Below are 243,793 nucleotides of genomic sequence, written 5' to 3' on the forward strand. Positions count from 1 at the left end.
CTCTGGATAAACTGGCATTGGTCACTCTGCAGTGGGTATTGAATTCACATCAAGATGAAACCTAATACCTGAAATATAACCCCCCTAAAGATTACCAGACTCGGTGATTTGGTTTGAGCCACCTGTGGCCTGTCGCTGGGAAACGAATGTGGAGACCCTGGAAATGGAGCTGGCCGACGGGATGAAGCCGGAGGCCAAGAAGTCACCCGGTGAGGGTGCCGATGCCACGGAGGCAGATGCCACGGGTGGTGGGGTGGGTGAAACGGCGGCTGCCACCACGGCCACGCCCACCGAGGCCACGCCCCTCTCCACCCACGCCCAGCCCAGCCCCCTGAAGAGCTCTCCCCGCTGCGCAGCTGCCCGTGTCCGATCCCAGAAATCGGACATGGCCGGCGAATCCAGCCGACAGCAGGTACTCCGTGAAATCAATGACTTCGACCTGCGGGCCATTCCCAGCGATGTGGATCTGTATGGTCTGGTCAAGGACTTTGTGGTGCCCCGGCTGCCCCAGGGATTCTGCGTTCGCCTGGAGCAATCGACTCCGATTATGTCAACGGGGTTGAGAGAGCGGAAAGTCATGTTTCTGGCCCGTCAAACTCACATCCGATTGGGTCAGGGATTGGGATTGGGCCAAGGACATACAGGCGACCATGATCAACTGGTGATACCCAAAGATCTACCCAAGACGGGTCTGGGAGCTGAGTTCCTGGACACCGAGGAACCGGCCGAAATGTTTCCCCCCCTGTGCTTCGACAAGCTTCTGAAGTTCCGCCAATTGGCACCGCGTTCCAAGCCACCCGTCCATCTGCAGGGCTATCTGTTCTCCCAGCTCATCGAGGACATGGATCGATTGTGGCGACTGCAGTTGCCCAGGGATCAGCAGGAGGAACTCATCCAGCAGATATCGGAGCAGCTGTCACCCACTGGTTCGCGATCGAGTGAGACAGGTGAGATGCACCCACTGGAAGTAGAGGACTAGACTTCTATATCCCATCTCTATTCCCAGGTGAAAAGGAGACCAGAGAGCTGGAAAACGAAGCCGATCTGCCGGAGAATATGCAACCACTTAGCCAGGAGCTAGTGGACGTCCTGCAGCCCGCCGCAGCAGCCGCCGCCTTTGCCTACTACACGGGTATATCCTTTGTCCGGGACTCACAGCTCCCACCGGAAGCGGAAACCGAGCCAAAGGACAAACGCTCCAACAGCTTGGACAGCAGCGAGGAAGACGACGATGATGTGGACAGCCTGGTGGAGCTACTCGAAGGAGGAGCCTCCACGGCGGGAAATACCCTCCACGACCTTCTGGGTCCTCCGACTAACAGTGACAATAGTGACAGCGAAAGGTAAATTCACTCGCTTTCTTACTTTTTTTGAGAAGAAAAGTTCTTGAAATCAAGACGAAAGTACTCTTGACTTTGGTTTGTAGTCATGAATGCCCAGAACATTTAATTACAATTTTGAGAATTCTACGTTGCATCGTTCTTGACCAACTTTTGATATCAAATGAATATATATTAAGTCCACAGATTAATCGACCTGAGTTCCATTGAATAATTGAGTGGAAAATTAAAATCCTTGGGAGAGGTTAACACCCTTTGTTTATATTTATTTACATTTATAATGTACAGTAAACAGAAAATGAGCAATGCGGCAGCCATAACCCAGGGAAAGTGGAGCACCCGCGATGTCCACGACACCAAGTTTAATGAGGACAAGCTGTCCATACAGTTTCGAACAGGAAGATTGGGTAAGAAATGAAATGCTCCTTATGAATATCGAAAAAATATAGAAAAACCTATGAAAACCCACAGGTATATTCGGATTCGCTTTGAATAAGTACAGCAATATGCCCTATCAAACTTGGGACCTGCGGCCAGATATGAAAAAGTGTGTAAAATCAATTATGATATATACGCCAATCTTAACATTACTTTATCATTTCTAGTCCCGGTACTATAATCTTCAGTTTTACGGCCTCGCTGATCAGTTTGGATATGACTATAACCGAATTGGGCTATACGGTTAATAATTTTCAGGGTGGCAGCACTCAGGGCATTACCGATATGATAGGAAAGACCCTATCGCTTTCGGAGCTCAAGGCCACGCTGATTCTGTCCGCCGTGGATATTTTCCCAGACGAAGATGCCTTCTGCTATACGGAGGGATCCTGTGAGAAGAACTACGTGATGGAGATGCACTGCTATGCCTGTCTTTCCACTTTGGCCCAGTCACACAACTTCAGTTGGTCACGTTGGAACCTTTTGGCCGGTTCGCGAACTGCAGTCCTGCTCGTTCGCGAATTAATCGAGGGCAAGAAGGTGCCGTACTACTCCACCTTATTGGTCACCCCGCTGAAGACCTCGATAATTGACTGTACCGAGGTGTCGGCCAGTTTCAATGCCGTGGGAATCGCAGGAATGGAGTACTATGCCGATCTATATCAACTTTCGCAGGCCCATGCACAGCCTGGAAGTCTGGAGAAGCAAAAGACCATGAGTCCCGTGCTCAGGGACAATATAGCCAAGATATTGATGGCCATTCGACCGCTTAGCTTGTGCTGATATAAAATAATCCAATCAATAATAAAAGACCGGAGCATTTAATTCATAAATACATATTTTCAATGGCCTACCTTTTACTAAACTTTGTAAATGCCGCTCTACAAAAGCTTTTCATGGCATATTAGATTTAATGGGAAATATTCTATGCATATCATACATAATGCAGGGGCCATGTCGATAATTCAGCTTTTTATCCACTTAGGAATAGCGCTTAGCCACAAAGGCATCATCAATCTCCAACGAAATTGTCTCCCTCTCCAATTATAATACATATCCATTGTCAGCAGTTTGTCTCTTCCCTTATGGACCCTTCTTATATGCGCCGCCCATTAGAGTCCCCACTCCCATCCCCAATCCCATTCCGAGTCCCATTCCCGCCCTGTACTTGTACACACTCACACTCCCGCACAAAGGCAGCACAATTAACATATTCACTGCGAGCTTATCCCTTAATGCTCGCCTGGGCCTCTTGCCATTTTTTCACTTTGCCCGTCATTCCATTTTCGGCCCGAGGAGAAAAAGGAAGAGGCTGTTGGGGAGCAGGAAAATAACCAAGAAGGTCGAGGGACTCAACAATCGAATACCCTAGGATTTCTTAAATCGTTGCCTACTTTTTGGCGGACTGAAATCGTAATATTGAAAGATGTTTGGCAAAAGTGTCTAAAAATATGCTGTGAAAAATGGAGAGAATAAAACTTACTGACATTGTAATTTACTTAAAGCATTTTTAAGAAAATATCAAATCTCCAAGTTTAATATTCAAAAATTGTCTTGCAAAAGTGTCTAAAGGTATGCTATGACAAATGGAGGGCATGAAACTTCAAATTAGTGTAGTTTACTTTTAGGCATTTTAAAAAAGATTTCAAAACTCCAAAGTTCTTTTAACAATATTCTTAATTTTTAACCATAATATTTTTGGGAAAAATTATAAACCTTTACAAAATTTGCTTATAGCTGGTATATTTTTCGACAATATAAGTTCCGTATACTCTTGAAGGGCATTGAGAATAAGAAGCAAGGCGACCACGCTGCGTATACGCAACTTGCGTGTGGTAGGCGGTTATGTTTTATTTTTTCCTTTTCTTTTTTCGGAGGCTGGGGGTTAACTTCCCGCTTATTGTGGCCGCCAGTGAAGGTCGCACAGCGCAATTGGCGCCAAGCTGTCTGACAACTGCGTCAACTGAAATGCCTCCGCCCCGCCCCTTTTCAGCTGTCGTTTGTTTTGTTAATGAGCAAGTCCGCCCAGGCCCCCAGATCCCCTGATCCCCGCCACCAGCGCCGTTTGCCATATGCATAAATAAATAATTAAAAAGTATTTGTCTTTCCCAAATTGAATTGAATGCGAACAGGGAATTGGGGGCGGATGATGGGCGAAAGTTTTCCAAGTCGAATTGTCAAGTACTCTTTAATTGGGCAATTTTTTAAATATTTTAATAAGTAGAACATTCAAATACAATATTTTTAAAGCCCTTGGTTTATATATCAACATTTTTTGCATTTCCAAAAAAAATCCTATATATTAAATATGAAAATAACAAGGCTTACCATTAGGGTATATACCCCTAGCCAGAATCGTTTACCCGTTGACAGATTTTTGCAGCAATTGCGGTTTGTTTTTCAGATTGTTGTGCAACAACAAGGATGCAAAACCACACGGTATTACGAGCCCACTTTTCAGCTGCACCCTCTCCGATCCTTTGGCCTAATCGTATATGAATTACCGCTGATGTGGCTGCTTTTGATTTTTTCGGCCTGCCGCCGGTGGTCGGAAGGCAAGTGCAAACTTTGTTTCCGTTTCCGGTTTTGACACCTGTGCCCGGTACCCGGTACCCGTCACCCGTTTGCCGTTTACCGTTCACCGTTTCCCGTTAACCGCACATACACCTGTCAGATAACCGCCGAAATGGTATACGTATGTATGTGTGTGCAGGCCCCCGTTTATTTCGATTGGCTACACTAATTTGGGTTGTAAACATTTGTTTGGCATGTCTAAACAGATTTTTGCATAAATTAAATACTTTCCGCAGTTTGCTGAATTATCTGTGAAAGTTCAGGAACATTTGCCGAGTCAAATCCATTTTCCTGGCACAAAACATGTGTTAAGTGAAAAGCATAACTATGCAAATGTACCCCTAACGTGTGTGGGTGTGTGCGTAAATAATGTTAGGGCTTTAATCAAGACAGCACTAAAATTCTTGTTACCTGGCTTCAACAATAAATCTGTGTTTTCTCTTATTTTTATTCAGATTTTTTTCTTTTTTCTGCACAGTCTTAACAACTGAGTTCGCATGTGTGTGAGTGTGCGACTTTAATGCGATGCTTTTGTAGCACACACACACACACGAGGACATGCCGTTAAATCCGCAGGCGGCGCACAAAAGTATGCTACGTAATTTAAGTTAATAGCCGACTCACACACACACATAGAGAGAAAGAGAGAGGGAGAGGTAGAGTGTGCATGACACACACACACGCACGCATTCAGAGCTCCGCGTCTGTTCAAATTACAATTCATTATGTACAGGTGGCGAGCGAGTGAGTGTGTGTGCACACGGTGAGTACGAGTAGGTGCACTGAAAACCCCCTTTTGATCCTTGCCAATACAAATAGGTCAACAAATAAGTAATACGGTTTATAGAGGTTTGAAATCATTCATATAGGTGCCTAAAAGTATGCAGCAAATAATAAATGTCTACGTTAACCATATCGCAGCATACTTTTTGGCACCTTTTTAAGTAATTACTAACCTCTGGGTTTAAAAACAATGGGATTTTGAACAATAATGTGAAAATAAATGAACTGAAAAATCAAATGGGTTCATAGATTTTTTGCTCAGTGCAGCCGTGTGGTGCGACGAGTGAGGAGAGACACTGTCGAGCAGCGCGGTTGTGACGCAAGCAGGCTTTAAGCCCCGGCAGAGACGCCACAGAGGCTGCGGCAGAGACTTCCGCATGCGACACTTGAAATGTCGCTCCTTCTGCGTGCTTCTGCTTGCCTTGATTACAGTTGCAAGACACTTCAAGTGCAGCGTACAAGCGGTTGCATAGAAAAAGCAACTCCTTTCCACACACTAAGAGCTGCTAAGCTCAAAAATCTATGGTTTTTATGACGCCTAAACTGCTGTCAGTGAATAACCAATATCAGGGGTGGCCACAAAAGTCTCTGAATATTGCCAAGTCACTTCAAAAGTGCTTAAAAGTATACTACGAAATATTATCGAGCATACTTTTAGACACCATTTAAGGGGTTCCCATAAACTTTCCTTGACAATCAAGGAAATAGTTCAACATACATTTGAAAATATTTTGAAAACCCCTTAAAACACTTGTCAACTAAAGGGTATCAACCCAGTTGATTTAATATTTTATGAGAATATATTTTTTGCCTTTGTTGTAGCAATTTGCGTCAAATTTCGAGTTTAAGTGTCAATTACAGCAACAAAAACAGCGCGAGACATGGCAAAAAAAACCCGTGAAAGATGACAAATGACAGAGCGAGACGGAGATAGCGCTTTGCACATCTTGTCTACCTTTCATCGAGGGGCTAAGAAGAAGAGGGGCAAGTCACCTACGTGCCTGTCAAGTTGACAGCCTTCTTTTTTCCTTTTTGCCTTGTTTTCCTTTTTGCCTCCTTTGGTTTCGTTTCGTTTCGTTTTTAACCTCAATTTACAACGTCTCTGATGCTGGGCAGGTGTGCCTTGAAATCTGTGTGTGTGCATGTGCATGTGTGTGTGCATGTGTGTGTGTGTGTGTGCTTTGGTGTGTTTAAAATTTGACTTGCTCGAGTCCTTTTCCCTCACTTTCGGCCCTTTTCTGCCCTTTTCTTCACTTGACAGCGACGACTTTTGACTTTCTGCGCTGGCATTTTGACACAGTTGATTACAACGCCACCTAGCGGCCGTCGCACGCAGCGCGGCAAGTGTGTGCAAGCGAGACGGCGAACGGCAGAGGCAATATTTATGCAAATGGCCCAGAGACATGTTCCCTCTCGCTCGCTCGAAAGTTTGTCATTCATTTTGGTTCCTGCACATGCATGCAACCGCATGTCCTCGCACGCACACACACACACACACACACACACACACAGACAGGCAGCAATAGAGCGAGACAGCAAGTGAGATGCATATGCGGTGTCCTAAGAGCATTATTCCGCATGAGCTACCAAATTGCATTCCAAAAATTTATATATTTCATTTAAATTCAGTTCAGTTTGCGCTTTAATCAGCGGTTGCGAGATTGAAAAAGTTACTATTTATAAACTATGCGCAGTTAAAAACCGATTTATAGCGCTTTAAAAGTATTGCCCATAGGTGACTTTATGTTCAAAATGTGACTATTATAAATTATTTCAAGCTGTTGATTATTTGAGAATTATATATAGCCTACATATACCCACTTGGGGCAATAAATAACTCCTAAAGCCTCGAGAGATTTAAATCAAATAATTTAGCTGCCTAAAAGTATGCAATGACATTTGTATGTTCAGAATAGCAGTTTAATATATCAATGAATTTGTTAGAATCTATTTGAACTTAATTGTTTTACGTTTCAGGCCTTTTTTCGACGTCTAAACTGTTCTTTATGCCAATGAAAAGGTTGCTTGCCAAAAAATTAAGTTCAAACATTTGCCTTTCAAAGTTTTGTGAGCATTTTAAGTTTTCAATTTAATTCGAACGTGACAGATGCTCTTTGGAGTTTTGGGCGACTTTATCGACTATATCTTAAGCACTTGTGCACGGCATCAATATTTCATGGGGCCTCTCCAGTCGTTCGCAGACTTAATTTAAGAGTATGGTTGAATTTCCAGCTATCCGTTCCGTTTGCTCGTTTTCTTTGTCGGAAAAATATTTGTCGAAAAGCAAGCTACAAAATATTTATGCAAGGCTGCCCCGTATTCCTATCTCTTTTTTGTGCCCCATCTCTTTTTATCCGTTTCGGCCCCTCTCGCTTACACACACACACACACCAACACACACACATAGACAAGTCGGGCATCCTGCACGTACCGCAATTGCAGAGAGCTAACGGTAAACAAAGCGAGGCAAAGAAAACAGCCCAAAAGGAGGCGAAGCAGGAGGAAAAGGGACGGGTAGAGAGGCTGAGAGAGGAGAGAAAAGGACGAGGAATTATTGCCCCAGCTGATGAAAAAGGAAATGACCACAAATTGACGTGGGAATGTGTAAGTGTGCGAGTGTGTGTGTGTGTGTGTGTGGCCACGTGCATGTATATGGGTTATTTAACGTATTTAATTTCCCACTCCCTTTCTCTTTCACCCACACAGAGGCAGAGCGTAGGACACGATTTCGCAGGACCATTCTTTGGATTTGGATCTCCTCTGCGCCCAAGACGTGCCGAAATTCCACAGCTACCCATCGGATATCTCGTGTATAACATTTCCAGGTCAAGTACTTTTTGTCTCTTATTGTATTCCCCATATCCTTTAAACACTTTAAGTCTGTTCCAATATAAATTCGATAAGCAAGGATCTTAAAATTTAAATTCTTTAAGGCAATACAATGAAATGTATTACGTCTATGCCAAATCGAGCTGCATTTTCCATATCTATTCGATATGCAAGGAACTTAAAATTCCTAAAAAACAAAAGTTTAGATATCTTAGACTAGGCAATAAAATTTGTTTATGTACTCAAGAAAAAATCCGAAATCTCTTGAGTTTCGAAACATATAGAAGTGTGCTTCCGCACAATATATTACATGTTTTTCTCAATATATTTGAGACACATTTTTAAGATATAGGGTAAACATATGTGAATATATACTAAATAGTATTAAGTGTGAACATTGTAAACATATGGGAATATATACTAAATAGTATTAAGTGTGAACATTGTAAACATATGTGAATATATACTAAATAGTATTAAGTGTGAACATAATGTTATGCATTGTATTTTAGTGTGTACTTTCTATAATGTAACTTTATATTAAGCATCGATAAGATAACAGATATCGATTGTCGAGATATATAGGCCACTTGTAATTGAAGAAGAAGAGAGTACACGCGGAACATTAAAAGAGAAGAAATAAAATCATTAAATTAAAAAGCATCATTTACAATAGGAAGAAAAGGGAAATATGAAAAGAAAATATCAAAATGTTGTTCATAAAAACAGCATTAAAATAGAAGGGTTCTTAAAACGCTTTAAGAACCACTTAATAATAATGTATATCAATTTTAAACATTTTTACCCCCATACCGTATGGACCATACACAGAGAAAACTATCTTAGAACATTGTTCTTGAATTGAGAACATTGTTCTTGAATTGAGAACAAATGTTCTTTCTTAAAAACCGTGTAAGTATATTTTGGTATCAATATAAGAACGAAATGGTGAGAAGAGAAAAGTTAAATTGAGTTTATTTAACAACTTTTTGAAAGGATATACACTAAGGACTGAACTAATAGTTTATTTTCTACTTAAAAATGTCGTTCTATTTTTAAGAACATTTTCAACTCAGATGAGAACTTCAGAATTTTCTCTGTGTACGGTTGTAAAAATAACCAATACTTTTCGATTTGCAAAATGTTTTTAATAACCCTCTAGGAATTGCAATTACCAATTATGGGCAAAATCCGTTTGCTTACTTTGCCAAATGGTAAACGCAGTGAGCAACAAACTGATGTGTAAAACTCAAATGCCTCGAGCAACTTTTCACCTCTTCCGCTCACTGGCTTTTCTCTATTCGGCTTTTTGTTTCTTGTTGTTTTCCCTTTGCTGCGTGTGTGTTCGCCTGTTAGAAAATAATTAAAACTTTTCGTGATTTCGTGCCAGTGTAGCTGCGATTTTTCTCAATTTAAAATGAATTCTAGCGGCAGCAGCAAAGGCAGCAACAAAGTGCTGAATGTCTGCAGCTGCTGCCATGTTGCACATGCCTTTTGTGTGCTTGTGTGCGTGCGCAAGGACCAAGTTTACAATCCGTAAACCTAAACCTAAACCTTAACCATTGAGCACTCCCCCATCGTCACCCAGTTTTTGATTAGTTATTGTTGCAGGCATACAAACATACATATGTAACTATGTTGTAGGAACAAAAAACCGAAACCCCCCCCCGACTTGCCACACAAATTTCCACTCACCTGCCGCAACTTTTCACAATATTCGTGCAGCTTTTGATTAGCGGCAATATTATTCGCTTTTTTACTTAGTTGCGTTTTTTAGCTTTTTCTCCCCCTGTAACGCCCCTGTTTCCTTAGCTTTTCCACCTGTTGACTTCGCACCAAGATGGTTTTATCGATTGTGCGTGAAAAACTGGAGAAGCCCATGGGTCTTTCGATTTGGCAACTAATCATTGGGAAATCCATTGCAACTATGTTATTTCCAATGCTAAGAAATAAGAATTAAAATGAATACAATTCATTTTTCTTTCCAAGAACTTGGTAATTTAGTTGTATCCTTGATGCACATTCACTTCAAGTTCAATGAGTTCTGAATAGTTGTTCAAGTTCAGAATTGCTAATGAGGTTTCTACAACAGATTTTCTTTAGAAACGGAAATGGAATATGGAATCGATTACAGTTCGCTGACAAGGGCAGCTACCGCCAACTGATTGCCAAAAGTTGGCGATTATTTTGGTTGGTTTTCAATTTGTTAACGATTTGCGATGTTACGATGTGATGTCGCCTCTCACTCTGGCATTTTACGGCATTTTCAATGCCATAGGACGAAAAGTGGGAGAAATTGGGGAGGGAAAAGGGCGGGCCGGGTCTTATATGCTGCTGCTTATCGATGGACACGCGCGTACTATAAAACGTCTTGAATATGGCCCGATGATGACAGGGCCAAAGTTGCGTGGGCACTGAGAGAAAAGTACTGCAATTATTGGAATGCAAATCCAACGCTATAATATCTAAAAATCGTATTTAAGAACTGCTCGCTTTTCATAACTGTTATTAAAACAATAACTAAAAATACAAAACAAAATAAATATATTGATAATATTAAAAATTTTTAATAAACCATTACTCATCCGCCATGTTGGCCATAAAGTAAGGTTATGTATACGTTAAGGATCACTTCTATACCTTCATTGTTAATTTGTTTACTAGAAAATCGCTCTTTATTTATTTTATGTATAAAAAAAAACAATAAAAATAAAAATAATATTAAAATACCGATAATATTTAAATCATACCATTACTCATCCGCCTTGTTGGCCATAAAGTAAGGTTATGTATACGTTAAGGATCACTTCTATACCTTCATTGTTAATTTGTTTACTAGAAAATCGCTCTTTATTTATTTTATGCATAAAAAAAAACAATAAAAATAAAAATAATATTAAAATACCGATAATATTTAAATCATACCATTACTCATCCGCCTTGTTGGCCATAAAGTAAGGTTATGTATACGTTAAGGATCACTTCTATACCTTCATTGTTAATTTGTTTACTAGAAAATCGCTCTTTATTTATTTTATGTATAAAAAAAAAACAATAAAAATAAAAATAATATTAAAATACCGATAATATTTAAATCATACCATTACTCATCCGCCTTGTTGGCCATAAAGTAAGGTTATGTATACGTTAAGGATCACCTTTATACCTGCATTGTTTTTTTGTTTGCTAGAAAATGCGTTTTTATTTCTTTTATGTTTGAATAAAAACAGTAAATAATAAAAATAATATTAAAATACCGATAATATTTAAATCCGCCATGTTGACTGTAAAGTAAGGTTATGTATACGTTAAGGATCACCTCTATACCTTCATTGCTTATTTGCTTGCTAGAAAATCGCTTTTTATTACTTTTATGTTTCAATAAAAACAATAAATACAAATAATATCAAAACATCGATTATATATAAATCAAACCATTACTCATCCGCCATGTTGACTGTAAAGTAAGATTATGTATACGTTAAGGAACACCTCTAAACTTTTTGCTATAAAATCTGTTAAAATTACAACTATATAGACCCTTTCTCGCTGTGTATCCTGGTATCCACAGATATCTGTGCCTGTCCTTAGCCATTATTTGTTCCCTTCGCCAAAGTACATGCGTTATCGAGGGAAGTGGGCCATGAGCTTGTCCATAAATTAATCGATTCCAATGGCCAAAGATCTTAGCCAACATGGAAGGGTATCGCAAGGTCATCGCCAGCTTAGCCTGGTTTTCATTTCATTTGATTTCGTTCAGTTCAGTTCAGTTTCGTTTCGTGTTTTGTTTTAGTTTTGATTTTTTATTTTGCCTCTGTTTTGTTGTTCTTGATTTGCTGGGTGTGTCGTTGAACTAAACTCCTCTATAAATATCAGCGGCGATTTATCGCATGTCTGTCCCACTGTCCCATCTACCAAAATATATCTCATGTGCGATTGTGTGCGTCTCTGCGTGGGCCTATAAAACACATGCTAGAAACAGAAGCGTCCACTTTTGATCGCTTCTAGGCCCATTTCCAATTGATTTCATTTCGTTTCTTTGCCAATTTGTTAGGGCGACAGAGAGAGGGAGAGTTCTTGAATTAATAGTCCGGTTTTCCAAGAACTATTTAGCCTTATTAAAATGCTTTTCATGTTTCTGGTTACCCTTGAATTTGAAAAATTGGAATAGTCCATGTTGTTACCATGTTATGTCCATTAGATCGTTTTGAGACTATCGGAAAACTATTTTAAAGGTTATAAAACCCATAACCATTATTAAAATTGTGTTCAAATTATTCAAATTATTATATTATGTGCTCTTATTATTCTCAAATTGCAAATCACTAAAGCAGTTAAATTGTTTAAAATTGTTATACTATATAAACATTTCCATTTGTTCTTCACTTTTTATTTGTATCCATCAACATGTTTTGACTTTATTAATCACCTAAACTTTTAAATCTACTGTTATAATTGACCAACTAAAACATTTTGCTGACCGTAAAATCGAAAACCAAACCACTTTAATCCAGCAAAGTGACTTCCAAAAACGAATGTCGTATAAATATTGTGAAAATTAATATCAGACACTTTTTATCATCTCGGCCGACCTCCGCCGCACAAACAAATTAAACTTAACAGAGTTATGTGGCATGCTCTACCGTATTTCCATTTCTGTAGCAGGCACGTGCTTTAATTTGATTTTCCCCAATTTCATTCATATGCAACTCGCTGCGACGCACAAGAGCACATAAAATAGGACCGCAGCTGGGGGGACGTTAAATATGCAGCGATGCCACAGTTTAAAAACCGCACAATAAATTGTCCAATCCAATCCCCCCCTTTTGGAAATTTGAAATTCTAGAACCCCCCGCAGTGGGGTGAAATGCGGGAATTTGTTGGCCAAAATAAAAGAGAAATGAGCAATTTTAATGAAGCCACGCTGTTTGTTGTTCTTTTCCCGTACGTGTGCGGTCGCATAAACCCCAACTATTGGCCCACAATATCCCTACGACCCAATTTTCCGGGCGATCTCATTGATTTGAAGGGGAATGAAACCGAGAATAAATAGAAACAAAAGCGCAGCCAATATGCAAAATGCATGGCAAAGGCACACGTGAGTATGTGAGTGTGTCAGGATAAAAATAGAAAAATAAACCCAAAAAAAAAAAAACGCAACCAAGCGGCACATGCGAAATGCAACAGCAACAAGGCAACAACACAACGGCCATAAAACGAAAATAAAACTTACATAAATTTAGAAGTCTTGGCGGGCAGTCGTGGATATGTCGTTTGTCGCACTGCTCCCAAAACGCACTTTATTTTTGGAAAAACGAAAAGCCAAAAAAAGGCGAAACGGCAACAACAAATGACGCAGCAACAGGCAAATCTGTTTTATTTCACACGCCAACTAATGCGCCAAACAAAAGCTACCAAATTGCAGTGTTACCAGCTGCCTGCGTGCAGCAAAAAAGTGTTACCAGACGCTGTACAGCATGCATAACCTTTAAATTTCTCCGTATTTCTCTTTAGACTTTAATTTTTGAATGTTTTACACAAACTGAACAACCAATTAAGTGGTGAAAATATGTAAAAACCACAATAAGCCATAAGTCCTTTCGCACGATAGCCTTGCAATCGATAGTTGCAGCAAATTGCTGAAAATCAGAGTTGCAAAGCAGCTTAGGCCATTCCCGTTATGCGGCTGGAAAATCAACTCTGGACAGCAGCTGCAAAGTTTCTATTCGAATTGGGGCAGAGCATATAAAAATAATAAAAAGGAAAAACAAGCCAACGAAAAAAGAAGCAGTCGGCGGCTTAAATTATGTGGAGCTGCAATGGACTGGGAGTTGGGAGGAAAAACAACCGAAAAGAGGAAAAACAAACAGCAGCAACAAGAGTTTTAGGCAGATACACTTTGGAATAAAACCTACTAAGTATTAGAATGGAGAGTACCAGAAGGGAACTGCATAAAAAGCACAGAAAGAGTTCTATAGCTAGGATAGATAGATTATTATCGAACCTTTCTTTTAAAATTGATTAAGAAATGTATCAAAGTTATTTACCAAATTGTACAAAATGTATCTGAAACAAGAGATGAAAAATTCAATGTTTATGCAATTTAAGCATCTTTTTAATTTAGAAAGTACGGAAATATATCTCTGAAATATTAAAAAAAATCGATTAAAATCTAGCAAAGTTATTTCCCAAAGAATTCAGAAAGGAATACAAAATTGAGTAAGGAAATTCCATATTTATGCAATTCAAGCATTTATTCTTCTCAAATTCAAGAAGAAAAGAAAAATATCTCTAAGATATTAAAAAATAATACAAAATTTGGAGTGTAAAAACAATAAGCTGGGGGGAGGATGAAAGAATTCAGAAAGGAATAAAAAATTGAGTTAGGAAAATCTATATTTATGCAATTCAAGCATTTATTCTTCTCAAATTCAAGAAGAAAAGAAAAATATCTCTAAGATATTAAAAAATAATACAAAATTTGGAGTGTAAAAACAATAAGCTGGGGGGAGGATGAAAAAATTCAGAAAGGAATAAAAAATTGAGTTAGGAAATTCTATATTTATGCAATTCAAGCATTTATTCTTCTCAAATTCAAGAAGAAAAGAAAAATATCTCTAAGATATTAAAAAATAATACAAAATTTGGAGTGTAAAAACAATAAGCTGGGGGGAGGATGAAAGAATTCAGAAAGGAATAAAAAATTGAGTTAGGAAATTCTATATTTATGCAATTCAAGCATTTATTCTTCTCAAATTCAAGAAGAAAAGAAAAATATCTCTAAGATATTAAAAAATAATACAAAATTTGGAGTGTAAAAACAATAAGCTGGGGGGAGGATGAAATGGAGGAGCGGGGCGGGATGCCTCTGGTGAGTCGTAAAATTGCGCAAACGGGACTCCTTTCGTCCTGCTGGCGTTGTTTAGAGGGCGTGCGAGCGAGAGGGCAGATGGACACAAGAAGCTGGCCAAATTAAATACAGCAATTTCGCAAAACGAATGGCACGCGCAAAGCAACAGCGAATAATAATATGAAGAAAGTGCGCCAAGGAGTGGGCTGGAGTGGCCGGAAGTGGGCTGAAGTGGGGTGGCCAGTGGGCCGACCTTGGATGTTCTGGAGCGTACGCATATTTTTCTTGCTTTCTTTTGTTTGCCTTTTTTCGGTTTAGTTTGGTATTACATTTTTTTTTTTTGAGAGGGGGAACTTCTGCAAACATTTCTAAAGCTTCTGTTGCAATTTTTGGTTTCTTGGCGGCATGAAGAAGAACTAAAATAGGTACCCAAAATATATGCACACAAAGAGAAGGCCGTAAACTATGAGTTGCCACTACACTGAGCATAAATCAGCGAAATGTTTTTAATTAATTCTTAAGGTCACATTTAATTCATGGCAATATCTTTAAAAAAAAATATTTTATTAAACTTTTAACATAACTTTACAAGAAAGTAATCATTTTTTAACTTCAAAATAAAGCTGATATTTGTTGAATGAAGTTATTTTTAAAGATGTCTCCCCAAAGGTATTACTTCTAGCAGATAATTACTGCCTATATAAAATTTAATAAAAATATATTAAGATTCTTTCTTATAATTCTTTGTGTTTTTTCTTCCTTTTAGAACTACTCTGCTCCCAGTGTAGCAACATATTCCATATGCATGTTTTTTTTTTTTTGAAAACTAGAAGTCGCAGGGACAGTGACTAAACTGGACACAAAATGTTTATGAGCACTTTAGCTGGGCCATGGTCCCTGAAAGGAGACTACGAAGTCCATGGTCCATAGACCACAGTCCGTAGTTCTCCGCCGGATTCCCCACCCAGCCATCAGCAGCATCGTTCACATTTACGAGCCAAAGGAGGCTGTTGCTTCCATTCAACATTCACCATGCATTGGCATGAAAAATAGGGATGTGGGATAAGGAATGTGGTTGTGGGAGGCTGGTCCTCCATCCATCGCTATCCAACTGGCGGCAGGTTGGCCTCTAGCCAAGCCAAGCTTTTCCTCATTTTCCACAGCCAGCCCCCTGACATTTCCCCTCGATGATTATTGTCAATGATTTGCTTTTGGACCCATAAAATGAGGGCAAATTGAATTATTTTTCGCAATTATGTGTCACAGAAGAAGGATGCCAAAGATGTTTTTACTTTTTTAAAGATATTTTCCACTGAATCCTTAAACTTTTTATCCAATAGGTATTTAAGGAACTTATAAAGGGAAGCTAGTAAAGCCCAGTTTGTTATTAAAAATAATATCTTCAAATTGCTTTTATCATTTAGTGTTTCTAAGCAAGTTTCAAGAGATTCGAAACCTCCTAAGCAGGTTTAAAAAAAAAAGTATGCTACGATGTACAGCTTATAGTTAAACATTTTTACAAACGATCTAAAATCCTAAGAGATATTTGTTTATATCTATAGCCTTGTTTTAACCCTAGATAGACTTTTTTCAAAACTTGTATTATTAAATGAACTCACCTTATTGCTTTCCCGTGTGCTGGCTGAGCTGGTAGTTATGCTTCGAATATGTATTGTATTATTATTGAATCGTAGATTGCTATTGATATTTGCTTGCAATTAGAACTAGAGCTATTAATATCCGTAGTTGGCTTCGAGAATGCTGGGGGCGAAGGACAGAGGGCGGGGGAGAGCGAGAATGGCTGCGACTCGAGTCCCACTCACGATGCACAGTGTAGGCCAGCGAGAAGGGTCCTGCGACTGGAACTGGACCTGGAACTGGAACTGCCCTCGACCGCAACACTCAGTCCTCATTTATCCGGCCTAATTTGCATTTTTAATCTCGACTCTTTAGTTTAGTTTTCAGAACTTTAACTTTTGGCGTTAGGGGTTTGGTGAAAAAAAAAAACAAAAAAAATAAAGATAGATATATCTGGCCAACTGCTCTCACACCAAGACACAGAAACTGGAGTCGGCACACACATACACGAAAGCGGAAACGGAAGTGGTAAGATAGCACTCGCGAAACCGAAACCGAAATTTCGCAAGAAACGAAAACCTCAACGAAAACGAAGCGACTTCTCTCGATTATTTGCCGATTACTTGGGCGATTTGAATGGCTTTCTTTCAGGGCATTGTTCCTCGGCTGCCAGTGAGATGTGCCTCCTGCCTTTGGGATCCGGGATCTCGTTAATTTGGCTTATTTGCCACCGTTGTTGCTTCCTCGATGGCCCATCCAAAACCACCATCATCATCATCACCATCGCCACCGGCCACTTGGACATTTCCAGCTCATTTGGCGCTGTATTAGGGGTGTGATTCGTGTCGTTTTCCGCCTGCAATCGTGGGAAACCGAAGGGCAAAAAGGAAACGGAAATTCTTTTATGGCTTTTCAATAAATTTGCAACAAATTATGGTCGTTGGTTTTGCGTGTGTGCGTGTGTGCGAGTGTGTGTGTGTGTGTGTGTGTGTGAGTAAGTGTGCGTGGGTGATGGATGAAGTGTTTGCACAAACGGCCGATGGGATTGGGGTTGGCCAAATAAACCTTGTTTGCAGGCCTGCTCTTCTCCATTTTTTTCCTCACAGTCCGGGTACAGTGCGTTTCAGGACTTTAAAGTGGGCTATCGATCGAGTGCCGTTGGCCTAATGAGGTCGCTTACTTAATCCAGTAATCAAATGATATCTGGCGTTAATCAAGAGGCTCTTGGACTTGAGCTTAAATTAGGTCAGTCTCTTCATCATTTTAATACACACAACAAAAAAGTGTGGCGGTTTTAAATGAATTAGCTTTAATAGAAATAAACTGTTTTTCAGTTCCTCTATATACTTTAAAGTAAAACCTTTCTAAGAGTTTAACTTTCCTATATTACTAAAAATAATCTTTATATTTCCAGAATATTTCAGGGAACCCTTGAAGGAAACTAATTAAATTCAGCAAACCCAAGATCAAATAGGAACACGGAATTTCCGCAATCTTGTAAAGTTTTTGGTATGCCCTTTGTGCTGGAAAACCTGATGATATATTATGACTCCATGGCCCAATTTGACCCAACTTTCGCAACCTGATTTATTTGGCTTAAAGCTTAAAAGAAAGCAAGTACCTTGGCGTAATATTACTTTATCTTTCATCCTTTCGCATATTGGCTTACCAACCACCGTCTTGAGCCCCCCTTCCCCTATTTTTTTTACCCATCCACCTTCATTTTGTTGATGTTCTCCGCAAGGCTTTTTAAACTTGTCATACATTTTGATAAAGAATTCGCCTTGTTCCCTCGAGGGTCTGAGATGCTGTCAGCACCGCCTCCTTTTCGGCCCCCTTTTCGGCCCCCTTTTCGGCCCCCTTTTCACCCCCATTTGGCCCCCCCTTTCCGATTTCCTCTCACCTGGCCTTTGGCCAACCCCCTTTTCGGCCCCTTTTTATGCCGCCTTCCCTGACTTTTCCGCTTCTCAGCTCCAATGCTGACGGGGCGTGCAAAATTTTGCACATTTAGGGGGGTTAAGTTGGGGGAGGGGTGGGAAACTGGGGAGTGCTGTCTCCTTTCCTCCGGCTATAGCCATCTCACTCGCTGGGTCTTTAACCAAATTCGCATTCTTCGCAATTTAAGTGAATTCCTGTGCTCCGGCAGCCCGCAGGCCAAAAATGCTCCGCGACTTGACTTTGTCTTTTGTAGTTTTATTTCATTTCATTTCAGTTCGTTTCGCTTCGCTAATGGCAGAGGGTTGCCCTAATGCAGAGAGAGAAAAATATGAGGCCTAGCTTGGAATTTATTCCACTCAAAAAGGTGAAATTTTTCAGCTTTTAGCGGTCCTTTTTCGAGAAAATCTGAATTTTTCTATGCAAGCTTATAAGAAGTAATTGATTATTATTTTTATAATGACATTCTGTAGTCCTCAAAAGTAATAGCAATATATACATTTAAAGGCGTCATCTTATCAAAACCTATCATCTTTTAAAACCTAAGGTACTTGTAAAAGATGTTAGCTTATATGACAGACTACTTTGTTTTCTTCTTTAATTTCTTGCAACAGAAGTAATAGAGATTATAATATTACTTTATTTTAAAATACATTTCAAAAACACTGGAATATAACAAATTTATAACTAGGTTAAACATTATTATTTTAAAGCGAGTGTATACGTTATTTAATTAAAATATAATGTTGATACAGCTTTAAAAAAAATCTAAGATCATCCGTGCATTAAATATGACATTGAAATGGTGGCTATTTTTATCTGTGTACTGGGGGGGCGTGGAAATTAAGGGGGCGCGGGGGAGCGGTACTGCAGCCGCCCACCCAAAATGCAAGGGGCTGGAGATTCGGGGGATGGTCTGAAAGTTTGAACTTTCCCCTGGCTTCTTTTTGCCGTTTGAATTCGTTTAACTTGGCTTCTTTGCATCTCTCCTCATTTGTTTGTTAATTTCCTTCTCATTTTTTTTTTGGTGGGGTTTTTTATTAAACATTTGAATGGGCGGCAGGGTATTAGGGAAAAAGCAGGCCCACTTGACTGATGCTCAGCCCCACGCACACACACACACATGTTCTGGGGAAAATGTTCAAGGACATTTCCAATGGCGGTGCGCAAAAAGGGAAAATATTCCTACTCAATGGATCGCCAGAAACATCGCACACACATGTGAGAACCATTAAAGAACAAATTATACGAGAATATCAGAGGAAAAATCAAAATTATGTATTACAGTCGACCTGCAATGTTATGAATATGAAAATCGTTTTTAACGATGCGACGCGACGCGCAAAATATATACAGAGATTCAAAAAAAAAACAAAAACAAAAAATAGAACAAAAAAATCTGCGACTTTTTGGCTTAGTATTTACGTCACAACAATTTGATGATTCTTTAAATATTAATAAAAGCAAGAATGGCGAATAATATTATGATCGAGGGGCCCAAGAAACACCTACCTCAAAAAGTATGCTGGTAAGTCGAAAAGATTTTTAGTTTTGTTGGAGTTAGAGAGAGAGAAAGATTTCTTTCTTTTTTCAGATTAGGTTAGATTTTAAATAATTTTTTTTTTCGCGTCGCGAGCACTGGAAAAAAATGTAAAAAAATAGAAGAATTCGTAGGAGGCTGCGACGGTTTTAGCGGATTTTTTTTGGTATATTTGCTCGACGGTTTCAACCACGACGACGACGACGGTCTACTAACACGGCTTAAAAGGGCGGCTCAATGGTCGTTTGGTCTTCCGGCTGCTGTTGCTGTTGCGGTTGCTAGTGTTGCTGCTGCTGCTGCTGCAAGTGTTGCTGGTGTTGCAAGTGTTGCTGCTGCTGCTGCTGCTGCTGGTGGTGTTGCTGCCACAACTTGTGCTGCTGCTGCTGCTGCTGCTGCTGCTAGTTGCGTGTCGCGTGTCGCGGCTCTGTACATCGCGCCGTATACCCAACGACTAGGCGCTGGAGACTCTGATGTGCGGAACCCAGAATCGCAGCGGCCCGAATATCATCGTGTCCGAATATCCGAACGCGCTTTTTCCGAATTCCGAATTCCGAAACGAATCCCAAAAACCAAAACCGACTGCAGCCGCCGACGCAGACGTTGCTGCGCTGCCCTCGGCGACGTCGGCGTCGCAAGAGAGATGCCTCTATGCTTTCACCTTGCCTTTCTTTTCGATTGTAATTCACTTTGGATTCGATGTCGAAAAAGCTCTGCGCCGCAGCTTTGAAGGTCAGGCAGGCAGGCAGCAGCAGGCGGTGGGCAGGCGCAACAATCGCCGCTCCCCCCCCCCCCCCCCCTTGGCTTTCTTTTTTTTTTTGTTTTTTTGCCGGTCCGGAAAAGTGGAAAGCCAACTGGCGGGTGGAAAGTGGGCCAGGCCAAGCCAGCTTGGAGCGACGCAACCACCGCAGCGGAATGCAGCAGATTTTCGAAATTCCACTCTTCCACATGCCAAAGCTTTTCCAGGAAAAGCTCCAGTAGGATTATGACCGTTAAAAGGATAATAAACTAAAATTCTTTTAAAAACTAATTTATTTTAAGTTTTATTAAAAAAAAATGCAATTTTTAAGCAGAAGCACTTCATTTTTGAACTCAAAGTTTTTAAATCATAAACATATCCATACATTTAAAAAAAAATATTCTACTGGCCTTAAAACTATTTTCAGTTTATAATATCCGTATAATATTAAAGGTTTACCCTGCGTACCTAATTTATAAACGTAAGAACAACAAAAAAGTAGTTTAAATTTAAATTTTGATAGTAAAAAACGATGTAATAGAAATATAAATGATTTTCTTCAGTTAGGTTTTTCGATGTTTTAAACCTAAATGTATTCGGTCTTATTTTGGCCATTAGATCCAAGAAACTTTTTTAAAAATATCAAAAAAGGCAATATTTTTAATTGAACTTTATAAGTTTGGGAAAATATGATAAAAGAAAGTTTAGAACTATTTATTAAATTTAAAACATTAACGTCCAATGGAAATCTTGGCTTTAAGTCTTGGTAAAGCTCACTCAAAAAGCTTAAAGCCGACCATTTATACTAAAGTTTGTGGCTAAAAGTCCTGAAAGAGGTGAGTTTTTTAACTGGGATATTAGCTATTTAGTTCTGATTAATAAAATGTCTATATAGATTATTTGCTTTAAAACATTTGTAAGATGGTAAAAAACAATTAACTAAAATCTTATATATTTTGTTCTTATAATCATATTGTAAAATATGCAAATAAACAGAAACTTTAAATATGAAACGCATAATATATGTATTTTTAATATTTTTATTTTTTATTTCCATATAAACATGAAAGGGTATGATAAAGGCTGCTAATAAACAAACTTATTATTTAAAAACTGGCTGGCAACAGTAGACATGGCGACGGAAAAACAATCCCGAGCAACCAACTGCTGTCAGTCGGTGCGAAACCGATCAAAACCTATCCACATACAGCCGGACTTTCTCTCGCCCGTTAACCGGAATGTCCAGACAGCTGCTACCCAAGGTCAAGGGCAGGGTCAAGGACAAGAATCTGGGCAAGGATCGGGCCAAGGATCGGGATAATGAGCTGAAGACCAAGGTCAAGGGCAGCGATGAGGAGGATAATGAAGACGAGGAGTGGAGTGGAAGGATGAAAAGACAGTCGGCAGGAGACGGGGATCACTACGATGCCAGCCAAAAGCGGCTGACTGCCGATGATCGCCCGAGTGGCTACTCCATGGACCGACTTGGTAGCGATGGCACCGGCTTCACGGATCGCGCCAGCGATGCCAACGATGGCAGCAGCACGGGTGCCCCGGAGGGCAGTGCCAAGAAGACGCCGGCGGGACATCATGGCCACCATGGACACCACAGCGGCGGGCGACACAAGAAGGTATCCAAATACCGGCTGAACTTCTCCATGACCAAGTCGGTCACCTCGGCGGGCGGCGCCAAGTCCCGAACTGCCAGCACCACGAAAATCACCACTGGGGCCTCGCTCATTCCCGACCTGAATCTGATTATCAACAGGATGCGGGCTATGCCGGACGACTCCTTTGTCTACATGGACTACATGCTGCCCCATGACAGCGAGTACTTCACTCCTTATAGCCTGCGGCTGGTGGAGTACAAGGACCTGAACACCTACGAACCCTTCTACACCGTCACCCGCCACGGGGTCACCTTCTGGCACTGCTCCGAAAACTTCTTCACGCCCCTCGACCAGTGGCAGCAGGAGTTCGAGCAGTTCCTCAGCATCATCCAGATACGCTCCTTCTCCATCTTCCGGCTGTGGAAGGGGTTTAAGGTAGGGTTTGAGAAAAAGTAATACAACGAGGTATATTATGAAGCTTAGGAATAGGGGTTTCCATCTGGATGTGGGATATTAAGCTCAAAAATTCCATAATAATTAAAGATATAGGTATTTATTCTTAAAAATTCTCTAAAACATGGAATATAAGTTTCATAATTTATTCATATTTTTAGATATTAACCTAAGTATGGAATGGTTTTAAGAATTTAATAACTTTTTTTGATAGTATATATCATATTTAGTTCAAGAATGAATTAATAGTTTTAGATCTTTTTATTGAAAAATTGATTTTTAGTTTTATTTCTTATCGAAAAGTTTAAAAATCTTGATTATAAGCTCTTAATTCATTTATTTTCAGCCATAATATTTTTAACATTTCTATAATTTTGACTTTAAGGTATGGGATTTTGATTTTTAGTTTTATTCCATATCGAAAGTATAAAAATCTTGATTATAAGCTCTTAATTTATTTATTTTCAGCCATAATATTTTTAACATCTCTATAATTTTGACTTTCAGGTGTGGGAAAAGACGATCAAGTGGCGAAAGCTGAACGAGGCCCGCGACTATCTGCAGAACAACCTCTTCATCGTGATTCCCCAGCTGGCCAAGGCGATTCTGCGCATGCGCAGCGACATTGTCCAGATGCAGCGACTGAATTTTATCAATATCTCCAACATCGAGAACTGGCATCCATTCTACTTCCTGGAAACGCACATGCGCATCTACGAACAGCTGCACAAGATCTTTACCGATTTTCGCGAGTTTATTAGCAAGACAATATGTGAGTAGTTCTTGAATTCCATCTAAAGGTGCCTTTCTTAATCCCCAAAAACAAAGTTCGAGCCTGCACGGATGCCATCCAAGCACGTGGTTTCTATCCCGATGACGAGGTCAACTACTATCCGTCGCTGAAGAAAATGCGAGAGGCGCACAGCTTTATGGATCGGGCACGAAAGCGGGCCTTCTGCAAGACTCTGACCAAGTAGGTTGATCTAATGTCCCATTTTGATCTTATACCAATACCGAACTCTCACTTTCGATTAGTTTCCTCACCTACTGCGACATGATGGTCTACCAAATGCTGTACCGCATCACGATCAAGAGTTTCGCTGATCTGGCCAGTGCCTTCGAGCTGCACGACGAAGTGGGTCCCTCGGAGGCGGACATCAACCGACATGACCGGGTGGACAAGCGGATCGAGAAGCAGCGACCGGCGGACAAGCCGCAGAGTCCCTTCTTTCTGGCCATGCTGCGTCTGCTGCCCGATCGCATCGATGTGGAGCCCTCGGAGGATGTGATCAAGATTATCTTCCAGCGCATCACAGGTCTTATACTGGAGACGGTCCTTGAGATCCATCCATTCACCACAGATCCCTTCTTCACTCAGTACACCCAGTAAGTGACCTTGTTTTTCTAGTTTTTATAGGTACATTATACAACATTTTTCTAGGCCCTCGATTATGGGACGTCAGGAGGAGGTGCTATACGAGGGCGCTCCCGACTTGCATTATCTATTGCGCGCTGATCACAGATTTCAGTATAATCGGTTAGTATATTTATCCTATAATTTTATTATTTTCACCATGCCATTTTTTTTATCAGCAAAAACATGTTCGTTCTGATCCGCAAAGCTTATGAAAGGGCTCGTCTTTATACGCAGAGGTTCACCAAAATCCGAGAGAACTTCGAGATAGACAACAGTACAGATCCCACGGTTCTTAACACAGAGAGAGGTATAGGAAATATAAAATATAATATAATACCACGATACCTAAACCATGTCACTTTCAGATCTTCAGATACTTCGAGCATACTGCGATAGATATTGCAATAATGTGAGAGCTTTGGATGGAATCTTGGAGTTTGTGTTTCTGGGACTACTGAAGCTCAATCAGACGAACTTTAAGGATACGGTGACGCCAGTTTGCTCCCGACTTCAGAATATTCTGGCCACATATCTGCCCAAGTTGGCGGAGGAGGAGACAACAAGGCTTTACGAAGAGGCCCAGGATTTCTACGGCAGGATCTGCTACGAGCCACACGAAACGCTGGAGATTGTGGCCCACATCCGATTCCTGGACAAGTGCTCCTCGGAACTGGACGAGATATTCAACGGCATCGACTATGTGCACGATCTCCTGCTGATTATCAAGGACTTTGGCATACCCATCGATGACGAATCCAAGGAGGACTACATGGACACCGAGGACTATTTGAATAGAACGCGGGAGACGCTGGAGGAGATCAGGGAGAAGCGGCAGGACTTTATCAATCGGCTGGAGGACGCCATGCAGGATGATATAGCGGCGCTCAAGGAGGAGATTCACGAGGTGGCCATCGAAGCTATGCAGCCCTGGCTTCTGGATGTGGGTTCTCTATGAGAAATATAATAATATTTTTTGAACTTATAGATATACTTTCCTGTTAAACTGATATTTTCCAGGCCAATTCCAACCGTTTGTCAGTCACTAATAAACTGGACGCCATGCTGGAGCACCTGAATAAATGCCGCGAGAGAGCCGACGAATTCCTGGGCTACCAGAAGGAGTTCCAGATCGACTTGACCATGTACGAGGAAATGGCCAGCGGCTTTTATGACATACGGATGCGCCAGAATCTCTATCGCACTTGGACCGACTGGGAGGAATCGCTGGCCGAGTGGATTGTGGCCGACTTCAACACCCTGGCGGTGGCAGATTTGGTAGATCTTAATGCCAAGACGATCAAGAACTGCCTGCAGTTCCAGAAGTATCTCCCAGAGAACAACATTGTCCCCGTGCTCCATAAATCCGCAGAAGCCTTCAAGGAGAAGCTTCCCGTTATTGGTTACCTGCGTAATCCCAACTTGCGAGCGGTAAGATGTGGCAATTAAATAGTTACAGATATAATATTCAACAAAATTCCATCCTAGCGTCACTGGGCTGAGATCGAGGATCTGCTGAATCGCAAGTTCTTCCAGGAGAAGGACATCATCATCCAAACGTACGAGGATGTCCATGCATTCGATGATGTCGCCATCGGTGAGGCCCTGATGCAGATATCCTCGCAGGCCACCGGCGAGGTGCAGCTGGAGAATATGCTGAAGGCCATCGAGACCACCTGGAAGGAGACGGAGCTGACCATTGTCCCGCACCACGACGCCAAGGACATCTTCATCCTGGCCGGCACCGAGGAGTTGCAAGCCGTCCTGGACGATTCCAATGTGAATATCAACACCATAGCCGCCTCCAAGTTTGTGGGACCCATCAAGGGCAAGGTGGACGAGTGGATCAATGCCATGGAACAGTTTAGCAAGACCTTCGGTGAGTGGTTTCATATGTCATATACGATACGGCACTTCTTGTACAGCAATCCCCAATAATACATTTATTTTAAAGTGGATTAAACTTTTGTAGAATTAAGGATCCCAAAAAGGTATCATTTCCTATAAATAAGATTGTTATTTTTATGATTTTGCTTACAGAAAGTTGGATGGACTGCCAGGGTGCTTGGATTTACCTGGAGGCCATCTTCGCCTCGGCGGACATCCAGCGACAGCTGCCCCAAGAGGCCAAGATGTTCTTCACGGTGGACAAGAGCTTCAAGGAGACGGTTCGCCAGGCGAAGAAGGTGTCCCTGGCCCTGCCCACCATGTCCAGTGTGGACGTGTACAAGGTGCTGTTGGAGAACAATCGGTTGCTGGATCTCATATCGCGCGGATTGGAGGCCTATTTGGAGGTGAAGCGGGTGGTGTTCCCCAGGTAAGAATTTATCTATATATATATATATTAATAAGTAGGTATGGTTAACGTTTAAAAATATTTTATAATAATAATACCTATCATGAGGTATAATTTTTAATATTATCAAAAAATATCTTCACAAGGTTTCTTCGTTTTTAAAATTGTTAATAATAGTTAAAGTTAAAAAATGTGTTATCTTTAATTATATCCCTTTAGATATGACCTAGAATTTTTAACTAAATAAGAGAAAATTATTATTATACACATGTTATACATATTATATATACTTTTATCAACTATCCTAAGTTCTATGATAGTAATTTCCGGGTTTTTTATGTTTTTTGTTACTTTCCTATAGGTTCTACTTCCTGTCCAACGACGAGCTGCTGGAGATCCTGGCGCAAACGCGAATTCCCCAGGCCGTGCAGCCGCATCTGCGCAAGTGCTTCGACGCCATCTACCGCCTGGAGTTCGGATCCAAGGAGGGCGGCGATGGCAAGATGGTGGCCACCAACGACATCGTGGCCTTCCTGTCGCCCGAGGGGGAGAAACTGCAGTTTGGCAAGGGATTGAAGGCACGCGGGGCCGTGGAGGAGTGGCTCAGCAAGGTGGAGGAAGCCATGTTTGTGTCCGGCAAGCGGTACATGCGATTCGGGTACCAGTGCTATCCGGCCAAGGAGCGCGAGGACTGGTTCCAGGACCATCCCAACCAGGTGGTGCTCACCGTCTCCCAAGTGCAGTGGGCTGCCGACATTCATCGCATCTACGAGGGCAAGGAGCGCAATCCACTGAATATTCTGGAGAAGATGGCCAAGTTCGAGATCAAGTGCCTTAAGGATCTGGGCGCCCTGGCGGCGCTGACTAGGAAAAGCATAAGCTCACTGCTGCGCAAGATCCTTTGCGCCCTGATCACCATCGATGTGCATGCCAAGGATTCGGTGAGGATGCTGATCGAAAAGGAGGTCTGCAAGCCGTAAGTTAAATGTAAGGATTAAGGATTAGGACCTCTGAATGATGATCCTTTATCCTGATCCACTCCAGAACCGATTTCAACTGGCTGAAGATGCTGCGATTCTACTGGGCCGACGAGACGGAAACGGTCTACTCCCGCATGGCAGCCGCGAATATTCCCTACTACTACGAGTACCTGGGTGCCGGTGGTGTCCTGGTGCTCACTCCTCTCACAGATCGCTGCTATCTCTGCCTGATGGGTGCCTTCCAGATGGACCTGGGCGGAGCACCAGCGGGACCAGCCGGAACGGGCAAAACCGAGACCACCAAGGATCTGGCCAAGGCTTTGGCCAAACAGTGTGTCGTCTTCAATTGCTCGGATGGTCTCGATTACAAGATGATGGGGCGCTTCTTTTCGGGATTGGCCCAGTGCGGTGCCTGGTGCTGCTTCGACGAGTTCAACCGAATTGACATCGAGGTGCTGTCCGTGATTGCCCAGCAGCTGATCACCATTCGAACGGCCAAGGCCATGAGGGTCAAGCGGTGGGTTTACAGAACAATAACATATATTACATTCAATTTAATATTAGCATGTTAAATGTATCTAGTATAAGTTTTCTCTCTTTACAAATTCCCTTAAGTCGAAATAGAGAGAAATTACTCTGGGTGAGAGCTAGACAGCAGTATTTGAAACTCTTCGAAACAGAAAAAGAGAACAAAAAGCAAGATGGGATCAAAGTGATATTCCACTTGTCTTAACTAGATAGAACTTATACTAAATCTAGTCAAAATGATCATTATATCTTATCAATTTGTTTGTATTGTTATTAGAAAGCCATCCTTACACTGATTTTCTTCCACAGCTTCATCTTCGAGGGTCGGGAGATCAAGATCAATCGCTCCTGCTGCGTGTTTATCACCATGAATCCCGGCTACGCGGGTCGTACCGAGCTGCCCGACAATTTGAAGGCCCTGTTCCGACCCATCTCCATGATGGTGCCCGACTACGCCCTCATCTCGGAGGTCATCCTGTACTCGGAGGGCTTTGAGGATCCCAAGATCCTGGCCCGCAAGATGGTGCAGATGTACCAGCTGTGCAGCCAGCAACTTAGCCAACAGAATCACTACGATTTCGGCATGAGGGCAGTGAAATCTGTCCTGGTGATGGCAGGAGCTCTGAAGAGAGCCTCACCCAATCAGCGAGAGGATATCACTTTGATTGCCGCCCTGAGGGACTCAAATATACCCAAGTTCTTGGCGGATGATGCGGTCCTGTTTCGCGGCATCCTTAGCGATCTGTTTCCCGGCGTGGAGCTGCCGGACTCACAGCATCCGCATCTGGAGGCCAGCTTGCGGCTGGGATTGCGGCAAAAGAATCTCCAGGCGGTGCCGACAACCATCCGTAAGTGCCTGCAGCTCTACGAGACCATGTGCGTCCGCTGGGGCGTAATGCTGGTGGGTCCAACTGGAGGCGGTAAGTCCATAGTGCTGCACGCTCTGGAGTTTGCCCTCTCGCATCTCTTCGAGAACGAGGTGCAGGACCCAAACTTCCGGCCCGTGGTGATCCAGACAATGAATCCCAAGGCGGTGACCATGAACGAGCTGTACGGCTATGTGGATCTCAAGACGCTGGAGTGGCAGGATGGTCTACTGGGATTGGCGGTGCGAACAGCCACCACCATAGAAGGTAAAACCATCCATACTACAGGGAGGTTCCATAGATAATCTTTCTTTCTTAGATGAAATCCATCAGTGGATCATGTGCGATGGACCCGTGGATGCGGTGTGGATTGAGAACTTGAACACGGTGCTGGACGACAATAAGATGCTGTGCCTGGCCAACTCGGAGCGCATCAAGCTGACCGCCTGGATTCACATGCTCTTCGAGGTGCAGGACCTGTTGCAGGCCTCGCCGGCCACCGTTTCCCGTTGCGGCATGGTCTATGTGGATCCCGGCGATCTTGGCTGGATACCACTGGTCGACACCTGGCGGGAGGTGGACATGAGCCACAAACTGCCCGCTCCGCTGGCCGAGTTCTTTTACCAGCTCTTCGTGGGCTACTTCGACAAGGCGCTGAAGATCGAACGGAAGCGAGCGGTGTACACCATCCACCAGGTGCTCGGCTCCAAGGTGCGACTGTGCTGTGAGCTGATCTCCTCGCAGCTGGAGGCGGTCAAGTGGTCGGCCCTGAATGAGGAGAAGGCCAAGGAGCTGCTCACGAAGATCTTTGCCTGGGCGGTGCTCTGGGCCATTGCCTCGAACCTCAAGGATGCGGAGAAGGTGTCCTTCGAGGAGCAGTGGAGCAGGGCCATTGCACAGCATCCGAATATGAGGTGGGGTATATATATATACTTCTATATTTCATAAATTGTATATATTATATTATATCCGCTTACAACCCAACAGCCTACCCAACTACCCCATGTGGAACTATCGCATCGACCTGGAGAAAATGGACTGGGGCAGCTGGCTGGACATCATGTCCAAGTTTTCCTTCGACCCGGAAACCTCGTACTACGACATGCAGGTGCCCACTGTGGACACCACCAAATATGGGTACGCATTCTTCATTCTCCATTTAGCAGTACTAGTTCTTCTATCCCGATCCCCTCCAGCTATGTCTCTGATCTTCTGTTTAAACGGGGCATGCCCGTCATGGTAACTGGAGACACGGGAGTGGGCAAAACGGTTTTGGCCATCAGTTGCATGAAACGCCTGTCCGAGGGCCGTGTCATCCCGGTGATCCTCAACTTCTCCGCCCAGACGAGCAGCAGCCGCACCCAGGAGATGATCGAGGGGCCGCTGGAGAAGCGCAAGAAGACCCAGCTGGGTGCTCCGGTGGGCAAGACGGTGATCGTGTTTATTGACGACGTGAATATGCCCAAGCTGGACACCTACGGAGCTTCGCCGGCCATTGAGTTGTTGCGCCAGTTCCTGGACTTCAAGGGCTTCTACGACCGGGAAAAGCTCTATTGGAAGGAGATCCTGGACGTGGTTCTGGGCTGTGCCTGTGCTCCGCCAGGTGGAGGCCGCAATCCTCTGACTCCGCGCTTCGTTCGTCACTTTGCCCTGTTCTCGCTGCCAAAGCCGAATGAGGAGACCCTCACCCAGATCTTCAATGGCATCCTTCGTGGATTCCTACAGACCTTCTCCTCGGCCGTTAGGGTTCTCTCGGAGCCCATGGTGAATGCCTGCGTGGACGTCTATATGCGTGTGGCCAACGTCATGCTGCCCACACCGGATCGATCGCACTATATCTTCAATCTGCGCGATCTGTCCAAGTGCATCCAGGGTATCCTGCAGGCGAGCAATCTGCACTATAACCAGGAGAACCAGATCCTACGGCTGTTCTACCACGAGACCACTCGCGTCTTCCACGATCGGCTGATCAACCAGGACGACAAGAACCTGTTCAAGTCGCTGATGAAGGACGTGTGCATGGACCACTTCAATCGACCGGTGATCAATGATGACGAGCCGCCGATACTCTTTGGTGACTTCATGGTCTTTGGCAAGCCGAAGAACGAGCGGATCTACGATGAGATCAAGGATCATGGGAAACTGGAGAGCGTACTCAACGATTATATATCGGACTACAACTCGGTGGCGGTGGGTAAGCAGATGAAGTTGATCCTCTTCCAGGACGCCATGGAGCATACGGTTCGATTGGCGCGACTTCTGCGGAGCGATCGTGGTAATGGGTTACTGGTGGGCGTGGCCGGAATGGGAAAGCAATCCCTCACCCGGCTGGCATCCCACGTCAACGAGTACAACTGCTGGCAGATCGAGATGCGACGGAACTACGACCTCAACGCCTTTCACGAGGATCTCAGGGTCCTCTACCGCATCGCAGGTGTAAGTACTAAGTATTGTTATAGGATAGAGGGAATAATTCGAATAAAATGATGCATTTTGAATTCAACAGACCGAAAATCAACCGGTGACCTTCCTATTGATCGACAGCCAGATTGTGGAGGAGGAGTTCCTCGAGGATATCAACAACATTCTCAATTCCGGCGAAGTGCCCAATCTATTCGAGGGTGATGAGTTCGAGAAGGTCATCTTGGAGGCCCGCGATGCATGTAATGAGAACAGAAAAGATGATGTGGGTACTCCAATAACACCCTAAATTTTATGATATTAACTGGAATGATCATTTCTAATATCCTGTTTAGCCCTGCACTCGCGATGCCATCTACAAGTTCTTCATCAACCGGGTGCGCAATAATCTCCATGTGGTGATGTCCATGAGTCCAGTGGGCGATGCCTTCCGTCGCAGATGCCGCATGTTCCCCTCGCTGGTCAACTGCACCACAATAGATTGGTTCACCAGCTGGCCAACGGAGGCCCTCTATTCGGTGGCCCTGGGATTGCTCACGAAGATCGCTCCCAAAATGGAGGATCGCATCTCACTGGCCAGCACTACGGTCTTTATGCACAAGGTGAGTTCGAGGGATTCTTGCGGAAGTTTGCATATCTTAAACTAATCCCTTCCAGACCGTTGAGGATGCCTCCATCAAGTTCTACAAGGAGATGAAGAGGCATTACTACACCACACCCAGTAGCTATCTGGAGTTGCTGAAGCTCTACCAGAATCTGTTGAAGATCAAGAACATGGAGATCATAGCCAAACGAAAGCGAATTGCCAATGGTCTGAACAAGCTGCTGGAGACCAATGAAGTGGTATGTGCTGACTATCCATCTATACATCTAGGATCTTAGACCAAGTTCTAAACCCTTTCCAGATTGCTGTCATGGGTAAAGAGCTGGAGGTGATGGTGCCCCAGTTGGATGAGAAGTCCGCCATGATGAAGTCCCTGGTGGACAATCTGACCAAGGAGACCAAGCAGGCGGATGCCGTGAAGCAGAGTGTGCTGGAGGACGAGATGAATGCCAAGGAGAAGGCGGCAGTGGCCCAGGCCATATCCGAAGATGCTGGCAAGGATCTGGAGATAGCCATGCCCGCCCTGCGCGAGGCAGAGGAGGCGCTCAAGGGTCTGACCAAGGCGGACATCAATGAACTGAAGTCCTTTACGACGCCACCGGCTCTGGTGCAGTTCTGCATGGAGGCCGTTTGCATCCTGCTGGGGGTCAAGTGAGTGGTTTACCTAATTATGAATGTATCCTTGGTCGTTAATTTTCACTTTTTCAGACCCACTTGGGCATCTGCCAAGGCAATTATGGCCGACATTAACTTCATCAAGCGGCTGTTCGAGTACGACAAGGAGCACATGAAGGAGGATACCCTGAAAAAGGTCAAGAAATATATTGATCATAAGGATTTCGTGCCGGCTGTAAGTATAAAACTTTTATAATTCGAATGATTGGAAATACCTGGAGATACCTGGATTAACCATTTATTTTCTCGTTTAACCATAGAAATTCGAGAAGGTCTCCAAGGTGGCCAAGTCGATGAGCATGTGGGTGATATCCATGGACAAGTTCTCCAAGGTGTACAAGGTGGTGGAGCCGAAGATCAAGCGAAAGGAGGCCGCCGAGGCGGAGCTCAAGGAGGTGATGACGGTGCTGCGGCAGAAGCAGAAGGAGCTGGCTGCCGTGGAGGCCAAGATCCAGGGACTGCGGGACAGCCTGGAGGAGAAGCAGCGCGAGTTCCAAGTGATCCAGGACAATGTGGATTTGACCTATGGGCGGATCAATCGAGCGGGTCGCTTGACCTCTGCCCTTTCCGATGAACAGGTGCGCTGGCGGGAAACGGTGAAATCTTTGACGGGTGACCTAGCCTGTGTGCCCGGCGATGTCCTGGTGGCCGCCGCCTGTGTCGCCTATTTGGGAGCCTTCTCTCACGAATATCGACGCGACATGAGCGCCCTGTGGGTGACCAAGTGCCGGGAGCACAAGATTCCCTCCAGTCCCGAGTTCAATCTGCTCAAAGTCCTCGGCGATCCGTATGAAATGCGCCAGTGGAACGTGGACGGCCTGCCCAAGGACAACATATCCATAGAGAATGGCATCTATGCCACCAGAGCTCTGCGCTGGGCCCTCATGATCGATCCTCAGGAGCAGGCCAATCGCTGGATTCGCAATATGGAGCGGGCCAACAATCTGCAGGTGATCAAGATGACCGACGCCTCCATGATGCGGGTGCTGGAGAACAGTGTGCGACAGGGATATCCGGTGCTTCTGGAGGAGATCAACGAGACCATCGATCCCAGTTTGAGGCCCATCCTTCAGCGGGAAACGTACCGCTTCGAGGGTCGCATCTACTTGAAGCTGGGCGACATGGTGATCGACTACGACGACAACTTTAAGCTGTACATGACCACCAAGCTGCCCAATCCTCATTATTTGCCCGAGGTGTGCATCAATGTGACCCTGGTCAACTTCCTGGTCACCGAGAGCGGTCTGGAGGATCAGCTACTGGCGTGAGTAGAAATCTTTAATGTATGTTTAGCATTTTTGGAACTTAGCCTTTCCCCTAGAGACATTGTGGCCATCGAGCTGCCTGCCATGGAGATCCAGCGCAACGATTTGGTGGTCAAGATCAATTCGGACAAACAGCAATTGCTGGCCCTGGAGGATAAGGTGCTGAAGTTGCTCTTCAACTCCGAGGGCAACATCCTGGACGACGAAGAGCTGGTGGAGACGCTCAATGATGCCAAGGTGGGTCCTTCAAAGCGGAGAACTCACATCCGTTTGATTTCAATTTCTTTATATATCATAGGAAACATCGCTAATCATTGCCGCCCGACTGATTGATACCGAGGAGACGGAAAAGGTCATAACCGCCTCCCGAGAACGCTATCGCATCCTGGCCTCCCGCGGAGCCATCCTCTATTTTGTGGTGGCAGGTCTGGCCGAGATCGATCCCATGTACCAGTACAGCCTGAAGTACTTCACCCAGGTCTTCTGCAATGTCCTGCGATTGGAGCATCCTACGCAGACCGTGGAGGTGCGCATTTCCACCCTGATGACGGACGAACTGAAGGCCATTTTCGACAATATATCGAGGGGTCTGTTTGAAAACCACAAGATCATCTTTAGCTTCCTGCTGGCCCTGTCGGTGGAACGGCAGGAGGGACGCGTCACCGAGGAGGAGTTCCTCTTCCTCACCCGCGGACCGGTGGGCAACATTCGGCCAAAGAAACAGCCGGCCAACATCAAGATGAGCCAGATCGAATGGGACTCGTGCCTCTTTCTGGAGGATAACTTCAAGAGCTTCTTTGGCGGTTTCACCGACGAACTGGACAAGCCATTCTTCATTCAGATGCAGGAGAACAAGGAGGTCTTCGACTTTGCCCAGAACAATCAGCCGCCCACGGACAAGTGGAACAATCGCCTAAGGGTCTTCCACAAGCTGATGTTTATCGCCGCCTTCCGGAAGCCCCGATTCCTGCTCAACGTGGTCTGCTACCTCCAGTCCACCGTGGGCAAGTACTTCACCGAGGCCTCCGGCGGCACCCAATTGAGCTCTGTGTAAGATATAATACTCTAAACTATACTACTATCCTTACAGATCTGCCTTATTCTTTAAGGAAAATATGTTTTTTATATTTTTTAAAAATCTTCTGCAGAAACTTTTGCCTAAATTGGTCGAAAAAGATTTCTGCAGCAGAACCGTATCAATTAAAATGGTATTTTGGCCGACATTTTGCGAAATAAGGATAGATACCTCTTTTTCATCCCTAACTTTAATTTTGTACCATTTTTCTCAAAAATCCTTATAAAAAATTCGAAAATTGGTCAAAAAATAAATTTTCCTTAAAGTGTTGGGGATCGAATTTTTGACTAAAATCTGAATCTCGTATTTTTGACTAAAATCGAAATCCCATATTTTCGCCCTAAAAATTCAGTTTTTTGGCTGCTACAAAGAAAATAAACGTCAGATCGAGGAATGTCATACCTCGTTGAGCTCGTTATTTAAATTGCAATCCACTGGCACTCAAACCTGAAAATTCTTCATTTTTGCCATTTTTCGCAAAAATAGATGATGTAACCCCTTACAAAAAATGAGAAAATTGGCCAAAAAATGAATTTTCCAAAAAGTGATGAGGATCGTTAGCATTGGAAGCCAGCTGCTCAAAACAGTCGGTATTTTCGCTGTACGCCTTGATTTAGCTAAACTACGATTGAAAAACTGCGAAAAATAGAGTATCTTTTTGACCAATTTCTGAGTCTAATTTTTCCTCCCTAAAAAGTCAGTATTTCGGCTGCCAACTTGCAAATAAAGGTCTGAATAGGGAATGTCATACCTCATTGAACTCGTAGTTTACTTTTCAATCCATTGGCATTCAAACCTGACAATTTTTTATTTATTCAATTTTTTTTAAAAAAAACCTGTGTAACCCCCTATGAAAAATGCGAAAATCGGTCAAAAAATAAATTTTCCTCAAAGTGATGGGGATCGTTAGCATTGGAAGCCAGCTGCTCAAAACAGTCGATTTTTTGGCTGTACGCCTTAATTTAGCTAAACTACGTTTGAAAAACTGCGAAAAAACTGCGACTAAATTCTGAATCTTATCTGCTCCATAAAAAATCAGTGAAATAGAATATTTATATAATATTTTCCTATCCCACAAAGCTATTTGGACACTTCTGCGGTGACGCCGTTGATCTTTGTGCTGTCCACCGGCTCGGATCCGATGTCAGGCTTCCTGAAGTTCACCACCCAGATGCAGTTCACCGACAAGTACTACTCCATTTCGCTGGGCCAGGGCCAGGGACCGCTGGCAGAGAACCTGATCGACAAGAGCCTGCGTCTGGGCCACTGGGTGTTCCTGCAGAACTGCCACTTGGCCACCTCGTTTATGCAGACGCTGGAGACGATCGTGCGCAATCTGACGCTGGGCATCACCAAGGCGCATCCCGACTTCCGGCTGTATCTCTCCTCGATGCCCATCCAGACGTTCCCGATCAGTGTGCTCCAGAACTCGGTGAAGATCACCAACGAACCGCCCAAGGGCATCAAGGCGAATGTGTTCGGGGCTATGACGGATCTGAAGCAGGACTTCTTCGAGCAGCACATCCAGAATGGCAACTGGCGGGCCATTGTCTTTGGCCTGTGCATGTTCCATGCCGTTTTGCTGGAGCGGAGGAAGTTCGGACCCCTGGGCTGGAACATTACGTACGAGTTCAGCGAGAGCGATCGTGAGTGCGGCCTTAAGACCCTCGACTTCTTTATCGATCGCGAAGTGCTCGACGATATACCCTGGGAGGCCATACTCTATATCAACGGCGACATCACCTGGGGCGGCCGGGTTACGGACTACTGGGATCTGCGCTGTCTGCGAACCATCCTGACAATCTTCTCCTCGAAAAGGATCATCCAGCCGGATTACAAGTACTGTCGTGGGGATAGCTACTATCGGGATCCGCGCAAGAAGACGCTGGCTGAGTACTCGGCCTATGTGCAAGGTTTTCCGGTCCTGGAGGATCCGGAGATTTTCGGCATGAACCAGAACGCCAACATTGTGTTCCAGACCAAGGAGACGGCCTTCTTTATCAGCACCCTGCTGTTGGGCCAGCCGAGATCCGCCGCCGACGAGGGACAGGCCATGGAGAACGAGATCTGCCAGCAGACTATCCAACGCATCCAGAAGGCCCTGGCCACCAAGATCAAGCGGGAGCCCATCCACGACACGCTATCGGTGGTGAGTGTTATTATAACAATGCATAGTAACTAGGAAATGGTGGTTCCATCTATAAGAAGAGCTTCATTAATAACTACTGTCCATTTCGAACTCCCTTCTAAGGATTATATCTTCTCCCTTTCCAGCTGGACTCCAAGGGTCAGGTGCCATCGCTGACCATTGTGCTGGTGCAGGAGATCGATCGCTTTAACATTGCACTGGGCATCATCCACGACAGCATGATCAACTTGGCCAAGGCCATCAAGGGCCTGGTGGTGATGTCCGAGGAGCTGGAGAACGTGTTCAAGGCGCTGCTGTCCAACCTGGTGCCCGCATCCTGGGCCAAGCGGAGTTTCCTCTCGATCAAGCCGCTGCCCAGCTATATAGCCGATTTCCAGCGACGCATCGACTTCATCCAGCAGTGGGCGGAGAATGGAGCACCGCGCTCCTATTGGATCAGTGGATTCTTCTTCCCCCAATCCTTTCTCACCGGCGTCCTGCAGACATACGCCCGACGACGAATCCTGCCCATCGATTCACTGAAGATTGACTTCGATGTGTTTGAAAAGGAGCTGGTGCAGCAGGACTTCTTTGAGATGCACATGAACAATATGAATGTGAGTATAGGGCTAAATGAGATGAAATAAGATGATTTAATAGAATGACATATCTTTGATGGAACATTTTCTAAATAGACTTACGTTTTCTATCGTTTATAGGACCAAAAGCTGTATGGCAACCTGCCGGAGTGCACCGATGCCATCATCAATGTGCACGGGATCTTCATCGAGGCGGCTCGCTGGGACCTTAGCAAGGGTGGACTGTGCGATGCCAACTTCGGGGAGCTCTTCAGCCGGATGCCGGTGGTGCGGTTCAAGCCCTGCCTGGAGGTTTCGACGATGGTGCGCTACGAGGCGCCGCTCTACAAGACCCAGCAGCGATCCGGCGTCCTTTCCACCACGGGCCATTCGACCAACTTCATCTTGGCCGTCCTCCTGCGCAGCAACAACGATCCCGAGTTTTGGATCATGCGGGGTACGGCTCTGGTATCTGCGGTTCTGGAGAACATTTGCTAGGCTCTAGAGGGTTCTAGGGACTATGTCGAGTTCTAGTTATTTTGCTGCATACTTCAAGCCGTCTTTATTTCGTTTCTTGTTCATTTTCGGGTATTTCTTGCTAAGGTGTACAATACATATCGTGTGTGTGTGTGGATTAGTTTAAAATCTAGGCTTAAGGTCCTGATCTGTATCTGTAAACTAGATTACAAGCAAAAGGGGCATGTTTTTGGGAAATCCCTAGGGATTTCATTGATAAATCAAGGCACAGAAACCAATTATTCCATAAACACGATTTTGTGCACTAGTTTTTTTGTTTCGTATCAAAAGCAATTTTACACAATAGAAGTATCTATTTTGACAAGGCAAATTGGCGCTCAAAATACGAGCTACTTATGGCAAAAATCGACAAAGTCTTCATTAAATATCTGACAAAATGTTCTTAAGCCTATGTGTATATAATTTATGTAGACATATGTACGGTTCGTATGTACAACATTACACTTCTTAAGTCTGTTCTCAATATTTGATCAAATCTACCGTGGAATTCTGAACCTTGCACACACACACACACTGAGAGAAAAGCACAGGCAGGCACTACTTTATGTATACTATGTACAATCCTTTCGGTTTCAATTTAAGTTTAAGTTTCAGTTTAAGTTTCGGTTTGGTCACAGTCTATGTCGTATATCAAGTATTTCAATCAACAGGTGGACAGACAGATAACAGATGGGGCAAATCTAACTAATTGACTAACGATGAACATACACTGAAAGATAAAGGAATGTGGTGGCTGCAGGTAGTGCAGGTTGTTTTTTCTTTTTTTTTTGCTTTGATTTCTGTTATTTTGTTCGCCTTTTCTAAGTACTAATACTGCCGTTCGCTACTCCAATTTTTTTTGTGGAAGGTATGGATATCGAATTGGATTTGGAAACGTGGAAATGTGGCTTAGGGGCTAAAGGTTACGGGGCATAGGTTATATGTAGATAGTATAGGTTTGGTCTTTTCGTTAGTTAACCGCATAAATGGAATGCTAAATTAGTTAGAGTTCTTATGCACTAATTATTGCTGGACATTGTCTCTCCTCAACATTAAGTACTTAGTCACTAAATATACAAATTAGCTAAACAACGCAAAAAAAAATTAATAAAAAAAATAGTGTAAATTGAATTATCGATAAACTGTCGTATAACACGTTCCGCAAAATCTTTCGTTAGGAAGCACAATTCGGTGGGCGGCCATCGCTGCCTACAATTTTTTACTGTCCATATCGATCCTGAGATCGGGCAGGGATCCGCGCGTCTGCAGCAGGCTCCGCTTCTCCGGATCCTTGACCTTCTTGGGCTTGGGTCGGTTCGTCTTCGTGTAGCGATTGATCACCCCATCGGCCTCGTCCATCATGCGCAGGATGAGTGCCTGGTCGGAGGAGTCCAGCGGGGCTATCGAGATGTCTCGCACGGCTCGGAACTTGCCGCAATTGTTCAGATGCTCGTTCTCCAACCGGAAAAAGTTCCAAACAAAGCGGCTAAAAAGGAGGATATTGTGTTATTAACTGGTAGATACTTTTATTCTGGTGTCCCAACTCACCGGAACACCTCCAGGATGCCTGTGATGGAGGTCATTATGTCGCTGCTCACGATTTTCATCTCGGTGAGGTAGAAAGACAGCGCCCAAATAAAGCGCAGCGCCAGATCTTCCACAATGGCAAAGTAGTAGAAACCCTGAAAAATTTACATTTGTATTACATTTCAGTTTACAAGGATTACATTACGGAATTACTAAGCAGTCCTAATTTAAATATTAAATATATATTAAATACTTATAATATATATTAAAATATATTACAAATTTTAATATCCACTTACCGTCGATGAGTAGACAACTTCCTCGCGCAGGAAAGTATTCTCGCCGGCGTTCTTGTCGAACAGACCCCAATCCATCTTTATATCCCAGGTGTAGGCATAGCAGGAGGATACAATCGAGGCGATGATCCACAGCCAGGTGTAGGGATTGTCAAATGTGCTGGCATAGTTCGCTGGAAAAGATAATAAAACCATTGAAAAACATATATTTAAAAGCAAGCTAGAACACTCACGACTGTGAAAGCTCTTGAGAGTGGCGAAGATCACTACCAGGAAGGTGGTGGAGTATTTGCCAGCGTTGACCAAGTGAGGAAAGGCCTCCCGCGAGTCCCGATATCGCCGCAGGCACTGTGCAAATCGGAACCAAGCGGGCAGGCAATTGACAATCGGCCGTATGATAAAGTCCTTCTCCATGCAAATAGAGGCATCCCTCGCCTCCGTCCAGTTGCCATTCGTAAAATAGAAACAAATGAGATACTCGAAGTCCAGAATTGCTGTGGCCAGCGAATTAAGCTGATCGCCCAGCCAGAAATCGGCGAAGCCCACGTGGAAGAACGGCGCAGACAGGCAACGACCCGTGATTCGCCACAGCCAAAACCGAGCGTCGTGATGGAGCACATGAAACGGATTGGCCAAAAACAGCACCATAATCAGCGTGAGCGTGAGTGGATTAATAAAGGCCGGTATGGCCAAACTGGCGCTGTACAGGAAACTCAACATGCTGAGCGTCCAGACGACCCCAAAGATCGCGGCCAGCTCCATGAGATGCTGCTCGGATAGATGATTCCGCGGATCAAGCTCAAAGATAAGGACATGATTCACTCCAGACGACCGCCAGCCGTAGATATTGACGCCGATGAGGAAGATGAACTCGATGATGAGCAGGGGACCGCGGTACAGGCGGAACGTGACCTTCAGGTTCTCGCCGCTGATCTCGTGGAAGATGGCCGACAGCACCACCACAATGCCCAGCACTATGAAGCTGCCGGAGAAGAGGCCCACCTTGAAGGTGGTCCACGGACTCTGCTGTTCGCCCAGCGGCGGGACTCGCAGTCTCTTCATGGCCCGCTGCCGATCACCGCCCTCCAGCTCGCCGGTGACCGTCGTCTCCGTCTCGTTGATGATGTTGTCGATGTCCTTGTTGGTGAAGAAGTGCGACGCCTCCACATACTCCTGCCTCCACTTGGCACCGCTATCCACTCGCAAAAGCTGTGGCGAAAGGATGGGAAAATAATAATTTTTATAATTAGTAGGGATATTTAAAATATGTACGTATTACAGAGTGACTTCTGGAACATGGTTTATAATATAAAAGAGTTTCTTAGTTAAAAATTATATTTTATAAGATTAAATTAAGCCCACGAAGTCATTTCATAGTGAGCACCAAAACATAGATCATAAAACATATCCGACCTAATTTTCTTATCTTAGTAGAACGAATGATTCACCCTTATTTTATGATGGTTACCGAAAAGCTCAAGCGTGTGCAACCCGACTTGCTAGTGATAAGGCAGACTATTTTTAAGCAACCTTTTCCCGAAAACCCTGCCATAAATATGTATTATTTACTCCCCAGACGAAACAATTTTGTCTACACTTGTTTTACGCTGCAGCAAAAGAAGTAATCTCCCAAGATCTTGACTAGGTCAAGGTTCAGTGGGGATGCCGCTGCAGTGGCCGTAAATCAGACTTACTTTATCGTGCTTCTTGAGTATTTTACGAAAGCCGGTGTGATTCAGATTCTGGTAGTTCTGCAGGAGGATCAGACTCAGGTAGAACTCGCTGAAGGCCAACTTCAGTTCGCGTGCCTTGCGATCTGGGAGAGCAGCATGCCGTTTCTGTCCCTTTGACTTCTTGGCACTCCGCTCCGACTCCTCAATGGAGGTCTTCAGCTCGGCATTCAGGGTGGCAAACTTTCGCGTGGCCTCCGCCAGTTTCTCCGAGTAGAATGTGTTGATCTTCTTCAGCTCCTTGTCGCAGTAGTGAAAGAAGTTCTCATCGAAGTTGGCAAAATGCCGCTTCAGCACATCGTCCTCGACACTCTCCACCGATGGCGCCTCCTCCACGGCCAAGTACAGCATGGCCTTCATTTCCTGTCAAACACAAACAAATGGGTTTTTTAGTTTTTTCGGTTTATTCTAGGGTTTTTGACCCAGACCCACCTCATAGTTGATGTATTGTTTGCGCCACTCAGGCGTTATGTGCGCCGACAGATGCTCGGCGAACTTCATGGCTGCCGATTTGTTAGCCTGGCTATTCTAGGGCTAGCTCTGTCCAGTCCAGTCCAGATCGGATCCGTTCCGTTCCGTTGATCGGCGCTGCACTGAAGCGCGTCTGAAACGATAAATATGAAAGAGTTGTTAGGGGCATTTCCGGATATCATATTGCTATTACTTAAAACTAGACTTTGTTTATTGATATTGGTCTTGAAAATATGAACATTCTTACTTAATAATATCTTTATTTTCTTGTTTATTTCAATAGGTTTTTATTGCATTTTAGGAATAATAAATGGTATTCTAAAGTTTTAAATCATATATATATGTATCTTGCAATTTAGTAAATGCACAATTGTATTATTAATTACTTTTTAGCAAGCCCTTTATGGCTTTTGTGCCCTGAAATCGTATTATCAATTGTGTGTACATAAATGTTTAATTATAAGAGAACGTGCAACGCGTAAGATGAAGGCATAGGACGTAGAACTCAAGATAAGCAAAGAAGTTTTCAAGAGTGATTCACAGGCCGAATATAACTCTTTCTGCGGCGAATGAGTAACGTACTGGGTATAATATCAAGTATCCATGAATTCAGAACCGATCGCTCGGCTTTCTCCCACATGCGTTGGTAATTTAACGGACGAGCAAGCCGACTAATGGATAATGGCTCAAATCAATGCAGTAGCTAATCGGGCGTATTAACTAAAGTATGATATACGACTTCCAGCGATCATAAATTGAACGCTGGTGGGTGTGTTTTTCTTAACTGATAAGCACCAGGCCCGAAAAAAAAGGAGAATACATATACAATTAAGCCATAATACAACAGTTATTGGGGTCTGTGGCACCCGACTCTTTACAGAATATATATGTGTATCATTAACGGGGCCCGCATAACGAGTTAAGCAAATTGGAAAATTTTTGTCGCCCGTTCAAACAGCGCCTTATACGATGCAGATAGAGATCGAGTTGGGAGAATGTTTTAATCAATTGCACAAATATTTGCGTCGCCAACTGTTGCTGTGGCATTTGTTGCTATTCGTGCCTCCTACTTTACCGCCGCCCTTCCTCGGTTTCTGGGCGCAACTTCCGCCCAACCCATCCCCTACACAGGGAAAAATATCTTCCATGTCTTGGATAAAAAAGATATATATATGTATATTAACTTATTTTTTAAAATTCCACGTGTTCACTTAAGAGTTTTTAAAGTTAACATTATTATAAAAGACTAAAGTTTTGAAGGTTTTTCGTTTTGATTTAGTACTTTCCTGACAACCTTGATAAAGATAGTGGGCCAAAATTGTTTGCTATCTAAATCTCATTATCAACATGCCAATAATAAAAGATGTGCATACTATAATTAACCATTTAAAGATATATGTTTTTTGGGGTCGTTACGTTAGGATACCATTTTGGTATTAGATATTATAAATATTATACGAGGATTTACTTTAAAACCCTTTAAACAGTCTGTTTGAATAACCTAAATAGAAATATTAAAATATTTTTTCAAAATTTAAGTGTCTGAAACGCAAAGCTTGATAATTTTGGGATTCATTATTATTATGTTCATGCAATTTAAAGTAAGTACTTAATCATTTATTGATTAACTTGTATTATTGATATCATTCTGATCTGATAAACAATAAAATACTATACATATTGTTTGGAATTTTAAGATTCCCAACTGATGTTCTAACAATTTCTTCCACTGCATAGCCATTTCCATAGTTTATTGTTATTTCCACCTCTGGAACCCAGAAGAGTGGCCAGTACCTGGGCGATAATTGATGGGAGGGTCAGGGTGGTGGGGGTGGTCGAAGGGGGTGGGACAGACGGGCGGTCAATTAACGTCAACAGTAGAGCCTAAATATAGATCGGTCGCTGATTGATTAGAGCATATACCTTAGCGAACAATGGCAATCGTAATGGATTAGAGGTGTTTGTCTCTGATCGATCGACATCGCCGGCGAATCTGAAGCTATCCCGCCCATCTCAGAGTCCAGGCCTTATCACCTTATCGCCGTTCACAGATTTCTCTTCTGTAGTTTAATTAGCGCTGATAACGAAACGGCTGGACGGGGACTGGTCTTATAAAACATGTGCTAGTGCCGCCTGGAACAACAGCACCAACAGCTGACACACAAAGCCCCATAATCGCTGAGACATCGCCGGAACACATCGACGGCACACGTAGACGCAAATATTTGATCAATAAAACAAGAATGGAGGTTTGTTTTGGGGAAAACGAATCTGGAAATACCCTCTTGGTGCTTTAGAATACAATCATATAACAATTATAGGCCGCAATCTGCAGCAATCTCGATGGGATTATCTTGAAAAGCAAACAGGTTTTGTGCTACCCTCATATCACAGCTATTGGATATAGTATAGAACTTAAATAATGTTCGCCCTACAATATTAGTGGCAGTGAAAAATGTAAAACAACGGAAACAAAGAAAGAAAAACAAACAATGGTATACATAGGAAAACTTTTCACTTGATCACTTTTCATTCAGAGATGAGAAGCGAGTGTAGCTACGCAATATGTAATATATTTACTTTATAGACGGGAAACTTTCAGAGAGTACACATAAACTGAAATATAACACTTTTGCATTATTAAAACTCAAAGCAAACAAGCCAATGTCAAGTTATTTGGGTTAGGTTGATGGAAGTTTACACTTGAATTCACTTAAACACTTCCCATTCAGAGATCTCAAATTCCATAAATGCCAAACTTTCAGGGAAAGAACCTAAACTCAAGAATAACACGTTTGTGTTGTTAAAAATCAAAATAAATAAGCCAGAGTCAAGTTATTTGGGTTAGGTCGATGGTATAATTCACTCAAACACTTCCCATTCTGAGATCTCAAGTTCTATAAATGCCAAACTTTCAGGGAATGAACTTAGACTCTAGTACAACACTTTTGTATTGTTATAAATCAAAATAAATAAACCAAAGTCAAGTTATTTGGGTTAGGTCGATGGTATAATTCACTTAAACACTTCCCATTCTGAGAACTCAAGTTCTATAAATGCCAAACTTTCAGGGAATGAACTTAGACTCTAGTATAACACTTTTGTATTGTTAGAAATCAAAATAAATAAGCCAAAGTTAAGTTATTTGGGTTAGGGATAGGTGGTAGTTTTCGATTATTTTGCAAACCTCTTCCAGAAGTGATTGTACCCCTAGCGATATATAGCGAAGTGGAAACGAATGCTGGGATTTGCTGACTGAACTGAACCGCTGATGTTGGCTTTTGATTTTTGTTGATTTCCGCCAGGGGCGGTCGCGGCCAAGGGGGCGGGGCTGCGGGGCGGCGGGGTGGCAGAGCGCCAGCGCAGCCGAGCTAGCCGTCAATTCGTCTTGTCTTGTGATTTTTCGCCTTCATCGCAATTGGACAAACGAGGCGCAATTGGAGGCACCCAGTCCGAGATTATCGGATGACTTTGGCGGGGGATTTGGGGGGAGCGTATGGGGGACTTGGGGGTGGGAAATTGCATTTCAATTACATAAAATTACATACATACACTGCAGCTTGCACTTGCAGTTCGTCCCGTTCGCCTTTTTGGTATTTGGGGGGGTTCTATTTTAACATCGCGAGCTGCTCCCGCTGGCCATTACTATTGTCAACAGTCGTTGATTTGTTAAGTACACTGCTTATCACCGAATAGCGCGCATATCACTAAAATCCAGACGACGGTCGAAATGCGGGGCCAAACAACAACAAAACAAAGAACTGCGGATGTTTAAAATGTATCAAAATATCAATATATCGATAACTTTGAATAAAAATAAATAGGACCAGGGTATAGTTATTTTTTACATTTTGCAGCGGTTGGCGCATGGTCACACCAGCTGATTTCAAATTTGCGCTCCTCTCCATTTAACAGAAATGTTTAGATACGTTTTCTAAACGTGGGAGAGGAAAAGAAACGAAGCAGAAACAAAGCTCCATTGTTAGAATTTAAAATTGATATATCATCGATACGATATTTTTTATATATTTCCACAGCCCTACAAAGAACTGAACTCTAGAAGAAAAAAAAACCAAACGTATTGCAAAACGCGCGCGCGTCGCGGCGAGTGTCTCCGCTAGGTTAGCGAAGACAACACCCTCACATTTTAGTGCAACTTTTTTTTAGAACAATGTTATCGATATTTCGCAAGTATTTGTCCACCCCTAATTCACGCAAACAAAGTTGCGATTTTACCACAAAAAAAGAAGAAAGAATCAAAACAAAATCGTCAATTTCGCCAACACCAAGGAACCAATCCAGTCGCAGCCGCGTCCCATGAGTGCAAACCTGAAGAACATCAAGCTGGCCCACTTCGGCGGTCCGCCCGGTTCCAGTGGCTTTGGCATATCGGCGTCCTCCGGAGGCGCTGGAAAACTGCCCACAAATGGCACGGGCGGCGGCAAATCCGCTCCGCCCAGCTCCTTCACGGAGGCCGAGGTGCTGGCCACGCCCGGTGGCGTCGTTATACCCATAATCCGCACCCGCGACGTGCCCAAGCTGCTGCCCACCATTGCCAATGCACTGCAGCGTCCAGCGGATGATCATCTAGCCGCCGAGGATCTGGATGCAGTGCAACTGGAGCTAGAGCAGATGCTCTCCAATGTAGCGCTGCGCACGCGTGTCCTGAAGGCGGAGTACGATAGCCTGGACAAGGATGAGAAGCGCCAGGATCGCCGAAAGCTGGACCGCGTCCCGGGATCGCCTCCTTGCCCGGCCAACATGCTTAACGGCCTACTCGGCGTCGGCAGCAACTCCTCCACGAGTCTGGGCAGTCCCCTCGGCGGTGGAGGTGGCGCTTCCTCCTCCAGTCAATCGAAGCGAAAACGCGAAGAGCCCACAGGCGTACGCAAGAAGCACTCCTCGATGACCATCCTAAAGCAACAGGGCGTCTCCGGCAGCTCCTCGAAGCACCAGGCCAAGAACAGCCCCTTGGCCGTCCACACCGATGACAGCATGGACTATCTGCCCACCTTGGTGGCGGCCAACGCCTCTGGTTCCGTGCTGCCGCACCACCAGCCGTTGCCTCAGCTGCCCAAGGTGGCGGTGCCCAAGAACGACACACCCAACAAGTTCTGGCTCTCCGTAGAGCCCTACTGCATGCCGCTGACAAACGAGGATCTGCGCTTGATTGACGATCTCTTGGAGCAGTATCGGGGTCCGCTGGTGCCGCCAGTGCCCACGCTAGGTCCCCACTACTCCACGGCATGGGCCCAGGAGGATATGAAGGCACTGCAGCCGGGCGGAGCACGCCTGAAGTCGAACAGCGCCAGCGGGATGATCAAGAAGGCTGAAGGAATGGTGGAGGAGAGCATCACGGGTCCGCTGACCCAGCGCTTGGTTTCCGCCCTGATGGAGGAGTCGCTAATGACGCTGCCCAGCGAACAGGCGGCGGTGGGGGAGCACAGCAACAGCACGACGAGCAGCAGCAACGAGAACACCCACTCACACTCGTCCTCCTCGGCAAATGCAGCCGCAGCGGCTGCTTCCGGCAACTTCCGATCACTCGCCATGATGAAACATGGCGTGGGCATCGAACAGCGGCTGAAGAAGACGCTCATAGAGAACGGACTGATCGATGCCAATGAGTTGGCGGCTCACGAGGACGTGGACGAGGTTCTGCTGGAGATCAAGCGGGTCACTACAGAAATAAGCTCCATTTCTCAGTTCAATAGTGAGGAATTGAAGCGACTTCGTTCCGCCGCCAGCGAGGAGATCAAGCGAATAGCCATCAAGCGGAAATTGGACACGGTCGACCAGGAGATACTCGAGTGCTACAAGCGAATGCTGCAGTATCGGGCCAAGCGCAAGGGTCACACCATCGAGGAGAAGCAGGAGATCCTGCGGCTGACCAACGAGCAGCGCCTGCTGGCGGATCAGCTGGAGCGCATGCAGATGCATCTGCCGTGCATCGGCGGCGCTGGAGGCTCTCTGATGGAACCCAAGATGTAGGACAGGACCCTGGCCTGGGGCTGGTGCCAGCTAATGGCCATGCATCAGGCAAAGAGGCAGGTCCGGGAGGCTAGCCTCAAGCTGCAGTGTGTCTGAAAGGAACCCTCCTCCTCCGTCTCGACTTCTTCCTGTACATTAGCATGTAGCGAACAAACCCAAGGAGTGGATGGTTAGAATAAGGGGCTGCATAGTACCAGCACTTGGTCTTCAAGTCTTTTCTAACAACTTCCTACCCCGTATTCTTATCTTTGTCGCCAGACTGTACATTAGCAAAGATATATACCTTATAGTATGTAGTGTTCAAGATTAAAGTGAATTTAATGGTTAAGATAAGATGTTCAAGTGGCGGATATTAATTTTTGGTCAATTCTAAGCTGTTCCTTTACGAAAGCGCTGGATTTTCTAACTGTAAGAGTAACCTTTTTTAGCTTAAACACATTTTAAAATGTATTTTAACTGCCTGGAACAGCTCTTCCTAACTTATTTTCTAATTGCTGAACATAAATTAATATGAAATAGTTAAAGCATCCAAAGATTTCACATGCTGGATTTGTCTTTGTAAATAGAGATGGAGCATTTTTGTTTGCCTAATTTGAGAATTACCCACAAATTACTATCCGTCCCTATAAATCGGAAGCTTTTTTTTTTGTTTTTCACAACTATAAATATTGATCCACCCTATTTATCACTCCCAAGTACGTACACTTTGTATAGCTTAAGTTATCGCGCGGCAATAAAGTTGTCACTATCGAGAGTAAACCGCAGAATTTTCCACCGGGGGAGTTTGGAGGAGAAGAACCTCCGCACTGGGTGAACGTTGCGCACGCTTTGAATTCGATCTTCTCGGCGGCACGGGCCAAGTGAACTCCAGCGGATACGGATGCGGAGGCGCCTCTTCCGCCGATCTTGTTTGCCCAGCGATAAGGCGCAATCAAAGCCGGCAACTCCGGAGTACGGCTAATTAAATCCAAACAAGCCGGGGGTCTTCGATCCGGGGATCGCTAATCTCAATGGCAAATACATATCTTCAAGAAAACAAACTTTATTTCAGGTAGCAAAAAGGCAGTAATATCTTATATGCGAGACTATAGTCTTCAATGAACATCGCCGGTGGCACTCGTAAAAGTAAATGTGATGCGATTTGAGTGTATTGATTGTACTTCATTCGTGTTGCGGTGCAGTGGTTTGACTGGTGGATCCATCCGGATCCCATATCACAATCGCAGTTGTAGTCTTTTGTATACTATAGTATTGGATCCATTACGGATTCGAGCTAATCGCCCAGGGCGGCAAACTCAGCGGGATGGGCGGCCATCAGATCGGAGCGACAGGAGACCTGGATGCCCGAGGCGTTGGCCTTCAGGCGGAGATTGGCATCGTTGGTGAGGAGCATCATGTTCGGCACCTGCTCGCTCAGCTGCAGGCAGCAGTTGACGATGCTGTCGTCCGGGCAGTCCACTTCGACCAGGTGCTCCGCCTCCTCCACGGCGGATTGAGCTGGAACACAAGTAACGTAGGTTAATATGGGGTGAAATACATGGAATACTCTACTGCGCACCTTGTATTTCCAAGGTCTCATCGAATTTTTTGTTTAAATAGCGTATGGCTCGCACGGCGATCAGCCGCTTTGGATCCTCCGAAGGGCGCTGCCCCTTCAGCTTGTCCAGCTCCCTGATGACTATGTAGGGAATGTACAGCATGCTTCCCACCGTGCCCGGCAGCACCACCTCGGTGAGACTCTCCACGAACTTGATGTCGTGCATCAGGACGTTGGTGTCCAGCACGAAGTACATGTGATCCACCAGACGAGTGGGCAACTCCTCGCCATCGCTGGCCTGACGCATGAGCAGGATGTCATCCTCCTGCTTTGGAGGCACAACTTCAATGGACTCCTCCCACTCCATGGGCTCGGGCTCCACTTCGCTAAATGCGCTTTGCTTGGCGGAATCATTGTTTTCTACATGTTTTTTCAAGCCCTTTTCGTTGGGCTTGCTAATATCATTGTTGTTGCGCTCTTGGGCCAGCTGCTTCTGCTGCAGGGAGGCTCTCAACAGCGTTAGACGCTGATTGGCTGGGGGAACAGATGGTATATGTAAGGGTTTAAGTGAACATTTAACTAGGAAATGGAGTACCCACCACTTGGAGCAGTTGGCTCCTTCAGGCGATTGCTGGCATCCAGCAGCGCCTTTGGCTTCTCCCAGGCATTCTTGGGTGACAAGCCCTTGGTCCCTGGCCCCCTGAGGCGCTGCGCCAAGGGTCTTGGCGGCGTGGCTGTGATCACCGGGGTCACGGAGACACTTGCTCGTCGCCTGGGCGCTGGAATCGCAGGTCTAACCTGGGCGCTTGTGGAGGAGCTGCGCGTGGTACGCTTGATCTCCTTCTCCTTCTCCTTGGTTGGCTTATTGTCCTGCACCCGCTTCAAGTTGGTCTGCAGCCGCTTGAGGCGATCCTGAGCAGGTTGCTTGCTGCCAGGACCGACTAATTGAATGGTTAATGTTAATCAATTGAAGGGAAAATTGTGAATTTCTCACCATTTGGCAGCCGCGGAGTGCCGAGCAGTTTGTCCCGATCCTCGTCGCCCAGAAGTCGGAGATTTGCTAACTTGCCACTTTGCTTGTTTCTGCCACTCGACGACATTTTGTTTTCTTAAGCATTTAATTGTTTGTTATTGTTGTGAATTGCTTTCTGTGTTTTGCCTTTTCCAATCAGATTAGAGATGGACCGATAACTTTCGTGTCACGTTGGTCCATTAAATCGGTTATTTACTGGAATTGTAACATGTTCCTAGAAATTACTATTTTATTAGGAAAGGCGCATATAATGTTCTTATCACTATATTTTATCGTTAACATTGGCTAGGGTAGATACTGTAAAGATAATATACTTTCCAGGAACAATATACTATGATATAAGATAATTTTTACTTTTACTTTTTTAGAAAAAGAACAACATGCTTTTTCTGTAAAAACAGCACATCTAATACAATCAGATTAGCTTGGAAATCTTTATTTCTTATTTTAAGTGCATAAACAACCCCAATTGCTATGTAATTACCCTATTTTAAAACAAACATCACGAATCCCCCTACTTGGTATATTTTTAAAATACTAAATGCTGGTATTTTCCTACGTTGCTGCCACACTGCTCCGGTTTCGAATTGTTTAACTAGTTTTTGTTTAAAGCTTTCCCAAGTACTTGGTAATCACCGCCTTTCGCAGCCACAACACACTACCGGCAGAATGATCAAGGTACGCTAGGGGGCTGTAAATAAGGACCATATAGCGATTACTGGGGAATTAGCGGGGACGACCCGGTGGCCGGGTGCAAAGTCCAATTGGGATCTGAACTCGTGTCTATGGAGGCCCATAAATAACCGTATCTTCGGACGGTGCAATGCACCTTGTACCCACCGATCCGAGCAATTAGCATTACTTCTCGCAAGTTATACAACAACATAGCATAATGGGGCTTATCTGGAATCTGAACTGATAGTTCCCCAGATTTCTTCCATCAGCTGCTTGCTTAAAATGAGATAAACCGGCGTCACAGATTGAGAGATCTTTAGTTGAGAGATTTCTTGGGGATCAGTTAACTGTAAATAGTGGGGAATACATACATATATGGAAAATAATATTAGCCCATGTATGTATATACCATCATACGTTTTGAACAAAGAAAACATATGAGTATGTCTTTTAAAGGTATAGAATTTTTTTAATATTCATACTTCCCAAATTATTTTTTATTTCTAATACTTTAAAAAATAAATTAGAAACATTGGTCTTCTAAAAAAAAAATGTAATTCTCTTGATATTCTAGAATTCATATTCTTTCAACGCCTTTGTTCTTAGGTTTTAAAGCTTAATAATCTTTTGGGACGGTTTTTTTTTTAATGATAGTGTTACTGGTGATACCCCTACAATCTCAATCCTCGTAAAGAATGCCAGATAATAACCCCCTCTATCCCCCTAGAACGCAGTAACTTTGGTGACCGGAGGAGCCTCTGGACTGGGTCGCGCCACAGCTGAACGTTTTGCCAAGCAGGGAGCCAGCGTGATCCTGGCCGATCTGCCCTCCTCCAAGGGCAATGAGGTGGCCAAGGAGCTCGGCGACAAGGTGGTCTTCGTGCCCGTGGATGTGACCTCCGAGAAGGATGTGAGTGCCGCCCTGCAAACGGCCAAGGATAAGTTCGGTCGTCTGGATCTGACCGTGAACTGTGCCGGCACGGCCACGGCGGTGAAGACGTACAACTTCAACAAGAACGTGGCCCACAGGCTGGAGGACTTCCAGCGGGTGATCAACATCAATACGGTGGGCACCTTCAATGTGATTCGTCTGTCGGCCGGTCTGATGGGCGCCAATGAGCCGAACCAGGATGGACAACGCGGCGTGATCGTGAACACCGCCTCGGTGGCAGCTTTCGATGGCCAGATCGGTCAGGCGGCCTACTCCGCCTCCAAGGCGGCTGTGGTGGGCATGACCCTGCCCATTGCCCGCGACCTGAGCACCCAGGGCATCCGGATTTGCACGATTGCGCCTGGTTTGTTCAACACCCCGATGCTGGCCGCCCTGCCGGAGAAGGTGCGCACCTTCCTGGCCAAGTCCATCCCGTTCCCGCAGCGCCTGGGCGAGCCCAGTGAGTACGCCCACCTGGTGCAGGCGATCTTCGAGAATCCGCTGCTCAACGGCGAGGTTATCCGCATCGATGGCGCCCTGCGCATGATGCCCTAGATCCGGATATGGAGGATACCGGACATCCGGAAGTGGCTCGATCAGTTTGCATTTATCTATTGTCTAGTGGTTAAGCTGAAAGTTTTATTATCTGTCCCGAAATTATGTAATAATTGCTATTAAACACACATCTCTACTTTTCAAATTTTGGAGGCCCGTCTGTTTGTCGCTTTGCAACACTTGTGCTAATCATTTAAGGGGTAGCAAGGGGTACATTGGTTTAGTATTCGGCTGCAATAGGTTTCTAAAAGATATCTGCGGAAATATAATTGTTAATGATTTTAGCTTTTCAACTTGTTAATTCTTTGTATTTGAGAAATCTTACCAAAAAAATTGGAAGACTTATAATCATTTAAAAATATTTTACTTAAATCATATTTACAGGGTATCTTAATCAACCCTCCCCAAGCATTCAATGCATTTCACGCAGGTTGGCAGCTCCGATTGCAATTGTAAACAAACAATTCAATTGCAAATCGCTCTCCAGAAGATAATGCCGCCATATCAGCGCTGCGGCGATATCGTGTGGGTGACCAAGAGGCAGACGCCCTCCTTCGCCTTCCAGTGCATCTATTGCCAGGACAGCAGGACGAGCACATTCAAGGATTTCAAGTTGCACCTGGAGTCGCAGCACTCTGAGTTGTTTCAGGATGATGAAAAGAAGGACGTAAAGCTCCTTTCCTCCCGACCCGGGACACGGCAACTGCGTAGCGGAGCTGGACGAGATCAGGAGGCAGTAATCACTCCCAAGGAAGAGGATCCCTTGGCCACGCAGAACGAATATGAGTTGGTGAAGGAGGAAACCCCGCCAAAAGTGATTGCCGAGGGGAATGACTCTGAGTTTCCGGTGGACCAGGAGGAGGACACCCTGCTGGACTGGCCAGATAGCGATAGCCAGAGCATAGCATCCTTGAAGTCCAGCAAAGAGGAGCAAGCCGTGAGCTAGCTTTGGATTCCTATAATTCCTATGCTAATCTGCGTTTTTCAGCCCACTCCAGCTACGGACACTTCTCACTTCTGGCTACTGGAGCACCCCATCATGCTGGCCTTTATCGATCAGCTGGAGCAGCAGCCGCAGCTCTGGGACTTGGGCATGCTGACCTACCGGAACTACAGGCATCGCAGCATGGCCTGCGAAAAGATAGCCGCTGGCCTGAGTGACCAGTTTGGACTGAAAATGTCGACTCAGGAGATTGCCATCCACGTCAAGCAGCTGAAGGATGTTTATATCAAGGAAAAGCTGCGCCTGGAGCGGACTACAGATCCAACAGCCAGCCCCGAGTGGTTCTACGAGCGGCTTCACTTCTTGGTGAAGAGCCTGCGGCGACTTAAGCATCCCAATATGCTGGGCAATGGCGCTGAGGTGTTGGCTGTGCCCCACCTGAATCATGCCCAGAACCTGAAGCTCATTGAGCTGTACCGCCAGTGCAGCCAAAGTTGGGACATGCAGGACATTGCTTGCCGGGTGGGTAATGTCCGCCAGGAGGCCAAGGATCGCCTGCTGGAGCTGTGCCGCACGGAACTGCAGATTCCGCTCGATCCCTCGCAGCTTCAGCGTTTCATTCGCCGCCTAAGAAGCACTTACCACAAGGAGAAGGTGCGCCGACTGCGGAGCGAGCGGGAGGGCAAGGTGTTCCGCTCCCGTTCACGCTACTACGAGAAGTTGCTGTTCTTGGAGGACCACATGGCGCCCTTTCAGTGTGACTTGTGTCAGGAGCTGGTGAACAGCGTGGATGGCTACAAGGTTCATCGGGCCAAGCACGACGATAGCCTGCCCTTTGTGTGTCCCACATGCGGAAAGGGCTTCACCAAGGTGGGAAATCTCACCATTCATTTGCGCCGGCACACGCAAGACTACCACTTGAGTTGCGAGGAGTGCGGCAAGCGGTTCGCCACCAGCACGGATCTCATAGTCCATCGGCGTTCGCATACCGGTGAACGACCCTACTGCTGTCACATCTGCGGCGGCCGCTTCAGCACCGTCTCCTTCTTCAAGCGACACAAGCGGCGACATGAGCAGCGCCCGGTGGCCAAGTGCCACATCTGCGGCAAGGGTTTCTTCGAGCGAACCGTCCTGCGGGATCACATCAAGGGGCACCTGAACGTGCGCGACAAGGAGTGCGATGTTTGCCACAAGCGCTTCACCAGCGCCAAGTACCTGAATCGGCACAAGGAGATCCATGCCGAGCACAAGAAATACGTGTGCAAGACCTGCGGCAAGGGATTCGCCCAGTATGCAGGACTCAAGGGACACATGAAGTCGCACGACAGAAAGAAAATTAAAGCCGGAGAGGAGGACCCTAAGTGATTCTCATTAAAACTAAGCAAAGATAAGTGCTGCGACTGATAAGTGTAGTGATGGGAAGTAGGTACTTGTACTATATGGATAAGTTATATTCTGCCGTTTGAATTGAACGCTTTACAACTTATACATACGATTTTTATAACAGTTATTGTTAGTATTGTGTACTTGCTAACTTTTCGGAGCTATGGAACTTTAAAATATTAAAGTATTTAAACTCTCATTTGTTGCACAAAAACCTCTCAGTCTTACAGATTTACTTAATGTTTTGCAAATATTTAAAATAATTTATTAAAAATTAGGCTTCCAAGCCACTCATCACATTTTAAAGAACAATAACTGACATTGTAATTTTTCTAATACCGGATATGAAAAATATGGTACTTCCTACATACATATCTATAAAAAGCAATTCAGTCCCTTCCCATCACTGCCGATTAGCTGTATCGTATCTCCATGGGCTGGTCAAGGCCCTGATTTGCTCCAGTTACCCACAAATTGCCAAAGTCCAAGCCGGCGGGCAAAAGAGCAGCCCGCAGAAGCCATTGTCATTCACTTGCCAGTGTAAACAGAAAGATATGAATGTGGGATATTGAATGATGTGCTTAGGGCGGATAGGAGCTCCTCCATTGCATTTCACACATTATCGTCAATTCTGCGACAGCTTGTTTTATTTATATTTGTAGCGAGTGCTTTGGCATTTGTTTGGTTCCCCCGTGGTTATCTTATCGGGAGTGTCGGAGTGGCTGGGACTGTGGAACAATTGGAATAGCGATAAGCGCCCACAGAATTCCAACCGCTCGCCCCAGCCAGTCAGTTGAAATCGGAGCTGCCTGCGAATTATCCACTATCCATGACCGACCGGCAATCGGGCCACTGATACTGCGTCATCCAAATCGCAGAATAAAGGAAGATTAGCCCAGGAAAGGCCATCATAATCAAAAGAAGCCCAAGAAGTGAGTTGTGGTCAACTTGTGTTGCTGCTGCTGTTGCAATTTCGGTTGCTGTTGCAACTTCTTGGGACAACACTGTGTGACCCAACGGAAATTGGCCCTTGAAAAGCGGAAGAGGTGGATGTTTACCACTGTAAGCACTAAGTATACAATATATTGCTATATTCTATTATTCCTATCCTAAAAAGTACATTTTGAAAGTTATATGATTCCAAGGAGACTTATTTGGCTTGTATTTAAACCTAAAGCCTGTCAAAAATGTTTTTTTTATTAACCAGTGCCCACTGTCTTTGCTATCTTCACTTAAACCCAATAGTCATAAACTAATTATACCCACGATTATTTCTTCCGCACAGTTCTTCCACTGACGTCACTTGCCCCCAGGGGAAAAGGAGAAGCGGGCACTCGACTGGTCAGCTGCCTCACCCTTCGGTGGGCACCAGTACGATAAAGCCCAAGAGCAGCCAATCGAGAAGAAGCTCAAGTGAAAGGGGTATAGGGAACGGGACCAGCCGATAAGCGATCCCAGCATCATGCAGACGACGACAAGTCAGCGGCCAGTAACGCCTGGCACGCCAGACTCGGCACACATCGTAATCGGCGCCGCGGGATTCGTGGCCCACGAGAGACGCCAGCAGGGAAAGACTCTGATGAATTGCTTTCGCGACCGCTCCACGACCTCGTCGTCATCGTCATCGTCGCAGGGCCCACACGCCTATATGCGCGGCCACAGCGTCACCTCGGGAACTCTGTTCCGCCTGGAGGGCAATGGTGGCTCCAATTGCAATCTGGACAAGGCGGACAAGCAGGATACAGGGCGACCCGAGGCGGTTGTCCTCCTAAGGGAGCTGAAGACCAAACCCAACAAACTGGCGCTGCTCAAGAGCAGCAGCACCAGGGATTTAACCCGCCTGTTCCAGGATGATTCCAACAACACAGTGGTGGTGGTGTCGAATACCAGCCTGGATGTCTGCTCCTCAAACTCCAGTTCGGCTGGGAGTCCGGCGGTGGGCAGGTCCAAAGGCAGGGAACGCCAGAGCGGCATTGAGTGCTGCAGCGCCTGTTCCAAGCGCTGGCGTGACCTCAAGCAGCGGATGCACACACTGGAGCAGGATCTGCTGGTCCAGACGACCTACAGCCAGGAGTTGGAGCAGAAGGTGGGCGAAATGAGTCGCCAGTTGGGCGAACTACTTCAGGAACGAGACAGGGAGAAGGAAAAACAACGCTCCGCAGGATCAGGGGCATTCGGCAAGCGATTTCCACCGGTCCATTCCACAGGCAGTCCCAATGTAAGGCCCTCACGACTGGTGGCTTGGATGAATCTGTCCAACTGGTTCAAAAGTCGGCCCAGTGTGGAGACCCTGCGGGAACAGCGCATTTTCTTTGACGAGCCCTGCTTCGATACGGAACTGGAGATGGTTCTGAAGCACGACCAGCACCGCAATGTGCCCCGGATCGTGGTGGATTGCTGCGATCTCATCGAGCAGAAGTACCGCAGATCCACGCAACCCATCGAGGGCATCTACCGGCAGTGCGGCGACTACAATAAGATCCAAACGCTGCGATTCAGTATCGATGCGAATGACTATGATGCACTGCGTCAGCCGGACGTGGATATACACACGCTGACCGGGGTGCTGAAGCTCTTCCTGCGCGAAATCAAGAGTCCGCTGGTTAGTGTCAACGAGGCCAAGACCTTCATTGGACCGCCCAATCAGTGGTGTAAGTTCGGAAGCCCTCCTTGTAGTGCTCTCAATTGTAATCTCCGTATTCCCCTCATAGTGCTCACTGATCTTTCCGCCAAGCTGGACACTCTGAAAAGACTGATACGCTCGGTGCCGGAGATCAACCGCGACACCATGGACTATATCTTTGGGCACTTCAACAGGTGAGTGGTTCCTGATAGACAGCAATTATAGCTGTAAGTAAAGTAAGTGGGAGGACAAAACCCCTTCAGATCTATGACAAAGTTTTGGATGGGTTCTATTTTGAAAACAAAACAATACGGAGTTTCCCTATCAAGCTTGGTTCATAAGACTTTATATTTGTATTTTTCCAGAATATTCTTTATGACTCAGACTTTTTAATGATCATCGAAATATATTAAATATAAACCATATTTGGTTGATTATTCATTACTTTTAGTAATTCGTTCATCGAAAGTGCTAAATATTTATTATATAAAATTGTTTTTTTGTGGCTTGTATAATGACACAAATCTTTAATTTCTTGAGAAGAAACTTAAATCCATTTGACATTATTATTGTAAATTGACACTTGGGGGTTTCCATCGAATTGTGGGATTTTTTGTTTGGGTTCTTTTAGTACGGTTTAATCTAACATTGAAATTACTAAAATAATACAATACAACTTTATCTGCGTTAAAAATGTATGTAGTTCCCAATACGAAATATCTTCAACACTCATATACCAATAATATGGGTATTTCCTTTAACCTTTCCAGATTAACCAAGGTGCCGCTGCAGCAGATCAGCGCCGAAACGCTGTCCATATCGGTGACGCCCTCCATCTTCCACACGGTGCCTCAGGGCGTCCACATGCAGGACATCCAGCAACTGCTCCGCGAGGGCGAAACTCTGGCCGACTGCGTCAAGCTGATGATCGAGTACCAGGGTCGCATATTCGAGTAAGTGAGCCCCGTAGAGGAGGAGGAGCCCCTGGTATCCCTGGTGAAGGTGCATTGGTTTCCGGCCGCCTGCTACTGTTCCCCCAACCCGAATCCCAGCTGCTTACGCCTCATCCAAACCCCTGTGCTCATCCCTGTGCCGTTGTCTCGAAAGCTTTGCTAACCACACGAAATCCTGAACCCGAATCCGAACCTGAACCTGAACCCACTGTACCTGCAACTCCAATCCCCAACCCAACAATCCCGTCGTCTACAGATGCACCGCCGATCGCCGCCGCCTGAGCATGCGCAACCTGAAGAAGACTCTGTCGCAGCCGGACCTGCTCTTCCACAATCTATTCTGATCTGACCCGATGACATGGATCCATGGATCCAGGGATCCTTTGATCCCTCATGCCAGAGAGAGCACTGTACATATTGAATGACTTTAGGCGCTTAAGTTTACTAACCCACATACAGGCATATTAACATCTATGTCCTAATGTTTTATATGAATTTTTTTAATATGTTTACTTTATAAACTAACTTTTGTACTTATGTTTAATAAACTAAAAGGTTTCACCAGAATACAGTGTTTGATTTTTATTTTTGACTATGGGCAAACCACATAATATATGTTATGAACAAACTTTTTTAACCCGCAACTCTGGATTTCATGATGACTAATGCTCATATTGCTCGGAGATTCGGGACAGACACCAGCTGCGTTTATCCCAGAACATTTCCCCCGCTTACTCATCGAAAAACAATATTTGATTTTCACGGGCGTATGTATATTTTTCTTGTATTTGAACTGCTATATAACATGGTGGGGTTTTTTTTGGGAGGGGGTTTAAGGGAGCGGGGAATGCGGGGTGACAGGGACGGAGGCAGTTGGGAAGAATCTATGATTTTGCAAGACAGTCTAATCGTCACTAGAGCTAAGATGTAATAGATATTTGTGTATTTTTTAAAAACCAACTGGTTTTAAGTGCTAAGTGGCCTATAAACGTATGTATATATCAGATATATGCTTGTATGTACTAAGGTTTATATTAGGTTCGGTATTAGCAATCCGATTTCTAGACTTGATTCAACATTAACATTACATTTTTAGACATATGTGATAGATGTATGTATATCTTATGCGTGGGCCTTTCGAAATACATATGTAAATGTGTTGTGTACACGTAAAGCCATCTGATTTAGCGCGTTTAAAATAATGACAGAACATTTCGCTCGCTCTTCGGATCACAATTCGGGGTTAATCGATGCATGTATATGAATGATTTCTATGATGTAAATAGGTAGGATTCTGCTTCGGTTGGTTTCCAATGAGGGGTATTACAAAACTGAGTTCTATTATGATTGCCCAAGCAATCATCAAAATTAGATACATATCGAAGGCACAGGAATATTACACACACATTTAACTCTAAGGGGCCGGGGTCCTTAGAACTGAATCCAACTGAATAACTACTGGGTTTACCATGGCAGCCGCCACATGCGCATCAGACCTGATGAAGCTTACGCTAAACTAAATATAAAATCCACTCATTTCCGGTTCTGTTGCTTTGTTGTATACATTGCTAAACGCTCAATTTGCGACGTTTCCTATTAAAGTTTTGCAATCCTACTTGAAGAACGGGTTCTTCGATGCCGATGACTTCATAGTGCATAAGATCTGGCGTTCCAATTGAAAGTCATAGTCGAGGGACTTAAGCAGCGTGGAGATTTCTGGCAGTGTAGGTATCTTTAAACAAATATATATACACATCGAGTTAGAGCGAGAAGGGTATGGCTTTTGGATGCATCACTCACATCAGTTACAGCTTGGTTACGCTGCAGCCTAATGTCCATGACAAAGGGCACTCCCTCCAGCTCGGTGTAGGTGCCCAGGGTGCCGGTGCCGCCGTAAGTGCCGCGTCCTCCCCCGGAACCCACTCCCGCCGGACGAGGTGGCGCCGGTCGCTGTGGCGAGTTTATTTGATAGTTGGCTTGGATCTCCTCATAGTCATGGTGTTCAGTCGGTGGCTGTGGCAGCTGGTTATGTAAATAGTCAGGCATTAGCTGGATAATGAAAGATTAAAGCGACCACTTACTGGTCCACGAGAGTTGCGCTGGCCTTGGAGGTTCAGACGGTTCAGGGCCTGCTCAACTTCACAGGTGGCTGGAGCCGGAACTCCAACACCTGGCACTGGGGGCGACAGGCGCACTGGAATCGCGCTCGTCTTGTAGCAGATGAGCACTCCGTTAATATCGCCGGCCAGCTTAAAGCCATCGGGTGCTGACTTTAGCTTGGAGCAGAGTATTATATCGGTGACCGCCTGGGTCACGGTGCCTCGCTTGGAGAGCTTGTAGATCAGCTGCCGCTTGCGCCAGGCCTTCTGGTCACTGTCGGCGGTGCGGGAGACCTGCGAGAATTCCTTGGGCGGTGCTGTCTTATCCGCAATGACTCTGTAAATCAAAGGGTTTTCAATAAATAATTTAGGGGATATAAAGAGCAAGGAGTTGCGCTCACTGTAGGGTCTCCACCACGTATTCCGGCAGACCTTCGGACTTGGAGAGGCAGAGATACCGCGTATTTTGGCGCCCAAACAGGCTGTAGTCGCGCCAAAGGTCCGCATCCGAATCCTGGTCATAGGTGCGGTGAATGGCACTGAAGTTCTTCGGGCAGCTAAGAGAATAAGTAACTTTTATTATGGATAAATTACTTGGCGATGTAGACATCTACACTTACCGCTCGAAATCCTCGACGATGTGCAGTGAGGTTATAGGTCGATTGTCCGGCAGGAAGCTCATGATGGAATTGAAGACATTTGTGGTGCTGGCCGAGCCAGCTCCATTGGCTGCCTCCAGCGGAGATCCCAGCAGAGCTGCCGATGATAATGGAGCTCCGCCGGCGCCCAGCCCTGTGATGCCGCTTTGGATGTGCTTACCCACCTTGTTCATCGCTCAGTATTCTGCAGAAAATTGGGAGAGGAAATTATTAGTTAGCTGGAGATATAATTTGAGTTATGACTCGTTAAGGTAGTGATAGGTAGGGTTCTATACGTAACAGAAATACGCTAAACGGTGTACTTTATCATAAGAAACCTATACATTGGTGGGTAAGTTGAGTGTAAGGTTTGCATGTGTTTTAGATGTTTATAAGATTCACTATTGTATGGCATATCTTGTGTTTTCTCTTTGATATGCTGACTAACTAAATTTGTGGGATAAGGAATGAATAATAATTTTAAAAAGATAGATTTTTAAGATACATCCAATATTTAAATTTTAAGCAAAATAGTTGTATAATTGCCAGGTACATGAATACCTGGATAAGATTGTGCCTAACTAATTCTGAAAAGCCCCGAAATACAATTTATATTAAATATTATTATTTAATCTAAAAAATGTTTATACATTGTAATATTAAACTATATAATATATATTTTAATATTTAAGGTATATATATGTGTACAGATAACCCTGGACTGTGCTAAATCTCTGATCGTGGTGGTGCTTTTTCCCGCCCCACGCAAGTGATTCATGATCTTGCTGCTGGGTTTTTTGCCTGGCATTCTTTTGTAGGTCGCCCCACCAGGGCCAGTTCCGAGTTTCTCTTTAGCCACATCCACTCACATATTCAAACCCAAAGAGCTGCGGGGTCAGTGTGAAATAAAGTAAACAAATCCGGCCGCCGACGATCGAGTGCGCACTTTACAATCGAAATGGGGAGATGGCTCTCTTTTTTTTGTACTTTTTGTTTTCCGGATTGTCAATATGTTCTATAATTAATTACTGATAAGATATACCAAGCAACGTGTTGACCGGTAACTATGAGTCACCCAGAAACTGCAAAAACCAAATGCAAAATGCAATAAAGCCCCATTTACAAGAAACGAAAACAAAAACCAGACAAAGAAGCATAAACAAAACAAAAAAAATACGAATATCTACAGCACTTAAAGAAAATGGTTGTTTTTAAAGGTATAGGTTACAAAGCAAGTGGTTTTTAGTTGTTTTACCAATTAAAATTAATTATTTATCCCATATGGATTTAAAAACAAAATGAACTGAAGAGGGTTTATGACTTTAAGAGAGCAAACTTAGTCAAATATCAATAATTAGTGGGCAATATTACGTAATTTAGCTCTCTATAATGTCAGATAGTAATTGATCTATTATTTTCTCTGTGACATATTATAAAAATAAACTATCATTGTCATAATCATCATAATTAAGACCCCTTAAGTACATCGATCATTATTTAAGATCTTGTTTTTTTCGTGCACATACTTTCTAAGGTTTCGAAACGGAATCTCTTTGGCGCGCAGACAAAGAAAGGGGGGATTAGCAGCGGTATGTGTATATACGTCTGGTGAAGTGGGGAAACTCCGGCTGATAACCAAAGTGGAGCACACTTGGCTTAAAAATAGAAACCATAGAGAAACGGTTCGAAGACATCCCATACCGCACACGATTCCAATTATAAGTGCAAATTGCCAAGGAGTATAGAGTTGCAACACCCCCGCCCTCTTCTATCCTCTTGAGAAAAACATTAGTCAACACAGCATCCACTCATACGTACGTACGCAATTAATAATTCCCGATGGAGCGATTCGGGTTGGGATTACGATTCCGGGGACCTATGACTCCAGGGGGCCCGAGTTCACTCAATGACTTATACGATCGCACTATGCAGCCCGGCGATTCATTTACAGCATTTAATAGAACTATCAACGGCTGCTCGGATCCCCGGATTTTTGACTCTATTGTTTGGCAAACAACAAAAAAACACACTGATTTATTTGGGATGGTGCCACTTCGACGGCACTGCTTTTCTAAACATCGATTGTTCGCTATCGATGTTTACTCTTATATCATAATAAACAAAAAAGAAATTCTGGGAATCTTTTCAGTAAGCCTATAATATCTTATAAACAACCACAGAGTATTGATTTTATTTCAAACGAATAGTTCTTGGAACTGAATAGAACGAATTATTTAAGCTTTTAAGTTATATTTAGAATCCCTCATCTCATAATGGAATATTTCCAGAGAACTATCTACATTGTATAATGTACATATATTGCTTGGATTACCCATCCTTAAATTTTGGTCTGAATTATTGGTATCAACGGTTAATAATATTGATCAATATTTTAAATAATTTTGAAAATAAATAGAGCAGTTATATTTAAATCAAAATGATCAAGTCTTAATTTCCTACATATATATATACTTGCTTCTAAAATAGCTAATATCTCAAAGTGCCATGCCAAAATTGGTTTAATATTTACAAATTGAGAAACTTGAATAGCTAGATTTTTTAAAAATCAAAATCACGAGCACTATAGCTTTTCAATTATCGATAACAGTTGGCGATAAAACTCATTTATCGTCCAGTCTGGCAGCACTAGCGTCAAAAACAATCATAATCTGGCAACTCTAAGGTGGAAACAATTTCTTTTCCTTTTTTTTCTTTGACTGAAACAAATCAAATAAGACTGATCCGATCCGATGGAGAAGGTAGAAGCTGTGACTGTGCCCACCGTGGATGCGTACCGCCGCCTGCTGAACAAGGCGGTGTCCCAGATGCTGTTGGACAAGGGCGCCGGCCAGGCGAGTAGCCAGTGCCTTGAGACGCTCACCCAGATGTTGCAGGCGCGTAAGTTGAATTCATAGCACAGGGTGCACAGTACATGGTACACGGCCCAGGTTAACCATTTACCCCATGTCTAGTGATTGGGGAGATCGGCAATTCGTCGCACAACTACTGCGAACTAAGCGGACGCACCATGCCCACCGTGGGCGATGTCAGCCTGGCCCTCATCAACATGGGCATCTCCATTTCCAGCCTGGATCCGTACATGCGCAAGGAGACGCATGCCGGCATCCCACTGCCGCCACAGCAGACCCAGCAGCGCCAGCTGAGCCTGCTCCAGGCGGGCAGCAAGTCCTCGCATCCGCACTATGTGCCCAGCTATTTTCCGGCCATGCCGGATCCACACGCCTACATCCGCACGCCCACTCACAAGCAGCCGGTCACGGAGTACGAGGCCATTCGCGAGAAGGCCGCCTGCCAGAAGCGCGACATCGAGAAGGCGCTCACCAAGTTCCTTTGCAAGACCACGGAGACCAACAACCTCTTTCCCACCGAGGACAATATGTTTCCCTGTAAGAGGCCTTGATGTAACCCCAGTATCTCGTAAATTAACCTTTAATTTCGCCCAGTAATTGCCTGCAAGCCAGCCTTTCCGCCCTATGCAGCCGCCTTGAATCCCACAGATCAGGTGTTTGACTTTGAGGAGCTGGAGTATCACTATCTGGTGGCCAATCGCACTGAAGATGTGCCCAGCAAGGGTGAGTACTTTCTTCTGGATAAACAAATACCCAGATTCTAACTTCTTGCTCCCCTTTCAGAGGACGGCGAAGAGGGCGACAGCGAGAACGAGGAGATGGACGGGGACAAGTCCAAGGAGGAGAAGCCCGAGCTAGAGATCAAGCCAAATTCCACCACCAACAAGGCTATTTTGGAGAACCCCAACATAGATAATCCCTATTTGCGTGCCGCCACGCTGCCCAAGCGTTCCAAAACTGGACCGACTCCAGGAATAATGCCCAGCCGTGGTCTGGCCGGCACGGCGCCATCGGTACCCACTCCCTCTACCCTAGAGATAACCAAAAATATCATCTAAGTGAAGCATGCGGTTTTGAATATTGTTAGAACATCTGATATTGTTTTAAATAAATAACATTAACTGCGCTCATACATAGTATTAATAATAGTACAATAATAGTATAATGCCACGTATAAAATAAACAGTTTATACTTTGTTTTCAAATCTGGTGTATATTTAAACATTTTTTAATATCAGGTGCAATATATAAAGAATGAGTTGGGCGCCTGATGAAAAAAGGTTTTTAGGAATGACTATATATTTATTTTATTTTATATTTTAGATTTTAGACATTATATTGACTTTTGGGGAATGTCAACCAGATATTATTAAATAATATTAAAGAGATCGATACAGATTAAAATATTTACCCTTTATAAGGTCAAAAAAATAAATACTTTAACGTATAATTTACTATTTACAAATTTCACGTGAAAATAAGGTAAATATTATTAAAATAGTTTTATAAGTAAGAATATTTTATAAACATTTTCAAAACAAATATAATCCTGGGGATCAACGACCATTTGGTTTTGGACATCTGCAAATCGGTTATGTTCTTCAGTCTCCAAGCCGCTAATCCGACGGTATGTAAATGCATTTCCATTAAGGCAATTGAGGAAGGTCCATTCGTGCCCTGTCCATTAAGATCAATTAGAAAACCAATAAGGCATCGGCAGCCGCTCTCCGAGATTTCGCATAAAAAGCCGGCACCGAATGATGCCACAATTGCACATCGAATCGATCCATGATGTCGGACGCACCGGAGGAGCTGCCACTCTACCTGACGCCGCAGTTCTTTAGGCGCACCCTGGAGCACGGACTGCAGCGGCTGGATCTGCAGGTCATGGGGGTGCAGCTAACCAATCTGACCCGCGGCGGGGAGAACTACTGCAGCAACATCTACCGGGCGCAGGTCAGGTATCGCAATGCCGAGAACTGTGTCCTGGAGACGTCCCTGATCGTCAAGTCCATGCCGGACGAGAAGCAGGCCATCCTGGCCCGTCTGCACATCTACAACAAGGAGACCATCTTCTACTTGAACATCAAACCGAAGCTGGAGGCGCTCATGTGGCGGGCGGAGGAGGCCACCCATCCCTGGTCACTGGCTGCCAAGTGGGTGACACTGGGCTCTCTTCCTTCTAAAGGCTATGAGTAACTTACTCCCCTTTCCCAGGCACTACTACTCCACCACCCAACCGGAGCAGACCATCATCTTCGAGGACCTGTGCTCCAAGGGCTACCAGCTAAAGTGCCGTCAGCTGGGCTTGGACTTCGAGCACTCTTCGCTGGTGATGAGGAAGCTGGCCGAGTACCATGCCCTCACCATGGTGATGGCCGAGCAGGAGCCGGAGACGATAGTGGAACGCTATCCCTTCGGCCTGCTGCACATGGACGCCATCAAGTCGGAGCCCTTCAAGCTGCTCTTCGGCACCCAGCTCCTCAAGCTGGCCGCCCTGGTGGGCGACTGCGAGGGATTCGGTGGGATCACCACGAAGCTCTACCGCTACCACGAGCACTTCATCGATAGGGTCTTGAAGGCGGTGTATCCCCTGCGTGGAGGCCACAATGTCCTCAATCACGGCGACCTTTGGGTGAACAATATATTCTTCAAGTACGACGCGGACTACAAGGTGCAGCATGTGAAAATCGTAAGTGTTCCCATCTTGAGAGCCTTTTATATATTATTATAACTCCCTGTACTCCCTATACGTAACCCCCGAAATACAGATTGACTTTCAGCTGTGCTTCTACGGCAGCCTGGGCTTCGACATAAACTACTTCCTGAACACCAGTCTGGAGCTGGAGGTGCTACGTGACCATCGGCAGGAGCTAATCGACATATACCACAAGGTGCTGGTGGACACCCTGAAGCACCTGCCCTGGTCGAAGCCACTGCCCAGCCATGGGGACATCATGGATGAGATCAGGAAACGCGAGGCCTACGGTTTCTTTGTGGCCTTTGGCTTCTTTCCCCTGATGAGCATGATAGGAGTGGATTCCGAGGACAACTCGCTGAAGAACTTCCACGACGAGACCTTCGCCAGGCAGAAGGTCCAGCTCATGTTCGAGGGAAACACCCGCACCCTGGAGAGCTTGAAGTGCACCCTGAAGCGCCTGGATGAGCTGAAACTGTTTGACTAGACAGTGATAGATCGTAATCCTTTTTTTTTATATATTTGCAAAGAACGCCTGGCTTAATATACCCTTGCGGTTCAAATAAAAATAGTTTACCATTTTTTTTTCAACAAAAGATTGTCCTATGTTCGATACCAAACCTGAAATCCTATTACTGAAGCTGTGTAAAGCGAGTATATCTGTTGATATGTATTTTTGGCAAACGGTTGGGACTGTACTTTACATTTGCCAAGCCCGTTGCTTACCAAAACCATTCGATTGTGAAATGCAAAAGTAATGTCCAACCATATTAACATGTCGTAAAATGCAATTAAATGTTCTCACTTACCTAAAAAAAGAAAAACATTCCAATTACCAGATGCGAGGCTATTTTTGTCCAACCGCATTAGTGTCAATTACGCTCAGAGTGCATTTCATATTTTTCGTTAAATCGAATTAAATGCTAATCATTCATTTCTCTTGACCTTTTAGCATATGCGTAGGTATTTGTCCCCCATCCTCCAGGATTTCTCGGAAGTGCACCCACTTATGGCGCTGTAAAAATGGGGGAGTTGGTTTGTGGACCGACTGGACGCAGTCATTGGTAATAATTTATTGTGAAATAATTGTAATGAACTATAATTGAATCACATCGCAGCGCGGATTTATGATTTCATTATGGCGAGATAGCGCGCAGTATTTGACATATCGCAAAGTACGTTAATGCAGTGGAATTTGAAACTGGTTATTGCAATATTTCTGGGGTATATTGAACATGGAGTAGAAGTTGTTGATCCTAATTAAGTATGTGAGTATATATTTCGATCAAATAAATAAATTCTCTAGGAATTTTGTTACTATTAGTTCTTGTATGCATTTGATTTGGAACTGGAGTATAAGTTGTTGGTCCTAATTAAGTATGTGAGTATATATTTCGATCAATTTAAGGCGAACCACAGAATTCTTTGGTTCTCTAGGAATTTTGGTACTATTAGTTCTTGTATGTATTTCATTTGTATGATATTGAAGAGGTATTCTATTTTATTGCCTCTATACATACATGAGAATAGTTCTCTCAGAATGAACATTTTGCGGGGAATGAAACCTTGCGATGACCCACATAAGTAGGCAACACATTTTGCAAACCGGGTATTTCACTGTCGACTTTACTTCGTTATCGCTGGATTTACTTCCCACGCGGACTGTGGTTTGCGTAATTAGAATCGGATTCAGTCTGACGGATGCTGATGTCAACTTGTATGAATGCAACGATGTGAGATTAATAGCATTGTCACACGCGCTGCAGCGAAAATGATTACAAATTGCAAAGAATACAGTAATATGCTAATTATACAGTTCACCTGTACTGCAAAAGGCAGCTAACATCCTAAGCTAACAACCCCCATCACTTTCCGGGAAAACAATTTGTTGGCCAATTTTCGCATTTTTTATAAGGGGTTACATCAGGATTTTTTGAAAAAAATTGACAAAATTAAAAATTTCCAGGTTTAAATGCCAATGGATAGGGAATTTAATTACGAGCTGAACGAGGTATGACATTCCTTATTCTGACCTTTTTTTGCATTATGACAGTCAAAAAACTGAGAAATTAGGGCAGAAAATGGGGATTCCGATTTTAGCCGAAAATTCTCTTTTTTTTTCAGTTTTTCAATCATAGTTCAGCCAAATCAAGGCGTACAGCTAAAAGAACGAATGTTTTGAGCAGCAAACATCCTCAGCTAACAATCCCCTTCACTTTTCGGGAAATTAATTTTTTGACCCATTTTCCCATTTTTTATAAGGGATTTTTTGCGGAAAATGGACAAAATTAAAATTTTTTAGGTTTCAATGCTAGTGGATAGAGAATTTAATTACGAGCTCAACGAGGTATGACATTCCTCATTCTTACCTTTTTCTGCATTATGACAGTCAAAAAACTGAGAAATTATGGCAGAAAATAGGGACTCCGATTTTAGTCGAAAATTCTCAATTTTTTTTCGGTTTTTCAATCATAGTTCAGCCAAATCAAGGCGTACAGCTAAAAGACCTACTGTTTTGAGCAGCTAACATCCTCAGCTAAAAATCCCCTTCACTTTTCGGGAAATTAATTTTTTGACCCATTTTCCCATTTTTTATAAGGGGTTACATCAGGATTTTTTGCGAAAAATGGGCAAAATTAAAAATTTTTAAGTTTAAATGCTAGTGGATAGGGAATTCAATTACGAGCTCAACGAGGTATGACATTCCTCATTCTGACCTTTTTTTGCATTACGACATCCATAAAACTGAGAAATTAGGGCAGAAAATAGGGATTCCGATTTTAGTCAAAAATTCTCCTTTTTTTTGCGGTTTTTCAATCATAGTTCAGTTAAATCAAGGCGTACAGCTAAAGGACCGACTGTTTGGAGCAGCTAACATCCTCAGCTAACAATCCCCATCACTTTCCGGGAATTTAATTTTTTGACCTATTTCGCATTTTTTATAAGGGATCAGGATTTTTTGAAAAAAGTGGACAAAATTAAAAAACTCCAGCTTTAAATGCCAATGGATAGGGAATTTAATTTCGAGCTCAACGAAGTATGACATTCCTCATTCTGACCTTTCTTTGCATTATGGCAGCCAAAATACTGCGATTTTAGGGCAGAAAATATGGATTCCGATTTCAGTCAAAAATGATCTTTTTTTTAAACCAAAATACTGCGATTTTAGGGCAGAAAATAAGGATTATTTAAAAAAATTGGTCAAAACTGAAAATTTGCAGGTTTGAATGACAATGTATAGGGAATTTTCTCACGAGCTGAACTCAATCCTCTAGAGGTTTATCCCTTCCCATAGGTATCTACCAATTTTATGAGGTATCCCTTCCGTGTGGATGTTTGTGTGGGAATAATTATGAATAAAAATATAGAGAGATAGAAATAATGTGCGAGACTCTGTCTGTTTGTTTCTTTTTTTTTTGTAATTTAATTTAATTTACATTAAAAAATATAATTTGTAAATAATGAAATATAATCAATAATTCATCAAGGTGTTCAGATGTTTGGCTGTTGTTTTGAATCGTTGATCTGAATTATTTGTAGCAGTTGTTTTTGAGTTTGAGTTTGAGTCTGAGTTTGATTTTGAGATGTTTTAGTTGTTGCTGTTGTTGTTTATTGACTTCATTTCTGATCAAATCCATTGTGGACACATATATATGGCGAGATATATACATGCATATATATTTGTGGATATATATATTAATAGATTTATATAAATTGTATTGCTTCAGATAATTGTTGTAAATAATTTCAATTATTGTTTAGGGCGGGAGTCACGGGTCAGTGGACACTAGTGGACGTGTGGACACTTAAGCTTCGGCCTCAACCTCCTCCTTCACCTTGGCATCTCCGGGCTTGCCCTTGGACCAGTCGGGTTTCTTCTGCTCATCCGTAATCGGAATATCATGACGGAATAAAGGAGAGAATAAGACGGCATTAGTAAGATCATAGACACATCGAATGGCCACATACAACATCTGGATGCTCAGTGCCGACACTAAAAACTACATGGTGATCTACATTTACAAGTGACGTGTGCTTCGAAAAAAATCGATTTAGTGCGATGGTCAATTTGATATTTTCGATAGCAATAAATTGATAGTTTCGATAGAATTTTTTTTATATCATCATAGCGAAAAGAGATCAATAAATTTTATATTATAAATATCAAACTTCCATCCTCTATGGATCTTTTGGTATTTTGTGTGTGATTTAAAGAGAGAAAATGTGTGACTACAACTACTGACTAAAGACAGCTACGATCGTAGAATGTCAAGGACAGAACAGATCAGTGTGCGACAAAAGATACAGATATAGAGAGAAAGATATAGAGCGGGTGCACTCAGGTGCTCAAGGCAAACAGAAGGATCTAGGTCACACGCACACACTCAGGTTCTTACACTTTTTGGCTTTAGTTAGCACAGCGGCATCTTTAATTTTTTTCTAAATGTCACAGAAGAGATAGAGATTTAAAGATCGGTGTATTGTTTCGATCATCGTTCCCCCCGCATAGTAATTCCCCTTAAAGTGGGGCACCCACTTACCTCCTTCTCCTCCTCCTCCAGCGTGAACTCCTTCTTCTTCACCACCTTGAGCTGGTTGCGGAAGTTGAACTCAGCGGCCTTCTTCTGCAGCTTGGCGAATTTGTTTTCGTATTTGGACACCTTCTTCAGGGCTGGCTTGACGCTATAGGGAAGAAAGTTAAACAATCGATTAATAATCGCTTTCCAATCGATTATTTCGATTGATACTTACAACTTGCCGCGAAGATCGTTAACTTGGGCATTGAGATCGTTGATCTGCGGGTGTACCACATCAGATTTTAGGAGAGTTGGGAAGAGAGAGGTTACGCGATTAGTACGAGTTCATCGACTATTGTCAATTGGGCTATCGACACATAAAGCTACAGCTACGGGCGGGCAACTATCAAAATCAAAATGCTGCAAGAAGAAGTTCTTTCTTTTCGATGGGCAGGTGCTTTTCTCATGGCATGCAAAGGAAACAGGAAACGTGGGTTGCAGACATATAGAGCATACTCTACCATTGGCACTACTACTAAGACGTAATGCTAAGTACTAGGTGCTAATACTAGGGCGTGCTGGCGTGCGTGGGTGAGTGAGTGCGAGAGCGAGTAAGCGAGCGAGCGGGCGAGCCATACGAGCCAAGTTCTCTGCGGTCTAAACTGCCTAGTGGGAGCGAGACGAGGATATGGTTGTTGCGGTTCGGTTCGATAGGTTGGTGGTGGTGGTTCACTAGATTGGCGCTTTTCTTTTTTGTATTCAGCTCGCGCCTCTTGTTGATTGAACAGCATAACATCCAAATGTCGATTGCTTTTGCTTTAATGCTTTATTTGTAGTTTTATAGAGAGTATTGTTCGTTTATACATATATACACTAGACAGAGACAGATAGTCAGTCAGAGTGATCAAGTGAGAGAGAGATAGATTGATTGATAGTCTGAGCCGGAGTGAGTGAGACGGAACGAGCGACGTTGGCCTAACTGCAACTACAATGGAAATGGAACTGAAACTGGAACTGAGATTAAGGATTGAGATTGAAACTGATCTGAAACCCAATTGGGCGACTGGGCTGAGGTACTGCTTAACGGTATTCATATATATCGTTATCGTTATCTTTATCGGAACGCTAATTACAGCCTCCTCTGCTCCCTTCGTTTTGTTTTTTTTGTTTTGTGTTGCTTTTCCTGCTTTGCTTTGCTTTCATGTTTCTCTTTCTTTCGATTTGTTTGTTCGGCTGCGCACGCAGTTTCATTTGACATATTTTAGCGGGTTCGTGTAACGGTAAACGGTAATCGGTATCGGTATCGGTATATCACGATTAGTGTACTAGCATTAAGTGATTCAATCGAGAAGTAATCGACGCTTGGCTTTTATGCTTTTCAACTTGGAACTCAGCTTTGCTTTTCTTTTTTGCGGCTTTTCGCGGACAGGAGATAGAAACACAGAAAAAGAGTGACAGAAAGACAGAGATAGAAAGACAGAGATAGAAAGAGATAGAGAGAGAGAGAGAGACAGAGTGTGAGCGGCAATGGTAAAAATTTACACAAACATTATTTACAATGAAGTGCGGTGGCTTGGTGGGCGGTGGACAATAGAGGGCGTTGCTGATCGGGATAGGTTCTTGGCTGCTGCTTATCGGTCGTTTCGGTGTTTTTTTTTCTGTTTTTTTTCATGTGCTGCTGCATGCAAAATGTTGCGTGCTTGCGTGCGTTGCGTTGCGTGTCGTGTGAGCGTGACTGTACTTTTCCTTATTTTTTTTTTTTTTTTTACTTGTGATCGTGTGCTTTTGTGCTAGTGTGTGCTTGTATACTTTTGTGCTGGTAAAATTTTAAAATTGCAATTGTGTTTGTGGACCGGACGCACAGACTGTGGTGCAGTTGAGTATTGGCGGTAACGCGTCGACAGCGGTACAAACAAATTTTTTGGTTACAGTTAAGAAAAAAAGAGAAATAACACACACACAAAACAAAGTTCACAAATGGTGCAACAAACTAGTTATCTTGCTGTTGTTGTAATTGTTGTGCAATTTACTAATACTACATTGCTGTTGCTTGTTTCTTGTAGTTGTTTGATTTGATTTGATCGGGTTTTATTTGTTGTTCTTGTTGTTCGGGGGTGTTGTGTGACTGATGAGCATACTTGGATTGCCAGTTAATTTGATATTTTTGCAAAAGGAAGTGAGGAGGTGCCATGTGACATGTTTGTACGTGTTCTTTGTAGCGGACTTAACCTCACTATGCGTTCGGACATAACCTCACTGGGCACGAAATCTGGTCACCATTATGAGTTGAATCGATTTCTCGATAGATTCGATAACGATTGACTGGTCTGGTTGGCAATCCTCGCGTCCTCACCTCAGCGGATACGTATTTCCGTCTTGAGTTTCAGAGTTAAACGTAAGTAACAACGATATTAGGAACTCGAAATCGAAATTGAAATCAAACAGGGAGTAGTACGAATAAATAGTCACGATTATGTGCCCCCATCCACGCCCACATATATGCTTCTGTATATATATACGGGCATGGGGGACCAGAATGGTTGTTGTTTTGTGAAACAGTCAAGTAAAACAGATACAAACTAAGAGACATATTTTGAGATGCGCATTCAACAAGTAAGAAAGAAACAACGGAACTGAACGGAACGGAAACGAACATGATACTAGAACTCAAATGAATACTTTAGAGAATCAATTCAGATTTTAGTTTTGATACAATTTTGTTGCATTCTGTCTGGGGTGAGTTGGTTTTATTACTATTATTTTTTTTTGTTTGGTTGGTTGTTCTTTTGTATTCAGAGTTTTGACATTTATTGATTGATTGAGAACGATTTGAAATTTTAAATTGAAATTGTTGCAGTACCTCCCAGTCTTTTTTCCTGACTTCGTATTCCAGATCCCATTTCTGGCCTTCACAAATATACATACGCTCGTAATACTCTTCGCAAATCTCTTGCAATTCGCCTGCAAAAATATTTTTATTTTTCGAGATTTGTTTTTGGTTTGGCTTAAACTTTTAATCGACGTTCGACGTTTGGTAAAGTTCTAAATCTAGGTATGACTAAAAGTAGTTATGATTGGATTTACTGTTTATAGAGTTTTCTTTTGATTTATCGCAATAATGGTTATCGATATCATATCGTTTGTTGTTTCGCAGCTTCATTAGATGTTATGTGTTCGATGAGTTTTCATTATTCAATTCGATTTGGCTTGGTTTCTTTTTACTGTTTCTGTTTCGGAATGGAACGGAACGGAGTGGAACGGAACAAATCGGATCGGAACGAAACGGAAGCGATCGTTACGGTTTACGTTATTGGCTTATTGGGTTCGCGAATCCATGGGCTTCTCGTTTAGCTGAGACTGATTATTCGGGTTTGACAATTAATGAAAGTAGTTCCTTATTATTGATTCTCCTACAAGCTTCCACTCCGGCGGACCGAAGACCTGGCTTGGGGGTTACGGCGGGGGCAGACAGTTCCCGGGTCCGGACGGATAGACTATATACACGGGCGGTCCGAGAACTATCTCCCCCCCAATCCGGACTGTTTGAAGCACGCGCCGATGCGAGAAGATCTCTCTGATTTTGTTTTTGTTCTGTAGTTTAGCGCAGTTAAAACAATATCAAAATTAGGTAAACGAACAGAAGTATCGCAGTAAAAAACTAAAAATATGATTAGGAAATATTTAGAAATGAAATCAAGTAATTAAATCAAGGGCATAATTGTAAAGTAGAGTTATGATTAATAATTGATTTATATATATGTAAATATCTTATATTTTTTTGGCTTGATAAGAAAGTAAGAAAAAAACATTCGATTTTGGTTTCTTTTTTTTTGTATTCGTTTTTTTTTTTTTTGGGTGCATGGCAAAACTTTGTAAATCTTTGGGGAATTTACCTCTTGAGCCTTGACTTTCTGCACGTGTTCTAAATCAAACTTATCGCCCTCCAAAAGGTAAACGCGTTGCCAATATTGTTTGCATATTGTTTGCAGTTCGGCTGCGGTAAACGGTAACGGTAGCGGTAACAGTAGCGGTTACGAAACGGTAAACGTTTGACGTTTTTTGAGAAGACGTAACGAAAGTTCGTTTTGTATTGGAGTTTGCGAGTGTGTCGTTGTGGGTGTGTTGGTATTGGTGTTTGTTTTGATTGTATGTGTGCGTTTTGGGTAACGGATCAAAGAATAGAGATACAGATATAGCGTGAAAGATTTGGGAAAGTCAAATAGATATAGAGAGAAATAGTGGGGAAGAGAAAAGGATTGACATGGAAGTAAAGACAGTGACAGATATAGTTAGAGATATAGTCAAAGATATAGAAATAGATATAGACAGAAAGAGATAGATAGAAAGAGTGAGATTTAGAGACAGCGACAACGACGCATTGTTTGTTTCGATTCGAGTTTGGTTGTTCGTTTTTGGTTTGTTTGATTGTTCGATTGTTTGGTTGGCGCGTTTTCGAGAAAAAGAAGGATTAGATTAAGATTTGATTAATATAAAGTTATAGATTGAACTCGAGCTTTATCACCTACAAATGTTCTAAATGTAAGACAGTGTTGTGTATTCGTTTCTTGGTGCAACATGAAGTGTCTGTAGAAGTGTCAGTGTCTTCTGTGGTTTTCTTTGTGCGTGACTGTACTTCTGGGATGACTGTTCGTGCTTGGCCTAGCCTCTGGTCACACTAGTAAGTAAGCTGCACTTCCCTACCAATAACCGCTTAATAATCGTTTCTTCTTAAAATACTCTATCGTTTTGGTGGGTTAGTAGAAGCTATATCAAAAATACAAAAATAGTACATGTGTTTTTCGCTACGACAAAAAGCCAAAAAACTTGTAGCCACAAAAAGCTTATAGCTAAAGCCGCAAAAAGCAAAAACGCACAAATTTGGTGACATCAAAAATAGGTATTGTCAGCATTTGTTGCATTCGGCTTGGGTTGTTAGTACTTGAAGGCTGCGTTGTTATTTTCGATCTTTCCTCTTTTGGGTCCGATCTTGAAGCTCTTATGTTACGGGTTAGCTGCGTTGACTAGGACTCTACTTTCTATATGGTATATACGATTTTCGGGTGCCCAAAACACCTCGATTTTTTTTTTGGTGGGGCCTCGTTTTCACAGCTCTCTTCCAAAAAGAAAAAATATATTTTGTTAACTACGATTTCTACAAAGTGCTTAGTTTTTGGTTGTTTTTTTTTGTCCGCCGGACACACACACACTAGTGTATATATAGCTCCGAAATATTCGCATATATCTTTGGGCTGGTTGTGCTGCTGCCTCGGCTAGTGAAGTAAGTCTATGTATAGGTATAGTTATGGACAAGTTCTACGATCTGCGAGCGATTGAAACTATTGGAAACCGGAGCTGCTTGCCTCATAATCCTTTCTGGCTACTTCGTACTCGAGATCGAACTTTTCGGACTCCAGTTTCAGTATCTTACTGTGGTAGTCCTTACAAACACCCTGAATAGTATCTGCGGAACGAAGTGTGGTTATCAAAACGGTTCGATCTGGATAGGTGTTTGGGTGTGTGTTGGTTTTTCTTGGTGTGTGGCAGTGGGTGAGTGTGTTTTCGGTTTTCTTTTTTTTTTTTTTTGTGAAACGAATCTACACGAGATATGAGACCTATTGAATGGAAGTATTCAGGTACCTGCATTATTAAACAGAACACATCCTCACTGGAGGGACATATAGAAAGAGACCTGTCATTAATTGGGTGAGTATACGGAGATACGGAGCTAACAGAGCTATTGAGTTTCTGTACAGTTTTTAGTGCCTGGGCAAATAACACTTTTCACGAACATATATTGAGTGTATTATACAGTAAACAGATTGAGAGTGAGATAGTGGTTTAGATATATAGATATAGATTTAGATATATAGAAAGAGACAGCTGACAGAAGGTGTTTTTATTGTTGTTGTTAAGCGTTAACTTTTGATTTTGATCGAGGATAGACTTAGGCGTATTTAGGTGGCGTATAAAAAGTTGGTGGTGTTCGTGTACCTCAACATCCTTGCGTTTAACAACATACTCAAGATCATATTTCTGGTCCTCCAATTTATTAATCCTGTCATAGTGTTGCTTGATCAGAGATTTGAGTGTGTCTGTTCACAATGGGGGGTTTTTTTTTTCGGAGTTTGGAGTGGTTCGGAGTTGGTTGTGGTATGGGGTGTTGGTAGTGTTGGAGTGGGGTGTGTGTGTGTGTGTGGATCGATTGTGGATATAACGGACATGGGAGCGGCAAAAGAGAGATAGAGATAGAGACACATTTAGATACATGTTGCACACAGTGGTTCAGTTCAGGCATTATAAAAACAATGGTTCCTCAGCGACGTCGAGATCCGATGTGGGAGGTCGGTTATCCTGTATGTGGGTGTGTGTGTGGTGTATATGCAAAGTGTGGGTGTCTCCGGGTTGGTGTGGGTGTGGTTGTGGTTGTGGTTGTATGTGTGTATGCGATAGATGACACTTGTTCAACTTTCAGTTATCGATTTCAGTTTATGCTTCTCGACAGACGGATATATGATATGATACATATGATCCGCCTATCTGGTTTACTGATTGATATCGTTTATCTCGTTTATACGTTTATTCATCTTTTATTCTTGCTGCCCCGGTGCCCAGGTGCAAGGAAGTTCCTGGGGATCGCCCCGCACCTGGACACCGGGACCCTGACCACTCGGTTCGAGGACCGAGGCTACTCACCTTCGCTGGCATCGCTGAGATTCCTGGGGCTGCCGCAACGTTCTTCAATGATGCGTCTACGTTCAGCTGCTTTGCGTTCCTGTTCTTTCTTCAGCTCCTCAGCGGCCTTCTTACGCAGCAGCAACTGTGGATGGAAGGTGATATTGGTATTAGCAATGGGGTTTATTTATGGTTTTCAAGCTCTTCTTAAGAAACTTATTTGAGAGCACTTTCGTCTTGATTTCAAGAAGGTTTCTTCTAGATAAGTGAGAAGATGAGTTCCCAAACTAAGGTTATTTGATCTTTTCTTCTTTTGTTCACAATATTTCATTCTTTTTTACTTACCCTGAGTTTCTTCTTCCTCTCTGGGGTCATGAAACCCTTCTTGGCCTTCTTGGCCTTGGAGGCTTCCTCCATGCGCTTGCGCACCTCAGCACGCTTGCGCTCGATCTCAGCCTGTTTAGCCTTCTTAGCCTGCGAAACAAACGAACAATAATCCGGGGATCAGCACGGTTAACCGATATCCAAAACTGGACACAACACTAGATATGTATATATATTTTTTTTTTCGAATATTCGAACACACAGCACGGAACTTGGACGTGGACTTGGACTTTGACGTGGAGTTAAACGGGCACACACGTACACAAGTGTACCTCCTCGGCCTTCACTTTGGGGTCGTTGGGATCCTTGGGCGGACCGGGGGGCGCGGCGGCGGCGGCAGCCGGAGCCTTGCCATTGGCCGCCGGTGCCTTGCCATTGGCCGCCGCTGCTGCCGGAGCCGCCGGCTTGGCCGCCGCTGCCGGTGCCGCGGCCGGAGCTGCTGCCTTTTTCTGAAAATACAAAAAAACCATGATAAGTTCGGAGTTAAGAAGGATTCACAGACAGAGGTGTAGGCCTGTCCTGGAGAAAAGTGCTGCAGTCTCATTTATAATTTACTTATACTTTTAAAAACATTCTTTTAAGAATCCTTTGATCTATTCTTTAGATTGCAACTTTCTCCGGGCACAAACGACCTCAAAAAACAATTAGGGACAGCGAAAAGCACAGAGACATAGACACACACTAACGATAACAGACATAGCTTTCATTTCGACTTGACAGTTATCATTATCTGTGCTCCTTAGGTGAAAGGAAGAAATGGCTGGGATTTGCGGGGCTTGTCAAAGCGTAGCGATCCTGTGAAAGCAAGAGAAAGGCATTTTGTCTTTGGGTTGTATTTGTAATTGCATGGTTCCAAAGGCGGGGGCAGTAGAAACTTAAGGATCTGTTGGGAACACTCGGCTTACCTTTATCCAGATCCAGTCCAAGTTAGTCCCGTCCAAATCACTTCCATTTCCATATCCATTTCCGGTAACAGTTCGATAAATCCCCAAAAATAGTTAACTGCAGAAGAGGGGCAAAGGTTAATCCTACATGGGTCAAAGGGGTTTGGGTAAAGGGGCCCATCGGCGATACTCACCTCACCTCATCATCAGCCATTTTGATTTGTGTTTTTGGTTACTGAAAGGAAAAGAAATCGAGAGGTGAACTCAAGGAACTGGAACTGGAGGTGGATGGCGGATGGTGAATGGAAATGAGAATGTTAGATGACATCATTCCGATTGCCCTATATATACACGGCAATAGGTATAGACGCCATTAAGTATATATATGTGTTCCATAAATCAGTCGCTCTCTCTCTCTCTCTCATTCGCTCACGCCTACGATCTCTTTGGGGGCCCACAGTGCGTATGCGCAATGATACTGGCATATGCCGCATATTACGTATACGCAGCATTGGCCCATGCCGTATATGGGGGGGCAACCCCAGCAAGACTCATTTTCCCGCTCTCTTTTCTATAGCTTTTCTTTCGTTGGCACATTTACTTTGGCGTGGGCGTCTGCCTGCCAGAAAAAGACCACACTATTGCTCGATTTTTCAGGTTCTCTCTTTGATATCCGATTTCAGATGAGTGCCGTAGAATCGAGTTGAAAGTGGGTAGAACCTCTAATGTTTTCTTATCTATACATATATTAGTAACTTATGCTTTTTTTAAATTTTATCAGATGAATGAACTCATTTCTAATAGAACTTTTATAGAGGTTTTGGGTAAACATTAAAAAATATGAATATATGAAAATATTTGTAGCTTTTTATTGTTTACTAGTCTTTATAAAAGGTAATGTTACAACTCAATGGTTAGACAAGTAAGACGTAAAAGCCTAGAATATCCATTTGCAGCTAAAAGATATTAATTATTTAACACTTTATGAAGTGCATAAGTTACCAAATAAATAGGCAGTAAAATTCTTAAAAGTTTGCTCTAGTAAAAGTATTCTTAAGCAATAAGAGATAAGGAATTTATGAAAATAATGGATATGATGATACATCTAAAAGTATCTACCAATAATATTTGTTGAATAAACTGATAGGCTTGAAAAGCTTTTTTCCTATTGACAGTTACGAAATAATGCAGAACTATTTTCCCCTATATTGTTTTCCACAATACCATATGGCCCAATAGAACGAAAAGCTAGGGGGCTAGGCGTATATTTAGCCCCGAAGAATTTGACTTGTCTTTGCGCACCTTAGCGAAGGTAAGGCGTGAAAATGTTCTGACAATGACGACCTTCGGATGGGTACACTGCGAAAAATGCAGAGCGAATTTAAGCATAGTCGAAGTCTCCATTTAGCATAGATCGCCGAGTAAGAGCGAATGAGATGGCTTCTATTGTATCTAGTATCTGTCTGATTTAAAAATAAACCTGTTGATAGATACACGAATTTCGGAGGCGAGAAATATGGCAGCTATTTATGATTCGCCGTAGAATTTGTTTATATGTTCACGGCAAAAAAAAAATCAAATTGGAGCAACGAAATTCAAATCGAATATTAAATCCAAATGGGCGGAGAGTATTTATCCAGATATTTTTATAAGGTCGATATGTGCGTTTGTTTTTCTCGCTACATGTGTGTGTGTGTGTTATACGTGTGCGTGTATGTGTGTGTGTGGTTTTTCTCTCTCGGGATTTTGTATTCTCGCTTTGTTCTATTTTCAGGCACTTGCTGAACATTTTCAGCTTTTTTGAAATGTATCTTGTATCTGTTGGATACATTTTTAGCTTTCTGCACGCACACTCACGCATACACGCACGCGCACACACACACACTGCAACTTCTTACATAATTGGCAAGCCAATCGAACAAAAAAAATTTATTTAAAAAAAATTCAAGTCAATATAACGTTGGATAGTTTCGTTGCATTTCTTGTTCATACACTAGTTAACTTTGATCACTTGAAAAAAATAGCAAAAAAATATTTGTAAAAAAAAACGTTTTAGAATCCTCTGGGCGCACGCACACGATTTTGGTCAGGTCCAGCTATATGTAAACCATATAAGAAAGGATTGAGGATTGCACATGTTTGTTATTCTTTCCATTTGCATTTTGCATTTTGCAGTTTTCTGTTTTCTATTTTTCCTTTTCGGTTGTTCTTGCATTGTTATTTTGTTGTTTTCGATGATGTTTCTCCTTTCTTTCAGCTTTATTTGCTCCGTTGCTCAAGCACTCACCTTCAAGGAATTAGAAAAAAAAGAAAAAAAATTCGGCTGTGCTGTCGATCACACGAATCGGATGATACTGAACGACACAAAAAGACTGAACGGTCCGACGATCCACGGCAGACTATATTCTAGAGGCAGGCCATCCAACGGATACAGATACGGATCGTGGATCGTGGATGGGGATCGTTCGTATCGTTTCGTTTCGTTTCGTGTCGTTTCGTAGCCGAAAGCTAACCGCCCACCTGCCCACCGTCCTTCGCAAATGGGCGAGAGCGAGAGAGAGCGAGAGTGGTTTGGGGGGCCGGGGTTATGTATCTGGGCGTAAGGTCTAAAAATAGTCCCCCCAAAACTGACTGAGCATAGAGCCCAAAATCGAAATGGATACCGAAAAGTGTTCGGGCCACGCTCGGCGTCGTTTCCGAACGGATCCGAGTACCGATTCCACCGATCCCGATACCTTTCCCGTTCCCCCCCTTCGAACTGCAACCCGCATTGGCCCCAAAAACCCCCCGAAAAATACCGGTTGGAGGTTGGAGAATCTCTCTATTCTGTATCCGCATCTGTGTTCAAGAAATCCGTGTCTGCAGTCTGTGTGTGCTGGTGTAAACGGAGCCGCTTGGAATTCAATGCAATGGATATAAATAGGTTTTGCTCCAGTTGGGAGGCTACGCGATGGCAGTGCAGTCGGTCTATAGGAAAATCAGGGATGGCGACTGCCTGCAGTGCCGGCCTCGGGTTTCGCCAGCCCTGACCAAAAAGTCCAAAAGCCGGGGGAAAATTTAGACAATTCTGGGGAAATCCATAGACTACTAGTCTTTGGAGACCAAAGGAGATACGAAATAAAGACATTTCAACCCTAACTTATAAGTTTCCTTTAATCTAAGGAGAAATATTTAAGAAATAGAATATTTCCTTAAAATTCCCAACTTGTTTAGATTCCGAAATGTGGTTTTTTAGTCCCAAAAATCATTCATCTTATATTATCTCATAAGGAAATAAATATATTGTAAGGGGGAATTCCCTATATAATGCATTCGATCCTTAAACAGAATTTTGGGAGCTTGGTAAATAAATTACTAAAGCTTAAGTAAATAATAAAATACATTTCTTTATGAAATAATGCAATAATAGGTTAACAAATATTGAATACAGAATTACGAATGTAAAATTAATTTTTTTAATGCTATTTAAAGGGGGTTAATCTTATCTTCTACCTAACAAAGAAAATATCAGTTCCTAACTATCATATTTAAAGGAATGCAATTGAATATCTTCATAATCTTTTCGGTAAAGCATTTAATAATTTTAGTGATGATGATGGGGAAGGGGCAATCCTTTTGTTAAATTATAGAACTATCCACCCTCTATAAAATATAAAGAGATTTATTTTACGATAAAACACATATTCATCAAGACCTTCTAGTATTTATCATTCATTGGAACTATTCCGCTTATGTCAATTTAAGGTTTTCTTTAGACCAGGCCCCTTTGGACTTGATCTAGAAAAACTCTATTAACGATCTCCTTCATGTTTTTCGGCTATTTATCTTGAATGTTGTCCGCTGACATAACTATAAACTTGCGAATAGTGAATTTCAGCCGCATCGTACGTACATGCATACATATAGCCTATATCCGTCTTGTTAATATCAATGTTTTAGCCGAATTACTTTGGCCACGTCAATCTAAATATAATGTATGTACGGAACATGGCCAAATACACATATGTTCTCTATATATACATGCGATAATGGTAAACTCTGCGAATGACGCTGCAACACACCTACAGAAGCCAACAAAATGAAAATCACGCATACGCCCCGTAGACAAAACGCCTTGCAACGTTTGTTGAAAGTAATTTTCAAATTTTGCCGAGAACGAAACGAATAAAACGTTTCGATCACGAAACCGTGTCTATATATATATATCGTATATGAATTTAGATATACATAGACGCGTATAGGTATATATGTTCCGATTCTATAAGCTTTCTGCAGAGAAGCAAAAACAAAATATTGTTGAAAATAATGTTGCTTTTCTTTTTCTTATTTTATTTTTTGTATTTTTCTTTTGTATGTGACTTGTTCTAGCTCTATTTCGAAATGTGTTTTCGATGATTTCTATTTTGTTTTTCCCCATTTAAATTTAGAACTCGGCTTCCAGGGGGGAAATTGGAAAGGGGCCTGCGGAAGGGCAGTGGGTTAGCTTGGGGGAAATGTTTTCGCTTTTGTAGGGAACTTGATCAGGTCGTCTATGTCTGGACGAATCTATTTTCGCCTTTATTTTCGTTCAAAGCATTTAAAACAATTTCGCAGCGAGCCCAAGCAATTCTTGGTTTAATTTATGAATTTCGAAAATGTTTTTCTTTTGAAAACATCTTTTCTATTATGCTTTATTTTTGGTTCTTAGGCAAACAGGAAATATCAGAGCGGGGGTGGCCAAAAGGCCTAGAAATTAAAGTTATTTAAAAGTAATATTAGTAATACTAAGGTTTGGGATAAACAAAAATATAGATCTTAAAAAAACTCTATTCTTTTCAAGTCTACAAGTTAACCTATCACTCTACTCAACTATCACCTTTTTTTAAGTGTTCATTAAAATGGGAATTAATATTCCTTACATTTAAATCTAAGCCAACTTTGGCTAAATACATTTATTAAATATTTATATAAGCTCAAATCAAATTATCAGTTAAATCTACAATAACCTATCACTCTACTCAACTATTACCTAAACCTTTTTTTAAAGTGTTCATTAAAATGGGAATTAATATTCCTTACATTTAAATCTAAGCAAACTTTGGCTAAATGCATTTGTTAAATATTTATATAAGCTGAAATCTAATTATCAGTTAAATCTACAAGTTAACCTATCACTCTACTCAACTATTACCTAGACCTTTTTTTAAAGTGTTCATTAAAATGGGAATTAATATTCGTTACATTTAAATCTAAGCAAACGTTGGCTAAATACATTTATTAAATATTTACTTAAGCACAAATCTAATTATCAGTTATGAGGACAATTAATTATGATCAAAGTTCCCTTGGAATGGAGTACTTAGGATTACCTTTAGCTTATAATCCGATGTCTATTTATAGTTAGGCAAGTGGGCAAGGGATGTGCCCAGCCGAAACGAGACTAATTCGGGGTCAAAGGCGAACCATCGATGGCCAGCGTTCTGCGAGTGCGTCAAAGCAAAACAAACGTCATAAGCCCCCTCTGAACCGCCGTTCGGCGCCCCTTGCCCCCGTTTTGACCCCCCTTTTGGCCACCCACTCTGGGCTTGGCCTTGTAATGTTCGCTCTACCTGACAACTATTTGTCGCTGCTGTCGTCGTCGCCCCCTCGATGAACTTTCCCCTTGTTGCTGCTGACCCATTTAGGGTTATGTATACACAAACAGGCACTCACATCCCCATCAGAATCCTCGCCGCTCTATATGCAATATATGCACTTGCATTATGTACGTACTGGCACTCATGGAAGCTGTCAGTATTCGCTTGCGCCGGCAGGTCCTGCGAAATATTTAAATAACACTGCCCAAGTTGGCCTCAAAGTTGGCAAAGTTTTCGCAGATTTAATTAAATCAACTAAACGGATTACAGCTTACAGTTTACAAATGCATTTTACGTGCACTCGTGTTGTATGCAGTAAGCCTCTCCAAGGATTAACAACATTTATGGAAAACCTTTCTGCAGCTCTATAATCCAAATTGCATGACAAAGTGAAAGTCAAAATCAAATAAACAAATTTTCGCTCAAAGAAGCATTATTTTACTGCGATTCTCTTGCCTGGCCTCCTATTTAAAATGCCTTTCGATGAAACTTTGTCTATGGAAATAAATTGAATTACCAAAGACAAACTTTCCATTTTAATGCAGATACATATTTTACTTGAACATGTTTTTAGCATAACCTAATTAAAATAAGGCATAATTTTTGTATGTGGTTTAAGTGTAAACAACATTTTATTTTTTAAATGCGATTTCTAAATAATTGTACAATCTGTAATTTATCAATTTACGATTTTCTATAAATTCTAGTAAAATATTTTTAAAATTATAGCCGAAGTCCCTGTTGCCAGTGCTGTATCCTATAAGTTAGCCTAGTTTTGTAAACTTTTCTATCTATAATAATAATACTAATATTTAAAATACTTATTTTTAGTTTTGTAAAATTAACTTGGGTTTTATCTCTGAGTTAATTCTTTTATGGTCTAAAATAACTTGTTATATTTGTATAAAGATAAAATATGACAGTTGGATTGAACCTAAAATTCCTTTAAAAGTAAGATACTAAATTCTATTCGGATTAAGAGTTCATATCTTTTACAGATACCTTTCTATATATAGGTGTCTATATTTATGCTATTATTTTTTTTATTGCCTTCCAAGTTCCAAATTGATGACGTGCAGCGGCACCAATACCAACAGCCGGGCACACCGATGGGATGCGTGTGCAGCGAGTAGTGTGGTTGCACTAGTTTCGCCGCCAGTGACGTCATAGTTTCCACTGCAGACGTCATCGGAGGCAGCGAGGTCAGTCCATGCAACATGCAACATGATGCAGGAATATGATATGGATTCCATGTGCATGCGTTCGTGGAAAGGAAAATGGCGCCTAATTGATTGATGGTCCAATAAGCTGAGGTCAATCAGGGGCCCCGATTTCCCCAGCAAATTTCCCCTGACTTTACAGCCGCGCTTGGAAATATGATACACGGCTGGCTTGATGTGATAAGAATAGTCACAAAAAGTACTTAGCCTCATTATAATCTTTCAAAGCTGAAAACAAGCAAATAGCATTTAATCCTTTTGGTTTGAGGGTATCTTTTTCCCAGTTATTAATAGTTTCTGATGGGTAGGTACAGACAAAAAAATTTTATTGTATTATATAACTCTAAAAAAAAAGGTTAATAACTATTAATAATAGTGGCTTGTATTTTTAAGTTGCTTTGGTTACTATTTAATAGTTAAACTACCATTAAATAGTACTCTTTAATACAATAAGTAGGTAAGAAGGGTAGGGGTTCACTGCCTAGTCATGAGAAATATTGGGTTAATATATTTTTGTCAATCTCTAAACATATACTTTATCTAACTTATAAAAATCATAAGTAAATACACATCAAAGATAATTTTCCCCATTTTGATTCCAAAAACGATTTAGGAATTTTTCCCAGTGCCTGCATGGCACGTCGGACGTCATTGGTCTTCATTAGCCTAGGAACCTCCGCCGTACCGCCTTTCCATCCGCATCATCCGCACCCACATCCGCCACGAAGGACATTCAGCGGGGGCTGCACAATTTTCCACATTTTCACAGGGGCGTGGGAGGGGCTTTTCCATTCACTGCTGACGTTTGCCGCTCCGTTCTGTGCCTGCCTTGAAAATCCTGCAGTTTTGTGAATGAAAGTCTTCAGCGTCATCAATGGGACCCACCGCACCCACTCCCACTCCCACTCCCACTCCCATTACCATAAGCATTCCGATTTTCATTTCCATTCCGTTTGCGGTGGGTGGGTGTGGCGCTATGGCAACAGAAACGCAAAATCCAGATAAACCCCAACCAAGTTGAGCTGGCCATGTGCATGCCCAGCGTCCGGGCCCTTGGAAATGCGGTCCCTTTGTCCCGCCTGGCATTCAATTCGATCTGATTCGGGGGCACTTTATCTGGCCGGACTTTGATGACTTAAGCGACACCAGTGCAACGGACAGTCGAACGGGACGGAAGGCATAAGGCATTTGAAAGGGAAATGGCATTTTGGCATTGAAAGCGGAGGTAGTTGCATTTTAATTGATCCACTTGGGGTCTTCGCATTGTCCCATTGCGGTTATCACAGATGGTCGACATGGGGATGGTGTGGATTTTCGGTTTGGATAAGATGGAGGAGGCTTAATTTATGAAGTTATGAAATAAAAGTTGCTAAAATGGGTTAAATAAAGTGTAGAACTTAGTCAAAGCTATTGAAAAGATGGGATATTTATAGATTTCAGCAAGATTATTATTTAACATTGGCAAGTTGAATATTCTTTACTATATTATTTGATAAATTCAAAGCATCATTTTGGGATTTAAATAAGTAAACCTAATTGCTAAATAGTCTAACAATTTTAAATACAATTCTATTCGAAACTATTACAACTATGAAACCCCACTGGGGTTTTGAAATCTCTAAAAATATGCTGTGAAAAATAGAACTTGGTGTTTCTGCACATATTCCGAATTCATTGTTGCATACTTTTAGACACCTTGATGAGCTTTATAAAATTTAAGAGGTTTTTCAGTCCTAAGATAGTAAATGCCCTAGGTTTTTTGTTTGTAAGTCAGATATTTGTAAAGGCGTTTGGACCCAGCACCTCAAAACAATAGAACCATAGATATAGTACTTTTTGCAATGGTGAATCAGGAAACCCAGCGCTCTGCTGTAATTGTCGCCGTCTTCCCTCTATTTGTGCCAGACCAGACCAGACACTTGCATGAACAACAATCGCCATCGACGCATTCCTATAGACGACGAATCGCCTCAGATCTTGCACACAGATTACCGCTCTATATACGACTATATGGCCTACGCTATATAGTATATAGCCGCCGACGCTCGGCCAGATCTACGGAGCACATAATCGTGCTTGGCATTAGAACGAAATCCATGCATGCACATAGCGCCGAATAATCGGGCGCAGCTATATGGGATGGGTATGGTATGGTATGGTATGGCATAGTATGGTATGTATGCTACGGCATGGGGTCTATATAGAGCCCATACAATGTATATGTGGCATAATAAAAATACGCTTCTTTGGGGCTGTCTTTCTCTCTCTCTCTTTCCCTCTTTCTCTCTGTTGGCAGCGACAACTAGGTAGTCTGACTTATCTAAAGATATAGCCACCTCCTGGCTATATTCCCACCTACTCTTTTTGCACCGCGCATCTAATTATTTGGCATCTGGAATCCAACTGGGAATAGAAATTCCCCAACTTGCTGAATTGTTTCAAATTTGCCATGGACTGCAAGAATTTCAGACCGAAAGTTTCGCTTCGTTCGGTTTTGGTTTTCTGGCTCTCTATACCAGCTGACCCCGATTTATTTTTAGAAGTGCACTAAAAATAAATGCGAAGGTCGGCCCGTAATTGGCTGGGATTTGGTGGGGATTTTTTTAGGGGGCAGGAAGCGGACTCCGACTTGGACGCACTGCATAAACTGCATAAGGTCAAAGTGTCAACTGCAGCAGCCGCGGCAGCAGCAGCAGCTGAAGCAGCAGCAGCAGCAGCAGCATCAGCAAACCCGAAACCCAAAACCAAAAACGAAACCGAATCGGTTGCGAATCGGGCTCAGTTCGGTTGGGTTGGGATCGGGCTGGGTTCCGGACTCCGGTCTCCGGACTGCGGACTGCGGGCTCCATTCATCTGCGGGGCCAATGGGCAATGTCAAACAGGTGTGCAGACGCCGTCGACGTCATTGCCGCTGCATAGAACATAATCCCACCCACTGGCCCCCGCCCACTGAGGCTCCGGTTCAAGTCCAACCCGAAACCAAGTACCAAGTACCGAGTTCCGCGCAGAAAGTGCCTGGTACGCTGCTAGGCGAAACCAGACCTCCGCCCCACAGACAATCCTTCATTCACGCTCGCGCTGTCCAGGGCATCGCGAATCCGAGTCCAAGAAGGGGCAACTTTATGACATCTAACGCATAAATACATCATACGGAAAATATAAGTTACCTTCGGAGATCTCAAAATGCTTAAGTATTCAATGCCTTTTGGGTGAGAAAGTAAGGAAACTTCTGAAACTTCTTGCAGTTATACCAGACAAAGTTTAAGTGAAATATGGATGGGAACATAGTTATAGAAAAAAAATAGATTATTAAAATTCAATCTTTCAACTTTAAAAGTCATATAAATAAATAATCAATTCATGCTTATACCAAATTATTTTACTTAATCCCAAAAATGGCTAAATATATATCGCTCATTTACGAAAAAGAGTAAGTAAGAAAACTTCTGAAACTTCTTGCAGACTTACCAGACAAAGTTAAAGTGAAACATGGATGGGAACATAGTTATAGAAAAACATAGATCATTTAAATACAATCTTCCAACTTTAAAAGTCATAACATATAAATAAACAATTAATTTATGCATATACCCAGCTATTTTACTTAATCCCAAAAATGGCTAAATATATATCGCTCATTTACTAAAAGAAAGGCATATCCAAAAAACAAAACTTTAAGATAAACGCAAAGCCATAAAACTTTTACAAATGTACCGCTCAGTATAACCAATTCCTCCACAACATAGATTATTATACAAAGAACAATTAAGTATCATTATAATTATCTCAAAAGTTGTGTTTTTTAAACTCTAGTAGGTGTAAATCACTAGAGAGGTCTAGAAAATACCACATATTTAAGATATGTTTTAAAGTTTTCCGGAGTCTGGTTTCTTGTTTATACGAATGTTAATTTCTTGCGCTTTCTCGAGGCTTTCACAAAGTTTCCTTCTTTGATTGTTTGGCAGGGGGGGGGGGGGGGGGGGGTGTACAGGACTTCCGACTTTCTGCCGTCTGGGGCCGCAACCGGCCACGCCCCTTGTCTTGCCGCCCCCGCTGTTTGCTCTCTCTCGCCGTCTCTTTCACTCCTTGGCGTCTGCTAACACAGTGACCTAGTGCCGATTGCCAAATGCCGAAATATCCGAGATGGGGCAAAGAAAAGAAGGAGGTGAAGGGGCACACGAAGGCTTTGGCCCCCCAGTGACGTCACGGCTGGCATTCATTCACAGGATGTGAGGCAACATCGCCCTGCAACTGATGCTGATGCTGATGCTGCCGCTGCAAATGGAAGTTTTCATTGAGGAAAGCAACTACTGGCTGGATATATCTAGGCACAGCCCATCCTTAAAGCCCCAAAGAGAGACCCCGACCGCCGACCCCCGACCCCCCAACCCCCGACCCCCGACGCGACCCCAGACATAATCTGCAAAGGACACTCTGTGCGACATCGGCGATGCTGATGCTTGGATGGTGATGCTGGATGGCTATGCTGGATGGTGATGGGGCAAGGAGATGGTAATGGTAATGGTGATGCTACCTCTGCCTCTGCCACAGCCTCTGCCTCTGTTGCTGCCTCTGCCTCGGCCGCTGCCTCAGTCGACGTCGGGCGCTTCAAATTCGAGCCTGGTCATGGGTTTACATTCTCGGTGCCAGCATCTGGGAAAATCAGTCGGAAACTCGTCTCCAAGCCAAACAGTCGTGAGCGGCTCCAGCTAAAAATAATAAAACACTAAATTAAACAGCAAACATAAAACAAAGTCTGGCGCCAAAACATAAATATATTTTTTTTTACATTTTTTTAAAGTGCCTAAAATCCAAAAAAATGTGTTCAAGTGTGGTAGTAAGTTCTATTATATCCTAATATCTCCGCCTCGAAATAGCTGGCCCACGTCCGAGTTCCACTAAGCAAGTTTTGAGATCGTTTTAAATACAAAAACTTGACACGTTGAGCTCGTTTGTGGGTTGGCCCAACTTCAAAAAATAAATTAAGAAATAGTTATACATTTTTTTTATGTGCTCCTTGTAAGTATTGTATGAATAGCAGTATAGTAGATTGTTTATCAGCTTAATTAAATCATTTCAAAAATAATCAGTTCATTATACATGCGTTCGTACAAAAATATTAAATACATTGATAAAGAGTGTAGATCTATAAGAACTTTATAATAATTTCTACTAGCCAAATAACGGAATTGATTGATATAATACTTCAAAATCCCTAAAGATTCTGTTTGAGTTATTTTAACTATAATGATGTAGAATCTTTACAGGTTTTGATTTTATTATTTCAAGCATCATCAACAAATCTATGAATATTCTGGGCAACTATAAATGTAATATATAGATTCAAAATGAAACTTAGTGATTAAATTTAAAGTCAAACTCTTGAACAGCTTAAATACCAGTCTCAAAAATACCCTATAAAAAGTGATTCCTAGGCAAACAGCAAAAATAAAATAAAATTTATAAAAATTACCCTAACATTTTTAAGTTCTGACACCAAATTCCATTTTATACATCAAAATTTTATATTTTTACAGCAAATAGCTTAACGTTTTAATTTAAAAATCCAACTATGTTCAGTTTTAAATAAAACTCTTTTTGTTCTCGCTGAAGTGTTGCCTACTTCCAGGCAGCTGGGTAAATGGCTGCTGAAAAAGGGGAAAACTTTCTGTGAAAGTTGCTGCAATAATATGTAAAGTTGCAAACTCCGAACTCCCACAATTTAAGCTCGCCTGCCACATTCTGCAGCACTTTCTCCGCAAATAAAAAAACCCTGCCCACTTTCAGGGGCAGCCCAAACATTGTTGACCCTGCTCCTGTTTGTTTGTATTCTCTGGGGTCTGAAAGGGGGTGGCGCTGGGCGCAACAGCAACATGTGACGAGCCTGCAGAGGCCATTTACCCGCCGCCACTGACGTCATAGTCGCCACCGAGCAGATGCTGCGATGTGGATGTGGATGTGGACGTGCAGACCCAGTAACCCAGTGCCGAGTCCGAGTCCAAGACGAAGTCCCGCCGAAGACGAAACGAGGCGTCCGCGGAGAGAAAGTGGCTGGAGAAAGTGAAAGGCAAACAGGCACGCCACACAGCGAGAAAAAACCAAAACAAATTCGGCATTTATCTACCCCCATATCATTTGAAACCCATAAAAACTAATAAATATAATATATAAATCCTGAACAAGTCAATTCAATACCACTTAAAGTCGTTTATAAAGGTGCCTTAAAGTATGCTGTGAATAACAGAAGTTCACACTTCTGGATTCAAAATATACAGCTGTATACTTTTCGCTACCTTTTCAAATGATTTTTAAACAATTGGTAATCATACGAAATATACGTTTTAAACCCTTCACCCATAAATATGAAAAACCAAAGAAATCAACCTGAGTTTACTTCATAATACATCAAATCGAAATGAGTCATTGCAAAACATATCAAAAGCTGTCTTAAGGCATGCAAAGAAATATTTTTTTCTTGTATTTGATGGAAATGTTCTTAATATGCCTGTAGATATCTTTGATAACATGAAAAAAGTGCACAATTTCCATTATTCATCCCGTTCATTCGATCACCAGATCTGGTAAATATCATATACATAAATGACAAGTTATTTTATATTAATCATCTATTTAATATGCTTGTTTTTCAAAATATTTTACAGCAAACTACTTTGCGAAGGTTTTCAGACCAGGTAATTGCAAAACTTTTCTAATATTGGTTCAACTACTTTAATTTAAGCTTAGCTCATCATTTTATTCATAAATATTATAATTCTTATATGTATTTCATTATTTTTTGATGTTTAAAGTCCCAGAAATATTTTAAATCCAACCAAAAATGGCACCCCTTTTACAGAAAATATTCTGTTCTATGTTTTTCCAAGTAAAGCCTTATGACTGAATTTATTTTAAAAGTTCTGGTGACCTATATCATTCCTGTTTTGTTTCAAAACGAAAATTCATAATGTTTTCAGCTGCGGATCCAGTACAGTGAGTAAATCTAGTTAGTTAGTCGAGATTTAAGTAGGTATCATATTGCTATAGACTTGGTTTAAAGGTTTCTGTATCACCGAGATTTATTTTCCCATTATAATTTGGCTAAAAAATGTTAACCTTTCGGTTTTTTTGATTAACCCGAAATGGAGAAATACGAGAGTTTTGAAAATTTCTCGCAGTGCCGGAACAGGAAAGCGGGCGTCTGCAACGTCACTGTGGCGGGGCGGATTGTCCTAGATTTTCGGGGGCTTCTATTTTTAGCACAGAGGGCACTCCCCCCTCCACTGCTTTCCATTTGCATTTTCCCTTCGCAAGGATTTTTCCGCCATTTCTTTCCGCTCTCGATTATCTTGAAGCACTGTGACGTAGCAGCGAAGGTCGCGACTCTATTGCATCTCTTTCCCGCCACTCTTGCCCTCTCTTTCCCGCCGCTATACCCCTCTCTTTCTGCAAAGGACACGTGTGACGCGCTTTATAAAAGTGTATGCGGCCATTTAATTACAACTTTATGTCATGAATATTGATTGGAATCAACTTTGACAGGCAGCCAAAACAAAAGACGTTTGCAACGATAGTCTTCGGTGGAATACCGTCGTATAAGTGGTTAGACCCCCATTATATTTTAAATTACTTCGAACTTTTAAACAGCCGCGACCAATTTTCTAAAACTTCACCTAAATATTTGTATTTCCATCTATGGTCTATGGTAAGTTAATATCCTACTTAAGTAAATCCCAATGATAATGCTCTTTAATAACCACCCTTTTCTGGAAAACCACCTAAACCACCTTGAACAGTATGGCAATTTATTTTCCAATATTCAAGGAGTCCGAAGTTGTTAAAAGTTTTGCAAATATTTGTATTCTGACCGCTGGCTTATTTGATATTTATTAGCTAGCTAAGAGAATGTACTTGTATTCAGCACCTGTTCAGTTTGATTAGGAACTCACACAATTTCCTAAAGTCACGATTTTATGTAGCTTTTTTTTAGGTATAACAGAAAAACCATCCTGTTTTAACTTATTATTTTTTAAATTTTACATACATATATGACCATTGTATACGAATTCAGTTGAACATTGAATTTGTATTGCATAAAATAGTTAAAAAACAAACCTGTTTATAAGTTCTTTCCTATCTACTAGGAAAGTCCAATTTATAAACAAACTAATACTTTGTTTAACCATTTTTTGATACTATCCTTATTTTTCTCTAATGAAATTGTATTTTATTATACCAATTAAAGGTTTTATCCCAAACTGTAGTAATATATTATAATTCTAAATAATACATAATGTGTTTGTTTATACAAAAAGGTATTATATTCCAGATGATGATGAAATTGTTCTTTGCAAAAGATGGGGCTTGTGCCCCCAAACCTTGCATATAATTATCCTGGCCCAATGAAATCGACCTTTTGAGGTGATATACCTTTTAAAATCACTACCCATAGTTTATGATTTAATTTCCTACCTATCTGTATTGCTATACTTTGAATAATGCAATTTTAAATGTACTTACAGCTCTGGAAAACCAATGGATGGCCCTCGAATTTGGGTAATACATATTTTCCTGACAATTATATTTTTCGCATGGCACACACTTTTGGGAAACCGAAAAGAAACATACCATATATGTGGGCAAATGCAGTGACAGTTGTGAAAAGCTGTCGGAAATTATGGTTTCCCAAGACGGCGAGCGAATCGACTGATCGCCGGCCTCCTTGCCGCAGACAATCTGTCACTTGATACGCGCTAAGCCACCATTACCACCATTACCTTTACCGTTACCTTGTTGAGATTCCCCACTAAATGCGAAACACTAAACACAGGCACACTTTTGTACGGGCGCTGACCAGCGAAGCATTCCAATTCCGAGCCCCAACCCAAACTCAGGCCCATGGGATGCCGTAGAAGTGCCACCTCAGTTGCCGGGAAAAATGTTATTTAATTTTTGTAACGCCCCCCCCCCCACGGTTGGAAATCCGGTGATGAAGCAGGGGTTTTTGGGGGGGCTCTATTCCACCACCACCACTCACTGATTGTGGCAGTTGCAGTTGCAAATGCAGTTGCATATCTCCATTCGGATCATATTTCGACCAGCGGGACTTTGGCTTCTGGTCAAGAACCCCGGGAGTGTATGTATCTGGGTGCATAGCACATATAGGAAACCTGCCTCAATGTCTGGCTCTGGCGGCGATTTCGATTTTTTCGGGATTCGTTCGGTTTTCACCATCTCCCACCCCACTCCACTCCCACTGGGAAGCGCTGAAAAGTAGGCAGCCTTTTCTTTTTGCTGCATTTGCGACTGGGACACACACTAATGCGCCCCTAATAATATTACACACACATCTAAGTCTTCGGCCCACACGTACGGGGCGTACTTAAACAGGGCCCAAACATGAGGGATGTTCTGACCACCTGCCACTATATAAGCTGAACGCCGGACCGAACAATGTCTCAGTTAAATGGCGTTAATTAAGCGACAACCAGCGGACAGCCCCAAGTATCCTTGTCTGCGAACATACTTTGCATACCTTTTTTTTTCAAGTGCTCTCACAGGATCTACTAGTCGAATTCTATTTTTTACCGTGATTCAGTGAACAGGATATACCAAAAAAAAGAAGGAAAAGAAGATATCCAAAACCCATTTTCCAATTGAAAATCAATAACCCATAGAGAGACTCATAAAACATATATATTATTCAAAAACGTGCCAAGACCCTCAGTTATAGCCTGGAATTTCGACCATATGTCGCGGGCATATCATCATCATTTATTCAGCACTCGGTTCGGCAATGTCCGTTGAACCGTAATCCCCCTGTCCATCTGTATAATAAATAAATGCGATACGATACGATGCGATACGAATAGTGATTCACCGACTGCGTCGCGAACCGAAAGGTACTTATTGCAGCTGCTGGCCACTGCACAAGATTAGACTTAAGACTCTTGTGCGTGTGACAGCGGCTATTGTAAGAGGCCATAGAAGCAACAGAACCAGCCAGCAGCCAAACCATCCAATAATCGGGGGTCCATCGTTCAAAAGAGGAAGCCCTAGAGGCCTAATGCAATTATTACCAATGTTTGCCACACGCCAATGGGAACAAGCCAACAACTATCAGATACTCAAACAAAACCATTCGGAGGAGGGTGTTCCAATAATCTATATCAATCCAATGCGAGAAAATGTACATCATAACATCCATAAAAACACCGTACATTCTAGGTGGAGCTCAACCAACCATATCAGAATATATCCTGAGAATTTGGGAGTTTCGGTAATTTAAAAAATATAATACAATCAAAATTTTAATATTTCAATTTAGATTAAACTATAATAAAATTCTCAGAATACGGAAGAATTCCCAGATAATATGTGAATTCTGGTAATTTAAACAATAGAGTACGATCAAAATTGTCCATTTTTTAATTTAGTTTGAACTAAAACATTGTTGGCTTAAATTCTCTGAGTCTTGGGAGAAATTAAGGAAATGTAAGTCTAACATTTCCAAACTATATACTCGATGCTCTCTTAAAATATTTAACAAAAAATATACCCATATCTACAAATAACTGAGTTTCAAAAAAATTAAAAATCATTTGAAATCTAAGTATTACCAATACACATCATTTGCATTTGCCCATTAAGACTGCAAATTGGTATTGTATGCCATCTCTCACAAACAAATATATTAAACCGAAAAATAAATATATTAAAAAATAATATTAAATGCGAATTTCTTGGAAAAGGTGAACTGAATCTATAAATAAAGTACCAGAGGTGATGGCTATCTTAAAATGATATTTTAAAGTATGTATAAGTGAACTTCCAGGAAAAAATTGTTTTAACTTGAGATTTAGTCCGGGTATAAAAGCTGAAATCCGTGTGAAACTGCTTATCAGTATCAATTCATTCTTGCACAATGAGAACAACATCGTTGGCTATTATTTTCAATTCTATTTCACGGAGTGTACAGTTAAAATCTGGAAATTAAACTTAACAAGCAAGCGTTACTTTAAACCAAATCGATAAGATGATGGAAATCGATATAATGAAAGACAAACCATTTGCAACGTTTACTACAATGCAAATATTGACTTCTTCAAAGTAGACGGTTGCTTCTGTTGTTCTAATAAACTTATTCTAGCATTGAGCATAAAAACTGGCAAGGCTATAATCGAAGTGCTGGATAAAGCTGATAATTATCAGTTTATGAGCTACATGAATAATATGTTTAGGAAAATATATAGATTCGACAACACCTTGGATTTTGGGGGAATTCAGGATTCGGACTACGTCACCATTGTAGACTATATGTTCAAAAATCCCCAAGTTAAAAGTGCCATGGAAAATATATTGGATGAATGTCCATACGGAGTGAAAGTTGTTACCAATCGTGCCTCAGATGTTGATGTCAACCAGATATTTTGTATGGCAGAAATTAGACCTGTACCACATTCGTTACCAAAGCATTTTCCAAAAACGCATGTATAAATTTAAGTAAACGGTTGTCTCTTGTGCTCTAAGAAACTAACACTAGCATTGAGCAGACTAATTATTGATTATGATCAGTTGATCGAATACATGAACATATATATTCGGAAACACCCTTAGCGGGGGAACAATTTTGGATTCCGACTACCTCACCATGGCAAGCTATATTTACAAAAATACCCAAGTTTAAAAGGCAATGATAAATAAATTGAAAGAATGTTCATATGGAACTAAAGTTGGTACCAATCGTGCTTCAAATGTTGATATCGATAAGATAATTTGTATAGCAGATCTCTAAATATCTATATAATATCTATCTACATATATCTACTTAGGTAATTATAACTACAACACAATACAATATCATCTATATTTATCATTTATTTCTAAACAGCGGAAACAACTGGAAAACAACGATATAAAGAATTAGTTAATGAGTGAAAACTCATTTTTCGGCGAACAAGTTAAGATATACAAAGGATTGTCATATAAATTAAAATTAACTTCTTATGTTTCTAAACCAGCAGTACTCGACGTTTTTTATTTTTATTACTCATTACCTCTTAAATTTAATAAAAGTATAATAGGTTCTGTATCTTAATTGCGTTCAATGAAATTCTCAATGGGTTGGCATGCTCGTGGTATCAGAGCTCCTGGCGTAATGTTGGTTGTATTCGGATCGTAAACGCAGTAAGTAGCTGTTCCGCAAACACATCGGTTTTTAAAGATAGATATTGCATTGCAAACTGCACAATGTCCAGAGCACTTCTTCGAGCATTCGTTACTGGAATCGAAGTAAAAAGTGGTTGGGGCTCGCTCTCGAGTGCAGGGAGTTAGAGCGTATACGGTATTTAACCCCATCATTATTGGGGTAAATCCAGGGGGTTACTTGTGCAGCCATAAAATGGAAAAAATAGAACCCACTGTTCCATCTATTAGCAATGAATATGCGCTCATGGCAAAAAGGCACAGACAAAGAAAACCTACGAACTAATAGGGAAAGCAAATATACTTAGGGGTATGTAAAAAATGATTTGGTTTATATAACTTACACCTGATTTCTCTGTGATTATAGTATTTTGCTATGTGTCGCACTCAAAAAAGGATTTATCAAGAATAAACACACTTGTCTCTTGGGGTTAGAGATCTTACTGCTGCTGATCTTTCAGCACCCGTTGAAAGGATTTGTTCTCTCGAGGACTTGGAAAGTGTAAACAGTGCTTATTTATACTAACCAGTGCTGCCATTAAAAAAAAGGTCGGTAAAAAGACAAGCGAATAAAAAAAAAACGTCCAAAAGCACGAAAGTTGAATATAAACATAGTTTTTCTGGCTAAATCTAAAAAAAAGTAGATATGTTCTGAAAAGATCAAGCTTTGTTTTCTAGTTATTGGTCTAAACTCAGTTTAGGCATAGTTCGTGTTATTTTTCAGGTCATTCCTCGGATATTTTGAATGTTTTTGTCCAAACCAAGAATCATCAACCACAGTCAATCGAAGATAATATGGCAAACGGATTTTAACTCAACTTGTGCAGAGCTCTACCTCAAATAATACTTGTACTTATACTTATTATAAAGAAATCGTAAAACAAAATCCACAGTTTTCAAGTACGTTTAATTATTGTGTATTTTTTTAGATCAATTGAATAATGATAATCTTTCCCATACCAAAACAGCCAGCTAGATTTTTTAAATTTTTATTTTCACTAATTTTTGCAACATTTCATCTTTAATTATACATACATAGTTTCTCATAATTTTTACAGCTTTTTTTTTATATATATTTTTTTATTCCACATAATGGTGTTTTCTTATTTTTCATTTTCTTTCAATTCGAACAACTTTTAACTTTTTACATCAATTTAATTTCAATGAGTTTTCCATTTAGTTTTGTTTATAAATATAATTGTTTTCTTTATTTATTGTTGTTAAGAATATAGAGAATGCTGAAAACGGAAACATGGTAAAAGGGTCCAACGCCTTCGTAGCGGGGCGTGGCAAGTCGAGTTTTGGGTGTGTTTCATGTGTTCAACGTGCTTAATTTTGTGGCTCTGTGGGCGGGCTAGGAAACCATGGACAAAACTGTTCTCTTATATACAACGATTTGGGGAGGAGGACACTCCAAGGACCCAAGGATCCCCACTCCCACCTCCCTAACTATACATATCTCGTCTATATATAACTCAGTGTGTTGTGTGTTTCGGATTTCGGTATGTTCTTCTTCTTCGGTTTGTGCTGGAGCAAAGTTTACTTGGATAATCGCGACTGGGAGCACTGGATCACTGATCTCAAGCCACCCGGCTCCATTTAACATTTACAATATTCGAGAGGCCATTACGAACTAAGAATGGGGGCGTAGCTCTGCTCCCGCCACGAAAACAAAAGCCTATCCGATCGAATCGCAAACATTTTCGTTCCATATATGCTAGGCACAATAGTTTATTGAACAGAAAACAGAATGGGAAAAGGCAAATCAATTAAAAAAAAACATGCTTAACAAACTGGAAGAAACTCGAAATTTGAAATTTATTATTGAACTGGGTCTGAGATTGGAACTAATGAACAATATCGCTAACTTGAAACGGGGTTAAAAAGCGGGTGGTCGTTGAAAGGTCGCAGGAAGTTGGGCAGGTGGAAAGGAAGCTGGGCAAGTGTCTCTGCTTACATGTGTAGTTTATTTCACATACGTATAGGTTCTATTGTTCGTTTCTCTTTCGTGGAGCTTTGAATTCACTAATTTTTCGCTTTTTGTTTCGGTTTTTTTTCTTAGTTTTTGTTTTTGATAACATGAAGATCTCTTTGCAATCGGTTAACATCAAATAAGTTTGTAACTGTTGATTATTTACTATATATATATGCTGCTGCTGCGGCTGCTGCTTCTGCTTCTGCTGCTTCTGATCCTTGTGACTGGTTGTGTGAGTGTGTCTATCTGATCCTGTACGGCCTAATGTCCTGATGCGGCTGCTCGTTACGAAGAAAAATATATATATAATTATATATTTATATATTACGATTTAATATGGATTTCTCTCTGGTTTCACAATATTCTTAAATGGGTTCACTTTTCGCCTTGCAACTTCTGTTTGGGGGTTCCGCGTTTCCTTCCTTTTGCCATTCCGTGTAGCTTCTACATTATCCTTAACTGCTGTTCAACTTCTTCGGCTTCGTTTTCGGTGTGGGTGGGTGGTGTTGGTTATGTGGATGGGGCTAGCGTTTGGTGCCTTGGGGATGCTGGTTGGGGGAGGCGTGTAGCGGGCACTACACTGACTGCCGACTGCCGACTGCCTGCCGCTCAGCTTAGCTTAGTTATCCAGCCATGACTCTCGTCATTCTGTGTATTCCCACCAGTCCTTGTCGTACCCCTCGTGCACGTGCTTTAGCAGGACAGAGCACCGCTTTTCACAATACCTTATCGAAGGGAGATTATTTGGTTTGGTTCGATTGATTCGATTGATTCGTTGTTTTGCCGCAAAGTCAAACTCACCTGTATTTATCTTGCACTTTCTGCTTAATATCAGCCAAATTCTCGGATGTAATATCACGTTCCAAATACTCGGACAACGTCTCCGTTGCCGACTCCAAGTCCTTTTGATTATCCTCGAATATCATGGATTGATTGTTCTTTTTCAAGTAATACGCAAACACGTATGTGTACATGAGAGTCTGGCGGCACTGGCAAAGTATGTCGACAGCCTTTTTCAGAAATTGCACCTGGAATTGCAAGGAGTTTAGTTAATCTGCGTCGTTTTTTAATGCCCTTTGACCACTCACCTCGATCCAGGACATGTTGTGCTGCTGCATCTCTTCCATTTTTTGCTTAACAGATGCATACAATTTGTTCTCAAACTTCATCGACTGCATGTGGTTCATGTAGCGATTGTAGTAGTGGAGATACCTGTTGATTAAGTAGCATTTTTGAGTTAATATATAAATTAAGAACAATCCTTTTATGATATTTATATTTTGGACATCAAAAGCAATAGATCTGAATTCCCTTTTCATATGCGATTGCTTAGTCTTCGGTTATTTTTAATACTATTCTCCGTAGATAACTCTACTTGTTTACCAGCGATAAAACTAAATTGGAAATTATAGCTGATTCATTTCATTCTTTGGCTTTGCAATCGTTATCACTAATTATAGCAATTAGCAGATAAAAGTTTCATTCATTAGTAAGCACTAAAGGGTACACTCAGCCAACTGCGTATATATGAGACAACTCTGGAGTATATAAGTATTAAGTATCCTACAGCCTCGAAACCCACCTTGCCAGTGAGGAGCGCAGCTTCTCCTGGGCATCGCGGGCGGTCTTGGCCTCGTCCTCGTCGTAGCGATTGCAATTGTACCAGGAGGAGCCGTGCGGCTCCCAGGAACCGAGACAGACCCAGCAGAACTCGTGCTTGCAGTTCTGATTCTTGCACACCATGTGGTTGCAGCCGCCGTCCTTCTCGATGGTCACGCTGCACTTGGGACACTCTTTGGTATTGGCCGCGATCCAGTTGGACGTCTCCGAGTCGTCGTCACACTTCTTGATCCACTTCTTTAGCCACCGGCACTTGACCGGATCGTGCCAGTTCTCGCCGCAGGCAAAGCAGAAGACATGGCCGCACTTGCAGTGGACGCGACGTGTCTCCGCGTACGGCACCTTCACCGCATAGGTGCAGTCGACGGACGGACACCAGCGCAGCAGCTGGTTGCACTCCACAAAGCTATTGGTGATCAGCTGCTGGTACTTGACCCGCACCCGTGCGTCTAGCACCAGCTTGGTGACGGTCACGTCGTCCACCAGGATATCACAGCCATGCGCCGCGCACGAGATGGTCTGGCCCAGACCCTCCGTAACGATCTTCGTTGTGAGATACTCGCGCCAACAGATCATGCAGAATCGGTGCCCGCACTCCAGCCCGGTCATCGACTAGATGGGATAAACAGAGATGAGCTATTAGTGAACATTTAAGCATAATTTCTAAATTCTTAGTACATTTTAGCCGCCCTTTATCTTCTCAGACTATTCTTATACTACAAATTTGTATGCCTTTTATATTACAATTTTTTCTAAATTGGCAGTACTTTATTTATTTAGAACTAGCTCTAGTTTTTAGGGGATTCCCACTTTGTAGTCCCCACATTTAGCATTTGACCTTGAATTCATTTTCCTATCATACATGAATGAGACTACAAAAACCAAGTCCTTTAAGTCTGGCAAAAGTGAAAGTCTCTAGAAATTGTAGTTGAGAACTACTTGCATTTGCACATTTGACTCTAACAAGACGGGCGACAAGTCAATTATCCAATCTAAAACCTTACTTAGTTGCACACATAACCCTGAACTGCTTAAATTCACTAGACATAACCAGATTCTGCCAGGCAAATTCAAATAAGTATAACAATCAAAAATTATAAATCAAACGAGTATAATATTGATAAGCTCTGGCAATAAAATAATTGATATAAAATGTTTTAGAATATTATAGATTTGAGCGGCTGCCTAGCACCCGAGTATTATTATTATTATCAGATAAGGCATTTGTTTCTCCCGAAATGTCGATGGTTAGTCGGTAGGCAAATAGATTTTTAAACCACAATTGGGTCATGGAAGAACTTTTCACCCCTTTGGGGGAAACTTACATCTGGCGGTAGTAGTGAAAAACATATTTCGCACTCTTCGCACTGACTTCGTGTGGTCTGAAATAGAGGAATAGAGGGAAATGCATTAGGTGGGCCACAAAAACAGGAACCCTAGCTATGGGCTCACCTTTTGTCTGACCGCTTCGGTGGCGTTGTTGAAAGGATTTATGACGTGTGCGCATTTGAAGAACTCCTCGGTGTTGTCGTCGAAGTACTTTTCCAAGAGCTTCTCCTTGTCCCACTTGAAGTGATTCAGCAGTATCCGCGTGATGGGTGTGGGGAGCTGTGGACATAAGAAGCGAGACAAAGCGAGTGTCAGTGAATGATGGCTAATATATGGGTCTGTCTGGCGAGAGGGAAGCAAAAGCGGTAGCCCCTTCCCAGCTGGCCTCGGAATCAATGCCAAATCGTTAGCGATCAGCAGCTGAAGCTGCATTAGGTTGAACCACTAGCGGATGTCGCTGCGGATGTGGTTGAACCACTAACAATGCGAGTAAAAAAGTTTCAAAAACTCTAAAAACAGGTCTAATTAAAATCGCTATTTTACTTTTCTTTGGTAAATTCAATTTAAACCTTTTTCTACTACAAGTACTTACTTCAATAAATATTTATAACATTTCTTGGTAATATAAAAATACATAAAGGTGAAAATGATTAGAATTAACATTAAAGAGGTGTTACAAAGTGATTTATTTGACTAATAATTATCTATAGAAAACATCTGCTTCAATAAATTGTGTCAACAAACAAAGTTAACACCCACACAAAGTGAATTTCCTTTTATTTATTACCAACAAAATAATTAAGTACCCTTGCTTTTAATTTATATTTATTATTTTGGAAACCCTTATATTTTAAGTAATTTTTTTATTAGCAATTATCTAAACAAACAAAAGTTTTGGTACGTTAAAAGAGCTTTTACTCTTTTTGACTACATGCAGGTCATTTTCCCATTGGATAAAGTTTGACTCATTTCAACGGAAATCCCTGAAAGTTTGGTTTTTCCAAGGAAATCCCTCGATTCGCGGGAAAATGAAAAAGGACGACCGTGCAGGTCAATTTTGGGCAAGCTAGCGCAAATGCGGAGGAGGGATGCGGATGCGGATGTGGATCTGGCGACCTTGGGTGCGCCTGGGTGCTGCTTGTGTTCCGATTTCACTGGCACTGGCAGTCGTCAACGGACGACCTTCAGTGTATCCCAGATCCCAGGCAGAGCGGTGGGCGAAGGCGGAGAAGTGGGCGCAAGCTGCGCGGATACACATGCACAAATGCACTATGTTTGGTACAGTGGTAACTCGGTGGGGCGAAATTTTCTACAGTCTATGTCTGCTCTTTCTCTACAAATCGATTATACTTTTAGAAACCATAAACAATTTTTGCTGTTTCCATTTTCATTGATATGTTTTGAATATAAAACATACATCCCATATATTTAAAACAGTTCATTTTTTTATGATGAGCTAATCAAGTTAAAAATATACTAAAAATGATCTGTTTTCTGTTTAATAGCGTTTTAAAGATAATTATTCTAAAGCAAAGACAAACGGAAGCGGATGTGAGTTATGTATCTTTAGGTCCTATCCGTAAGATTCGTGTACTTCCCCAACATTTTTTTAAGCTACGGTCAGACGATAAAATTATTTGAGCAAAATGATAAACGATTGCCAGGAACTTACAAAGAATGTTATTATAAATGATTAAATACATGTTCTTGGAAAAACTAAAGCACACCTATATTATATTTTCCACTGGGATTGTTTAATAAACGCAATGATAAAACAAATATGAACCAAAAACTAAGGAAAATGAGTCCCTAACTCCAAGTTCCCGTAACTAGTGAACGTCCATGGTAGGGAGGGTTGACTGTATTTGTTGGTAATTAGGGGGATGCACAGATATGTGTAGGTGGGCTGGTTGTACACACATATCTGGTGCCCACTGTACTCTTACCTTAAGCAGCAGATTGACATCGTCGATGATCTCCCGCTGGTGTTGCACAATCTCGTCGGTGGTGAGCACCTTGTACTGGTAGTCATCTTGGTCCAGCTGGCGCTCCGCGGAACTTGGAAGGTCCACCTCCATGCCGAAGTCGTCATCGCCGTCGTCGCCCGAGGAGACGTTGCCCGAATCGACATTATCGCAGAAATCGTTGTCATTGTCTGAGTCCATTTTTCGGATTCTGTTTTGCGCTTCTTCTTCTGCTGCTGCTGCTGCTGCTGCTGCTGCTGGTGCTGCTGCTCCTCCTTCTTCTCTCTGCCTCTTCTTCCTGTTCCTCTGCCTCTTCCTCTTCCTCTTCCTCTGCGCTCTTGGCTCTCTCGCTCCACTTCCGTTCTTTGAGCTGCCCCTCTTTGTTCTCCGCTTTCGTGGCTTTGTTTTCCTCTGGCTTTCCTTTGGTTTTTTGCTTTAGCCCTCTTGCTTTTCCAACTTGCTTTTGTTTACGTTTTTGCGCAGCTCTTTTCCTAACCCGTTGTTATTGTTGTTGACGTTGTTGCTGCTGTGGCGTGGCCCGTTACGTTTTCCAGCGATTTGTTGCACCAGTTGCACACACCTCCCAACACTAACTTGTTTAATTGGCTGCTGATTTTAACGCTGCGCGCTGCTGTTTTTATTGTGGGGGTGGGAAAAAGAGAAATACATATGTGAGATTTTCTAATGACAATAGGATAGGTCTTCGTTCAGCTGGCGCGGTCATACTGGCGGCGGGATTTTCCGCACTGCGGTCACACTTAACAGGGGCGAACTGCTGATTTAACAGCGCAAAAGGCCAAAATAACACTCTGCTAACTGTATGTGTGTGCCTGTGCATGTGTGTGCCCGTATATTATATACACAATTGTATTGTTTTTTTTTGTTTCCCTTTTATTTTCTTCATAAGCAGATTATGTTGTTTTCAAGGTAATCACACACACCAGCGCGCACTGCCTGTACGAGCTGGTGCAACACATGCGCACATTACGTGTGTATTGCCACACGCACACACACGCACGCTCACACTCGAAAAGCTTATGACTTTTTGTTGACTTTTTACGCACTTTTGCCAGAGTAAAAACACTAGCATATCACTTATCGTGACCGACTCGACGTCGTGTTTAGTTGCATGGCAGTCTGGTGACGGTGGCGTTGACGTTGAATTTCGAAAATCGATTTAAACACACGAGCATTTTAAAACATTACATGCATTTCGACTCGTACATACTGTAAAGTAACAGAGCAGTGTTGTGAAGTGGTCGAAAACAGTGCTGGCAAATAATTGCGTGGGCGTGGTTGGTGTCCTCACTAAATGTAAGGGAGACTGTTAAAGCACAGACCACAACCTCAGAACTGGTCACCCTAAACAGCAAAATGGAGATCAACCTTGAAAGCTTTTTAATTTTTTTTTCATTTGGCGCCAACAAAATGGCGACCCAATATTATAAGAAATAAAAAACCAATTTTTTGTTGAAAAAAACATTTTATTTAAATTAAAATCAAAATTAACATCAGATAAAATCGATACAGGCCATCTCACTCTAAACCAACGCCATCAGCCTTCTCTTTCTATTTGAAACTCGTATAAGAAAGAGATCGCCGCTCTATGGCCATCTCGCTCAAAATAGTTTTTTTTCCCAAGTTTCGTATAACATTTCACCAATTATACGAAACTTAGCAATTTATTAGTTTTTTAGACTGATTAAGGCGCGTAAAACGTTACCCATTTGTTTCCTTTATTTGCAACATTTTGCATGCCTTTTAAGACTTTGATTTTTTTTTTGCATTGCGGCTTGTAAAACGTTGCGTCTTATGATTTTTCTGGCGTTTTGTGTTTAAATCATTTTGTTTTACTGCTTGACAGACGAGTCAACCATTAAAACAATCAGTGTGTGGCTTTCAAATAATCTTATTTGGCTTACTGTTCGTAAGACAAATCAATTTCAGCCGTTTACAGGAAACCATGTATTTTTTATACTAATTTTCTTTTTTTCTTTAGAAAACGGTTCGAACGATTCTTCTCTAATCTTCTCGTTCATTCGAACCGTTCTCCAAAGCTATTTCCAAAACCTTTTTTTACCCATTAGATGGCCATCTCAGCACCCTAAACGGATGAGAAGAAAAAAAACATAATTAGGATAGTTGTGGATGCAACGTGTCCGAAAATCTCCTGTAAAAGTGGAAAAAGATCGCCACTGACTGTCTTTTGAAGTGTTTGGGGCTTAAAACCAGGTTTTGAAGTTCCTATGAAAGCTAAGCGATCCCGGGAGTAACGCACTCACTTGCAGATAATTTGAGACTGAAAGGAAAAGCGGGAAAGAATAGATGTTATTAATAGGGCTCCACCATTTTGTTTGTCAAAGACTGTGGGCGTGTACGTTGCACCGCGTGGGGCATGTACTACTTACCATGACAATGAAAACTGTACCACGTTTATATATCTATCTAAAAGCCCCCCAAAATTGCTTCCATACGCCCAAAATTTTCACTTAGTGCAAGAAATTAGGGAAAACTAAGAGCATAATGCCAATTCGATGCGTAATCAGTGTGTATGTATACCAGAAAACAATCAACTGAGTAAAAAGTGCTTGCGTGAGTGTGTGTTGGATCAAGAAAAGTCTAATTCAATTTGAGAAATTAAGGCTAAAATCACTTCACTAAGTTCGTTGCGTTTCGTTTACCTAAACTCTAAACATTTTTTTTTAAATGAAGCTAGAAATTAGTAATCTGCCTAGTGTGACCAGAGCGGTGATGCAACATCTAGCTATTCTAGCCCTCGATATTTTCGGGTTTTGGGCACTCTAAAGGTTAAATACCAATATCGGAAATAGTGGGAATGGAGGGGAAAAAGTCTTATAAATGTTGGTTAAATTTGAAACGTTATTGAGCCTGAATATTTATGGAACTAAGAACAGATTTAACAATTACAAAATATTTAAAAAATATTTTCTTGAGACTGGCAATATTTTTGATTTTGAAACTACATTTTTTGGTGGCTCTTAAATAATTTGTATTCCAATCCAAGTTATTTACATACTAAACAATTATTAAACTTGAGTGCTTTTAAATAAATTAAAGTTATTTATTGCAAGAGTTGAAACAAAATAGAGACACTAGCTTTAATATAATTCCAATGTGTGTGTATATTTGGTTTTTGGAATCCATCAGTCGTTCATCTCGCCCACTCCCATGGCGTGGCTCAGTTCCTTTCCCCCGGCAGCCAAGACGTCCAGCAGCAGGTCGCCCTTGTCCTTGCGCTTGCTGGGCCGCACCTTCTTCTGCTGCTGCAGGGCGGCCACCTGGGCGGCGTGCATTTGACGGCGGTGCTTGTGCATGTTGCCCGAGTTCTTGAAGGTCCGCTCGCAGAAGGCGCACTCGTACAGATCCTGGCCGGTGTGCGTGGCCGTGTGCTCCTCGAGGCCTCGGCTGCTCTTGAACTCCTTGCCGCAGTGCGTGCACTTGTGATACTCCTTCGGATGGTGGTAGCGGATGTGCGCCGCCAGCTTCGCCCGCGAGCCCTTCTCCAGGCCGCACTGCTCGCATTTCCATTGCCGCAGCGAGGCGGCGTCCAGATGCATGTACATGTGCTTTCGCAAACTGTTCTCGTCGGACAGCCAAACCTGGCACTCCTGGCACTGCACCTCCGGCAGCTGGGAGCCCTCGCGATGCACGGTGCGCTTGTGCACCAACAGGTTCTGCTTCGTCTTGAATTTGGCGCCGCAGGAGTCGCAGATGAAGGGCACGAAGGCGGGGTCATGGGTCCGTCGCATATGCAGCCGCAGATCGACGGCAGTGCGAAAGCTATGGGCAAATAAGAAATAGCATTAAACTCCAGGGCAAAGCTCAGTATCCCTTTTCCTTTATTAACTTACGTCCTGTCGCAGTGCTTGCACTGCTCCTTTCGCTCCTGCTGGTGCACCCGTGAGTGAATGGTGAGCAGGAACTGCTTGGAAAACCGCTTGGAGCACTGATTGCACGCGAAGCTTAGCTCATCCTCGTTGGAGTGGAAGCGCAGCATGTGTACGTCGTAGCTAATCCGGCTGACCAGCTGCTTAGAGCAGATCTTGCACCTGCAGTTCGTTCATTAGTAGGGGTTACACCAAATGCTTATGCTGGCCAAGTACCTAAAGTAGTCCGGATCGTTGTGCATCCGAAGATGGTCCACGTAGAGGGCCCGCTTCTTGTAGCGCCGCTGGCAGCAGACCACATATCCGGCGGACTGGTGATGATTCCGGAAATGTCGCTTCATTTCGGCAAAGTTCTGGAACTGATCGTCGCCGCCACACATGCAGCACTCCAGGCGTCCGTGCAGAGCTATGTAGCTGTCCATTTCGCGGCCATTGCTGCTCCGGCTCTCCGGATCGCCATCGCCCTCGGCCTCCTCGTCCTCGTCCGCCTCCTCCTGGTGGCGCTTCGTCTTGGCCTTGGCCTTGACGACCCGGGTTCTGGGTGTGGCTGCGGCTGCCCGCGGTCGCATGCTCCGTCTGATGGGCGAGGGCAGACGCATCCTCCGCCGGGTGGAGGTCCGGATACTGCTGCTCCTGCTGCTGCTGGCATCGCCGTCGATCTCGTTGCACTCCTCGTTGTCCGCCGCCGCTGGACTCACATCGATCTCCGGCTCGCACAGGATCTGCGCCTTGGTGTCCGCATCCTCGTCCTCGGAGAAGGGCTCCATCTTCAGCTGCTGCAGGCCCAGCTGCTTCTTCATCACCATGGCGCAGAACTGCTCGAAGTCGGCCAACTGCTGCCAGCACTGGGTGCAGAGGCACTTGGACACCGCGTCGTTGGGCAGGAGCTGTAAATTGGGATGCAATGCGGGAATACATGGTTTAAACAGAGTTGAATCCACTTACCACCAACTGCAGGTGCTTCTCAATCAGCTCCGCCAGGTTGGAGGGCGCCTCCTCGTGGTCCTCCTGGTCGAAGATCGGCACGCTGTGCTCCGCATCGTCCAGGCAGAGGCGGCATATCATTGCTTTATGGCTGCAGGAAGACCAATTAATTCAATTAATTGCCTGGCAAATTCGGTTTACAAAGTGCGGAGTTGCCAGATCTCGGGCGGAATCAACGACAAGCTAGAGATGCCAAGGCGGAGGAAGAGCAAAAAAGCTAAGGGGCAAGTGATGAATTGTATAATTAATGTTTGCGAACTTATTCTTTTTTATCAATAAAAACTTTTATAAATTCAATATTTTAGATAAATAGACCTATAATACATTTAATAAGCTTTAATTCATTTGATGAAAACAAAATGTCTAATTACATCATTCTTAAGGAAGCTCAAAAATTTTCAAGTAAATTTTAACAATTATTCAACAATTAGCTCTTATCAATAATTAAAAGTATATAATTTTTCCATTTTCCACTTTGACCTGAGGACTTAAATATATTCGACTAGAGCTTCTCGTTTGATAAATTATTTTCAACTGTTTTAAAAACTAGCTAGAAAAGGGGCCAGATTGTCGGCGCTGACCACGCCGGCAACAGCAACAACACAAGACAGACGGACAAACAAAAAAGAAAAGACGCGACGAACCGGGCAAGGAAGAGAAGAGAAAGAGCAGAGGCAGAGGCAGAGGCAGACGAAGAGACGGAGGCAGCGGAATCGACAAGGACCAGGAAGAAGAAGAGCAAGAGGAAGACGCCCCGAGAGAAGTAATTTGTAGCATTAGACCCCCAAATCCCATTTGCCGGCGTCTCTCATCCAGAATGACCGTTTCCGCCGCAGTGGACCAGTACACGGTGCTAACTGGGGACCGCTCCAAGATCAAGGACCTCCTGTGCAGCCGCCTGACGGAGTGCGGGTGGCGGGACGAGGTGCGCCTGATGTGCCGCACCATTCTGCTGGAGAAGGGCGCCAACAACAGCTTCACCGTGGAGCAGCTCATCACGGAGGTAACGCCCAAGGCCCGCACCCTCGTCCCGGATGCCGTCAAGAAGGAGCTCCTCATGAAGATCCGGACCATTCTCACCGAGAACGAGGAGGAGGCCGACGAGCCGGAGGACGAGGCCTGAACTGACCACCCCCCTGATTTCCACGCAACTACAGTAATTACTCGAGTTTATTTGTACGGTTTTATACATAAATCCCGGCCAGGGAATACCCCGCAGTTCCGCAGAATCCATCAATGACCAAATCCATCTACGTTCCATCAAGAAAGATGAAGTTTTTTTTGTTGATTAATGGCACTGCAGGGTGGTTACACACAAAAGTAGCAGACAAACACACACAGATTCAGTCGGGCGTGGGGCACACGGAGCTGTTGCTGACAAAGTCGAAGCCCTCGGGATCGGGTATTTCGATCAGGGACTTGTTGTTGATCCCGCCCAGCGGCGGCAGCATGTGTCCGGCTAACGTGGCAGGTGCAGTCACTACTGCCTGAGGAGGTTGTGGTGGTGGTGGTGGATGAGGATGAGAAGCCACTGGAGCCGCTGCGGAGGTAATGCTGCTACTGGGCTGCGAGTACTTTCTCACCCAGTCGTTCGGATGCATCTTCTTCTTGTGGTTGTGCATGTTGGCGTGCGACTTAAAGGTGCGCGTGCAGAACTGGCACTGATACAGATCGATGCCCGTGTGGGTGGCCATGTGCTCCTGGAAGAGAAACAGTCTGGGATTAGCCCGATCAGGATGGCGCACTGCTGGAAACTCACGGCTAAGGCCCGCGGTAGCTTGAACTCCTTGTCGCAGAGACTGCACTTGTGCCGCTTGGCGGAGTGATGGTACCGCATGTGGCTGCTGAGTGCGGCACGGGATGACTTCTCTGCATTGCAGAGCAGGCATCGGTACTTGGTGTCGCCGTCGCGGTCATCGTGGCGCGCCAGATGCTTGCGCAGGCTACGCTCGTCCCGCAGCCAGCGGCCGCACAGGGTACACTGCACCTCCGCCACGGGCCCGTCCGGATGCAGCGCCTTCTTGTGGATGAGGAAGTTGGCCTTGCTCCTGAAATGGGTCCCGCAAATGTCGCATATGATAGGCGTAAAGTCCGCCGCATGCATCCGCTTGACATGGGCGCTCAGCTCGAATTTCGTGCGGAATCTGTAATGGGACAAAGCAACGCATTAGGTGATTGGCTACCAGGCCAGCACCACTCACGTCTTGCCGCAGGTGTCGCACACCTCGGGCCGCTCGGTGCCCTTGTGCCCCTTGAGGTGCATGGTCAGCAGGAACTTCTTGGCGAAGCGCGCCTCGCAGATGGCGCACTGGTGGACCAGCTCCTGCTGCTGCGAGTGGAAGCGCAGCATGTGCATCACCTGGCTGTTGCGGTTGAGGAAGTTCTTGCGGCAGCTCTGGCAGCTAAAGTACTGCGGATCCTTGTGGCAGTGCAGATGGTCGACGTACAGCGTCCGCTTCTTGTACCGATTGTTGCAGCACTTCACATAGCCGGTGCAGTCGTGCTCCACGCGAAAGTGGCGCTTGAGATCGTTAAAGTCCTCCAGCGGAGCAGCGCAAATGGCGCAGTCCAGTTTAACATTGGAGGCTATATAGTCGTCCATCTCCTTGATGCTGCTGCGCTTGACGGGCGCCTCCGAGGGATCGTCATTGTCGTCGGCAGTGACCAGTTTCTTGGTCTTGGGTCGGCCGCGTTTGCCGCGTGGCTTTGGCTGCTCGTCGGCATCGGGAGCCACATCCGCCTCGTCCTCATCATCATCCTCGTCCTCATCCTGATCCTCCTCTGCTCCTGCACTGCTGCGTTTAAGCTCTCGTAACCTCGCTCTTGACTCCCTCAGAGATAACTCTGTGATCTTTGCCTTGTTCTGCTGCTTGCGCTTCTCGTACTTCCTCTTGATGATCTGATGCGTCTGCTGCAGCGGCGTTTTGCGTGGCCTGCCCCTGGGGCGTGGCTTCACCGGATCCAGCTCGGGCTCCGGCTCATCTTCATCCTCAGGCTGAAATTCCTGCTCGAAGTCTGGCTCAAAGGTGTCGCCGTAGTCGCTGTCCTTCTCGTCGCCCGCGGACAGGGCGTCTATGACCGGTTCGCACAGTATGTGATCCTTGATGTCGTCGCCCTCGTAGCTGAGCTTCGGCTCGATGGGCGACTCCGTGTTCCACACGACCAAGGCAGGCTCCGGCTCCGCCAGTTCCGGCAACTCCGGCAGTTCCGTCTTTAGCTGCAGCGAGCGGTGCAGCGACCGCTGCTTTTCCGCCACCATGGAGCAGAAGTGATCGATCTCGGTCAGCTGTTGACAGCAGCGGTTGCACAGGCACGTGGACACCGCGTCGTTGGCCGCCAACTGGGGTGGACAATTGGGTGTGGTGTGGATCATTAGTGAGGCCCTTTGTACTTCGGATTGGGAACATGGACATGCAGTCCATGTCCAAATCTACTCACCACCAGCTGCAGATGTCGCTCGATCAGCTCCGGCAGCTGGCGCATCGCCGGTTGCGCCGCAGACGGGTCCTGGTCGAAAATGGGCACCCCGTGCTCAGCATCCTCCAGGCAGAGTCGGCATATCATCTCATAAAAGGAAGGACACAAATCACAAATCAAATCGGGTTAAATGCAGCTGTTTTTAAGTCGTTGCTGAGTTGTTGCCGCGGGCGTTGCCGGACCGCGATCAGAAGCTGCAACAGAGCAGCCTCATCGGGAAAAAAGCTAGAGATATATAGCTGAAAAATTTTCCAAAATACATAGTTTGTTTGAAAGATTATACTTGTTTTTTTCGTGAGTTAAACATATCAAAAATCATTTAAAAAATCTAATTAATTAGAAATGGCCTTTGAAGAATGTACATACACCTTGGATGTGTTTTTAAATTTATTTTTGTACAGTTGAAGTAATTTGAGGATTTTGAAACGTGGCTTATCTAAGGCTACTTTTTGCAAGCATATTGACTGATTAACTTTCTTTGGGATATTTAGAGTACTGCGACTGGCTTTAGATCCATTTCTGGCTTTAGATCGATTTCCGGCTTGAGATCCATTTCCTCGTTGCTAGGAGATGACGGACGCATTGGCTTCGGCGGGGTTAGGGGTTTCTCCTTCGGCCTCGAAATGTGATCCTTGATGACCAGCAGATCGGACTCGGATTCGTTTATCAAATCAAAGCCAGACAAAGTGCTATTCCTATCGGTCTTGTCTCCCAGAGCTTCATTAATGGTATCAGATAGGTTTTCCATCTGCTTCCGCTTCTGCTTCAACTGCCTCTTGGCTATTACATCGTTGACGAGGTCCTCTATGCTGGGCGTAATCTGCAAGGAAGGACGATGTCCACGTGATAGCAAACAGCTATCCGCCGCGGCCATCATTTGCCCAAGAATAGAGCTCATAAGTTGACCCACTAAATCACCGCCCGCCAAAGTGGCATGGATCAGGACCTGGTCGAAGGAGAATTCATTGTTGCTGAAGAAGGAGCGCAGGAGCTCCTCGTAGATCACCTCATTACCGCCGCCTACAGTGGGCAACAGCCAGAACAGGAAGAGCAGTTTCATCTCGTTCAGGAATGGAATGAATGCAACCAGACCCGTTGTCAGAAAATCGAAGACCACAAAGACTCCGTAGACGATCCAGTAGGACATCCACATGCGAAGTTCCTCTTCGCTGCGCTTCTGACCGTTAAGGATCTTGTAGGACGCGAAGGCCGGATAAAAACAGCCCACAAGCAGGGAAAGAAGACGTAATACGTTTGCGTAAAGCATTGTTTTAATTTTGAGCCACTTTTAAATTTTGGATTTTATGTGAAAATAAAATAGATGTATGTCTGGATTTATGGTTTTCAATTTGGTATATGTACCATACAAGAATTTGACAATACTAGATGGTAAAGTGTATGCCTGCTTTAATTTTTCAAATTCAATAAATGTGTGCACCCATTTTGTAAAACTATTTTGGTAAATTTTCAAGTAAACTTGTACTTAAGAATTTTATATCTACTCGCTGCTATTTGTACATAAAAAACTAAAGATTTTCTTACATTACAACAATATACAATACAAAATGTGGGTCTTTTGAATACAAGTTGGGATCCCCCCCTCCTTAGCGCAGGAAAATAGCTAGAATATCGATAAATGGTTAGATTAGCTTCACTGGTCGCTAGAGCAGTGTTGGTAAGCGCACCGATTACGGATTTTATTTGAAAACACAAAGCGACGCGATGGATCCCACCGAGAGTCCAGGAAAACCCCTAAAATCCTATGTGCGACGCTCTGCCCTGTTTGAGAATGTGGCCAACGTGACCGCCGGTGACATGTCCTGCAGCGATGTGTCCGACATTGAGCTGCAGGATGTGCCCGCTACTTTGGAAGCCACCCTCAAACCGCGGCCCTACGAAGCCAGCACTTTGTTCAACATCGACCTGGACGAAAGTAAGTGGTTCCTTGGCCAATTAAACAATATATACCAATATGTAGTTTCCTTTTCAGTCTGGGGACCCAGCACGCAGGAGGATGAGGTGCAGCAGTACAAGAAGCGCGCCCAGGGGGAGCAGCAGAAGTTCGTGGACTTTGTGATGCAGGCGTATCTGAACATGGATAGCCAGAATGTGAGCTACCAGCCCAGCAAGGAGCAGCAGCGCTACCTCGACCAGGGCCCCAATTTACAGAACTTCGTGCGAGGCTCCTTGGCCTTCACAAATGCCGCCATCCGATTCCAGGCGGAGCACGAGGACATGATGGAGCTGCAGAGCAGCCTGGAGGATCAGTACCAGTTCATGCGGAACACTTTGATCAACAATGCTACTCACCAGAATCTGGCCGGCCCACGATGATAACGCATGTATCTTAGTGGAGAATACGGAATCCATAGAGCTATGTACATTATAAGTGAATAAGTCCATAAAAGTCAACACTAATTTAAGCTAAAATGAGGTAAACCTTAGGCCTCCAAATGATAACCCATTAATCAAAATGTTATCTATATCCATGTCATCTATGGATGAACGTATCATTTGAAAATGACTATTAAACTGTTTAAATATCAAAAATGCATTCATTATTCCAATTTCACTTTAAGCTTAACTTCTTGAGGTTTCTGTGATTTGAAACTTGGCCATTGATTATTAATCAGACAACTTGCACCCTTCAGATTGCCTTATTTACTCATAGACTAAATTACATTAAAGCGATTTAGTGATGAAACAATATCACCTTTCAAACGTCCAACTTGAAGATATCAAATATCCGACAGTCCCATAGAAAGTAGCGTGCTTTCTTGAAAGAAAAACATTGCCTGTATGTAAACTCAAGTTAACAAGGGTTTCAGTTTATCTTATAGTCTACTCAGGCGTTTGGTTTCATTAAAATTGTGTGTGTTTGTGAGCTGGTCATTCCTTGTTCCAGGCGGCCAGGTACTTCATGAGGTCCGTGAGGCTCTCGAAGTCAGTGCGACTGGCGGGCGGTTCGTCCTTGGTGATTCTTGGCAGTGCGTTGCCCATTTTGAGCCGGAACTCCTGGAACTGCCGGTGGAAACGGAATAGTTAGAAGGTAAAAGTCAAGAAACTGGTGGTGTTACTCACGTCTTTGGCTCCGGACAGCTTCCAGAAGCCGTAGCAGAAGGCGCCGGTGCCCATGACGGCGTACAGAGTGCCCCAGCCCAGTGCCCTCAGGGCCAGGGTGGCGCCCTCGTCCATCAGGATCAGTCCTTGCCGGGTTCCAGCCTGCTGGAGGACCTTGCTGTCCGTCTTCTTCGCGGTGGCCAGCGTGCGGGAGAATCCGAACAGAGCGGAAACGCCGCCCACTAGGCCCAGAAAGGCGCCGGCTGCAAAGTGGAGGAGGAGGTGTACTCCAGTCAGGTCAATGGAATATGTAAGTGCCGGACGGGAGAAGACAAGAACCCACCCTGGATGCGGAACTTGCGCTCCTTCTCGGCCGCCACGGCATCCGCGTTGGTGCCGGCCTCGCTCATCGTCTGCTTGCTGTTGCTATTGCGATCTATTGTTGTCGTAATTACCCAAATCGGAGCGCACTAAACAGCTGATGGCTTGACCGCTTGACCGGCCGGTATTTCGCAGCACTGCGCCGGTGGGCGTTGGCCAGCACTGAAATCAGAGCTGCCACCTGTCGGTTCTTTGAAATTAGTAGGCAGCGGTTTTAGAAATATCAAAAAAAGCTATGTCTAATATTATTCATAATACTTATAGGACTAGAAGATAAAATAAAATTGTAACATTATTTAAAAATTTTGTAAGGCCTCGTCTAATTAAATTCAAACCATAAATCAATACTGAGAGCTTCTGTTTGCCACTTATATTATTTTAGGTCTACAAACTGATGATTCTAATGTATTAAAAAGATTCAAAGAGAGATTCGTCTAAATAAATTCAAACCATAAATCAATACTGAGAGATTCTGTTTTCCACTTATATTATTTTAGGTCTACAAACTGATGTTTCTAATGTATTAAAAAGATTCAAAAATTTGCAAATAAGATAGGTTTATTGCTTGCAAATAAGATTCAGCACATATTCTTAATGGAACTAACGAAGTGAAATGTTAATAAAACAAATTGTCATATTCTTGCCCAACTGAAAACTAGCTATGATAGCTGTAGCCAAAAAGTTTTTCAACCACCTGGCAACCCTCGCAGCGTGACCGCACTCGGCTGTGGTATTTCGCAACACTGCCGCTGCAGTCACACTTTTCGGTCGCGTTGTCCGCGTTTTCACGTCGCATCGCGTTAAAAAAGGGAAATTCGCACTCGCCACCGCCTGTAGAGACCGAATGTCATAGGATGCACAGCAACAAACAGTGATTGTTTACCCAGTCTTGCTTTCGCCCACGTCCCTGCGATCCGTGCCGTGCAAACTCTATTCCTTTTTGTGGACCAATCGCACGCGGTGAAAAGTGTGACGACGCAGCAGAAAGGCACAAAAAGCAGCCCCACTTTCTGGGATCTCGAATTCCGTTCGAGTGGCTCGTGGCTAGTGGCTAGTGGCCACCACCGACCAGGATGAGCACCACCACGGACTCGAAGGCGCCGCTGCGGCAGGTGAAGCGCGTACAGTTCGGCATTTTGTCACCTGATGAAATTGTAAGTGCAGCTCAGCTCAGTCTCCCTCAGACGCCATATTGAAAAAATTGAAAATTTTGTAAACGAGAATACAAATGCAAAAAAAAATTATACAAAAAAATTCGCAATCGCCCACAACACATAATATATGCAAATAAATGGATATTATTAAATGTACACATGACTCCCCCAATGTGTTTTGTTGCCCTTTGTTCGGGGTTAAATCAAAGTGGCTTGATTTTTATCGAAGGATAGGGATTTTAAATAGAAAGCAAAATCCCTATGATGGTATTTGACAATAATAATATGCATAATCGCCTAAAACTCAACATCCAAAGGGGGAAAAGATCAAGGACAACGGTTTTTTAATCTAATGTCATGAGGATCATTAATTGGTCGATCCTCTATATATAGAAAATTCAGGGATAAGCTAAGTATATAAAGATCAGTTCTCTATTATTACAAGATGTACTTATATGGAGTGCTTAAATACCATTATATCTAGGCATATGTTTGGAAATTTTCTAAATTTCAGTGTCGAGGACGTTATCCAGGAATATAATGTATTATTATGACTTTTTCAATATTTCAATTTATTTCGTTTGGCTTAGAAGTACATACTATATACATAGATAATAATCAAAACTGTGGTAAAATGCAAATCTTAAATAATTGCTTATTAGTAATAGATATTTATCGACACATTGACGAAGCATTAAATGCAATATTAGTATAGGGAGCCAGTAATCTCACTTCTTTTGTTTACTTATCATAATGGTTTATAGACTAATCAACTACTAAATACCAAGAAAAAGTTATTTTTAAATGTGTTTTGGTAAAACAGATAACTTATTTGGTCCCTTAAAATTTAAAAATGGTTGAACTTTTAATTCTAGTGAAATCAATAACAATACTTAATGCAAACAAACTATTATTATAAAGTAAAAATCAATTTCCAAAGACCAATTCCAAGAAATATCTATGTTTATTATTTGTACCATGTATCTTATATAATAATACAACTTGTGACAAAAAAATGAAATGGATAACAGGACGAAGTTTTTAAGCAAGGAGGAATATGATAAATCTATCTTGATCAAGAACTTAGTCAACAAGTCCTTCAGAAAGCATGTATGTACAACTATCGTGACAAACCAATTTAAAGGACTAGAAATAATGAAGTTCCAGAAGTATCCCCTTTCTATCCTTTAAATAACAGAAATATGGCGATTCGATCTTTAATGACTCACGGAACTCTTTTCCTAATTACAGCGCCGCATGTCCGTTACCGAGGGCGGCGTCCAGTTCGCGGAAACGATGGAGGGTGGCCGCCCCAAGCTGGGCGGTCTGATGGATCCGCGCCAGGGCGTCATCGACAGGACGTCGCGCTGCCAAACGTGCGCCGGCAACATGACCGAATGCCCCGGCCACTTTGGTCACATCGACCTGGCCAAGCCAGTATTCCACATCGGCTTCATCACCAAGACCATCAAGATCTTGCGCTGCGTGTGCTTCTACTGCTCCAAAATGCTGGTCTCGCCGCACAATCCGAAGATCAAGGAGATCGTGATGAAGTCGAAGGGTCAGCCGCGTAAGCGTCTGGCCTACGTCTATGATCTGTGCAAGGGCAAGACGATTTGCGAGGGCGGCGAGGACATGGACCTGACCAAGGAGAACCAGCAGCCGGATCCGAACAAGAAGCCCGGCCACGGCGGTTGCGGTCACTACCAGCCGTCGATCCGGCGCACAGGACTCGATCTCACCGCCGAGTGGAAGCATCCCAACGAGGACTCGCAGGAGAAGAAGATTGTGGTGTCGGCAGAGCGTGTTTGGGAGATCCTTAAGCACATCACCGACGAGGAGTGCTTCATTCTGGGCATGGACCCCAAGTATGCGCGTCCCGATTGGATGATCGTAACCGTCCTGCCTGTTCCACCTTTGGCTGTACGTCCGGCGGTTGTGATGTTCGGTGCAGCCAAGAATCAGGACGATTTGACCCACAAACTGTCCGATATCATCAAGGCGAACAATGAGTTACGCAAGAACGAGGCCAGTGGAGCGGCGGCGCATGTGATCCAGGAGAACATCAAGATGCTGCAGTTTCACGTGGCCACGCTGGTGGACAACGATATGCCCGGAATGCCCAGGGCGATGCAGAAATCGGGCAAGCCGCTTAAAGCCATCAAGGCGCGTCTCAAGGGTAAGGAGGGCAGGATTCGTGGCAACTTGATGGGCAAACGTGTGGATTTCTCCGCCCGTACTGTCATCACCCCCGATCCCAATCTGCGTATCGATCAGGTCGGTGTACCGCGCTCCATTGCTCAGAACCTGACCTTCCCCGAGCTGGTCACTCCCTTCAACATTGATCGCATGCAGGAGCTGGTGCGCAGAGGCAACTCGCAGTATCCGGGAGCCAAGTACATTGTGCGCGACAATGGCGAGCGTATCGATCTTCGCTTCCATCCAAAATCCTCTGACCTGCATCTGCAGTGCGGCTACAAGGTGGAGCGGCACTTGCGCGACGACGATCTGGTGATCTTCAACCGACAGCCCACGCTGCACAAGATGAGTATGATGGGGCACAGGGTGAAAGTGCTGCCCTGGTCGACGTTCCGCATGAACCTCTCGTGTACATCGCCCTACAACGCCGATTTCGACGGCGACGAGATGAATTTGCACGTCCCGCAGTCCATGGAGACGCGTGCCGAGGTGGAAAACATTCACATCACACCCCGACAGATCATCACACCTCAGGCGAACAAGCCCGTCATGGGTATTGTGCAGGACACCCTGACTGCGGTGCGAAAGATGACCAAGCGCGATGTGTTCATCACGCGCGAGCAGGTGATGAATCTGCTCATGTTCCTGCCTACGTGGGACGGCAAAATGCCGCAGCCTTGCATCCTAAAGCCGCGTCCCCTGTGGACGGGCAAGCAGATCTTCTCCCTGATCATCCCCGGCAACGTAAACATGATACGCACTCATTCTACGCATCCCGACGAGGAGGATGACGGACCCTACAAGTGGATCTCGCCCGGCGACACCAAGGTAATGGTGGAGCACGGCGAACTCATCATGGGCATTCTGTGCAAAAAGACGCTCGGTACTTCAGCCGGTTCTCTGCTGCATATTTGTTTCCTGGAACTCGGCCACGAGATCGCCGGTCGGTTCTACGGCAACATTCAGACCGTGATCAACAATTGGCTGCTGCTCGAGGGCCACAGTATCGGTATTGGTGACACCATTGCCGATCCGCAGACCTATAACGAGATCCAGCAGGCCATCAAGAAGGCCAAGGACGACGTGATAAACGTTATCCAAAAGGCCCATAACATGGAGCTTGAGCCCACGCCGGGTAACACTCTGCGTCAGACTTTCGAGAACAAGGTGAACCGTATTCTAAACGATGCTCGTGACAAGACTGGTGGGTCGGCAAAGAAATCGCTCACAGAATACAACAATCTAAAGGCTATGGTGGTGTCCGGTTCCAAGGGTTCCAACATTAACATCTCTCAGGTGAGTTCTTGACTAGAGAATCTACTCTGATCTGATTTTTTAATCGAGTGTTTTACTTTTCTTCCAGGTTATTGCTTGTGTGGGCCAGCAGAACGTGGAGGGTAAGCGTATCCCCTACGGTTTCCGCAAGCGTACTCTTCCTCACTTCATCAAAGACGATTACGGTCCTGAGTCCCGTGGTTTCGTGGAGAACTCGTATCTGGCCGGCCTGACTCCTTCGGAGTTCTATTTCCACGCCATGGGTGGTCGTGAGGGTCTCATTGATACCGCTGTGAAGACAGCTGAAACCGGTTACATCCAGCGTCGTCTCATAAAGGCTATGGAGTCGGTGATGGTCAACTACGACGGCACAGTGCGTAACTCGGTGGGCCAGCTGATTCAGTTGCGTTACGGCGAGGACGGTCTGTGCGGCGAGCTGGTAGAGTTCCAGAACATGCCCACGGTTAAGCTGTCGAACAAGGCGTTCGAGAAGCGCTTCAAGTTCGACTGGAGCAACGAGCGATACATGAGGAAGGTGTTCACGGACGATGTGATCAAGGAGGTGACCGACAGCAGCGAAGCGATCCAGGAACTGGAGTCGGAGTGGGATCGCCTGGTTACCGATCGCGACAGCTTGCGACAAATCTTCCCCAACGGCGACTCCAAAGTGGTACTGCCGTGCAACCTGCAGCGTATGATCTGGAATGTGCAGAAGATCTTCCACATCAACAAGCGCCTGCCCACGGATCTCTCGCCCATGAAGGTGATCAAGGGCGTCAAGGGATTGCTCGATCGGTGTGTTATTGTGACTGGCAATGATCGGATCTCGAAGCAGGCCAACGAGAACGCCACGCTGTTGTTCCAGTGCCTGATCCGCTCAACGCTGTGCACAAAATACGTATCGGAGGAGTTCCGTCTGTCCGCAGAGGCCTTTGAGTGGTTGATCGGAGAAATCGAGACGCGTTTCCAGCAGGCCCAGGCCAATCCCGGTGAGATGGTGGGTGCCCTGGCCGCCCAGAGTTTGGGTGAGCCTGCTACCCAGATGACACTGAACACCTTCCATTTCGCTGGTGTGTCCTCGAAGAACGTAACACTGGGTGTGCCGCGTCTCAAGGAGATCATCAATATATCCAAGAAGCCCAAGGCTCCGTCTCTAACCGTATTCCTTACTGGCGGAGCTGCACGCGATGCGGAGAAGGCCAAGAATGTGCTGTGCCGTCTGGAGCATACCACGCTGCGCAAGGTCACGGCCAACACGGCTATTTACTACGACCCGGATCCGCAGAGAACGGTGATATCCGAGGATCAGGAGTTCGTCAATGTCTACTACGAAATGCCGGACTTCGATCCCACACGCATCTCGCCCTGGCTGCTCCGTATTGAGTTGGATCGCAAGCGCATGACGGACAAGAAGCTGACCATGGAACAGATTGCCGAGAAGATCAACGTGGGCTTCGGCGAGGATCTCAATTGCATCTTCAACGACGACAATGCTGACAAGCTGGTGCTGCGCATCAGGATCATGAACAACGAGGAGAATAAGTTCCAGGACGAGGACGAGGCCGTCGACAAGATGGAAGACGACATGTTCTTGCGTTGCATTGAGGCCAACATGTTGTCGGACATGACACTGCAGGGCATCGAAGCCATCGGCAAGGTGTACATGCATCTGCCACAGACCGACAGCAAGAAGCGTATCGTAATCACGGAGACTGGAGAGTTTAAGGCCATTGGTGAATGGCTGCTCGAGACGGACGGCACCTCGATGATGAAGGTGTTGTCTGAGCGCGACGTGGACCCAATCAGAACATCCTCCAACGACATCTGCGAGATCTTCCAGGTGCTTGGAATCGAGGCGGTGCGAAAATCCGTCGAGAAGGAGATGAACGCCGTGTTGCAGTTCTACGGCCTGTACGTGAACTACCGTCATTTGGCCCTGTTGTGCGATGTGATGACCGCCAAGGGCCATTTGATGGCCATCACCCGTCACGGCATCAACAGACAGGACACTGGTGCCCTTATGCGTTGCTCCTTCGAGGAGACGGTGGACGTGCTGATGGATGCTGCCGCACACGCGGAAACGGATCCCATGAGAGGCGTGTCTGAGAACATTATTATGGGTCAGCTGCCCAAGATGGGCACCGGCTGCTTCGACCTGCTGCTCGATGCGGAGAAGTGTCGTTTCGGCATCGAGATCCCAAACACGTTGGGCAGCAGCATGCTTGGCGGCGCCTCTATGTTCATTGGCGGTGGATCCACGCCGAGCATGACGCCACCGATGACGCCGTGGGTCAACTGCAATACGCCGCGTTACTTCTCTCCGCCAGGCCATGGTAAGTACTTTATATCAAGCCATGTTGTGGGTTTGCTGCACAATATTTGGACGTTCTTACCTAACGTTTTCCTTCTCTTTCTTTCTTGTGTTTGCAGTGAGTGCCATGACTCCGGGCGGACCAAGTTTCTCGCCCTCGGCGGCCTCGGATGCCTCCGGAATGTCGCCCAGCTGGTCGCCAGCTCATCCGGGCTCGTCGCCCAGTTCACCGGGCCCCTCGATGTCGCCGTACTTCCCTGCCTCGCCGAGCGTTTCTCCTTCCTATTCACCAACGAGTCCAAACTACACGGCCTCGTCGCCCGGCGGTGCGTCACCCAATTACTCGCCATCGAGCCCGAACTATTCGCCGACATCGCCACTATACGCGTCTGCAAGTCCACGTTACGCCTCGACAACGCCAAACTTCAATCCCCAGTCGACGGGCTACTCGCCGTCCTCATCCGGATACTCACCAACATCTCCGGTATACTCGCCCACATCGCAATTCCAGTCAAGTCCATCGTTTGCGGGCAGCGGCAGCAACCTCTACTCGACGGGCAATGCGTACTCGCCCAGCTCGTCCAACTACTCACCAAATTCACCATCCTACTCGCCGACATCACCATCCTACTCACCGTCGAGTCCTTCGTATTCGCCCACGTCGCCTTGCTACTCGCCCACATCGCCCTCGTACTCGCCAACGAGTCCGAACTACACGCCAGTTACACCCTCGTACTCTCCGACCAGTCCGAACTACTCAGCGTCGCCGCATTATTCTCCGGCCTCGCCGGCCTACTCGCAGACGGGGGTGAAGTACTCGCCGACATCGCCCACGTACTCGCCGCCGTCTCCGTCGTACGATGGTTCGCCAGGATCACCGCAATACACACCGGGATCACCGCAGTACTCGCCGGCCTCGCCCAAGTACTCCCCGACCTCTCCGCTGTACTCGCCCAGCTCGCCGCAGCACTCTCCATCGAACCAGTACAGTCCCACTGGATCGACCTACTCGGCGACGAGTCCAAGGTACTCGCCCAACATGTCCATCTACTCGCCGAGCAGCACCAAGTACTCCCCCACCTCGCCAACGTACACGCCGACGGCCCGTAACTACTCGCCCACATCGCCGATGTATTCGCCGACGGCGCCATCCCACTACAGTCCCACGAGTCCGGCCTACTCGCCCAGCAGTCCCACGTTCGAGGAGAGCGACGACTGAGGAAAGGAGGACGGGGGTAGCTCCCCCAGCACGGCGCGGTCCCCGGGGAGGTCGAGTCGTAGTTAGGAACCGACTACGATCGTCCTCGTCGGGGATAGGGCGAATTTAATTAAATGAGGTCTGCAAACAGCTGATAGGTCATTCAGTAGATTAAATTCTTTGCTGTGCATCAGCAGCCTCAACTAGATTGTGCAGAACTTTTAATGGTTTTAGTTTAAGTTTCTGGTAAACCGATAATTATTAAAAAACAATAATTGTAAACATTTTTCAAACAGTTTAAGAGAAAACAGTTTAATCTATTCATACTTGCACAAGCTCGAATTGCTCGAGGTGTAATGGATGCAATGGTTTATTCATTTTAAAGCTTCTTTGCAACAGACTTGGATTTTTTTTTCGTTTCTATATCTATATTAATCTGGCCTAAAGTCAGTGGCAAGACCCTAGTTCATAAGTACGGAGGAGAAAAGAAATGGGATAACTCGAGAGCGGGATTCAACCAGTAAACACCAAACACTACATGTAGCGTTTTCCAAATATCCTATTTTTTTTAAATAAACCCGCTTAGTTGTTTTCGCAAGCAAAATGTTATCGCCCACACCCACAAGTTATGTCTGCAGCCAGAAGTTTCGTAACTACGTATATAAGTATATAACCGCAGGCATACATATACTATCTATATATTCATATATATTTTTACGACCAAAACCGAAAACTTTTTGTAAAATGACACAAAAAACACGTAGAAAAATATTAAATAAAAACAAAAAAATTACCCAACGATACAAGTTTATTTATTTCATGTTATGTTTCACAAGTTGGATTTATACCCTATTTCAATAGGTATAAAACATCGTTAAATCTTAAAGATATTGTTATGTGTAACATTCAGATTCGAAAGGCTGAGTATAATTCGTCTGAGTTTTGAGTTTCTGAGAAATATATAAAAATTGTGTATTTTTCAGTTATCTCCCTCATAGAGGAGTTTTGATTTTCTGGGGCAGTCTTAGAAGTGTATGATTTAAATGGAATGGTAGGTTCACAAGCGAAGCTCTTGCTCCTTACACTCCTTGTGTATTGAGTATTATTTGTCGCTTCAAGAAGTTTTAAAATGTTCTGTTTCTTTTAGTGTAGAAATGTATAAAAATTGTGTATTTTTCAGTTATCTCCCTCATAGAGGAGTTTTGATTTTCTGGGCAGTCTTAGAAGTGTATGTTTTAAATGGAATGGTATGGTTCACATGCAAGGCTGTTGGTTCTTCGACTACCGGCACATTTAGTCGCACATTATTTTATCGGAGTCCACACGCTCAATATCGTCCAAATCCTGCTCTTCGTCCTCACTCTCCTCGCTCTCTTCCTCCACCTCGATTGTCGGCTTCACAGAAACGAATTTCTTTACGGCCCTGGCAAATCTGGTGTGAGTCTTCGAAATATGCTTCTCTATTTTGCCGAACATGTCGTGATTGGGCTTGAGGAACCGGTACTCGCCAAATGCGAGCGGATCGATGAAGGCCAGTGACTTGGTGACACTGATATACACGGTTCGTCCGCGGATATAATGACGCAGTGTGGTGTACGGAAATTTGAGGGTCAGAATGAACTGCTGGATCAGTTCCGAGGACTTGGAGGTTGCCTTGAAGAAGATCTGTGCCCCGGTCAGCAGAGCCTTGTACTCGTGGTCGTCTTCCGGCAGGGATACCTGCAACTCCAAGGTGGTAACGGTCTGATAGTAGCTCACCGACGGGCGCACCACATTGGGCGGCTGCTGCAATGGTATCTCCCCCTGGAAATGGTTAGGTGCTGGTGGAGCTTCGGCTGGAGGAGCACCCTTCGCCTTGCTTCTCTTTGACTTGCGTTTAATAGTAGGTTCATTGTTGATCGCGTGCTTGAGAAAGTCAACTGGATCGGTCACCTTCTGGTCGGGATCCTTTGGCGACTCCTGCTCATCTTCTAGCTGCATAAGGGTGCAGTTCATCATACAATCGAACAGATCGGCAATGTGGTCTTCATTAGACAGAGGTTTGGAAGCTTCCGTGGTGGTGGTGATGACAGGTCCAGCCATCTGATTACCTTGTGCATCTGTGTTCTTAGACTGCATTTCTTGCTCCCGCAGTTCGTTCTCTCTGCCCATCTTAAGGGCTAACTCTATCAGCCGTTGACACCTTTGGCTCCTGACGGGTTGGCTTTCCACCTGGGGCTGTTGCTCCACCACCACCTCAGCTTCAATTGTTTCCTCTGCTTTGTTTACCGTATTTTCCTCGGGAACCTGAACCTTCTCTGCAACTTCTTCTACTAACACCTCCTCGAAGAATTCCTGGATCATGCCAGTAGCTTGCTCACATCTTCTGGCCACCGTGGTCTTGATCAGATTCTTTTTAAGATTCAGAATCCGCAAATGTAACTTGAACTGGTCTGCATACACCATGGCCACCAGTTCACGGGCGAAGAGTGTGCCTGCGGCGGCGAATTCAATTTTAGCCTGAAGAAAGTGATCTTTGGGCAGTTGGGTCAGCATGTACTTGACTTGTTTGCAATCGTCCTCAGTCCAGTTGCGTTCCCCGCAGTACGGCACCAGGTCGAGAAGCCGCAGGTCACAGGACAACGGTGGCTCCCGCTGCAGTGCCTCCGGACACTGAAACAGTCGCTCAGAAGTGGTGGAAAAGATGCGCGTGTCGGTGTCTAGGGCCTGCAGTACCACCGGCACATTGGGTTGGACAAAGTTGACGTTTTTTATGGGCGCCACCTTCAGGACGCGCACGCGTTCCTTGGTGAACGTGGTGTGGTACATACAGATGACACCCACCACAGGCGGCCAGTAACGTCGGGGCGTTTTGCGCTGCATCAGCTTCATGCGGATCTCCTGCACCCCCGTAAAGGGCAGTACCTGCCAGGTGCCCTGCGGCGGCAGGTGTTCCAGCAGGCGAACGCATAAGTGCGTCGGCGAGTAGACATCGACCAGCTGAACCTTCACATCACCGGACGCGGGCATGTGGGCAGGACGCCTATCGAAATGGCCCACATAATGACGAGCCTCGCAGACGGGATCATAGCACTGGCCCGTCATTAGGATCTGATCGCACAAGGCACTCTGTACGCACTTCGCTTGGCCCATCTCCTTGCGTATGTCCTTGGCCACCGCCACCACGGCGGGATCCACCTCCTGGTGCAGCTGAAGGAAGTCCACCAGACGCGGCAGTTGGCGATGGTTGCTGTGGTCCAGGAGCACCAGCGAATGCAGTGGCACTTGCACGGCACTGGCTGCCGGCGCCAGACTATTCCTAAGGTTGTCGGACATCACTAGGTGACGCATTTTGAACGTTCTCCACGATTGGCTCAGGCTGTGGTGGATCAAGGTGTGCGCATTCCTGATGATCACCTCCGGGCAGTGGTCCGTGCAGAGCAGGATCACGCCACGGGTGTTGGCCTTCCAACTGTGCACCTGCTCGAGAACCTCCAGGTCCGAAGTCTGGTAGTAGGGCAGGCAGGCGTAGCCTCGATCCTCCAGAGCCGCCACAGCGCGCTGCATATCCCTGTCATCGATGCAGAAGATCACCGTGCGGTAATCCTCGGGAGGACACTGCTGCAGCATTTGAACCATTGCATGGGCCTTAGCTGCCGAGCGGAGCAGGGAAATCCGTATGCGTGCTCCGCCGTACAGGGCCGCCTCCAGTATATCCCCGAATACCAGAGCCGGATGATCATTGACCGATCTCAATTTGGCCATCAGCGTGGGACTGTATGACTGGGAGACCATCACCACTTGGGGGTAGTGTGTGAGGGGCATGACCTCCAGCAGTACCTGCTGGGCAGTCGCCAGCTGCTCCTCGGACATCAGGTCCACGTCATCGTAGACCAGGAACTGGAGGCAAGGGAAGCGCATGAGGCCGGGATTTTCCTGCCAAAACCAGGCCAGCTGGGAAGGAGTGACCACCATGCAACCCACTCCGTTCAGAAGCTTCAGGAAGAACTCGGAACTCTTGGACGAGGGAGCGGTGAGGCAGAGAGTGAGCCATTCCTCCTTCTCAGCCTTGCGCAGCATGGCGCGGCACATGGCGCTCACTTGTTGAACGCGTTGCAGATCGGGCACCAGGATCAGGGCCATGGGACCATACTGATCGGCTTGCCAGGCCCCAGGCGGCAGATCCTTGAGCTGGTCCCTGTTTTGGGTGAGGGCCTTGCAGACCACATGGCAAACGGCTGGAACGTAGGCAAAGGTGCGTCCACTGCGCGGTGCACCCACAATCATCGCGCCGTGACCAGCTCCTCCGATCAAATGCGGCCACGTGTAGCTCTGCACGCGGAGCAGTCGGTTCAGGCCCAGCTTCCGCATCATTTCCAGGATGTGGTCCAGCAGGACGACCTCGGAAAAATGGCGAACGGGATGCAGTTCGCCCTTTGCATGGGCCACCACATATTGGGAGCAGTTGATGGCCACCAGTGGCCGGATAACATCGTACACACTATAGCCTCCGCTCACCTCGCTGTCCTTGTCGCCGCTGCTCGAGGAACAGATGCTCCCGGTGCTCCAGGTCTTATCGAAGATCTCCATTATGTGGGCCAATCTCTCGTCGCTTATATTCAGCATTTATCTTTATACCGGCGTGAAATGGAGACTGGAATGTTCCAAAATCGACTGGAGTGTGCTATCGATAAGCTTTTGGGCGTCTTTTTCAAAATCTTTGGAGGCCAATCGAAACTGCAGTTTTATGCACTGCTTGCTCCAGGAATTTTTGGTAGGGCAGCTAGTTATGGGGTTATATTTTGAAATTTTAAAATTAATACTTAATGCACCTGTATTTAGAATATAATAAACTATTTGTATTTTTAGTCCTTTAAGAAGTAATCTTTATTTTTCACAAAAACGAAGGCAAACAGTTTTCCAGTGCAAGTCGATAGATGGGAAAACAAAGATAACTGTTATGTCTAGCTTTCGGCCAATCGGTTATCGAGAAGTTTCACATATTTTAGCGGGATTACAATCACATGAATTTTTCAAGGATTCGAGAGCCAATGCGGCCACTCCTGGATCTCGTTATATAGCGTCAGTCCGGGACTCTGGGTGCTGATCACCTGGGAACCGGCGATCAGGGCGTAATCCTCGCTCAGCTCCCCCTGTTGCACCCCGCAGGCCAGAAGATTCTTGGCCGCCTGCAGAGCCGCATCCGTTGGAAGTTTATCTGTCGGAGATGGTGGACATATAGTGCTCCAGCTGGAGGAGGACACACGCTTGGAACTCACCCACAAAGTTGCCGATAAAGGCTATTCCCGTGCCGTTGCCATTGTAGCCGTAGGTGTGTGCTCCCCGCAATCCCCAGCCAGTGCCCTCGTAAACAATGCCATCGCTGCCAATCAGGAAGCTGTAAGAGATCACCGGTTACGTAGGTACATATGTACATATGTAGTTACCTCTAAGACCTCAAAACATGATGCTACATATATTGCAATATCATAAAATTAGTAATTTTAAAGCCCCATCCGGCTAAAGCCCGGTTCCTGGAAAATATAACTTGGTACTTCATCAACTACGGATTTCCAATAACTTTAACTGATTCGTGTGGTATTGGTTTCAAAAACCCCCAGCTCAGATTCTACATATGTATATGAAAACGTACTACAACAGTTTTAGTTATAAGTTCTCAAAGCATAAAAGATGCTTACTCAAGTAAACATACATATTATTATACCATTCTTACTTGTAACTGATATCATTGTAGTCCAGTTCGTTTTGATGATAGCTCTGCATGTTCTGTAGGATCTCGGCGCACTTGAGCAGGCCACTGCACTCGCCGGTGACCGTGTGATGGATGACCACATAGCGAATGGGACGGACTTGGTAGTGAAGGCCCAGCGATGGCTTACCTCCCCACTGGCGCTTAAGCTTGATGGGCGGACAATTGGACGCTGGATGACGGGGCTTTCCGGCGGAGACGGAAGCCACGGTGATCCCCAGAAGCACCACAACGGCAGCCACGAAAAGAAGCGAACCCAAGCGAGCGGGAAACATGATGTACAAAGATCTAATGCCGGATGAGAACTGCGCTCTGCGGCTTATCAGTGGGATTTATCACCGCCAGCGATCTGAGCTTTCGCCACTCAATCTAGAGCTTACGATCCCCCAGAACCAAAGGGGACTCCCATCCACTGGCCATCTCCATCTGCCGATCTCTGGATCGTTCGATCCCCGCGTTCTTTGTTCGGTTCTTTTTATGTACCAATCTCGAAAAGCAAAAAATCCAAACAACCATATAAAACAGGTTGCAAACCGATCTGCGTTGGCATTTCCGAATTGCAGATAGTGACAAACGCTACCCCAGAAATAATAAAAGGTTTGTGGCGCTGGAGCGTAGATTATGAATATTTATAATAATCCATTTTAATTACAGATAAGCTCGTACTGATCATGATTCACAGCTCTTCTGATTTGCGAACTTGTGCTGATCTGGTTACGCTTTAACGCTTGATACACTACAATCTCGAATTGATTCCATGGATAAGGTAATTTTTTGTTTTTAATTTTGGCTGAAAAACACTTCGTATTTCTTTATTTAATAAGTATTAAAAGAGCAAATCATTTAAAAATTATTAACAAAACTCTGTATAAGATACGCGAAAATTGGTCAAAAATTGTTGACTAAAATCGGAATGCCTATTTTCTTCCCTAATTTCTCAGTTTTTTGGTTGTCATATTGGTCAGAATGAGGAATGTCATACCTCGTTGAGCTCGTAATTGAATTCCCTATCCACTAGCATTGAAACCTAGAAAATTTTAATTTTGCCCATTTTTCGCAAAAAATCATGATGTAACCTCTTATAAAAAATGCGAGATTTGGTTAAAAAATTAATTTCCCGGAAAATTATGTGAATTGTTAGCTGAGGATGTAAGCTGTTCAAAACATTCGTTCCTTTAGCTGTACGCCTTGATTTGGCTGAACTATGATTGAAAAACCGCAAAAAAAAGGAGAATTTTTGACTAAAATCGGAATGCCAATTTTCTGCCCTAATTTCTCAGTTTTTTGGTTGTCATAATGCAAATAAAGGTCAGAATGAGGAATGTCATACCTCGTTGAGCTCGTAATTGAATTCCCTATCCACTAGCATTGAAACTTAAAAAATTTGCCCATTTTTCGCAAAAAATCATGATGTAACCCCTTATAAAAAATGCGAAAATTGGTGAAAAAGTTAATTTCCCGGAAATTGGTGGGAATTGTTAGCTGAGGATGTTAGCTGCTCAAAACAGTCGGTCTTTTAGCTGTACACCTTGATTTGGCTGAACTATGATTGAAAAACCGCAAAAAAAAGGAGAATTTTTGAGTAAAATCGAAGTCGCTATTTTCTTCCCTAATTTCTCAGTTTTTTGGTTGTCAAAACGCAAAAAAAGGTCAGAATGAGGAATGTCATACCTTGTTGAGCTCGTAATTAGATTCCCAATCCACTAGCAATGAAAACTAAAAAAATTTAATTTTGACCATTTTTTGCAAAAAATCATGATGTAACCCCTTATAAAAAAATGCGAAAATGGGTCAAAAAATTAATTTCTCGGAAAGTGACGGGGATTGTTAGCTGAGGATGTTAGCTGCTCAAAACAGTCGGTCTTTTAACTGTACGCCTTGATTTGGATGAAATATGATTGAAAAACCGCAAAAAAAGAGAGTTTTTGAATAAAGTCGGAATCCCTATTTTCTGCCCCAATTTCTCAGTTTTTTGACTGTCATAATGCAAAAATAGGTCAGAATAAGAAGTGTCATACCTCGTTGAGCTCGTTATTAAATTCCCTATCCACTAGCATTGAAACCTAAAAAATTTTAATTTTGACCATTTTTCGCAAAAAATTATGATGTAAGCCCTTATAAAAAATGCGAAAATTAGTCAAAAAATTAATTTCTCGGAAAGTGACGGGGATTGTTAGCTGAGGATGTTAGTTGCTCAAAACAGTCGGTCTTTCAGCTGTACGCCTTGATTTGGATGAAATATGATTGAAAAACCGCAAAAAAGGAGAATTGACTAAAATCGGAATCCCTATTTTCTTCCCAGATTTCTCAGTTTTTTGGTTGTCACAATGCAAATAAAGGTCAGAATGGGCATGCGAAAATTGGTCAAAACCTTTTTTTCCCGGGAAGTGATGGGGATTGTTAGCTCTCCCTTTCGTAATTATAAAAGCTTACGCACCTTGCATGCCGACATGTCGAACATTCATTCAAGCAGAAATTAATTGAATTAAAAAAAGGAGAAACCGAAGTGCTTATGTCCCCCTTTTGTGCTTAATGGATAATAACAATCATATTCTTTCTTAAAATGGAAGATAAAGGCGGGTTTTTAAGGTGGCCTACATTTGTATTGTTCATATAGAATAGACCATTCAACTTATGGTCAAAGACATGAAAGTACTTTGGATATTAACAATGGGAATATTAAATATGTTACTTAAGTTTTTATTTTATAAAGTCTTGTAACGGTTTCCCTACTTAACTAACATTGAGTTTTTTTGGGATTCAATCTTTCTGCATAGAATAGTGAATAATTTCCAGGAAAGATCAACAATTCTTTAACCATAGAGCTAATAATTGACCCTCATCCGGAGAGCTTTATTCTGATGCCCAGTGTCTATAAATTGCCCATTACTCATGGTGAGTATTTGCATGCCTTAAGGTTCTCCTCCGAAGGCGATCCGCATTGCTTGTGCATTACGCTACCAGCTTGATGAGCTCTGTTTTTCGTTCATTGTGCTGTATTTGTGTTATTGATAAAGACTGTTTGCCTGATAACTGCCACCCACTGGGGCGGGGCTGCCCGGCGTCATCTCCACCATCGCAGCATTACTCATCGACCTCTCGCAGTATTTCAATGGTACACGCAAAACGATCGAACTAATTTGACAACTGAATTACTTTGAATTATATATATATTCTGGAAATATAAAAACTATGGGGTGTAATTGAATATACCACAGTTATAAAAAAGATAGATAAGATAATCGTTATCTATTACTACTGATTTACTGATATACCCTTAATAACTCACAATATATTGAATAGGTTGACTTTATAATATTAGATTTTAAACATAAAATTTGTTTGGTCTCTAATTTTAAGTTTTAAGTTATGTACATTTTGGAAATACAAAAATTATGCAGTCTTATTGAATAGATAATAATTAGATACGTATTACTACTGATTTTGTAAGAGTTATTTGATATAACCCATTATAATTAATAATTTTTTATTATCTTAAACCTTTTTTATGCGACACTAACTCACAATTATTTCTTGCAGTGCACTCTCTTTCGCCTTCACCCACTCTATATGCTCTCCACTCAGGTGGCGCTGAGTCAGAGGAAAAGTTTGATGAGCTTTGATAGTCCACCACCAACTGCCAAGTTCAGTTCCTTTCCTTTTAATTGCCAATCGGGGGGCGGTTAATAATGAACGGTCTCAGGAAAGGGGCGTGGTCGGGGCCCAGTTGCACTTGAAGATTACAAATATTAAGGTTGGCCAGGCCGGCGCTCTGCCGCTCACACGATGACATCATGACGTCAGGCGTCATTTATACCGCGATAGCCTAGCCAGCCAAGTAAATGCGGCCGCCGCCTTTCGGTGAGCGCAACTTGTTGGCGTTGGCTGAACTGCCTTGCGGATACCCTGGACGGAATCGGCGTCGGGTGGCTTGGACTGGGCCAAGGTGAGTGAGACAGAGTTTACTATGGTGCCATATGACAATTATTAGAGCTAGAATTACAGTTCTGGTAACTCAACAGCTTTTTTGTATGATGCTTTAGAACTTTTATAAAAATTGTATGGGTAAAATTGACCAATCCGTATAGTTTCGTATCTGTAAAAAAAAGTTTACAACAAATTTAAAAAATATTGAGGTATATTTTACCATTTACTATTTTTTTTGCTTACCATTTAATAGTACAACTACCATAAAATGGTAGAACGTTATATTTTGTTGGTGAGAGTACCTATTTTCTTGGTAAAATTGACAATTCCGTGGTTTGGAACCATTTAACTATTAAAATATATTACCTAAAATTTTTTTGTTTATAGGAGTATTAACCATATGCCTAAAAACATTTTTTTTTTGATTACATTCGTCATTTAAAAAATTTGCTTACCATTTGGTAAGGTGTGTATATTTTGTTGGTGAGAGTCACTATTTTCTTTGTAAAAATTACAATTCGGTGGATTGGCACCATTTAACTTTTAAAATATATTACCTGACATTTTTTTGTGTGTAGGGGAGTTAACCGTATACCTTAAAACATTTTCTTTTCTTTTTTTTAACTACATTCGTCATTTAAATAATTCTTATTATGTTGATTGTGTTTCTGCGCTTTTTGGGAAGTGACTAAGAACTGTAAAAAGATTAGTAGCACACTAGGGAAACAGGAAGTTGACTATTGAATCATATGATAACATTTTCTGAATTTTTTGAACTAAAAACTGTTTGTTAAAAGTATATTTTCTAATCCAATTCTAATCTAATTCTCACTTGAATCTGCTGAAGATTTCTACTTGAGGGGACCTACCTCGCAGAGCTTTCCAGGGCATCCGCTGGGTCGGGAGGCAGTTGGTCCGTCTGGAAGCCTGCTGCTACCTCTTGTTTTGTTTTCGCTCCCGGCTGCGTCGACTGCGACGCAGAAACTAAGGCAGCAAACGCTTTTATTTTTCAGTTTCGATTTCAGTTTCGTTAGCAGCGTGCGCGCGAAAAGACGCAAAAGTCGAGAAGTGCGAGAAAAACCAGTTGACTAAAAGTCCTACGCCGAATTTTGAGAAAAGTAAGAGTAAGATCTACACACACCGAAAGCTATAGATATATAGAGGTACACAAAATTCATTTCGCTGGGACTATATGTGTTTATAATTTTTTTTTTTTTTTTTTTTTCCTTTTTTTTTTGTATGTACATATGTTGGAAAAGCGCGAGGAATTTGAATTTTCGGTACTTTGCTGTGCAGTAAAGTGTTGCTATTTGTTCCTACAAGTATTTCCATTAAACTGCATTATTATTGGCAGCGATGATATCATTTCCAGAGGTCGAAATCGCGAAACGAATGCGAACCGTGTTTGCTGGGGAGTGCAAAAGTAAAAATTTTCTTATCAGCAGGCGTGTTTTTCATTTTCTATATTGATTGGATGTTGTCATTTAGAAATGGTTAAGAGCGGCCTTTTTCATCTTTTCTGGCAACGGAAATACCTTCGAGGGCCCAAAACAACCTGTTGCCCAAGTTGGTTAGCATATATATTGTGATCATGATATGACTATGATATCATTCCATGCTTCAGCGGAAATCCACCGCCTAATCATCATTCAAAATGGTTAATATTTTGTTTTCATTGAGTATCGCACATGGTTCTTGTTTTTTGTCGCTTTTGTTTAGTGTTTTGATTTTGGTTTTGGTGTTACGCTTTGGAATTTGGGGCCACACCCCCTGCCATCCCCTTGGAATACCACTTCTGTGAATTTTGATGAGCATCATCGGCATTGTCTGTAAGTTGTGGCAATTGCGTCACCGATGGCGTCATCGTCTTGTCTCGACTAATGCGTCGTCGATTTTGAGGAAGGTCTGAGTTCTGAAATCCAACCCCATTACATTCCCATCTGAACTTGTAAAGCACGTTTGATTTCGAGGTTTTGCTTTTCTAAGCAACATATTTTCTTGTTTTTTGTTTTGTTTACCTTGTTTATGGATTCTATAAATATGTATATTGATATTATCAAAAGCTTCATATATTAGAACTATACATTTATCAGGTACTACTTGAAAAATTTTTAAAATGAGCGTTAAAACTCGGAAACATTTTGAAAACGATTTATAAAGAAGTTTAACATTTGGCAATAAAACAATTACAATCCTAATAAATGTATATTTTATAGGTATATAAACTAAATTGTCCGCACAGCGATAAACTTTTATTTGTTTGTATTTGAACTATGGTTTCCGTTTTAATGGTAAACAAATTGGACACCATTTTGAAGGCAGAATGAAGTCTTTACAACCCACAGATTCCCGAATCAATCAATTCGAACAGAGAAAATGAAGCTTTGCAAAGAAGAATTTGCAAATGTGTTCCATTAATCCCCCGCCCACACTATCTGTATCTTTAAGTGTGTGCCCCAATTTCGGGTTCGCTTCGGATTTTCTCAGCTTTTCCAACTAACAGCAGGCAGCAGACCATAAAGTTCATGACGTTTTGGCATATATGTGTATCTGTATTCTCCTAGGCGAACATATAGACGTGCGATTCATATATTTTGTTCGCTGCCGATCCCCGAAAAAGGGGGGACTTGTTTAAAGGGGGGGGACTATGGGGCAGGGTGGAAAGTCGACGGTCAAGTAAATAGATTTTTCCGATTCTCCCACTGATGCTTCAATAACGCTTTTGGCGCTTTTTCGCCTGCCCAAGTTTCGTTCGCTCGCGAGGCCGGCATTGAAAATTGTTTTAAAATTAGACAAAAACCAAAAAGCAAAAAATCCAAAACACAAAAACAGCAACAAATAGATGTCCGAAAATACACAAACATTGTATGGATACTGTGCAGATCGATGGGCGTGGCAAGGGCGTTCGATTTGTAACAGCTGGCCAACAGAACAAAAAAAACATGCCATATGAATTACGATATTTGGGAGATCTGTTCAAAATATTTACTTATCATTTCATGGAATACAAAACATGTGAATCACCAGTGAAATATACTCACTATGACAAATATAGGTTAGATATTAACATTAAAGAATTTAAATTGGATAAGACTATATAAGGCCAAACATCTATTTGTCTACATCCTAAAAAAGGGGAAATAATAAAAATCCCTGGAATATATCTATAATACGATGTCTAAAACTCATTCCACCATAACTTACCATCATTTCTAACCACCTTTTTTAATTTCCAGACCCCACCTTTAACTCCCCAAAGAGAACCACCGAAACAAAGCCAAGATGTCGCACTCAGTCACCATTACCCGCACCACCACCAGCACCACCAACACCTCCTACATTGTCCTGAATACGGGCTATCTGAAGACCTTCCCCGGAATTCTCAAGCTCTTCGAGCTGGTGAGTTAAAAATTAAAAACACCTTTTCATTTGTAAGTAATCATTATTGATTTGCCGCAGATCATCGGTGCCGCCATTGTGGGAATTCTGGCGTACAACTTCCAGGATTTCCATAGATATTACTACGGCCAGCAGGATCTGTTTCATTATCTCATGGGCGTCACCTTTATGATAGGGACGTTCTGCTTACTCCTGGCCTGTCTCACGTCGCTGAGCACGGGTGGCATTATTGCCAAGACGATCTATGTGAGTATGCTCCGGAAATATCATTGAAAAAGATCCTTAAATCAAACATTCGCATTCTGGAAAGCATTATAAAATTCAAATAACTATAATTGCATGGTGTTAAACTACTTTTTCACTGTATTCTCAAACAAATCAGTTAATACTACTCAGTTAGGAATTTTAAAAAATACTATAGTATAGGTGTACTCTAATATCCCAAGCAACTTGAAGACATTTTTACGATCCATGAGTAATAATATATGACAATACAGCAAATTGCAGTAGTTATAGTATATAAAAGGCTTATAAATAATAGTTATAGACCTTGAAAATAGAACTGTATTTGAATACATATTTTCCTTTTTGCAGGAGCTGATCTACCACAGCGTGGCCGCCATCTTGATCCTGGCCTCGTCCACCTTCCTGCTGATCAGGTTACGCGACGTGAAGCACGATTCCTATATGGTGGCCGGAATTTTGGGCCTGGTCAATGCGGTGCTCTACTTCATCAGCGCCTTTTTGGCCCACCGATCCTACCGCGGCATTTAAGCACCAACCAAACAAACCCACCCCGCCCACTCGGCAAATCTCCCCGCCCCTTTGGCGAGTGTTCAAGTGGAATCCGCAATCTCGAAGCATTTGTTCTTCCCACATCTAACCATTGGCCATACGATGAGGAGGAGGAGGCGCGAGCCCAGGGATAGATATAGATGTACAGAATACAGAAAGTGGGTGCCAAGCGGCGATATCTTTGTTGTACTGTGAAACGTTCTTTGGCGCTAGTTACACTTACTTATACTTTTACCGATATATACAAGTTTTTTTTGTCTCACTTTCTTTTATACCAAACAGATTGTCATGTATTCGAATAAAAATGTGTGTCTAAATGTTTTTCTATACATTTTCTTCGGTGTTTCTATTTCATTGTGCTTCTGCGGTTTGGTTAAACTAGGATATTTCTTTCAACAATTCTTATTTTCTGAATAGAAAACACGAACGTTCGATAAAAAAAATAAAAGGCGACTTAAAAAAATGTAAGATTTGCGACTTAATTTTGTAGGCTAGTGTAATCAATTTGTTCTTTTCATTTTCAAAAGTGCAGCATACTTTTGGGGTCAATTTTTATTCAGTTTGGTTAAAAAAGTGTTGCATTCTTTTAGGCCGCATATTAAATGTTAACAGCTGTAAAGTAGCTGTTACTTTAATGTAGCCAAAAAATAAGCATAATAAATTAAATATTCCTTCCGTAAAAAGTAAATAAATTACTTTAAGGGGAATACTTTTAAAGATTGAAACAGAAGAGAAACCAGTATTTCAGCCCCATTTTAGCAGAAAGCCTTCCCTTGAGTAGACAACAAACTTTATTCATTTTTATAGTTTTTATTGAATATATTTTAAATTAGTTATCTATAAAATAATTACTATATAATATAATATATAATAGAATTTGCATCTTTGTTTGTCTTCTCATAGAAATAGATTCTCTAAACACAAAAAATCAATTGAAATTACTAAGAATTAAAACACACATCTCGCTCCATCTGGCGCAGATTTTATTATATGCTGGCTGAAAGGCCGCGTTCTTCGCGTTTAACTACTAATGTACATATACAGTAAACACAAATAAGTGGTTTAGGTGTAATAAAAAAAATCATAGTAATTAAGAGAAGTACACGCAAGTATTAAATATAAAAGAAAAGGGTAATCGATTACGATAAATTAAGCATTTTTCTTCATTAACAATTAACTGACCCTCCATCGATCGCCGACCACACAAACGTTTTGCCTAATAAATATATATCAAGCTTTAAGATATGATTATCGAAAAAAAAAGAATTACATTATATGCGCTGCTGTCTGCATTTTGCATTCTGCATTCTGCTTGCTGGAAATATATACAAAAACCGACTTAAAACGAGGAGAACTGGGGAATCTGGGATCTGGATCTGGATTTGGATCGGAATCAGGATTGGGTTCGGATATTGTAGATGTGGGGGCCTACGTGAGTTAAGCAATTAGTTCTCTCCCTTTAGATTTCCTCTTATATGATCCATGTGGCTTCTTCTTCTAAGTAATGTAATGTATTCTAGGCAACATTTAAGCAACGATTTGAACGATTGAACACACACCGAGACACACGATTAACAATTTTGCTTGGCTTTTAACATTCTCTAAATTCTCATCCCTCTAGGCGAATAACACGGTATGCTATATGATTGATTATCATCTGATTGATGCACTGATTGGCCGATTAACAAACGCTCTACATAACCAATGGCGGGCTCTCAACTGACACGTTTCTCCCTATTTTTTGGTACATATATATGCTATGTGTAGTCTATATGTGTGTATGCATATGTGTATAAAGATAATGTATATAGGGGTTGTATAATTTATGCTAGGCCAAAGGGCTTACTTGCTTGCCTTGTGGACCAAAAATTGACATTATATATTCGTTGAAACAATGAACTCTATCCTCGCCTTTTGTTCTCTTCCTAAACTTCTTCGTTCTTTTTTTTTTTGTGTGTTTCCTCTAAACGCATAACAAACATGGATGATATGTCTACCAAAAATTCCGTTGAAATCAGCTTACTTTACTACTCCTCCTAACGCCTATCTTTTATCTCTTTCGTTTTGCTTAAATTTTCACTCACAATTCGCATTCTCGTGACTTTAGCTAAGTAGGTTTTCGTTTTTTCTAGTATGTGTGGGGGATGTTGCGGGTCGCCCAGACACGGTTGCCACCGAACAAGTCCGATATTCTATATAATTGTTGTTTAAATCTCCACATTCATGTGGGCAAAAATTAAAACATTCTTGTATTTTTCAACTTATTAAAACGTAAGGTTTGGTACGAAAATGAAAATGTTTGAATTTCCTTTATCTAAATTAGGGGGTTCTCTTGAGTGGCAACCGTGTTTCTGTGGGACTCCTAGATGCTAAGGCCGTAAAACATTAACTAAACTAAGCTCAAATCAAAATCAATGCATCATCGTCGTCTTGCCAGTCTGGCGGATGATTCCCTCTCCGCTTCCACGACCACTTCCGTTTCCATAACCACTTCCATCTCCCGCTGCAGCACCAGTTCCAATTCCAGTTCAAGTTCCCGGTCCCGTTCCCGTTCTCATTTCCATTTCCGTTCCATCTCCACCGGCTTCCCACCGCTGATCCATTTCCATAGCCATAGCTCCTCAAATCGCCACTTGGCCACCTAGTGATCCTGCAGCTAGGTGACTCGCAGCCGCTCCTGCTCCTGCTCCTGCTCCTCTTCGCCTTCTGCCAGTGGGCGGTGGTCGGGGGAGGGTTAGGGGGCGTGGTCGTCGTGGCAGCCATGGCAGCTGGTGGTTACATGCAGCACAGGAAGCGATGAAAGAAACTTTTGGCATTGCGGCTGGCCCGGCTGGCCCTTAGCTAACAGATGATACCCTGATCCAGGCTCAAGTTGTTGGTGGCGGCCACGGCGGCGGCATTCTTTGCCGCAATCACCACATGATGGTGATGATGATGGTGATGGTGGTGCATATGATGGTGGTGCAGATGGTGGGCGGCACTCGCTGTCTTCCCTGAGCTGCTGCTGCTGCTGCTGCTGTTGCTGCTGCTGGCGGAGGAGGTGGCTGTGGCTGTGGCTGTTGCTGGAGCGGCACTGTGGCTGGCCGGCGCTGTGCTGCTGGCCAATCGCTGGCTGTGGATCAGCAGGGTGGCGGTGCTGCTGGATGTGGTGGTGGTGGGGCTGCTGCCAGGACTCGGACTCGGGCTCGAAATGCTGCTGCTGCATCCATTCTGCGGCGTCTGCAGCTTCTTGTACACCGTGGTCAACGGCTCCGAGGCTCGTCGAATGCTGTTCATCCGGACCGACGCCGCCGCCGTCGTCGTTGGCGAATGCAGCCCACTGCCGCTGGTCATCGATCCACCACTACGCCGGGCCATGGCCGGACCGCTCGATTCCTCCAGCTGGAATTTCTTGACCAGCGCTTTGACGGACGTGGCCGAGCCATTCGACTCGCCCGTCGGCGTCTTGCGGATCACCTTGGGCGTGGTGGGTGCGTCGGGGAAGAGGGTGAGTGTGGCCACCACGGTGGCATCCTCGATGCCATTGGAGCTGCCCAACTGGATGGTGGCCACTGGCTTCTTTACAAACGTGGCCGTATACGTGTTCTCCTTGTCCGAATCCGAGGCTCGTCGCGTCGGCGTCACAATCTGGGTGGGTTTGTGGATGTGACCATTAGTGTTACCATTGCTGGTTAGCGTGTGGATGGCCGTGGTGGTCTCAGAGCTGGGACTGCTCAGGAGCTTGCTGGTGGCAATGGGGATCTTGGAGATGCTGCCGCTGCTGTTCGCCCGATGGTGGCCATTGTGCGTCGGTTTGCTGTGGCTGCCGGATTTGGCTAGCTGGTGTGGCTGTTGCTGCTGCTGCTGATGCTGCTGCTGGGCAGGTGGCTGCTGCTGTTGGGTTGGCTCTGTCGCTGGCTCCTCGACGGTCTGTCCCTCGTCCTCCTCCTCGTCGACGGGCTCCTCTTCGTCCTCCACCTCCTCCTCGTCGTCGTCCTCCTCCTCCTCCTCTTCCTCTTCGGCATCGCTCTGGGGCTGCAGATAGATCTGTCTGTCCAGGGAACAGTCGTCCTTCAGCCAAATGTGCTCCAAGCAGCCGGCGGCACTCATGCGATCGCTATAAAAACAGGGATATATCATTAGTATATAATATCTTGTTGCATAATTAACTAATATTTAAGTAGATTTTTATTGACTACCTATTATAAGGTTAACGAAAACAATAATGAATAATCAAAATGACACGTACAGGAAATCCACTGACTGCATCAAAACTAAGGTTACAAATTGAACAAATTGACGAATAAATAAATCAAAGCAACGGAAAGGTCTAAATTCCATTGTTATAAATCAATGAATTCTTATGAACTTATGACAATAGCATGCATTACAATTTTAAATTAATTTTTATAGCATTTTTGTATCAATGAGTAAAACGATTTAAATATTTATAATTTTAAAATAACGATCTAAACCACAATTACAAATTACTGACCACAAAATTAAGAATGGGATTTCTATTTTCCAGTTATTCATTCTTAATTGAGCATCATTAATTAATAATAACTTGGAATTCACCATCAAAAATACTAAAAGATGATGGGGATTTCCATACTTTTGTTTTTATAATCTATTTCAGATAGGAAATCAATGGTTTTTAATATGCGGTATATATCTTTTCAGTGTGGTATTCAACATCCCAAAGGGACACTCACTTTGGCTTAATTCGCAATGCGCGACGGATGAAGTCGATGGCCACCGGCGAGACGCCGCCGAAGAGGTTGTCCGGGAAGGTGAGGGCGCACTGCGAGATGTTGAGGAAGGTCTCCTGCTTGGTGTCGCCGCCGAAGGGCGAGAATCCGGATAGCAGCACGTAGGTGAGCACGCCCACCGACCAGATGTCCGTCAGCAGGGACAGCGGCTCGTACTGCAGCACCTCGGGGGCCACGTAGTCGGGTGTTCCAGCCATCTCCCTTACATTGATGCCCTCGCTCACCACCCGCGAGATCCCAAAGTCGCAAAGTTTCAATCCATCTGGTTCCGAAAAACAAAAAGAATCCATTAGTTAAGTACAAATCCTAAGTGACCAAAGCAATACCCACCTTCTATGCGCTCGCCGGCGAGCAGGATGTTCTGCGGCTTGAGGTCCAAGTGGGCAATGGAGCGGTCGTGCAGGAACTTCAGCGCCTTGAGCACCTCCCTCATGCAGTGGCGGCCCTGCGCCTCCGTCAGGCACTCCTCGTTGTCCAGGATCGTCTGCAGCTCGCCACCAGTGGCCCTGCGAAGAGGATATGTGATTTTAATATAGAGTTTGCCCATTAGGTATTTAAAAAGCTGATAAAAAATTCTTAAATCTTAAGATAAGAAAACTTAAGAGTTATAAATGAAGACTTGTAAAAAAAAAACCTGATTGAGAATAGTATATAAACATAGTGTGAATAAACCCCAAAAAAGGTACATATATATTAAAGGTATGAGGTCAAACATTACATACTTTATTATAAAATAAAAGCATAGAGAAAATATGCTTTTAAATCCTCATTTAATTAAGGTCTTATGCCACTTGCTTGATATTTGACCAACTGGACTGGATTTATTTTAAAAAGCCATGATAAACTAAACATGATTTAATGTATAAATTCATTAAAAAGTTGAGCTGTAGATTCCTACTCTAGATTGCAATAACCTTTTAAAATAAATCCAATCTGTTATTTAAGAATCAAGCTGGTGTCATAAGGCCTTAAATATCAAAATGTTTAAATATAAATTTAAATTTAGAGATAAAAACCTTAAAAGAACTTAGTATATATTAAATAATTAATGAAAATAAATTCATTAAAAAGTTGAGCTGTAGATTCCTACTCTAGATTGTAATAGCCTTTAAAAATAAATCCAGTCAGTTAGTTAAGAATCAAGCTGGTGTCATAAGGCCTTAAATATCAAAATCAAAATGTTAAAATATAAATTTAAATTTAGAGATAAAAACCGCAAAAGAACTTAGTATATATTAAATAATTAATGAAAATAAATGCATTGAAAAGTTGAGCTGTAGATTCCTTCTCTAGATTGTAATATCCATATAAAATAAACCCAATCAGTTATTTAAGAATCAAGCTGGTGTCATAAGGCCTTAAATATCAAAAAGTTTAAATATAAATTTAAATTTAGAGATAAGAACCCCACAAAAAAAGGGTTTAAAAGGGTTATTCTATACAAAATTGGATAGTTTAGACTTATTTATAAGTAGGAAAGAATAGTACTTACAGCTCCAGCAGGAGTGCTGTGTCCGAGCGCGTCTCGTGGACGGCGTTGAGGTTGACGATGTTGTCCTCGCCCTCGCAGAGCATCAGCACCGCGATCTCGTGCTTGATCTCCTTGTCGCTGCTCTGCGCCCGGCGCCTCCTCTTCAGGAACTTCGCCGCGAAGTGCGAGCCTGTGTTCTTGTGGATGGCGCGGCGAACGGCGGCGAATTTGCCCCTGTGAATGGAGGATGGAATATCGATAAGGTGGGGATTATTATCGAGTGGTTTCTGTTCTTTTACGACCAACTAGCAGCCAGCAACCAGCAACCAGCCCACACAGTGCGTGAGCCAGCTCCAAACATTTTTCATTCATAAGTTAAGTGGATTTGGGCCGAGTTGCGGAGAGGAGAAAACAAACGTTGGTCAGTTATGTGACACTACGAAAAATATGGGTACATATATGGGAATGTCTATTGGTTAGAAATACTTCAAAAGAAGTAGTTTCCTAATTTTAGAGATGTTTTTTTTTATAATTTCCCTGAACTTTCAATCAAGATCATTACTAAAAAGAAACCAATTGTAAATTTTCCAAATATCCCAGCAGATGGTGTATTCCCAACTCTTATGAATCCCACATCACAAGCATTTATAAACCTTTGATTACCCAAACAAACGTGTATAGTAATAATCTCATTATCTGTATCAAGTATGGAATATTCAAATTTTTTTTGTAGTGCACAAATCGAACAAAATGTGACTCAACGCGACGCCTTTTGACAAAGTACGTGCCATAATGAAGCAATTGCGCTTCCGGCAACAGGCAAACAACTAAACAACCAAACAACTAAAACAGCAACACTATTGCCAACACTTAAAGCAACAACTGGCGAAGCGGCAGCCAAGCCAAGCCAGGCCAAGCAAGAACAGGAGCCAATGGCGGTGGCCAGAAGAAAGAAACTTTGGTGACAAAGCTGGCATACCAAATAGTTGACCAGCTGCTTCTCTCGTGGTTCGGCGGCTCCTCCATCCAATCCAGCCCCTTTGTGGCAGGGGGCTTACTACCCCACCACCCACCTCTTCCTGCCAAGAAGACGATCACGCAAGCTTCGATCAGTTAAATGGGATTGGGAATGGGAATGGCTAAAGAGGAGGAAGTATTTCGATCACATCCCCCATTCAGATACTCTTACTCCTTGGAAAACGACTTGTTTTCGATTTATTAAAATCGATATTATCGATGTTTTTGCTTTGGATTTCAAATTTGATCGATATTTGTCGATACTAGCTCCTAACTTCAATTAGTGATATAATTAGACATTCAAGAAACTCTGCCTAAAATGTGATTATATTTTAGTCGATACATTTATTATTTATTAAAATCGATATTATCGATGTTTTTGCTTTGGATTTCAAATTTAATCGATATTTGTTGATATTAGCTCCCAACTTCAATTAGTGATATAATTAGACATTCAAGAAACTCTGCCTAAAATGTGATTCGATTTTAGTCGATACATTTTGTTTCATTTCCGATTACAGATCGATTACATAAGTTTTTTAATGTTTTAAAAACCTTTTTACAGAAATTTAAGTAAATAGGATAAGAGGCAATATGGCAAATAATCCTTGATTTCTCTGCTCCCTTGATTGCCCATCGATGTCACTTAGCTAATGAGCTCCTCCCATCTCAAAGGGGATTCTTTTGGCTGGCCATCAATAATGAGCAGCGCTTGGCCGTCGTCGCCTTCGCTGGACTGGTTTTCTAATTGCCCCCTCTGGCTGAGATCGCGCCGCCGTCCCTGCCCGCCGGGCGCTTGGCTGTCAAGTGGTGTGTCTGCGTTCCGGCAGCCAAAGTTCTAACCCCCCTCCCTCAACTGTCCGCCGCCCCTGGTAACTGTCCCTGTCTCTTTCCCTGACATTGACAGCGGACAGACGACAACAACAAACATTGACTTGGACTCGGGCGCTCCTGTCTTTCTACGTCTATTTACCCTCCCGCTTTCTCCAGCTCCTACAGTGACATTTCTTGTCTGGTCTTACAGAGAGAGAAAACTATCTAAAACTAGAAAATATTTTTTAAAGATTTTTTAAAATGAAAAAACATGATTATGGTATTTTATAAAAATATTTAGAAGAACTATATCTAGAAAATTAATTAGATATACCAAAAATGTTAGTAACATTTATAGATACAATCTCATTTTTTTTAATAAACGTTATGTCACTCTAAAATATTTAAAATGCTTTTCTCCCTGTATGCCCATGACTAGAATCGGCTGCCGTGTTTTGCATTTGGGCCAGTCTACAGTCACAACTAAACAAACAACAAAACGTCTAGTGTTGCGGATCATAAAATAAAAGTTGGCCCGACATCAAATTGAAATATTTAAAGCCTGCAGCCCCGCAAGCAACTGCAACAAGCCACTCAGAACATAAACATATGGAAGGAAGTCTGGCCACAACTCAATCCCGAATGGTTTCGGATTCATGTTTTTGTTTGATTTAATTAGCAAGGCGATTTGCATACACGATGAGAATAAACAAAATGCAACAATGTTGCCTGGGAATATGGTATCATATGGGGGACAACACTTCATCATGTGGGGGTAGTGCGCTAGCGCTTGGCAAATGGGGATTTGGGGTATGGGTAGGATACAGAAACTGAGGTTCTATTTTAAGCGGCTAATTTAAGCGCGTATTACTATCTTTGGTTCTTATCGTCTTTATTCCTATCACTAATTATAGGGTATAAAAAGTTCCGATCATCCAGCTAAACGTAGCGACTTGGCAAATGGGGATTTCAGGTATGGTATGGGTATGGTATGGTATGGTATGGTATAAAAACTGACAATCTATTTTAAGCAGCTTATTTAAGCCCGTATTCTAATCTTTGGTTATTATCTTATAGATATATATATAATATAAAGAGTTCCGATCATTCAGCTAAACGTAGCGTGTTGGTATATGGGAATTTCGGGTATGGTATGGTATAAAAACTGACGTTCCATTTTAAGCAGCTAATTTAAGTCCGTATTCTAATCTTTGGTTATTATCTTATAGATTTCTCTCACTACTTCCAGGGTATAAAAAGTTCCAATCATCCAGCTAAAAAGAGGGTCTCTGCATTACCATAAATTTTAATTAAATTACAATTTTTGCACTCCTCACTTCCCAGCGCAAAAGCAACAACATTGCCTAATTGGGCAAGGTCTTTTCTGATCGTAATAAAGTTATTGCCCTCTTCTACTCTCCTTTTTGGAATTTTATCTGCTCTTCTGTTTTTATTTTTGCTTTTTTAGTTTTTTTTTTTTTTTTTTTTTTTTTGGTTTCTTGTCCGTTACGTAAGACAGTTGAAATGCTTTTGGCACGACTTTTTGGATTGGATGGATTTTTGGATTTCTCGATTTTGTTTTGTTTACAGTTGGGAGATGACGCAGCCATAGGATTAAGTCAAAGTTAAAGGGCTAGAAATCTGGGAAATCAAGAAATATATAAAACTTTGGGCCAATATTTACGTTTACTACCCAAAAATGAAAAAATTTCCTTGTAGTTTCCACTCAAATTTAAAATATTCGAGCAATGATTTATGTTTTTTAGAACTCTCTAGACAGAGAAATCTCATAGATAGTATTTTAAGGTTTAAAAAATAATAAAATAAGTTTATATATTTTAATTATTATTTCGATCGCAAGTTTTTTTAAGCATTTATGGGCAGTAAAAAGTGTCCAGTACTTGGTTAACTGAACTTTAAAAGGTCGAACAAAATGATGATGATGATGATATAGGGGAAAAATGAGACGGGTAGGTATGTATGGCAATGGCTGAGTTCATGGTTGATCGGTGGCGGAGAATTAAACTGGACACACCCACGCAGCTCTGCCCTTTTTTCTTTTCGTTTTTTGCTTTTGAAAGCTCTTGACAAAACATAATAAATAAATAATAAACGCTTTATAGAGATGCCAAAAATTCGAGTGTGAATTTTGTTCGATTTGAAGTGGAATCGGAGAAGATTCTAAAATTGGTCAGCTTTGGCTGGTTTTTTTTTTTTTTTTTGATGTTGATCGTCTCAAATGATCGCCAATTGATCGGATCTACATACAAACATGGCATACGCGGCGGCCCCTTCTTAACCCCTTAAATGCTGATTTCTTGATCCACCGAAAAGAGACGACAAACTCAACTGGAGAGACCGCTGATCTAAAACAAAGAGCCAAATATGGTGGCGTTTAAAAACGCGCACAAAACGCGGCGCGTGCACGTGTCAAGATAATGCCAGCTGAAGGGGGTTCAAATGGGGCACAGAGGGGCACTGAGGGGTTAAGACTCGATGATGGGGGGCTCCAAGCTTCAAGCTCCCAAGACTGCGCAATATTTACATTGCCCTTTTCCAGTCATTTACCGCCAGGCTGAGAGATTGGAAAACAATAAGCAAAAACGCAAGAAAATTGGGAAAATAAACCGAAAATGTTGCGAAAGTCTTTATAAGGTGTTGATTGAGGATCCGCAGAAAAGGTACTGTAAACAATATTTGATTTATTTACTGGATGGTTTTATTTTTGGTTGGACTACGTTGCCTAATTATCCTAATTTCCAGGTATACAAAATAAGATAGATCACAACCAAGTTGTTTATAATTTTTGAAAAATATTTAATGGCCACATTTGTATAGATTTATATTTATTAATCTTTCAATTAGTAAATTTTCTCTGCGTTTCGGTTCCTTTTTTTTGGCTTTTGGTTTTTTTTCGAACATATCCCCCGATAAGTGATCTGTGTGATGGCTCTTTCGTTTAACTCTCTCCCTCATAAAACAAATCACCCGCAAAAATGTGCAAATAATTTTAAAGTGCCCCTGTCGCAGTCGTCTTCCTTGTGGCCTGTTTGGATTTTTGTTTTTTGTTTACCCAGCTCAATTAAATAAACAACCAACAAAGCACCAAAAGCAACCACACAGAGAGCCAGAAAAGCGGCCCCCTTTAATTTTCCTATAGCAGATTGCAGATCGTATTGTTTCATTTGGATTTTTTCGGTTGTTTATGGCTTTTTAATTGTTTTCGCCTTTCGCTCGTGGGGCTCGTGTTTACGCATTCCTCCTCTTGAGCGGGTCAGTTTTGGTTTTTGTGGCTTTTTGAATTTAGTTGGATCGGCTTTTTAACTTAGTCGGTGGATTAGGCAAATATGTATACCAAAATCCAAACAAACAAACAAATAAACAAACAGATCAGAACAGAACATCAAACAGCAGCTGCAGCATTCGATTGGCAAATCGCATTGAGATCGCTGTAATTTCCCAACTCCCCCACATCGCATTTCGATCTAATCATTTCGATTCTAAATCCAATTCCGATTCCCATTCTAATGCTAATGCGATGCGGAACAATGTCACCTGCATTCATTAGCTAATTTGCAATTGCAAATTGAAGTTTGTGTTTTGTTAACAAGGTGCAAATTGTTAGGCGGGTGTGCTGTTTGTTCTAGCCAAAAGGTTAGCCAGTCGGCCAAAAGCGGCAATCGGCTCATGGGAAATGGCTGAAATATTTCGATTCATAACGATTTCGAAGGTCCCGCGCTTTCCCGTTCGCTTTAATTAAATATCAATTATGATTTCAATGGTATGGTAATTATAGTTGCGGTTTTTTGGCGTTACAATTAATAGTGGGCACGATTTAATGAGAAAGTAATTGGTTGGATTTTGCATTTTATATATTTTAATTGCCTTCTTTTATAAACTTTATTGCCGTTATTTAATCGAAGTGATTGGTTATATTATTTGCTTCGAGTTAAAAATTACGTTTTTTAAACTTTTAAATTTATTTTGAATGATAATAACAGATATTCTTGTTGTTTGTTGGCTAAGTTTCGGATTTAATATGATAGGATTTAACTGATAGGTTTTATTTATTGTAAAATCATATCAAGTACTTACTGCACATTTTAAAACGCAAGTCTTCTTGTATTTGATTTGATTTTCCAATGCTGTCAATAACTTTAATAGATTTTCTTCGTATTTTGTCATTTTATTTCTATACAAATAGCTTGAGCGCCATTTAGATGCATTTTACGGAATGGGCTGGCTATATATAATGCCCAACCTTTCCAGGTGCCCAGATATTCCCCCTCTGTGGCTTTACAATAACATTTTTGCAACTTGCACTTCTCGACGAACTGAAGAATTTCAGCTTCCTCTTCTTCTGCCCAGCATCTTCGACGTTTTCTTTTCTTTTCTTGGATGTTTTTCTTTTTTTTTTTCCTTTTATTTCTGCCTTTGATGGTCTGGGCCCAAAGTGCAGCTAAGTGTTGTTGCTTTTCCTGTTGCAGTTGCTGTTGTTGTTGTTGTTGTTGGGCTGGATGGATGCTTTTAGCACAGTGCAGCGAAAGAGAGAGACGGCTATACGGGGGCCAGAAAGAGAGAGGGCGAGTGCAATGAACCAGGAGTGAAGTGCAGAGTGGAGTCATCATCGTCATCGTCATCCTCATCCTCATCCTCATCGGCATCCCCATTCCCATAACCATCCTCATCCCCATCCCCATCCCCATACCCATTCCACAATCCCCATTCCCATCCACATTTAACGTCAGGCCAACTAATAGTTTTCTTTTTTGACTGACTGTTTGAAAGGTGACTAACGAGACAAGAGACATTCGTGCACTCAGCCACAAAAATGTCACCGAAATTAACAACAAACACACGGGATATCCTTTGTAAAACAAGGTTTTTAAAATAAGGAGGTTTGAGAACGTAATGCTCTTAAATCTTGAAACATACCAGCCAAAGGGTATCGAAATACTTACATTTATCAACGTATAACAAATTGTATTTCTTAACAAAACTATCAACAAACAAAAGGGATATCCTTTGTAAAACAAGGTTTATAAAATAAGAAGGTTTGAGAACGTAATGCTCTTGAATCTTGAAACTTACCAACCAAAGCGTATCGAAATATATACATTTATCAACGTATAACAAATTGTATTTCTTAACAAAACCATCAACAAACAAAAGGGATATCCTTTGTAAAACAAGGTTTATAAAATAAGAAGGTTTGAGAACGTAATGCTCTTGAATTTTGAAACTTACCAACCAAAAGGTATCGAAATATATACATTTTTACAACGCATAACAAATGTTATTTGTTAACAAAATCAACAAACAAATGCGTATCCTTGTTAAAACAAGGATAGAAAATAATAACGTTTGAGAACGTTATACTCTTGAATCTTGAAACCTACCAATCAAAAGGTATCGAAGCAGTGAATTTCCCAACGCATTATAAATTTCATTTATTGACATTTTCTTTTAAATAATAATTACATAAATTCTCCCAGTGTGCTGGATTGTTTCTAATGTGACAATTAAATTTGTCAGGAAATCCAAGCAGTGCGAAGAATGTGTGCAAGCAGTGCATTGCCCAGAGGAGAAATGCAAGAATGCCTCGCGTGGAAAAGAGACGGCCTGCGGGCGAGCGAAAGAGAGATGAGATGAAGAGATGAGGGCCCATGCGTCACGATAATATTATTAAGCTGCAGGGCAGCCAGTGCATCCAGAATGGTATGGGGACTGGTGACTGGGGATCGGGGATGGGGTTCCCAGGAGAGCAGGAGACAAGCCTCTTGTTATGCAAATAAAAACACAAGACAAACACGAATCGGTGGACGGGCAGGGGCCCAACGAGGTGGTTCTGATTAGGTTTTTGACCCACAAAATGTCAACAAACCAAGGCAAGGGCAGTTTCAGTAAAGGGAAAAACAAACAGACGAGGACAAGCGAATAGGCAAGTGTCAAACTACAAGGATAAGTCACTTGAGTATTTGCGTTTTTGTAAACAAAATAAGAGGCTTGAAAGAAAAGTGTTATGCAATTTAAATTTATAAAGAAGATTTCTTAAAACTTTTCAATAACATTAATTTAAGAACCTTTTTCTTCTTCGCTTGATAAATTAAAGGTAGGTTTTAAATATCTTTATTTAAATGTCCATGTATCTTACATTTTTCATATTTATTTAATTTCTATAGCTTTTCTATTTGATGTATTTTCAATATTATTTTAAAGAATTCGCTTTGCGAGGTGTGCAACTACTTTGTACGAGCCATCAAAGAACTGAATTCACGTTTCTTTTCAGATTTGCCCGGCCTTTGTCCAAATAATATTTCATTTCCCGTTTGGCCAGCTATCAGAATAAATCACAAATTGAAACCCACTCGGAGATTCATATGATTTTGTTTCATTGTGCGATGATTATGATATTGTTGGCTTTTCGTCGGGCACTTTCCAATTTGCAAATTGACATCAATAATTTCCGTTAAATGTGCCAATTGTTAATGCGTCTTAGAGCCCCCGGTTGGCGGCTTTTTCGACGATCGCTTGGCCATTTTTGGTCAGCTTAAAAAAAAAGAGGAGGTGAAAAAAAACTCGACTGTGACGGGCGGAGCGGCAAAAAACGCGCACAAATCGCGTGGGCGTCGCGCGCGCTTTGTTTTTAATTGTGGACAAATTTGGTCAGAGCTTAAAGGCAAAACACAGCGCGTGTGTTTCTGTGTGTGTACTTAATTCATTTAATAATTTTGCGTTCGTTTCATTTTATTTCGAGTTTGAGTTCGAGTTTTGCCGTAGCCAAGGATTAATTTCTTTGTGTGTTATTTCATTAATTTGCAGCTTTGTTTGCTCTTGGCACACACAAAACTCAAAACACAAGCAGCACAAAACCCATATGACATGCTCTGCATTTTTTGCGCCTTGCATTCTGCGTTTAGCATAAAGCATTCAGCATTTCCTTTTTTAATTAAGCCGTGTCAAAGCCCCCGACGAGGGGTTGTCAACAGGGACAGGTTCACAATCGGGTGTCCTGAATGCAGGATGCTTTTGTTTTTCCTCCTTTTGTTTTTATTTAATTCATACATTTTTCTTCCATTTTTTTTTTATTTGCATTTCATACTTTGTTTATCTGCCTGGGCGAAGAGAGATTTTGCCTTCGCTTTAAGACACTTGACATTATTACGAGGAGCTTACAGACACATGCCTGCGAATAAAATCGCATATTCATATGCAGAGTTGTACGAAAAGAGCCTGGAATGTAGGTGGTGTACAGTGAGTGCCAAAAGTATGGTTTTTATAGTAGAGATCCCATAAAATAAAATAATATTTTAAAGATAATCCTCCAGCTTTATTCAAATATATCCACATTTACTTGTTAATCCCTATATGGCATGATAATGCTTTACAAGATATATTTATAGTAGACAATAATATCTCGATAGTAAACAAAATTTTTAATCATAATCATCCGCCAGCTTTAATAAAATATACCTATCCATATTTATTTCTTAATCCCAATTTGATTTCAAGATTAAGCTGCCAAAGATTTATTTATTAATCAACGTGATCAAAGTTTTGGAGATTATTAAAAAGGCCCAACCATTTCGGGCGTAAGCGTATGTAAATATGCATATGAGTCAGTAGTAGAGCCGAATTAATATTTGGTTATCCGATTTCCATTTGGATGTTAATTGGATATCATAAAAAAAAAGATATTCGGCGAGTATTTGATAGCTTTTGACAGGTTCGTTCGTAGACTTTGGCCACCCACTGTTTTGATGATATTTTTAGCACAGCATGCAGTCGTATCCTTTTGGATCCGCCCACACCCACGCCCCACTTCCCATTTCCCGTTTCCGTTTCCATTTCCCATTTTCCACTTCAGCTTGACACATTCAGTTAGTCAGTCAACAGAAAGAGAGGGCCATACATGGCCAGAAAGAGAGGGGCATATAGAACGAGGGCCATCGACACCCACTTGAAAATGTGTCAGGCTCGTTAGCTTAGTTGGTTTAACCCCCTGATGCCTTTACTTTAACTCACCTTGCCTACATCTATCCCTTTTCGGCTTCCGTTCGCTCACCTATTTTACATTTCAGCTTTCACAACAAATTTTTTAAGCGGCTTTAATTATGATAAATTAGCTTAGCAATTGCCAATTGGCTGATATGGGTTGATACACACAGCTGGCTGTTTCGCTTTGTTTTCCCCACTTTTTTTTACATATCCCCATATTCCATATCCCCGGCAATTGACTTGAGTTGGCTTTTGGCCTGCCTGTTATCCTTGAGCTGCCAGTGGCTATTTTACTTTATTTCATTTGTACTTTTTCTGTATCGACTGTGATTGGCTGGCCATTGATAAGACGCATTCCTCGAGTTCTTTGGAGCCGGATCACAAGACATGTTGACTTGTTTAGCGACTGTCGACTGTAGTTGATTGCAGCGAATGCAAAAGCGAAAAACGAACCTGGTGTTGTCGGTTTTAGGGAACTAGTTGATGATGTAGGGAGCTATGGGTTCCAAATTATGGAAGAGAAATAACTCCATCTTAAGGTTTTACCCGATTCAGAGAAGGGATTTGCAGAAAATGAGGTGTTATAATATATAACAGATTAAAATATATTATAATATATATACGTTTTGTAAGCTACTCTATCTGTTATAATAATTATTATATTATAATATATAAAATCATAGGGTTTTCATAACCCAATATACTGAACTTGTGATATGATATATGATTTTAAGTAATAATGTTATTTTTGCTCAAGGAGAACTGATAATATCATAGTCCTATAATATCATAAATTACTGGATCTTAAGAGGTACTCTTCTGTACTACTCTTTTTTGGAACTAGTTCCCCAGCATCCACACTCCACAAACCCCAACTCCATCTGGCAGCTGTGGGGCTAATCTCAGGGCACATGCCACCAGACAAAATGAATTTATTGGCAGCCCCAAGAATCACAGCACTATGTTACTGGATACAAAAAAAGAAGAAAGACTGCAAACAACATTGCGATTTGTTTGCCGATATGTTCTTATGCACAGCACATTTACACTCACTCACACCCATCTGTTGACCTTGCCAATATAATAAGGCGCCCAAGAAAGGGAAATCGAGAAAGAACATACACATATATCTCCCCAGTTCTTCAGTTCCCCAGTTCGGTTCCAGTAGAATCATCCGTTGTTCCTGGGACTGGAAATCATTTTGTCGCCGTTGTCCGTTGGACACGTAAAAACCGCTGTCGCTGGTGAAGATAGCACGGAGTGCACGGAACACGCATTTAACATATTGTATATTGTATGTGGTGTATATGGTGTACTGTACGTGTCATCGGCGCAATCAAGGCCTCAAGTCATGCCCGCAGCAACAAGAGAACTACTAGATATAATGCCCTTGCTGGGGGTGTTGTATTTTATTGACAACTTTTCGAGGGTATCCCTGAATTAGGCGGGTTATTACCTTGCCCTTCCACTCAGAATATCATACTTATGGCGTAGATATGGGTCTGTATTTATCATATTAGTAAATCAGAGTACTTTGGTACAAAGAATTGTTTAAAACTAATCTTTATATTAAGAAATTTCAATTTCATAAGAATCCAAGAACAATTGCCATTTTCTACAGACCTTTTCATGGCAACAGTAATTTACGAGATCCTAACTTCATCAAGGAAAAACCCTTTTTCTGTATTTATCTTAATATTAGTCCATCGTGCTTTGGTACAGAAAAGTCTTTAAAATTTATCTTTATATATTATACCTCTATTTATTACCATTTTTAATAGATCTTTTTATGTTAACCGTACTTAAGTGATCCTACCTTTATTGAATAAAAACCCTTTTCTTTATAATCTTAACAGTTCATTTAACCATTATTTCCTCAGGGTATTTAAGGTTTCAACTCGTATACCAACATTTAGTTACTCCCCAACTTCTCTGTTATTATTGTCGCCTCTCCGATATGCGGATATGGATATCTGGATATGCAGCAGGAGATGAGGAATTACGAAAAGAAGAAGTCGGGGCTGATTTTGCATGCAGGGCACAGCGAGAGATGGGAATTTCTTAGGAAATCCAACTGGCAGTCACCACAAATTATGATTTCTCGTGTTTAATTGTCGTGGCAGCTGGCAACGAAGGTCGAAGCCTGGGTTGTTGTTTTCTTTAAGCCGCTTAAGAGGTTACATAAAAATCGGAATTGAAACTGAACCAAAAAAAAATAAATACAAAATGATATATATATACAAGCATACAGGGGGAAAATTATAACAATAAGAAATAACACAAAATGATATTATGTGGACTAACGGTTTGAACTAGTTTTATTTCCTAGTTAATTCGACTGGTTTTTGCGGCCCAGAGAAAAGGTTTTTTCTAAGAAGTGTGTTGCCCAAGTTTCAGAATTAAGTCAAGTCCCCAATTTTTTCCCCCCTTTGAACTGGTTTTCTTCTCTTTTTTTTTGGTAGTAAGCCGCATGATTCATTTGTGTATGTGTATATACATATGTTTTTCTCTTCGAGGGGCGGGGGGGTTAATGAAAAATAAGTTGGTTAAATCAACACTTTGGGCTTAGCCCTTGACCTCAACTGCAATTTGATGCATTTTCTGGCTTTTTGGGCCTTTCCCTTTGGCCGCTTGGCCGTCTGGACTGGCGTTGTTGTTATTTCTGTTGCCTTAGCTGTCATTAATACTTTGACTTTGGCCTTTTGTGGTTTAACATTATCCAAACAAAACGCTTTGGCACCCACAAAAATACGAGAGCTTAGAAAAAAAAAGATTGCAGTTGATTGACAGAATTGGGACGACAACAAAACTCTTACATCGGGGGGCATAGCAACAACATGTGAGGTGCAAAATAAAATAAAATAAAATAAAACATAATAAAGTAAAGTAAAGTAAGCATTTGAATTCTGCATGCGTGAAACCCAGCGAAGCGTTAAAGTTCAAAGCGTTGGATTACACGACAAAGTGGCAAAGAGCAAACAGCGAGGGGCGCTTGGGGGTTAAGAGTTGCGAGGGGGGCTCGGTCGGTCTGCCTTGGTTTTGACTTTGGTCCAATAAAAAAATATATAAACACACGCAACCCACATCGGTTAACCCTTGGGAAGCTCAAGATTGCTCAAAATGTGGTTACTTTATATCTATAATTCTTATCCAAATTCTTTGCAGTTTCAATAGCGTGAGATATTCCTAACTGCCTTATAAGTAATACGTAGATATTTCAGTTTATCTTAATTTTGGGATACAAATTACAATTTATAAAAATTACATAGTTATAAACATTCTTTTAAGAGCATACATTTTAAAAAAGAAAAATACTTTTATGAGTTCGGTTATATTTAAAAAATATAATACATCATAAGATCTGCAAGGAGAATAAGAATCATCTGTTTCGATTAACGGTTAGCAGCGATCCCATCCATGATGATGATTCATCGAGCAGGAACGTTTTACCTTCTCAGATTCTTCATTCAAGACTTTTTCTGGTGGAGAGACATCGGAATGAGTCACAAGTCAATTAAATGTGAAGAAAGAGTAGAGGGGGGCTAACGAAAGAGTGGGGAGGCAGTATTATCAGGGATTTTGGGGTACTGGGTCCCACAAACCCGACTTGACTTTAAAACTGTAATCTATATGTCTTGCATAGCAACTCATATAATCCTAATGTATTTTGTGGTACTACAAATTATCTTCAAGATGAGTAATATCCGCAACCAATGAAATCATCAGAAACTCTATAAATAATATACTATTATTTTATAGTATTTAAGAATGGATTCTTCTTACACCTTTAATTTCATGAGATGAATGTTTTAAATTCCTTAATTATTTCCTGTTTGTTCCTCGCATATTTCTGTGCTATACATATTATTTCACCTGAGAGCAGTTCCGCTCTCAATTGAATGTTAGTCAATTATGCTAATTTGCCTCCCTCCTTTTCTTTTTGTTTTCTAGAGCTCTTCTTTGCCTGCTGCCTGCATTTCTCTGGGAAAAAGTGGAAATGTTTTCACACATGAATGCGAATGCATTTTCTGGCGGAGCAGGGGCGCTGGCAAAGGGGGTGTAGATTGATGGGGGAGTAGCAGTAGGCAGTGGGAAAAAGGGGGGTTTTCTGTAGCTTACAGCCAAGCATTGAAAGTTTTTTTTCCTGCTCGCCTGCCTGCCATTGCCGGCAAACGTTTTGATGGAAACTCGTTTTCCACAGCAGTTCGCAGTGGGAAAATTGTGGGAAATTTCATGGAAACAATTTTTTCGTTGCTAAAGTGGGAAAAGGCGAGACAGAGATGGAGTGAGCGAAAGAGGGAGAGAGAGGAGAGATTGTGCAGTGGCATAAATGAAATACAAAAGCTCGATTTTATAGAGTAAATTAAAGTCTCCAAATTCTTCGCATGCAAGGGAAGCGAATCTTCTGATTCTTCTGCCTCGGCTCTTTCTTCGCCTCCCTGCTTTTTTTTTAAAAGAGGTTCTCACGTCCCTCTGGATCACATTTTTATATGCCCAGCCCCATTAGCGTGTCTGGAGATCTTCAATCCCCAGCCTAATCCCGCCTAGAATTACAGGGAAGATTAATCCATTGACAAGTTCGGAGAAAGAGGGCTAAGATTGAGGTATTTGCAAAAAAAAAACTTGAGAGTTCTTTACTAAATTATATTTGAATCATTGTTCTATGACCCCATTTTATTTACATTTATTATAGCAACTATGTCATCATATGCAACACGATTTCAAGAACCTTAAGCTTAAGTCAGTATTATTTTTAGCAACTGATTTAAAAAAATGTTTAGATTCTGCTCAGCGGATTTATTTCCATGTGACTTCATCCTAAAATCGTTTAATAAAATATCTATTGTATTTTTACATCAACCTCTGAAATCGCTAGTGCTAACAATGAGACGATTATTATTATTTTCCTTATCTCAGCTCATAAATCAAAGTGAAAAAATTAAATAAAAGAAGCAAGAAACAAAAAATCTTCCATATGTTAATGCTGATCGTGTAAAAAATGTTAATAATAATCAGCCAACAACATTATGAGCGTAAACTTGGCACTACTGGCCGTCAAAGTGGAAACGAAATGCAAATGGAAAACTAATGAAAAGCTGCCACTCAAAAGGAAATGCGGGGAACGAAAAAAATCATATATCGTTGTTTTTATTTTTCCTTTTTTTTTTTTTTGCGCTCACATTAGAGAATTAAATACAAAAATAATCGAATCGAAATCCAAGCACGCAAAGCCAGTCTGCAGATTGGTAGAAGGGGGAAATAGCCGGATTGCCTTGGCCAAGTGAAAGAAAGAGTTGAACAGAAATAAATAAAACCCGCCTCGCATGTGAGCTAAAAGGGGAAAAGCCGTGGAAAAGCGGTGGAAAACGTCTAGAAGAGCTGCCATTTGGGGCCGGGCAGGCAAATGGTTGGATTTCAATAATGGGGGAAACACAAATAAAAATACATCGAGAATCCGAAATGGTTTATTTACCGATAAAGACCTTTTAAAATAAAACCATATCAATATAAGCAGATAATTAAACGATATCTATCCAAGTATTAATGCCATAAAAAATGCATAAAATACGCGTTGATCTGCATAAGAAATATAAAATGGAGATTATGGAAATGTCTGGGAATGCTGCTCTATGGCAATCGGTCAGTAAAAGTGATAATTCTTGGAACAAACGTGTGCAAACCTTTATGCAGAAGATCAATGATTTCAATAAATTACGGAAATGTTTTCTGGGTTAGATATAAAATAAAGTAGTCTGCAAGAAAGGGATAAAACACAAGCCTATCAAATATTAAGCAAATAAAATGCTGTCTTTTCAATAGTCAAATAAATATATCTCAAGGTATGCATCATTTTTACTCTCCTACATAAAGTTGAATATTCTCTGTGATGACTTTTCATTATTATTCTTATCGAACTGATCGGTGTCTTTAATCCCTGACGAGGGCACTCGATTTATTTCCACCTTCTAGCCCTGAACCCACAGTTTATCCCCCCATAGATCTCTCTTTCCATATATCATGCTTTTTTTTATTTTTAGTCATGCCACCACACCTTGCGTGTGTGAAATAAACAATTAATTGGCAATTAATTATTTTTATAACTTTTAAGCAGTCTCCTTCGCTTGTGTGTAAATATTTTTACAGTTTTACGAGGAAGTAAATGAGAAAAAACGAAATTGAAAAAAAAAATACTCAAGACGATAATAACGATCTTAGACCGAAACCTCAGTGCAAAGTTTTTATTTTCGTGCGCTTTTTTTTGGGCTGAAAAATGGGTCAAACATGTGACGCTGCAACTGCAAGCTTTTACTTTACAGGTTTGCAACATCATGGCAACCGGCTAACCCAGGGGCAGGAGGCAAGGGGGGTCAAAAGGGGGGGCCTCCAAAGGGGAGTTGGAGAAAGGGGTATGCAATATATATATATATATATATTTATAAAAAAAAAAAAGGAAAAAACTGAGGAAAGAGGGGATTGCTCTCGTCTGGTGGCCGAGTGAAAAGTGAAGTTTCATTTCGGTTTCAACAACTTTCCTCTCCTCCGGTGGGTGGTTTCCGCCTGTCCAACGAAAGAGAGAGCAATATGTCGCCAGAGGGAGACGGCAAGAGGGACGGAGGTCGCCAAGGAAAGAGAAGGAGCGATTTAAGGGGGTCGTACGCAAAATTAATGGAAATTAAATATCCCAGAGTTTTGCTAATTGAAATCAGACAACAAAAGTTAAGGGGGGGAAAATCCAGACAAACAAACTAAGGGAGAAAGGAAGAAAAAATTGAATAGAGGGGGAAAAAGTACAGATTCTATTCTAAAAAAACCTTTTTTTTTTGTTTTTTCTTTAAATACTTAAACTTTTTATCATCTTGGTAACCCTTTACCTTCACGCACCCATCTCTAAAGCTCGAATTGGCATTGCACTCATTTGCGTTCCAAGGGCGCAAAGTCTTTCTAGTGGAAAGTGTTGATAGAGGGGGGGAGTTGAATTAATGCCCAGCACGTACACCCCTTTACCCCGCCCCTGGCGATCACAGCACGATCCACATGCCAATTGCAGCGGAAGAAGAGCAGCCGAAGGCATGGGCGTAGTCGAATTAAAAACAAATTTAGGAAGGAGTTTTGGAGAGAAACATTCCATTTCTTTATAGAAGGGTGTAATATGTTTTCTATGCCAAATCTTTAATTAACATTTCTTTAAACCTACAAATTAACATGGAACTTTTAGACCCCCTTGGCTACGCCCATGTGCCAAGGGAGCGACATGAGGCGATGCATTTTTATGATTCTTTTATACTATATATACATTTTGTTGTTTCCCTTTAGAGGGGAGCGAACAAAACGAGGTAAAATCATGCGTAAAGATTTTTTTATACAAGCATGTGAATGATTCTATTTGTATGACTACTTCCGCTAGAAAGAGACAGCGAGAGAAAAAAAAAAGAGCGAGGGAGTTGGAGTATACACTTATGTACAATGCCGACCACTTAAATGGGCCAGGAATAAAAAAGAACTTATGAAAGAAGAGGAAAAAGGATTTGTACCTTTAAAGAATTTTAATTAACTCTTTTTTGGGCATACAAAATAAACATGTTTCATGTTAATTAATTCAGCAATTAAGTATTCATGAATTGATCAATCAAAGTTACAACTCGGGAAGTGATTCATTTCATGTGCAAGATAATTTTCGACAGCACTATTTTATTTTGATTGTTACTCATCCGTTATAAGGGGTTTTTTTTTTCATTATATACCATATTATATACCAAGTATTTTAATAAAATTTTGTTTGTATCTAAGCAAATGCTATCAAGATTATTCATTATTTTTAGTGAATAGTATATTTGCTTGTAGAGAACAACAACTTTGTTTGTTCAAACACCTATCCCTTTTAATTGATATTTGAAATCATTGATTTCTCGCTCATGAATGAACTGCTGGGCCATTTAATAACCCCCTTACTATATCGATTACCTCACTTTTTTCAGTTGCGATCCATTCATGCCGATGTCGAAGGGCTGGGGAAATAGTAAACAGAAATTCAGGAAGTCGTTTCATATCGAATGACAGCTTTCGATCGAACACCCGACGATATGTACGATTTTTCTCCATTGATTGAAATAAGGAAATGTGTTGTATAAGGTGTGCATTGGGTAAAAAGAGAGGAGACAAGTGGGTGGATTTTTGTTAGGACTTGATTTGAATATTTTTCCTGGGTGGGTAACATGAAATCTTCCTTTTTTGTTTTCCATTTAAAAAATTGAAAAACTTTTGTAGTATTTTGCAATTACTTATTTGTATTTTCTTAGAGGGGTACCTATTTATTTGCACAGCGTTGTGTGGATCAGAATCAACAAATTTAACTTCAATTACGAACACACACAGTCGCACTTTTCATTCATTGATCTCCCACACCCTCTTGCCATCTCCCTCCCCCTTTCAGTCGCCCCGTCTCGCTCTCTCCCTCTTCGATGGCCTTTTGGTTTCATTTATTCATGCGTGCGATCATTCATTCATTCATTCAGTCAGTCAGCCAGTCACTCATTCATTCATTCATATGCACAAATTAAGCGAAGGAAAATACGATTGTTTATTTATTCTTAGCTTGCCGCCACGCTTCTTTTTCGATTTTTTTTTTGTTCAGTTTTCAGTTTTCTACTCGTTGCCATTTTTCAATTAAATTTCAATTTGAGTTTCGTTTCCTCTTCCACATTCCATGTTGATATTATCGATCGATGAACAACAACAATGAGCGAAAGCGATGGAGGGTGCATTTTTGAATAATTAAAAAAAAATTGATGAACTTCTAAAAGCAAAAAAAAAAGATTTTTTGAAGAAAGAGAAATTGTTTAAAATACCAAAGGGAAAAAGCCATGACATATTAGAGGTAGATTTTGTATGTAACTTTAATTCACAGTAAGGAAGATATATCATATATCATAAAATATAATATCAAATAGATTTTTATACTTAAAAAAGTCAACGTTCTTGATGAAAAAACCCCCAATCCTTCAAGGCCGCTATTGTAAATGTAAGCGAATTTTAGCCCATCATCAACAAAGTTGACTAAAAAACAAACTATAACAATTTCCCCTCATAAATTATGCAACATTATTTCCTATATAAAGGGAAGCTTGCTTGGGACCTTAATTTTTTTATCACGCCGCTATTTTGCATCCGAGATGAAGATGAAAATGAAGATGAAGACGGATTGGACTGGAAGAAGTGGCAAAAATGCGGACGCGGCTGCGAAAGTCGCCTCGAAACCGCAAAGAAGACAATTGCACACTCCACACTCACTACACACACACACCACACACCACACACACACTCGCTCATCGGAAAGTGTTGGTGTTAGCCAACTCCATTTTGGGCCGCAACATTCCATTGTCTATTTTGTAGTGCGCTTTGTTTTCACCTCTCTTTCGCTGGGTATCTATTTTTCCCTTTAATATGTAACAGTGCAGCCAACAAGAAACTTTTCCTTGGCCAAGTCAGAAAAAAAAAATGGGAAAAAAACTACAGCTGCATATACAGCAGAAAATTAAATAAAGTCGCAACCGCAAGGGTTTCCCCATCTCACTACACCCCTTTCTTTTACCCATAAACGTTTGAAAACTTTCCACTTTCTTCCAAGATTTTTAGAAGTTTTAATAGCTGCAAGTATAGTTTCTGCAAACATTTTAAAAAGGGGCTTTTCAAAGTTATGCAATTAAGTTTTGGATATATATTTTTAATTGTTTTAGGAAATGCATAGAGAAATATTTGGTATTTTCAAGAACCCATGTAGAATATGTATCAAAAATGTAAAATACCTGTTGGGTTAGATATTTGGAAATCAAACACTTAAAATTATTTGAATACCAGGTAGAAACCAACTAACGATTGGTTTAAAAGGTACAAACGTATTCTTTAAGATCAAAAGTCGCACCTTTGTCCTTCGAGGCGTTTCGCCTTTTTCCCCCCTTTAGTCTGGTAATTGTCTTCGCAAATTATACGTGCCTGGTATTCGGAGAGGAAGAAAAACTGGCGCCAGCAGCAGCGGCAATTATGATCGCAAACGCCAACGCGTTTTGGTGGCGATTTTAAAAGGTGGGTTCGAATCGAACTATAGCCTGCAGATTATATAGATTGGAGGCGCATGTGTGTGGTGGGCATGGGTATGGGCACCCCTTTCTAGGCCCCCACAACCCCCTCCCCTCCCCTCCCCGCCTCGCCTCGCCTGGGATTCGTAATCTCCGTAAACAAATATGCAAATCAATTAAATTCACTTTTGTTGTTTGTTTTTCACTCTCCTGCCCGCAAACCGCTGTTTGGCTAATTGGAAATGCCGCAGGCGTCCGCAGAGTTCTGAGCTGTCACGGCCCCCTTTCAGAATATATATGTACATTTATATCCCCCGACTCTTGGTAATACCCCCCACCCAACCCTCTTTTTACACCTCGAAAAAAAAGAAATGGAGACCTTAAAACAACGCATGAGAAGACACGCAGAATATTCCAGATTTTTAAAGGTAGGTTTAAAACCTACCTTTAGTTTAACATGTGGATGAGAAAACGGCCCTTAAAGTGCTAGATTATTATGATTTAAGGTTTTTCTCATTTGGACTACCAATTATATTCCTTATACTTAGATTTCAAAAGGAAACATGCTAGATATTTCAAATATTTGCAAAAAATATTTATTACTTGGATTTAAATTCTCGAAGTCTACATTGATTTTCCTCCCTAAACCTACCTTTAGTTTAACATGTGGATGAGAAAACGGCCCTTAAAGTCCTAGATTATTATGATTTAAGGTTTTTCTCATTTGGACTACCAATTTTATTCCTTATACTTAGATTTCAAAAGGAAACATGCTAGATATTTCAAATATTTGCAAAAAATATTTATAACTTGGATTTAAATTCTCGAAGTCTACATTGATCTGGGTTCTGTTTTTAGTGTTTTTTTCGCCCAGTGTAAGCCCACTCTCGAATCGCCGCCAACCGACTGACATAATAATTACCGCAACTTGGCGACAAAACAGTTTCCTCCCCAAGTGGCCCACAGCCGCCCCCTTTCCCTCTTTCGGACCCCTCCGCCCCTGGACAAGTTGGCCAAGCGTTTTAAACTAATCGTCAGCTTGGATGACTGGGTCTAAATAAAAAAAAAAAAAAACAACAACAAATAGAAAAGAAAAGACTGTCTTCTGTCGCAGAAAGCCCCCGTCTAAGTGGTAACACGAAATGTTTCCTTTTGGGTTTTTTCTCTGTAGTTCGCTTTTGCTTTGGCATTGAACCATGAAATGTTTTCTACGCTTCGACTGCAATTTTTTGTTCCCTCCCCGGTTATTTCAATTTTTCTTTTTTTTTTTTAGTAGTCATTGTGCGTCTGGCTCTGCGGTCTTGGCTTGGACAATGTGTCCCAGTCGCCGGTCCGCCCATTAGATAATAATATATAGACAAAAGCCGCCGCCGTTGTTAATTTTTTGTTTTTTGCTGTTTCTCTATTTTGTATTTGCGAGTTTTATGCAATTTTTGTTGCCTTACATTACCTTGAAAATTGGCCAAGCGGGCGGCTTTAAAATCATTTCGTATTCAGTTGGATTTGAACAGCAATTATGCGGGGTTTTTTTTCTGTCGGTATTTGCAATTGGTACAAGGATATTAGGCAGGAAAATCCAGATTTCTTAATGTAACATTGTAAAATTTGTATATCTTCCAAATGCCTTATAAAAGAATCACAAAAAAAAGTGTACTACATAACCTATAATTAAATAAAACTACAAGAAAAGCTATAAAATCTTGTGAATGAAACTCAATGGTAGAGAAAGAGAACACAAATTCCACTTAAAAGAAATTACAAAGAATGAGGAAACACATTTGTGGTTTATTTAGCTGTACATTCTCCCGATTCATCTCTGTATTTCGTAGTCTTCAAGGTGGTTCTTTGGCCCAACAGAAAGTAATTCTTCAGTCACTTCTTTTTGCTGTGCCATGCGGTTGGTTTGTTGGTTGGTTTCTTCGCTCTTCGCAAGCGCTCTTCTTTTTGCGGTTTCTTCTCAGCTACTTTCTTTTTCGAGTTCAGCCGGCTTCTTCTATATAATGCAGTTAACTCTCCCCCTTTCTTCCTTGTGTGTGCAAATTTTTCGCGCTTTTCATTTCTTGCAATGTTATTTAATTTTTTCCTGCCCGAGAGGCTTTTACCTGACGGATCTTGGCTTCTACTTTGTCATCTTCGCTTTTGGCTTTTTTATATGGCTTGTCAATTATTTTATAATAAACGAGGTGGAGAGAGAAAGCAACAACTTATTTGGGCCAAGAACGTAAATGCTCTGGCCAAAAAGGTTTAATTTTTGTTGGGCTCTTATTTTCTTGTGTTGTGTTGTTGTTCGTTGACAGAATTGCTCGAAAATTGCGGGTAAGTGAAAAGCGGTTTGTCCACAAAGCAAAAAAAAAAAAACAGAAACAGCAACAAAGAGTCGGGTATTGCTGCTAATTGGTTAACTGCAATTGGCAGTCAACTTTTCAATGAGCTGACCCACAAAGGAAAAATGTTGGCCAAAAAGTGTTAAACACATTTTGCGCAACCAAATGTGAAGTGGCACGAGGGTTAATGGTGTGCCGAGGGGGTTAAGAGGCGATGGGTGGCAGGAGGCGTTGTCCTACAGAGAGAAAAATAGAGTAACAACAATGCAATGTTTAAAAACAAATTTAAAATCCCTTATCCTAAATCTATATTTAATTTTTTGAGTTCATCAAACTTAAAACGGCGGTAACCTTTTATTAAATACTGAAAACATACTGAAGGTGTACCTACTAGTTTAATGAAAACTAGTGTTTTTTCTGTGTAGCCAACCAAAACGTGACCGCAAATGGCAGGCAAATTGGCAAATGGCAGTACACCAAAATTGTTAAATAAAACCCGAAAAAAAAAACAACAGACGAAATTCAATTAACACAATTTTGGGTGTGGGTACGAAATAGGAGGCTCTGTAGAGGGGGTGGCAGTGGGCGAATGGGGCGTGGCCGCACTAATGTCTGAAATTTATTTACTAGCTCTTTTGACAGGTGGACAGTTGGCAATTTTCCCTGCAGTTGGGTGTCAGCACCGCAATTGCCAAATAACTCACTTAGCACTTTCCCATAACTTGCAAAAGAAATACTTCAAAGGAAAACAGGACTTCAAACGCCAAGATAAAGAAAGTTAAAAAATCTAAAGACAAGAAAATGTGGCAAATTATAGATGCCTTTCCCAGCAAAATAAACCTTTTTAGTTTTCTGTGCTTAAGTTTTATTAATTCCTGGAATCGTACGATATTTAGATACTTAAACAGTTTAACTCTTGTTTATTTAATTTTATATCATATCATATTAAATCCCCTTTTTCAAGTCGCTCGTAAACTTAGTTTCTGAAACAAGTAGGCCATAATTTAAGCAAACAAATGGTCGACCAAGAAAGATAATTATACGGGTAATATGGGACAAACTCACACAACTCAGCTCCAACGATATTTCTTCACATTTTCTTTTTTATTTATGGATGGGGGCAAAGCTTACCTGCAAAGAGAAGAAGAAAGAGAACACAAACTTTAATTCAATTGTCATGTGTGGAGAAGACAGGGGCGTATAAGGCTTTTCGAAATTATTATGATATTAAAAATAAAGTATAATATAATATAATATAATAAAGTATAATATAATAAAGTATAGTATAATATATATAATATAATAAAGTATTAAGGGAAAAATATAATATTTACTATTTTTTAAACTATGACTTTATATATTGCTCAGATTTATTCCGTAGAGTTTCTGAGCCCCCACATGCGGAGGTACCTATTTGTCTACCCTCTGGATTCTTTCCAGTTCTCCCGGGTAAACGTAATCATGGAAAATGACAATTTCTTATCAACTAGCACCAGGGAGCAACAACAATAATAAAGTGGAGCCCGCATTGCGTGTATTGTTGTAGTACTTGTTCTTTTTTTTTTTTGTCCTCAATTTGCGTAAAATGGCACAACGAAATAAATTAAAATGCAGCAACAGTCTCAAGTCGCTTTGGCCCCGCCATACCCCTCGATTTCCCTATTCTTCATATCGCACGCAGCAATAGCTTCTCGGCGGACAGGGGCGCAGCGGAAAAGGGGGTCGCGGGGTCAGAGGCGTGACGATAACAAAACAAACGAGTGCCGGGTTGGGAATTGTTATCGAAAAGTCAGAAATAAAACAAAACAAAAAAAACGATGAAAAAACAAGAAGAAGAAAATATTTCGGAACGAATAATAAATACACTAAGTTATATGGGTCATTCCTTAAAAATAAATACAAAAGTTAGGAACTGTTAAAAAAAATATGTGAATACCTTTGATTTCATATCATCAAGTAGAGTATTTTAAAGATATACATAGATGGTGTTTAATCTAATAATTATTTTTTTTAATATTCTGGTATATGTATGAAAGTTAGAGTATTTTTTGGGCATACGATTTGTTTGACGCTTTATGCCGCGAAGAAAAGGGGGAATAATAAATACACTAAATTATATGGATCATTCCATTAAAAAATATACAAAAGTTAGGAACTGTTAAAAAAATATATGAGTACCCTTGTTTTCATATCTTCAAGTAGAGTATTTTAAAGATATACATAGATGGTGTTTAATCTAATAATTTTTTTTTTTTAATATTCTGGTATATATATGAAAGTTAGGGTATTTTTTGGGCATACGATTTGTTTAACGCTTTATGCCGCCAAGAAAAGGGGTCGAGTGATAAGATGGAAGGCCTGTGAGACATAGCTGCGTATCTCTCCCCATTTTTCTCTGAGGCATTCGCTTTTTATCATTTTTTTTTAAATGTTTTTTATTATATTTTTATTCTTTTTGTGGGTGTCTGTTGGTGCACTGCATTTGCTGTTGTTGTTGTTGTTGTTCTAGTTGTTATTTTTGTTGTTCTTGCTGCCGTTTTAATTTGCATTTAGCAACGACAGCCGTCCGCTCGTTATGGCGTCGGCAAAAGTTCAAAAGAGTTTCGTTTCTGTTGTTTTTTTCTTCATCAAGTTTTTTAGTTTCAATTTAAATAAAAAGGAAAAAACAAAGAAATACAAAGAAAAATAGCAGAATGGAAAGAAATCTAGCGGCAATTGCGAGTGAGTTGGAAAACCACGCGACAATATTCATTTGAGTACCTATATAAAAATGTATATATATGGACAACTGCACGATATTTTGTCGTTTTTTGTTGCTCTTTTTTTATTGCAATTGTTGGATTTCCCCCCAAGCGTTAAACTTGAGCGCAGCAGGAGCCACACCCCCGCCACGTGTGCCGACTGGATGGGATTGGGTTATTATACACCCGGAGACACAACAGATCCAGCAGTTGGCCAAATTGACGACCACCCGCAACAACAAGGCAGCGCAAATTAGCGGCCGAAAACGCACGGGAAACGCGGCCAAAACGCAGCGGGCGGTGGTTGTAAAAACACGTAAATAAACCTTTTAAAAATAAAAAACAAGTACAGTGCGTACTTTGAAGTAATCAACTTGAATGGTATACACAAATATCTTTTTCAATTGGTTGAGCCCATCCAATAATATTACAGTTCGTTTAAAATCTTCTTTTATTACTTTTGATAAACCTAATTATACATTTTTTTAAGGAGGTTCCACTTTAGTTGGTTTTATTTTCTTTTTGTTTATTAAAACAAAATATGTCTTTTTTTTTAAATGTAAATAGTTGTTCTTCCTTTCGTATTTAAAATGACTAAGATAACAAATTAATGATATTTAGAAACTATTTTGAATTACAGTTTTTGTTGTTCTAGTTGTTGATTAATAAGATTTCAAGATATTGATAGAAATATTATTTCCTAATCCAAATCTAAGCTTATACATTGAAAAAATGCACTTGACATTTGTTATTATTATTATTTAATCTGAGGATCGGAAACCTTCAGATCAGATGGTATGTGAGATATAGTTATTAATCTCATGATATTAATAGAAATATTATTTTTAACCCAAAACTAAGCTAATGTAATCAAAAAAAGCAATTGCCACTGTAGTCTAATGACATTTATTATTAATATTTTTAATCTGAGGATCGGAAACCTTCAAATCAGATCAAATGGGAGATTTAGATATAAATCTCAATATCTCGATAGAAAAATTTATTGCTATTACAAAATTAAGCTAATATTATCAAAAAATGCAGTTGTCACTGTAGTCTAATGACATTTATTACTATTATTATTTAATCTAAGGATCGGAAACCTTCAGATCATATGGTATGTGAGATTTAGTGATTAATCTCATGATACTGATAGAAATACTATTTAGTAACCGAAAACTAAGCTAATATAATCAGAAAATGTATTTGTCACTGCAGTTTAATGCCATTTATTATTAATATTTCTAATCTGAGGATCGGAAACCTTCGGATCAGATCATATGGGAGGTCGATGAGCGGGTGGTTGTGCAATCGGCTTTCTAGTGGAGATGCAAACCTCTTAAGGTCATCGCGACAACACAGCAACAACAACCACAGCTTCCGCGAGTGTGCGGTGTGTACATATGTGTGTGTGTGTGGGTGCATGTTTGCTCTGCGGGAGACAGAGACAGACTGAGGAGTGCGACAGGGAGAGAGTGGCAAAAAGATAATTAATGGCACCACTTCAATGCAATTATTGCATAAATATATTGTTAAGACAATAAATATTGGCTGCACATTAATCGCTTGTTTTTGTTATTGTTCTCAGCTGGTGTTGTTGTTGCTATTGCTGGAATTATTATAGTATTTTGTTGTTGCTGTTGTTGTTGGCGGCAAATTAACAAAGGCCGCAGTCGCAACCGGCAAAACGTTTCGCTTGTTTAGACGCCTCAACATCGCCCCCAATCCACAGCAAAAAAAAAAAAATGAAAAAAACAACAAGTACTTAACCGACTGTAAACGGTAAAGCAAATGTCGTAATAAAATCATAAAAAAAAACTATCGTCGACAAGACCCAAGGAAAAGAAAACGCGCACTTAAAAAATGCACACACAAAAAATATAAAAAAAAAATAATAATAGAAGGAGAAAAGAATAGAGGGTTAAACCAGGCCCTGCGCGTTTTTTGCACGCGTCTAAAAACGCCATAAAACATTTGTTCTAAAATTATGGGCTTCTGGCCAAGCTGCTCGTTAACTTGGCTAATGAATGACTTTCGGCCAGAACATCAAAACGAACAAGTAACTGTAATTAACTGCCAATTGATTCGGTCTGCGGTGAGATGATTCACAAAACGTGTTAGATAAATGATTCACTTGGTTTTTTGTTGCTTAACATATTTTTTGAAGTCTTCAGTTTGGTTAGTTAATTACTTCCAAGTTGATTAGTGAATTTTAAGGTTTTTTATATACGTATACTGTAAATAGAATTGGTTCTTAAATCAATTTTTAATTAAACCGAATTTTTAAGTAATTTATCCTTGTTTATTAATGGACTATTGTTAGGTGGCTCATTATAACCCTATTCAAAGTCATTTGCTTAAGTAATTAATATAGCATTGCTTTTGATATATTTTTTCCAATTATTCCTCTTGGTTTGCTACTGCAGCATTCGTCACTACCTTAATTCACCTTTTTTTTGTGCCATACAACTGGTCTGTTGTTGCCTCTTCTTGGAATTGATTCATTCGTTTAACCATTGATTCATTCGCTCGGCAACACATAAATCATACGCCTCGTTGTCCCCATTTGTATGCGGCTATGCTGCTGGGTTTTCCTCGACTCGCCGGCGCTTTTCCGTTTCATAATTGGGTCAAAGTTGTCCCCAGACAAATTGTGGCTATCAATGCAAGGCACCGCCCCCATTCTCCTTTTATTCCAGGCTCTTTTATCGCAGCCGCGTGTGAAAATTCAATTCCAGCTCACAAACTACATTGGGATTTTCTCATATTTTTCTCTTTACCTTCGGGCAAAAAATTGGCAAAACGAAGGGGTTACTATAATCCAATAATCTAATAATCCCGCCACTTCAGGCGATCTTTCATCAAATCATTCGCCGTATTTAACTGTATACAGTGAACAATTTCTAGTATTTAAGTTTCGATTGTTAGAGTCAAGTGAACGGAACGGATTTCGCAGGGGGATTTATTTGCATTGCATTTTAGATTCGTTTGTGATAACATTCTTGGCTACTTAATTTTCAGACAGACATTTTCTATCCGCGAAACTTGCTGAGTTACTGACTCACTCCATTTCCTCGTTTATTATTTCTGGCTTTGCATGCATAAATCAATGCTTGAGATTAGCTCCGGCTACATGGGCGTACCCAAAGGGGGTGTAAAAGTCAGTTTTGTGATCGATTATCGGTTTTTAAATTTTTTTGATTTGAATAAATTTTTTTTAAATTTGAAAAGTATTTTTTATAGATCAAAAAGTATTTGCACGAAAAAAAAAAACTAAAAAGTATATTGAAAGAATCTTTAATCTAATTAAAAAAAAATTTAAATTTGAAAAAATATAAATTCATTTCTTTACCTCTTCACAAATTTTCATTTTTTTTTAGTATTTTTTTAAGTACCCCCTGCGGTAAGTACGCCTCTGTTTCGAGCCCCGCTCTAAACGTGTTTGCATCGATGTCCAATGGACTTTTCTAGCCGTGAGTTGTTGGTATTTGTTGTTAATTTGCCAAGGAGGGGGTGGCGCAAGCGCGGCGATCACAATTTATTGAACGTTTAAGTTTATAAGTTAAAAAGCTAATTGAAGTTTGACGTTGCCAACAACTGGGCAACTAAAAACCGCATTAAATCATGAGCTGGCGGTTTTTGTCGCGAGCGCGTTTTTGCGGCGCCACTAAATACAGCACAAAAAAAAATATATATATATTATTTTTAAATAAAATAAAGAGAGAAAAAAAAATAAACAATAGCCGCCCGTTTTGGCGGTGAAACACGGAAAAAGGCAATGATCAAGCGTTTCGAGGGGCTCCTATCTACATTTGGCATCTTTCTCTGGGACCTGAGGAGCGAGAATCGAACCGAATCGTATCGTATCGAATTGAATCGTTTTCGTTTCGTTTCGAATCGCGTTGCCTTTGATCGCGTTTTCAAACAAGCGCGGGTGGCGCACTGGAATTCACGCGCCAAAAACGCAGTTCGAAAATGGCAATTACTATTTCGCATTTAATATACGTTTGTATAGCTGGGTATGGTTTATGATTTATCATTGTTATTATTATTACCACATCATCCCCCAGCCATCATATTATCTATCCCCACCACCTGCAGTCAGTTTAATGGCGGCTAATTTGACACTGGAACACGCCCGATATATGGTCGTTGTCATCATCATCGTCATCGCCTCTCGGCTGGGGCTGTCAAATCAAACTTCGAAACCACTCGACACATTTCACAATTGAGCCAAGCCAAAGCCAAGCCAGGCCAAGCCAAGCTATTCCCATTCCCAATGCCCGGTTCTATTTAGCATTTGCATGTAAATTATGCTAATTAAAACTAGACAAAACACGTTCATAATACACGCTTAGGTGTTTGTCTTGGCTCGGTTCGGTATGGTTCGGTTTAGTTTGCATCGGAAGATTTCTTTCAAGACATTCAAGAGGTTGCGAGGCGGGAGGAGGAGGCTGGGCTGGGTTTTTGCCATATTCAGATTCTGGCAGGCATATATTTACACAAGGCAAGGAAGTAATTTTGTCACCAAGATAATAATAATAATGGTTACTTGGCTTTCCTATATGGCCTGCATCTTGTGTGTGTCCATGTCGCCATTATATGCTGATATATTTTTTAATTTCATTGCTGACACATTAGCTTCGTTTTGTCTTCGCATTCCGTTTATGAAATATCCAAGTGATTCACTCTGGGGAATGCTTTATAGGTAATGCTCATTATTTCTGGGTTTTTAAAGACCTGTTTTGAGGTCTTTGCTTTGTTAGATATTTTAGGTTCCTAACTTTTTATTATGGTACCTAATGAATTTTATTAAATGTTTTATTTATTCTCATGTTATATTATACATAAGATCTACAACTGGCATATTATATAGTTCCAACTTTGTTAGGCAGTTATTGGTCCTCTCATCTTTAACTTTACTTCGGGGATGTCTTTATAGGTAATATATTATTATTTCTGGGATTTTTAAGATCTGTTTGTAGTCTTTGCAGTACTGAATTCAATAAAATGTGTTTGGTTTAATCTCATATTATAAAAAAAAAAAGGTATATTATTTTTTCAACTTTGTTTTGACAGTTATTGATACTCTGATCTTTAACAAACAAACCTGATTTTGTTTTTATTTGGTATATTGGCATTTCGAGTCTTAAATAATTTTCATACTTTTACTTGCTTAAATAATTCTGGACTCTTTTGGCATTTACTCAACTCAATCATTAGCATCGTCATCAGAGCTGAACTTGATTCATTCAAGCCTCTGCCATTTTTAGGATTGCCGCCTTAAATAGGTTTTAGAACAGAAATGTTTCTGTTTTCGATTTGTAATAAGCCGCTTTGCGGTGCCATTTTCATTTTCCGCATGTCGCTAGCCAACTTTTGATTGCCAAATCAAAGTCGGGGTGTCGTGTTCGGGCCATAAACAGCAAAAACAGTCAAAACAGTCAGGCAATCGCGAGTTGCCAGTTCTGCTCGATATATAATAAAGAGTTTTTGGGCTTTCTGCTCTGAGCCAAATTGTTTGTCACGATTCTTTGAGCTGCGTGCCAAAATCTTCAGCTGCGATTGTAATTAAATATATGGCTATATAAAATGTCTGAGCTTGGCCAAAAAATCAAGTTCAAGGTTGGATCGCACAAATCGTGCTGAAGTCTTTGATAAACACGAATTTGTTTTTTCCTATATACCTCCATAGATATTTTCTGTAACGGTTAAGCAAATTTCAGTCTGCCATTGTTTTGGCGGCGAAAGTTGGCTTCATTTTTGTTTGCTAGTTCTTAACCTAATTAAGCCATTTGTTCTTGGTCTATATGGCACTGGAGCGCATACCGTTAAGTCTATGGATTTAATACCTATTTTTATGAATTGCCATTTGAATAAAGTGTGGAGTTGGCCAAAAAATGGTGGGAATTTTGGGGTGAAATTGTAGGTTTCTCCATTGCTTCTTTGATAGACGTTAACAAGGACAGGTGTAGGCCTGGTCGAAAATCCATGATTCAAACACCTCCGTGGGCGTCTGTTGGACGTCTTGATTTTATTTTATTTCATTTCGTATTTTATGGCTGGATTTTTGGTGCTGTGGTGTCAATGATGACACCATATCATCGTCACAAAGCTCACTGACCAAATCGCAGCCCACACAAGTTCAACCAAAAAATAAAATAAAAAGAGGGAAAGAAGGCCTAAAAAGTGGTAGCAAGACAGCAACAACTCCGAAGCGTAACCGAATCATAATGAAATAGTCGTGTATATAGAGACATATCTACATATCTGTGATCTGTGTACACAGGTGCACACCACACACTGAGATCGAACCCAAATCGAAAATCGAATCGAAACGAAAAACGCTACAAAAATGTTAAGCGCGACTCTCGTGCGGTTTTTGTTTTGGTTTCGGTGTATTTCGATTTTTTTGTTAATGCATTTTGACCAAGTTTGTTTAGCGGGCGCCTAAACGGCGGCAAGGTCGTTCAAGGTAGTCCATAAAAATGCTTGTGTTGTTGCTTTTTCAGTTTTTCAGTTTTTTTTCGTTAATGCCAAAGGCGGCACATGCTGCGTATACGCAATGTGTGAAATTCAAAAAGGGGTGAGAAATGAGTGATAAAGAAACCACACTAATAATTCGGGTAGTAACATCGAAGTTTGGTCCACAAATATCTCGAAAAAAGGTTATAGGTTTGGGGGGATCTGTCAGCAATACTTTTTAGACTGTTTTCTCTGTACTTGAATTTTACCAAAATATTAATATAAACCAGTATCAAATCTTATTTTGATCTTTAGTATTACTATTTTCGTACTTTCTAGTTTTGCTTTAAGCAGTTTCTTTTGTAATATATGACTGATTTCAATGCCAGTTGAGTAATATTTTCCCATACACTTCCTTCCTCCCACTCATTGATCTTTCCTTTGATTGGCAATTTCGCAAATTATCTTGGCCTTGTCCCAGTTGAATGGCCCTTTCGCTCCATAGGCCCCTGATACCTTAATTTTCTTCCTGCTGATTTTGGCCTTGGCCTGGAATTGGACTTTCCTCCGCTGATTGCTCATTGTTTGCTTAATGATATTGCATTGCGATCTGGTACTTTTGTTTTTTTTTTTTTTGTCGTTTTTGCTTGCTTTTTTTTGTTTAGCCTTTTGGAATTGTTTTTCAATTGCCATTTATTGCAAATACGTATTATGAGTGGTTTTTGGGTCAATAGATTTGAATTCCGAGCGGTTTGTTGAACTCTTTGCGAACCGAACCAGATCCGAATCTGTATCGGGTACCCCAACAATCTCCCGTTGAGTGCTGTGCAGAGTCTATAAAGTAGTGGTATGTATATATGTATATACTTATATGTACCTTTCACAAATGGCAAACAAACAAATGTAAAAAATTGATATTTTTATGTTACCCGACTATTATTATTATTATTATCGTTATGCAATTGCCCCGGGATCCTTATAATGAGCAGAAAGCAGCAGCAAAAGCGGCGCGGGCAAAATGCAAAATCAATTAATTATGAATAATAAAGTTTTGCAATAAAAAAATCTATCAATATATCTAATGCCATGCGATGGCGGTGGCGGCGGTGCCATGTATCTGTATCGCTGAGATACACATTACAAGACTCGCAATTGACAGACGATAATTGATGGTTATTGCCGTTGCGCCAAATGGATCCCTGGGTGAGTAATGGAGCGGAAATCTGGAAGTACAAGTATCTCTCTGCAGATAGAGCGCCGCCCACGCCCACGCCTCGAATCGCTTTTTTGTTTACCCCTTTTTTTTCTCTCTTTAATATATTCTTTTTAATTGTTTCATAATGACTAAGAGGCAGATAATACGAGTTGCAATAAAAATATTTTTCAAGTTCATTTGCATAAGAAATAAAAAGTTATTGTTATGGCCGTCTTCTTATTATAATGATTATTATACGGCAACTCCCCCTTCACCTTCGAACGTACATTATATCTTAGAACTGTGAGTATCTGTATCTGTAGTTGCTGTTGCTATTTATTGTGCTTTATTTTATCCACTTTTGCTGTTTTAACAAAGGTCAATGTAAACTTGTTTGTGCTGATTGATTCATTCGGCCGGTCGGTCGTCGGTCGGTCGGTTGATCAGTCTCGCGTCAATCTCTTCAAGTTTCCTGCTCTTATATAGACGTATCTTTTAATTATTTTCTATGCTATATTGATGACTAATTAGTCACAATTAACGCAACATTTCAATTGCGATTCCCCCGCTCTAAAATGGTGCATCGGTGCAGGAGGAGATGGGGACGATCCCCTGAAACGATGACAGATGATGATAATGCTGTTGATGAGTTGATGCCGATGTTTATCAAGAAATCTGCATCAATGTAATTAATGGATGGGAATCAATCATAATTTAACTTGGGTTTGTTTGCTCGCGAAACAAAGATTTTTTAATTTGGTTTTAACAAGAAACAAGATCCAAATTGAATTGTAAAAGAAAGTATTTTACAAGGTAGCGTTTTCAAGATTGTTTTAATTAAAAATTAAATGTATTCATCGTAACATGTGAATGCTTTATAATTTTCTACACTTTAAAGGAGACGTAATAGTAAATTGTTAAGTATATTATATTTTTTTTCTTATTTATTCCATCTGTCTTTTGAATACCAACTGGGATACTAAAGTGTCTAGAGTAAACCATAAAATTATCATCCATCTATCTTGAAAACCCCTGCCTGCTTTTCAGTCCCCTATATCCTAAGCCCACCTGTGGAGTCCCTCTCAAGTTTACCCTCGTGTTCTAAGGCAATCAGCTGATTTCCCACACATAAATTTGGGTCGATTCTTATTTGCTTTTCCCCCCACCCGAGCCCAAAAAGGTTACAATGGGGCACTTGGGCACTTTTGCTTCGAGTTCAAAACCTCCCAGTTGACAGTTCAAGAGGCTATTGAACTGCGATAGACAAACTGCTTTTGTTTTAAACTACAAAAAAGAAATTATGTAGGTATATGACCGCTGACGACGAAACTTTATGGAAATTATTTCAACCGAGAAGTTTGTGTATTCACGTCAGCGGCATAAACCAAAAAATTCTATGTCAATTAACGGTCTTTTGTTTACAAGAGACAAGAGCGGGACGGCGAGTGTGCGACAGGGAGGGAGCGAAGGTAAGAAATGAAATCAACTTTTCGTGTGGAGCACACCAGTCAGAAAGTCAGCAAGTCAACATCAACATCAAAAAATGCAAACAAATAAACACACGACTTTGCAAGAACGTTGACTTAAATACCCTGGAAAGAAACATAAACATTTATGCAAATTCCAAACAATAGTCGGGGATTAAAACCTGACCGACAATAGGGTATTAATCAATGTCCCAAGATTTTGCAACATTCTTGGGGTTTTCAGGTTTTTTTTTCATATAGTAAGTTTTTGAAATTGATTACATTCATTTGGTAAAATTTAAATTTCAATAAAGAACCATTTAAGATATCTTATCTTTAAAGGAACTACTGTATGGCTACTAATTCTCTGGAATTTCTGATGTTTGGTATTTTAGGAACCCACTCTATAAGGTATAAAGTATGACTACTAATTCTCTGGAATTTCTGAACTTTAGTATCTCAAGAACATACTCTACACAAGGTATAAGGTATGACTACTGAAATTTTTGAAGTGTAGTATCTCTAGATCCTACTTTATAAAGTATAAAGTACAAAGTAATCCCAATACCCCTATTTTTAGTTAGGGTATTTCCACGCAAAATTGTTAACAAGCCGCCATTGTGCGAACTTCATTCTTCATTCCGCAGTGCTCTCTGCTTCTTTCGCTGCCCGTTCTCCAGTTCTCCGGTTAGTAGTTACTATATTATTGCCGCTTGGATGCGATGTGTCGAGTGCTAAGGTCAGTTGGTGGTTGCGCACACTCGCGGGCATCTGCATATGTGTGTGCCGCTTGCAATTTGTTTGCATGTGCGAAATCTTTGGAGCCACAAAACGAACTTTGCTTTGTTGTTTTCTTAGTTTACGAGTGTTGTTTTTTTTTTTGTTTTTTTTTTTGTTCAATTCTCTGCAAGCGCTTTCTGTTGTTGCTGCGGCTTTAATGGCGGTAATGGTTGGTTTATGTGCCGGTCTTCAAGTCTTCAGTCTCCGGTCCACAGTCTACAGTCTTCAGTACCCGAGTCTTCAGACTTCAGTCAGTGTGCCATGGCAAAAGATAACGCAGTTTGAAATGCGGGGAGTGGGTGAATTTAAGGCAAAAGCAGGTCATCATCACACACTGAGATATGCAAAAGTTGGCCTTGCAAAGAGATTTGTTGCTCTAAAAGGGATTCGGTTTTTACAGTAAAAACCTTTGTTTTGAATACTTATTATATTTTAGCAGTTCCTTTTCAAAATTTAAATAAGTAAGTGTGATTTTACTTTGTTTTTCCAGAAAACATCGAAATTATCGATACAATATAGTGAATATATCGAAAATATTGATAGACAAATATCGATATTTCAAATGAATTTCAATTTCCTGTACTGTTTTTGTTTTAATATCTTATTCCTCAAGGTAAATATCAATCACAAGATATTTCACAGAGGTCATTGCCGTGAAATCGGAAAATCTGCGTTGAAGGGGGCGGAAAACCTTCACTTGGGCTCACATATCGCGTCGAGGATTGTGTTACCTTTCCATATATGGGCGACATATCGAAAAACTTTCCAACACAGTTCCATTTACTTGCCACAATTTTGTTGCCTCTTGGTTATTATTGCTACTATTTTTGTTGTTGTTATTTATGCGGTGACATTTTTGCGTGCGTTTGCGTTAATTTTTTCGCAGCCCAACTCCATTATGATCATAACCATGATCATTATCGCGATCATAATCGCAATCATGATCACTTCTAATGCTGTGCGCGAGCGGCGCGCGTTTTGCTAGCGTCTTTTGCCGCTGGGCTGTCGCCGGCATCAGGTGAAAGTTAAAAGAAAAGCAACAGAAAGAAAAAATAAATAAAATTTCTTCTTTCAGTTTTCGCCTGCACTTTTCCAAGCGGCGATTACTTTCGGTGGCTCTCCGGTCTCCGATCTTCAGTCCCCCATCTACCAACTCCGATCTCCGCTCACCACCGATCTTACACCACACACCACCTCATCAAAGTTAATGTGACAGTTTTGGATGAGTGTGACAATGACGATAATGATGATGGTAATCATGATCTGCAGCCGGATGCAAAAAAGCCGCAACTTTGAGTGCCATAAACTTTGAAATTCATTTAAATGGAGATTCGGCTAATAGCTGTTTTTAGTAAGGGGTCCCAAAATAAAATACTTTTTAATTCTTCACATTTTTACGAGATTTTCTATCTTTATTAGATATTGGAATTCATTCATAAATCGTTCGAATATAAATAGGATTTCTTCGGAACTTTGTATAATATTAATAAATTCTGTAGCTAGACCATTGTATGCATATTAAAGTGTTTTAGGTACAGTACATTGGTTTCTTTTGAGACTGAACTTGAATTATATTTTAAAAGATCTTAACGCGAATTCTTTAGATTTCTTTACGACCTAAAGCAGAGCTTTAATTGCCTGTCGAACCATTACCTTTCACATAACTGCAGGCTTTACATAATTTTCTGATTAATAACATTCTAGTTAGCTGCGATTTAGTTTTGCCAGACATGTGAGCTTTGACTTGGCCTAGTCTGGGAGTAAGTATCAGCTCCGCGATCCAATCGGTTTGGTTTGGCTAAGATCTGATCTGGTTTTGACTCGGTTTTGTCTCTTTGCCGCCCACTTTTGGACATGGCAACAAAAAGAGGTATTGGCCACAATAACAAAAATGCCTGCAAAGGTCGTTTCCAAGCCGCACAGCACCGCACAGCAGACAGTTCTCTCCATATCGCTATATAGCCATATATCGCCTCTGCCCCGCCAGTTTTTGATATACAACAAAGTAAACCTGAAACTGGCTCGAAAAATAAAATACTTTTAAGAGTATTTGCTGAGTTGGCATTTATGTGTATCTGTGTGTATCTATCTGCCAATGTTTTCCAAGAAGTTTTTGTATTTCAAGTTGAAATATTTGTCTGCTGATCGCCGAGCTTTATATAGATATATATATATATCTATGTACATATAAATATATATGCATGACTAACGGCAAAATGCGGCGCCAAATTGGAGTTGGAGACTTGGTCCCAAACAAAAAGTATCTTTGGCGTGTGTGTATCTCTGTCTATCCATATCTTTATCTGTATCTGTATCTGTACTATCTGCATCTGTATGCCGTGTATCTGTATCTGTATCTGTTGCTCTGTTTGCTCACATATTTCGGCTGCTTTTCTGACAAACGAAAAAGAAACTCGTTCGTAGTTCGCCTTAATTAGGTTCTCAAACCAAGCGCAAAAAAATATTTCCCAAAAATTTCGTTCTATCTTAAAAAGATGAGCAAATTCCGCAAGGCACATAATTATGATATGTTATCAGTTTGTGAATAGTAGTTATTTTCCATATCTTTATTATCAGAAAAAAATCTTGAGGAATTTCAAAGGGTAAATATTTTTGTAACATAAGAACTGGTGTACTTATTTTCTTGCATTTTTTTTAAAAGCTTTTGGAATGAATTTTAACTATATCCCTGAATTTTAATAAATAACATAAATGTTAAATCACTAATCACGGAGTATTCCATTTAAAGTTGATCACATTTTTCGAGCTTTTCTTGTTGCTATTTATTTTGTTGTAAGTGCCCAGTGAGGGGGAAGAGTTCAATAAACTGTTCGAAAAAGTGAACGAAAATCTTGACATTGAACTTTTGTTAGTAATTTACCTTTACGGTCCGGTCCGCCCCCCCTTTACCTCCTAAAACACGCACATCTTTTGACAAATGTCTCACGCGCTTCACTAATAAACCTTTCCTAAAAACCAAAAAACACAAAAATTGTTTCGCTCCAACTGACAAACAGTTTTATTTTCTGTTGTGGGGCTTTTTGCAATTAGAGGTGCTTAACAATTGGAGAAGAGCTTCGCGACGAGTCGGTCTCTTTATTTATTTATTTTTCTGTATTTTTCTGTACTTTTTGTGGGGTTTGGGGGTATTCCGTTCTGCATGACTGGACAACAAGTCGTTGGACTGACAGACTGGGAATCAATCAGCGATCGACAGACAATGTTAAGGTTAAAGAAATTATATTCGATGCCCTAAACTGATCGATCGATTCAAGCAACTAACTAACTATCATCATCATCATCATCATCGGCTCTTTCTCTTCAATCAATTACCGTTGAGTTTCTTTACAATTTCAACAAATCGAATCAAGATATAGGCAAAAGAGAAAGAATAACTTCGGTTGGTGAAAATAATTTGATCGGGCAGAACGAAGATGAAATACGCTTTTTGTCTATAATATTCGTGGGAGCCATAGCTATAATCTTAACTTCTAGAAAAGTGAATAAGATTCTCCTATCCCTCCAAATAATATTCTAGATATTCAAAATTCATATTCAGATTAAAGCTTAATCAAATTATGATACTGCTAATATAAAATTGTATCTGATTTTCAAATTCGACACTTATTTTTGAGATCAGCAGCCTTAAATATTCATAAGAATTCTACCCCCTAAAAAAGCAAACTCTAAAACATCTTTCTAAATACCCTTTCTCCCCAGAGCGAAAGATTTCAATTGTGCAATAAGTTCAAATAGAAGATAATTTACCGTTTTCCGTTTGCTTTCTACAGCATTTATTTATTTATTTGTAGAATTCTTTCCTATTCATTAACCAACTGGGACTCCAACTCCGACTCCGTCTCTCTGTGTTGCCCACAATTTGTTTTACAAACATATACAGCACACATTACGCTATATAGAGTCGTGTACTGTAAAAGTTCAAAGTGCTCTAAAGTGCTTTGACTTCCCACCGACTCTGTGACTCTGACTCTGACTCTGGCTTTCTGACTGGCGATTGGGGACTGGGACTGGGGACTGGGGACTTTTCTTTCCCCTGCCTCGGCCAGAACTTGTTCATCATCTTTTCATGCTTTGCCGATCTCGCGCTGTCTCCGGATTTCCCCCATTTTCCCTTCCACCAGTTTTTCATGGCATTTTTCCTCTGAAGAGAGCAGCAGCTGGTTTACAGGTTGTACGAGGCACAAATTATGCAAGGCCCTTCACAGTTTGAAGTTTATAACCTGGAAAAGAGTGTGCTCCCCGAGAAGAACTTGTCTTCAGAAGGGGGAAATCGGAATAACGAACTCTGATCAGTGATCGTTGATCTTGAGGCAAGCTGACATCCACAGACCCTGAGTTTGGTGATCCGATCCTTATTTACCTGTCCGCCATCACGATTAATTAGGCAATCTCTACTCCGATCGTTATGATCGGCTGCAGTTGATCATTAGCTGATCTTTAGCCTGGAAATTACTCCTCTTTTTTTTTTTTGCAAACAGTGGTATAATCTCTGCTGTTGATCGCCTTATCAAGATCATCATTAAATCAGGTTGGGGATCTCAGTTATTTTTAGACATCAAATCAAATCAAATCAATTCCCCCTTTAAAAACATCTCTAAATTTAGAACTTTCCTCACTTACACACGGGAACTCAATGGTTTAGCAATCGCCCATCACTTTTGGTAGTTATCATAACAATAACAATTATCTTGGCATCTCTTACCTGCAAATAAACAAAGAGAATACATTATTTTTAGACTGCGCAATGAAAGAAAATACCAAAAGATGAAGAGGCAATAACAATAATATTCAAATAATAAAAATGCCCCATCATATATGGGTTGTGAGAAGTTCTCGCCGCTCCAACAATAAAAAAAAAATGTTAATTTATGCAAAAACAAACAAAAAAAATAAATGAATATACTGGAAAAATAACACTGCCCAGAAAATTCCACGCCCCAAAACTGCAAGTTCCTCCGTACTATATCTATAAATACGATTCTCTCCATGTGGTTACGATGTTATTATTATGATTTTTATTTTCGTTTGCCGAGTTATTTTTAAAACGCCACAGGCAAAACAAAATAAAGCACTAGAAGTTCGAGTTCGGGAGATATATCTCCATCCGATTGTTGGGAAGGTTTCCAAAGACATTGAAAAAAAAAATGGCAGTCTTGGCTCCCAAAAAAAAATCTTATATATATAAAAATAAGCTGCACAAAAGTTCAAAAGTTCAAGGCTTGGCCGAAATGCGGGAAAAATCAATAAATCTCAATAATTAAAAACAAATTATCGTGGCCGAGTGTTAATTACCTTTTAAGGAAAGAAAAAACAACAAATAAAATGAAATGAGGAAAAAACCTAAGCCCCAACAAAAGAAGAGCCTACGAACAATGCCAGAGAAATATGCGAAAAATTAAGCATTTTTCAAGTTATCCAATCACAAAGAGACCTTCAGGCTTGTTAACTAAGGATAATAAATGTCATTTAATTAGTCAACGCAAACAGGTAAAGGAAAGCGAAGGCTAAGTGAGGTTAGTAATTATATTTTTAAGCTTTCAACTGCAGAGCGATGTTTAATGATCTACAAAAGTACTGGGGTAATAATTTTTCTAAAATTATAATTTTAATTAGAATAACCGCAGAGACCTCTCAAAGTTCAGTTCGTCAAATATATATTTGCATATAAACTTCAACTTTGAATCTTATGAGTTGCAGTTAAGAATACATAAAACTTAAAATTAGAACTGTGAGTATAAGCTATTCTTCCTAAATATATTGAAATACCCCTAAGTAACACAATCTGGCCTTGTTCTTCCCCCTTTCCCAGTCCATTGAACTGTTGTTAATGGATCGTTTTTTGTCTTTTTTTTTTCGATTTTTAGGGAGAGGTTCAAAAAACCCTTTCAGCTCGAAAATCTTTGAAGCGTGCAAATTATGTAAAGAGGAGACTGGGGAGGAAGACCAGGCCGTTTGTCAGATTTGTTTGGGTAGTGATTTAGCAGACAGACTTTTGGGGGATCCATCAACATCATCTTCGCATCATGATCATGAGCATTTTTCATGGTGCTTGCTAATTAGTGAAGTACTTTTTGGCATTTGCAGTTTTTTTTTTTTTTTTTTTTTTTTTTTTTTTTTTGAAGAACAATGGTTCGCGAAAGAGATGGCTTGAAGAAACCGAGAGAGAGACAGCGCGATGGCATCTCCGATTCTTCTGCGCTCTTCTTGCGCTTTGCTTGGTTGCATCTTCTTGCAGACTGACCAGTTTTCTTGGCAGTTCCATTCGCTGCATCTCTGTTGTTGTTGTTGTTTTCAAGGCGAGCACCAACGACCTTGACAGCATCTTTAGACCCCCCTCCCCCTATCTACCCGTCTTTATCTCTCCCATGCTCTGTCCCGCTCTCTCATGATCGTTAAAGCCGCATTCCTTTGGTTTGTCCATTTGATTTGATTTGCCTTTTCCTGCATTCCTAGTTATTATTTTCCTTTTTTTTAAGTTTTTGCATTTTATAATATTGTTCTTTTTTTTACTTGCGGGTGCGGTTGGGTTGATCTCTCCTCCACAATCCGTTCTTGACTCTATTCTGTTCTCTGCCATTCTCTCTTTTTTTTCTGCAATTTGTATACTTGACATGCCAGGTCGTTTATAGTGCGGAACGTGCGTGAGTGAGTGTGTTCGGGGTGCTGGTGTGTGCGTGCTTTAAAAAGATCTTTTTCGGTCTTTCATCGTTGGTTCTATGGGTAACTTGGGATTCAGTTAGTCTAGCCAGCTGCATTTTGGTATACCCTTGTGAAATTATGAGAACTTAAATTTGCAGGCTTTTCGGCGGTGATTTTGTATAAAGGAGCTGAATTTTGGTATAAATGAAGTCCGAAAATGTTATAAAGCTTTAGCGGTAAGAGGTATTACTTTTTGATTTATTATTTTTTTTTGGTTCCATTCTTAGTGGTATCTTATAGTTTATTATATTAATATTACAGAGCATTAGAGTATCGAATTATGTTTATCCCACGAGCACAATTTGTCAGGTTTTTCTTAGCAACAGTCAAGCAAATGTCGCCTTGAAGCCAATACCGCTTAACCCCTCCACGCCCCCTACACACGATCTATCGCCGCCTGAAATGCAATTGCATATTGCACTCACTCAATTATAACAAATTGCAAAATAAGCCATAAGCCATTAATTGTCTTTGTTGGTGGGCAAATTTCATCGAGAATCGCGGATCGCGATTCGCGAATCGAGGGAAAACGGGCAGTCGGCGCATTTCTTGAATAACAATTAAAGCAATTACATCGGCTGAGAGAAGAAAATGCAACTAGAAAACTACGCAACAATTGTAAAATAATTCTCGATTAATTTGATACGAAAGCTGAACTGAAAACAAAACATCACAAAAAATATGTAACTAATTAAAAAGTGAAACAAATTTCCACACATGTGGCAATGTTTTTCTGTTGTGTGTATTGTGTTGTGTAAGGGGTTAAGAGTGAATGAGTGTGTGAATTATCAATGAATGTAAAGTTCATTTGAATGGGAGCGAAATAAATATATTGCCAGGCGAAGGAATTCGCGCAAAGTGTGGCAATAAATAAGCAAATGCAAATGCAATCTTGACTACAATGTACGAAGGAATTCGAATCTGGGAATAGGCAGAGGTTAAATAATCAAAACGAGTTTAATATTGAGCGGTAGGAAAATTTTCCTACTGCATTTATGTACGAAAAAGGGTTTTCTCGATAGCAGAAAAATCAGTTTAAAAACAAAATCATTTTAAAACCCAAAATTAACTAATGCATTTCTTTAGTACAGTAAATTTACACTAAATACCACTAAATACCGAAAATAAAAAAATTTATAAATGAGTACTAAAACCAAGTACCCAAAAACCCGATTCGCATGTGAAGCAATTGCAGCCACAATTTGCCATAAAACCCCCGAAAACTTGAAATGAAAACCGTTAAAAATTAAAATTTCAAATTTGTCAAGCCCCCGAAGCGGTTTAAAAAAAAAAAACGCTAAAAGAAAAATATTGTTGCCATTTTCGTTGTGTGGAAACACACAAGGCAAAAGGTGAGTGAAAGAAAGGGAGACATAGACGAAGACACAGAGGGTGAGAGGGAGCAGGGTCAGCATGGGTTAAAGCCTTCAACAACGAGACAACAGCAACAACACCAAACCAATTTTGAAGTCCCAAAACGATGTCACGTTTTTTTGCCAACAATTTTTGCTTGGTGTATTGTTGTTAAGCGAAAAATTAACATAAACATACGAAAATTATAACAAACAAGAAATGAAGTTGGCTTTGGCAAGATGAAATTCTTATACCCTTGCATATAATATATTTTAACTAGTTCTTTTTAAGAACTATAAGATATTGTTTTTATTATTAATATAATTTTTATCATTTTATTATATATAATATTTTTATTATAGTATATTATTTGTAAACTCAATTAGAAAAAACATTTTTCGAAACAACAAAGTTAGGGTTTTCATAAAGGCCACACCAATGGTCAAAATTATAAGACCCCCTGAGAGGGTATTACCAAAACAATGAATGAGAACCGAGCAAGAAATGGCCAAGAAAAGGGGTGGGTGGCAGGAAAAAGTTGGTAACATAAAAATAAGAGACGAAAAGACGGGGCCAAGAAGTAATAAGAAGTTTATTTACCTCTTTTTTTCGAGTCAACAGCAGTAAGAAAAAAAAAACAACGAAATCGGCTCTTTATCTGCTTCCTCTTAACCCTCTTGTTGCCCCCTTCTTAACCCCCTACTGACCAAAACGAATGAGCGCGCCAAAGCGAACGATTCACATTACACTTTACGAATTTTCTACATTTTTCATGTAATTTTTGTAATCTTGTTTTTTTCAAGTGCAGTTTTTCGGTACCTTTTTTTTTTTGGTAATTGTTCACGCAAATCACGTAAAATGTTTTCATTGCCTGGGCAAAATGTTGCGCATACGCCGCGTTGCCAGTTGTCCAAAAGTTGCTGCCCTGTTGCTTCGGCAATTAGACAATTTCATTTGCCAGCTTTTGTTGTTGTTGCTGCTGCTGTTGGCCGCTTCTGATGCAACGGTAAATTGGCTTTGGCTGCTTTTTTGTATCTTTTTTTTTTGTATTTTTTTGTTCGAGCGTGAAGTGCGGAAATTTTGTCGCCAGATTGCACCGTTAGCGTTTTTGAAGTTAGTCATCATTTTTGTGGTCGGCTGTTGGGCAGGGCGGCCTAAATTGTCTTTTTCGAATAAATTTGTGATAAGCAGTTGCTGCACGGACAGCTGCTCATTAGAAGTCTTAGCAAAACAAGTCTTAGAACACTTGTTTGAAACTCGAAAGCTTTTAATTTAACAACACTACCGCTTACCTACCTAACGAGACTTAATACTTTTTTATGTTTGCCGCTTAAAGCACCAAATCTAATATTTTTTAAAAATAATTTGAAACTAAAAAATTAATTTCCATATTAAAAAACTATATTTCCTCTTTATATGATTTTTTTTTTATGTTTGCTCTTCAAAAAAGCAAAACCTACATTTGAAAAAAAAAATTGTTAATAAGAAAATTCCCAAACTGATCTATATATTCTTATTTATATTAATTTATCTGGGCTCCTCAATTAATATTCTTAAAATAAATTTTTTTTCTTTTTTAAAGTTTATCAGTAACAGTTAGTGATAAATTATATCTCAATAACATCAGGTACTATATTTTCTGGAAATACCAGGTTAATCTCTTATCATCTAGCCCTTATACTTTCAATCTGGCCCTTATCGTCTTTAAAACGTACAAGAGAATCAAGAGCAGAGCAAACTGCAGAAATGTGGTGTGTACGATTTTGGAGTACTCCTTTACGTATTATTATCGCCCTGACTTTATATCGCCCACAGCGATAAGCGGGCTAATTGCCCTGACCATCGATTAGATATCGGACTTGGGTACAGTTTTCCCTGCTCTTGGGAATGGGAATGGAAATGGAAAGGGAAATGGGCGAAACGCAGAAAAATCGAATCCGAATGAATGCCAAATGTAAGGTTACAACTTGACCATAAACTTGGCTTTTTGCTGGCTTCCAATTCTATTTCAGATTTCTTTTTCTGTTCGGGGTCCGGGGTTCGGGGTTCGGTTTCTATTTCTCTTGATTTATTTTTATTCTTTTTTCCACAGCTTGGCCCAATGCCATTTTGGCATTGCACTTGTGCCGGGACTTATAATTTTTTTCGGTTAGTCATTCGAATGCATTTTCTCAGTCAGCTTCCCATTATTTTTTTCCAGTTATAATTAATTCAGCGGAAATGCTGGTGTCTCTCCAGCGCCGCCGCCTTCATGCGTCATCGTTGCATTTTGTTTGACTTAAATTAAAAGCCCGCCTCATTGTCACCTTTGTGCCTGGCCAATTTTGGAATTGAACTCTATATAGTAGAATATATGTATATCTTTCTTTTTTTTCCCCCATTGCTTTCCCATTCTCGTGTGTGTGTGCGGCTCATTAATTTCAGTGTCAGTTGATTGATCGATTAATCGCTTGATTAGTTTCGTAGTTTTTCCTCGATCAAGCCAATGTCAAATTGGAAATTTCATTATCATCCGAGGCTGCTATCATCGCCTGTTATCAGCTGTTATGCCTCCGGACTGGATGCAAACAGGGCGATAATAATAATATTGTAGAGCCCTTAAGTCCCAGGCCCGTTCCGGCCAAAGTCCCCTCTCCCGTCGTCATATGGAAATTTGTTTTCTCATGCGCAACACAACTTTGTTGTCGGCGATTGAATAACACCACACGAAACAACTTGCATCATCTGCTGGCTGCCCAGCCAACAAACTGAACTAGTTCTCCAAAAAGTGCTTTGAAAAGTGGAAAACTGTAGCTTTAAAGTGCACTTTTATGCAAGTTTAGCTTAAAATCCTAGTAAATACTTACTCAATCATATAATTATTTTTACAAAATGGTCAAGTATAGTACCAAAAAGTACCATTTTATTCGTCAAAATAACAAAATCCAAAGTATTTACTATTATACCTTAAGTTATTGACTTTTTAACGATCTATTTCTTTTTTATTTTCCCCCGTTTTCAAGTACTCATGTGAGTCAGTTCCATTGGACGGACAAAAGAATGAATACCTCCAAAGTTCCCTTCACTTTTGAACTTTTCAAACGAATCCACTGACAACTTTTGTTCCTTTCTCGACGTCCCCCGCAGAAAAAAGCAAAATAATAAAGCCCAAAAATGACTCCTTTTGTTGCCCATGGCCATGTCAATGTCAACAGGCCATGGCTTTTTTTTGGCTTTTTGTATGTGGCCTGACACAAAAAAAAACACATGATGGAGACAAGAACGAAATTGTTTTCCACCCAATGAAATGCGTCATTGAGCCAAAGAATTAGGAATTGTGAGCCATGGAAATGCGAGAAGGCGGAGGGCAAAGGTTAGGCGTTAGGAAAATGGGAAGGCACGGGCTTTGAACGTGAAAATGCGACTCAAGTGCAGGGAAACATAGAAATGTAGAGCAGAAATATAAGTAGAAAGACCAGAGAGAAAAATACTTTTGAATTGAGAAAAAGGCTTGAGGAATAATATAGTTTTGTTAGGATTTTTATGATAACTTGTATTTATATCAATAGATATTTTAAGATTTTATAAATATAGGTAGAAATATGTTACATTTTTAATAAATGTAATTAAACAAAAATTGACACTTGTATCATTTTTTATTTATAACAATAGGTATTTCAAGATTTTTTAAATATAAATGGACATATGTTAAAATTTTAGAAAATTTACTTTAACAAACATTAAGATTTTTAGCATTTTTCTAATAAAACTTTTCTCTCTATGCACACACTAAACGGCGAAAAAATTATTCAAAAAGTCTCGCGTTGCCGAGTCGCATTTTATTATCTTATCTTTTCAGAGAAGACAGATACGAAGGGAAGCGGCCAAAAAGGGGGTTCGAGGGGCTAAATAGTAGGGGGTAAATCACCAGCCACCCACTCACCACCCAAAACCCACCCATTCAAGGTATGCTGTCTGTTTGCCAAGATAAAATTCCACTGGCCCGTATAAACATTACGAAAAAAAAAATGCTGTAATCACCAGCGTTAAAGACAAACTATTTTGCAATTTTAGCTTGATTTTTAAATAATACGATAATAAAATTTGCAAGAACTTCCGCTCTCTTGGGGGGAAGGGATCGAGGGGGTGGGGGGCACCCCTTGTCAAGGTCACTGCACATTGATTTCGAACTCGTTCGCTTAGCTCGGCCTTGACTGAAGTCAACTAACCACAAAAAAGCAGTTAAAAACATACACAAAAAAAAAGCGTAAAAAACAGAGTGCTTAAAAAGAATTCATAACCAAAAGGTTAAAGGCCATCTAACAGCGCGTCAAGCGGAAATGGAAATCGAAAAATTGCCTAAAAATTGCTCAATAACAAAGCAACTGAAGCCGAAAGCCAGGTTAAAAATAAAAACAATAATAAAAGATAATAATAAGCCGGTCTACCGCAGTACAAACCAAGTCATTAGGCAAAAAGTTAGTTTTAAAAATATCCTTGACATTTGGAGATTCCCCCGAGGGCGTGGAAAAATATGGGTTGCCCTCTAAAAAGTCGGTGGAAAGTTGGAAAATGTTTGGACAGGTGACACAAGCTGTTTAAGCTACATTTATATTGGAGTTCTTGACATTCATTTTATTTTTTTTAAACCACATTATAATATTGAGACCACCCAATTCTCTAATAATTATTTTTATTCATTTTGTATTTTTTAATTTCAGATTTTAATATTTTGTGCAAATTTTATGGTTTTTACAAAGATAATATTCCAGAACCCATTAGAACGTTTGATTTTTGGTTAATTTCAATCCACTAATTTAATGGGTTTTGTGGCTTACCATTAAGGTCGATATTTCCACCCCTCTTCCATTGATCACCCTTCTGTTTACCTTTCGGCAAATTGTCGTGACATTTGGCCATAGTTCACATTAAGCTGTCGGCATGACTTAGTCACCCTGTCAATGACCCTGCCCCTCCCCCAGGCAACCATCCCCCCGGCCCATCCCCTCGAAATGACAGCCAAAAACCTCATTAAATGCAGCTGCAGCTTTATCAACAAAAGGGAAGAACCAGGGGCGGTGGGTGGCTGGATGGGAGTGGGTTTTATGAGAGCAATTAAATGTTCAATGCAGCAGGCAAGTGGAAGAGGAAGACAAACACATGTCACATTGAGAGAAAAATGATATCACTAATCAAAATTCGTAAATACTTCATAATTCTTATACAATTCACAGACAAATCATCTTCCAATGGGGAAATTCCAATATTCTAATATATACTAACGCAAAATTGATTAGTAATCATTTAAATTAGATACTACTTATAATGATATTGACGCATGGAGTATAAGTCATTCATGGTGGGGTTTTCCCTATTACTACCTCAATTCATTTGTTTTAGCATACAAATATTTTACCTACATTTTTGTCAGTGCATTATAGTAGTCAAAAAGATCCGAAAAACAAATATTGAATGGAGTGGGGTGAAAAGTGTAGGTGGTTTTCCACCATTTCCACCTCCCAAGGGTTGCAATCTATTCCCATTTATTTAATGTCAATGTCCAGGGTTGTCGACAGCACGATTTATTTTCTGGGGGGGAGATGGAGTTGCTAATATTTCACTTTGGGCAAGAACATTTCTTCTAATTTTATGTTTTGTCATCAGTTTTTATTTGCTTTTCCGTTTTAGTTTTTCGTTTTTCGTTCTTGGAGTGAGTTTTTGGCATCCCCCTGATTTTTTCAGTCAGGGAAATTACCGCTGGCAACAAGGAAATGTTTACAAAATACATACTTTCCTGCATTTCTTTTGATAAGCAGCTTTTGTTTCTCTGATATCGCTCCCTCACACGTTTTCACTGTCGCATTTTAGCCCCCTTTTCACAGCGATACAGTAGGCGCTCCAAAGAGTTACCAGTTTATTGGTAACAATATATAAAACGCTCGTTACCATTTGAAGAATCACTGCAGATTTCAAGCCAGTAAAGTTACAGCTTACCCATTTTCAACAAATATTATTTTTTAAGTGTTTGTGTTTGTGCTAAGAATTGAATTTTTGCCTAAGTGATTACAAGCAGCTCCAAAATTATCAAATTATTTTCGTATCCATAAGGTCCAAGTACATTCTTGCTAGTGATGTATATAGCTAAAAACTCCCTTAATATTCCACTGTCCTCTTTATCGAACATGCCCTGTACGGACAGGAAATATGTTGATTGCACTTTCTTCAAGCTTTGCTGCCGATTATTTTGCCTCTTTCTACATATCTACTATGTAGCTCCGGCTCGTCGTCGTCTTCTCCCCGGGTTTTCTTGTCTTCTCACTTGGCTTTTATTATCTCCAGTCTTCAATTGTTTTTTCTTGGTGTTGTCAACGCGTTAATTATCTGAAGAAAACATTTTTTTCTCGTGTTTGAAGGCAAAAGTGTTGATGTTATTTTTTCTTGTGTTTTTGCTTCCTGAAGCGGGTGTATTTTTGTTATTGTTTGATATAAGATATTCGTGTTGACAAAAGAAAGATTTAAAAAGAAGCCCCTTTAAGTTGAGCAACTTTTTGTTTAATATTTATTTTTATTTGTTTTAGTTTAAAGCATAAACATAAAATAAATCATTACAAAGATCTAATATAAAATGTTAAAAAAAAAAAATGTTAGGCTATCAAACAAAATGCGCAAAAACTTCTTGATATTAAGATTTTTACATTCTTAGAAACCCAAGCAGAGTTAATTTCCGTTTATTTACATTTGTAGCCAATGGGAATTGACTTTGTCCCTATAGAAGCTTGGTTTCCATCGAAATTATGCGATTCCATGTCCCGCTGACATTTTCCAGCCCAGGAATTTCCATCATTCCTAAATATAGACCCGTCCAAGGTCGCATTCCCAGTAAACTACTCGGCGGATTCGCCACCCCAACATTCCCATTTCGACCGTCGACTTTTGACTGACACTCCCCCCCAGGAACTTAGCATAAACCACTCAGTGGCATATTGAAAAACTCAATTAAAATGAACTCATCATCGACAGTTCGGGGCGATCTTCTTCATTTTGCAGCCCATAAAAGAGATAATCAAAACTGTATCAATACGAGGCAATAAATTATTGGCAGCGTGGGCGTCTCGACTTGCTTTCGGTTAATTAGCCAAAATGGCAATTTGAAAAATTAATTTGCAAATAAACAAAGCTAAACAGAAAAGGGAGCAACGGCCCCAATGGGTTAATGTGGGTGGGCATGGGGCAGTTAAAGTTGAATTTTACTGCGTATGTTTCGGCAAATAAACAAATGCATTAACACATTAACACAAACCCCAAAATGCAGATAAACAAATGAGAAAGTTTCATTTAAATGCGTATTTTTACTTTTAAAAGAAAATAAATGTTTCGATAATTTCGTTTAAAAATCTAGACAGGGGTTAAAGTAGAACTTGAAATGTAACAAAACCCATTTCCCCTTTCCACCGTTTTGAAGTACATTTTCCCCCAGCTACCCCTATATCATTTTCCTTAACCACATGGTGGCAAAATCGATTTCGCCTGTAAAAACAAAGGGAAATCTCGAATCTTGTTGACTTTGTCAATGGGTCCTCCAAACATTAAGGGAGGCGAAGATGTGCGATAGGCACATCCCGGGACTGCACCCTACACACTCCAACCCCCTATCAAAAACCCCAGACCCTACTATGATCGATATTCCCCTAGAGCGGCGTCTAAGATTACCAGAAAACTTTGACTTTGTCAAAGGGCTTGGGTAATAAACGAGGGTTGGGGTTATAATAGGCTTTTTATTCCTTTTCTAGGGCTGAACCTCGCCCACGCACAAATATGTTTGAGAGCCAGAGAACTGAAAACGAACCCAAAGTCATCTATCAGCTGTTCGGGTATGTATTTGCTTTTCTGTGGGCGACCTTCTCCACCAACTCCCCATTATCCCTGTTTTTTGGCTTACTGGGATGGAATCTGGGGGTTGGTTTTCCTCCTGTGACGTCAGTCACACTCGATGAGGTTATGTTAGGTCCCAGAAAAAGGTAGAAAACCATTGGGGGAAAATTCGTTTTTCAGTGGGCAAGTCTGCGCAACATTTGTTCTGGCTGGAGATTTGTAAAGCCTTGCCAAATGAGGAATGGAAAAATGGTATAGCACAAAACTTCTCCATTAGTATTTACATTTAAATTTAAGATTCAAAATGAAATATCAAACGAACACATTGATAGAAAAGGAATTTGCTCAAGAAAAACACTATTTAATATTCGTCAAAAGTGAGAAATATCAAAATTTCCAGACATGTGAATAATAGATGTGTACAAATATATTCCCCAACTTAATCCCACATAAATAAAGGCCCACCAAAAAGGTGTGACTTTCCTCAGGTGCGAGCTTGAATTGAATTGTAATTATTGTTATTTATTATTGATTCGCACTCTCTGCCCAAAAATCCACGCATAAAACAAATTATTTTTTTGCACATAAAATGGTATAAAATTTCCATTATGCAAGCGCGTTCGACTGCCCACAAAATGCGTCCTAATTTCCAATTGAAAGGCCAACTCCGAGCTCCGAAAAAACTGGACAATGTGCCAATGCTGAAGTCAAGTGGGCTTTGTGAAGTCTTGTGGCAGCCACAACAGCCAAACAGCCGAACAACCAAACACGGCCAAAGACAACTGAAAAACCAGCAAGCAAATCTCAAACTCCGGTGTCCACAACTTCATTTGTCTCGCTGTCAATTTGTATTTCTTTTTCTTTTTCTTCGATTTTTTTCCTCTTTTTTCCATATAAATTGGGCCATAGCCGACCGAGCAGCAACACCAACATCATATAGAGTTTTTTATTTTACCATATATCATCCCATCCATCCAAGTCCAATTATGCACAGCTCAAAAGTTATAAGAAATATTGTATATGTGCGTTCGCCCAATTGGCCAACATTTTGGCATTCCGGCCTGCAGAAAACTGAAAACTGAAATCAGAAATACCCCTCGGCCCCTCGATTGATTGACGGCTTGCAATTGTCAAATGTTTCCAATTTGGCAGGTTTTTATTTCCCCGGTGGTCATTAGGGTTAAACTTTTTTTGGGGCGAAATTTATTGTGACATGGTAGCCCCCCATTTAAATACGCTACAAACTACTTTGTATGCGTTATTTATGTGCGGCTTTGGGGTTTAGCAACTAATAATTGGTAGGGAAGTCAGAAAAAAGATATCACATAAAGGTAAATAGGTAATTCTGGTGAAATAAATTCTAGACTTATTACATATTTGTTCTCTATTGCAGTAGAATTTCAAGTTCATTTTCTACTAGCATTCTGAGTGGGGTGTTCTGTTGGCAAAAGAATATTATTTATCGCACTGCAAAATAAAGAGCTTCCCCTTATAAACTCACTTCCCTCCATTGGTTTTTCTTATCTATTTCGCGACTGATAAAAACAAAATAAGCCCACAGAACGCATTTCTTAAGGGGAAACGTTCCAAAATAATGCGTTGATAAAGCAAACGACTCAAAAAAATATAAAAAATTAAAACAAAGTCAAGAAAAACGTGAAACGAAAGCAAACGCAGCAACAAGTTGGTATTGAGCGAATGCGGAACCGGAGTAGCATGAGAAACCGAAACGAAATGGCCAACAAAAAATGACTATTATCGAGGAAAAATAACCCGTCTGTGGCAGAACCCTATACTGCGAAATAAGGCAATTTTGGGATCGGAATTCCAGGGGAGTAACATTATAATATATGAAAAAAATAAATTACCGGCTAGGGAGCTGAAACCCTAAATGAGAAATACTTAAGTAAAGAGGAGAACGCTGAACAAAATATAAATAAATAATGAAGTACATTTAATTCAAACCCATTTTAATATAATTTAAAAAAAAATACTTAGCATTAACACAATAAAAAATAGATATGTTTAAAATAGAGAAATTTGAAGACTTTTAAGTGATTAACAACAAATACCATAGCATTTATGAGAAAGTTGAATTTATAATAAATTTGAATCCATTAAATTTTGGCAAGCTACTAATTTAAAAAGATACATTTCACTGTTATGATCGTATTTAATTTTTATAATGCGGTGCTTATATTTATAATGAGGAGCCAGGTTATGGAACATTCGATATGATAACATTATTTAGTCTACAGTTTTAAACTCCCAATGTGTTACACTCTCAAGATATCACTTAGCGCCCTCCTAAACCACTTTTGTCAAGTGTTTCCCAATTTAGTATATAATTTCCATGGGGTTTTTACAGCCAACACTTCGGAGAATAGGGCTCCTGATAAGAATTACGTTCTGAGACCACAATCGATGACAGAAAAATACGATTTCATACGGCTAGCTGCTTACGAAACTCAAAAACGTCGATTGGGATTTAAGTTTTATTATTAATTTTCGTTTTTGTTTTTTTTCTCGTTGATAACACAAGTCTTATCAAAAATGGGGGAATATGATGATAGATCGGGTCCCTGGAAGTACGAAACAGTGGGCTCTGAAGCAAACGACCTTCGTGAGGTGAGGGGAAAAAGGGGCCTTGTGGGTGGCGTAGTCTGAAGAACTTCGAAGAAACGATGGAGTGCAAAACTAATGAGGCAAGAGCAAAGCGAAATGCGAACAAATTATAATGAAAAAGGGTAAAAATGCAAATCTAGCAGAAAATAAAGGTAGTCAAAGGGCATTCGAGAGGTAGAGGTGTACTGAACAGAAAGAGATAGGGCGAGTCTCAACCATATGGAGGGAGAGAGAGGGCCAGAGGGACATAGAAAGAGACGGAACACGAGGGTCAGTTCGCCAGCAAACGGTAACAGCTGCTCTTTGGAAGAGTGAGAAAAAGGGAGAAAAAGAGCAGAATGAGGAAGATGACGAGGAAGATGCGGAAGAGGGAAGCGGGCAAAGAAACGCAAGAAGATGGAGAAGAACGAGATGCACAGTGGTTGCACAAAACCCAAAATTCCACATAATAAACCCAAAGGAACCCGGAACCCGGAACCCAGATCTGTTAAACCAAAATCAGGTATGTTAAGAAACTAAAATCACTTGGTACATACACACAGTCCATACTTAGGATCCTTTCGGATCTATTTTAAGTACAAATTGATGGTTTAATATGTTGCACTAGCTATGAAAAATTATTATATTGTAACTTTCTTTCAAAATTCAAACGAAATCGTACTACAAAATTCTTGAATTAGTTAAATATTTTTTGGGGAACCCAAATATATCTAGTGATGAATCTAGTATTATTTGATCACAACCTCCTGATCATTTTCATAACAAAACCACTGTGCCGTTATCCACACAAAACTCTCTTTTTGTCTCCCGTCCACATGTCAGTGTGTGCGTGTTGAGTAGAAGCTCACACACACAGTGGACCCGCAAGAAAGAAGAAAAAAGTAAATAAAACAAGTTTTGAGACGCAGAAGTTTTTCAGAAAAATAAAACAGACTCGCGACTGACTTTCTTTAACATTTTTAGCTTTGTTTCGGTGTTTTTTGGGATTTCGCTTTTATTTTTTCGGCAGCTGCTTTTGCACAGAAAGAAAAAATAAATGCGATACAATGATCAATTTCACGTATGATTTAAGAACAGGTATCCCCACAGGTATTTACAAGCGAAATGGTATGCAAAATATTAAAATCCGACTATCTTGTTTTGATACTAAGGTGATCTTTTCTCACATTTTGCTTAAATTTTCATAAAACATCAAAAACAGTTGTGAACTAATATATAAAGTGTATACTACTACATTGTAACCAAGATTGTAAGATCGAAGTCTATAAATGAACTCAATTATAATAAAGTTATTAAGCCTTTTCTGGCTTGAATGGTAATAGATCCCAAGTTACAGGTCTGTATAGTTTGTTTTTTTGTCTGACAGTTGTAAAACTAGGTACCGGATCTATAGTTCTGTGCAGAACTCATTTTAGTCAAACAATATTTACACATCATTGGGAAATATCTGTGGAAAGACATAGATCAATGGGAAATATCTATCGAAAGACATGGATATTTCCCATTGATCTTTAAATGGAGGTGATTTTTTCTCTGTGGAGATGCGAGAAACTTGTTTTGGTGTTGTTTTTTTTTTCTGTTTTCGGTTTTTGGCAAGGGAAAGAGTGCCAAACTGAGCCCAAGACCCAGTACCCAGTATGCAGTACCCAAAACCCAAACTCACCTGGCAAACGGCGTCTGTTCCACCTCGTACATATCGTTGATGTCGTGACACGACACGAGGAGTCCCTTGAGCCGATCGGCGTCCACGTCCAAAAGTCCGTCGCCAATGGGAAAAATTCCCTTTTCGGTGAACATTTTGTGTGTGTGTGTGTGCTGGGTGTGTGTGTGAGTGTGTGAAGATCGAATCTTCTTTCGATTTTTGGCTTTATTTGATTAATCCTTCGTTTGATTTCTTTGAAACTTCCGATTTCTTTGGGATGTGGGGGGGGCAAAATTCAAATCTCAACTGCACAGAACCAAAAAAAATTGTAGTTTAGTGATAAAACACACACGCTTCAAAATAATTCTGCGGAAAACGTTGCGCGCGAGAGACAGAGAGAGAGATGGAGACAAAATTCCAGTACAAAACAACAAGAAAAAAAACTATGCAACTGCAACACACACACACACGCGCGCGCTAAGAGAGGCCCGAAAAAAATTCCCGCGTGTGTATGTATGTGTGATGCTGTTGCTGCCGTGTTGTTGTTTTTGTTATTTTCGGTATTTGCAAGTACCGTTCTCTCTCCGAAGAACTCCACACTTCGTCAATTCAAAAAGGTTTGGTGCGAAAAAGCGGCCCGCAGATTTTGGCCAGGTCTGTTGTTGGTTGTTGTTGTTGCGAAGGTACGGTACGAACGTACGAAGGTACAAGAAACTCGCACGAGACAAGCGCGCACGAACCGTTCGTTGGCGGATTGAAATTTCAATTGCCCGAGAGCGTGTGTGTGACCGCGGGGAACCTTTTTCTTTAGCGACAGCACTGCTTTCTGTTTCAGAGTCGAAGAGCATTTGCGGGCTCTTTTTTCGATTTCGACTGCGCTGCTCAGCACAACGTAAGCAAACGTAGGCAAACGTAAGCAAACGTAAGCAATCGTGAGCAAGCGTAAGCAACCGATTTCTGGCATATAGGTGGAGAAACATCGTTGCTTACTTTTAAACACAAAAATACTGAAAAAAAATATGACCGTCACAATAGCGTGCACCGAGAGCAGTTTAAATTCACCTAGGGTATTCCCTAAAAAAATCTTTAAAATTAATTACAAGTAATATTTGTAGTTTTGCTTACCTTATTAATAATTTTAGACATTAACTTATAATGGAAAATACAACTTTACTTCGGAAAGCTTTTACCACAGGTCACAGTTGTCTGAAAACTGAACAGCCAGCACTTAGTGCTTTTCTCAATTCATATATTTCTGTGTTGAATTTTCAATAATTCAGCAATTTAGCATATAAGGGAATATCCCAGGTTGTGCATATCCTCAAAATTCTTTTAAAATGCGAGCGATTATCATCGATAATATTCTTAAATATACCAAAAAATACCGAAAATCAGTTAACAGCACTGGTCAACGGAAACAACTAAGATATTTTGAATTTGAAAAAATTAGCATTCCAGGGTTAATAAATTGGAGTTTATTGGAAGATAAATGTTATTGTAATATTTTTTAAACGCAAGTTAGTAGTATCAAATAAAATTAAATGGAAAAATTATTTACATTATATTAAATTAAAAAAAACTTCTCTATAATTAAATTGAATCAAATTATTTAATTTGGCACTGACATTTATTAAAATGTTATCAACCAAAATTCAACATATTTGATTACACTTGACAATTACTAACCCATTTTATAGCTTACTTTTTATGTGTTCATTATTTATTTATTGTTCAAAAAAAAACTTTTCTTTTAGCGATTTTGTGTGGCGCCTGTTTTCGGTGCGTGTGGGCGTGGCGCGGCCCACAAATAGTTGGCATCTCGCATCTCGATTGAATTCTCAATTTTATATTTATATTTATGCTTGCAGTTCCCTGGCTTTTCCTCGCCCTCCAAGTTTTTCCTCCGTTTTCCCTTGCGAGTGTAGGTGTGTCCGCCCGTGCGAGTGTGTGTGTGCTCCACTTGCAAAGGCGATGCACATTTTTCAGGCACTTAAAAAAAGTTATAATATACTAATTATATTTTAACCAAAAAAAATTGGTCGCTTATACATAGTTTTACCAATATCAAGAATGTTGATAAATTTCAAAGAAAAAAGACAAAAACTTCTTGAGATTTAGAAAATGTTGTGTTATCTTGAATACTTCTTAGCACTCAATTTTGAAAACCTATCCTACATATTTCTAAGATAGACAGCTAGATTTTTTTTTATAAAAAAAAATTTCAATCTTAAGCAGAAAAAAGTTCCTATATTTTTTGTCGGTGCTATTGGATTGTCACCACGACGGCATCTCAGGAATAGGAATGCGGAGCCAGAAATAAACCAAGTGCAAAAACCTTTAGCATCCGTCTATTAATAATGCCGTCGTCTCCGGATCTCCTCAAGAATTTGTATTTTTTGTTTTTGGCCGGGCGGTCGCCTCGTTCTTGTTTTTTTTTTTTTTTGCCACAAACTCGCCAAAAACTCCTCTTGGCATCCGTTCAAGTTTAGCAGATCCGGCTTTTGACCTACGGAAAATGTTTGGCCACTGCTAAAATAGAAAAATTTCATTGGCGAGCGATCGTGAAGTAGCCGGAACAATGCGAACCGAGCCGAAAATGAATTTATTTGTATTAAAATTTTAATTTATTCTTCGATTTACGAAGAAAAGTCTTTTACAAGTTTAACACTTAATATAATTAAATAAATATAAACCCCAAAAATTTATTGATTTAAACATAAGGTATTCTAAAATAAATTTCAGGATTTGAAGAATAAGGAAACAAATATTTAGCATTTATATATATTTAACTTGTTGTAAATTACCAAAAGTTTATGTGTTTGTTAAACAAATACATAATCAAATCACTTAAACGCTTATAAATTGATATACAACCATTTAAACCTAACTTGAATAACTACAAACTTTTATATTCTCTTAGATATAACCAAAAATTGGTGGATTTTCCAGTACTTTTTAAAGCCAGTTTTTTATTGAGGTGGTCACCCCTTTTTAGGCACCCTGTCGACGAAGTTGACATTTGTTTTGACAGATGAAAGTTGGCAGTTCCTTTTCATAGGCCTTTTTCACAAGACACGTTTCGGAGTGAGGACGGCGTTTTTTATCTTAAAAACCGAAAAATGAAATATAATATCAAGCTGCTGTCCAAAAAATCCGTAGTCCAGGTGGATCTGTCGGGCTTCGAGAGCGAGGTGTTCTTGCCCCGAATCATTCGGGGAAGAATTACATTGCAGAACGTGGTTCGTGATCGGAGGTGCTGCCCAAGGGCCAAAATCGATAAGGGCAACAGAATTAACAGGCGTCTAAGGCTCATGGTCCGGCGGACAGCCACTAAGATCCGGGACCACCAGCTCTCGCCCAGCCTGGCAACTGCTTCTACTAGCCGCCCATCGACGGAACAGCAGTTTCCAGATTATTCAGATGATGAGGAGTCGCAGCTTCCAGATTACTCTGATGATGATGATGATAATGACGACGACGACGACGATGATGATGATGACGATGACGATGATGATGACGATGGCGATGATGATGATGATGAAAGTGAAAGTTCCTCCGATAGCGAACAAGAATCAGATAACTCAGATGATAGTGAAAGCTCCTCGGAGACCGAGAACCGTGTGCTAATTCATGAACCCCAGAGGAAGGTATCGGTCGCAAAGGCTCCCCTGGACCTGATCAGTCAGCCAACTCCTATTATCCTGAAACCGTTTCCGGCCAGAAGGGCTCCTCTCCAGCTCATCTATCCTCCAAAGATACCGAACACGAAGGCTACCCAGAAAGATTTGCCGGTCACAAAGGCTCCCCAGGACCTGATTCAACCGAAGAAGTCACCGAACACGAATTCTACCCAGAAAGATTTGCCGTTCACAAAGGCTCCCCAGGACCTGATCCAACCGAAGAAGTCACCGGACACAAAGGCTACCCAGAATGATTTGCCCGTCACAAAGGCTCCCCAGGACCTGATCCAACCGAAGAAGTCACCGGACACGAAGGCTACCCAGAATGATTTGCCGGTCACAAAGGCTCCCCAGGACCTGATCCAACCGAAGAAGTCACCGGACACAAAGGCTACCCAGAATGATTTGCCCGTCACAAATGCTCCCCAGGACCTGATTCAACCGAAGAAGTCACCGAACACGAATTCTACCCAGAAAGATTTGCCGTTCACAAAGGCTCCCCAGGACCTGATCCAACCGAAGAAGTCACCGGACACAAAGGCTACCCAGAATGATTTGCCCGTCACAAAGGCTCCCCAGGACCTGATCCAACCGAAGAAGTCACCGGACACGAAGGCTACCCAGAAAGATTTGCCGGTCACAAAGGCTCCCCAGGACGTGATCCATGCGAAGAAGTCACCGAACACGAAGGCTACCCAGAAAGATTTGCCGGTCACAAAGGCTTCCCAGGACCTGATCCAACCGAAGAAATCACCGAAAACGAAGGCTAGCCGGAAGGAGTTGCCGAAGAAGTCACCGAAAACGAAGGCTACCCAGAAAGATTTGCCGGTCACAAAGGCTCCCCAGGAACTGATCCATCCGAAGAAGTCACCGAACACGAAGGATGCACTGGGCCTGCGCCGCCCATCGCCCGGACTGCAACATCCAGATTATTCTGATGATGATGATGAAAGATCCTGCGATGCCGAGGTCCGTCAGGTATTTGAGACGAAATTACCGGTCCCAAAGGCTCACGTGGACCTGATCTTTCCTCGCATAAAGGCTCCCCAGAAGAATTTAACGGTCGCAAAGACACCACCTGGCTGTATCCGCCCTGGTCATGTTTCCCAGCCGAAGATACCGGCTACAAAGGCTCCTCTGGACCTGATCCGTCCGATTCCCCAACGAACCTACTTGGGTAAAAGACCTAGCCCAACGGCAGACGACTGGAACCTTCCTCAGAAGAAGCGCAACGCACCGCTATCCCACACCGAGAACCCCAATCCCACCTCGAAGATGCGCATGGTGCACCCTAAGTTGACCGACCGCGTACAGACTAATAATCAATTGATCAATGGGGACGAGGCGATCAAAGAAAATCAGGTGGAAGTCAAAACAAGGAAGCAGTTTAAGGCCTCATCGACCACGGCCTATGACCTCTTGACCAATGCGACGGAGCGGGACATGAGCCCAAAATTGAAAGAATTGTTTACTGCCTGTGGGCCATGGCAGGACAGTGCCTTTGTCGGGATATGCACTGGTCGGTGCTGCCGACCTGGAGGTTCATCTCTAGGGCACCAAAGCCCAGTGGAACAAGTTGCTGAGGGGGCAGCTTTACTAAATAGGACCAATAGCTCCTAAATCGCAGAAACTTATGGATTCCATTGCATTTCAAAAGGTGTACATGTCATCCACAACAAACATAATATAACTTTATAACTGAACTTAAGTTCTCAAACTAACTTAAAAAATAACTGGCTGTTAGAAATAAGATCTCTGAGAAATAAGGCTGCTTTTTTCTTTAAAGAAAAATATAAATGAAGTGCTCAAAACATGTTTTGGGATCTTATTTTATTTTTTCTTTTATCAAATTTAAACTTGTTTTTACCAAATATTAATTGAAAAATAAAAAATTACCCGCTCTGAATTTTTTCAAAGGCTACTTCAATCATACGGAAATATATAATATTCGATTCTATGTACTTAAAAATTTTCTGAAAAATAAATTAAAGCTCAAATAAGAGTACAAAACAAGGGCTTTTTCTAAAATATATATATTTTTCTACTCGAAATATATCCTGAACAAATTGCTACTCATCCTTCGGGATTGCAGATGCCCCAGAAGTATGCATGAATCCGAATCCAAGACGCGCGACAACAACGGAGGACACTTTTTTTTTGAATTTGGCAACCCCAGGATCGGTGAATCACTTTTCGGGAGGGTTGCTTAGCTAAATGTGGGTGATGTGGAATGGATGTCAGTGGGCTAATCGGCGCAATAGGGGCACTGGGGACCGGCGGCGGCGGCCTCCTCATCGCCGCTCTCATCCCCGGCGCTTCCAGTGCGGCCACCGCCTCCTCCGCCACCGCCACCTGAATCCTCGCCCTCGGCACTGCTGCGGTAATCATCGATGATGGCCTGCAATTCCTGCTGGGCATCCTGGAACTCTTGCTCCTCCATTCCCTCGCCGGTGTACCAATGCAGGTGGGCCTTGCGCCGCAGCATGGCCATGGAACCGTCCAGTAATCGCTGGAACAGCGACTGTATCGCCGTGGTGTTGCCTATGAAAGTGGCCGACATCTTGAGGCCCCTCGGCGGAATATCACAAATGGCCGTCTTGATGTTATTCGGTATCCAGTCCACGAAATTGTTGATATTCTTGTTCCTCACCCCGGTCATCAGTTGGTCCACCTCGCGCGGCGACATCCTGCCCCGGAAAATGCCCGCCGCCGTCAGGAGTTTGCCCTTCCGCAGGTCGATGGCACACAGCAGATTGTTGCTGGAGAAGATCTGCTGCACCAGTTCCGAAACGGTGCCCTTGCTGAACTGCTGCTGCTTGCAGGTGACCAGCGGTGCGAACCCCGGTATGAGAAAGTGAAGCCTCGGGAATGGCACCATATTCACATAGATCTTGCGCAATCCGGCATTCAGCTGGCCAGGAAACCTTAGGCAAGTGGTTATACCTGACATGGTCAGGGCCACAATGTGGTTGATGTGCTCGTAGCCGGACATCTTGATCTTCAGGTTCCTATTGCAGATCTGGAACAGCGCCTCGTTGTCCAGGCAGAACGTCAAATGCGAGTTGTTCACCAAGGCCGGAGTGCTCAGTAGGGCATTGTATGGCTCCACCACCACCTGGGACATATTGGGCGATGGTATTGTGACATAATTGCAGAGCAAATTGTCCGGATACTGTTCGACCAGGGCCTCCATTATCAGGGAGGTCAGGCCGGAGCCGGTGCCGCCGCCGATCGAGTGGAGCAATTGAAAGCCCTGCAGCGAGTCCACCGATTCCACCTCCCGCCGGGTGTTGTCCAGCACCTGCTCCAAGATGGCGGCACCATCCGTGTGATAGCCACGGGCAAAATTGTTCCCAGCACTCTCCGAGCCGGCCACGAAATTCTCCGGCCTGTACAACTGACTGCTGGCGTTCAAGCGCTGAATGGTGCTGGCCTCCGTGTCAATGAGTATAGTGCGGGCATAGAACCTTTTGCTGGCCGTGGCATTGAAGAACACATTGATCCGCTCCAGCTGCAGGGGACTGGTGCCGCCAAATCTGCCCGAGGCATAGTCCACGCCATGTTCATGCGAGATCACGTGCCAGAACTGGAAAGATCAGAGGTTTAGGGCATTAGTAGTTATGTAGTAGCTACCCACCGAATCACCGATGGCATTGCCGGCTCCGCCGATCTGCAGGGTGACTATCTCCCGCATGCTGACCCAATCTCCGCTCCTTAACACCACTTAGCTGGAGGCTACTGCCTCATCCTCTCCTCTCCTCGCTCAGCCGATCTGCTTCTCGATTTTTATTGGGGCTCGACTTCTCCAAGCCGTCCTGATCACAACTTTACTTTTCTGCCATCTTTCTGAATTTTACACATAGTCAATGACTTTTTTCACTAAGACCTACAAAATTCTTCAAAGAGCCCAGTAAAAATTATATATATTTTGACTTATTTAAAGATATATGTATATTTAAGGAGGCTAAGGTTATGCCTGTACGACTGCAATTATAAGATCAAATGCTCTAAAGCTTCAATGGACAAAGAAGGATTACCCATCAAGGCTAATCATTTGAAGCTTTAAAGTTGAAATTGTCAGACAATAAATAATATATATCGCGTTTTTTGTAGTAATTGGAATCGAAACACATAAAAGCAGAGACGCACAGTCGGCTTACCACAAAAGTGTACAGTTTAATGAGACAAAGTGGGGGAATTTGGTTTATTTATAAAAAAAAAACGTTGTGGGCTTAACTGGCTGCTCCAGAGGCTGGATCCTCCTCGGCCAGCTACTTGTCCTTCTTGTCGGCGGCCAGGGCGTTGAACAGGCGGTTGACCTCGTTGGCCACCAGGTTGTCCAGGACGATGCCATTCTGATCGATGAAGGCGGCGCAGGACTTGCTGCTGCTCTGCTCGCGCCGCTTGCCGTTCTTCGAGTCGCGGACACTGAGGGTCAGCAGGTACTTGTCGTCGTACTTGCGCATGTCGGAGCTGGCCTCCCACAGGCGCTCGCGCTCCTTCTCCTTCTGCAGGGCCACCGCGAAGGTGCCCTTCTCGCGGAAGCTAGAGTGGAGGGTCAGGACGCCCAGCAGGGCGAAGTAGGCCAGAACGCTGAACAGGAGCACGGGACGGGATTCGGGGAATGGATGGGTGAAGTCCCAGGCGTGGGCCATAATGGCCACCAGCACGGCAAGGGCGCAGAGGGCCAGGCGGGTGTTGACCAGGCCGAATTGCTCCTTCAGCTGGGGACGATCGCCCAGCAGGCAGGTTTTCACCGCATCATCCAGGGCATGCTTCACCGCGGATCCATCCCACTTGTTGACCTTGACGAGCTGCAAGGAAATATGTTGGAATTGGCTTAGAAACATCCATAAAACATCATGCACTGACGTGTCTTGGAGAACACATCCCAATGGACCAAGTGCCAAGCCGGCATCTGGTTTTCTCACCTCCTCGCCCGGCTGTGACTTTTCCTCCTTCTTGCCCATGTCTAGTGTACTCTTGAAACCTTTTTCCGTCCCTTGGTGATTCAGAAAAGCGTGTGTGGCAGGCAGGAAAAACACTTTTCCAAGGAGATTTCCTTCTTTTTTTTTGACAACGCGACAACAAAATTTGTATCGTCTATCGGACTGAGTCGATAACCAGTTGGCCCGTGTTGCCAGATTGAACAGGGAAAAATACTAAAACTACTAGTTAAGCCCAACAAAGTGCGCGCGTAATTCAAATGAATTGTGATTTTACCTATTTACATATCTTACAAAAACACTAATAAAACATCATAAAAATGTCACAGAGAAGCTAAAATTATAATTTCACCAAATTATACATAAAGCATTTTCCTAGTGGTTGCTTTTTATTTTTTTAAGCGCCGAATAAAGAATACCATTACATTTTTAAACGACTTATTTATTTATTTTATGATATTGTCTTTAAACAAATACAATGGCTGCACAGAAGTTTTAAGAATTTGTTCTTAAATATATTTATTATAAAAATAACATTTATTCATTGTGTTCCAGCTTGTCAGTTGGCAATTCGCACAGCGTGTATTTCATATTCAAAGATATTACAAATGGCCGAGCCAGCTTTCACACAAACTAAACGGAGTTTATACAAAAAAAATGCTTCACAAAAAAGTTTCTATAAATACAGAGTATGGAATTCATTTTTCACATGGACTTCATCTGTGCCATCAGGTCTTCCAGACTGGCTCCGTCTTCGGGTGCAGGCACAGCATCTCCGAGATTTTCGCTAGATTTTTCAGGTGCCTCGTAGGCGAGTCTCAGACCTTCGCCAACCTCAGAGGTTTTAGCTGCCGTTGGATTACTTTCTGGTGCATCCTCGGCCACCAGTTCGATGCCCCATTCGTTGGTGGCATGCAGCGGCTCCTCGCTGGCCGCCTCCTCCTTTATCACCACGGGTTTGGGTCTGGCCTGGAATTCCTTTTGCCGCACCAAACAATTCCTGTCATCGCACTGTGGATTCGGCTTGAGCGTCATCTTGGGGAAGAAATCGCTGAGGGCATTGTAGCCCAGATAGTCGGAGACCTCGCCGAAATTCAGCAGATACTTCAGGGCATTCTGGACAAGAAAGCCAGCCGTAATGCCCATGGTGGTGGGCAGAGAGGCGGCGCACACGCCCTCCCTTTTGAGGGTCTTCTCGTCAATGTTCTCGGCCACCACCAAAGGCGGAGCACAGGCGAAACAGGCGGTGTCGCCGGGACGGATAAACTGAATGTGCCCCGAGACGGCATTCTCCGAAACGCCCGACTCGAACCAGTTGAGATTCCGCTCATTGCAGGCCGCATTGATGGCCATGCGGGCCTCGAAGTTGTCCACACAGCTGAGCACCAGATCCACCGGCTGACCAGCCACACGACCGCCCTGCGAGATGGTGTCCAGGAAGCGATCAAAGTTATCCACCGTCGTGATGTTGTAGTTGTGCGTCTCGATCTCCACGTCCGGGTTAATGAAGCCCAGCGTGGCGGCGGCGGCCTGGACTTTGGAGAGGCCCGCCTGGTCGGGCGTGAAGAACAGCCGGTTCATGTTGGCCAGCTCCACCTTGTCGTAGTCGAACAGAATCAGTTTGCCAATGCCGCAGCTGCAATATAAATAGGGCATTCAATATATGGTTTGGAAGTGATCAGGTGAAATATAAATTGGAATTTATGTGACATATCTGTATAGAGTAAAAATATTTTAGTAAATTGTTTATGCTTTCAAGCTAATAAAAGATGTTTTATGTGTATTTTATACATAAATTCAACAAATTCCTTCAGAGATCTCTAGTTTAAAATTATGCTGAATATCATACGCGTTATAACAAATTCAAGAGGTATACAACAAACTATTAAAATAGGAATTAGCCATATATATTATACATAAAAGGTATAACAGTGGGTTAATTTTTTAAGTAGATTTTAAAATCATAGTTCTATATTATGTTCAATATTAAATTAGGGATTACCCAGATATTTCTATACAGAACGATTTAAAACAGTGGCTAAATTTTTTAAAAATCATATAGTTCAACATGATATTCAATATTAAAAAGGGGATTACCCTGATATTTCTATATGGAAAGGTTTAACAAAGTGGCTTCATTTTTTGAACAGATTTTTAGATCATATAGTTCAATATAGCAGATCTTTTGTGGATGACTTATGGATATGATTTGAGCTACAAACTGCCATAGGTCATAGTGATTTCTCGCCGTGTACGAACCGTGTCAACATGATATTCAATATTAAAAAGGGGACTACCCTGATATTTCTATATGGAAAGGTTTAACAAAGTGGTTTCATTTTTTGAAAAGATTTTGAGATCATTTAGTTCAACAAGCAGATCTTTTGTGGATTACTTATGGATATGATTTGAGCTATGAATTGCCATAAGTCATAGTGATTTCTCGCCGTGTACGAACCGTGTCAACATGATATTCAATACTAAAAAGGGGATTACCCTGATATTTCTATATGGAAAGGTTTAACAAAGTGGCTTCATTATTTAAAGAGATTTTAAGATCATATAGCAGATCTTTTGTGGAATATTTATGTATATGATTTGAACTACGAATTGCCATAAGTCATAGTGATTTCTCGCCGTGTACGAACCGTGTCAGCATGTCGGCGGTGACGCTTCCCACGCCGCCCACGCCCACAATGGCCACCGCCTTGTCCCGGATCCGCTCGTAGTCCTTGACGATGTTCATCCGCTGCAGGGCCATGAGGCGACTGTAGGGATTGGAGTCCACCACCTCGGCGGACATGCGCTCGATGCGATCGCGCACCAGGCGGCTGTTGTTGCCCCCGATCCCACTGCCGCTGGTGCTGCTCCCTGGGGTCTTCGGGTCCTCCAGCTCCGTCTTCAGCTCGGCGATGATCGCCTGCAGTTCGTCGATGGCGTGCGACATCCTGGCGAATGGGTCCTCCAGCTGCGATCCTCCAAAGTCAGTAAACGGTCGTCTTGACTTTCAACTTTCGCTTTTAAGTTTCGCTGTTTTAATCGCAGCCACGTAGTTGTGTTACAACAAGCTTTGTTATTGCAAGTACGGTCATACTGCACAATCGTGTTCGAAAACAGTCTGGCAGCACTGATCTAGAGATGGTCCATCAACGATGGCAAAAATACCACAGAAACATTAGAAAATACCACTGCTCGCACGATTTGGATAGTGCTGATAAACGCTGACTTTGGCGCACTTATTTGAATTGAAAATTCTTCAGCCATTAATTAAACAAATTGAATACATGTCTATAGCAGTTAATAGCCAAAAAGTTTAAAAAGCACATTATTTAAAAAAAACTATCGACCAATTTAAAATATTTCAAGCACAAAAAATATTTTAACTTTAATTTTTTTTTAAATTTTAAATTATAAATCAGCTCTTTTACACCAGCCAGAAAAACAACATTTTTAAATGAGTATGCATTTGTTTATTTTATTTCTTTTTTTAACCCACTATTATCCATTAAATGCGTCGATTTCTCAAAGCTCTTAAACCACTTACTCACCTCCTTCGACTCATACGATCGACTTGTATAATTACACAAAAGATTTATTGTCAAAATCATTACACAAAAAAGGTATTATAATTATTAAATAACCAAAAAAAAAAAAACAGTTAAAAGAAGATGACGATAGTTGTGATTGCTTTGCGTGTTAAATGCGACAAAAAAATAATTATTATACTATTCAATAAATCGAGTGTTGGGAGCACGTTTATTATTTAATATTATCAATATTACTGTATAAACCGGTGACTATCACTTGCCAACAAGTAGAGATATATGTATGGATAAGTGTCCGTTCTGTGTAGCTTATTGTGTACTGTGTGCTGTCCGCCATCCGGTGACCCTCGTCCGTCCACCCGGATGACCTGGTTCACCTGGTCCACCTGGTTCGCTGGGTTCACTGGGTTCACTGGGTTCACCTGCTCCGCGGCTGCAGGCGCACGCGGAAGCCCTCCTCCCTTTTTAGGATGATGTCCGCCTGCAGCTTGAAGTCCGATTCGGTCAGGTCCGAGAAGACACGGTAGTTCCGCAAAATGGTCGACAGAAGGATCTTCAGCTTAAGCATCGCGTATTTGCGGCCTAACAAAAATAATAGCATAATACAATGAAAAATATTGTATGATAAAAAATTAATTGAGGTTAACTATTTTTTTATAGGTAAGATAAGCCTATTTAAAATTAGAGAATTTGACTAATGTATACCTTGAAAAAACATTAACAATATGGTCGGAACTCGTAGGGAAATATAATTTTTTTCATCTCTATATTTCATAAACTTAGAGGTCTCAATTTGATTTGATAGGATATACGTAGGATCTATATAATATTAGTTAAAAAAATAAAATTGTCAAAACATTTAAAAAAAAAATATAAGTAAATGAACACATTTCTTTGAAGACTTATTAACATTAACTATTTTTTTTATTGGTAAGATAAGCTTACTGTTTAGGTATTTAAATTTAGAGAGTTTGACTAATATAAACCTTGAAAAAACCCTAGCAATATGGTCGAAACTCGTAGGGAAATATAATTTTTTTCATCTCTATATTTTATAAACTTGGAGGTCTCAATTTGATTAAATGGGATATACGTAGGATCTACATATATAATATTAGTTTAAAAAATAAATTTGTAAAAATATTTTAAAAAAATATATAAGTAAAAGTAACACATTTCTTTGAAGAGTTATACTTTTTCAAATGTTTTCAGCCTGCTTTTGTATTATAAGCACTTGCTCGATTTCTCAGTGTATGTTGTTCAAGGTAGTTTTCAGGTAGAAATTTTAAAGAAATCTTGTTGGCATTGTTTTTTTTTTCTTTCAATGGTCTTCAGAATTTCCGTAATTTTAATAATAATATTTTTTTATCAGTGCACAATCCCCCACTCACCCACACAGCTGCGCGGTCCCGCGGAGAAGGGCACGAAGGCGTAGTAGTGGCGGTTGGCCTGCCGCTCCGGCAGAAAGTTGTCCGGATCGAAGACGTTGGGATTGGCGTAGACCTTCGGATTGCGGTGCAGCAGGACGGTGGCCACCGTCACCGTGGCGCCCCTGGGGATCACGTAGTTGCCCGAGTTCAGCTTGAGGTCCTCCTGCAGCTCGCGGGCGATCAGCGGGACGGGCGGGTACATGCGCAGCGTCTCCATCAGACACCGCTCCAGATACTTCATCTCCAGTGTGTCCTACAATTTTAAAAATAAAGGCATTCCATGTATTAGGTTTATTCAAAAAAGATACACGTTTTAAAATTTTACCAAATATTGAACAGAGTTTTTAAAGAAGAATTGACTTTGGTATTGATTAATTTCTTTATCATATCATTTTATTATTTACTTTTTGTATAATACTCTTTATTGCAATGTTTTAATCATTACGTAATTTTTAACATTTAAAAAAAAAAATGTAAGGCAAAAATATTTTGAAGAATTATTACTTTTTTAAAGGTAAAAAAGGTACGTAATACTAAAATGTAAGACAAAATGAACCTACTTTTAAATTTGTTATTTTATTTTTATTTTATTTTAACAAATTAAAGCTAGTATATAATACTTAAATTAATATTTAAAAAAGAAGGGGCGCTGGAAGCTTAAGACCTTCGGCCCGCTTTTAAATTAAAAAAGTATTTCTTCAGTAAATTTTTTTTATTTGAAAATTTACTTTTAGGAATAGATAACTCTTCTAATTCATATGACAAATTATCATTGACGCCAAATAAATTATTTGAGAAAAGCTTTGATGTATCATCCATGGTTACCCACCTGAAACGTGGCCGGCCGCTGTGAGTCGCCGAAAATGGAGTCGAGCTCGGCGAGCACGCGGTCCTGGATCTCCTGGTGGATGCCCATCAGCGAGAGGAAGAACGAGGAGCCGGCTGCCGTGGTGTCGTGTCCCTCGAACATGATGGTGTCCACCTGCTCCTTGATCTCCGTGTCGGTGATGAGGGCCCCGTTCTGGGCACTCTCGAGCATCAGGTCGAGGAAGGCCAGCCGCTTCTTCTCGCCAATGTCGTTGTCCTCCACATCCAGGTCGTCCTTGAGGCCGGCCGACTGGCCGTACGAGAGTCCGGCCACCGGCAGAGTGACCTTCTCCTCACCCGAGGACTGGCCACTGACCACCGCATCCGCATCCTGTCCGCTGAGCTCCCGCTCCCTCTCCAAGGCAGCCGCCTTCAGCTCGCACTGGGCCAGGGATCCGCGGGTGCCCTGCTCGAAGGCCGCCTTCTTGCTGCGGATCACCTTGGTGGTCAGGCCATGGATGATGTTCAACAGGCGGCCCTGCTCCTTGTAGTACCTGGTCAGGGTGAACACGAACTCGTTGCGCAGGAAGATGCTGCGGTGGCGGGCGTGCAGGATGTCGCACATCCGCATCACGGCCATCGCGTACTCGAATCCCGACTTGTCCTGCGTCTTCTTCGACACGCCCATCGCAGTCTCTGGAAGGCGAGGGTACACTTAGAGAAATCTGCTCAAAAATTGGTTGGGGTATTGTCAAAAATTATATTTTTTAGTGGGTTTTAAATCGTAGTTCAGCCAACTCAAGGCGTACAGCTAAAAGACCGACAGTTTTGAGCAGCTAACATCCTAAGCTAACAATCCCAATCATTTTAAAGGAAATTTATTTTTTGACCCATTTTTGAATTTTTTATAAAGGGTTACATTATCTTTTTTTGGGATTCAGAATTCGGTCAAAAATACCCTTTTTTTTAACAGTTTTTCAATCGTAGTTTAGGCAAGTCAAGACGTACAGCCAAAAGACCGACAGTTTTGAGCAGCTAACATCCTAAGCTAACAATCCCAATCATTTTAAAGGAAATTTATTTTTTGACCAATTTTTGAATTTTTATAAGGGGTTACTTCGTGATTTTTAGCGAAAAATGGGCAAAACTTAAATTTTCTAGGTTTCAATGCTAGTCGATAGGGAATTTAATTACGAGCTCAACGAGGTATGACATTTATCATTCTGACCATTTTTCGCATTATGACAGCCAAAAAACAGAGAAATTAGGGCAGAAAATAGGCTTTCCGATTTTGGTCAAAATTTTTTGCGGTTTTTCAATCATAGTTCAGCTAAATCAAGGCGTACAGCTAAAAGACCGACTGTTTTGAGCAGCTAACATCCTCAGAAAACAATCCCCGTCACTTTCCGAGAAATTATTTTTTTTCCAATTTTCGCATTTTTTATAAGGGGTTAGTTACATCATGTTTTTTTGAAAAAAATGGACAAAATTAAAAATTTTTGGGCTTAAATGCCAATGTATAGGAAATTTAATTACGAGCTCAACGAGGTATGACATTTCATATTCTGACCTTTTGTTGCATTACGACAGTCAAAAAACTGAGAAATAAGGTCAGAAAATAGGGATTCCGATTTTATTACAAAAATTCTTCATTTTCGTGCGGTTTTTTATTCGTAGTTCAGGCAAATCAAGGCGTACAGCTAAAAGACCGTCAGTTTTGAGCAGCTTACATCCTAAACTAACAATTCCAATCGTTTTAAAGGAAATTTATTTTTTGACCCATTTTTGAATTTTTTATAAGGGGTTTCATCATGATTTTTGCTAAAAATAAGCAAAATAACAATTTTCAGGTTTGAATGAAAATGGATAGGAAATTAAATTACGAGCTCAATGAGGTATAACATTCCTTTTTCTGACCTTTTTTTGCTTTATGGCAGCGAAAACTCCGACTCTTTTTGGCAAAAAACCGGTATTTCGATTTATGTCAAAAATGCTATTACTTAGTGGGTTTTTAATCGTAGTTCAGTCAAATCAAAGCGTACAACTAAAAGAAAGACAGTTTTGAGCAGCTAAAACCCTCAGCTAACAATTCCAATCATTTTAAAGGAAACTTATTTTTTGACCGATTTTTGCATTTTTAATAAGGTGTGATTTTTTTGCAAAAAATGGGCAAAATTAAAATTTTCTAGGTTTCAATGCTAATGAATAGGGAAATTAATTACGAGCTCAACGAGGTATGACATTCTTCATTCTGACCTTTTTTCGCATTATGACAGCCAAAAAACTGAGAAACTAGGGCAGAAAATAGAGATTCCGATTTTATTACAAAAATTCTTCAATTTCTTGCGGTTTTTTAATCGTAGTTCGGCCAAATCAAGGCGTACAGCTAAAAGACCGACAGTTTTGAGCAGCTTACATCCTAAGCTAACAATCCCAATCGTTTTAAAGGAAATTAATTTTTTGACCCATTTTTGCATTTTTTATAAGGGGTTACATCATGATTTTTGAGAAAAATGGGCAAAATTAAAAATTTTCAGGTTTGAATGAAAGTGGATAGGAAATTAAATTACAAGCTCAACGAGGTATAACATTTCTTATTCTGACCATTTTTTGCATTATGACAGCCATATAACTGAGACTTTAGGGCAAAATATCCCTGTTTTCGATGTTAGTGAAAAATTATCCTTTTTTTTTGCAATTTTTCAATCATAGTTCAGACAAATCAAGGCGTACAGCTAAAAGACCGACTGTTTTGAGCAGCTAACATCCTTAGCTAACCATCCCCATCACTTTCCGGGAAATTATTTTTTTGACCAATTTTTCCATTTTTAATAAGGGGTTACATCATAATTTTTTGCAAAAAATGGGCAAAATTAAAATTTTCTAGGTTTCAATGATAGTGGATAGGGAACTTAATTACGAGCTCAACGAGGTATGACATTCCTCATTCTGACCTTTTTTTGCTTTATGGCAGCGAAATCACCGACTCTTTGGCAAAAAACATCGATTTCGATTTATGTCAAAAATAACTCTGTTTTATCGGGTTTTTTTATCGTAGTATATCCAAATCTGAAATATTGATTACATTTGTTTAGTATTCGATAAATAAAATAGCACGACTATCGGAATTTTATCATTTTTGTAGTTCAAAACTTTTAAAAACCACCAATTTCAAAAAATATTCTCTCCGGCTGCAAGGATTCTTTATTTCGTTTGCATTTTTAAAAGAACGACCCATATTGGTAGTTTTAAACTTATAAATTTGTGGAACTTGAATTCTTAGTTTGATGGCCCTAAGAGATTCGTTTTTAATCTCAATGCCCAGCTAAACAGTGCTTCATCACGTGTGTCAAATTCAAAATTGAATTTTTCCGCCCGGCTCTGACTCGGATTTTAATCGGATAGCACTCGGTGTTTGGAGATCGAGATCGAGATCGGAGATGGACCCCAGCTCAAATGGGGGGAAGTGGAATGCACTCGCCTGACCCAAGCGCCAATTGAACTTAACAAACAGACAACAGGCGGCGGAGGTAGCCCCTGGATTCCCCTGCCGCTCACCATACCGACTGTCTAATTGTAGATACAATGCATAAATAGATCTATAGATGACAGCATAAACGAGCTTACGGGCAGATCCGCTTCGAGAGTAGAATGTTTTTGTGCTGTGGGAAAAATGCGAGCCAGGAATTCGGCATTTGTTTCGACTTGAGAGAGCTTTCTTCCTTCGAAAGGAGTTTTTAAACAATTTCTAGATCTAATTTTGAATTTTTCTTGGCTACATCTTATCTCATGTCTTTAAAGAAGGACTTAAAATAATTAATAAGAAAAGGTGGGGTAATTATTGATCAGAAAAGATTTTATATATTTCCAAAGCATTTTATATCCTTTAAAATTATAAAACCCTTTATACTTAACTCCAGAAACAGTTTAAAAATCAAGTGATACAAAATCTTAGATCCAATTATAAAATTTGGAAAATTAATTAATCAAAGTTTTTGAAAATATTTACAAGTATAATTTAGCAAATCTAATATTGAGAGCAAAATAAAAATTGATATCATATGACTTAGCTGTGCAACGACAAAATGTAAAGATAGGTCAGTAAGTTTACATTAAATAAGGAACTATACACCCCACTTAAAGATTCATAATTATTGATAACTTTTCCATATAGTAAAGTAAATAAACACTTTCGTTTCGAGTTGCCTTGTATGGGGAAATGGGAAATCTGGCTTATGCAATGACATTTGGTTTTTCCTGCCCATTCTTACGATTCGAATTTAAAACATTTGCCCAGTTCTTCATAAGCATTTGCTGGTTTCGTTCAGGTCTTAATTGCTAATTGCCCGTTTGCGTCAGACCCCATAATCGCCGTGAACAACAACCTCAGCTCTGGATGTCGGCCGTTGCATTCAAATTTTCCTGATTAAATGCTTAATGGCAATGCGACGTGCCTTTAATTGCAGCTCAGATTCGCTGGGATTCGGTGGATTTCGTTGCATTTCGTTGCAGTTCGTTGCAGTTCGGTTCGCTTCGGAACTCAAGTCCCATCCAGTTGAGTTCTGTAATCTTGCATTGGCTGCATTTCAATTGAGGGCTCGGATTATGCAATGGCCTAGAAATCAATCCGAAATCGGCCGAGCGATCCGCCGGCGACAATGTCATTAACATTGGCCGCCTTCCAATTTGTCTAGCTCTTGGCGGTTTCACTTTTTCCATTTTTCCAGGCCCCCAACGCGACGTGTTTGGCTTTAAGCGAATTGGCGTCTGGGTGGTATTTTTGCATGAATTAACTACCCTATTGGGTGGTCCAAAAGTATAGGAATAGCCTTCACCTGCATCTACAAATGGGCGGTGATTTTACCCAAATCAAGCTTGGGGCTTGTGAGTTACCTTGGCATAGTCCTGCCACATATAAGAAGGTTTTTTCATATTCCACTTCCATATTGCATTTGTTATGTTCGCAACATTAAAAATTTCACAACTTAGGACCTAATAAACTAATACAAGCTTAAAAAAAATAATAAAGCTCTTTAGGAGCTGAGTTACTATGGTCTGGTCTCAATATTCGAGAGTTTTTTGTGAATGTGCTTTAAAATCACTTAACATAAGATTTGCATCAGTAAAAATTTCACAACTTAGGACCTAATAAACTAATACAAACTTAAATAAATATTAAAGTTCTTATAGGAGCTGAGTTACTATGGGCGACTGGCCTTAATGTTCCAAAGTTTTTTGTGAATGTGCTCTGATATCACTTAACATAAGATTTTTATCGATATTAACCTTAGAGGATCCTAATTAGCGAAGCCACTTCCAAGTTACGATAGTTAGTTTTTGCTGGGAAAAGACCTTTAATTATGGAATTTTCGTAACTAAGCCACATGATCGTTTAGAGGACAAAGCCAACCAGTTTGCAGCAGTTTGGCAGCTGGCGGTGGCATAATTCGGTTAGATCGGAGGCCGGGATCTGGTATATATATGCAGAACTACATATATACGTATTATCTGCGCCCATTGTTGGGGGCACAACAAAAGCAAGCAGAAATTTTTGATTTGTCAGTATATAGGGAAATGGGTCTGCACTCAATTGTGTGTGGCATACAATATAATGTATCATATATAGTATAGTATGTTTTAGCGGAGATTAGGTGACTTGGGCACACGCATATAACTGAAATGATGCTGGGACTGGATAGTATGGAGGTATGGAGGTATGGAACTGTGGAAGTATGGGTATTGGGGATGATGATGTGCGAGTGCGTGTGAGTTGACTGTACTGTACTTTTTTGTGTGTGTAATCACCGTGACGGCAAAGTACGGCTATCCCTATCCCCGTATCCGTATCACGTACATCTATCTCGCATCCATATCTATTCACTTACCCAATAGAATCTCCACGGTTGCCTCGCTCATGTAATCATGGCAATCAAACGTGCGACCATCCTCCGCACGCAGTTTCCTCACCACATTGCGCGAGTTCTCGTTGAAGAGCTCGATGAAGCTCTTCAAGACGTTCAGATGGAATGTGGGTGCGATCAGTTTGCGGTGCGAACGCCATTTTTGACCTGCAACAATAGAGGGCGCTATATGTAGATATGTAGGTATGGAACCGATCGAGTGCTTCAAAAGCCTAAGTGAAAATGGATTCAATGCCTTGGTAAAAATTTTTAATTTCAATTTATAGAAATCTTTTCAAGTAGTTGGTCAATTTGTTAAAATATACCCTAATACGTAATATAAAAGTGTTATCACAATTAATTTCTGTTGTAAGTACTAAATAAAATCGATACCATATGGTATCATATTGTTATTTTGATAATATCCTTTTCGACGAAAAATATTTTATTAGTATTTTATTTGTATTCAGTATATTTTATTTAAAATCTTTAAAATACTAACTGATACTTTCAAATTTCGACTTCAAACGACTCCATAATTTTTCCCCGTGACTTTTCTGCGACGCTGGTTTTATTTATAGCGGCATTGTTGTGCCAACTGTCAGGCTAGCGGATCGCTTAATTAATTTATGATTCCGCAAATTGCATTAGTGGCAAGTGGTCCTCAAACTGGCCCCACCTCCTGGGCCCCCAGAAATCCAGAAATCCCCCCTTTCGGCCCCTCACCTGTGCTGATCAGCAGTCCATCGCCCAGCCAGGGCTTGAAGAACTTGTACTCGGAGGCCTTGTCGATATAGACGTGGCTGCTCAGCAGCAGCTCCACGTCCCGGGGATCGTAGATGAAGACCACCAGCTTGGGCCCGATCCACATCTTGGCTATGTGCTCGAAGGGGGCGCTCTTCCGGATGACTGTTTTGAAAACAGCTGCAGGCGATAGCGGGGTATTTGATCAGTTTTCGGAACTCTTTTTTAAGGTATTTACAATTCTTATCAAATATCAATAAATGTTTTCGAATTAAAAAATATGTGAATAAACTTTTTTTTAAGTAGCACCATGAGGAATATTTCAAAATATTACCGAAAATGTTCTTGGATATTATTAATTTTATGAAAAATTATATTTTAAAGTTACAAATTATCTTTATTTTACACACATCTATACAAACCCATTCATTACTAGTTTTATTATTATTGACTTTAAAGGCAAAGATACTGTTTAAGAATTTATTATAATGTTCTTGTACGTTTTTAGTTGAAAAAACTTGTCGCTTTAATATAGCTTCAAATTGCAGTTTTATGTAAAGATGCAAATAAAAATACTTCTACTAAACTTTCATTATTTGCTTGACAAAGAATGATTTAAGTTGTAAATGAAATACAAATTTAAGTGTTTACGATGATTCAGGTGTTTTACTCTGACTTTAAAAATTAAAAATTGATCAAGAATTAAATCAAATTCATTTTGAAATCAAATATAAATTGCAATTTGATATTTTGTATTATTTAACTAGGATACGGAGAGTAGCAATATCAATGATTTCACACTTCATTAATGGTTATTCCCAAATCCCCGAAAGGCACTTAATTATGGCATTTACATGAAGCGGGTCCAATCACATCGAACAGGTGGCCCACGATGGGCAGGCCCCTGGGTCCCGGCAGTCGTCCGGCCAGCCTGTACAGGTGGGCCCGGGATAATCGCCAGTAGATGTACCACAGCACCAGCGTGGGCAGCAGCAGGAAGTAGAAGACGCTGCTGGGCGAGCCCAGGACGGCGTCCTTCTTCAGCACTTCCATGGGATGAGGGGTGATCGCTATCGGGGGATCCTATCCTTCAACTGGTTCGGTTGTCCAGACCAGCAAGAGCATACAAAACACCAAAAACACCAAAACTAAACAAAAAAAATAGAGGCGATCGCAGCACGCACACTGCCCAAGTACACGGATCGGATCGATCAGCTATCCATGGGATGGGATGGTATCGGATCGGATCGGATGGGATCGGTGGACCGGATGTTACTCGCTGCTCGTCCAGCGCACAACTAAACGGTGACAACCCCTCGCCGAGGCATCCAGCGAAAATGATCACGAAAAATGAACACACAACCCACACACGGGGTATTGTGGTATTGGGATGGCGGAGTTACGGAAACGGACGCGGGACTCACAGATACAACCGTGCTTATAAATCAGAAATCCGAAATCAGAAACGATGGACCCGCACTCGCACTTCCAGCGACTAGCCAGCGTCGACGGTGCGAACGACTTTTATAGCCAACAATGTGCAGCATATCCACACTGAGAGAAATTCTACAACACTTGCCTATAATATCTTCAGGTCATTATCAAAATAAATTCATCTTTTGGATCTCTCTTGAATTCAAAACTGATTGTTTCGATTATAGTGTTGTATTGAAGGTAGATCCTGATAAAGTTCAAGGCTTACATACACTGGAAAAAATATTTTAGAAAAGGTTTCGATACCAGAATACAGAAAACATGCTTATTAAAAACAAGGTATTGTTTAGCCTAATATTATATAATAAAGATAATTTCCCAATCCTCTATAAATAATATATCATTTAAAAACTATCATAATTCAATTTTAATTTATCTAGAAATTAAGTTTTTTAACTGGAAACATTGTTATTTATGATTATGGGGATCCAACATTTGTATGGTATTATTAAACATAATTGTTTTTGGAATTTCGACATTATTTTGAGGTGAAGTTACGTAAATTAACTAGTCCCAAAACATTTGCAAAAAATATAAATACTTCAATATCAGTCATACTAAAAACCAAACTTTCTAATGGTTTTTTTTAGGTAATTCATTAAATATGGATTGAAATATTTTTTAACACCCTATAAACCCACCCACTTAAAAACATTTCGAAATTATTGAAGTCTTTTTCCTGGTTTATTGTTAAGATGACATTTATGCATGGTATGGACAAGAGTTACAATTAGGATTAACGATAACTTAAGCTACCTCATACGGTTAGAATTCCTAAAAAAAAAAAAGTATTATCTATGACTATTCAAGATAGATATTAAATCACCTGCCGCGCTTTGCATGTGTGAGGGTATGAGTATGTATGTGGTGGCCTCAGTACGTATGAGCAATGTTATTGCCTAGACATTTGACTATATAATAGCTATAAGTACGGACACTAACTTATGGAAGTCTGGCAGTGCTACAGTAGCCAGTGTCCACTGTAACCCATGGATGACGATCAGCAGCCTAACTACGTTTGATATATTTTTCTTGATATTACTTTTTTGTTTTCTTGCTGGTTGCCCAAAGTTATGCAGCACTTTTCACGATGGAAGCTCTCTGGCTGTCTGATTTGTGTTTCCAAAATTGTTTTTATATGTTTTTCCATTATATTAGACAGAGGACTCGTAGATGACGATCTGCAGGACCTTGGGCTTGTTGTTCTGGGCCTCCTTAACCTCCTTCAAAATGGCATTTGTGATGGCCTCCAAGGCGGCAATGTCGGGACTGTGATCGTTCTTCTTGCTGTTCCATTTGGGCATGGAAACCTAGTGGTAAATTTATACTTAGTTGTCTTAATCTTTCAAGGTTCTATTTATAAAGATTCCATACCGTTAGGACCTTCTGCAGGGCTGTATAATCGAGACCTGTGCCGGCTGTTTCGCCCAATCGACGTAATGTCTCCGCCATGGGACCAGAAAGCTCCTACAAAAATGTTTTATATTTTTTTAAATATATTTTTAAAAAGGTTTTGTGTAAAACTCACCTGTAGCTTGGCCCAACTGGTGGCATATTGGCGTCTCACCAGCTCAATTATAGTGGAAGTCAGGGCCAGACCAATGAGAATATACAATGTGCACAGCAACATGTAGTTGGGTTTCTCTGGAAAATATGATTGGTAATATAATAAAAGCATATTTTCATATTCCACCAACTCACTTGGCACCAAATCACCGAATCCGATGGTTGTCATGGTAATGAAACAAAAGTAGAAGCCATCGAAGAAGGTCCAATCGTCTTCCCAAAGCAAAAGAAGACCAGCTCCAGCGGCCAAGTAAACGCCCAAAAAACCAACGGCCAAAATGGCATAGAACCAGGTTTTGCCAATAAAGTTGGTGAACTTTGGTTTGGCTAAGAGAAATAGTAAGATTACAATTGAATAAATTGCAGGTAGCAGAGTGTAATGCTTGCAGAACCAACAGTGCGTATGAGTGATTTTATGTTCTATGCTTTAATATTACTCATGCGCACAGTGTTCGCTTGAATTGTTTTTAAACTTATTTTTTCTTTACAAATTTACATAAATGAATTTATTATTTACTGGTTTTATATGTTTTTAATTTTTTCTCAATTTAATAATATATTTTTTTTCACAACCTTAATTTGAATATGATATAATAGTCACTTACTGGGCATTTGATGGCCAAAAACAGAGACCGCGGAGGCAAACAATCGACCCCAATCGGCAATCACTGTGAGGGTGAAGGGGATGCCGATGAGGGCGAAACAAATGCAAAATACCCGACCGCCAGTCGTCACTGGGACAATATTGCCATAGCCTGAAAGTTTAAAGTGTCAATTAATTAAGCTGGGCTAAACTAAAAGCCGAAAGAAGCCAAAAGTACAGCGAAGCAATTTTATTTATGAAGAGAACTTAAATTTAAAATAGGATTTATAATAATATGTTCTCATCAACTAGGGTGACTATGATTTATAAATGATATAAATTATTTAATAAATGGTAGATATATCTTAAATAATGGCTCTAACTTTCTGAATAATAAAATTAAAATAGATGGATATCTTTAATTACTTATAAGTAGCAAGGTACATATTTTCTAATTGCAAGTGTTATATTGATTGAGACTAATCTACCAATTAAAATCACATTTATTATTTATGGTTATTACCCACCTATGGTGGTTAACACAGTCGATGAGAAGAACACAGCTTGCAGAATACTCCATCGCTCGTAGGGCTCTGGAAAGTCTTTATCGGCCACAATGAGCAGCCCCCCCTCAGCCGCCTGTTGAACGGCCTGAAAAACCATAATTAATGGATTATACTTGATGAAATATTAGGTAAATTTAACATTATTCTAACCGCTTCATATTTGGCCAACTCAAAGGCCAAGAGCTGGTCGAGATTGCGGACCTGGGTGTTGTTCAATATGGTGTGCATGAATTTTTCCCTGTGGGTTTTCACCACGTCCTTGAGATGGGATAAGCGTTCCACCTCCGCAGGGCGTTCTAAATGCCGAAATATCTAAAAAAAATATTAGAAATTTGCAATTCAGATGATATATTCATTAAAACTAATGATAAATAAATAAATCTTTTACTTGAAAAAGTAAGCATTTAATGAGTAAGCATTTATTAAGATTTATTCCAGGAATAAACCCGAGTGCCTTTCCTAGTATTCGTGGAAAAACATTTGAGATCCGATAAATTTTGAACTTTGCGCCGCGACCTTCACCCCCACAACCTATAATAATTATGAACAATCACTTTACAATTATTTTTTATGAGCCAACAAAATTTCCCATTCACTGGAATTCCAAATCTTATTGTTTGATGTTTTAGTGATGGAACGAAACGTAAATACAACAAAATCAAAATCTTCATTCAATTTCTCACACATCATCTCGGGAAATTTGTTTAACTTGTAGTATGTTGTTTTCGATATAAAAATAGTTTGTACAAATTGATTTTGAGTTTTATTTTTAACAGCAAATCGAAAGCGAACCAGCCAGAGAAATGTTGGCGAAAAAAAGCGAATGAATTTGGAAATTCAATTTAAATGTGTCAGACAATTTTTCTTCGACACACACACACACACAGACACACACTGGAAAGAAAAATGGGGTAAGAAAGATATACGGGGCAGCCTTGTGTGACTCAAAGTGTTTCCTTCACTTGTGACTTTGACAGAGTTGCAAATGCTTTGAATTCCTGGCACGTCTGCATTTTGATTAATTGAATTTGCTGTCCTCGCCTCCACTTAATTTCAGTTTTCCCCAGCTGCACATTTTTGCATTTGGTTAATTAATTCCTGTCCCCCCGAAAATCAATCCGTTGCCCTTTTCCCCGAGCAATTTAAAGGCGACAAGTTGTCCAACTTGCAATGGTGTCATGTCACTCACATCCCATAGATACATCTGTATGTATGGAAGAAGGAGCGAGCAGATAGATCTGTAATTTGGTTCGTTACATCCGCAGACAGACCAACAGCTGAAAGTTTGCGTCTGGGTTTATTTCTGTGCTGGCGCATAAATTATAATTATTATCGGACATGGGGTTATCTTGGGCGCTTCTCTTTTTGTTTGCTGACCCCTGGCAAAGAGGGGGATCCCCGTGAGTTATGATGGGGCTGGAAGTGGGGGCAAGAGCACAAGCCCCTGGAAAATATGAGTTGCTATGCTCCAAAAACTGTGACTGCTATTTTATTAAACAGTTCTTCCGAAATATATATAAACAAAATATATTTAATATATATAAATACGGACGATATTTGAAAAATATTGGTTTACTTGCTTTTCAACATTTTCCATCGCCTATGTTTTCTATCAAGTTATCATTTCTAAAGAAACCTTTTATTCACGAATAAAACCTAACAATATTTATTGATGCACAGCTTGTAAATCTATTAATAAATCAGAGTTAATACTATATTTAGATATTAATAATAAATTTTGCAAGTGAAAGTAAAGCAATAAAAAAAAGGAAATGGCCTGCAATATAGAAAATTGGGTTAAGCCATAATCCAAACTTATGACAAATGACTCGCACTCCCAGTTTTGGCCATAAAATCACTGTTTCGCAAAGTGACTTCCTGCCCGCAACTCTTTGCTTGGGCCGCCTTATGGTAGTTGTCACTTTGTCACCCCATTTTGCACAACATAAATCACACACAGTGGAGCTAGAGTATTTCCGCTACCGAAACCACAGTCCCTAGTCCCCAGATCCCGAACCCCAGTCCCTCGGAACCTTTCCTCTCCTGACCCTCTGGCCATCATCATACATGTGCGGCAATTAACGCACGACATATGGAAATAATGGAGTTCCCCACGGTGCCTTAATCCGACCACCTGAACTGGGTATCAGGATATGCACAGTAAGAAATTGCTGTATTACAAAATATTACAACATATATGAAGACTTTATTTTTCACTGCTCCAAAACCATCTCAATAAAATATATTTCTTTTATTTCATTTCATTTTATTAATCCTAAAAAGATACATACATGCGAAAAAGCTTGGAATGGTTATTGAAGTAATTATCTCTTTAAATATGCCTTTTATAATTTGATATATTTATCAAGTATCCCCTGTTTTTCCCAGCATAATTCTTGCCATTTCGGGAGTGGCAGTAAAAATACCTAAAAACGGGCTGGACCTAATCCAGATTGACAAGCCAGGCTAGAAACCACAACCAGTTTCGTAATCCCGTTTTTACAGCTGCTCCTTTTTTACTTTTTTTAATACCCACCTCCAGTGTCCATCGCGATTTCTCTTCATTACACAGAGAAAGCAAAATAATAATAAAAAATCCCAACTAAAATGTTTTTGCAACTCCAGCTGTTGGTAGTTGCTATGGGTATAATAATAATGATGTGCGCGCCCATTTAGCGGGCGATAATTCATTTCCGCTGCTAGCTCCCCAAAAGCAGGCTACGGTCAGTAAACAACCCGCAGACTGAACGGCAGCCCCAAGCCCCAACAAGGTCGCAGATTGACTCAATACACCATCCTTCGAACGATGAAGCCCCGGGGTGTCGGGGCAAGTTTTTGCAATAATGATATAGGGGGTCATATTTCAGGGTCTATGGGTTGCATTTAGCTGAAGTTTGGAATGAGCAAACGGGACGGGATCGTTAATAATAAAAATTTTAAGGCAGAACATTAGAGAATTCCATCAAAAACTCATAGAGGTATCGCACGCTTTAGTCGGGATCCGATAACTCAAGTTATGAAATTTCGAAGAGCAGTTTTGGGTACTTATTCTGAAAATCAAAGGGAAAAATCTAACAAAGGAATGGGCTAAAATTTGGACCCTCGTTCAAACAAAAATATTTAAATGTAGAATTTTAGAGAATTTAACCACAAACTCAGAAAGGTATCCCACATCTAAATCGGGTTTCTATAACTCAAGTAATGGAACTTAGAAGTTCAGTTTTGGGATCCCACTCTGAAAACCATTGGAAATACATAAAAAAGGAACATAAAAATGGCTAAAATTTTAACCCTTTTTAAAAAAAATATTTAAATGTAGAATATTAGAGAATTCAACACCAACTTCAACGAGGTATCCCACGTCGAAATCGGGATCCTATAACTTACGTTATAGAATTTAGAAGTGCAGTTTTGGGTTTCCTTTCTAAAAACCACCGGAAATACACAAAATTCGAACATGAAAATGGATTAAAAAATATATATTTTATAAATATAAATAAATATATATAAATATATATTATATTTTCTATGGGTTGCATTCAGCTGAAGTTTGGAATGAGCAAACGGGACGGGATCGTTTATAATAAAAATTTTAAGGTAGAGCATTAGAGAATTCTATCACAAATATATTATTAGAATATTAGAGAATTAAGCCACAAACTCGTAGAGGTATCCCACGTCTAAATCGGGATCCAATAACTTAAGTTATAGAATTTAGAAGTGCAGTTTTGGGTTCCCATTCTAGAACCCATTTTCAACCAAAACTCAAAGTAAATGTAAATATATTAAAGAACTTCAGATAATTAAGCTCAACCCTAAACCATATTTCAAAGAGCCCAGTATCTCTTTATTTATTTATCGAGATCAAGAGCAAAAGTTAATGCCCGAACCGAGCCATCACACGTTTTAGAAGGTCTCACTCAACGAACTCGAACAAGAAACCATAAATCTTTACATTCCGTATTTATGATTATTTACCAGAAGAGAACATTATAACGAGGGCCGTCGGCGAAGAAAAAACAAAACAAATGCATAATAAATATAAATTGGTATTATTTATTGAAAATTAGTTCCAGGGGCGGCAATGACCGCCAGTCCAGGACCCTGACCCAATGGGAAAGTGGCGAAAGTTTCGGGGTCCTGCCAAAACGGAAGCGTCGTGAAAATGCGAAAATGGACAACGGCGTCCGCTGGGCGCCCTTTCAAGCTGATTTCGCATCAACCTTAAATATTATTTCACTTTCCCGCCCAAGCAAAAAAAAAAAACGAAGACTTGTTTGTTTATGGGCAGGGCCAAAAAAAAAAAAGCGAAAACACTTTTCCACATTTTCCGTATCGCCGCGCTTTTCTGTCGTTCGCGTTTAAAACCGCGGGCGGGCAGCGTCAGCGAATCTGGTTTGTTGATTTTATGAGTTTATGATTTGATACCAAATTAGACATAATTTCCACAAACTTGTTGTTGCTGCACGCATAAATCGCTGCCAGTTCATTAAGTTTTGATTATTTATTGAGTGCGCTTCGCTCGTCGCAATAAAACCGAATGGCATGAGGGCTCTTTGCCCGAAGATCTATTGTAAAACCTAACGATAGAACTTGTTAGGTGATTTGATGGCAAGACCAAATCTCGGAATCTGTGGATAATAACTAACTGAAAATTGGCGGGCCGTATGAACTGATAAAAGTGAATGCAATATATGTACATGTACTTGAATAAATTATATTTTTATTATGAAAACATCAAATTTTTCCACACTTTTGGATAATGTAAATATTATCATAACGCAATAAAACCAAATGGTTAAACGGCTCTGTAAAATTTTACGATTGAACCTGTTAATTGATTTAATAGCAAATCCTATTGCTATGGGGCGGAAAATCTCGGGATCTGTGCTTGATAGCAAAGGGAAATTTTACAGGCTGTATAAACTAATAAAGGCAAGATGGATGAAAAATGATTTGCAGGCGGGTTCGGTTCACATACTTAAATAAAGCATCTATATTATGTGAATTATTATACAATTATTTTAAGCAACGTCTTCCCAACGATTTTAATGGCTGTTAAGCATGAATGGCGTCGTAATCTTTAATAGTTAATATCTCAGGATCCCTTCGGCCGAACCGTAATAAATTTGGTATGCAGAACAATCACAGCACGAGGCACTTGTAACAGTTGGAGTTCCTGCCGAGTTCAACGAAAACACTTGAAGAAATCCCATTCCAAGTTCCCCCGTCACCTTCCCATTCCCTTCCCCTTCCCATTCCCTTCCCATCCGCTTCCCATCTCATACCCATCCCCTACCCATCCCCATCCCATCCCCTTCCCATCCCCTTCCCATCCGCTTCCCATCTCATTCCATATCGTTGACACACAACGGAAAAAGGCCCAATTATAATCGTAAATATAAACGCTTATGGCTTTTTATTGCCAGCGGCACAGCAGCCCGATGAGGACCACCCACTGTTGGCCACTCCATTCGCACTTTTCGGCACTTGACATATTTATGCGTAATTATTATGGCCAAGGCCAAGCGCTCAGAAATATGGAACAGTTAAAAAATAGAACACGAAAAAAATAAGAACATCAGCGAAACCGAAATCAAATTAAAATCCAGCGGAATGATAATGCCGGAGAGGGCCGGAGCCCCACCTGCGGTTAATTAACCAATTCCGGACACAATGCCCGGCAAAAAGGCCGAGTAAGTGCCATTCCTGGAGCGCCATTTGGATGTTCGTTTTATGCTAATGCCGCCGCTTGACCCCAATAACCCCGGACGGACTTCATGGGCTGGGCACTGCCATGAGATTCGCTTCGGTTCGGCTTTATTTGGTTCCAAAATCCAGAGATTGCCATCATCATTATCGGGTCTAGACACATGTCACATGGCCGCATCGTGATTGCCAGGAGTGACAAAATCACTTGATTTCCCCCTAGACCAACTAAAATACGAAATCATCATAGGAATTGGAAATCAGCAGGGATAACAAAATGGATCTACATAATATACTATTACAAACAGAAGCGTAGTTGGGGGAAACAGTGAAATAGAATAATTCTATCGGAAAACATTACACATTACTTTAAAACAAAAAACAATGGGCCTTATAAAGTTTTGTTCTTAAAACTGATAAATATAAATGTAATTATATTTGAATGTCTTTCGCCAAATATTTTTAGAATTCTTATTTTAGAATAATATTTAAAGAAACAGGGTTTTTTCTATATAAAAAAAATTTGCCTATATAATTTACTACAAGCAATATTATATATTTTTTTTAAAATGGTATTGGCGTTCTTAACTTAAATAAAATAGAAGGACTTGCAGTCTTGTCTGTATCTCTTTAAAAATACTTTAAAATATTTTTTAGCAACGCAGTCGTAAATTCTACATAATCTTTTGACCAATTCGTAAGCCGACTTTGAGCTCTCTGTGCTGTTTTGGGCATAAAATCATAACAAATCCGACGTGAATGGAGGCGCGGGGGCCCACACTCGGCACTTCACCTTTGACCCACCCTTTTGGCGTGTCCATCAGCACGTGACAAGCCAACGAAGACGTTGAAAAAAATGGAGGTATGTGCTATTTGCATGCCACGACAACAAATCAGCTGTTGGGGCTAATACATATATATTTACCTATATATAACACACTCCAAACACACTTGCCCCCGCCCAAGTGACTTGTTGTTTTTTTCTAGCCGCCTTTGATTTGTGTGTGCGTCTGCGGCGCGTTTTTAACCGCCCCGTGATGTGTGTGAGCCAAACATGGCAGCAGAAAGATTACGCCCGTCGAAACGGAAGAGGGTCTTGAGATTGCGTGCCACATGGCATGGAGTTACGGGGAGGGGGGCGGGGCGGATGCGGATGCGGATGCGGATGCGGAAGCTGGCGATGGATGCCACTCACGATAGTATCGCTCTAATTGAGTTTTAAATACAGCATTCTGGTGGGTTTTCAAAACCTCAATTTACCAGAAGTTCTCAGAAATTATTATTTTTTAACTAGTATTTAAGCTTAAATTATTTTATTTTTCTTTAAATATTAAATTCGATTTTTTTTAAATTTAAATGTTGAACACTTCAAAAAATAATACAAAGCAATATGAGAATAAAAATCAATTAAAAAAATTTTTACCCTTTAAAAAACATTTAAAAAGGTCTTTGAAAATATTTACAATAAATCTATAGTTGATACATTATTTATTTTGCTTATAGTATATAATTTCGATTATAGTATATAGTATATAAAACTGAAATATACTTCCTAAAAATAAATTTTCCCACCAATTCTCCTCTCTAACAACCTTGCGTGCTGAAATAAAAGGATTCTTGGAAAACATAAAAGTTGTAGTTTAGCCGTAAGTGTTTAAAATTATTATTTTCCCATAATGGAATCACAAATAAATTATGAGTCACGCAAAAGTGCTCTTCTCTAGCACGAATTTAAGCTGCCCAAATTAAGAGAATCCCTGCCAAACAAACAAGGGTCTCAATTCAAATCTCATTACTTTGTGTTTTCTGCCTCCGAAATCACCTGCTCATCTCTATGGGGTCTTAAGATCTTAAGTTCTCAAGATCTCAAGTGTCTTAATGAGCCACAAGAATGAAAACAACAAAATAATGATTATTCGAAAATAATGAAGTGCAAGGCAAATTTTGTGGACAGCCGAGAATGATAGTTTTTTAATTTTCTAATTATGAGCTGGTGAATTACCATGCCCGCCCCCTTTTTTTTGGCAGCTGTCCATGGGAAAAGGGGCTGGTGTGCGCTGACTTTTGATTGACACTGTGTTGTGGCCAGCTGCCGGATGAATTTGTTGGCTAATGAGATTGCTGTTCTTGGCTATGTGGCCCACGATGATTTGTGGCTTTTACTCGCATTTTATTTTATTTTATTTCATTTTTTTATTTTCAATTTGCAAGCGATGGCATCATTTTTGGACAAGGGGCGGTAAAACCGTGAAATTGATAGCTTTGCTTGCGGTGAGGGGAAATACTATTAAGTTGGTTTGAAGAGTCTTGCAATATGGTTGTCTAGGTCTGTTCTATAAATGGGTATATAAATGGGTAACTCAAATTGGGCAGCTTAAGTTTGTGGGAGTTTTTGGGAATTTTCGAGGGAGGGAGGACCATTAAAACTGGCACATATGCTTTAAAAAAATTGTTACAGTGGGTTTAAAATGTTAATAACTTATGATCAAATGACTTGCAGAATTTATATTTTTTTCAGAAATTTGTCTATTGATTTAAAAAAAAAAACAATATATCAAACGATGTAATATTATGACTCTAATAAATAAATATACAAATCTAGCGAAGAAAACAAATGTCAAGTCTTTTTTCTAATGAGACAAAAAATACTAAAAAAAATCCTTTCAATTTGTTTGCCATCAAAAACGTAATTTAACTTAAAAAAGTTAAGAGAAAATCCCGAGCCAAGTTCGTTTCGCTTTTGGGACTTATAACTTATAAGTCCAACACGCATATTGTATAAACTCCCGCAGCAATTTCCATAATCGAGTTGGGCAACTTTCATAACTTCCCCCTTTTCGATAAGTAAAACTTTAATGCATTTTGCAGCCTGTCAAAGTTCAGCAAAGTATTACAACCATCTATTTACTTGCTTACTTACTTGGTGAGTGCGTAAGTGTTTTTATTGTTTACCGCTTGTCGCTCACTCTTCAGCGGAAAATATGCTGAATTGGGCGGAACTGGGCCCCACACATCGTCACACGCTGCGTATGCGCATTATGTGCATTTAAGTAAGAAAGTCGTCATCAATCAACGCCATTTTGACATGCAAAAATTTTGCACGCAACTTTTGCTTGGCGGGGATTTTGATCGGAGTTCATATGGACTATAAATCACCCATTGGAATAAAGCTTTCTATTGGAAAATGCATAAAAAGCAAGTGAAATACTGTTTTAAGCTGAATAATTTAACTTTACGTTATTTAAGAATATTAAAATTATTAAATTCTTAGGGGTTTCATAATCTGTACGATAATCTTGGAAATTATAATGTAAAAAGTAGTTTTAATTGTTTGTTTTTTTAATTGTATAATTATTAAATATTATATTATTATATTGTAAATATTATTAAATATTATATAATAAATTAATATTAATAATTTCTTATGGTTTTTATAATCTATAAGACTTACATTTTTATTTTCGAATGTTGTATTTAATACCATAAATTCTTGCATTTAAAAAAATAATTTACAAAATAAATTTTAAATGAGATACGTTAAAAAAATATATATATAAAATAAATCTCAATAAGATATTAAAATATTTGTAAATATATAAGTAAAGGTAGGCTTTTCACTAATTTTTGGATACTCAAGTCTCAGAAAAATGAAAATCAAACGATTGCAAAGATTTTTCCCTCTGAACGACATGCCTTTTTTATACCCTGGGAAAACCTTTTAAGGATCTGCTCCTGCCGCTGCGTTTTCCTTTAAAAATTGAGCTGCTCTGACTTCGACTTGCGTGCTGCCTTATGTCTAAGATTGTGTCGACTGTCGACCTGCAAAAAAAAACAATCAAAGCCGCGTCAATGCTCAAGTTGGAGGAGGGGCAAATTGGCCAAGTTAGGTGGATGAGGATGAGGAGGTGGCCTAATGGGGCTGGCTCCCGCGGATTTTGGCTTAACACCGATTTTGGTGCAGCACGCAAGGCGCCAGAATGGCCGGGGCTAAAAAGTTGACCGAGTTCTAGTTCGCTGTTTTTTGGCTTACTCCTCATTTGACTCCTTTGCCGTTTGGCTCTTACTTTCTGGTAATTGCTGCGGTCGAATTTGGTGAAAGTGCTTGCAGTGTATGGCAAGGTATTCGATTTTCGGCTATACACGGCTGTACTTTTTTGGGAACTTACATTAAAAGCATAAAAAATTCTAAACCTAAATTTGGAAACTATAAAAAAAGCATAAACAAGTTTAGTTTGAGAAAAAAATAGCATAAATAAAAAACATAAGATCGCTAAGAGAATATTGCGCAGAGATCAAAGTCAATTGGTTATATAGGCGTCTGCTAATACAACCTATCATGTGAAAGAAATCATAGTGAACATCTGGATTGGATCACATAATGACCAATTCTTGGTAATGAAAATGTTGTAATTCTATTTTTAAAATTCATTTTAACAAATTAGAGATTTTCATTTTAATAAAAAAGTAATATCATTTAATAATAAGTACTTCACAATGATTATAAAATAAAATATTAGTTTTTTAGACTTTCCATTTCAATAATAACTCAAAATAGTTAATATGCCAACTATTTTTCTAATATTATTTTTAGCAGTAGATCATATATATTTGAAAGCTACAAACAAAAGAGCATTGAATCAGTCTCCATAAAAGAAAACAAATATTTGTTCTTTGGGTAACTGAAGTCCTCACCCACTCCCCTTTTCAATTATGCAAATTCAGCGTCGAACGTTTTGTTATGAGCCACTTCCTCCAACTACACCACCTACATAGGAAAAAAATTAAAGAAGAGCAACCACAACCTTGACATGCCAACTCCACATAAAGTTGCTTGGTTTGTTTTTCTCGTTGCCAATTTAAATTTCACACCATAAACTAGTGATATTCGAAAACAAAAAAAAACAAGAGAAACAATGGTTTTATGCTAGGCAAATAAATAAATAAAATCAGCGGCGGTAGTTTATTATTTTAATTTGCTAATAAATTGTATAAATTATTAATGCCAGCTTGTTTTGGCAGACATACGGCCAACAATCATCATCATAATTATACGGCGATTCTGCAAATAGTTTACAAATGATTTTCAATTTATTTCCGCGAGCAGCGAACCAAAACGAGTCCAGTGCAAACAAAGAATTCTTTCAATTTATTTGCTTCACGTTTAAAGATAGAAACGGGCCTGAAATATGCTACATGGTAGCATAAAAAAAGGAAAAAATCACGCATACGCATATTACTCATACGCCTCGTACGCCGAGATGGGAAAATCTCGAGGAAATCGACGGCGAAAACAAGGTGCGAAAGACGCGAACAAGCAAACAATGCGGAAAAATGAAAGTGATAGTGGTGGTCAGGGGTTAATTGCGGGCCAAAGGGGGTTAATTGTGGCCATTGTCAAGGGGCGTGTGTGAAACAGTGACGTCTCTTTAATTTCCCGAATCCCCAGAAGCGTGGGCGATTTATCCGTGGGATAAATATATAAAAAAAAAATCGAAAAAGTATCGGCATTTAAATGGCAAATAAATACTGAGAAATGTAAATAGTGTCCGTATGATCGGAAAGGTGGTGGAAAATGTAATGGAATTCGCTTGGAGACGGAAAATTGCAAATGACTGGCAAAAAAGTTTGTAATTTCTTGGGGAAATACTTTTGTTTACAAAAGAAAATACCCACTGAACAGTTTGTTATTTTAAATATGATTAAATGAAATATTCAAAGTGAATACATAATAGGTAATACAATATTATACACTTTCTTAATTTTAATTTATAATAAAATTTCCATTGAAATATTTTTTATAAGTAGTATATATAATACCATAATAATATCATAATAAAATATTATCCACTACGTTATTTTAAATTTATAAACTTGTTATAAAATAAATATATTTATTTTTAAATATATATCATTCTGCCTAAAAATATTTGCAATAATAATTTTTATTTACAAAATGTTCCATTAACTTTCCGGCAGTGTTAATGATTGCATTTTAAAAAAGTTCCCCAAAAACATTCGTGTCAAATGGCTGGCCATCAATTTTCACACTCAGAAAGTACATAAATTCGCCACAATCTCGCCATAAAAATATAAAAAATAAATCACACCGTGTAAACAAGCAATTAGAAGTAAAAACTGATAAACGCGATGAACCAACTGGCTGGGACATTAACGACTGATTGATGGATGCTTCCAGCTCATCGAGATCGGGGCTAACTGCCCCATGCACTTGGTGACCTGGATCTACATACCAGCACTCTATATACACCCCCGATCTTTGAGTATATGCACAATGGCAACTTAACGAGATTCCCCAATGAGTCAATTATTTGGTTATTTTTGGATTTTCAGACGGGACACGCGACGCCAGAGAATCTCGATTCGGGGGGTGGTTATAAATTCATTTCACACTTGGCCACTCGCCGCATAAATCTGTCCGATTCTTGTCACCTGCCTGTCGCCGCATAATTTGTTAATAATTTTACGGCTCCACTTTATTATCGCCCACCCACTTGATGTATTCATTTTGTATTTATTTTCCTGGCCGCTGGCCAAAAATAATTTGTATCTCGTGACGGGGGACATATGTAAAACAAAAAAAACCAAAGGCGGTCCATTCTTGCGTGTTAAATTGCTGCAGGTTTCCACTTTTCACTCTCTGAAAGTGACTTTATGACTTGCAATCTATTTGATCTCTGTCCCTTTTTTTTTTGGCCTGTAAATTGAATCTCGATTTGTATGCCTCATGCGTGGTGGAGAACTTGGTCCTAATACACTTAAACACTTTCGGATTCGGGTTTGTTTTTGCCCCATCTTGTAGCGAATGGATCTTTGTCTCGCCTCGAATCGCTTGGCTTGTCATTGTTCGGTAATTTCGGGAATGTTTGGATTTGTATTTGGGGTTTTTTTTTGGGTGGGGAATTGGGGATACATGATTGGAATTTGCAAGTGCTGTTGCATAGCTGGGGGCGATGGAGCATAATGGTTTCATTAGCAAACCAAAATCAAATGGACTCAGGGTATTTCATCAGTTGTGGCATGGTGAACCATCAAATAAATGGGACACCATCGAAAGTAAGTGATACATCGCTAGAGAAATGAACTGAAATGCTTGTGATATCATAGCAATCGAAAACATAGGTATTGTAATATTTAAAATCTATACTAAGTACTGGAATTAATAATGTCAACTACATTAACTTTCAAAAAATTATAAGTTAATTTTGGGAAATTGTGAAATTATGTCTAGTTAGCATTTTTAAATCCTGAACATTCCTTTAAATATTTTCTGTGATACCTGCCTAACTTAAAGTTAAAACCATTCTATCACTCTTTAAGAGCCATGGGTAAAAAAAAAAATGTCAAACTATTGTCCTAATGTGAACCTGACGTGATTTTCCAGCGTTCCCCAATGTTTTTCCCCCTCCAGTTTTCCCTTTCGCTCTTCTTTGTCTTCCTGGTGCAAACATCCGCGGTGGAAATGCGGAAAAGCGCCTATTGGGCCGAGCCTATTTCCTGACTTTGGTTTTGGACTCCGTTCAGGGCCAAGAAGCAAATTGGCCTCGATATGAAAAATCATGTCTGGGCAGGCTTGGACGGGCAGTTAATCAGATAACACCGGCGCACACATGAGCAAATTCACATAGAAAACCATACAGCTGAGGTCGAAATAAGAGTACTTGGTATAAAATACCAAATAATAAATAAGATAAAATATAACACAATTTAAAATATTAAATTATAAATTAATAGTTCTTAACGAATCGAAGGACCTAGTTATGCAAATATTAATTTTAGTATTATATACTAGCTTTAATTTGTTAACAAATAAAAAAGTTTTTCAATAGTTTATGTTATAAATATCTATCTATTGATCAGAGTGTAAAATAATATATTTTATATATTTGTTTTATTTAATTGTTTTATATTATTATTAATTATTTTATATAATTGTCAGAATTACTATTATCTTGACTGCGACTGTATGTGTATAGTGTATGGAAAGGGGATAAAAGCAGGGAAGTGGGCTGGGTTGACTCCAGTCTAATTGGCCATTTTGTTGTTGTGCGTTATTCTGGCCAGCAACTTAATTCACTTGCCCTCTAACTTTTCCGCTGGACAACTTTTGACAAAGTGAAATTTTTCACACACACACACACACTGAAAGGGAGAAAGCTCACACACACACATATAGCGAATCGACGACGCCTTCAAGTATGCTACAAAATGCTAATTAAAATGATTTATGTCCACTCATCCACATTTTTTGCCATATGTGAAAGGAGGCTGTTTGCTGGTAATTCGAGTTTCCTCCTCCCTTCCGCTCCCCCGGGAATTTGGCTTAATTAATAAATAGACTTGCTCGTGTTATGAGGGGTTCAAGGAGCAAAACGGAAGCAAAACCATAAAATAGATAAATGCCAATTGCTTCATGGCCAGCTCGTCAACAAAACCAATTAAAACTTTATATTGTCGACCACTAAAAAGTGATTTCGCTTTAAAGCAGCTTATCTTTCGAAAAAAATACTTTAGAAAAAAAAAAGAAACCCAAGAAGATGACGCCATGAGCTTCGTATAAAATTGTAAACTCAATTTTTATAATAGTAGTTTTGTAGGTTTGTTTAAATTTGATGGCAGACTTAAGGTTTTTTAATTAAAAAAATGCTTTTCTTAAGTTTTTATTTAAAAAAAACTGATATGTATTTTAAAAACAAAGTGGTAAATAATCATTAAATGTTAAAATAGTTTTTTTGTATCCAGAAATCCCTAGATCAAGTTCAAGGTTATTTATAGAGTAGATAAATTATCTGCAAACTAATCTCTGGAGAAGAACACAGTTGGGGTCAAAAGTTTTTGTCGCTGGTCAAGTGACTGAAACTGATTTCCGGCTAGAAAAAATTGAAGGAAAAACTTGAATGTCATGTGATATGCTGATGTGGACAGTTCCGTTCACGTCCCAGGATTCATTTCCTTTTAACTGGGACTTTTTCAATGCAAAGTAAATTGCAAATCGAATCATACTGAGAGTGTGGCGAACTTTTAAGATGGCAAATAAATTTTCTTTGTCACGTAGAATATACATTTTGTAAGATAATTATTTGTATTGATTAAAAAATTAAAGAAGTTCATGACTACATTTTTTTTAAAGTCTATATAAGCGCTTTAGTATTCATTTTTCTTTACTTTATTAAAAGCGAAAAAAAAAGATCAAGCGATTGGGGCCTCGGTGAATCGGAACATAAAACAAATGCTATTCCCCATGTGAATTTGAAATGAATTTGATGAGCCATTTAAGTGAGAAGTGCGCATAATTGGCCAACATGTGGTGTTGTGTGTGGCCCGGAGATTGAAGGGTCCCTCCCCGGCGGAAAATTCGGGGAGTACTGGGATTCCTCGACAATCCATATGAATGCGAATGTGTTGCCTGATTAATGCATGGCTTTTGTTGCCAGAAATCTGCGCAAATCGCCAGATATTTCATCGAGGTGTTGATGGCGCTGGAATGATACAGGGTCTATCGGGAACCGAAGGGGAGCCTCAATTTGATATAGCACAGAAATATCCAAGAATTCAAGGCGCTATGAATCATTTTGTTGCCAAGGCAGTCAATGGAAGTACATATAAATAGAGTCAATTTACTCATGGTATCGACAATTTGCATAGAAAATTTGGTGTATTTATAAGAAATTATTTAATAATTATTATCATCTAAAAATGTATAGCATCATTTTAGATCGAATTCGGAAAGAAATATTAAATAACGTTATAATTTCAGGAAATATGTTTATATGTTACAAGGACGAAGAAACCCAATTTCTTATCATAGTTATCAATAGAAATAAATAAATAATAAAAAAAATAAGCGATTAATTACTAATTCATTTTCATAACCATAATTTTATATCAAATGCGAAAAAATATATTTATTAACATTAGTATTCGTTGAAATATTTGTATATCTTATAATATATTTATATGAACCCATTTTTTATCAACTAAATAATAAGGAAAACTCTACGATTCCTAGGAATTCATTTTCAATGCCACAAAACAAACAGCCTGCTTGAGATGCCTTCAACCGCGATATCCTAACGCATATATCATACATCCTCGATAAGCTTCGACATCCATTCATTCAGCCCATTTTGGCCAACACCCACACCATATCCTATCCATTTCCCAGCCCGTAATTGTCGGTGCTCGAGGAAATTGAGAGGCAGTATAACAAATACCTTCCCGGCACGACACCCGGCCATATGTCAAGTCGTGGGACACAACAATTAGGGCTCTACTCTGGCCTCCCCCGATATTTCCCCCGATTAACTGCAGCTATTTTGCAGTCATGGACAACTGACGGCATCAATTTGAAAATACTCTTATTTTTTTTTTTTTTGCTTGGCCAAAAGCTAAAACCACGACGTCATTGGCGAAAATGTAAATGTTTAGACAAGGCCAAAAGGCCTGGACGTGGTCCGCCCGATGCAGTTCCTCCTGCTCCGAAAACCAGACAGATTTGGCTGTCTGGATATCCAGAGGCAATTAGGGGAGGCGGGGCACTTAAATGTACAAAATAGTTTTATGACTTAATTTTGGGATAATTTTTAGTATTTCCACTGCAATAAATTTTGGCTCTGTTTGGGTTATTGTTTTTATTCTTATTGGCACAGTAAACGATCGTAATGGAACTAATATATCACTAAATTCAAAATGCATTTATTTTAAATGTATTAAAAATTGAATTATTGTTATTGAATTTTATTACTCACATATATTGACTGTATAATAATAAAATTATAATAATAAGGTGACACACTGAACTGCTAGAATTAAATTTCTTAAAATAGTAATATTTCAGAAGAGTGGTGTATTGTTTTTAAATAATAATTTTGGGCAACATTTTAAACAAATTTTGTGAGTTGGTTTTTTATTGTTTCATAATAATAATGAAACAAGCTGGTTAAAATTTAGGAAGTTCGTTTTATTTTAATTAATATTTTTTATATTAATATTATTATTAATAATACATTTTTCACTTTGTGTCACAGTAAATTAGTTTGTTGATTTTTACATAAATTAAGTTTGCACAAACAAAAACATTTGAGATTTTTCTATTAACATTTTTTAATTCGGGAAAAAGAATTTTAAATACAAAAACCATTAAACGAATGTTAATTGTTTAAGTATTTGTAATGTTAAGCCGTTGTTTCACTCTTTTAAAATAAATGCTTTAAAAACACTGTTTCGGTTACCAAAATAAGGATTATATGAATGAATATCTTAAGTATTTTTTTTTAAAACCAGAATATTTTATTTTATTGTAACCTTAGGATTGTGAATAGATTAAACCCTAATTAATCGCCTTCTTCGATTGGTTACTGTATCTATGTGTTTTGCTTTTCGTTCTTGCTCCAAACAATTTTAACGCTCGCCGTTTTCGGCTTTTGGTCCAACACAAATCATTTTGCATGTTCGTGGCGGCCGCAAAAGGCAAAAGCCAACAAAAAAAAAAAACTAAAAAAAAATAACATCGAAAATAATTAAATATTTGTTTAGTTATGTGCGAGTCTGGTGGGGACGTGGAGCACACGTTCCCGGCCAAGTTAGCTTTCTCTTACCAATCCGCCCACGCCGCAGTAGATGGACAGCGAGACGAGCAGTCCGATGTGATTGAGGGCCGACTTCCACTTCACCGACTGCCAGCAGGCGGTGCTCCTCCGTCCGCCGGCCGCCCCCTTGGCCACGCCCCCGCCCTCGGCGGCATCCACACGGCGGTCCAGGTGCTTCAGCTTCTCCAGCAACTCGGTGCTGGCCTCATCCTGCGAATCGTACTCCTTCACCGCCACCTTTTTGATTGGCATCTCCGCGCTTTTTTCTTCTATCCCTCAATTATTTTGCAATCATTTAATTTTGATTTTAATTTGTAATTTTCTGATAAATATATATTTATTTTTTTCTTTCTAGGGGCACGGCCCTCTTCGGTCCTGTGAGTCCAGCATTTTTTTTTCTAGGGGCACTCACGCAAACGGGCAATTTTCGAATTTTTTCGCACTCGCGCCAAAAACTCTGGAAATCGACGCAGGCCCGGAATGCCGAAGAGAACCAACCGTCAACAAGTCAAAGTTGCGACTGTTGTGTTTTCGCGCTGAACTGGATGCACGGACTTCCCCAAAAAAGGGGGGCAACTTTGGGCCCAAACATGTGGCAACGTTGCGCGAAATATAAAATATAATTAAATACGAAAAAGTAGAGGGAAAAAAGCTTTAAATGTGGCTGACTGGATTTATTTTAATCGACTCATTGGCAACCCAAACATGATTAAATATATAAGTTGTGCAAGAATGTTTAAAAAAAATACAAGTTAGTCTAACTTTTATG

General features: G+C 41.1%; 29 protein-coding genes, 3 long non-coding RNA genes and 1 pseudogene across 60 annotated transcripts in view; 13 read left to right on the forward strand and 20 right to left on the reverse strand.

Moving 5' to 3' along the window:
* Window positions 1-2,561, forward strand: part of LOC119555941 (axonemal 84 kDa protein) — a 6,092-nt gene extending 3,531 nt beyond the window's left edge. Inside the window, exons 8-13 of the mRNA XM_037867646.1 lie at window positions 1-31; window positions 91-947; window positions 1,007-1,343; window positions 1,629-1,747; window positions 1,812-1,887; window positions 1,946-2,561. The exon at window positions 1-31 is cut by the window's left edge and continues 126 nt beyond it. Coding sequence (XP_037723574.1) covers window positions 1-31; window positions 91-947; window positions 1,007-1,343; window positions 1,629-1,747; window positions 1,812-1,887; window positions 1,946-2,561 — 2,036 coding nt within the window. The remainder of the gene's footprint in view (window positions 32-90; window positions 948-1,006; window positions 1,344-1,628; window positions 1,748-1,811; window positions 1,888-1,945) is intronic.
* A 13,903-nt stretch (window positions 2,562-16,464) lies between these two features.
* LOC119557338 lies at window positions 16,465-20,337 on the reverse strand. The gene is made up of 3 exons (XR_005220068.1): window positions 20,084-20,337; window positions 19,840-19,965; window positions 16,465-17,248 (listed from the first exon to the last, which is right to left on the reverse strand). It is a non-coding gene; the product is annotated as an uncharacterized LOC119557338 (long non-coding RNA).
* Window positions 20,338-21,775: 1,438 nt separating this feature from the next.
* LOC119558310 (dynein heavy chain 6, axonemal) lies at window positions 21,776-38,024 on the forward strand. Its single transcript, XM_037871712.1, has 27 exons — window positions 21,776-22,648; window positions 23,174-23,438; window positions 23,495-23,639; window positions 23,702-24,052; window positions 24,108-24,203; window positions 24,260-24,390; window positions 24,449-25,023; window positions 25,101-25,511; window positions 25,569-25,959; window positions 26,121-26,397; window positions 26,738-27,352; window positions 27,421-27,873; window positions 28,194-29,017; window positions 29,070-29,664; window positions 29,738-29,887; window positions 29,947-31,186; window positions 31,257-31,436; window positions 31,507-31,773; window positions 31,829-32,014; window positions 32,077-32,426; window positions 32,484-32,625; window positions 32,711-33,714; window positions 33,772-33,952; window positions 34,014-34,765; window positions 35,871-36,939; window positions 37,065-37,535; window positions 37,638-38,024. Exons 1-27 carry the CDS (start codon window positions 21,842-21,844, stop codon window positions 37,992-37,994), a joined length of 12,285 nt encoding a protein of 4,094 aa, XP_037727640.1. The 5' UTR covers window positions 21,776-21,841; the 3' UTR covers window positions 37,995-38,024.
* A 6-nt stretch (window positions 38,025-38,030) lies between these two features.
* Window positions 38,031-48,748, reverse strand: LOC119558311 (xenotropic and polytropic retrovirus receptor 1). 4 transcript variants are annotated; one of them, XM_037871716.1, is made up of 7 exons: window positions 48,731-48,748; window positions 41,998-42,169; window positions 41,530-41,928; window positions 40,069-41,044; window positions 39,839-40,008; window positions 39,561-39,694; window positions 38,031-39,498 (listed from the first exon to the last, which is right to left on the reverse strand). In XM_037871716.1, exons 2-7 carry the CDS (start codon window positions 42,064-42,066, stop codon window positions 39,222-39,224), a joined length of 2,025 nt encoding a protein of 674 aa, XP_037727644.1. In that variant the 5' UTR covers window positions 42,067-42,169; window positions 48,731-48,748; the 3' UTR covers window positions 38,031-39,221. The 4 variants fall into 4 exon arrangements, with proteins under 4 accessions (XP_037727644.1, XP_037727642.1, XP_037727641.1 ...); XM_037871714.1 differs by lacking the exon at window positions 48,731-48,748 and adding an exon at window positions 45,589-45,788; XM_037871713.1 differs by lacking the exon at window positions 48,731-48,748 and adding an exon at window positions 45,585-45,788.
* On the forward strand, window positions 46,242-48,786 carry LOC119558312 (transcriptional adapter 3). The gene has a single exon (XM_037871717.1). It carries the CDS (start codon window positions 46,354-46,356, stop codon window positions 48,025-48,027), a length of 1,674 nt encoding a protein of 557 aa, XP_037727645.1. The 5' UTR covers window positions 46,242-46,353; the 3' UTR covers window positions 48,028-48,786.
* A 263-nt stretch (window positions 48,787-49,049) lies between these two features.
* On the reverse strand, window positions 49,050-50,738 carry LOC119556526. Its single transcript, XM_037868803.1, has 4 exons — window positions 50,559-50,738; window positions 50,164-50,505; window positions 49,586-50,098; window positions 49,050-49,524 (listed from the first exon to the last, which is right to left on the reverse strand). Exons 1-4 carry the CDS (start codon window positions 50,662-50,664, stop codon window positions 49,301-49,303), a joined length of 1,185 nt encoding a protein of 394 aa, XP_037724731.1. The 5' UTR covers window positions 50,665-50,738; the 3' UTR covers window positions 49,050-49,300.
* A 413-nt stretch (window positions 50,739-51,151) lies between these two features.
* Window positions 51,152-52,903, forward strand: LOC119557785 (3-hydroxyacyl-CoA dehydrogenase type-2). The gene is made up of 2 exons (XM_037870684.1): window positions 51,152-51,275; window positions 52,000-52,903. The coding sequence occupies exons 1-2, from the start codon at window positions 51,267-51,269 to the stop codon at window positions 52,756-52,758; spliced, it is 768 nt and encodes a 255-aa protein (XP_037726612.1). The 5' UTR covers window positions 51,152-51,266; the 3' UTR covers window positions 52,759-52,903.
* Window positions 52,904-53,189: 286 nt separating this feature from the next.
* LOC119556146 (rho GTPase-activating protein 15) lies at window positions 53,190-59,224 on the forward strand. Of its 2 annotated transcripts, XM_037868043.1 has the most exons (4): window positions 55,065-56,146; window positions 56,370-57,735; window positions 57,796-57,901; window positions 58,478-59,224. In XM_037868043.1, exons 2-4 carry the CDS (start codon window positions 56,547-56,549, stop codon window positions 58,662-58,664), a joined length of 1,482 nt encoding a protein of 493 aa, XP_037723971.1. In that variant the 5' UTR covers window positions 55,065-56,146; window positions 56,370-56,546; the 3' UTR covers window positions 58,665-59,224. The 2 variants fall into 2 exon arrangements, 1 of the variants encoding a protein (XP_037723971.1); XR_005219957.1 differs by lacking the exons at window positions 57,796-57,901; window positions 58,478-59,224 and adding an exon at window positions 53,190-53,695 and having other exon boundaries at window positions 53,747-56,146; window positions 56,370-56,549.
* Window positions 58,674-59,224, forward strand: LOC119555943 (annotated as a pseudogene).
* A 359-nt stretch (window positions 59,225-59,583) lies between these two features.
* LOC119556147 (multivesicular body subunit 12A) lies at window positions 59,584-63,416 on the reverse strand. Of its 2 annotated transcripts, none has more exons than XM_037868044.1 (6): window positions 63,220-63,416; window positions 61,380-61,602; window positions 61,161-61,316; window positions 60,742-61,096; window positions 60,461-60,682; window positions 59,584-60,392 (listed from the first exon to the last, which is right to left on the reverse strand). In XM_037868044.1, the coding sequence occupies exons 2-6, from the start codon at window positions 61,589-61,591 to the stop codon at window positions 60,273-60,275; spliced, it is 1,065 nt and encodes a 354-aa protein (XP_037723972.1). In that variant the 5' UTR covers window positions 61,592-61,602; window positions 63,220-63,416; the 3' UTR covers window positions 59,584-60,272. The 2 variants fall into 2 exon arrangements, with proteins under 2 accessions (XP_037723972.1, XP_037723973.1); XM_037868045.1 differs by having other exon boundaries at window positions 63,216-63,416.
* Window positions 63,417-64,050: 634 nt separating this feature from the next.
* Window positions 64,051-65,433, forward strand: LOC119556677 (transcription initiation factor TFIID subunit 8). The gene is made up of 4 exons (XM_037869042.1): window positions 64,051-64,295; window positions 64,370-64,804; window positions 64,862-64,990; window positions 65,051-65,433. Exons 1-4 carry the CDS (start codon window positions 64,148-64,150, stop codon window positions 65,323-65,325), a joined length of 987 nt encoding a protein of 328 aa, XP_037724970.1. The 5' UTR covers window positions 64,051-64,147; the 3' UTR covers window positions 65,326-65,433.
* Window positions 65,434-66,048: 615 nt separating this feature from the next.
* On the forward strand, window positions 66,049-67,561 carry LOC119556647. Its single transcript, XM_037868979.1, has 3 exons — window positions 66,049-66,423; window positions 66,485-66,959; window positions 67,039-67,561. The coding sequence occupies exons 1-3, from the start codon at window positions 66,056-66,058 to the stop codon at window positions 67,450-67,452; spliced, it is 1,257 nt and encodes a 418-aa protein (XP_037724907.1). The 5' UTR covers window positions 66,049-66,055; the 3' UTR covers window positions 67,453-67,561.
* A 2,808-nt stretch (window positions 67,562-70,369) lies between these two features.
* LOC119558258 (troponin I) lies at window positions 70,370-81,851 on the reverse strand. 11 transcript variants are annotated; one of them, XM_037871599.1, is made up of 10 exons: window positions 81,710-81,849; window positions 79,622-79,657; window positions 78,811-78,987; window positions 78,500-78,628; window positions 78,176-78,299; window positions 74,343-74,443; window positions 71,718-71,761; window positions 71,507-71,648; window positions 71,363-71,405; window positions 70,374-70,843 (listed from the first exon to the last, which is right to left on the reverse strand). In XM_037871599.1, coding segments are annotated over exons 2-10 (777 nt in total). In that variant the 5' UTR covers window positions 79,637-79,657; window positions 81,710-81,849; the 3' UTR covers window positions 70,374-70,841. The 11 variants fall into 11 exon arrangements, with proteins under 11 accessions (XP_037727533.1, XP_037727527.1, XP_037727525.1 ...); XM_037871605.1 differs by lacking the exons at window positions 74,343-74,443; window positions 78,811-78,987 and adding an exon at window positions 75,376-75,476 and having other exon boundaries at window positions 70,370-70,843; window positions 81,710-81,851; XM_037871597.1 differs by lacking the exons at window positions 71,363-71,405; window positions 74,343-74,443 and adding an exon at window positions 75,376-75,476 and having other exon boundaries at window positions 81,710-81,850.
* A 4,711-nt stretch (window positions 81,852-86,562) lies between these two features.
* LOC119557535 lies at window positions 86,563-94,981 on the reverse strand. 4 transcript variants are annotated; one of them, XR_005220097.1, is made up of 4 exons: window positions 94,883-94,981; window positions 94,775-94,825; window positions 90,792-90,966; window positions 86,563-88,312 (listed from the first exon to the last, which is right to left on the reverse strand). It is a non-coding gene; the product is annotated as an uncharacterized LOC119557535 (long non-coding RNA). The 4 variants fall into 4 exon arrangements; XR_005220095.1 differs by having other exon boundaries at window positions 86,563-87,095; window positions 87,179-88,312; window positions 94,775-94,962; XR_005220096.1 differs by having other exon boundaries at window positions 86,563-87,391; window positions 94,775-94,966.
* Window positions 94,982-100,171: 5,190 nt separating this feature from the next.
* LOC119556629 (E3 ubiquitin-protein ligase ariadne-1) lies at window positions 100,172-106,577 on the reverse strand. Of its 2 annotated transcripts, none has more exons than XM_037868954.1 (8): window positions 106,411-106,577; window positions 105,329-105,974; window positions 103,506-103,661; window positions 103,379-103,435; window positions 102,016-102,665; window positions 101,522-101,645; window positions 101,235-101,461; window positions 100,172-101,158 (listed from the first exon to the last, which is right to left on the reverse strand). In XM_037868954.1, the coding sequence occupies exons 2-8, from the start codon at window positions 105,545-105,547 to the stop codon at window positions 101,077-101,079; spliced, it is 1,515 nt and encodes a 504-aa protein (XP_037724882.1). In that variant the 5' UTR covers window positions 105,548-105,974; window positions 106,411-106,577; the 3' UTR covers window positions 100,172-101,076. The 2 variants fall into 2 exon arrangements, with proteins under 2 accessions (XP_037724882.1, XP_037724880.1); XM_037868952.1 differs by having other exon boundaries at window positions 105,329-105,977.
* A 458-nt stretch (window positions 106,578-107,035) lies between these two features.
* LOC119556869 lies at window positions 107,036-108,095 on the reverse strand. 3 transcript variants are annotated; one of them, XR_005220005.1, is made up of 3 exons: window positions 107,755-108,095; window positions 107,629-107,645; window positions 107,036-107,450 (listed from the first exon to the last, which is right to left on the reverse strand). It is a non-coding gene; the product is annotated as an uncharacterized LOC119556869 (long non-coding RNA). The 3 variants fall into 3 exon arrangements; XR_005220006.1 differs by having other exon boundaries at window positions 107,547-107,645; XR_005220004.1 differs by having other exon boundaries at window positions 107,036-107,645.
* Window positions 108,096-108,407: 312 nt separating this feature from the next.
* Window positions 108,408-110,402, reverse strand: LOC119557928 (transcription factor grauzone). Its single transcript, XM_037870937.1, has 4 exons — window positions 110,200-110,402; window positions 109,471-110,141; window positions 109,219-109,416; window positions 108,408-109,147 (listed from the first exon to the last, which is right to left on the reverse strand). The coding sequence occupies exons 1-4, from the start codon at window positions 110,317-110,319 to the stop codon at window positions 108,511-108,513; spliced, it is 1,626 nt and encodes a 541-aa protein (XP_037726865.1). The 5' UTR covers window positions 110,320-110,402; the 3' UTR covers window positions 108,408-108,510.
* A 434-nt stretch (window positions 110,403-110,836) lies between these two features.
* On the forward strand, window positions 110,837-111,561 carry LOC119557306 (enhancer of yellow 2 transcription factor). Of its 2 annotated transcripts, none has more exons than XM_037870016.1 (2): window positions 110,837-111,001; window positions 111,055-111,561. In XM_037870016.1, the coding sequence occupies exon 2, from the start codon at window positions 111,056-111,058 to the stop codon at window positions 111,359-111,361; it is 306 nt and encodes a 101-aa protein (XP_037725944.1). In that variant the 5' UTR covers window positions 110,837-111,001; window position 111,055; the 3' UTR covers window positions 111,362-111,561. The 2 variants fall into 2 exon arrangements, with proteins under 2 accessions (XP_037725944.1, XP_037725945.1); XM_037870017.1 differs by having other exon boundaries at window positions 110,841-111,001; window positions 111,075-111,561.
* On the reverse strand, window positions 111,494-113,900 carry LOC119557304 (transcription factor grauzone). Its single transcript, XM_037870014.1, has 4 exons — window positions 113,677-113,900; window positions 112,440-113,578; window positions 111,998-112,382; window positions 111,494-111,938 (listed from the first exon to the last, which is right to left on the reverse strand). Exons 1-4 carry the CDS (start codon window positions 113,800-113,802, stop codon window positions 111,582-111,584), a joined length of 2,007 nt encoding a protein of 668 aa, XP_037725942.1. The 5' UTR covers window positions 113,803-113,900; the 3' UTR covers window positions 111,494-111,581.
* A 169-nt stretch (window positions 113,901-114,069) lies between these two features.
* Window positions 114,070-115,083, reverse strand: LOC119557305 (putative HVA22-like protein g). Its single transcript, XM_037870015.1, has one exon. It carries the CDS (start codon window positions 114,980-114,982, stop codon window positions 114,203-114,205), a length of 780 nt encoding a protein of 259 aa, XP_037725943.1. The 5' UTR covers window positions 114,983-115,083; the 3' UTR covers window positions 114,070-114,202.
* Window positions 115,084-115,429: 346 nt separating this feature from the next.
* Window positions 115,430-116,204, forward strand: LOC119556942. Its single transcript, XM_037869434.1, has 2 exons — window positions 115,430-115,648; window positions 115,706-116,204. Exons 1-2 carry the CDS (start codon window positions 115,438-115,440, stop codon window positions 116,047-116,049), a joined length of 555 nt encoding a protein of 184 aa, XP_037725362.1. The 5' UTR covers window positions 115,430-115,437; the 3' UTR covers window positions 116,050-116,204.
* A 284-nt stretch (window positions 116,205-116,488) lies between these two features.
* Window positions 116,489-117,281, reverse strand: LOC119556752 (transmembrane protein 242). Its single transcript, XM_037869173.1, has 3 exons — window positions 117,119-117,281; window positions 116,797-117,038; window positions 116,489-116,736 (listed from the first exon to the last, which is right to left on the reverse strand). The coding sequence occupies exons 1-3, from the start codon at window positions 117,183-117,185 to the stop codon at window positions 116,605-116,607; spliced, it is 441 nt and encodes a 146-aa protein (XP_037725101.1). The 5' UTR covers window positions 117,186-117,281; the 3' UTR covers window positions 116,489-116,604.
* A 948-nt stretch (window positions 117,282-118,229) lies between these two features.
* Window positions 118,230-125,586, forward strand: LOC119558065 (DNA-directed RNA polymerase II subunit RPB1). The gene is made up of 4 exons (XM_037871234.1): window positions 118,230-118,310; window positions 119,562-121,805; window positions 121,873-124,117; window positions 124,215-125,586. Exons 1-4 carry the CDS (start codon window positions 118,230-118,232, stop codon window positions 125,312-125,314), a joined length of 5,670 nt encoding a protein of 1,889 aa, XP_037727162.1. The 3' UTR covers window positions 125,315-125,586.
* Window positions 125,587-126,083: 497 nt separating this feature from the next.
* Window positions 126,084-129,916, reverse strand: LOC119558066 (putative ATP-dependent RNA helicase BoYb). The gene has a single exon (XM_037871235.1). The coding sequence runs from the start codon at window positions 129,896-129,898 to the stop codon at window positions 126,587-126,589; it is 3,312 nt and encodes a 1,103-aa protein (XP_037727163.1). The 5' UTR covers window positions 129,899-129,916; the 3' UTR covers window positions 126,084-126,586.
* A 218-nt stretch (window positions 129,917-130,134) lies between these two features.
* Window positions 130,135-131,535, reverse strand: LOC119557400 (peptidoglycan-recognition protein SA). The gene is made up of 3 exons (XM_037870145.1): window positions 131,007-131,535; window positions 130,552-130,670; window positions 130,135-130,490 (listed from the first exon to the last, which is right to left on the reverse strand). Exons 1-3 carry the CDS (start codon window positions 131,315-131,317, stop codon window positions 130,306-130,308), a joined length of 615 nt encoding a protein of 204 aa, XP_037726073.1. The 5' UTR covers window positions 131,318-131,535; the 3' UTR covers window positions 130,135-130,305.
* A 3,435-nt stretch (window positions 131,536-134,970) lies between these two features.
* On the forward strand, window positions 134,971-139,494 carry LOC119557401. 4 transcript variants are annotated; one of them, XM_037870147.1, is made up of 4 exons: window positions 134,971-134,988; window positions 138,206-138,368; window positions 138,429-138,614; window positions 138,963-139,494. In XM_037870147.1, exons 2-4 carry the CDS (start codon window positions 138,252-138,254, stop codon window positions 139,140-139,142), a joined length of 483 nt encoding a protein of 160 aa, XP_037726075.1. In that variant the 5' UTR covers window positions 134,971-134,988; window positions 138,206-138,251; the 3' UTR covers window positions 139,143-139,494. The 4 variants fall into 4 exon arrangements, with proteins under 4 accessions (XP_037726075.1, XP_037726074.1, XP_037726077.1 ...); XM_037870146.1 differs by lacking the exon at window positions 134,971-134,988 and adding an exon at window positions 135,983-136,087; XM_037870149.1 differs by lacking the exon at window positions 134,971-134,988 and adding an exon at window positions 136,079-136,093.
* Window positions 139,495-141,872: 2,378 nt separating this feature from the next.
* LOC119556116 (death-associated protein kinase related) lies at window positions 141,873-201,289 on the reverse strand. Of its 4 annotated transcripts, none has more exons than XM_037867988.1 (6): window positions 201,023-201,289; window positions 200,470-200,754; window positions 145,407-145,619; window positions 144,245-144,420; window positions 143,858-144,176; window positions 141,873-143,259 (listed from the first exon to the last, which is right to left on the reverse strand). In XM_037867988.1, exons 2-6 carry the CDS (start codon window positions 200,601-200,603, stop codon window positions 142,005-142,007), a joined length of 2,097 nt encoding a protein of 698 aa, XP_037723916.1. In that variant the 5' UTR covers window positions 200,604-200,754; window positions 201,023-201,289; the 3' UTR covers window positions 141,873-142,004. The 4 variants fall into 4 exon arrangements, with proteins under 4 accessions (XP_037723916.1, XP_037723919.1, XP_037723918.1 ...); XM_037867991.1 differs by having other exon boundaries at window positions 201,248-201,283; XM_037867990.1 differs by having other exon boundaries at window positions 201,149-201,274.
* A 2,223-nt stretch (window positions 201,290-203,512) lies between these two features.
* On the forward strand, window positions 203,513-206,076 carry LOC119557265 (titin homolog). The gene has a single exon (XM_037869950.1). It carries the CDS (start codon window positions 203,568-203,570, stop codon window positions 205,746-205,748), a length of 2,181 nt encoding a protein of 726 aa, XP_037725878.1. The 5' UTR covers window positions 203,513-203,567; the 3' UTR covers window positions 205,749-206,076.
* A 90-nt stretch (window positions 206,077-206,166) lies between these two features.
* Window positions 206,167-208,134, reverse strand: LOC119557266 (probable tubulin beta chain CG32396). The gene is made up of 2 exons (XM_037869952.1): window positions 207,766-208,134; window positions 206,167-207,714 (listed from the first exon to the last, which is right to left on the reverse strand). The coding sequence occupies exons 1-2, from the start codon at window positions 207,820-207,822 to the stop codon at window positions 206,374-206,376; spliced, it is 1,398 nt and encodes a 465-aa protein (XP_037725880.1). The 5' UTR covers window positions 207,823-208,134; the 3' UTR covers window positions 206,167-206,373.
* A 150-nt stretch (window positions 208,135-208,284) lies between these two features.
* LOC119557267 (signal peptidase complex subunit 2) lies at window positions 208,285-209,238 on the reverse strand. Its single transcript, XM_037869953.1, has 2 exons — window positions 209,060-209,238; window positions 208,285-208,942 (listed from the first exon to the last, which is right to left on the reverse strand). Exons 1-2 carry the CDS (start codon window positions 209,096-209,098, stop codon window positions 208,400-208,402), a joined length of 582 nt encoding a protein of 193 aa, XP_037725881.1. The 5' UTR covers window positions 209,099-209,238; the 3' UTR covers window positions 208,285-208,399.
* Window positions 209,239-209,500: 262 nt separating this feature from the next.
* Window positions 209,501-212,165, reverse strand: LOC119557500 (ubiquitin-like modifier-activating enzyme 5). Its single transcript, XM_037870272.1, has 2 exons — window positions 211,723-212,165; window positions 209,501-210,710 (listed from the first exon to the last, which is right to left on the reverse strand). Exons 1-2 carry the CDS (start codon window positions 212,019-212,021, stop codon window positions 209,780-209,782), a joined length of 1,230 nt encoding a protein of 409 aa, XP_037726200.1. The 5' UTR covers window positions 212,022-212,165; the 3' UTR covers window positions 209,501-209,779.
* Window positions 212,166-212,645: 480 nt separating this feature from the next.
* LOC119556401 (cytochrome P450 4g15) lies at window positions 212,646-222,975 on the reverse strand. Its single transcript, XM_037868577.1, has 6 exons — window positions 222,355-222,975; window positions 221,483-221,680; window positions 220,742-220,924; window positions 214,879-215,552; window positions 214,011-214,302; window positions 212,646-213,201 (listed from the first exon to the last, which is right to left on the reverse strand). The coding sequence occupies exons 1-6, from the start codon at window positions 222,551-222,553 to the stop codon at window positions 213,038-213,040; spliced, it is 1,710 nt and encodes a 569-aa protein (XP_037724505.1). The 5' UTR covers window positions 222,554-222,975; the 3' UTR covers window positions 212,646-213,037.
* A 725-nt stretch (window positions 222,976-223,700) lies between these two features.
* LOC119556813 (TWiK family of potassium channels protein 7) lies at window positions 223,701-243,570 on the reverse strand. The gene is made up of 8 exons (XM_037869266.1): window positions 243,034-243,570; window positions 225,860-226,021; window positions 225,671-225,794; window positions 225,166-225,315; window positions 224,696-224,887; window positions 224,523-224,638; window positions 224,369-224,461; window positions 223,701-224,304 (listed from the first exon to the last, which is right to left on the reverse strand). Exons 1-8 carry the CDS (start codon window positions 243,274-243,276, stop codon window positions 224,149-224,151), a joined length of 1,236 nt encoding a protein of 411 aa, XP_037725194.1. The 5' UTR covers window positions 243,277-243,570; the 3' UTR covers window positions 223,701-224,148.
* Between the last annotated feature and the right edge of the window lie 223 nt (window positions 243,571-243,793).

This window comes from Drosophila subpulchrella, chromosome X (genome assembly GCF_014743375.2).
Source record: "Drosophila subpulchrella strain 33 F10 #4 breed RU33 chromosome X, RU_Dsub_v1.1 Primary Assembly, whole genome shotgun sequence".
NCBI lineage: Eukaryota > Metazoa > Arthropoda > Insecta > Diptera > Drosophilidae > Drosophila > Drosophila subpulchrella.

Excerpts from the sequence above, each read along its gene's own strand:
- LOC119556752 (XM_037869173.1), bottom strand. The coding sequence starts at position 117,185 with ATGAGCGAGGCCGGCACCAACGCGGATGCCGTGGCGGCCGAGAAGGAG. Across the intron at positions 117,039-117,118 it reads GCGCAAGTTCCGCATCCAGG|CCGGCGCCTTTCTGGGCCTA; the intron begins GTGGGTTCTTGT and ends TCCACTTTGCAG. Across the intron at positions 116,737-116,796 it reads AGCTGTCCGGAGCCAAAGAC|TTCCAGGAGTTCCGGCTCAA; the intron begins GTGAGTAACACC and ends TTCCACCGGCAG.
- LOC119558310 (XM_037871712.1), top strand. The coding sequence starts at position 21,842 with ATGTCCAGACAGCTGCTACCCAAGGTCAAGGGCAGGGTCAAGGACAAG. Across the intron at positions 25,960-26,120 it reads ACAGTTTAGCAAGACCTTCG|AAAGTTGGATGGACTGCCAG; the intron begins GTGAGTGGTTTC and ends TTTTGCTTACAG. Across the intron at positions 27,353-27,420 it reads GAAAAGGAGGTCTGCAAGCC|AACCGATTTCAACTGGCTGA; the intron begins GTAAGTTAAATG and ends GATCCACTCCAG.
- LOC119556401 (XM_037868577.1), bottom strand. The coding sequence starts at position 222,553 with ATGGAAGTGCTGAAGAAGGACGCCGTCCTGGGCTCGCCCAGCAGCGTC. Across the intron at positions 220,925-221,482 it reads TGGACTGCTGATCAGCACAG|GTCAAAAATGGCGTTCGCAC; the intron begins GTGAGGGGCCGA and ends CTATTGTTGCAG. Across the intron at positions 215,553-220,741 it reads AACCGTGGAGATTCTATTGG|AGACTGCGATGGGCGTGTCG; the intron begins GTAAGTGAATAG and ends CTCGCCTTCCAG.
- LOC119557500 (XM_037870272.1), bottom strand. The coding sequence starts at position 212,021 with ATGTCGCACGCCATCGACGAACTGCAGGCGATCATCGCCGAGCTGAAG. Across the intron at positions 210,711-211,722 it reads ACCGCCGACATGCTGACACG|CTGCGGCATTGGCAAACTGA; the intron begins GTTCGTACACGG and ends TTTATATTGCAG.
- LOC119557401 (XM_037870147.1), top strand. The coding sequence starts at position 138,252 with ATGTCGCACTCAGTCACCATTACCCGCACCACCACCAGCACCACCAAC. Across the intron at positions 138,369-138,428 it reads TTCTCAAGCTCTTCGAGCTG|ATCATCGGTGCCGCCATTGT; the intron begins GTGAGTTAAAAA and ends GATTTGCCGCAG. Across the intron at positions 138,615-138,962 it reads TTATTGCCAAGACGATCTAT|GAGCTGATCTACCACAGCGT; the intron begins GTGAGTATGCTC and ends TCCTTTTTGCAG.
- LOC119557400 (XM_037870145.1), bottom strand. The coding sequence starts at position 131,317 with ATGTTTCCCGCTCGCTTGGGTTCGCTTCTTTTCGTGGCTGCCGTTGTG. Across the intron at positions 130,671-131,006 it reads TACAATGATATCAGTTACAA|CTTCCTGATTGGCAGCGATG; the intron begins GTAAGAATGGTA and ends GATCTCTTACAG. Across the intron at positions 130,491-130,551 it reads CTTTATCGGCAACTTTGTGG|ATAAACTTCCAACGGATGCG; the intron begins GTGAGTTCCAAG and ends CATCTCCGACAG.
- LOC119558065 (XM_037871234.1), top strand. The coding sequence starts at position 118,230 with ATGAGCACCACCACGGACTCGAAGGCGCCGCTGCGGCAGGTGAAGCGC. Across the intron at positions 121,806-121,872 it reads CCAACATTAACATCTCTCAG|GTTATTGCTTGTGTGGGCCA; the intron begins GTGAGTTCTTGA and ends CTTTTCTTCCAG. Across the intron at positions 124,118-124,214 it reads CTTCTCTCCGCCAGGCCATG|TGAGTGCCATGACTCCGGGC; the intron begins GTAAGTACTTTA and ends TTGTGTTTGCAG.
- LOC119556526 (XM_037868803.1), bottom strand. The coding sequence starts at position 50,664 with ATGTCGTCGAGTGGCAGAAACAAGCAAAGTGGCAAGTTAGCAAATCTC. Across the intron at positions 50,099-50,163 it reads GGAGCCAACTGCTCCAAGTG|CCAATCAGCGTCTAACGCTG; the intron begins GTGGGTACTCCA and ends CTGTTCCCCCAG. Across the intron at positions 49,525-49,585 it reads TGAGACCTTGGAAATACAAG|CTCAATCCGCCGTGGAGGAG; the intron begins GTGCGCAGTAGA and ends CTTGTGTTCCAG.
- LOC119556647 (XM_037868979.1), top strand. The coding sequence starts at position 66,056 with ATGATGTCGGACGCACCGGAGGAGCTGCCACTCTACCTGACGCCGCAG. Across the intron at positions 66,424-66,484 it reads CCCTGGTCACTGGCTGCCAA|GCACTACTACTCCACCACCC; the intron begins GTGGGTGACACT and ends CCCCTTTCCCAG. Across the intron at positions 66,960-67,038 it reads AGGTGCAGCATGTGAAAATC|ATTGACTTTCAGCTGTGCTT; the intron begins GTAAGTGTTCCC and ends CCCGAAATACAG.
- LOC119557265 (XM_037869950.1), top strand. The coding sequence starts at position 203,568 with ATGAAATATAATATCAAGCTGCTGTCCAAAAAATCCGTAGTCCAGGTG.
- LOC119557306 (XM_037870016.1), top strand. The coding sequence starts at position 111,056 with ATGACCGTTTCCGCCGCAGTGGACCAGTACACGGTGCTAACTGGGGAC.
- LOC119558066 (XM_037871235.1), bottom strand. The coding sequence starts at position 129,898 with ATGCTGAATATAAGCGACGAGAGATTGGCCCACATAATGGAGATCTTC.
- LOC119557266 (XM_037869952.1), bottom strand. The coding sequence starts at position 207,822 with ATGCGGGAGATAGTCACCCTGCAGATCGGCGGAGCCGGCAATGCCATC. Across the intron at positions 207,715-207,765 it reads GCAATGCCATCGGTGATTCG|TTCTGGCACGTGATCTCGCA; the intron begins GTGGGTAGCTAC and ends TGATCTTTCCAG.
- LOC119557928 (XM_037870937.1), bottom strand. The coding sequence starts at position 110,319 with ATGATATGCCGCCTCTGCCTGGACGATGCGGAGCACAGCGTGCCGATC. Across the intron at positions 110,142-110,199 it reads AGAAGCACCTGCAGTTGGTG|CTCCTGCCCAACGACGCGGT; the intron begins GTAAGTGGATTC and ends CCCAATTTACAG. Across the intron at positions 109,417-109,470 it reads AACGATCCGGACTACTTTAG|GTGCAAGATCTGCTCTAAGC; the intron begins GTACTTGGCCAG and ends AACGAACTGCAG.
- LOC119557305 (XM_037870015.1), bottom strand. The coding sequence starts at position 114,982 with ATGCTTTACGCAAACGTATTACGTCTTCTTTCCCTGCTTGTGGGCTGT.
- LOC119556677 (XM_037869042.1), top strand. The coding sequence starts at position 64,148 with ATGGAGAAGGTAGAAGCTGTGACTGTGCCCACCGTGGATGCGTACCGC. Across the intron at positions 64,805-64,861 it reads CGAGGACAATATGTTTCCCT|TAATTGCCTGCAAGCCAGCC; the intron begins GTAAGAGGCCTT and ends AATTTCGCCCAG. Across the intron at positions 64,991-65,050 it reads TGAAGATGTGCCCAGCAAGG|AGGACGGCGAAGAGGGCGAC; the intron begins GTGAGTACTTTC and ends CTCCCCTTTCAG.
- LOC119556813 (XM_037869266.1), bottom strand. The coding sequence starts at position 243,276 with ATGCCAATCAAAAAGGTGGCGGTGAAGGAGTACGATTCGCAGGATGAG. Across the intron at positions 224,639-224,695 it reads ATTCGGTGATTTGGTGCCAA|AGAAACCCAACTACATGTTG; the intron begins GTGAGTTGGTGG and ends CATATTTTCCAG. Across the intron at positions 224,462-224,522 it reads CCAGTTGGGCCAAGCTACAG|GAGCTTTCTGGTCCCATGGC; the intron begins GTGAGTTTTACA and ends ACATTTTTGTAG.
- LOC119556147 (XM_037868044.1), bottom strand. The coding sequence starts at position 61,591 with ATGAACAAGGTGGGTAAGCACATCCAAAGCGGCATCACAGGGCTGGGC. Across the intron at positions 61,317-61,379 it reads ATCGTCGAGGATTTCGAGCG|CTGCCCGAAGAACTTCAGTG; the intron begins GTAAGTGTAGAT and ends TTATTCTCTTAG. Across the intron at positions 61,097-61,160 it reads TACGTGGTGGAGACCCTACA|AGTCATTGCGGATAAGACAG; the intron begins GTGAGCGCAACT and ends TTTGATTTACAG.
- LOC119557304 (XM_037870014.1), bottom strand. The coding sequence starts at position 113,802 with ATGATATGCCGACTCTGCCTGGAGGATGCTGAGCACGGGGTGCCCATT. Across the intron at positions 113,579-113,676 it reads AGCGACATCTGCAGCTGGTG|TTGGCGGCCAACGACGCGGT; the intron begins GTGAGTAGATTT and ends TGTCCACCCCAG. Across the intron at positions 111,939-111,997 it reads AGCTACCGCGGGCCTTAGCC|GAGCACATGGCCACCCACAC; the intron begins GTGAGTTTCCAG and ends TTTCTCTTCCAG.
- LOC119556146 (XM_037868043.1), top strand. The coding sequence starts at position 56,547 with ATGCAGACGACGACAAGTCAGCGGCCAGTAACGCCTGGCACGCCAGAC. Across the intron at positions 57,736-57,795 it reads TGGACCGCCCAATCAGTGGT|TGCTCACTGATCTTTCCGCC; the intron begins GTAAGTTCGGAA and ends TTCCCCTCATAG. Across the intron at positions 57,902-58,477 it reads ATCTTTGGGCACTTCAACAG|ATTAACCAAGGTGCCGCTGC; the intron begins GTGAGTGGTTCC and ends TAACCTTTCCAG.
- LOC119556629 (XM_037868954.1), bottom strand. The coding sequence starts at position 105,547 with ATGGACTCAGACAATGACAACGATTTCTGCGATAATGTCGATTCGGGC. Across the intron at positions 101,646-102,015 it reads CTGCGCTCCTCACTGGCAAG|GTATCTCCACTACTACAATC; the intron begins GTGGGTTTCGAG and ends CTTAATCAACAG. Across the intron at positions 101,159-101,234 it reads AAAGTGCAAGATAAATACAG|GTATTGTGAAAAGCGGTGCT; the intron begins GTGAGTTTGACT and ends CCCTTCGATAAG.
- LOC119557267 (XM_037869953.1), bottom strand. The coding sequence starts at position 209,098 with ATGGGCAAGAAGGAGGAAAAGTCACAGCCGGGCGAGGAG. Across the intron at positions 208,943-209,059 it reads AGTCACAGCCGGGCGAGGAG|CTCGTCAAGGTCAACAAGTG; the intron begins GTGAGAAAACCA and ends ATTTCCTTGCAG.
- LOC119558311 (XM_037871716.1), bottom strand. The coding sequence starts at position 42,066 with ATGAAGTTCGCCGAGCATCTGTCGGCGCACATAACGCCTGAGTGGCGC. Across the intron at positions 41,929-41,997 it reads AACAATACATCAACTATGAG|GAAATGAAGGCCATGCTGTA; the intron begins GTGGGTCTGGGT and ends TGTGTTTGACAG. Across the intron at positions 41,045-41,529 it reads TACTCAAGAAGCACGATAAA|CTTTTGCGAGTGGATAGCGG; the intron begins GTAAGTCTGATT and ends CTTTCGCCACAG.
- LOC119558312 (XM_037871717.1), top strand. The coding sequence starts at position 46,354 with ATGAGTGCAAACCTGAAGAACATCAAGCTGGCCCACTTCGGCGGTCCG.
- LOC119556116 (XM_037867988.1), bottom strand. The coding sequence starts at position 200,603 with ATGTTCACCGAAAAGGGAATTTTTCCCATTGGCGACGGACTTTTGGAC. Across the intron at positions 144,421-145,406 it reads ACAGCACTCCTGCTGGAGCT|GGCCACTGGTGGCGAGCTGC; the intron begins GTAAGTACTATT and ends TCCTCTTCGCAG. Across the intron at positions 144,177-144,244 it reads CGCCGGCGAGCGCATAGAAG|ATGGATTGAAACTTTGCGAC; the intron begins GTGGGTATTGCT and ends TTTCGGAACCAG.
- LOC119556942 (XM_037869434.1), top strand. The coding sequence starts at position 115,438 with ATGGATCCCACCGAGAGTCCAGGAAAACCCCTAAAATCCTATGTGCGA. Across the intron at positions 115,649-115,705 it reads CAACATCGACCTGGACGAAA|TCTGGGGACCCAGCACGCAG; the intron begins GTAAGTGGTTCC and ends TTTCCTTTTCAG.
- LOC119558258 (XM_037871597.1), bottom strand. Across the intron at positions 78,300-78,499 it reads AGAGGAAGAAGAAACTCAGG|TTGCTGCTGCGTAAGAAGGC; the intron begins GTAAGTAAAAAA and ends TTCCATCCACAG. Across the intron at positions 71,649-71,717 it reads AACGATCTTCGCGGCAAGTT|CGTCAAGCCAGCCCTGAAGA; the intron begins GTAAGTATCAAT and ends TCTTCCCTATAG.